This window comes from Eulemur rufifrons, chromosome 28, assembly GCF_041146395.1.
Source record: "Eulemur rufifrons isolate Redbay chromosome 28, OSU_ERuf_1, whole genome shotgun sequence".
Lineage (NCBI taxonomy): Eukaryota > Metazoa > Chordata > Mammalia > Primates > Lemuridae > Eulemur > Eulemur rufifrons.
In genome coordinates this window covers 63185330-63473687 of record NC_091010.1, presented here as the reverse complement: position 1 = coordinate 63473687, position 288358 = coordinate 63185330, and the positions used below count along the sequence as shown (strand labels likewise).

At 42.5% G+C, this 288358-nt stretch overlaps 2 protein-coding genes across 6 annotated transcripts; both read left to right on the top strand.

Annotated features, from left to right (window-relative positions):
* Positions 1-81284: 81284 nt before the first annotated feature.
* NSMCE4A (NSE4 homolog A, SMC5-SMC6 complex component) lies at positions 81285-95348 on the top strand. Of its 2 annotated transcripts, none has more exons than XM_069460129.1 (11): positions 81285-81788; positions 82558-82635; positions 85415-85545; positions 87695-87846; positions 89729-89828; positions 90530-90620; positions 91504-91598; positions 93021-93069; positions 93955-94049; positions 94143-94226; positions 95184-95348. In XM_069460129.1, the coding sequence occupies exons 1-10, from the start codon at positions 81497-81499 to the stop codon at positions 94212-94214; spliced, it is 1155 nt and encodes a 384-aa protein (XP_069316230.1). In that variant the 5' UTR covers positions 81285-81496; the 3' UTR covers positions 94215-94226; positions 95184-95348. The 2 variants fall into 2 exon arrangements, with proteins under 2 accessions (XP_069316230.1, XP_069316229.1); XM_069460128.1 differs by having other exon boundaries at positions 94140-94226.
* A 15859-nt stretch (positions 95349-111207) lies between these two features.
* ATE1 (arginyltransferase 1) lies at positions 111208-225728 on the top strand. Of its 4 annotated transcripts, XM_069460082.1 has the most exons (13): positions 111208-111345; positions 114001-114064; positions 115928-115990; positions 119978-120081; positions 121664-121915; positions 125032-125261; positions 127050-127178; positions 128094-128222; positions 145735-145767; positions 169185-169366; positions 171180-171279; positions 208226-208346; positions 224868-225728. In XM_069460082.1, exons 1-13 carry the CDS (start codon positions 111261-111263, stop codon positions 225044-225046), a joined length of 1671 nt encoding a protein of 556 aa, XP_069316183.1. In that variant the 5' UTR covers positions 111208-111260; the 3' UTR covers positions 225047-225728. The 4 variants fall into 4 exon arrangements, with proteins under 4 accessions (XP_069316183.1, XP_069316186.1, XP_069316185.1 ...); XM_069460085.1 differs by lacking the exon at positions 127050-127178; XM_069460084.1 differs by lacking the exons at positions 111208-111345; positions 127050-127178 and adding an exon at positions 111718-111863.
* Positions 225729-288358: the final 62630 nt, after the last annotated feature.

Here is a 288358-nt window from a genome sequence, read left to right as displayed (position 1 = left end):
ACAGAATCCTCTCCACCGAAGAAAAGCCATGAACCACATAGGAGGTATAAAGGTTTCTAACAGATAAATGTCCCATCTTCATGCAAAAACAAAACTAAACCCTGTAGTGACCATTAGTAGCATTTTATCTCCCAAGGAGTCATAGCCCAACTGTTCATAAAGAAACTTGAAATGGACCATTGTGCCCTCTGAGGGCTTCCTCAATAAACTGCTCACACAGACACACTGTGCTAGGAGATGACACTCAAGTTTTAGCAGAACTTTGTCCTGTTGAACTCCAATCTGAGACTGTCCTCTCCATCAGTGTCCACACGCTCCCAAATCGTGGTAAATTTGAGAATCTGCAAGCACTGGGCCAACTAGCTTTCCTAGTGGGTTTTCCTGCACTGCTACTGCAAATGGTAGCAGCCACAGCAAAGGGAAGCCAAGGCCACACAGCACAGAAGCAGCAGCTTAACTCCTTTTGCAAAAGCAAAGCTGGAGCAAGCCTGCATATGCGGCTGTCTCAGATACACCTCAAGGGCAAGATTACTTTAAACCACACCACCTCCAGAAAATGATCTAGAACATCAGCTTATATGGGGCTCACCCAGGAGTGTTTCCTGTCAATGGCAAAGGCGTTGCTTGCTCTCTATTGTGCCAAAAGGATTGTTGAAAATAGCACTGGTTTGAGGCCAGAGAACTGCTTTCAGTAGGAGTGGCCCCCTGACAGGCTGTGTGGCTTTGAGAAAATCACATGCCCTCTCTGGGTTTCAGGTCTCTAATTTGTAAAATGAGGAGGCTGAAGGCACTGAAAGTCTCTGGTTCTGACATCTCATGACTAGGAATGCCTGAGCCAGGCATGAGGTGGTACCATCTCAAAGGTGAGTATCCCAGCTGCCAGCCTCAGGGGCCAGGGGAGCCTCTGCCCAGCCATCCTTCAGGTGGCCCGGAAGTGCAGTCTGGTGTAGGGCTGAGACTTCAAGCCCAGACTTGGCACTCCCGCCCTTCCCAACATTGCTACTGTCTTGCCAACTCTGGCCATGCACATTTCAATGCTGGCTGCTTGGTCACTTGCCAGGAAGGGTCTCCTCCAGCTATTGTGCTGTGGCGTCGGCAGGCAGGCAGGGCCAGACTACTTTCCGTCCTGCCCCTCCCTCCAGGAGGTTTGGGATGGGCCAGCAGCTCAGAACATCAGGCCAAAACAGTCGAGGCTGTTTGTCTCTTGAGAGGTGCTCAGAGCTTGCTTCCCGCTAGCGTGGCCCGCGGTGCTCACCACACAGGCGTGCGCTCCCTCCCACTAATGTTAGCTTGCAGCTTCTTTGCAGCCACTCCTGGCAAGAGGTTAACCCCAAAGCCCTAGTTTCCACAAGGAAGGGAATGCATTCCCCCTGGGTGCCAGATGGCTTGACCTTGCATCCAATACAATATTGCAACACCGAGGGCCACCCCCCGAGGGAAGCTGGGGCCACAGGATGGGAGGAAGCATTAGAGGGTAGTGGAACATTCCAAAGAATCCAGGGCAGATGTATGCGAACTTCAGCAAGTTTCACCTAGCCCATGTGTAAAAATACAGACATTTGTCACTAACCTACCTTAATAGTATTATTGTCATTCAAATGGTGACAGCAATAATAATGGTAGTAATAACAAAAAAAAAATAACCCCTGATATTTAAGTGCTTACTGCAAGCCAAGCAGGCCACTCTGCTAAGCTTTTTACACATGTTATTCTTATGTAATCTCCATAGTACTACGTGGTGGGCCCTAGGATTCCATACATTTTTCAGGCAAGGAAACTGAGGCTTAGAGTGGCTAAGGAACTTGCTTGAGGTTGAAGAGTCTAACGGCAGAGCCACACACAGCTGTCTGCCTCCAAAGTACTGTCTGACCTCATTTTCCAGGACAGGAGCCCTCAAACTCACCTGATAGCTGGTTGAGTTTAATAATTCAGCAACTGTATGCAGTGCCTACTGTGCGTGAGGCAGGGTATCGGGTGCCGGGGAACAAGAGCCCTGCCCTGCAAGTCTAAGCTTCCCAAAGAAGAAAGACTGAAGTGTATTCTTCCAGAGACTGAGACCAACTCTGTATCAAAATGACCACAAACACACATCCAAGCAAACATTTCTAGAAAGACAACTTAGGATCACAATGTCTAATCTCCCAATCCCGTGTTGGAGGATGTTGGAACCCAGGGAGGCGAAAGGCGTGTCGTCCCTTGTAGAGGGCACTGGACAAGTAGACAGGAGCTCACAAACAACCTGACACCTCAGAAGTGTGCTGGGCCTCGGGCTGGGAGCCAACAAACCGTACCTGTCACTCGCCTGCAACACATAGACCTGCCTACCTACCCGCCTAAGCATTTGCCCCAAACCTCCTTCCAGTGGAGGAGTCTGTGCCCAGCGGGCCTGAAAGCCCCTCTCAGCTCTTCCCTAACGGGGAGCCCTTGGCTTCCCCTTCTAAGCACCCGCCTGGGGGCACATTTGCTGGGTGGCCGCTGTGGGGATGGAGCTGCCCAGGAGACCCCCCTCCTCCCAGCAGCTCAGGGACCTTGTTCGTGGAGTCTGCAAGGGCCAAGGCCCTGCTCTTTGACAGTCACCGGCATGGCTTCCTGCAAGCTCTGTGCAGAGTGCTCCATGTTATGCCTCAGCTACTGCCCATTTAAACCCTCCTCTACCTCCCGGAGATGTTGTCAGTCCTTTTTACCTGCTTGGTGCAGTCCCATGACCACCCAACATTTCCCCTGTGTAAGAGCTGGGATTTAAACTCCCATCGCCCACCACTCCCCTGCTTCCAGCCTGACTTCATCCTCAGCCTCACTCTGCCCTCCTCCAGCCCACCCCCCTCACCTGGGGCAGCTTCAGAGCCCCGCTGTCCTTCCTGGCCTGAGAGCTGGGCGCTGACCCAAGTTGGCTTACGTGGGGGTTGGCCCGCCCTGCCCACTCTCAGGGCACAGCTGTACCTCTCCCCTGCGATTTGTTTTCCCAAACACCTTCTGCCAGCCTTGCAAAAGGAAAGGGCATTAAGAGTATCCGTCATCAGACCTGCTCCACTGCCTTCCCTGGAAAAAGAAACACTTCCACGGTCTACACACGGAGCAGCGGCTAAAATATTTAACACTGGACAACTTAACAGGCGTCAAGGAAGCAGAGAACAAAGAAGCTGTGAGCTGGGGCCTGTTTCTCACCCTGCCGGTTTCTCGGGACAAGAATGGTGCAGAGATACTCTCTGTCCTTGACTGAGCCACGTCCCCTGTCGGAGCCTCCATTTCCTCATCTGCCACAGGGGCACACAAACAGCTCCTACCCAAGGGTGGAGGTGAGAGGGAAACACGACGCTGGATGTGAAAGGCCTTTGGCCCAGAGGGAGGAATCAGCACGAGGGAACTCACACTGCGTGCTTGTATCCCTGCCCTTAGTAAAGCGGCTCATTCCATCCTAACATTGCCGTAAGGAATCCTGTGTGCCCCCATCTTACAGGTGAGTAAACACGTTCAGTGGGGGTGATGCCCCCAAGGTCACCGAGCTAGAACTTGATCTGGAACTTGAGCTCTGTCAACTTTCAGGCTTGTGGTTGTCCCACTCTAGACCCCGGAATCGTATGGTCGTCTCTGGAAGCCTAGAAGCAGTGTGGGGGCTGCTGGCGTTGCGGGGAGGCAGGGTATCGGGTGCCGGGGAACAAGAGCCCTGCCCTGCAAGTCTAAGCTTCCCAAAGAAGAAAGACTGAAGTGTATTCTTCCAGAGACTGAGACCAACTCTGTATCAAAATGACCACAAACACACATCCAAGCAAACATTTCTAGAAAGACAACTTAGGATCACAATGTCTAATCTCCCAATCCCGTGTTGGAGGATGTTGGAACCCAGGGAGGCGAAAGGCGTGTCGTCCCTTGTAGAGGGCACTGGACAAGTAGACAAGTAGGGGAAGAGCCCCCTAGCCCGCAGGAGGGTCCAAGGTTCAGCAAGGCATCCAGGAGCCAGAACCCAGTTCTAGCTCTGCAGCTAGTTAGCTCTCTAGTCCTTTCCCCCTTCTGAGCCTCAGTTTCCTCCTCCATAAAGTAGGGGGCTTCTTCCAGCTGTAACCGTTAGAGTGTAAGATATCCATCTCTCAAACGCTGAAACACACCGGAATCCAGGTCTAAAGCAGTGGTTTCCACCAGCGGCAGTAATGAGGGGTTCCAAGAAGAGAAACGGGTCATTCAGACACATTCAGTTTCTTGCTCTGGGTGCAGGTGCAGTGTGAGCAGAGGCCATGCGGCAGAGGGGCTCGAAAACCCAGAAGAGCTGGAAGCCAAGGTGGCAGCGTCCCTGTCCCAGCCACCAGGGACAAGAATCCAGCCCCTGCCTCCGAGGAGGCTGCCACCCTTTGTGTAGGTGCCTCATAAACCTGCTTTCCAGAGAGATTTGGAGCTTTTCCAAATGACAGATTCACATCTCAGGAAATTCATTTTAATTATGAGATACAAAAGCTTCAGGACATAAAGGCTGCATTGTACAAAGCCCCTTGACTTTTGTATGTGATTGTTCACAATGATTATAGGTGTTGATTATAACACAAATCCACATTGTTTGCAGAGACTTTAGTGCCCCAAGTACGTTTGAATCTATAATGTCATTTCACGAAATGAGCTCCTTCAGGGCCAAGCAGAGCCAGGGGAACCCCACTGGACAGACTGAAACCCTGGCACAGAGAGGAGGAATGACTGGAGCCACCCTCGCCCAGTTCCTGCGGGGTCTGTCACCACTTCACTGGAGATCCTGGGCATTGTCTCTTTACTTTATTGCCAGGATGCTTTGGAAGAAATACACTAAAAATTACCATAGTAGTTACCATTTTCCCCAACACTTAACTACTTACCAGGCATTATCCTGGAGGTTTTGGAAACATAACCAATTATTTCCTAACCTCAACCCTAACAGAGAGGTGTTATTTTCCCATTTTACAGATATGGAAACTGAGGATTGAAAAATCAAGCAGCTTATCCCAAGTAGCGTGGCCAGGAAGAGGCAGATAGGATGTGCATGGGTCTATCTGACTCAACTGCCTCCCATTTAAGAAGAATATTGCTGTTAGTGACATTACCAAGTATCAATTACTGATGTCATATAAAATCAAGCCCAGAAGGATCTCGTGGATGGGATCAGTCGTCCTGGCTTTATTTGCTAAGAGGACTATGCTTGGATTTTTTTTCTTTTCCTTAATTTATACAATTGTATCCATCCTCTAAAAGCTTATTCTTAAACTTGAAAACATGGTGTCACAGCTGGTAATTTTAGAACCGGGTGGAGAGAGAAGGAAGAAACAGAGACCAGTGGGAAGAAGGCGTGGGAGGAAGGGACAGAAGCAGCTCCACGGGGTTTTCAGGGCCAGCCAGGGCTTCCTCGGCCAGAGGCCAGCAGTGCCTCTCTCCTCCCTCCCTCGGCCGTTCAACCCAGTTGCCCTTGATGAGTCGCCCAGGTCTACACAAAGACCCTAGGCATCTGGGAACAGTTTAATTCTCTCAAAATCCACTAATAATTGAAAATACATTTCCAACCATTTCCCCAAATGGGAAGAGAGAGAAAGAGAGAGAAACTATTTAAACAAATATCCAGCAAAAACAAGCTTACTGATGTCCAAGACTGATCCAGAACTGCATGTCTGAACACGAGTGGTATGTAATCAAACTGCCACCAACATGGAAGACAGTCCTGCACCTACGAAGGCGAAATCAATTCGAGCACCTTCTATAGAACAATGTAAAACTAAAGTGAGGCTGTCTCCGGGTTCCAGACTCTTCCATGGGGAGGACCATACAATGTATAGAAATGCGCAGCAAGTCGCTCAGCACCTGCTTCTCAGAGTGAGGCGTGCACAGCCCCCCACGGGTGTGGGGTGGTGGCTGGAGGTATGCAAAGCCACGGGACAACCGTGGCACATCCACCAGCAGCACCAGTTTGGCTTCATAAGTTGGGAAACAGAGCAGTTCACATACTTACGCCACCTGCATCTACATGTGTATGAGATTGGGTTATCAAACTGTCCCGTCACCAAGATAGAAAAAGACACATTTCTTAGCTATTGCATCTGATATGTGGTATTTTCTCCATTCAAGTCAGCAGAATCTCCAAAATTCAACAGATTCCATGGAAGCATGTCAATTGATAACTAACAAGAGGGTAGATAGACACTTTGGTTTTCATCTGCTTTGCTTTGCACTTCTCGTGGCAACTTGAAACAATATTTTGATGGGGAAATACAATATAATACGGTACACAAAGAAAGATACTCTTGAAGTTTTACAAGAGGACACAATCTCAAAATTTTTAACTTGCAGTAGATCACCGTGGGCTACACAGTAGGGAGTAGAAAAGAATTCACTGTCCTCAGCCACTAAGACATTTTAGCGGACAAGAATTCAATGGTGGAAAAGAAAAATAACCAGGCTGGAACTTCAGCCTCAGGAGAACAGACCGAGATCCCAAAACAGTGTCCACACTGAAGAGAGATCGCACAAAACAACAACGGAAAGCCTATCACCCACTGCGCGCCAGAACCTGCGTGCGTGGCACGGAATCAGTGATCTCGTCTGACCTTCATGGCAGTTTGACAAGGCGGGTGCAAGCGTGGTCACCCCCAGTCTACAGACAAGTAAACTAAGGTTATGCGTGCAACCAGTAAGGGGCAGACAGATACTTTCCCTACACCTTCACTGGGAATATAAAAGTTACACACCAGCAAAGGCTGCAGGAAACTGTACTCTAAGTCAGCAACAGATGAAACTCGCATCTGTTTCAGCAGCTCACGCCCGTATCCACACTGGCCCGGAGTCGTGAGTCACCACCCAAGGGCAGCAGCGGCAGCTGGGTGTCTGTGGAAGTGCTCAGACTCGGAAAACAGGTGATCATGCATTCTTTCCGCATGTGCCAAGTGTGAGTCAGATCATTTATGAAATGCCTGCAGCTGTTTGGTAGGGTACACAGGTACTAATTTAAATTCTGACCCTGCCCCACTCCTACGTGCTCATGCGTGCACACACACACACGCACACACACACACATGCACAACACACATCAGCACAGCCAAAGGTCTGGGGACGCTTGAAGCTTGTTCACAGTGTGTCTGTGTATGTCCACCATATCTCCGTCTCCCCAAAAGGATGAAATGTTGGGCAGCAGCTTCTGCACAACCCTGGGGGGCACGTCACTCAGGAAGGAACAGGCAAGCACACTGTTCCCAGTCACCTTTGTCATTTGTCCTCCTCTAATCTCCAGACTGATCTCCATGGAGTGTGACTGCTGCTGGTGATGAGCCCGTCTCGCTTCAGAGATTCAATCAACGAGGAGCCCACTGGCCTCAAAAGGTCATAAGCAAGAGAGGTGGCTGCCTCGAGCTGAGCAGGTGGGGTATGATGTCTCGGGTCTGCAGGGCTCTGAAATTCACTGTAGCCACGGTTACACAGCTCTGTGAGGGTACTGAAAGCCACTGAATTGTACTCTTTAAATGAGTGAATGATATAGTATATGAGTCATATGCCAATAAAGGTATGTGTGGTTTTTTTTGTTTTGTTTTGTTTTTTTTTAAAGATAAGCTCAGTTGAAAGCAACTCAATCAATCCCTTTTACAACAGAGCTTTTAGTCATCTCGGTACTACTTACCTGTATATAAAATAGGAATGGCTGTTTGCTTTTTTTTTTTTTTGACAGAGTCTTGCTCTGTCACCCCAGCTTAGAGTGCAGTGGTGTCATCATAGTTCACTGCAACCTGGGCTCAAGCAATCCTCCTGCCTCAGCCTGCCAAGTAGGTAGGACTATGGGCGTGCAACACCATGCCCGGCTAATTTTTTCTATTTTTAGTAGAGATGGGGTCTCATTCTTGCTCAGGCTGGTCTCGAACTCCTAACCTCAAGTGATCCTCCCTCCTGCCTCAGCCTCCCAGAGTGCTAGGATGACAGGCGTGAGCCACTGCACCCGGCCTGCTTCTTTCTTACATGAGGACTCATGTGCTGTCTTAGGACTCCTCTCCTTTGCAGAACAGCGAGTGTGTCTGTGTCTAAGACTGGTACATTTCACTGACCTTTCTGTTCCTTCTGCACCTCTGGCCTCCTCTGAAGTGACTTCCCCTGTGACTGGTGGAGCACCCTTCTCAGGAACCGAAGGTAAGGTGGCTGGGCCAGGCCCGGGGCAACTTCTGGGATAATGAAAGAGAGCAATGGATAGGATAATGTGGATGGTATGAGGGGCATTTCTTCCCAGGTCCTATTGGAAAAGCAGATTTCCTAATTAAAGCTTTAAGTGGCCACTACAAAAAATCCTTACGAAAAAATGAGCTCCAGGCAGTCAATGGCTTTGGGATGCTTTTGAATCATTTAGGCTCCCTCTGCCTAAATAAATCCAGATTCAAAAGCAGATGTGTCCAGACTCCCAAAAAACACATGGCTGACTGTAACTGATCACCCAATAGCACACAGCCGGCCCGTAAACATTTCACGCTTTTCCAACAGTTTATGAATTAAAGCGTGCAAGAAAGGAACAAGACACGTTAAACAGCTCCCAGCCTCCAACCATTTCTCTCACATTTTTCAGAATCTCAGGACATCCAGAGCGGGGAAGCAGGTACATTTACACAATTAATTATGGAAAACTTAGCTTTTTGAAAACCACCCATCTCTGAGATTGACTTTTAAAATTCAGGCTAGGAATGACCTTTGAAGCTGACCCACATTCTTGTGGGGATTTATTCTTTTAAGTACCTGTCAGCGTGGAGCTGTTCTGGAGCCAGGTGTTGCAGCTGCGGGTCCCGAGTTTCATCAGGTTCTGGAGGTGAGGAGACACACACCTTCCGGTCCACAGCGGGAGCAGGGTGCTCACGCCCCGGCTGCTCCTCAGCCTGCTGGTGCCCGGCTGGGCTGTCCCCGCAAAGGGTGGCTGCACCCTCCATCACTGGGGTCCTATCAGAGCAGCCTGGGTCCTGATGGCTGCCTGGCAGTGCCGAGTCACGAGCCACAAGCAAGAACGCCCTCGTAGTACCTGCTTCAGGCTGGTCACCCGATGCACGTGCCCCTGTCTCAGCTGTGCTCAATGTGACGTCACCCTCTGCTTCCCCAATAGCTCCTGCCACCTTGTCAGGCTCCAGGGGTATGTGTGACACCTCCCCAGCGGGTGGCTCAGGGGTACTCTGGTTTCCCAGGGCATTTTGCATTTCCAAGATGCTGGCAGCGGCTCCAGGACTCCTCTCACTCCCGAGAGTGTCAGCGGTTGAGGGCTCACTGTTGGCCTTGGGCACAATCAAAACATCCCTGTGGGGAGAAGGGGCTTCCTGGGCACAGGTGGATCCTGCCGCATCACCTGGACCATCTATGTGAGCAAAGTCCCTGGTGCCACCTTCTCTCTGTGGACTGCTGCAGGCAGACATTTCCTGGTGCTGTTTTCCAGAAGGAATTCTGTCTTGGGCCAAGGCCTCCTCTCTGAGGCTCTGAGGAGCCCCCTGGGCTTTAGTGTCTTTCTCCACTGGGGTCTCCTGAGTAGCCACCTGTGGGGCAAGACCTGAAGCCAATTCCTGCCCGCCCGTGCCCTGCTGTGAGTGGGCCTGGCCGCCCAGGCCCGGCCAGGCTTCCCCAGCACCCTCTGGCCTCTCGTCTCCCCTCACTACTGGTGGGACACCTGCCGTCTCCTTCCCCACACTGGCACCCAGCAGGCTCTGCTCTGACACCAGCCCCACCGGACCCGGCAGCTTGTCTGGAACTAGGTCCTGGGGAGGGAGACGGGCAAACTCAGCCTCCACAGCCAACTCTTGCTTCTTCTCCTCCCAGAGTCCAGCAGGAGGCACAGGGAGAGAGGCGACACTCACTGCTTGGGGCCCATCCAGAAGCTTCTCTGGGCTCATTGGCACAGTGCAGTCCTTGCCCACCACACTCTTCCCAGCTCCTGCCTTTTCTCCAGGCATGCTCAGGGCTCCAAGCACAGGCTTCTCGAAGATCTTGGCGATGTGTTCCCTGAAGTCAGGGAAGGCAGTGATGGCGCCGGTCTGCTTGGAGCTGGCGTCCACACCACCTTGGGCGCTGCTCCTTGTATCCTGGGGAAGCTCTCCCGTCCCACTGGCCTCTGTCTCTCCTGCTACATCACCCGCCAAGCCCTCCTCCCTGGCAGGGCACGCTGGAATCTCACGGGGCTTGGTGCCTGCACCCGGGGCTATGGACGCTTCCTCCTCCCCTGTTGCCTGCGTACCCTTGGCCAGAAGCGGCATCCTGTCCAGGTAGGGCACAGAGTCCACAGGTTCCCAAGTGGTTTCGGCTTTGGGGCTTCCGCTGCCGGCTTGCACTGCAGAGATTCCCCCATCAGCAGCTCCTGATTGCAAGGGGGAGGCAAGGGGGCCGACAGGCAGCCTCATGGAGGCGGCATTTTCTGAGGCAAGCAGGGGCTCCCCTGTGGGACAGGGGCTTTCTCCAGGAGCTCCGGGGCCTGTGGAGGAAGCAGCTTTCACACCACTGTCACCAGCTCCTTTCCCGGCAACATCACTGATATGCAGGTATGGGGTGTCAGGTGCAGCTTCTTCAGGGGGCCTGGATGGCAGGAGGCTCTTTGGGTCTGGGACGGCCTGGTGTGTAGAAATATCCACGGTGCTCCTGGGAATGGCCCCCAGCTCTCCGCCCGGCAGTGAGGCACCCTGGCAGCTGGCCGCGGGCTGCTCAGCTTGGCGAGGCTCACCTGGGGCAGAGCTAGAAGCTTCCTCCCCGGCGGTAAGGCAGCGCTCAGTCTGAAGGAAGCCACCACTAGGAGTAGCTTCTAGTTCCTCGGGAGCCTTTTGCATCCTGGGGTCTCCTTCATCAGCGTTCCCCCGAGTCTCTGCGGGCCCACCTTCGCCACCCTGCACCCTGGCTGATGGGAAACTTCCAAGAAGCTTCGCGGCCTCTGCGCCAGCTGCTGTGTCAGGGCACTCCGCTGTCTGCTGCGGGGCCGGCACTGGGTGCTGCCTGCCCTCCTGGGTTGCATCACACGCCTGTCTGTCTGGGGCATCCTGGGTGGGTGTGCCGCCGGGGCTGGCGGGTGCGGGGGCTGGCGGGCAGAGAGCTGCATCCAGGAGAGCTACTGAGTCGGGCGGACAAGGCGGGGCCTCCGCTGTGCTCCTACTTGTCATCTCCCTCTTACTCAAGCCCCAGAGCGGGGGCCAGGCGTCAGTTACTTCAGAACCTCCTGCGTCCCTTCGACATGCTTCTTCATGCTGGCTGCCTGCTTTCAAAGCCTCGGCCGGCTCCTGTGGGGACTTGTTCGGCTCCTGCGCAGCACAGCAAGTTTCCTTCCCGCTCAGGTTCCCTGCAGGAGGAGAGTCTTTCCAGGGATCTGCTGCAGGAGGCGAGACCCTCGAGGACTGACAGTCTCTGCACGCTCCCTCTTGCCCATTCTCCCCTGCTGCAGGCAAATTCTGCCTCATTGGAGCTGACCATTCCGGATCCTCTGTCAGAGAACTTTCCAGAACTGAGTCTCTGGGAGATGAACTTGGAATGTCAGACAGGCTGTCTTTGGGGAGCTCACTTTGAAGTTCTGATCCCGAAGTCTGCTCCTGTACTCCACGAGTGGGCAATCGCACACCCTCCGGAGGTTCCGCAGGCACTTGGACGGGGGAGGAAGCTGCCCCCTGGTCCCTACAGCCTGGATCACTTGCATAAGTCTCGTTCCCACTCTCAGGTGGCTGGGCCCTCTCCCTGAGCATCTCAAAGGCGGCTGCGTCTGGGTCTGACTGGGTTGGCTGGAGACGGTTCTCAGGAGATAGCGGAGGCCTCTCAGACGCAACTCCTTTTGTCCAGCTGTCCCCTGGGTTTTCCTGCCCATCTTGCTCCAGGCTGAGCATTGTGGGCCCAAGGTCCACTGCCAAGTTCTCCCCTTCTGGGGGATGTGGCACATCAGCATGCACTTCCTGTCCGGCTGCATCATGTCCCGGCCCACCGGGTTGAGCCGGGGGTGTCAGCAAGCCCTCCCCATCACTGCTGCCTGGTCTCTTCATTTCCGAAGGGCTCTCCACCTCCTGAGCTTTGGGTACAACCTCTGCAGGAGTTGACAGGAAATCTGATTTCTCAGATTCAAAAGTAGGAAGAGCCTCTATTCTTCCCAATCCTCCCCTGCCCTGAAAGGTGTCAGGACATTTGGGCTGCAATCCCGGCCCCTCCCAGACAGCTCCCTCAGGAACAGTGGGTTCTCCGGCTTCATCCGGTACTGGGGGCAGGACGGGATCCTCCTCACGGAGCTTGTGCAGTGAGCGGGATGCATCGGCCATTGTCCGCCACACTGCCTCTGCTGATGGAGAGTCGTGCCCATCCGCCTGCCCAGCACCCCCATTTCTGGGCGGCTGTGCTGAGTCTGAGCTGGAAAGGACTCTGCTCTCCGTGTCGCTGCTTAGCTTTGAGACTTCATCTTTGTCCACCTCCGGATCGGGCTTGCAGCTGAAGGCCTGAGAGTCCACTCCCTGTAGGTTCCCGAGGTCTGTACCATCAGGTGGCTCTGGGGCTTCTTCCTGTCCTCTGGGGCCATCTCCAGGTGATCTGCTTTCCTCTTTAGCCCCCACTGGGCTTTCAGCATCGTCAGGGGCCTTGGCATCATTCTTTGGCTCCAGCAACCTTCTGGCACTTTCATTAGATGCACTGGGAGTAGAAGGAGGCAGTACCCCTTGTTGGACCCCATGGCTTTGCTCCCTGTTTGAGAGCGCTCTCTCCTCCTGGGATGCAGGGGCAGGAACCTCTCCGGGGCTGCCTTCTGGATACTCTCCTTTGCTTCCAAGATCTGGTGCACACTTCTCCAGTCCCACCAACACTGCATCTGCCAGCTTTTTGGCTGGATCTGCAGAAACTGGCATCTCAGCCCCAGAAACCATCTCCCTGGGTCCTTCTGCGGCAGCAGAAATCAGAACAGCTGGATGTGAAGGGAGGCTTGAAGCGGGATGCGTGTCCTCTGTCGGAGCGGGTGGGGAGGGCTCCACGTGCACAAGCAGGCCCCCCTCAGGCTGGCCATCTGCTGCCACACGGACAACTTGATTGGGCTCGATTCCTGGTGTGCCTGTCTGCGGGTGACCCTGAACATCACTGGCATCCAGAGTCCGCTTCCAAGAGCCCCTGGTCCCTGGTGCTAAGGCAGGACCTGGTGTGTCCTGGGACAGCTCTGCATGTGGCAGATGTGCTCCCATGTGCTGCTGGCAGCTCTCTCTGGAAGCAGCCTTCACTGCAGCTTCCTGGACAGCCCCTGCATTGCTCCTAGGGGGACTGCAGGCCCCGAGGAATTCCAAGTCGTCAGCTAAATACTGAGGGGGTACCTCCACTTGGCATTTTTCTCTGTCTGAGGCGCTTGGGGCTGGATCTTGTGGGACCAGGGTCTTGGGGTTGGGGGAGGACTCCTCCAGGACAGCTGAGGACTCCTTGTCCAACTGGGCTGCAGCAGGGGACTCAGGGGCCACTTGTGCAGCACCCACCCCTTGCCTGGACAGTGTCGGGGGAGAGCCACCCTCAGCCTCTTTCCCCGGGGACCCTAAACCACCAGGCTGATCACCCTCTCCACACAGCTGCGCCATCATCGGCCCTCCAGGAGGGACTGGTGACGGTCCAGGCAACTGGTCAATGCAACTGGGGAAGGAGGAGGACTTCTGTCCCTCTTCCTTCAGCTCTGTTTCCCTTCCGGCACCGGGGACAATGGCAACCACACGGTGCTGAGTAGAGCCGTCCCCCTCGGCAGGAAACGCTGCCTCGGCATCCGCAGGGGCATTTGGAGAGGGTTCCCTACTGGGCCGTTGAGTGTGAGGACCATCGTCCCGTGCCGCTGCTGGGGGGGACTCCGTGAAGGGCATGGAGGATGAGAGGCACTCCTGCTCCCAGGGGGTGCTCCCGGGTGAGCTGCGCAGTGAAGAACCTTCTGGACCTCTGGCTCCCTGTGGGCGCTTCCTTGGCTCAGTCAGCTCTGGGAACACGGTGCACGGATCCGGGCTGGCAGAACTCTCAGAAGCGGTGCAGGAGCCTCCGAGCCCAGCGCTGCCAATGATGAAAACATTTAATGTTTCACTGGTTCTCACAGATGCCAAGGACAGAGCCACATCACAGGCAGAGTCACACCCACCCTCCCCGCAGAAGACCACCAGGTGCCCCAACTGCAGGCACAACGTTCCCATGCAGCTCCCTCTCCCCGAGGAGCCCCCGTTCTGCCCCACCCCTCCCATAACCATTCCGCGTGCCCGCAAACCAGTGCAGGGATCTCACACAGTCAGTTAGGGCTTCACCATGCTGGTCACGAGTGAGGAGGGAGGTGTGGAAACTCATGCACAGTAATCTAAAATGTGGGAAACTCAGAAAGTTTAATAAGAGTCAACCATAATGGGGGCTTTGAATCAGTTCTGTGTGGGTTACAAGGGGGTCCCAAGCACTCCCGGGGATCCTTAGATGTTCAGAAAAAAGACACCCATTAACAAAGCCATGCTTTGAAATACAGAGCTGGTCCTGATAATATTAACCTGATTCTTCACATTTTAACAGGCACAGTGAGAGGCATAATCCAAAAACCATTTCCACTGAGCTGTGGAATTTCTGCATGTGACTTCTATATAACTCGTGGGAGCTGAATCACCTTCATACTCGTATCTGTCTTAACGTGAACACACTTAGCTGGGCAATGTGTGAAAAAAACTATGAAACATGGAGGAAACTTGGAGGAACTTGCTTCAGAATTACGGACTTGCTATGGGTTATTGTGACTTACTATCCAGTTATTGTAAATAGCTTATCACGGTCCTATATTTGGACGACCTTTCTCAATTCTATACAGTTTTAATTAAGTGCATTTTTTAATTTAAAAAATAATATATGGCTAATACAAAATGTAGAAAAAAATATAAGGAAAAACACCCCCTACGTGCTTGCCACTTTCAGTGTTCTAGTAAATTTCCTTTTTTATTCCCATAAAAATTTTTAGGGGGTTTGATTTTTGTTATTTTTACATAGCTGTGATTCTATATACTTGCTATGATTTTATATACTTCTAGTAACAAGAGACATTGCTCAAGGCAAAGTTAACAGATGTATGGTTTTTCTAAGGCTTTTACCATTTTCCTTAAAGTTATTATAGGGAGGAAAATAACAAAGCAAAATTTATGAGATCTTTTTGTAGCTGTTGCATGCACACACATTCACACGCACATAGACCCACAGTGCTCTGCACGTGGCTGAAGGAAAGATTCTGTCCCCCATGTCCACTGCCAAAACCCCAGCTTCCCGTGCCAGCTGGGCGCATGCACTCGTCTGTGAGGGATGCAAACAGTGGGAAGGTGAAGTGCATTCCTATGACAGTTAAAAGATGTGTGCTATGAATTGTGCCCCCCACCCCTAAATCCATATGTTGAAACCCTAACCCACAGTTTGACTGTATTTGGAGACAGGGCCTTTAAGAAGGTACTTAAGGTTAAATGAAGTCACAGTGGTGAGGGCCTAATCCGACAGGACTGGTGTCATTACAAGAAGAGGAAGAGACACCAGGAATGCACACATATGCGGGAAAGTCCATGTGATGACACAGTGAGAAGGGGTCTTCTGCAGGCTGGGAGGAAATATCTCGCTGGAAACCAAAGGTCTCACTGGCACCCTGACCTGGCTTCCAGCCTCCAGAGCCATGAAAAAATAAACTCCTGTTGTTGAAGGTACCCAGGCTATCGTATTCTGTTACAGGTGCCTGAGCACACTAATAAAATAGGCATATGGGTATTTGTTGTCCTATCCTTTCAACATTTTTGAAGTTCCAAATTTTCCAAAACAAAAAGTTGGGAAAATATTATAATAATAAATGAAATTCATTGGATATCAGTGCTTTGCATAAATTATCTCATTTAACCCTGCTGAGAGCTGTGCCAGATGGTATTACTGTTCCCATTTGTAAATAAGAACCCTGGAGAACAGGGAGGCTGAGCACAGATCTCAACTAGGGCATCTGACTCCACCGGCCACAGTCCCCTTACGCACTCCACTACGCTGCCTCCAAGAACAAAACTTCCAGGGAGGCCAGGAGGCTCTTTACCCAGCCCCACTGCAGCCTCTCTGCCTGGCCCCTCACCTCTGAAATGCATGTCATGTCCTTTGACATCCTTGAAGGAGGTGTGTACACATGACCACCATGGCAGTTGTCCTTTTCTAATGCCTGCTCCTGCACAGGTGACATGGGAATGGGGCCTGGCTACTGTCTCAACCAGGTTAGCATTTTCTGACCCAAAAGCACAGCTGACAATGACAAAGAAGAGATAACTCAGAGGGTCTCCATGCTCAGACAGGCCCCTGGAGAGCCCACAGTGGGCTACTGTGCAAAGCACATTGACCTGGCCTTCTGGAAGGCACCAGGCCCAGGAAGAAACCAAACCAACCAACTCCTTCAGCACCCAGAGATTTTCCTTTCAATAAGCACTTTGCATTTCTTTGTGTCCACTATTGATTCATTAACCAGGGTCAAACAGTTCAGGAGGTGGTGAGGTTGATGGTGTGTAACTCAGAAGTGAAGTCCTCGGACACAGGAACCCGGGCATAGCCCCCGCCCCAGCCCTCTTTATCATGCCAGGAATAAAACAAACCAAGCCACTTCCTTGTCCCTGCCTCTGACAGTTCCACACACTTGGGGAAAGTGTGTGGCTTCCCTCAGGCTGACTGAAGTCATTGTCATCTGGGACAAGATGATAAATTCACTCTACTTTGGCGTCTTGAAAATGTGTGCGGCCTGATCAAAGAGCAACCAGGAACAAATTCTCCACGGAGTCTGGGACCAACAACTGCTCCCAAATAAGAACCCAGACGCTGGTTTATTTAGCATAAGCTGAACACCAGCAATCTCTTTGATTACCCATCAGAAGCAATTTTTAAAGCCAGATTAAAGCCACTCACCAAGAGCAGATTTGCCCAAGGGCAGGGAAAATTCTGAGACGTGATCTGTTGAGGGCTCTGCATTAACTGATGCTTACATAATATCCTTTTATGCTTGGCATGGAGTCCAAATGTGTGGGATAGAGGCTCTGCTCAGAATCCACAGGCCAGCGCCCTTAATGGGAGGTCAGGGTGGGCAGGAGGACTGTAGATACCTACCGCACAGCAGCGGGGAAGCATGGGGTGCAGCAGCGGCCGGCCCGGGGTGATTTGGGGCAGCCAAGGTCTGAGCAGACGCTGGAGACACAGATGGGTTCCTAAAGGGATAGTTCTGAAAACGCAGAAGTATGCAACCTGCAACGCTTAAAGGAAGGAAGGAAGCCGGCTGCAGAAAATGCAAACATGGCCCCTGCACGACGAGGCTTTCAGGAGCCCAGCAAATCCGTAAAGCAAAATCGTAAGGATGGAGAATTGCCACATACTGAGCACTTACTGAGGCCAGGCCCGAGCTAAGCACTTTTCAGTTATGATTGAATTTAATCTGCACGACAGCCTGGTAGAGGGGCTGTCCCCTGTCGCATACATGAAGAAATCTTCCCAGAGAGGGTCAAGGCTGGCCCTGTTGGTGGCAGGGTGGAGCTCTGCGGCTGCTCCCCGTTGCCTGTACTTGCTGCTTGCACCCACCTCCCACCTGGGCAGGTGCAGCAGCCCTTCTCCCACCCACTCGGGCCCCTTCATGCTGTTCTCCTTGCTGTAGCCAGAGCAACGACTTAGACATGAAAGTCTGCTCCTGTCACACCCTCCACTGGCTTCGCTTTGCTGTCAGCTATGGCCCCGACCTGCCTTTCTTGTCTGGTCCCACACAGAGCTCCCCAGCCCTGCCTCTGCCGGGAGCCCGGAGCCCCCTGCTCCTCCCAGAAGTTCCCAGCCCCTGTCTTCGCTTCCCAGTGACACTTCCCTGGCCTTGGCTCCCCAGGCAGATCTCCTTTCACAGGCCCACCTGGTCACAGTTGCTATCAACACGGTCAATGACCTCCCCTCTGGTGTATAATGGAGGATGGGTCCTTGTCTCTTTCCAATACTGTATCCCCTGTGCCTGGCATATGACCAACATTCAGTAACTGTTGTTGAATATCGAAGGTATGAGTGAAAGAAAGGATGGATGGAAGGATGGAAGGAAGGACAGAAAGATGCAACTGAACCCAAATCCAGGACACTAAATATGCAGCAATGCTCCCAAATCACGGTTGTTTCACTAGAAGTTTAGGACAGTTCTCTCTTCCACACAATCACAGCATCCCAGTAATTTATTAGTCCAAACCTCTCATTATAGACGAGGAAACTGAGGCCCAGAAAGAACAGGCAAAGCGCTTTCTTCTAAATGCTTCTGCAACACCAATGAGGTTAAGCAGCACTTCTCAAGCACAATCCCCGTGCGCGCTGGTAGGTCTGATGAGCGAGGGCATGCGTTGCAAGTAATTTGTGCCTAATTATAAAGTACACAAGTCTGTGAATGATTTGTTATCTGAAAATTACTATAATTCAAAAGATTAGACGATATCCCCACACGCCATCACGGTTACTCACTGCATTCCGACGCGCTTTCTGGGAAAGGAGAGCAAGGGTGGAATGAAGCCCGTGGGTTAGTGCTGTGGTTTGAACGTCCCCTTCAAGCTCATGTTGAGAGTTACTCCCCAGTGTGGCAGTATGGGGGGGGGGGGGGCTTTAAGAGGTGATTGGGTCTTGAGGGCTCTGCCCTTATGAATAGATTAATCTGTTCATGCATTAATGAATGAATGGATTAACGGGTGACCATGAGGGTGGGACCAGCAGCTTTACAAGAAGAGGAAGAGAGGCCTGACAGCACACTCAGCCCCTCCCCACGTGGTGCCCTGCGCTGCCTCGGGACTCTGCAGAGAGCCCCTGCCAGCAAGAAGGCCCTCCCCAGATGTGGCCCCTGGACCCTGGACTTAGCTTCCGTAACTGCAAGAAATCAATTATTTGTCCTTATAAATTACCCAGTGTCAGGTATTCTGTTATAGCAACGGAACATGGCCTAGGACAGACTGCAGCCCACAGGATCTACCAACCCACGTATACATTAGCAGTGGCGACAGCTGCGGCAGAGATGAGGGGGCTTGAGGGGTCCCCACATTCCTGCCTTGGCCCTCAAATTAGAGACTTACCCAGCTACTCTGAGCTCTCAGCGAAATATGATGCTACCGCCATGTTCTCTGCCCCCTCATGGTCACCCCCACAGGAGGAGGGGAGACTTCCCTGATTGGTGAGACGGGGGCAGCCAGCCCCCAAGGTCCCAGCTTCCCCACAGGTGGGGTTAAGGTGTTTGAGGTTGCTGAGCTGAGCCTGCGCACATGCGGCCATTTAACCACCTGACAAGCTGGCTGGGGCCGGCCCTGGGCCCGCCCTCTCATCCAGCAGGGCGCCCTGCACCTGGCACCGGGCGGGCGGGGAAGGCTCGTTCAGGGGCTGCAGGAGGAGTCCAGTTTCGACACGTCCTTTAGCCCAGCCTTGCTCTGACAGTGCTGGCTTCCTTGTCTCCATCTGACTCCAGCATCTATTTCACAATGGATTTGGAATCTGGCGGGAAGGGCTGTGATTAATTAGCTCCCTGAAGCCCACTCGCAGTTTAGGATTGCTGCAGTGTTTTATTTCCCCACACGTTCTGACGGCTTGTCGACATCTGAATTGGCCCACGGGCCACATTTTGCATATGACTTTTCTTCAGGGAAGGAAGGCTGAGATCCTGTCCAAAGAAAGAAAACTAAACTCCAGCATGTTTCAATCCTTCCTGATGAGAAGTCAAAATAAAGCCAGTTAATCCGGGACCATGTAGATCTTCACAATGACACAGCTGAACATCTGCCAGCCACCTGGTAGTTCACTGCCTTTGTTCTTGCCCTTTGCTTTGCCTGCTTTTTTCTGTACCTTACATCAGGTAAGCCTGATAATAAATGATGATTCTCTGAAGTACTCTGTTACCTATAATCTGCACCCCCCACTCTTTTTTTTCCCTTTTCCACCCCACACTGAGAAGACGGTGTAAGAAACAGTCTCCTCGAGAACCTGATAAGTGATTGGGCCAACTATGATAGATCATTCTGGATCAATCCTCAGTAACTAACAAAGGTTGCCTAGTACACGCCTTCCATTGTTTACACTTCTGTCAGGGGCTTTTACAAACCAAACTCAGTGCTTTTCCTAATAGGATTCATAGGTGTGCAAGAAAGAAGCTTCCTTTGTCTTTAGATAACGTGCGAAGCACTAGGTGACATGGGGTTCAGCGAGTTCCTTACTACAGGACTTCTCAGAGACTTGGAGACACCCTTGTGCATTGAAGAAGAAGACACATGCACACGATTTCCCAAGCTTATTGTTCTTCAGAACTTGTCCTCTGCCCCTTTTTTGGTAGAGCATTTTGTGGGACTGATATGCCACAGACCCCACTGTGGAAGGCACAGCCTTAAGTCAGAAGAATTGGTAAGGACATTTAGATGCCCTTTAAAAGACAACAAGGATAGTTCTCAAAACACACAATAAAAGCACCCTCTGTGCTTACCTCTCACCTCCATGGACAGAAACTGCTCGTAAACCAGGAACACGTGCTCTGCTCGTCTGTGCCTCAGCGCAGGGCCTGTGCCGGCCTCTGCAGCTGGGCGTTCTCAGCCGCCCCTCCACGGGAGGGTCTCCCCTCACCCTGTCCAACTCGGTCCCCTCCCAGGGCTGTGTGGCACTCTCCCTCCCTGTGAACAGACGCTCTCTTAATACCTGCCATGGTTTTCTGTTTATTTGTTTATTCATTTGTTTCCCCCTGGGTGTGACCTCTCATTTATGTTTGTATCTGAGTCCAGCGCTGGCCCACACCCTGGTGAGTGAATGCGTGAGTGAAGCATGAATGAATAAGCGAAGGAATATATTCATTTAATTGACAGCTGTATGGACACAGGAACTGCTCACTCAGCTTGACGCCTATGTTGTGGGATGCATCACCTATTCTAGAGACTTTGGAAAAGAAATTTATATTCCAACTGATTCACGCAGAAGAAAGAATTCTCATGTTAATAGAACAATTATAACATGGTATTTCGTGACAAAAGGCACCTCCTCAAAAACTTCTTTGCAACCCTAGCAGATTAGGTCCGAGCCACAGACATGGTCTTACCTTGCCAAAACAACCCTCCCTGCATAGAGGCCTGGGAGCCCACTGACCTTGGCAGTACCATCAGGCTTGGCTTTTTGTTTTTAATCCAATTCTGCCTCCCCTGTGATCATTCTGCCATAGACAAAGTACATGATGCTTGAGCAACCCAGGCAATAGATGAAAGGAAAATATTTGTAGGTTCTAAAGAGTTACTGGGGAGATCAGTGTGCACATGGGGAAGGGGTGGATTAAACTTAAAAGTATCCTTACTATTCAGCCTACAATTTGCCATTACAGGCAAGTATGAAATTTTATACAACTTGAAGGTCAAGGTGTCATTCCACTTATGAGAATCTATTATCCAGCATAGAGCAGGGGATGGAGACAGGAAACTGATTTCAAAGAAAATTTAAAAACTATCTCTGAACCAACTTTTTCAGCAACCTTCTTATGGGGTCCCAAAAGGCAGCAGAAGGACCCAATTCTGGGAGCCCCAGACTGGTTGCTTGGAAGGGTCTGTGGGACTGTTGCACAGAGGCAGCTGCATGGCCAGAATGACCCTGTGTCTCCTATATCGACCTGCCTGTCTATTGTCCTTCAAATGTACCTAGGTAGCGTCATGACAAAACACCAAGTTGTTTCAGTGAATTTCTGATACAGTAATTACTTCTGATCATTCAGACTTTTCATAATGATCAAATACCAAAAATAAAACTACTGTCCCATTAGAGGAGATATCTGTTTTTATTCACAATAAAGACCTTTAAAATTTTAATAAGCCCAAATCAAGGAATTTGGTAGAATGTTTCCCTGAATATAAATATTTCCATAATTTTAAGTTAAACTTTCACTAGCATTTCATGAAAAAATTCAAACAGTTTTGCTTGTAAAGTTGGGTTCTGGTGGCATTTTTATTTTATTTTGACACCACGAGGTTATTTTGAACAAGAAATAATAGTAAGCATATTTTTATCATATCCTTTTTTTTTTTTTTTCTCTCGAGCCGGTCTCTCTGTTGTCCGGGGTAGAGTGCAGTGGCGTGATTATAGCTCACTGCAGCCTCGAACTGCTGGGCTCAAGCGATCCTCCTGCCTCAGCCTCCCAAGTACCTGAGACTGCAGATGCCTGCCACCACTCGTATCCTTTTGTGGTAAGACTTCTAAAATCATTTTCCTGCCATAGTAAACATAGTACAAAACAGGGAACATAGTGGAAATGTCCCTTGATGAGTGTAAATCTTTCAGAGAATTTGAGGCATCCTCTGAACAATAAGATGTCACCAGTGTCACCCATCTGAGACTGAGCTCCTGTGTATTGAGCTCAAAAATGTGATTAAAGGTGTCTTTTAAGAATCGATCTCAGTTGCCAGCCTATTTTGTTGAGATTTGTCTGTCTGTAATCCCACTGACCTAAATGGGGAGGGAAAAGCTGACGAGTCAGCACTACTGGAAGCCAAGCTGGTTCAATGTCAAAGACGCAAAGACCATTCGGGCCCCTTCCCAGCACTAACACAGCTGCGGTGACAAGTTTGGGAAGATTAACTGCTGTCAAAGTTGGCATTTGAGGCCATAAAAAGACACAGGAGGACTGCAAGTGTTGGTGATACAAGAAGCTCTTGAGGAGAAAAGAGAAATAACATTTGCCCACGGCCTCCTCTCTCCTATTCTTTTCTTCTAGTAGGGTCTCCACGCCTCTCCTAAAATAAATGCCAGGTGTTTTGCTGCGTTCCCAGTTAAAAGCAGAGAAAGAAACTTGATATGATGGCTTTTCAATGTTTTCAGAGGGCCTGGGCTGGAAAATGTCATAGGAAGAATTATGCACTATAAGAAGGGTTGGAGTAGTGGGGAGTTGGCTGCTAAAGGAGACAGAGGAAGGGCAGGGCAGAGGTCTCTGGAGACAGACAACAATGAGGTAAGTCCTGCTGTTGCCCAGCCGAAGGCCTGGAGAAAGTGGCACATGGAGGGGGTTCCAAGTAGAGCCCCACACTGCAGGAGACAGAGCTGGGTGCTGGGGAGATCCAGGCAGCGGAGTTCCCAGGGCTGAGTCCCAGAGAGAAGAGGGCTCAGCAGAGAGAGAACTCCAGAGACGGCAAAGTGCTGATCAGCACGTGCATGCACAGAAACCACCTGAGACTAAGCATAGACCACCTGAAAGGTTTAGGGGGCATAATCCTCGCTCAAAAATCACACAGAGCTGGGAATAGTTCCTGTTCTCGCCAGCCAGAGTGGAAAACCTCATAACTCACGGGGGCATCTGTTAGAGTACTAAGAAGGGTCTTGCCTCAGCAGTGGGGAAAACTTATCCTCACCTCTGGTCCCACCTAACAAAGCAAGACCCAAAAGGATTAAGCTGTTCCAAATAACTTAACTGTATCCCAGAGCAAACTCCAGGGGTATTTATAGGAATACAGGAATATCCATAAGCTAAAAGCTTAAAGTCTGCAATGTCTAGCATGCAAAGAAACAGGAAAATATGACCCACAATGAAAAGAAAAATCAAGTACTTTTTCCTGAACCCAGAAATCACACAGATGATGGAATCAGCACACAACAACATTTTTTTAAAGTATTATAACTGTATTCCATACGTTCAGGAGGCTGGAGGAAAGACTGAGCATGTTAAACACAGATGAAAGGTATAAAAAAGACCCAAATCAAACTTCTAGAATGAAACCTGTGATGTCTAAAGTGAAAAGCACGCCAGATGAGAGTAATGAAAGACTAGCCACTGCAGAGAAAAAGATCGGTGAACAATAAATGCTCCGAAACAAAACACAGAGGGAATAGAGGCTGAAAAAAAAAGAAAAAAAAGCAGAGCATCAGTGAGCTGTGGAACAATTTCAAGTGGCTGAATATGTATGTAATAGAGTCCCCACAGGAAGGGGGGAGATAAAAAAAATTTTGAAGAAATAATGACTGAAAAATTTCCAAATCTGATATAAACTATAAACCCATATACCCAAAAGTCTCATCTAACTTCAAGCATAGAGAAATATACACCAAGGCATATCATAACCAAATTGCTTAAAACCAGTGAAAAAGTGAAAAATATTAAAAGCAGCCAGAGGAAAAAACACAGAAGAACAAAAGTAAGGATGACATCAGATTTCTTTGTTGGAAACAATGCAAGCCAGAATGCATGGGACAATATCAGTAAAGTGCTGAAAGAAAAAAACTGTCAACCTAGAACTGTTTGCCTGGAGAAAATATCTTTCTAAAACATGGGTGAAGGAGATTTTTTGAGACATACAAAAAGTAAAAGAATAACCACAAGCAGACCTATACTTCAAGAAATGTTAAAGGAAGTCCTTCATGCAGAAAGAAGAGAATATCAAATGCTAATCATGATCTACACAAAAGAATAAAGAACACCAGAAATCGTGACTATGCAGGTGAATATAGTCTTTTTTCCTTACTATTTAAATCTCTGTTAGGTGGTAATTAGATGTTTAAAGCAAAACTAATAATATGTATTATGCGATTTGTAACTTATGTAGAAGTAAATGACAATAGCTCAAAGGCCAGAAGGGAGGAAATGGAAGTAAACTGTTGTAAGACTCTCTTAATATACATGAAATGGTGTAATATCACTTGAAAGCAGATTGTGGTATATTAAAAATATATATGATAGTTCCTAATGGAACCACTAAACACAAATAGGTAAGCTAATAAGTAAAAAGAGAGAGAAAATAGAATAAAAATAATAAATTAACACACAAAAGGCAAAAAAGAGGAAAAAAGAAACAAAAATACAGATGGACAGATAGAAAACAAATAATGACTATAGATTTAAACCAACCATATTAAATCACATTAAATATAAATGTTATAAATGCTCCAACTAAAAGGCAGAAATTTTCAGAGCGGATTAATAAAACAAGATCTAACTATATGTTGCCTACAATAAAGGCACCTAATTCTTTTATTAGTATGGATGCAGAAGACCTGAACAACACTATCATCCAATGTGACCTAATTAACACCTTTTAAACACCATCAAATAACAGCAAAAACACATTCTTTTCAAGTACAGATGGAACATTTACAAGACAGACCATATTCTGTGCATTAAAAAAGGTCTCAATAAATTTAAGATGATTCAAATTATAAGAAGCATTTTATCTGGCCATAATGGAATTAAATTAGAAATCAGTAACAGAAAGATATCTGGAAAATCCCCAATTATTTGGAAACTAAATAACACACTTTTAAGTAGCCCATGAGTCAAAGAAGAAATCAAAAGGGAAATTAGAAAGTAATGAACAGAACAAAAATGAAAACACAAATATCAAAATTTATGGGATGAGGCAAATTAGAGTGACATTGATGCACTAAAATGCCTATATTTTTAAAAGGTCTCAAGTCAGTGACCTCAGCTTCTACCTTAAAAAGCTATAGACATGAGTCACACAATAATGTGAATATACCTAACACTACTGAACTGTACGCTTAACATGTAACATGGTTAAGATGGTAAATGTTATATTCACCACAATAAAAAATAATAATTAAAAAATCGACAAGTAGTGTTTAAAAGAAACCAGATAACAAAGCATACATAGTGTTTGATCCCATGTATATGAAGTTCAAGAACTGGCAAAACCAGTCAATGGTGATAGAAGTCAGAATAGTTGGTAGTCCTGGACAGGGGATTTTACTGGGAAAGAACATTAGAGAACATTCTGGGCCGACGAAATAACCTGAATCTAGATCTGGGTGTTATAACATAGGTGTATAGGAGTGTAAATACCCACCAAGCTCTCAGATTTAGATACCTCATAGTATGTATTTTGTACCAATAAAAATGTAATAAAAAAAAGAAACTATAAAGACAGTAAAAAGATCAATGATTGCCAGGGATTTGGGGGTGAGAGGGAGGGACGAATGTAGGCGCACAGGGGATTTTTAAGGCAGGTAATATTACGATGGTGGATACACAACATTATGCAGTTGTCAAATCCATAAAGTGCACAATACAGCGAATCTTAATGTGAACCGCAGTAAGTCCTCACTTAAATGTTGTCGATAGGTTTTTGGAATCTGTGACTTTTAGCAAAACCACCCACAGCAGGTCTTCCAATAACGTCATTTTGTTCAATGTAGTTTCATTATAACTTTGAAAAGAGGAAAAAAATTGATTTTGTTAGACATTCTTTCACTTAAAGTTGCAGTTATCAAGAACCTATCCTGGCCAGGTGCAGTGGCTCAGGTCTCTAATCCCAGCACTGTGGGAGGCCCAGGTGGGAGGATTGTTTGAGGCCAGGAGTTTAAGACCAGCCTGGGCAACATAGTGAGACCCTGTTTCTACAAAAACTTTAAAAATTAGCTGGTCATGGTGGCACATGCCTGTACTCCCAGCTACTCAGGAGGCTGCGGTGGGAGGATCACTTGAGCCTAGGAGTTTGAAGTTACAGTGATCTATGACCATGAGGTCTCTGCACTTTAGCCTGGTGACAGAGTGAAAGCCTGTGTCTAAACTAAACTAAAATAAAATAAAAAGAACCTATCCTATCCACAAGAAAAAGGGAAGATTTACTGTATTGACTTTGGTTAATATCAACATTGGCTTATTAATTAATTGTAACAAATGTACCAAAAAATTGTGCAAGATGTTAACCAATAGGAAAAACTGGATGGAGGAGGGAGGGGTGTGTGTGTATATGTATATTATATATATATATATATCCCCCTAATATGCCATGCCATGTAAAGAAATATAGCCATCCCACAATCAATAAAGAAAAGAACAAGAAAGAAACACGAGTGTGATGGAAGCACACTGATACTTTAAGAGCAGTTGTCTGTAGATGGTAGGGGCATTGGTGATTTTTTTCTCCTCTACTTTTCACTTTTCTCTGTGTTCCAAGTTGTTACAATGAATGGGCATTATCTCATAATGGAAAAACACTCCTCTTCCCTTCTTTTTTTAAAGCTCCAAATGCTCAGTTGAAACCAGAGGAGCAGAAAGCAGACAACACACCTAATTCAGCACATGATCTTCTTTTGCAGCCAGTGTCAAGAGTCAGGAGCGCACCCCTTCCCTCCCTCCCACTCTCCTCCCTGTGTTTACTTCCTGCCAGGGATAAATAATGAGTCAGAAGCAGGACAGGGAGGGTGGAGCTGCTCTCAGCGGTGCCTGACACACCCAGCTGGGCAGGAGCTGGGGAGCCCGTCCTGATCCTGGAGTCCCCCGAAGTTTGTTTGGAAGGAAGAGTGCAGCCATTTAGGAAACGTGGAGCTCAGTCATTAAGAGCTGGCCCAGCTGCTGCTCCTAACACAGTTTTTTCTGTTTCGAAGAACTGACCCTGTTTATAGGAAAATTAAACGTTAAGGATTGACTGAGGTTTACTCTCTAATTACGGAGACCACAACACAAATATTTTCAGACAGCTGTGGGAGTCAGCGCACGGTTAGGAGTCTGGGTTTGGGGTGGCATCTGTGGGACCTTGGGCAAGTCCCTTAACCTCTCTGAGCCAGGTTTCCTCCTATGGCTCCCTTGGGTCATCTGCAGTCATCTGTCTACACAGAGCTGCCAGGGGAGGCGATGTGTGTAGACGGATTCCATAAATGGCAGTGGAGGTGAGGTAGAAAACATCCCTGCCTTCAGTTTGAAGCCCATTTCATTGTTTTCAAACCACCTTTCTACCCTTCCCCATAGCTGCTGCTACCGGAACACCAAGATTTTTATTCTAAGTAGGAGTTTGTCTTCTGAAAAAGCCAAGAGGTTGAACTTAATAAATATGCTACTTCTCTTATCTCTTAGATGTAAAGAAACTCCGAAATATCCCATTTAAAAGGTCAATGAGTTAGCTCTTCCTACATTCTGTGTCCTATAGATCTATAATAATCACAGCTGTTCCGGCTCCTGGAACTGTCCTTTCCCCACAATCCCCTATCCTACTAAGGTTTGAAGACCCAGCCCCAAGAAACCTCCCCTGGGGAACTCTCCTGGTTCCCGCAGCAGAGCCAGCCCTTCCACACCCTGTGCTCCCAGAGACCCCACCGAGAGCATTTAGCTTGTTCTAGAACTTTTCGTCTCCATGCCTTTCTCTACGACTGGACTGCCATGTCTTGCTCATCCTTGTACTTCTGGTCCATCCCAGAACTTGACCTGTGGGGGGCAGTAGGCCCATGTTTATTATATGGACTAAGAGACCTAAGACACGTTCTTTCTTGGGGACACCAAGGCAGGATGGGTGTTGGGCGTGTAGCAGGCAGTGAGCTGTCCCTGCAGCAGAAAGGACTCTGCTTTTCTTTCACAGGCGGCAGGCCCTCCCGGGAGGCGGGTCTGGGACGGTAGGCACACCGTCCCGCCAGGTTCACCTGGCGCCAACAGGATTACCTCCTGGAGACGAAGTCTGTTCCCAAGGGACAGACACCTCCGACCTTAATGTTTTCCACATCTCAGCTCCTCGTCCCAGCTACCCAGTTGCTGAAACCAAAACTTCAGGAATCTCCCTTGATTCTTTCTCTCTCCTTCTAAATCCAACTCATTAGCAAATGCTGGCATCTCTAGCTCCAAAACATCTAAACTATTCACAGCTGCACGCATTTCTCCATCTTCACAGGCGTCCCCATGAGCATTCTCAGTGGCCGAAGATCACTGGGGGCGGGGGGTAAAAACTGGTTCCTGAGAGGTGAAAAAAATCTTAGGTGTTACAATCGTTTGTGGCCTCAGAGGCCATAATACATAAACATATATATCCACGGTGTGGAAATTTCTTGGAGAGGGGAGGCCAGCTGGGAATGAGATGTCTCTCAAAGTTCCCCGTGGGGAGTGAGTGGTAACGAGAGCAAGGTTGAAGCTCTGCCCGAGTTCACTCCACGTCTTGCCTCGCCCCGCACGGGCCCCTTCTCGGACCTCCTGGCTCCAGTCCTGCCCCTGGCACTGTCCCCTCAGCGGCCAGAGTGAATCCACACCTCTTAGCTCGGCCTTCAAGTCCCCAGTGGGGCTGATCTGTCCCCCTCGCCACCTCTCACTACCTTGCTGGTCCCGTTTCTCTCACACACCAAATCCGTTCCTCCTTCAGTCCTTTGCACTCCTGTCCCTCCACCTGGAATGCACGGTCCCCTCGATCCTCCGATCCTCCGTGCCTGCCTCCTTTTCATCAACCCAGACTCAGCTCAAATATCACCTCCTTCCCCAACCATCTTATCCGGTGGTTCTCACACTTTGTGGGTGCCAGAATCCCCTGAGGGGCCTAACACACAGATAAGCCGGCCCCACCCTGAATTTCTGATGCAGTGAGTTGGGGGTGGGGCCCAAGAATCTGTATCTCCAGCAAGTTCCCAGGTGATGCAGAGACTGGTGGGCCAGGAACCCCACTTTGAGAACCACGGATCTAACCTGAAGGAGCCACCTCCTCCCTGTCACTGCCTATCACAACACCTGTCTCCTGAGGGCGTCTCTCTTCTGTTTGTTTCCTTGTTCAATGTCTGACTCCCCAATGACAATGTATTTTTGTCCACTGGAGCAGAGACCCCATGGCTCAAGTCGCCAGCATCAGGCACAGATGGATACCCAATAGATATTTGTCTGAATGCTATTTATCCCCAAATTCTGAGCCTTAGTTTTAAAGTTTACCTAAGAGCAAACAAAAGTTAGCTATCTTTACTGGCCTGGGGTAATCCCCAGTCAGTGTTTCCCAAACTTGCTTTATCATAAGAACCACATGGGCTTCTTATTAAAAACCTAGATTTGGGGGTTTCAACCCAAATCTACTGGCTTAGACTCTTCAGGGGGGATCAGGAAATAAGTTTTCAGCTGGTGCCCCAGGCAATCCTGATAAAGTGCCTGGCAACAGCTCCCCATTCCACAAATTTCCCAGCTCATAAGAATCACCTGGGCTGTTTATGAAAAACACAGATTACTCCATGCAAGCCATCTGTTTCAGGACTGGGCTGGGGCTTAGGAGGGTATATGTTTCCTGAACACCCAGGTAAATCTTATGATTAGGGAAGACTGGGAGACCACTCATGTGATTTCATTTAGAACACCCCAACCCTGATCTGTTCCTATACTTAAATACATTTTGTTTTTTGTTTTTCATTTTAGTTTTTGAGACAGGGTCTTGCTCTATCATCCAGACTGGAGTGCAGTGGTGTCATCATAGCTCACTGCAAACCTCGAGCTCCTGGGCTCAAGTGATTCTCCTGCCTCAGCCTCCCGAGTAGCTGGGACTACAGGCGTGCACTATCACGCCTGGCTAACTTTTTCTATTTTTTTTGTAGAGACTGGGTCTTGCTATGTTGCTCAGCCTAATCTTGAACTCCTGGCCTCAAGCAGTCCTCCCACCTCAGCCTCCCAAAGTGCTAAAATTATAGGTGTGAGCCATCATGCCCGGCCTACATATAAAGGCACAAAAATAAGAGCACTGGCATGAGCTGACCTAGCTGAGAATAACCTGCATACATACTTGCAACCGCCATGAGGATATCATAGGATTTAGGGCCATAACCCACCAGTCATCCCATTAAACTGTCACTCCTGCCTGCTGCCAGGAGCTGCCGAAAGGCCAGCTGGGCAGGGTTCCCAGCAGGCGAGGAGGGTCTTTCCTTCAACCTCTCTCAAACAGATCACAGTTTCCCCACAGCAGCCCTCACTCACTTTGGTTATCCCAGTGTCTAATGTGGGATCTTTTGGGGAGTTCTTGGTCCAGAACCATAGCATCTTCTTTGACTCCACCTTTTTTGCCCACACCCAGGCTGTCACCGGGTTCCTGGCTTCTCCCTTGGGATTGCTTCCTGGCCACATCCCTCTGTGGCAGAGACAGCCCCTCCTGCCCCTTCCAGTTTCCACCCGTCCAGGGCACCAATTAGGTGCCCCTAAATTTATCTTCTGATCTCTTCCCTGGCAATGCATAAGCTCTTGTTTAAAAGCAAACAAACCAGCCAACCACAAAGCACTCCCCTATCTTCATTTTACCCACAGGACAAACTCTCAAACCCTCACCTGACCCACAAATTCTCCTCAACTTGGCCCCACTCCTCCTGCCTTGTTTCAGGGAATGCCCACCTCGGGCCCTGCTCACCACCTGCTCAGCCGTAGAGGGGTCTAACTCAGGAATTCTGCCCCCACCTGGAATGGTCCCCATGGCCTGCCCCTTTCACTCAAGTTCCCTCACCTGCCAGAAGACTCTCCTTGTCCACTCCAGCCCTCAGAAAGGCCTCATCTGAACCCCAAGAGCACAAGGCCATGGCAGTCACACAGCTGTGTGACATTAATGCAGCGGCCCTCAGAGTGTGGTCCCTGGACTGCAGTACTGGTACCCGGTAACTTGTTAGAAACGCTCATCTTCAGGTCTCGCCCCAGACCTATGGAATTGGACCCTGCAGGTGAGGCCCAGCAATCCGTGTTTTAACCAGCCTTGCAGGTGATTCTGATGCACGTTCAAGGTTGAGAACGGCTGGATAAGGGCTAAGACTGCAGGCTGCTGAGTTTCCACTCCTTCCTTCAACGACAAAGGTGCCAGGACTTGACCTTAGGAATCCCTCAGGGTCACTCCCCGAGAAAAGCCAGTCATCTCTGAAATACCACCCAGGGCCTTCCTCCGAAGGATGAGCAGGTGTGATGTTGAAGCACAGGAAATGGCCAATCTCTAACAACTTTTGACCCACAAAGACGGTAATATCCTCTAGTACAACCTAATGGTAACAGCTCCATTATTTGGGGAAAGACTGTCTGATTAAACCGCTCATGATCTGAGGGTCTAAAAGGAAAACTCTGCCCAATCCCTGGTTGTTGGTACCCAAGGAGGGCGGAGCAGGAACCAGTCCAGACGCAGGCAGCCATGCTGGGGCCGACACTGCTGGGCAGCAGCAGGGGCTGCCTGGGCTTAAGCTTCACGCTAGGAGGCCGGGACCATCCTCCCTCAAGAACCCAGGGCTGGACATCACGGAGGCACCTCGCAGCATCTGCGGGGGGTGGGGGGGGGTGGGGGGGGGGTTTGGACCATGCTGGGCTAAGTTACAACAGCGCCACCACGTGGCACCCTGGAAGCAAGGCAGCCGAACTGATGGGACCCGAGCTCTCCCTATTGGAGGTGAAGAACTTACCCCCTTTGGGGGTGCATAAACCCCACGTTCTAGTATAATTCAGGGGAAACAATGGACTTCCTCCACTAAGTAGATTACAGAATGCTCCAAGCTTCAGTTTCCTCACCTGTTGGGACATCTTTGGGAACGTTAACGTGTGCCTTTCTCCCTGTAGTCTTCCACTGCCTCCATGCCCAGCAGGGAGCCCCTGAAGGCCCTTCTGTGCCTTCTGTCTTTGGAGTTTTTACAAGTCGAAAACAGAAACAGTTTGAGGTCACTGTCTCCTTCCACCTTTTGCAAAAGCTTATGTCCTTTGAAGAAAAAAATGCTAGTTGTCCGATGAGGCCAAGGGAGAAGGCAAATGCCTTTGAGGATGAGGAGAGAACAGAGAAAGGGCTCTGGACAGTGGGGAACACCTGAGAGTCCCTCCTGCACCCAGACAGTGTCTTCAGGCCCGGAGGGGGTGAGCAGGGAGGGGCCGGCTCCAAGGGAACGGCCACGGGCTCCCAGCCTCACTAAGGATTTCCACGTGCCCACTGTGACGGGCAGCAGCACAGTTACAGGGCCTCAGAGCAGGGTGGCCTGGGCCACCGAGCCCCGCAGTGGGGGTACTGGCCTCAAAGCACCAGGCTCAGGAGAGGGGAGTCCCAAAGGTGGTGGCCATGGGCCTGGCAGAGTAAGGACTCAGAATTGGTACTGAATTGATTTAAAGAAAGTACAGTTTTCTATTGTACACATAGAGTATTGGGCATAGTGTCTGGCACCCTTATGCAAAATCATTGTTAAATGCTATTGTTATCCTCATGGAAATGGCACACACAGGAGCCACCCTGAGTCGGGAGCAAAGTACTCAGGACTGATGTCAACCCTCGAGAGTAGGAGGCCTGTGTCCTGTTGATAGTTCTGGGTGAGGTAGCACAGGGCCCTGCACTACAGACATGCACACAGTTTTAATTGTGAACAGGAAGTTGCTTCTTTGGGCTTGTTCTTGGGAGGCATCTCCTTCATGCTCTATTTGCATGCCAACAAGAGGTGATTCTTCTCCAAGGGGAAGATAATAATTGACTAAAGCTGAAGAACCAGCAACAAAAGACCTTTGAGCTGCTGCTACTCTTCAGTCGGGCTGTGACAAAGGCTTCCAACTATTCCCAGGCCTCCTAGGTGATCCCAGGACCTCAGGAAGATGGGAGCAAAGAGCTGGACCCTGGGTCTCAGCCAGCAGTGGCCTCGCTTGTGTGGGGTTCCAGGAAAGATGAATCCATCCACTGGTTTCATGGTCATTCAGAGCCAACTTAGAGGTCCAGTTAGAACCAAATATTAAAACCTCTTTCCTGTTACCCTGATAAAAAGTTCATGAAAGTGGAACAGCCAGGGCAGTCTTGGGAGGCAAAGGAGGCACCCCCTTAAGCAGAGCACAAGGAATCAAAGGTGCTGTTTGAGACGACCTTCTGTGATGTGATTCCTCAAACACTCTGCCCCATCTGATTGCCTTGTCCCTAAAGAAATCTGGAGCACCAGCCAAGAGGCTCCCGGTGCCTCCTGGAAACCCACAGGCCAAGCCACCCAGAAAATAATGCCCCGGGCACGGAAATTCCTGCCGCCAGGGGTCGCTCTTACTTACCCAAAGCACAAAATGTCACTTGGAGTCTTAAGGTTGTGAAAAAGTATTACGAAGCAGGTTGCGACCCAAAGTTTCACTGTCTATGACGGGGGCCTATCGTTCAATTTTGCACTTTTGTTTCACGGAGTTCCTGTTCCTTTGCTCCGTTAAGGCCTGTAATTGTACACTCCCAGGATCTGGCTTCCACTATTTGGGTTTATTGAACCAGATCCGAGGCTTGTTTGTGAGTTGAACCCAAAGCAGTTGTGAATTGTGTTCACTGTGCCCGGCCTGTGTCTTACCAGGGTCTGAGCACTCAAGTCTGCCTGCCCTCTGCTTGTGAATGCCCCCAAATCTCTGGGTGCGCAGCACACATGGGGAGAGGACTGATAGAGAGCCCCGGTGGGGAGACCAGTGAGGACCAGTGACCGATGGGCCACCCCAGCACTGGCCACGTTCCACTGCCACAGTTAATTTCTGGAATTCATCCACCAGCCTCCCTGGGACTGAGGGCTCTGGTGGCTTTAGTAATTGTTCTCTGAATCCTGTGTTTTCATGGTCCAGTGCCCACAATGACCCCCACGCTGGGACACAGACCCACTTAGCCACAGAGTATTCACCCAGTAAGCCCCTTGGAATTCTTGATCTTTTCCATTTTAAGTTATGACAATGAAGATAACCTGGAGTGTGGCTGGAATGGAAGTCTATAGTTATTAACTTTATCTCTGGGCAGAAAAACAGCATTAATTTTCCAGTCATGCAGGCCTAGCCAGTCTCAAAGAAGTCCACGAGCCACTGCCTCAAAAATCTCACCCGTGGGGACCCCAGCGCATGTTTTAGGGTCCATTTTCTAAAGCAAATGGAGCAAAGCAAAGGCAGAGCAGGCAGTGAGCTGGCCAGGCCTTGGCTGCGTCGTCCTCCAGAGCTGGCCCCTACCTGGACAAGTCCCCACGGTCAGGGCTTCCGGGTGTGTCCTGCTGCTTCCTTTTTATATTCTGACTGTCCCCAGGTGGTTGCATGGACCTTGGACTCTGAGCCGATGAAGTTCTCTAGGCCAGAAGAAAGAGAAATTGGGAAGGAAATCAGATAGAAGTCTGAAAACACAAAACCATTTATCATAGGCCACCGACCACAGCATTCACGGTTAAGGTTTTTCCTTTGCTTTACGATCCAGCGGAGCACCTGCTACCTGCCAGACGCTGAGGATACACGGGGAGCAACGCAAGGTGGCCCCTGCTCTCCGCTAGTGGAGAAGAAACACAATTACACAAGCGGTTCCCACAGAGTGGGAAACCAAACTGGTTTGGTTCTCTAGGGGAATGGAGGTATTTAAACTAAGACCTGAAAGGGCCCAGTTTGCTTGTGGCCCCACTTAGCTGAAAGCGCACTTTCCTTCCCCGACCCCAGAAGGTTTCACACACCAGAATTCAGCGGGAAACCTGAAAAATATCAAAACTGACCGATGGAAGAAAATGTGGAGCCTTGGAAACCGGGACCCACCCGTTTGCTATCCTAACCGCTCTGAGAGTCGGCGCCTTTCCCTTCACAGTAAGCTTATCCACGGACTAGCTGATTTTTCAAACCAAGATGCAAAAATATAAGGCTCAGTCAAAACTTCAAATCACAGGACAGAAAGAGATGAGATTTTCAGAAACTCAATTTAAATGATGCTCATTTTGGTGTAATAGAAAAATCAGAAGAGGGGACAGGGCTTTTGTAAACCCCAAGCTGTGTTTCCCCAAGCAGCGGTGGTCTTTTACCCAGCGGTGGCCCCGCGCCCCCTCCCACAAACAACACACACTGCTGTGTGGGGACCAAGTCTGCCTTCTTTCCTGGAACCTTGCACGATGCCACCGCACCAGCAGCTCGGCTACTGCCTTCTTTTGAAGAACTGTTCCACCCACATCTCTGTCGCTGAGGTTCCTGCGCAAAATGCCAGTCGTAGTGTCCCACTGGAGTGTGCACACGACTTGCATCAAGCCAGGACCTTCCCTAGGACTCTGTGAAGAACCAGAGTGGCAGAATCTGGTGGCGGCTCTGGAGAAGGTGAATGCAGGAGTCGCCAGAGGCCCGGTTTCTAGCCATTGCAGAGGAAGCAGCCTAGGGCGGGAGAGCAGAGCCAGCAGGTGGAGAAAGGCTGAGATCAGAGGCAGAGGGGGGTCCTGGTGGGTCAAGGCCTCGCTCGGCCCAGTCGGCCCTGGGGTCCAGCCTCGTTCTGCACTCTGTGTCCAGGGCGGTAGGATGAGGCCTTGCGTGTTCCTTTCTACCTTAGCTGGTACAGGCTGGATTTCTGTCACTCGCAAACAAGAGTGCATATCATAGGTCACCAGATCTTCCCGGAGGGACGTGACCATAGAAAAGTGTTCTATGGTCAAGTGAGTTTGAGAAGTGCTACCTTACTTAGCCCCCTTTTAGAAATTCACAGTGCACATTAGCATGGTAGAGGTTCTGAGAAGTTCTATAGTAAAATAGGTTTTTGAATTTTGACTCAGTTTCCCAAAATTTTTTGATCACAGGATTCTTTGTTTACGAACTACCTGTTAACATCTCATAAAACCAGTGTTACACATAGAACACACTTTTGAAGACAGTTAGCTCAAGACCTCATTTCCTTCTACCTTGCTGAAATCTAGCAGATGATCCAAATCCGTAGACCAGGACATTCCCTAGCCTGGGGGTACCTTTGTGAAAATCGGAAGGTGGCGCTCTTCTGGGCCAAGTGCATGGCGTGTGAGCAGATAGTGTCTTTGTGTGAATTAGAAACAGCTTCCCTTTCCCCCAGGGGATGCAGCTCAGACCTATGCACGTGGCTTGTTGGGTGGGTGCTTGGAGGGGACCAAGACCCACGAGTCGCAGTCCCCACCCTTGAGGAGTTTTCAGTCTCACGGGGGCACCGGGAGCCAGGCCAGGAGAGCTCCCCCAAGCTTCACGAAGCTCCCTTTGGCTCCCAGCTCCTTGTTGCTAGAAACCTTCTCTCTCCTTTCAGGGGTGCCGTTCCCCACATGACCCCAGAGGGAGACCCACTCTGGCCCTGCCCACCACTGGGACAAGTGGAAAAGTCCTCTCCCCAACCACCCACTTCACCAGTTGGAACCATGGACCCTGATGCAGCCAGATTATTTGATAAATATCTCATTTCACTCCGACCTTCCAAAATAGGTTTTACTTCGTTGGTTTGTTGATTCATTCCATCATCCAGGAAACATTCATCTAAGGCCGACCACGTGCCAGAACCAGTGCTCGAAGGAGCTACAGAAACGAGTAAGACCCCATCCCTTCCACCAAGCTGCCACAGTGGAGGGAAGCGGACCCCAGTCCTGTGACTGCAGGGGTGGGGACACAGAAGGCACGCAGAGGGGAGACCAGGCATGGCTCCTGCCTGGGGGTGTAGCAGACAGCCCTGGGGAAGGGAGGGTCTCCACCCTCCAACTTCTATCAACCTCTAACCCGGGGATTTTGTAAATTAATTTTGGAGTTTCTGCAGGACATTTGAGTGCAAATCATTTGCCCAGGCTGTAGCTGGGGTCTTCTCGAGACCTTAAATCCTCGGTTGGGTGGGCTGTAGTCCTTGGCCTTCAGATGTCAGTCTGAAGAGCAAGCTAGCTTTTAGCTATGTTTCCCCCGCCTGGTACATTTCTCTGAGTGGCTGGCTATCTGCATTCATCCAGTTGTGCCCAAAGGTAAAATACAAAAGACATCTCAACTCTCAGAGGCCCATACATTCTAGTGCTAACATGAATACTATAATTGGAAAATCTTCCTTCATTCTAGCAGAAAGACAGAATGTGGGAAAGGTGGGGGAGTAAAACAAGAACAGTAACAACAACAATAATAGCTTCTGTGTATTGAGCACTTACTAAGTGCCAGGCACTGGGCCAACATTGCTTCATGAACTGCCTCATCGAATCTTCACCACAATCTTATAAGGCGGATGCTATTTGTGTTCCTGTTTTAGGGTTTGAGAGGTTAAGTAACTGGCCAATGTCACACAGCAGTGGGAGTCTGTGTGTAACTGATCATCTCTGACCCCAGAGCACGGACAGGGCGTCTCCGTTCCACCCCTTCAACAGGAAGTGTAGGAGAAGGCGGAGAGAGCTGGGCTCAATCCTCCCCTAAGAGGGGGCAGCTGACTCTGGGCTGCCTTGACCTCCAGGCCGGCTGGACCATTCCTTTAGTGAGAGCCCCTGTCCTCCCCTGAGGGGACTCCCCCTCCTGACCTGTGCCGCCAAGAAGACAATCACCCCTGTGGGACACCCCTGTACCAGCACAGTGCAAACTTTAAACCACCTTAAATTCAAATTCTGCAAAGTGTTCTTGACTCTTCAGAGGAAGGTGCTGTATATAATATAAATCTTGGGATGCATGATTTTCATATTTTATTATAACTCAGGAATCACAATACAGAGTGAATGGCATTTTTATACCAGGGTCCTGAATTCTTTCTTTTTTTTTTTTTTTTTTTTTTTGAGACAGAGTCTCACTCTGTTGCCCAGGCTAGAGTGCTGTGGCATCACCCTAGCTCACAGTAACCTCAAACTCCTGGGCTCAAGCAATCCTACTGCCTCAGCCTCCTGAGGAGCTGGGACTACAGGCATGCGCCACCATGCCCAGCTAATTTTTCTATATATATTTGTAGTTGTCCATATAATTTCTTTCTATTTTTACTAGAGACAGTCTCACTCTTGCTCAGGCTGGTCTCCAACTCCTGACCTCAAGCAATCCTCCCACCTCGGCCTCCCAGAGTGCTAGGATTACAGGTGCGAGCCACCTTGCCCGGCAAGGGTCCTGAATTCTTAACATCGTAACCCAATTCCTACTTGTCTGACTGTCGCACGAACCTCAGCTCCTAACACCTGAGGCAAGGCCTCCCTTTCAATCACTGCATGATCTGCAGTAAAATATTCTGCAAATAATTTAACAGATAAATCTCCTGCCCTGTATGCCATGAGCAAGGTTTCTCTAAAGTAATTCTGGAAAGACAATGAAATCTAACAATCCAGACAGATGCAAACAACAGATGGAATAAGGAGACAGATCTTTGCTCTAACTAAGGAGGAAAAAAGAGACCATGTGCTGCATTTCCTCAGGCAGAGGGAGTATAACAAGGGCTCAGATTCTTCTTTGAAGAGGAATAAAAGGCAGGCCTTTCTCCCGTTTCAGCCCCACCCCTCCTCCTAATAGAAAGCTCATCTGCAAGAACAATACGTTCTCTCCAACAGAAACGTATCTGGATGGAGGTAAAATAAAAGCAACAGTCCTATCCTCATAGATGGCACATTGCACCTTTCACAGCACTTTGACATCCATCTAATTCTTGCAAAATCCCTACGAGCTAAACCAGCAGGTAAAATAATGTTTTTCATTTTCCAGATAAAAAACAGAGAGGTAAGTGGCTTGTCAAGTCTGCAAGTCTCCTGGCTTGAAGTCCAATGTTCTTTCCACAAGAATAACGACACCCCACACTTACATATCACTCTTTCTGCTACAATAGTAGTAGCAAATTTATTGCTATAAACACTTTCTAAGTGCCAAGTCCCAGTTTTTTTAAACACTTTACATCTTCAAACTCATTCATTCCTTACAACCTTATTTTACAGATAAGAACACTGAGCACAGAGAGGTTAAGCTATTTGTTCAACATCACACAGCTTGGAAGTGGTGGAGCCAGGGTTTGCACCCGGATGCTTTGGCTCCAGAGTCTGTGCTCTTGACCTCAGCCTTATGCTGCTTGGCCATACAGTGGAATTCATCACTTTATGATCTCTGCCATCTTGTTGCCATGCTCCAAGTAACTAAAGCAATCGGACATTCGTGAATACAGGAGCATAGATTTGATGCCCAGAATAGCGCCTGGCACAGAAGAGGCGATCCATAAACATTTGTTGAATGTATGAAAAATAGATTATTCTCGCTTAGTCTGGTGGCCACTTCTGCACATTGCAGGAAGCACACTCTGGCCTTGGAGCTCCAGCTTTTGCCACATTTCCTATGGTGTCTTTGAATCCCCCTTCCGGTTTCCCCATCCTAGCAACAGTCCTGAGCCCTACTGCTCACTGGAATCCAAGGGACTGTTGTGTCAACAGGCATCACTGCAAAACAGTGTGCACTTCTAAAGTTACCCTTTATGCTTCCAAATCGCAGGCTGGAAAAACAATTGGCAATCCTCATATGACACACGGACTTGCCCAGTTGCTCCTTCAAATCTTTCCTTTGCTGCCATTGCTTGAGTAAACAAACAGCCTTTCTTTGGCTCTGGACTATTCCGGAGCCTTGAGTATATTTTAAAGCAATCTTTAAACAGTTATAATTTTCCAGTCCTAAAAAAAATACACTTTGTGAGGAGCTAAAGCACTTCACCGTAAAAAAATAAAATAAAAAATTCCACTGACCTTACCTCTTAAATGTGTTCCATCTCTCTAGACCACCGCTTACTGGTCATGCCAATAGGGTTAATTAAACCATGCTTAATTAACATGGTTAGATCATGACCAGAGTGTCTGGCCAAGTCGCCCACTCTTTGAACCAGCTCCTTGGGAGCAGCGTGACTGACTGCAGGTGAATGCTGGGAAGTGGACCAAAGGTCATCCCCATGGCGTTAGGAATCGGATTTCAGAAACAACTGCCAGGCTGGCCAAATATGGAGGATGAACACATGTTCTGTGCTAGAGCCAGCAGGCTGCCCATCTTCCCTATCAAGGGAAGGCAAATGCTCACTCCAGTTCTGCTAGGTCATCCCAAATGTTTCTTCCCTCCTAGGCGAACAGGAAAGATTGAAGAGGCTCACGAATACGGGCTTCAGGGGACACCCAGCCTCACCTAGTAGGCACTCTGTCAGGGCAACAAGGGAAAGGCCGCAAGGGTGGCGTTTCAGCCCCCCCAAGTGGAAAGTAGCCTGACAGAGTAGAAGAAATGAACAAGCTTTGCAGTCAGAGAGAGCTGGGTTTGAGCTCTCACTCTTAGAAGATGAAGAAAATAACATAATAGAGTTCGCCGTGTGTACCTCATGTATAGTAAGGGCTGAGTCTAGGTTCTAGGTCAACACTGATGGATAAAAAAGGCACGGTGTAAAATGTTAACTGTAGGAGAAGCTGGGGGAAGCTTCTATAAGGGAATTCTCTGTACAATCTTTGCAACTTTTCTGTAAATCTGAAAATATCCTAAAATAAAAAGTTTTAAAAAAACAGACATGGTTCCTACTCTCATGGAACTTTGAGTTTAGTGAATGAATGGGTGACACACACATCAATAAGTGATATTTACCTTCCCTTCCTCAAAAGCATTTAAATCACAAATGGTGGACATTACCCTGAAAGGATGCAGGAACCTCAAAGATGCAAGAGGTGACATGTTGTGACACCTTTAATCTGCAGGGGAAAGGGAAATCTTTGAGGCTTCGAAAACACACCCAATATGGACATCCTGTGTGTGTTTAATATTTTAGAAGCAACATGGCTTAAAGAGAGCTGGGTGAGGCCAGAAAACCGAAATCTAAATGCCCTTGGTCAGATCAGTTCACCTCTTTGACCCTCTCTCTCTCTCTATAAAATGGGCACCACAGTCTCTACCCTTCCCTACCTCTGCAGGTGACAGGAGCACCTTGTGAATAAGAACTGTACGAATGGAAGAAAGAGTCTCTTTATTCAAAGAGCTGGGTTCATCGGGATGGCCTATACCATGCTGTGATTTTATTTATTTATTTATTTATTTATTTTTGAGACAGAGTCTCACTCTGTTGCCCAGGCTAGAGTGCCGTGGCATCAGCTTAGCTCACAGCAACCTCAAACTCCTGGGCTCAAGCAATCCTCCTGCCTCAGCCTCCCGAGTAGCTAGGGCTACAGACATGTGCCACCATGCCCGGCTAATTTTTTCTATATATATTTGTAGTTGTCCATATAATTTCTTTCTATTTTTAGTAGAGATGGGGTCTCGCTCTTGCTCAGGCTGGTCTCGAACTCCTGAGCTCGAGCAATCCTCCCGTCTCGGCCTCCCAGAGTGCTAGGATTACAGGCATGAGCCACCACGCCCGGCCTGTTTACTTGGTTAGTATACTTGAAATGCAGACATAAACCTTTTTTTTTTTTTTTTTGCCTTTCTAGAATCTACTCATTTTCTTGCTAGAGCAGCAAGAGACTTGGCTCTAGAATGACGGGGCAGGAAGCTGCGTGTAGTGGCCATAAGCCCAAGCTTTGCTGCTTATTTGGCTGTGAGCCATTGGGTGCCACCCTCCAGTAGCATATCTGTCAAATGGGGATCCTGATTACAAGGTTGTTTTGAAGGGTAAATAAAATAATACTTGTGCAGCACTCAGCCCAAGGCTAGGCCACAGTAGACATCATATATGTGAGTTATTGTTACAAGGAAGAAACTGATTCAAAAATCATTAACTAAGAGCCCCAGTGGCCACCTCAGCGTCTTGGTCTGTTTTGTGCTGCTATAAGGAAATGCGGGAGGCTGGGTAATTTATAAAGAAAAGAGTGTTATTTGGCTCACAGTTCTGCAGACTGTACAAGAAGCACCTGCCAGCATCTGCTTCTGGGGAGGGATTCAGGGAGCTTCCAATCAAGGCACAGGTGAAGGGGGAGCAGGCGTGTCACATGGCAGAAGGAGCAAAGAGAGAGAGGAGGTGCCAGGCTCTTTTAAACCACCAGCTTTCCCGTGAACTAGTAAAGCGAGAGCCCACTGTCACCAGAGGGCAAAGCCATTCCTGAGGGATCTGCCCCACCCCCCGCCCCCGTGACCCAAACGCCTCCCACCAGGCCCCACCTCCAGCAGCGGGGATCATGGGGATCAAATTTCAACACGAGATTTGGAGGGGCCCAGCATCCAAACCGAATCACTCAGTTTAGCACAAAAGCAGTTAATCACATCCTTCCGAAGATGCATCTGGCCAAAACCTGGGGCGCAGGCTGTTCCCACACCTGAGTAATGGTGCCAGCGGGACTCATCGCCCACCCTCCAGGCTGGGCCACCCCTACAGCAGAGGCTGTGGGAGCTGACAGATCACGGTAAAGCTCTCCACTGTTATGACATTGAATTCATGCTGTTTAATTGTCTTTTTGCTCAATTTCTTTCCTGTTAAACACAGTTAAATCATCCCAGATGCCCACCTACAGCTAGTGGAATATTAGAAAATGTTGCTTATGCCAGCGCTAGCCTAATGCTGTCATGATGTTCAGTTCCTTGGGTTCCTCAGGAACAAAACAAGGTCCCTTCAAGTTAAACTTAGAGCACCAAGCATAGCTCTAAACCACACATACACATATTATACTTAGGAGCCTTTTCTCTATCAAGCAAAATAATGACAACATAGTATCGGAGCAACAGCTGACCTCAGCCTGAAGAATGTACCCATCACCTTTCTCGGTGAGCAGACTGCGGGGATAGTTGGTGTGGCACAGACTGTCCTGTCCTCCTGGTCCTCTGTGCCTTGGATGTCGTCAGACTCACACCCCAGCCCACAGTGCTGCGGCGTGTCCTCCAGGAGCAAACCTCAGCCCAGCCTGCATCTTGCACTTAGAGCAGGGCCCCAGGGAGACCTGCCCATGCGAGCGCTGGGCTGGAGAAGGCGTGCACACGGAAAGCGTCCTAGGTCCTTGTGATATGGCCTATTTCCTGCTCATCTTCAACTCCGAGCTAGAACATGAGCTCCCCAGGGGAGCCTTACCTGACACTTGGGCCAGCTCAGGGGTCCATGAACCGGTCTTCCTGCTTCATAGCACTGATCGGAGTTTCTATAGTTGAAAATCATGTTTTCTGAGACTCTAGCTACAGAAACACCCAGACAATGGGATTGTTTGAAAGGAGTTATTTAAGGATCACATATTTTTAAGTCAGGCCATTATAATAATAAGATTGAATATCTATTTCTCCTGCCCAACACTGTCAGAGCCATAAATGGGGACCATGACAGCCCCATGGCCAAGGGGAAGTCCAGAGGTGGTGACACCAGGCTGGCATAGGGGCTGCCCTTCGCCTCTGGAATCTACATGCTTGGAGCTGAGGTGCCCTCTCTAGGGCTCCCCCAAAGGAATGGTTGTTACGCACACTCCACGATTTGGGGCTATGGCTGGCATAGCCCTTATTTCCCCACAGATCTTTCCATGCAAGTCATGGTGCACTGAAACCTCAGGAAAGGCTGTTAGGTGGAGGTTGCTCTCGTCACAGCGCCACCACTGCCTCTGTCCCAGAGGACTCACATAAACCAGGACCCTGACACTCCTGGAGACAGCTGAGGCTCACCCTGTCTCGGTATTAGACGTTCTGCTGACTTCCCACTGGACTATGCCCTCTCACCCCTAGACAGGTCACCCTCAGAGCCTTGGTTGTATGTGTGGCTTTCTCTTTGTTTCCAGCCAACACGTGTGCAGGAAGAAGGGTCTCCGGGCAGGAAGGGCCTGGGGCCTGGGTGTGAGTCACAGCTGGGAACTTCAGTAACCAGGGCTGCCCAGCACTGCCCAAGAACAGCCTGCCAGGAGGCCAGAGTGAGCGGGAGTAACAGCCAGGACTTAGCATTCAGCAAAAGGCACCCGCGAGGGGGTCCAGGCCAAGGCCCCAAAGCCTCAGCTCAGTAAGAGGACCCTCAGTAAACAGAGCGGGTTTCAGTCTGGGCGTGGGAACTTCCCTCCATCTATGGCTTCCCCTCCCTTGGGAACGCAAAACAGAACCCCAGGCCTTACGACTCATTTCAGAGTTTAAATAGCATTTGTGCTGATGAAACAAGAAATTACTGTGACTGGTCAGCGGGATCCCGAAGTAGGACCACTGTGATGTTATTAAACTTGACTTCTTGAGTAAGATAAATCGGTCCGTAATTAATTCAACAAATGAGTTGTTGCCAAAAACTCCAAAAGCAAAAATTGTTAAACATAATTTGCCGGCCCACTTCCAGGAGGCTCTGAGGAGAGGTCCTGCAGCACTCACCGCCCTGCGTGGAGGTCCAGTCCCGGCACCCCAAATCCTGTGCCGCTCCGTACACCCCCCATCTGATCTCATCTCCTCCCCGGCACACACGTGATCTTCACGGAACAGACCCTGGGCCTTCCCACCTGACCCCACGCCCAGCTGACCTCTGAGAACCCACCAGCTTGCAACCCTCTCGGGGTGGGGATGGGAGGGCTGGTTTTTCTTCCACATGCCCAGAACGTCACGGCTTGCAAACAGAGTCAGAAACCTTGTTGCTCCCCAGTGTTATTTCTAAGCCATTTCGCTTCCTCCCCCTGCAAACCCCAGTGCCCCTTTAACGCTACGATGCTACTAGCACACTCCTCCTCACCGGGGTATCTCCTACAAAAAGCCTCACCTGGGAGCCCCTGGCCTCTCAGGCTTCTTGCTCTCTGTTATCCAAGGACCTCAGCATCATCTAGAATAACAAGCCAAACCCAGCCTGCACTCAGCTCCTTGACCGAGTACACAGAAAAGATACTAAGACTGAGGCCTGGTGAGTGCTGAGCCACAAACGACCCAGACAATGAGCGTGGTGCAATGGGCCTTTACTGGCATAGACAGGTACACACTAGGGACCAGGTACACATGAGGAACCACAGCCCCTGTGAGGACTCAAAGGCCACCTCCCTGAACACACCACCACGGCCATGGTGGGACTCGTTAAGGCCAAAGACACAAGCTTCCTACGTTGGTTGTAGCGAGTCCTTGGCTTGTCAGTTTTGAAACGGCGGGTTCTTGGGGAGCTCGGCCAGCTGCTGCCTGAGCCCCAAGCCTGCTAAGCCAGACAGTTCCCCGCCTCCTCCTCTGGGGGCCCTGACGGCTGAGGTCTCACCTCCAGGGCCTGAGCGAGCGTGTGTGTTCAAACCCCAGTGAAACGCTCCTGTGTCACCCGTGGCTTTACATCACAGGTGGAATGAAGCTGGACTACCTGCCAAGGCAGGCAAGGACCTACGAAACTCAGCCCACACCCCACCCACCTGCCTGGCTGCATCTCTCACCGTAATTTACCTTGTCTGCTTTTCTCCAGCCACGGGGGCCTTCTTTGCTGATCTTAAAGCATAGCAAGCTTGTTTCCCAGACTTGTTGCACTTGCTATTCCCCATTCAGGAATGCTCCTTCTCCAGAACCTTGCATGGCTGCCGCCTCCTCCTCAGTACATCAAATCTCTGCAGAGAGTTCTTCCCTGACTGCCCCTAAGCATACTGAGACACTACTTCACACCAACTAGCATGACTATAATTTAAAAAACCCAAAACTCAGAAAGTAGCAAGTATTGGTGAGGACATGGAGAAATTGGAACACTGTTGCATTGCTGGTGGGAATATAAACAGTGAAGCTGCTGTGGAAAAGTTTCGTGGGTCCTCAACAGCTCAGACGTGTGATCCAGCAATTCCTCTTCTAGGTATATACTCCACAGGACGGAAAGCAGGGACTCAAGCAGGGACCTGTGCTCCATATTCATCGCAGCATTGTTCACAACAGCCAAAAGATAGAAGCAACAGGAGTGTCCATCAAGAGATGAATGGATACGCATAATGTGGTCCATACACAATGACTATTATCCAGCCCCATAGAGGAAGGAAATTCTGACACATGCTGCAACATGGACCAACCTCGAAGACTTTATGCTTAATGAAATAAGCCGGTCACAAAAGCGAAAGAGCAGTCGCAAGTGCGGTGTGACCCCACTCACATGCAACCTGCAGCAGACAATTTCACAGAGACAGAAAGTACAACGGTGGTTCCCAGGGGCTGGGGAGAGAAAAAATGGGGAGTTCGTGTTTCCTAGCTATGGAGTTTCGGTGTGGGAAGATGAAAGAGTTCTGGAGATGGGCGGTGGTGACGGTGGCACAGCAGTGGGAATGTACTTAGTGCCACTGAACCGTACACTTAAAAATGGTTCACATGATACAGTTTATGTTATATATACTTTACCACAGTAATAAAACTAAGAAGCAGCCCCTGGCCCCGGTTAGTTGGGAATTTTACGATGTGTTTATTTGCCTGCTAGCTCATTGTCTGTTTTTCCCATGCAAAGGAAGCTGCATTAGAGCAGATTATGGCTGAATTGTTCACTGCTGGGTCTCAAGGGCTAGAATTATGTCTGGTCAACAATAGGCACTCTATAAAGTCTCAAACAAATCCATTGTATTTACCTGTTGGTTTGTCTGTATATTCACTTTCTTGTCTGACTGCCTCCCGCCCACCCCCAGCCCCGACTGGACGTAAGATCCTCAGAGCAGGGACCTGGTTTGTGTGGCTGCTCTGTGGGCCCACAGCACCTAAAGCGGTCCCGACCACCCAGCAGGGAGGGGCTCCACCGCTGTGTACCGAGCGAGTGAAAACCGCACCCAAGTCACATCACAACGCGGGAGCTCGAGACTGAGCTCCGGGGCGCGGCAAAGTGCTGTGGACAGTCCCGAGCCGGACAAAGCGCCCCTCCCTCGCAGGGACACCTGTAGGAGCCCTGCACTAGGAACCCCCACGAGGGCTTCTCGCCTGGAACCTGCCGCTGATTTATTGACCTTCTGATCCACCTTGCACAAAACTGACAGACAGTGGTTGTGGACCCCATCAGTGTCTATTTCCAACTCTGATTCCAAAACGTTTTCTTCCAAAACTCATCTCGAGATGTAAGGCCACTGGAGGAAGATGGGCGGGGTGGCGCTCTGGACTCTCCCCTCTCCAGTCCCCCTTGACCCGGGGCCTGTCCTTGAATCCTTGCTGTTGGCCCCAGGATCCCCCAGCACCCAGTTCGAAAACTACTGGTCCAGCCATTCTTTGTGACCCTCTGGAGACCAGGGTGTGACTTCTCACTGCTCCACTCACCAAGTGACCTGGGTGATTAACCTCCCGAGTCATCAGCCTGCGTGTGCCCACCTCATGGGATTGTGAGGACCAGATGAAATCACATGTGTGAAAAGGCTTCACAACGGTTATTTCACAACCTCTACATCACTCCTTGCTGGGATACACAGAGAACTAAATACATCAAGCACACCTACACCTGGCAGCCCCCCTCCGTGGTAGAGCGGCTCTTATTAAAGCAAAGAAAAACACGTCACCTGGTTGACTGACGCACCTGACCGGTGTGGAGAGGGTTTCAGCGCGTTGTATTGCCCCGCCCTGACCATGCCCACAGCACACGCTGACCTCAGTGTCCTCCTCAGGAAAAGCCACTGTGGCATGAATGCAAAGCTCCTTACTTGCCCCTTCCCCAGTGGGTGGCAAACACTTCGGGCAGAGCTGAAACCATGGAACTCGGCTGGCTGCATCGTTGCATGATGGCACTGACAGCTGATTCAGAATTTAATCTTTTCTTATGACAAATCAGTTTTGCCCACTGGCGGGGAAGGTGGGGCCACCACCCCATTCCCAGCATCACTCACAGACAAAAGAAATCGAAGTAGAAGCCTTTGGAAGGTTAGTATTGGCTCCCAGCACCCGCGCCCCGTTCTGCTGACAACATAAGCCTTATTCAGCATTGCACAGCATATCAACCAAGCCAGTTCTCCGACAGGCACAACTAAATGCTATTTTAAAAAAATATAGACATGTATTGCCAATTTCTACTGTCTCACAATTTATTTGGGGTAGATGGGAGAGGGAGGAGGAGAAAACCTAAATATACAAATGCACGTGCCACGCCAAATGTCTGCAACCAAGCAGAGGTTAGGAAGGGACCGAGGCAAGCCATGCAGAACATCACATCCCCCATACCTGTGGGGTTTCAGGGTTTGGAGGCCACAGGATGACGTTATGCAAGCTGGCGTCCTCCTGCTGAAAGCAAAGGTTCCTACCATTAAGATGGGCCGCAGGGAACAGGATTCCCCACAGGACCAGAGGAACAGTCCTGGCTGGTTTCTACTCCCAGGCCAAACCTATGTGGTGTGCTCCCACCCTGCCCACGACACCCAGGTGCAATGATACAACAGAGGGAGAGGAACCCAAAGCCTGAGGGTGTACAAAGAAGACAACAGCCAGGACTGGGCAGGCCTGTCCCTCATCCCTGTCCTGGCAGCTCCTCAATGCCTGGTCTTTAATCTGTGAACGCAAGGTTGCTTCAGACCTGCAGCGTTCCTTCCAAGCCTTCACCTGTAAGCAGGATGCAGGGACCGCCAAGTGCGCCTCACGGCTAGAGAGCCTCCCTAGAGGACTGGGGGCGTGGGTGGGATGGGGAGCGTGCCGGCCCAGGCAGAGATGCCAGTTCGGAGGTGTTCCCACTGATCCAGGTGTGCGATGGTAGGGTTGTGACGATGGCGATGGAGAGGAGAAAAGCTGTTAGAAAGATAATGTAATGGATATGTGCTGCCTTTTTGTCCTTTGAGGAACTGCTCCAAGCCATATTGATGGGGCCATCATTGAGCTGGGCCCACCTTTGCAGGGGCAGGTGCATGACTCAGGCTGGCTATCAAAGCATCCCATGTTTTGGGCACAGCGATTGACCCCAGAGGGGGCATGAGACACAATCAGGGCCAGTCTAAGTCCTTGGAGAGGGCTGTTCAAGAGGCTGGACCATTGGCTGGAAGAAGCATCGAAGTCTGGAGTTGTGGAGGCTTTTTTTTTTTTTTTTTTTAAAGAGATAGGGTCTTGCTCTGTTGCCTGGGCTAGAATACGGTGATCACTTCAATCTCAACTCCTGGGCTCAAGTGATCCCCTTACCTCAGCCTCCCGAGTAGCTGGGACTACAGGCATGTGCTACCATGCCACACTAATTTTTTAATTTTTTAATTGTAGAGATGGGATCTCACTATGTTGTCTAGGCTGGTCTTGAACTCCTGGCCTCAAATGATCCTCCCACCTTGGCTTCCCAAAGTGCTGAGATTACAGGCATGAGCCACTGCACTTTATCAGGCTGAGGGCACGTTCCTGAACACCAAGGAATTACAGATGAAAAGAGAGCAAGATCCAGTGGATCTCCAGTGTCATCTTTTGAACCTCTGGACTCAGCCACCATTGCACCTAGACCCTCTCCGTGGGCTTCTCAATTCTATTGTATAAGCCAGTAATCCCATATAAGACCATAATCTCTGCTTATGGTCATTGGAGATGGGCTTCTGTCTCTTGCAACTCAAAAAGTCCTAATTGAATAAAAATTTGGAAGGCTAAATGGCCAGGCCATCATCAATTAATTAATTAATCACAGGGTGGTTTATAAGATGTGGAGTGGGGAGTGGGCAGAGTTAGGGATGACTCCCAGATTTCCGACTTGGATGGCCAGGTAGATCATGGTACCTAGGAGGAGGAGCACATCGGGAGAGGGAAGCCGAGTTCAGGTGTGAGGAACTCGGGCTGGCTGTGAGTCATCGGGGTAGAGCTATCCAGGAGACAGATGGGACCTTGAATTCTGCAGCCAAACATACCTACACTTCATTCGCAGTTGTTTCTTTACAAAATGCAAACCGTGTGCTGGTCCTGGAATCCTAAAAGCAATCCCATAAAGCCCCACTGAATCATGTCTGGCTGAGTGTGGAGATGTGAAAATTTGCAGAGCCAGGAAAACATCTGCTTGCATCTCGGGAGGACGGGTTGGGAGCTGGTAGGAGGTAAGAGATGATAGGTGGGAGACGGGATAGGTGGAGAGGGATGAGGGTATTTAAACCCAGAGCATCTTTACCTTTCTAATCAGTAAATATCTGAAGCATTAAAATGTCCATGCAGTAAGATGGGCTCTCACACCCTGATGAGCGAGGTATAAACTGGCACCACCTTTCTGGAGAGCATTTGGCAATATATATACGTAGCGAGAGCCTTTAGAAAGGATAATACCCTTTGTTTGATGCAGCAGTTCTGTTTCTATGAGTCTATCCTAAGTGAACAATAAGCACTCAATTCTGGACAGCATGGTTTAATAAAGGTAATGGGAAGAAAATGTAAGTTATTTTAAACTATGCCTGTATTCAGGTAGAAATTCATCTCAAATGAGAGAATTTTACCCACTTCCCCTAGGAGTCCTGTTAAAGCAGTTAAGACAAAAATCCCTGTATTCTAGGGTTTCTCAGCCTCGGCACTGTTGACGTTTTGTGCTGGATAATTCCTTGCTGTGAAAGACTGTTCTGTGCATCGCAGGATACATTGCAGTGACCCTGACCTCTACCTACTAGATGCCAGTAGTATCCTACCTCTGAGTTGTGACAACCAAAAATGCCTCCAGACATTGCCAGATCTACTGTAGAGGACAAAATCGTGCTCTTCTCCACTCTAAAAGAAAAGATGGAACATTCCTTTAAGTGGAGGTTGCAGAGAGACACGACCTGAGCCAATCCCAGCCCGCAGGCACATTTGTTTGGCCCACAGAGTGTTTAAAGTAACTGAAATTAGTTCCCGACATTTTTTTTAAATGTAAGATTTCTTTACACAATTTTTCTAGAAAATGCAACAGGGTTAAACACTTTCCAACTCATTTTTTGAAGCCAGTATTTGATTCCAAAACCAGATTAAAAAAGAAAATTACAGAGCAATATTTCTTCTGAGTTTAGACAGAAAAGTCTTTAACAAAATATCAGCAAGTTGAATCTACCAATATGTAAAAATAATTTACAGCATGACCAAGTGGGATTTATCTCAGGTATGGAAGGCTGATTTAACATTTGACAATCAGTGTAATACAACACGTCAAACAACCAAAGAAGAAAGATCATATGATGACATTAAGTGATGCAGAGAAAGCATTTGACAAAATCCAACACCTATTTATGTTAAAAACTCACAGCAAACAAGGAAAAGAGAAGAACTTCCTCAATTTGATTAAGAGTATTAATTTTTTTAAAAACCCTACAGCTAATATCTCACTTAACAATGAAAGACTGAATGTTTCCCCCTTAAGATCAGGAGCAAGGGAAAGATGTCCCCTCTCACTGTTCTTAATTAATATAGCACTGAATGACCCAGCCAATGTAATATTTTTAAAAAGAAAGAAAGAGAGAAAGAAAGAGGATACAGAATGGAAAAGAAGAAATAAAACTGTCCCTATTTGCACATAACATGATTATCTACATAGAAAATCCCAAGGAATCTACACAAAAACCTCTTGGGACCAATAAGAGAGTTCAACAATGTCACAGGGTACAAGACTGGCATGAAAAAAATCAATACATTAATAATGAACGTGTGAACACCAAAATTAAAAACATGATACCATTTATAATCACTCCAAAGAAAATGCAATACCTAGGTATAAATTTCACATATATGCAGGATCTGTATGTTGAGGATTACAAAACGATGATGAAAAAAATAAAGATGATCTAAATAAATGGTGGGTCATATGATATGATGTTTTTATGGATGGGAAGACTCAGTGTGGTTACAAAGTCAATTCTCCTCAAGTTAATCTATTATTTGTATGCAATGCCTACCAAAAATCCCAGCAAGGTTTTTTGCAGACATAGACAGGTTTATTCTAACATTTATATGGGAAGCCACAGTCAACGAATATCCAAAACAATTTTGAAACAGAATAAAGTGGGAAGATTCACTCTCTCTGATTTCAAGACTTACTGTATAGCTACAGGCATCAAGACAACCATTGGAAAAGAATGGCAAACCCAGAACAGACCCACACCAATATGCCTAACCCATTTTGACGAAGGTGCAAAGCTGTTCCACAGAGGAAGAACAGTCTTTTCAACAGATGTGTCTGGGGAGATGGACATTCACAGGCAAAAAACAACAACAACAAAAACGCAAAAAATGGATCACAACCTCAAGAGAATGAGAAGACAAGCTACAGACTGGGAGAAAATGTTTGCAAAGGACACATCTAATAAAGGACTGTTACCCAAAACATACAAAAATCTCTTAAAACTCAACAATAAGAAAACAACCAATCTAATTAAAAAATGGGTCAAAGACCTTAACAGACACCTCACCAAAGGAGTTACACAGATGGCAAATAAGCATATGAAAAGATGTTCTACATCATATGTCAACAGAGAAATGCAAATTAAAACAACAATGAGATACCACTGTGTACCTATCAGAATGGCCAAAATCCAGAACACTGACAATATCAAATGCTGGCAAGGATCTGGAGCAACAGGAAGTCTCATTCATTACTGGTAGGAATGCAAAATGGTACAGCCACTTTGAAGGTTTCTTTTTTTTCTTTTCTTTTTTTGGGGGCTGGGGACAAGGTATTGCTCTGTTGCCCAGCCTGGCTAATTTTTCTGTTTTTTTTGTAGAGATGGGATCTTACTATGTTGCTCAGGCTCGGCTCAAACTCCTGACCTCAAGCAATCCTCCCACCTTGGCCTCCTAAAGTGCTGGGATTACAGGCGTGAGCCACAGCTCCCAGCTCTAGTGTGGCAGTTTCTAACAAAACTAAACATACTCTTATCATATAATCCAGCAATCACACTCCTTGGTATCCACCCAAAGGAGTTGAAAACATGTTCATACAAAAACCTGCACACAGATGTTTATAGCAGTTTTATTTATCATTGCCAAAACTTGGAAGCAACCAAGATGTTCTTCAGTAGATCAATAAACTGCAGTACATTCAGACAATGAAATGTTATTCGGTGCTACAAAGAAATGATCTATCAAGCCGTGAAAGGACACGGAGGGGCATTAAATGCATATTACCGAGTGAAAGAAGCCAATATGAAAAGGCTACATAGTATGTGATTCCAACTATATGACATTCTGAAAAAGGCAAGACTATGGAGACAATGCAGTGATTGCCAGGGATTGGGGAGTGAGGGAAGGATGAATAGGTAGAGCACAGAGGGCTTTTAGGGCAGTGAAGCTACTCTGTGTTTGTATTATACTCTGCATGACACTAACAGTGGAGACATGTCCTATGTCCAAACCTACAGAATGTGCAACATCAAGTGTGACTCTTCATGTAAACTATGGACTTTGGGTAATTATGATGTGTCAATGCAGGTTCATCAATTGTAACAAACGTACTGCTCTGGTGGGGGATGTTGATAATAAGGAAGCCATGCATGTGTACGGGCAGGGAGTGTATGAGATATTCCTGAACCTGCCCCTCAATTTTGCTATGAATGTAAAATTAAAGTCTTCAAAGACTTTAGTCTTAAAAAAAGAAGTCTTCAAAGAAAAAAATGGGAACTTCAACCTAAAACATGTATCTTCTACAAAAATTAACTCAACCTGGATTATAGACTCAAATTCAAAATGTAAAACACGATGATTGTTTCTGGCATGCCCCCAAAGGCCCTGGCATTTGCCACCTTTTCTTTGGACAATTCCTGTTTACCTGCTTGAGAAAAGATCATAGGGAAGAAAAAGGCAGAGGGAAAATGAATCGCAGTACGCTGGCTTTTAGATCCAATTTTCTCATTCAAAGAACTCAGTGCCATTAGTCCAAAATTTCCACTTTGTGTGAGATAAATGGGAAAGTGTCTCCCTCATTTTGTTCACCAAGGCGTTAAGTTAAAACTTTCACATTTAAAATAGATAATGACAAAATTTGAATATATTTTAATATCCTAGCCTATGCACAATTAAGCAAAATCCACTCCTCAACTGTAAAAACCTTGCCTAACATGACAATGACAGGTCATATTTAATCTGCCCGATATTGATAGATTTTAAAATTGTTTTTTTAATGGCCATAACTTTACTTGGAGGAGGAGTGTGGAAAAGCTTTTCTGTTTTAAACTTCTGCTGAATCCATGTGAGTTGACAGGCAGGCACAAGCTAGGAAAAACATGCCCAACTCTCGTTATGTCATTTATACAAGCACAGAATAAAAAGTAAAACAAGTGTGCATGGCTTAGAAAACTGGGGCTAGCCTTAATTGTAAGAGAATTCTGATGAAATCAAAAATGCCTGCACAGGTAGATACCTGTGGGCTGTCCGGAAAGTATCCAGCCACTGTTAATCTAATGACAACAGGTCTGTGGCTGGATACCTTCCGGACAGCCCGCCGACGCCCGCACGCATCTACACATAAGCTGTGTCTTAGCTTGCTCTTTCCTGGGTGAAAAGGAGACGCTGAAAAGGAAAAAGTCTAATCAATGTCAGCCAAGAGAGCCCAGGCATCGGAGGGAGAAACGTCCTGACACCCACCTGGTTGTCTGCGGTGCTGTTCTCGTTGCCCATGGTGACTCAGCGCCCAGCGTCCCTCAGAGTGGTACCAGAGGCGACTGGAAGGAACGAAAGGATACAAACATCTGTAACATGGAAGAGCTGAGGCTCTTTCTGTCTGCTCATCTCCCCAAACTCAAAAGCCAGATGATGGGAAATGTTTATCTCTGCAGCCACATCATGGAAAATTACTTTTGAAGGGTTTTCTTTTGTGATATGCCACCCAGACGTCTTTCTCAATATGGGATGGTGTTTTTATTTCCCACCCTAGGGTTGGCAGACGTTTCTGACAAAACGGGTTTGTTACGGAGCCTCCAAGAGCGTGCCAGCACACACATACACGCGTATACATAAGAAGGGGTGACAAAAGGAGCCCCTTTGCCAAGGAGCCTGGGGAACGCCGCTCGTTGGAGTATTTTCTGTTTCTAATTGTGTTCAGTTTGGAAATTCAAGAGTGTGGTTGGTTTCCCGCTGTTGGTGACAGCAGAGCTCGGCGTCACATATTGGGAGGCGTGAAATCCACCGCTCTTCAACAACATATGGTTTTTATATTTTTTACTCTGCATACTTGTTCCATCAAATCGGTTTCACTTCTGCACATATTTCCATGAAGGCAGAATGGTCCCCTTGCTGAGGAAAATTGGTAGCTGGGGCCAGACGAGGAATAAACCATGTACGGCAGCATGCTGCTGACTCGGCTGGAACCACTTCCTGGGGCTGACTTAGTGACATTGGTTATTAATGATCATCTTAATTGGGTTGCTTCCCACACAGTTCACGGAGAAGCCCAGCACATTCGCTGGCATGATCCAACTGAGCTCCGTGAGCTCCTATAGCACACTCGGGGCTGGAGGTATTACCTTCACTTTTTCTATATGGAGAAACTAAGTTACAGAAAGCTTTTAAAATCATAGAGTTTCAGAGCTGGAGCCATAGAGATTAGCGGTCTAATTCAGGGGGGAAACTGAGGCTGGAGAAGCTGAGGAGCTTGCCAAAGACCCAGTCTGGGGAGGCCCAAAGTTGGAAATAGACCTCAGCCTCCTGCCTTCTAATTCAAGATTTCTTCTATGGAAATACAGTTTTCATCATTTTATTTTCTCAGAAAACCTAAAATTCACCCATTGATTTGCTTATTCATTCAACCAGCAGTGACTGAGTAGCCACCATGTGCTACGTGCACTGAACAATCACTGGAAAATAAAATGTAAGTACTTTGAACAGGCCCAATTAAAATGTCGCCAAACTGAGAAAACTGGGAGTGATGTCGCCCCAGCACTCAATTCTTTCACTCTTAACTCTTTAATCAAAAGGATATGTATGATTCCTTAATCCTTTTGTGCCTTTCTCTGTGGGGACACACACACACACACACACACACACACAATCACATGCTCATTCACAGAATATAAACATCTTCATGTATTTAAAATTGATTAATTCAGGTCATTTATATGTTCATTTGAAAGATGATTCCCCATTAGAAAATAATGTTGAAAGTTAGAATCATTATGCCCTTATGAATTATTAACTTCCTTGTATCTTCCAAGTTGAATCATAAGACATTGGAATTTCATATGGTTTAATCATGTAATATTAATTTGTGACACTCATTGACCATATTAAATTCAATAATTTTATTAAAAACCAGGGCATCTGAATTAGCTTTTTAAATATACAAATAGGCTAAAGAGAATGGCAAAACTCCTGGTGAACTGTAAATACTAAATCCCCCAAGGGAAGGCCTGGTTGCGTCTAGAATCTTCTCCTGGGGAACTCTGCCCCACCACCCTCTCGGTGTTCCCAAGGCCAGAAGGCACAGCTCTGCCTTCTACTTACGTGCAGAGATGGTCTGGACTTGGAGGCTGCGGCCCACGGAAATTCTGCTTTTCAGCTATTGGACTTTCTCCTCCATTCAGATTTGGGTGAGGTCTAAGCAGACGCCCTGACCCACCTCAGCCAGTAGGGCAAACAGCCTGTCTCCACCCTCGCGCTGCTGCAAACCAGCTGCGCTGCATACCTGGGTAGCAGCCGTGCAGGGACATGCAGGGCCACCGCGATTAGACAAGCGTCCCTGCCCACGGGGGATCAGCGGTTCCCAGCCCATCACTTCCAGGGCCTTTCACACAGGGATTTTCCCTGCTGGTTCATCAGCAGGGCTCCTTTCAGAAGAGGCTTAACCTGACTAAAACGGTCCCGTGATGGGATTGGCCACACGTAACAGCACAGGCCTGTCCTGCACAAGGAGCCCTTGCCAGGAACCACTCGCGGGCCCTTTATGCATTAGAGCCAGGAACAAACCTTTCTTTCTAAGAAGAAGTCAAACGCTCACAGGGCTTCCTGTTAGCACCTGGGGAAATTCCACCGTAAATAACGTGGAAAGACAGAGAAAACTTGTGGAAATACCATGACGTGGCAATCTGGCACCTGTTTTCGGAGTGTGCAGAGTGTACTTAGCCGGGCGTGGCTTGAGTTTCGACAAATGAAGTCATAAAAAGCAGCAGGGCCTGCCCCCATCTCGGACAGGCAGGGAGGAGGAGACCTTGGAGACCTGGGTGAGACCAAGGGCTCCCACCCAGAGATCCTCCTGCCCAGTGGCCTCCCAGCCCCCAGAATTCCTCTTGTTATTAATATCACCAGTCAGCGATCCTTTGCATGAATGCAGCCAGTTCCTTTCTTTGGTGGTGCAGAGTCTGTCATTTGAATGAAAGCCTCTACGGAATCTCCTTACTCCTGCCAGGAGGTACCGCCACCCCAGGGCAACCAATTAGCATTGATTCCATTGAAGGCTTCCTCATGACAAGGTATCTTGCCCAGCTCAGAGGAACATTAGGAGCTCCTTGGAGGTGTTTAAGAAGGCCAGGCGAGGAGAAGGAGCCCGGTGCCCCACCTCTGTTTCAAACAGAGCAGAAGTGTGTATGTTTCAACAGATGAACAGATAAACACAATGCGCCCTATCCATACAATGGAATATTATGCAGACATAAAAAGGAAGCAGGGCATGGTGGCATGTACCTGTAATCCCAGCTACTCAGGAGGCTGAGGTGGGATGCTGCCTCAGTGGTGCTGTTGGCATCACTGTTGCTGCCACCACTGGCCCCTGGGGACAGCTGCTAATACCAGCACTACCGTGGCTGCTGGTCACTGGGCCTCACCTCTGACACCTGTCCTACCAACTCTGTTCTGGCTGCCGTTGGGCACCAGAAGCTGCCACTGCCAATGAAAAAGAGGGCAAAAAAATACACAGATTTTTCTGCTTCCATCCCAGGAGCTAGGGCTCTCTTACAATGATACACTGACCAGGCTCAGGGGTAGGATTCAGATGCTGGCGTTAGACAACCCGGAGTGCTCTCATGCCTCAGCCAGGACCCCCATCCCCTGGGCAGTACTTGGACAAGGCCCCCAACATCTATCTCAGTAACTTACTACATGAAAACAGAAAGCAGACCAGCTGCCTTCCTCTAAACCAGATGTCATGCAACTGGCCAGCTTCTCATCCCTCCCACAGGTGGCTAAACGTGTGTATGTGGGTTTACTTGTTTATTTCTGACGACAGCCTCAGTTTTGAGGCAGTAAAGGGTTGTGGTTATGAACCATACCCCGACGCCAGAGTGCTACAACTCGAATACCAGCTCTATTGCTTGCTTGGTGTGTAAACTCTGGCAAATTAACTTCTCTGTGCTCAGTTTTGTCATCTCTAGAATAGGAGCCATAATAATGCCTACTTCACATGGCTGGATGTGAGTAAATTTCTATAAATCTCCTAGAAGAGATTAAGTACTAGATAAACTGTTGACTATCATATCATTATTGACAGTGGGTCCCTTTAAAGCCTCTAGTAGGCAAATCCCTGAGTAAAATAAAGCTTATATTGCCTTCTTTCTATCCCTACAGTAAAATCATGAAGTCAGATGCTACCAATTAGAAATAGATCGCATGGACAATAAAAGCACAGCAAACTGATTTGTGCACTGGCAGAAACAAACATTTGACTAAGAAAATTTATAACACAGGCCCAAATAGAAGAAAGTAAATGGTCAAAAAAGAAGTTTTGACCAACCCATTCAAGGTGAAATATTTGCTGGGCCAGTGACACATCATTCCAACCGAGTCTCTCTGTGTAGCTAATGCTGAGTGTCAGATGTTAACTTAGTTACTCTATGTCCTTGGGGGAATGAAACTACGCTTCTTCATAAATGATCCATGATTTAGGCTTTTAATTAATTCAAGGTGGCTTGCCACAAATAAGAATGCATTCACAAAGATTTATTCTACCCACTTATCCCATAGACAGTGTCTAAATAGCCAGGTAAAATGGAACTCTTCCCTCAACTTAATCTTAAATTAATCTTAATTCTAAGATTAAAAGATTATATTCATTTATTTCTTGTTTGAAAAGACAGTTGTTTTTTTTTTTTTTTTTTTTTTTGAGACAGAGTCTCACTCTGTTGCCCGGGCTAGAGTGAGTGCCATGGCGTTAGCCTAGCTCACAGCAACCTCAAACTCCTGAGCTCAAGCGATCCTCCTGTCTCAGCCTCCCGAGTAGCTGGGACTACAGGCATGCACCACCATGCCCGGCTAATTTTTTTTCTATATATATTTTTAGCTGTCCATATAATTTCTTTCTATTTTTAGTAGAGATGGGGTCTCGCTCTTGCTCAGGCTGGTCTCGAACTTCTGAGCTCAAACGATCCGCCCACCTCGGCCTCCCAGAGTGCTAGGATTACAGGCGTGAGCCACCGCGCCCGGCCGAAAAGACAGTTGTTTGAGAAAAACGTTATTTTCCAACTGACGTATTGGTGTCATATCATCAAAGCCACAAAAGACCCTGAATATAAGTCAGGATAGTTTTTGATTTATTCATTCACTTATCAGTGTATTCCATAAATACTGAGCTCTTTTTACATGCCAAGCACTGCTAGGTGATCATGTTCTCTTTAATACTTATAGCAAAGCGATGGGGTAGGGTTTGTTTTTTGGTTTTTTTTTTTTGCTAGATGAACTGTGGAAGCCCATAAGTGCACATTAGTGGCCTGGCCAGAGTCCAGGAGAGCCCGGGAGAGGAAGGATGGAGACCCTGCACTCAATACACAATGCAATGCTACCTCCTGGGGAAGATTGTTCTGAAGAGTTCAAAGATAATCTCCTGTCTTTATCTCCTGTTCTTTTGGTACTGAAATAGGACATGGGTTTTCTAACTGTTGGCAGCCAAAGCTGGCTGGGAAGGTCCCAGCTTATGGGATCCCCCCTCCTTGATCAGGGGGCCAGGAGGTCCGGGTTTGGGCTTGGTGACTAAACACTGTGGCTGAGGCAGCCCAGCAGGGGTGGGAGCCAGAGCTATGGCTGAGAAAAGCCACGAGCAGCCCCGGGCACATGGGGTCTGGGGGCAGGACTGAAAGAAGAGAGGAGACGACACCTGAGAACCAACACAGCAGCTGGAGTGCGCAGAAACCGCCCGCAGGCGGATCAGGCAGGGGACAGCGCTCAGAACCCAAATTGTGACGTCTAGGCCAGGCTGATGCCCCGTTTTACATGCTCTTGGTGGGAGGGGAGGTGCAGGGAGCTGGGGAATCAGAGTCCAGATCATGCAGGTCTTGTTTCATTTATAAGACGGAGCCTCAGAGAGGTTTTGCAACTTCCCCGAGGTCTTCACCCTGCCCTGCTCTGTGAGAACAGCCTGGCAGTGATCTCTTGGGATTTGTTGATATGTTAGATACTATCACATCAAGTTTTCTATTAGAGTTGTTGTTCTCTATTGAAAAAAATTCTCTTTTTTTGAATGTGATGGAAATGTATCTGTTTCACAAGATTAATAAATTCTGATTTTTCTCCCACATAGAATAATTTAGATTGTTAGTGCTAGAAGACACTTGAAGATTATCTTCTCGAAAACCTCCTTTTACAGATAAGGAAGCTGAGGCCAAGAGGCTGGAAATGATTTGCCCACCATCACAGAAGTCTGCTGGCTCCAGCAGGCAGCCTCATCTCCACCGGGTCCCTGCACGCTCCGGAGCTGCTTCTGCAGACCAGCCGGCAAGCGCAGTGCGGAACCACATCCCCGGCAGAGGCATCGTCCCCCGGCTCCAGAGGCCTCCAGCAGTCGGGTTCTGCGTCAGTGGAGGACGTGGTCCAGGTTACGTTTGCCCGTCAAGGGTGAGCTCAGGTTCACCTGACCCAGCAGCTCCTTTGGCTGCGTGACAAAGCCAGCGATCTAAGCCAGTTGCTATTTGCATTTGCGCAGATGGCCCAATCCTCATCCCAGGGGCGACAGGAGACCTCAGCTTCTTTCTCCAGTGACTGAACTCAGCACTCTAACTCCCTACCTTGCACAGCTGAGCACGGAGCTACTTATAGCTCCGTTATCATGTTCCTGTTTTAATACAAACAGCCGTAGCCCAGGAAAGAGATTCATCAAGAGAGGTTGCTTGCTGTCTGCTCTGGCGAAGGACCTTCCCAGCACCAAGGACATGGCTGCTCTGGGGGGCTTGAGTGAAATGATGACTCCTCCCTCACACCCTCCCTTTAGGCCCTGTCCACTTCTTTTTCTCCACCTCTGAGGCCACCTAGAAATTTTGATGTGAAAAGTCCAATCATGTGAGAAAAACATAAAGATCTCCTGCTCTCATGGCCCAGTGATCAGAAACAAGACTGACATCTCCCCCCTGTGCTGGTGAGAGGCTGGGTCAATTATTGTGTCAGCGCTCCTCAGCTCCAAACACCCCTCGTTCAGATGCAGGGGGACTCTGTAAACCCATTTCTGCTTTGCCAGCTGCTCCTTGAGAGGCTCTGCCAGGAGGGGGCAAAGGCCGGAGGAGGGAGAAGGGTGGAGAACACTCCTTCCCGTCTGTTTCCTGTTTCCATGAGCAGCGCCCCAGACCACTGCTTCACTCCGGCAGCGGCAGTTCGCTCCCTCAGCAGCAGCGGAACCCAGTTTGCAGTTTTACAGACTCCTGCAGAGGTAGCCACAGCATGCTCCCTCAGAGACACCAGCCCTGGCCAGCTGGAGCCTTCTCCACAGAGCTCCAAAGTTCCCTTCCGTGGCGCTCCTCCTCCAAGCTTCTAAATTTTAATAATTCCAACTTCTTCTCTTTGCTCTCCCAGGCTTAAGGGTGATAGCTGCTTCCTGTGGTTGCTACCGTCCATGATACCTTAGAGTTTGCTTTGTGCCATTGCACTTACCTAGATAACAGTTCTTCATCTTGAATCCTTTCTGTTAAAATAACTGGGAGGTTTCTGTCTCCTGATTCAGCCCTGACTGATACACTGGCAGAGCTGGGCTCTACGCCTAGGTCTTCTTTCTCGTGGTTCAGGTCTCTTTGCACTGGGACTCAATAAATAAATGTTTGTTCCATTAAAGGAATGAGTAGAGGTGAGTTCACTCCATTCATCAGTTCTAACTTAATGGGAGGGGCTTTAACTATGGCTCTAGCACGGGGCTTCCCAACCTTTTAACATGTTACCAAACATGTGGTAATGATCGCATTTATACAGCCCTTGACTTGGGGAAATGCACAAGGTTGCTTGAGGTCTCATCCCTTGTCCAGGCCCTACCTGGCCACAGTAGGGGGTGAGAGCACTGAAATTTAGGCACACCCATCATCTGTCCACAGTCCAGCAAGCCACTGACCTACTGTGGGCAAGTGTTGACCTAATCAAATGTCCTCACTTTACAGACGATGAACCTAACACCCAGAGAGTTTAGGTAACTTGCCAAAGATCAAAGAGTTCCAGCATCTCAGAGCTCCATCCTGCCGCAGGCTAGCCCAGGCTTACTCACTAGATCAGCACCAGAATTCCTCTTGGGAAGAAGAATTCTTTGGGAAAGGAACTTGATGTGATCTGTGTAGACATCAAGTCTTGGCACAAGCCAAAGCTCAGTAAGACGAGATGGTTATGTTGCTCCCCATGTGACAATGAGAGTAATTGAGGTTTTGTTCCTGAGGTGGAAGGTCAGAGGAGAGGACATCGGGCAGAGAAGGGCAAGGAGGAAGATGAATCTGGGAGTCTGTGTGAGAGAGAAAATGACTGGGGTGAAGGGCCAGTGGGACATCTCCTGAAATGGGTGACTATGGACATTTGAACACCAGGAATGCCTGATGTCATTTTGAAGTTGTTTTCTTTCATTGCAATGCAACCCCCTCCTCTCTCCTCCCGCAGAATCTTCAGTAAAGTGTACTGCACTCAGGAATACCTGGTGAGCATTTGTTTTGCTGTGTTTTGTTTTTGGCAGAGGCTGGAGATAGGGGTAGCACGTGGGGAAGGGGCTGAGCTTTATCCACAACATGTCAGTGCATATGGAACAGAATCTGCATAAAGAAGTAGGAGCTTGAAGGCAGATAAGACCAGAGAGTCCACAAAAATCTTGGTAATTCACAAAAGTCTTGGGGTAGACTTGGGAGATCCACTAGGCATGGACTTGAGCTTGAGTCTGAAGGGGCAGGGAGACCCCGGGTGACATCTGGGTAAACTTAAAACCCACAAAAACAAAATTGGGATCACATGCTCTTTTTGAAGCTTGCTTTTCTCCCCCATATAACAGTAACATATTAAGAACACTTCCCCATGCCTACAACATCATATTTAATAGCTGCAGTGGACACTAGACTGTTTCCAAGTTTTAGCTGTTTAAAAAAACACATCCTATTTTTTATAGTTTGTCTCTGCCTGGGATGGTTGAGGAGGTTGCAGAGTGAAATGGGCGGAGGTTGGTTTTGACCTGCCCTTGGTTCAATCAAGCAGGAAGGTATTGAAACCAGGAAATTGTGAATGGGGGATGGACTTAAGGGCCAGCTCAGCTGGGCAGGGTCAGAACAGAGCAAGCAATGAGGCGGCATAAGCAGTTGGGCATGGAGCAGAGGGCTGGGTGGACAGGGACACAGGGCTCAGTGGACAGGGACATGGGGCCAGGTGGACAGGGACAGAGGGCCAGTTAGGTACATGGGGCTAGGTGGACGGACACAGTGTGGCTGGAGGAGGTGGGAAGGACTGCAGCCAAACTGAAGACAGAGGATAGCTCTGCAGCCCTGTGCTGTCTTTTAATGGGGAGACTAGGGTAATTATGTCCTAGGCTATTTGGGACAGTCTAAAAGGGTCTGGCTCATCAGCTGGAATGTGGTTATTTGGGGACAGTGGCCAGGTAGCTTTGGCAGTGTTGCTTTCAAAGTTATGAACCTCTAAATCAGAACCTGGGATAATCATGCAACTTCTGGGTCTGCTTGAATACTTCCAGTGATGGGAAGCTCACTACTTCCTGAGGCACCCATCTGGAGAGAGGATCTGGGTCGCTGGAAAGTTATTACTCTTGCTCCCCAATCTAGATCCCACCCAGGATTCTGTGATATATTCCCCCAGGGCTCTGAACTGGGCAATGGCCAGTCTAGTTGACTTTATGGCCCATCATCTTAGGTGGGGCCACAGGCCTTTGCCCGAGGGCCAGTCTAAATCTGCCTTGTTCTGAGACTGCACCGAATCAGCATATTCCCTCCTTTCCACGGCTGGTTAGTGGTAGCTGACAGCCAGCCAGCCCACAGCTGACCGCAGACACATGAGGGATCCCAGCTGACACCAACACAGCCACCCAGAGGAGCAGCTGGGCCCAGCTCAAATTGCCAACCCACAGAATCAAGAGCTAAATAAATGGTTCTTGTTTTAAACCACCACGTTTTGGGGTGGTTTGTTCTGTAGCGAAAGCTAACTGACAAGATTTCCCCAGAGGTTCCACCTAACTTTCCTTCACACCGGCCTGCACCCAACTCTGGCTGGCCGTCACGAACATCTGAGCACTGGCTCACCAAGGGTGCCACGTGAGGGAGGATTTAGGGATGGGCCCAATCCCTCTCCACTGTGGAATGACCGTTTACAAGCACGGTCCCTTGGCTGGTGCCACCGGTGTCATCTTGGCCCATGCCTGTCATTGGCTTCAGAGAGTGCCCTCCTCCCTGGGGATGAGGACCTGAGTGTCCCACTCTGGAACAGCAAAATGGAAACAGGACGTGCATATTGATATGCAGTGAAGAGTCCCGCCTGCTAAAACAGATACTCGATGACACATTTGAATATAAGGTTCGCCTTAATCACAATTTCCATACCGTCTGTCTCTGCAGACAGCATTAGCAAAAACCATACTTCTTATGAAAACAAGCTGTTGTAACCCACAAAAACTCAGACATCAGTTTGAATCCCAAAGCTGAACTGTGCTGTCATTTTTGGAAATCAAATACAGTATCAACATAATTGAGAACCGTGGGTTCAGGCAAGCGGGGAGGGAGGATGCAATGAGGGGTGGGGAGGACGTTGTTTCAGTGCAAACAGCATGACCGAGATCTTGAGAGAAGGGATGGTGTTGTGCCAGCTACATCGCAGCCAAGGAGATTGCTGCGATGAGACGTGTGTTAGAGCAGAACTAAGAAACTGAAGAGATTTGCCTTTCACATGACATCACAGGACTTTGCAAATGCAATTATTAGACCTTAGAGTTTTAGCTAACATTGGGCAATTTTATTATTTATTAATAAATAGAAAATAGCTTTTAAAAACCCCTGTTCCACAGACAAGCTTATTATAAATTTATCCTTACAAAGTTGAGGACAATGATAATTATCATATCATTTAAATATCCTTATATAGGACTTTGTTAGATATCATTTGACCAAGCAAGAGCAAGAAAAACATCTTAATCATTGTTGCCTGTTTTTAAGGTAGCTTTGGGGTAGCTGAAAATGATAGAGGCATCCTAGCCACCTGCTTCCCCATATTTCATCCCACAGTGATATTAAACAATGAGAAGAGACAAGCAAACACGCAAAAGGCAGGCCTTCTATAACTTGAAGATGGAATAAAAACAGAGAATTTTGACAAGGTGTGGTGGCTCATTCCTGTAATCCCAGCACTTTGGGAGGCCGAGGCGGGAGGACCAGCCTGAGCAAAAGCAAGACGCTGTCTCTACAAAAAAATACAAAAATTAGTCAGGTGTGGTGGCGCCCCCCTATAGTCCCAGCTACTCGGGAGGTTGAGGCAGGAGGATTGCTTGAGCCCAGGAGTTCCAGGCCGCAGTGAGCTACCATGACGTGATGGCACTCTAGCCTGGCTGACAAAGTGAGACCCAGTCTCAAAAAAACAAACAAAAAGCCAGAGAAGCTTAAGCACTCTTCATAACAACTGTAAATAAAAAGAGGAAAGTCAGAAAATCCCAGATTCTTCTCATGCTCCCCTCCCCACCTAACGACAGTGTTTGCAGAGAACAAAGGCAGACCCAGCTCCCTACAAACACCGGAGCCAGTGAAAAGAGCTTAGGCTTAGAATTATTGTCAGATGATAAGTTGACCCAAAATAAGAAAATTCTTTAAAAACCGCCCTGAACAGGTCACAGCCAGGACTACTAGAAAAGGATTCAAAGCACAGGGAACTTAAAGGGACAGGCACAATTTAAGGGGCAGCCTTCAACCTGCCCAGCTTCTGAGGGAGGAAAAAGGCAAAGAGGCCAGGAGAAGCCCTGTGGCAGTGGGGGTTTGTCTCAGTCCGTTGTCTGTTGCTACAACAGAATTCCACAGGCTGGGTAACTTATAATAAAAAGAAATTTATTTCTTGGCGTTCTGGAGGCTGAGCAGTCCAGGGTCAAGGGGCCATACCTGGTGAGGGCCTTCTTGCTGGAGGGAGTCTCTGCAGAGCCCAAGGTAGCTCCGGGCATCACATGCTGAGGGGGCTACAGCATGCCGACTGGCTTTTATACCAGACCCACTTTCTCCATAGCTAACCCCTATGATGACCCATCAATCCATTGATCCATGAGTGGATTAATCCTTTCCTGAGAACAGAGCCCCCATGGCCCACTCACCTCTTAAAGGCCCCACTTCTTAGTATGGTTACGTTGGGGATTAAGTTTCAGCGTGACTTTTGGAAGGCACAAACATTCAAACTATAGCAGTGTTGAGTGGGGAAAAGAAGGAAAAAGAGAAAATGTAGAGTCCTACAAGAAGAAAAGAGAACCACAAAATCAGAAACCCTCCTGCATCCTACCACAAAAAACACGGCCTCTGCACAGACAGAATAGGTTATTGGTAAACTACGAATCCTGGAAAACATTTCAATGCTAGAAAAATGGGCAAGAGGAAGGTCAATCCATACAGAGCTGTTGAAAAAAACCTAGGAGACAATATTTCACACATAGCACCTGAGGAAAATCTTCCTCACACCCCAAGACCAGCTATGGGGCAGAGCAAAATTGTAAGCCAGCACTGCAAACACAAATATTCTCAAATAAGCATTTGAGGATATGTAAAATACCTTGAATCAGAAACTCAAAAATGCAAATAGAAATGGACAAAAATCAAGGAGGAAACTGCCAATTGAACTCCGGAAAGAAATATAGGAAAAAGACAAAATTATCTCAGAAATCAATAAATCACAAGGCGCCTGGGGGAGAATAGCTTCAGATAAAAATTCAATAAAAGGCATTGAAGAAAATCAGGAAGGCAATGAAGAGGATGAGAAATGACATAAAGAAATAAAAAGAGTCGGAGAGAAAGTAAGAAAATAACAGACAGGCAAAGAAGAGTAATGGCATGTCTGAAATAAAAACAAAACAATGGAACAGAGAAAATATTTAAAACTTTGATCCAAGAAAACTTTCCAGAAAAAAAATATCTGAATCTACATATTGAAAGGACTCACTGGATACCTGGGAAAATTAACCCAGAACAATCAATTCCAAGGCATATCCTAGTAAATCATTAGATTTCAAAGAAGAAAGATAACTTACAAAACCAAAATAATTATTAATAGACAGACATCCTATTTTTTGAAAACCAATACATAAGGCAAGATAACAAGAGAACAGTATTAAAAAAAAATAAAAACATAAAAATCAGTGAACTAAAGTGTGAACCAAGAACACCAGCCAAGGTATTCTTCATATTTCAAGGCTAGAGAAAAACAATTTTCAACATGCAATAACTTACTGAATTCTGCACCCAAAGTCCTTCTTGAGCAATCTATTAGATGATACGCTGAGAGAACTAGTAAAAGGCCCAAGCTGAGGATTTTAAAACATGTAAATGTACATCTAAGACTAAAATGAGGGGAGGGGGCGAGGATCGAAGGCCAGTGCACAAACATGATTTGGTTCAACAAAGTAGAAATAATTCACATAAACATTGGAAGGAGAGAGAGAGAGAGAGAGAGGAAATTAGAGTAAGCTCATTATTGTATAGGCACTAGATGGGTGTTAAAGGGTATTGGGGCGAAATATCCTGATAAACCAGACAGTGAAAAATTAAGACAACAGGGGACTAAACACATTTTAAAAAGGTAAAAGAATAAAACCACTAGAACAAAAATAGAAACCTTATTAAAAGAGAAAGAAACATAGCAAATACAACAAAACACACGTAATTATGGAATGCCATGCAAGAGTTGAGACCAACACGTTAGTCATACCGGTAAATGTTAATGGGCTTAAATCACCTTCTAAAAGGAAATTTTTCAATTTGGCTCAAAACACAAGACCTAACTATATGCTGTGTACAAAAGATATACCTAAAACAAACTGATTCAAGAAGGCTAAAAATAGAGGGATAAAGATATACCAGGCAAATGGGAACAAAAAGAAAGCTGGGGCAGTGGTCCTGATATCGGACAAAGTAGAATCCAAGTCCAAAAACATTACACATGACAAAGAAGGAAGCTTTTTATGCTAAAAGCAAAAATGTGCAATGAATTTATAGCACTTAGTAATGTATACCTACCAATAGAGCAACCATCTTTATGACACAAAAACTAAAGAAAATGCAAGGAGAAATAGAAACACACCAATAGGTGTGGTGATGCGCATCTGTAGTCCCAGCTAATCAGGAGGCTGAGGTAGGAGGATCTCCTTTTGAGCCCTGCAGTTCGAGCCCAGCCTGAGCAATATGGCAAGACCTCATCTCTAAGAAAAAGAACCCCTACAACCGTGACAAAAATAATTTACAGAAAAAGACAGGTGTAATAGTGGAAGAGATAGGAAATTTCTGGAGGATCTATATGGTGAAGGATATAGGAGAAATATGGACACTCTGGGGGGGGAAATGGAAAAATGCTTTGAGAGATGTATCAACCAAAAGGAACTTATGGATCTTGCTTAGATCCTGATTTAAATAAATCAACTGTTTTTAAAAAATGAGACAATCAGAAATATTTGAACACTGACAGGATTTTTAGTATTAAGGAATTATTGTTTATTATTTTTAGGTATGATAAGGATAGTGCGGTTGTACCCATACAAAAGAGTCCTTGTCTTTTAGAGATACATACGTAAATATTACTGATTGAATGATGGAATTATTTGCTTTACAACAGTCCAGCAGTGGGGAGAGAAAGGCAGATGTTAGTGGAAAGTGGAGTAATAAATAAGATTGGCCAAAGGTAGGTAATTGTTGAAACCAGTAATGGGTGCACGAGGATGCTTATAATATTCTCTCTATCTTTGTGTACACTTGAGAAGTCCATAATAAAATATTAAGAAAGAAAAGGAGAGAGAGTGGGAGGGAGGAAAAGAAATCCTTCCTCACTCCTTTGTGATTAGGGCCCAACCCTGGCTGAGCCAATCTCAGGCCTGTCAACGGTGGGCTTTGGAATTAGGTCATCCCTTCCTGAGTAGGCATCAAGCAATCTGCCAGTAATTTAGGCTACCAAAGTAAGCTCTCTTTGATCTGCATTTCCCAAACAGAATTTCCCTGTTGCATTTCAGACGTGGGACCCAGTGCCTCCAAGGGACCTCTAAGTCCCACTGTTGCTTCCGGGGTCCTGGCTTAGCTCTTCTCCCTCATCCATGCTGGTTTGGTCCCTAGCACCATGTGTCTGACCACTACGCCTGGCTCCTAGAACTTGGGTCCGAGAACCGATCTCGCCATGAATGCACACATTTCTTAAAGGATAACTTCCTGAATTCCATGCTACTCAGATCTTGCCCATCTGACCAAAGCTCTGGAACTAAAGACTGATTGGCCGTGGGGGTTGTTTCTTCTCTCTCTAGCTGCTTCTCCAAGGCTGGCATCTGTTTGTGTGGATGCCATTTCCCACACCTGTTGACCAACGAACGTCACCCTGAGTCTCTTTGTTTACACTCCACGAGGAGGAGGCATTTGCCAAAGCACTGACAGTCCCAGAGCCCTGAAGCAGGCTGGGGTTGGGGAGGGGAGGCACACCCCACAAACGCCAGACAGGGGACCTTCCACCAGGCAGCGCAAACAGTCATGTCACCAAATGCTCTTCAAACAGCTGGAACACATGAGACAGTGATCTTGTGACCGACCCGGATCCAAGGGTTGGTTGTCTCATCTGTTTGCTATGAAATGCAAGCAGCAAGATCACTTTGTCAGATTCTAACTTGAACCTCATTACCGGTCTCAGCAGAACCGTGTTCCTAGGAATCGTTTTCTGAATAACCCAAAGTGAATACAGAATCATGTTTTTCCAGCTCAGAGAGTCATCTACAAAATTATGTCCTCTCAAAATGAAAATCTTGGCCCCACTTAGAAATGACCACATCTCCATACCCTTGAAAGACCTTTCACATGCAAATGAGCACAACCAGGAAGAAATACACCCTCCAGCCCTGTCTTGCAACTCCGGATTTAATACGCAGTAAAGGCAGCTACTCTGAGGAGGGTAGGGCTTGGATATTTCTTTGGAGCCCCAGAATACTGAGACACAACCAATTTTGTCATTCCTGAGCTTTCTGTAAGCGGCCTGACTCCATTAAGTTAGCTCTCTGCTCCTACAACCTCAGCCAGTGTTGCTGGGTGTAATCTCTGCACAGTTCTGGCACGGAGCTCTGCTGAGGCTGTTCCCTGACTTCAGTGTGGAGCAGAATTTCCCCTTTTTAGGTCACAAACTCAGAGTAGTCACTCATCACAGCGCCTCTCCCCGCCGTGTCGATTTTAAACACCTTATTAATAACATTTATGAAACGTTGGCTGGGCGGCGACTATCTTGAGTTGCTCCTGCTATACACGGGCATGTCACAAGATTGAAACACAGGAACAGACTTGCCCCTGAAGGCTAGGATTGTACAAACACATTGATAGCCACCTCTTCCAGACACAGCTGAAGTAAGAACCCCAGGACAAGGGTCACAGTGGATAGTCCGGTGACCCACACAGAGCACAGACAAGCCCCCAGGGCACAGCTTTCCGGTGTTGGTTTCTAGGGCAGGGTCTGGCTACGGCCTCATTGCCTCCAAACCTGCCTTTGGGGGTGGCATGGGACCTCCTGTGCTGAGATGGACAAATCTCCCCTGGGCTTGTGGCCTCCTTGGGAATCAGAGCGTTGGACCAGGATCAGCATCACAGCAAGTTTGGTTTCTTATCGGCCAATCCTCCACAGGCTCCTTGACTGCATTCGCCCTGGCTCTATCCCTTCCCTGTTAGCCACTGGGAGTGTCCCCTACCCTAGCACGTCCCTAGCCATTAAGTACACACTCGTGCATGCAACTAGGAACCCCATCATTGCAACTCAGCTTTCACTTCTCCACTCCCATGAAACCCCACACGTGAGCAGTGACTTTGGAGGGGCTGCCTTTGCTCTTTACTCTGCAAACGGCTCGTCCCTCCCCCCTCCCCCCATCCCCACCTCCCTGCTGCTGGGTCTTGGCCCACCATACCAACCCACCTCCTAGGCCCTGCTAATTGAACCAGGGGTAGAGTCTGGCTTAAACTGGGCCAATCAGGTTTTCTGTCTTGATACTTGATCTCGGCCCTGGAAGTCGATCCAGGGAGGCCCTCATCACCCAGCAATGAGGACTAGAGGCTCTGATTGGTGACAGAGAAGCCCAGAGCCCGTGCCTCCTGCTTGGGGAGGGGCCAGGCCAGGAGCCCCGCAGAGGAGACTGGTCCACCTCCAGACAGAAGGAAGCTGGTGGTTGCTGAGAAGCAGGGTGGGAAAAGTGGCTGCAGCCCAGAGCTATGTCTGCTCAACAAATGCCCCCATTTTGAGTGGGTTTGTTTTTTGCAACCAAATGTTCCCTGATTGAAATCACACTCAAAATTTGCTCATGACCCCAAGGCTGTAGCCTTGTCTCAGTTGACATCCTCTTTCTGCGGCTCTGCAGCACCTGACACTGCCCCCACCTGCCTCCTCAAGCCTCTCTCCACCTGAGACTTTCCTAACAAGTGCTGCAAAATCCTGCTCTCTTCCGCCTTCCCCAGCGCCTCCTCCCACCCTCTCAGCAAAACCATCCATGAGCTTCAGGATTCGGCCTTCTAGCTTGGCCCTCTCCTTGGACATTCCATTGATTTAGTTCTACCGCTCCCTCCATTGGGACTAGGGGGAGGCTTTAAATCTAGAAGGTCAGCCCTGACTTCTGCCTCCTCCCCCAACTGCATTTTTAACTCTGCCTCTCCCTCTTGAAATGTAAATCCACATCCCTCCCCTCCAGCCAACTCCCCTCTCGCCTCTCTCACAGTTAGAGGGCCTGGGACTCTCATTGCTACTTCTGCTCCTGGGGGTGACTGCCTGCTCAGTGTCTGTCCCCACCAGACCAGGAGCTCATGAGGGCAGGGATTATAGCAGCGTGGAGTCCAGCCACACCCTCAGTCCCAGGGGCTGGTACATTAAGTACCTGGGGTTTCTTCAAAGTGTTTGCTTAGTGAAATGAAAAAATGAAGCTTATCGTAGATGTTTCCTTCCACTTCATTCCTCTTGTCTCTCCATGTGCAAGCACTCTCCAAGCCCTCTGCAGTCCTTCTTCGCAGTGTCTCTTCCACTGTCCCCTTCCTCTCCCTTCCCTCTGCTTTTGCCACGCCCCTATCTACCCATTGCAGCAGCCACAGAAGCAAGCTGGTCTCCCTGCCTGCAGTTAAACCTGACAAGCGGAATTCTGGGAAGATGGTGGCAGCAGAGTTTTTAGATGTTCACAAGTCCCCTCGGATAAACAGCAACCAGATAGAAACCCCAAAACCTGTGAATGACATTTACATCAAAAGTAGGCCTTATTAGGTACCCCTTGAACCTGCCTAGTGCTGGCGTCTGTGCAGGAGGAAGCAACAGAGCACTGTCAGCTAGACCTGAGAAGGGGAAAATCCCCAAGTAGCCGACAGGTATTCACTGGAAAGGATGGTGGGCTGATTTGGGAACAGCAGGTAAAACTGGGAGGAATTTCGGCCCTTATACACATGCATAAGCAGATATTACACAATCGATTATAATTGTGTAAGTGGGATAAATAATTTTGATCTGTGTATTTCTGTTTTATGGAACATAGTATAAAACAGCGTAGGCACACATTCTCTCTCTGTCTCTCTTCCTCTCTCCTGTGTCCTACCAAGTCAAACTCAGAAACACAGCTTTTGTCAAGGTTGTCTGGCAGCTTGAGTTGGCAGCTGTGACATCAGAAACACGTCCTAGAAGGTACTTGTGTGGCAATCTAGAGAAATACTGACATGGCAAGGTCAACACAATCACACGTTTTAAAATAACTTTTTCCCATAATGTCTTGGCATATTAAGGATTTCTCTCTTAATCATCATTCTGCAGAATCATAAACACTTGACAATAACAATTTGCAAAGAGCAGAACCGAGACAGAGGCCAGAAGAAATACCGGTAACCATCTAGTCTAACCCCTCATTTTACAAATAAAGAGACTAAGGTCTAGATTAATGGGGCCATATTCCACCAAAAGTAACCAGTAATGTACTAGAAAGAAAAAGTGGTGCAGTTCATTTGGCTTAAGAGACAATGGGGGGAAGGGGAGATGCAGGTGTGCCTTTAATTCACTTAGGAAGGAAGGAAGGAAGGAAGGAGAGAAGGAAGAATGAAAGAAAAGAGAAAGAAAGAAATGCATTCATTCCTCTAATCTCAGTAGCCAAACCGGTTTAAGCCACAAGCTGATCAAAGGAACAAGCTATGGGTCTGAGACTGACTTACCCAGTGTCCCCCCAGCACGGACAGCAGAGAGCGGAGAGGCCCTCTCTCCCTGAGGTTATGCTTCAGCACTGCCCTCTGCCCGCGATCTGTCTTCCCCAGGATCACATGGAATTGTTCTATAAATGTGTATTGGCTTAAGGTTGGGAAGGCTGGCCTGTGAGGCAGTGGAGTGTAAGCAATCTGACCCAGGCCAGGCGGCAGCTTTCCAGAAGGCTCTGCAGCCTGGAGGGAGGGTAACAGGGAGCAGAGAGCCCGCAGGTACCACCAGCCTCCAGCTCTCTGCCTTTTTCTCACTCTAAGTTTATTTTATTTGGGATCCGAAGCCAGTGTCAACTACCTTGGGCTGCAATTTAATTTGCTTGGAGCAGTTCTATATTTTTGGCTGGCCGCTTTTCAAAACAAAGCAGGCTTAAAAAAAAAAAAAAAAAAAGAGCAATAAGTGAGTGGTGCTTCTAGTAACCGGGAACAGGTCATTGCCAACCTCTGCTGACCTCATAGTACCGAGTAGTCCTTCCTGCAAAGGTCGATTTGCTCCCCTCAGAAAGGGAGAACAAGCAGTTACTGTTAGAACAATTTTAAATAAAAGTTACCTAAAATTCCATCAGTATTTAATGAATTAAAGGTGCAACGATACCGTGAAAACTAAGCAACTGTTAGGAAGGGTGTGGAGCTCTTTATATACCAACACTGAAAACTCTCCAAGATACATCATGTGAAAAAAATTAAGGCACAGAACAGTGTGTGTGGTATGCTATCATTTGTGTAAAAAAAAAAGAATAACGAAAAGGGTATAAATTTAGTGCATATACTACATGTATAGAGTATATAAAGGCTATGATCTAAATATAACCATATAATATACTATATCATGTAAATGAGTCTGGAAATTCACTCAAGAAACTAGTGACAATGGCTGGACTAGGGAACTGGGACAGAGGACTATTGTCTCCTCTCATGTTTTTCTTTTCTAGTCTAGGAATTTTATCTCATGTGAATATAGTAATTTTTCAAAGAAAATTTAAGAGTAAATCTAATTTTTATCAGAAATATTTAGTTTTCAAAATTACTCTACTATTCAGAGTGCTGATTTCAACTGACTGTAACTCATTTTTTTTAAGTATTTAAAAGTTCTGATTGAGTTGTCTTCCTTAAGAAGATAAAGTTTTGGCCGGGCGCGGTGGCTCACGCCTGTAATCCTAGCACTCTGGGAGGCCGAGGCGGGTGGATTGCTCAAGGTCAGGAGTTCGAGACCAGCCTGAGCGAGACCCCGTCTCTACTAAAAATAGAAAGACATTATATGGACAACTAAAAATCTATATAGAAAAAATTAGCCGGGCATAGTGGCGCATGCCTGTAGTCCTAGCTACTCGGGAGGCTGAGGCAGTAGGATCGCTTAAGCCGAGGAGTCTGAGGTTGCTGTGAGCTAAGCTGACGCCACGGCACTCACTCTAGCCTGGGCAACAAAGTGAGACTCTGTCTCAACAAAAAAAAAAAAAAAAAAAAAAAAAAAAAAAAAAAAAAAAAAAAAAAAAAAAAAAAAAGAAGATAAAGTTTTATAATAACTAAAACCCCATAATGCCCACGGGCCTCCCATAGAGTTTTGAAGGAAGGGCTCTAAGGTTGGATATTTAGTTCCGATTCATCGACTTTCCAGCAGTGACTTGGATCAATTGCCCAAACGCTCAAGGCCTCCCACACCCCCTTCTTCACCGGCCCAGCGTGACCTGAACAAGATGACGTTTATAAAAACCCTCCAAAGAATGGAAAAATCCCTATTCAGGAATTGACTTGTTCAGGGCAATCACATTTTATAACTTTTTTTTGAAGTTCTTGAGTGATTCAACATAAATAATTTAAGTCAAATGTTCCTGTAGGAACAAACATAAAAGTAAAGGGAATGCCTTTGAGAGCCCATACCTACAACCATCGTGGCATATTTTCACCTTAGAGCTTTCAGCTCTTAAAAACGCTAAGTGTTTTTTTTTTTTTTTTTTTTTTTTCCCCCAGCATCCCCTCTCGTATTGCACAGACTTTTTTCCAGTGAACAGCCTGGCATGTTGTGATGGGCTGTTTGGGGGCGCTCCTTCACAACTTTCTAGCCTGTCTAACTCCTGTTCCCACTTTATTGATCCAGGGACGGTTTCTTCATCCTCCCACTAGTACCAACACATAACACTTGGGTGAAATTGCTTTGAGATATAAAAAAGTTTTTAATTATGCTAAAATCAACAGCCGAGGTTCTGATGCCTGTAAACAAGAGTGTGGTTCCCACAGTGCTGACCAGAACCCGCAGACACCTCTGTTTCCCGGCTGAAGTGGTGCCCCCACATGGCGACAGTGTGTGTGGTTTCTGCCACGCATCCAGCCTCTCAGCTTTGAAATGATTCTTGACCAACACATTAGTTAATTAACTAGCAAGAGCAAAAGCTTTTTTTCTTTTTTAATTTGGGGAGATTCGAAATATTTCAAGATTTTCTCATAAAGTCAGGTTTTACCAATATTTTCTATTTCATGTAACTTCATATTTGCCCCATTGAAATTCACATAAGCACAGCCTTGCTGAAAATTTCTAGCATATGGCGGAGAACACAAGGAAAACAAAACATCTCCCAGGCAGTGCTTAGAACTGCTGATTATTTAAAAGTTCTGAGGGGAAAATAAATTCAAAGTAATCTTTAGTATGACAGTAAACAGGTGGATTTATAAAAATAAAAGGATACTGTTTAAGGTTCATTATCTCCATACACAGTGAGGGTGGGGGGAACTCCCATCACTGAAGCAGACAGAACACACAAATTTAACTCCTTTCCTTCAAGAGACTTCTTTAAAGTGATAGCAAAGAGTTTCTTATTTTAAAAAGACAATAATGTAGGGAACTGGAGAGGAACATCTGCTGACAAGAGCTGTCTCCATGTCTGTGGATGATGGAAAGCAGGTGGGAGGGCTGGTAATTGAGGGCTCAGCCTAGAGCCGTGGAGGGGGAGGAGGGATGAAGGGACCCAGCCCCAAAGACCCTGCAGACCCAGGCTGGGCTCTGAAACACCAGCAACAACGGAAGGAGCAGAACTTGGCACTGAAAATTTAAAATAGGCATAAGTGGAGCCTACCCTTAGTCCCACCCCAGTACCTGCCAACCAGGCAAAAGCAAAATCAAAACCAAAAACAAAACCTTCCCTATATTCTGAAATTTAAAAAGTCAATAGAAGGTTGAAGGTAAATTTAATAAAATATCTCAAAAAATAGAATTAAAGGAAGGTTTAAAAAATGAAAAAATATTAGAGGCTTGGAGAATCAATCATCCCTGAGGTCCCCCACCTGAGTGGTGGGAGATGCAGACTCGAAACAGAAATGTAGGAGGAAGACGGCATCAAGGAAGTGACAGAAGAATAATTCTCCACGGTGGAAGAGGTGATCTCCAATTTGAAAGGGCCCCCAGGTGCCGAGCACAGTAAATAAAAGTCTGTCTCACAGTTCTGTGGGCTGGCTGGGTTCAGCTAGGCGGTTCTCACCTGGGGGGACAGTGCTCTCATGTGGCTGCAGTCAGACAACAGGTAGAGCTGGAATTATCTGAAGGCTCCTTGGGCTGAACATCCAAAATGGCTCACGCATATGGCTGGCAGGTGATACAGGTTTTGGCTGGGAGCTCATCTGCGGCCTACATGTGGTCTCTGTATGTCTTGAGCTTCTTATAGTATGGTGGATGGGTTCCAAGAGTAACTGCTCCAACACACAAAAAAAAATGAAGCTGCCAGTCTCGTATGGCATGGATCTAAAAACTGGCACAGTGTCACTTCTGCTGTATTTTATTGGTCAGGCGGTCACAGGTCCCAGATTAAGAGGGAGGAGACATAGACGCCACATTTTGATGGGAGGAGTGTCACAAGAATTCGTGGCCATTTTTAATCCACCACCTATCCTAAATGTTTCCAGAAAACAAAACAAAACAGATAAATTTACAAACGGGTCCAGAATGTGCACAGTGGCATAAGTATTATTTTGTGAGCTGAAGACATCTGAGAATCAACAAACGCAGGAAAAGACTTTCTCCAAAATCCCTTTATCTGCCTAAAGGCGGATCCTCCAAAAAAGAACTCAACTGTTATAAATCCTCTCCCTGCAACTTTCCTCAACAAGGGAAGATTGACTCTTATCAGAGAGAAGAGATTAGAAGTTAGCACCACACCCAAACGGACAGTGCCACAAACCCCCTGGCTTCTCCTGGGGCCCATTCATCTTTCAACACTTCATCTGCTCTCCCAGAAGTGGCCTTTCTCCACCTCCCTTTCCCCTATTAGAATATAAGCTCTCAAGATTCACCACTCTTTTGGGCATATACTTCTTTCTAGGATGCCCCTGAGCACGTAAAATTAAAAATTGGTAATTTTGTATGTCTTTTTCCCCATTAATTTATCTGTTGTCAGTTTAATTCACAGGCCCCCAGCTGCTGAACCTAAAAACATACAGGAAAAGATTTTCCTACCCTACACTTGCAAACGAATGAGACTCAGAGCCAGACTCCTTTTCTAGTGCTCTCCCCCTGTGTACCACACTACAGCTGCATGTGCCTTCCTCATGTTTCTTGAATGTGCTAGACTTGTCTCAACCTCAGAGACTTTTCTTTGCTGTTGCCTTTGACTACAATATGATTTCCCTGTGTCTTTGCATGATTCATTCCTTCTCATGATTCAAGTGTCATCTTAAATGTCGCCTCCTCAGAAACGGCCCATCATATCTAAAATAATTCCCAGTCCCTGTTTGTACCCTTAGCCTTATTTAAACTCTTCATAGCACTTATAATTACCAAATCTTATTCTTTATTTATTTATTTTTTTGGTTTATTATCTCTAAGAGTAGGGACTTTGTCTTCATCATTATACAGACAGTCCTAAACTTACAATGGATTGACTTACAAGTTACTGTAAGATGGTGTGAAAGCAACACACATTCAGTAGAAATCATACCTGAGTATCCATGCAAACCATTCTGTTTTTCACTTTCAGTACAGTATTCAATAAGTTACATGAAATATTTGATATTTTATTATAAAATAGGCTTGGTGTTAGATGGTTTCGCTCAAGTGTAGGCTAATGTAAGTGTTCTGAGCATGTTTAAGGTAGGCTAGGCTAAGCTATTCATATGACGTTTGGTAGGTTAGGTGTATTAAATGCATTTTCAACTTACAATATTTTCAACTTATGCTGGGTTTATTGGGATATAACCCCATTGTAAGTTGAAAAGCACCTGTATCTTCAGTGCCTAAAGCATTCCTGGGATGTTTGTTGAGTGAATGTTGAATCAGAATCCATTTCAAGCAGACAATGGAACAATGCCTTTACATTTCTGATGAAAAGTTATTTTCAACTCAAAATTCTACATTCAGTCAAATCATCAACCAAAGGAAGGGTAGAATAAAGACATTTTTCAGACTCATACAACTTGCCTCCTTTACATCTCTTCTAAGAAGTACCTCTGCAAAGCTGGGGCATAAAGTAGAAAGGGTTTTATATATGGCATCCAGAAAGCAACGCATTTAACCGAGGATGGCAGTGAAGGGATGCCCCATAGTGACAACTGTGCAGGTACAAACAGCATTACAGGTCAGGCAGAGTATTTCTGTCTCCATTCTTCCTTTGCTGAGCATCATGGTCCTGGCATGGCTGCAGCTCTAGGACCACAGTTCCTGTCTGGTGGCCCCTTCTCCACAGGTTCAGTCCTCATGGGGTTCTGATAATATTGCTTCTTCCCTCTGACCCTCAGGCCTAGGGGTGGCAATGTCTCTCTGGGCACCTGTATTCATTTCTTATGGCCACAAACTTGGTCTTCAATTTATCTATTTTTTTGGTTTTGGTGCTTTCGGTGACATATCTAAAAAACCATCACCTAATCCAAGGTCACAAAGCACCTATGTTTTCTTCTAGGAACTATATAGTATTATCTCATACATTTAGGTCCAACTCATTTTGTGTTAATTTCTGTACAGGTATGAGAGAGGGGTCCAATTTCCTTTCTTTGCATGTAGATATCCAATTTCCCAGCACCAATTGTTGAAGAGACTATTCTTTCCCTATTGTATTGTCTTGACACACTGGGGAAAATCAACTGACTATAAATGTATGGGTTTATTTCTGGACTTCCAATTTTATTGCATTGATCTATAAGTCTATGCTTACACCAGCACCACATAGTTTGATTACCGTAGCATCGCATTCAGTTTTGAAATTGAGAAATGTGAGTCCTGCCATCTCTGTCCTTCTTTTTCAAGATTGTTTTGGCTATTCTGGGTTTCTTGCATTTCCATTTGAATTTTAGAATTGGTTTCATGTCTGTCTCCTGGTGACACCCTGGAGGGCAAAGACAAGTATCTGAGCCATCTTGTGACCTGCTGTGCTTTGTAGGCTGTCTGGTCCATCAGTATACATCAAAAGCTTGTTTAATTGAATGGAATGTTGCAGGTATTTTTGTCTGGATCTTGGAATGAACTTCCACCTAGAAAAATGCTAAGTATTTGTTTCAGTTACAGTGCACCGAGCTTGCAAGTAACAACTACAAAACAATTAATCAGGGCTTAAACCATAGGGTATGTATGGCTTACTTAACAAGGAGTCTGGATGTAAGCAGTTCATTCAGCAATTCAGCCATGTCTGTCCTCGCTCTCCACTGTCCCCAGCATTCTGCTCTTTCCTCATGCTTGTCACCTCATGAGTGCTACGTAGCTGCCAACGAGCCAGGCACCAGGTTCTTATGCCAGCATCTCACAGGTGGGGGGGAGGGACAAGGGCTTTCTTTTCTGGAGGCTTTCTGTTCCCTCCAGATGGGAAAGCCCTCACATCTCACTGACCTGAAGTGGATCACATGTCTGTCCCTAGCCGGGTCATTGGGGAAGGAGATTATCATAGCCCCTTTAGAGCAATCACACTTCATCCCAGGAAGCAGGCACAGAGTCTACCTTTCCTGAAATCCACATAAGCAGGGGTGGGGTATCAGCTGTTGGGCAGCAATGACCAGTGCCTCCCTCCAGGTTAGTATACATGATGCACAAATGGCTATTTTTGTAGGCTTGTGTAATAACCGCACTTACAATATTGCTCCTTTGAGAAAATAAAATGTGTTCTCAACACCAAAGAGAACTTTTGGGAAACAATACTTGAATAGAATCCAAAGTACACGGAATGAAATTCATACATTTATCTTTCAAACTACAGTGAATGTAATTCCATCTTTCTTGGACCCTGCAGGAGGCGTTCTCAGAATCTTTTAGTTGGAGAATCAATTGTGAAACATAGACTGTCACGTTGTAGAAATTTAGAAGGATGGTTAACAGAGAGTTTACTATGAGAAAGTCAAGGAACCCTATTAATTTTTTGTTTGTTCTTTTGTCCTTACAAAAAGTGATATTGCCAGCTGCACATAAACCCCATTTGATCCCCCAGCCCCGCCTGCTGGCACAGGGAAACTAAGGTCACTGATGGAGAGCAGAAGAGCACGTTTCTTGTCTCCACGTCCTGCGCTCATCCTACTCCACGGGCAGGAACCGCGCTCCACAAACATGCACTGCGTGCCCATGCCGTCGCCAGGCTGTGTCCTGGGGAGCCAAAGGGACCCGGGGAAGACGCAGGTTTAGTGGGGTGGGCCCGGCGGACCAGAAAAGCAAGACTCCAACGACCTTACGGTGTGGAGTAGGCGGGACCTTATTATACCCTTGCCAAGGGAACAAAAACATCCGGGCCCCGGGCCCTCGGGCGCATTCGGCGCCGCCCCGGCCCGCAGCAGCCGGTGCAGGCGCCCTGGCCCCGGCGCCGCGACCCCGGCCCTGGAGACCCGCCCGGGCCCGTCGCCGGCCTCCCGCCACAGGCGTCGCTGTGCGCTCGCGCGGGCCAGAGAGCCGCGTTCCGCGGGGAGCAGGCGCTCGCGCCGAGCAGGGGTTTCAGTTTCTGGCGCGAACTTCCGCCGTTCCGAAGTTGCACGGCGAATTGGCGCGATGTCTGGGGACGGTAGCGGCCGCCGGCCCGAGGGCCGGGGTCGGGGTCGCGACCCGCACCGAGATCGCACCCATTCGCGCTCCCGCTCGCGGTCCCCGCTGTCGCCCATGTCCCGCCGCGGGGCTGCGCCGGAGCGCAGGGAGGCCCCGGAGCGCCCGAGCTTGGAGGACACAGAGCCGTCGGACTCCGGGGACGAGATAGTGGACCCGGCCAGCTTGGAGGCGGAGACCGACCACGGCCTGTGCCGCCAGATCCGCCATCAGTACCGGGCGCTCATCAACTCTGTCCAACGTAAGGCGGCGCCTCAGGGCGGCGCGGGCCGGGTCGCCGTCCCAGCCACGCGCCCGGCGCGGCGGGGAGGGGTCCGGGGGGCAGGTGCCGGGGGCAGGCCCCGCGCGGCGGGCGCGGAACGCGCGCTGGTGAGGGCCCCTCGCCGCGGGCCGCGCCCTAGTTTGTTTACGAAGTGCTCTCACATCCGTTTTGTCGCCGGAGCCGCACGACCTTGGCAGGGGGCACGCAGGTCCTAGATTGGGAGGCTGGGAAAGCCGGAGGCCCAACCCGCTCGGTGACTCGCCCGAGCCCCGCCGGCCGGCAGGGGAGAGGCAGGACGGGGACCGCGAGTGCCCCCGCTGCACCAGGCGGGTCTCAGCACCGCAGCGTCAGCGCCACGCGAGAACTGTCAGGAACGCACATCCCCGGACCCCACCCCGACGCACGGAATCTGAAACTCTGGGTGGGCCGGCCCCTCTGTTGAGTGGCCGGTCCTCCAGGTGATTCTGTAGCTCGCCCAGCTTGAGAACCACTCCGTTACGGACCACTCCTCTGAGGCTGCGGGAGTCGAGCCCTCGGGGTTAAGGTTAGAGGGAGCCAGGGTTGCCGTTTAAAGTTCATCACCTTTCTCTTTCCGTGCCATTTTGGTTAAAAATCTAAAGATGTTTGAAGTAATTGTCCCGGGAGCAAGGGGCTGGGGCTTGCCTTTACTATTGTAGGTGCTAACCTTATCAACTACTTATTAGTGAATGTTGAGCAAATTTCCCAAAGTTTGTATTTTTTAAAATAGAAAACCGGGAGGACATACTGAATGCCAGCGACAAATTAACAGAGGTCCTTGAAGAGGCCAACACTTTGTTCAATGGAGGTAATTCATTATTTTATACTTTTTATATGTTTTATGACATTTTTAATTAGTTTTATAGAAGAGCCAAATTATTGACATTGGGCAATTCCCACGTTTATAATAGTGCTTAACCAGTTTTGGAGCCTTTGACATTACAGTAATGATGCTATTTATTATATACTGAGGGCTCTACATGAAATTCTTGGGGTGGTTCCCACAATCTGTTTTAATAAGCACCCCAGGTCATCCTGTTGCCTGTTCAAGTTTGAGAACTTTGCATGTGTTACATTTTCTTTTTCTTGTATTTACTGCTCTATCCCCAGTATACATTTGTTGAATGGGTGAATTAAAGAAGAACCCAGCAAGCCTCTGACAATCCTGTTTCTTTTTTTGTCCCAGTCCCAGTGTCCCCTGCCTTAGCTCCTTGCTGTTGCTCCATCTGCAACCCAGAGGAGGTGGCAAGGTCTTACAAGTGGGCCTGTTGGTCTTTGGTCAGGGGTGTGTGTGTGTGTGACAGAGAGAGAGAGAGAGAGAGAGAGAGAAATCTCAGAGCACTGAACTCTAGACCATGCTGGCTTTAAAAAAATAACCTTAGTTTGAATTAAAGCCAGTGGTAGTGGTAGCAGTGGTCTGTGTAATGACATGGGACAGGTGGGGGTATTCCCTGATGTGGGCACCAGGTCACAGAGCCCTAGGACAACTACCCAGACCACTGTCCCCTCCAGGCCCCTCTCTAACAGGTCTGTGGGACTAGAAAGGGAAAATCGAGACCTGGTAAAAGTCAACAGAATCGCCGATGCTCCAACACCACAATTTCTCATATGCTTTGAGGACCAGAACATTTATTTGTAGTCATTTCCCGGTCTGGATAGTGGTTTAAATGTCTCCTTTTACCACTTTATATGTGCTCTCTAATTTGTGTCTTTCACGCCCTGACCTCAGCCTCCTTACCGTTCTCGGTCTTGGTGTGCCGCATTTGCTAACTCGCACCAAAACCTTCAGGGACCAGGCATGCTTCTTTCACCTGGTTAAATCCCTCTCCTGCCCTCTTATCCTTTTTTTTTTTTTTTTTTTTTTTTTTTTGAGACAGAGTCTCGCTCTGTTGCCCAGGCTAGAGTGAGTGCTGTGGCGTCAGCCTAGCTCACAGCAACCTCAAACTCCTGGACTTAAGCGATCCTACTGCCTCAGCCTCCCGGGTAGCTGGGACTACAGGCATGCGCCACCATGCCCGGCTGATTTTTTCTATATATATTTTAGTTGGCCAGATAATTTCTTTCTATTTTTAGTAGAGACGGGGTCTCGCTCTTGCTCAGTCTGGTCTCGAACTCCTGACCTCGAGCTATCCACCCGCCTCGGCCTCCCAGAGTGCTAGGATTACAGGCGTGAGCCACCGCGCCCGGCCCCTCTTATCCTTTTTCGTCTCTCCCCAGCCTCAATCCCCAGTCAGCCTTTCTCCCCAGCCTCAATCCTCACTGTCACTCTTGACTCAGTCACTGCAATTAGCTCTTTCTCCACACATCATTTTTCAGCCACTTTCAGTGTTTAAAGCAAAATTTTAAGGGAAAATTATTTACTCAGTGAGGTCCTAGGAGTTGCTTAGCAAACAGAATTCTAGATGCTTGTCATCTGTGGATTTGGTGGTCTCAGTTTTAACTCTTTGGAGACCTTAAAGCCACCCGTGACATGATATTTGCACTTTTCTTGTGGTATGTGTCGCAGACTGATGGCCCAGGGAGATCTAGAATAAAGCCCAGGTTTGAATCCACCTGGTGACTCAAAGCATCCACTTTGTTCTCTTACTCACCGTCACCACAGTGACTCTCTGAAATGATTAAAAACTTCCTTTGAGAACAAAACTGATGGATAAGACAAAAACTGGAGTCAACAGTTCTCTGGCCAAGCCTTTGCTGTTTTTGTGAGGATTATTTAGGAAATTGGTGATTCAAATGAAATGACCGTGAGGAGCAAGCCGGGCACAGGCATGTCTGTGTTTGAACTTTGCTGTGTTTGCCTCTTCTTGGCTTCCTTTAGAATTCTCCTTTGCAGATGTTCCCAAACCACTTTTTCACCCTTCCTGTCACCTTCAGGGTCTGATTAAGGCAACCCCTCAGCACTGCTGTTTTCTCCAGTTGACCCCTCTTCATCCCTCTGACTTCTGATTCTCTCTCCGAGGAGCATCCTGCTTTGCCTGCCCCTTCCCTTCTCCTTTTATTTAAATCTTTTTCTCTTCCGTAGCTTAACTCCCGTGTCCTCTGTCCAACCTTTTTTGAGCATCCATCCCCAAGGGTCACTACCCTGCCACCCATTGGCTGTGCAGCTGGGTGGAGGTGTGAGCTTTCTGGTGCCTGCCCAGCACAGAAACATTATTTCTGCTGTGCCTCCTTGATGACTTACCTGTTGCTGTTCCCAAAGCACCAGGCCGAGCGCAGGGCCTTCCACATAGTGGGCATGTGATTTGACTTACAGCAGCAATTTGAGTCAGAGGGAGAAGCGAATGTTAGGCATGACAGAGTTTGTTAAACTGGGTTATTAAAGAGATTGTGGTTCAGGAGTAATCAGGTAACAGGAGTGGGGAACCAGAGAGAAAACTGGCTCTTAGGAAGACCGGTTGGCTTTGATTAGAGATTTTGGCGAGTTGGGTAGGGGACCCAGTTTGGGGAGGAGATGGATCAGTTTTCAGCCTATCGAGATTTTTTTTAAGCCTAATGGGAAATCCTAGTAAGGAGGTGGACATTTAGGGGAAATATCTGTGGATAACGTGTATTTTGTAATGTATATATTTTGCTTCTTTTTTGAATAGTGTCCCGAGCAAGAGAAGCAGTCCTAGACGCCCATTTTCTCGTTCTGGCTTCCGACTTGGGCAAAGAGAAAGCAAAGCAGCTGCGCTCCGATCTGAACTCCTTTGATATGTTACGATATGTTGAAACTCTAGTAAGTTCAAAGCTCCAGAATCTTAATAAAAATGTTTTGTCTGTCATACGTTGTATAATTATCTACTTTGCCTATATCCATATGCAAATGCCACTTCCTTTTCCTTTTATTTTTTTGGTCTCAGATCCTGCCAGAGAGCTCTCCCAGGTTACACAGATGGAAGCAGAGCTGTGTGTAGACTTTAGGGTGGGAGCTCGGAGCAGATTGAACATCTCTTAGAATTCTGTTTTTACACTCGGGGTGCTGTGCCCATTTTTCCTCAGTCAGTTCTTAAGTGTTCTAGATCATTCTCAGTGACCTGGGACCTTTGTCCTGGGCCAGAGAAAAGCCCACCCTGAGGTGGCAGAGCTCAGTTGGAGATGAGTCACCCCTGGTGAGGGGACATGTTTTGGTCTGTCTTTGAAACTATTTGAGAATCATATGAAACTGATTGGAGTTTTGCTTTTTTTTGGTTTTATTTTGTTTTATTTACCTTTCTTTGCCACTTAACAAGTTTGAATAGTTGTCACTTGAAATTTTGAAACTTTTCCTTGATGGATGTACCAGAAAAAAAAAAAACAAAAAAAAACAAAAGCACACTGAGACTGACCTTTGATCTTACTCTGTTGTCCGTTTTTGATTCTACTCTGAGCCGTCCTCTGTCCTAGCACAGACAGATGCACCTTGGTGTGAACCCTGCATTTCTGACTGGATGTTTATGTTAAATGGTTATAAAAATGATTTCATACCATGAGATCTGACCCAGATAAAGTAATTACTTTGTAAAGGTACAAGGCAAAAGATTAGTTGCAATGTGTTGTTTTTAAAGCCTTAAAATTTTCTTTTTTTAAAAACTTTCTTATTGTGAAGTATAGGGCATTTTGGAAAATGTACACTAAATGCACAGCTTACTAAAGTGACCATATATATTTTTTTAAATTACTTTTATCAAGTTAAACTCTGTACTTTAACAGATCAAAATAAATTCCAGAAGTCTTCAAGCATTAAATATAAAACTTTAAATTAATAGTTGTCTAGTCTCTGGGTGGGGAAGACCTTCCCATGTATAACATCAAATATAGACACTATAAGGAAAAGATGAGTAGATTTGAACAGACCAAAAGTGAAACGTCCTCCTGCAAAGGTGCGCTGGCGGCACCGGGTGGCAAGAGAATGAAGAGAGCTGACCATGCCACTCTGACCAGGCTCTTACAACTTTGCTTTTCTTCAAAGTTTGGTTGTTTTTAATAGAGTTAATCTCCTTGACGGCTTTGTGATTATTGTTTATGTATGATATTACCATTGTAATTTGATAACTTCTAGGCATTTTATAGTATAATGTAATAGCAGTGTATTTTTATAGAAGTAAATTCAATATAATACGTTTTCGGTAATATAGTTTGAGATAAGAGAATTATTCAGCTTCTGCCAACTTTTCCCCACGAGGGCAATTTTAAGATGAGCGATTCTGTAGCTGATGCTGGGCTGCTGCTGTCTGGATATACTGAGATCCGAGCTGAATATAGATTTCTAGGAGGTTGGCTAAAAATTAAAATCTGAAAGTCAGCTGAACTTCTCTGTGCTGTCATGGAGCTTCTGATTTCGGATTTAATTTTTTATTTTTATGCTAGTACAGCTTTACTAATAAATGAACTACTTGTGATACAGAAATTTCCAGGGGGCTTAGTTCTTCTGGCATATCTAAACCCTCAGCCTGCCAGTGACACTGTTGGCCTTTTGGAGGGGTGTATCTTTGTTTTGGAGGCCTGTACTATGCATTGTAGGATGTGGAGCAGCCTCCCTGGCCTCTATCCAGTAGATGCCAGTAGCACACCAGTTGTGACAACCAAAAATGTCTCCAGGTACTACCAAAAGACCCCTGGGGGCAAATTCACCCTGGTTGAGAACCACTGGTTTAAATAATTTGACTTTCTCACCCAAAGGTTCTAAGTACATTGAGGAATATTTTCTGCCAAAAAGAAGGTACCTTTGAAAATAGGAATTTATCTATAAAGTTATCTTTACAATAAGAAACTTAGCCAACATGTTAAGGCGCTGAAAACAGGTTTTGCCTCTGGCCTCTTAAAGGCTTAGTGATGCAGGTTATTGGATGTGGTCAATGATTGCTTGTGGCTTAACTGGGGTTTTTTGTTTTCCTTCATTTTTGTAGCTGACACATATGGGTGTAAATCCGCTAGAAGCTGAAGAACTCATCCGTGATGAAGATAGTTCTGATTTTGAATTCATAGTCTATGACTCCTGGAAAATATCAGGCAAAACAGCAGAAAACACCTTTAATAAAACCCATACATTCCACTTTCTGTAAGATTATTTTAAAAATCCAACAGACCAACCATTTGTAAACCTTAAATTGTTTTTTCTTGTAGGGACAGAGACTGCTTGATATTGTAGAGGTGACAGTCATGATGCCATTGTTTGGAGGCTTCTAAACTTTGATTTAAAAGTCCACAAACTCTCGATGTGGATGGAACCTTAAAGGATCCCTCATCCTGCTTTAGCAAGGAAGGCCACAGGCCAGAACCTTCTTACCAAGGCTCTCTCTTGGCTTGTTTGCTTCTACCTCTTGAGACTTTGAGTCCGTAGCATATATCTGGTTTGGTTTTATTGTCTTTGAAATCCTTATCATGTGGGAGGATGATACCTCCTGCTCAGAGTATCCTCAGTTCTACCGATAGACAAGTGACGTTTATTATATCCTGTTGTATGACCACTGTTCTCTATTTGAAGACTACTTGAGTCACTGTCACATAAACTGCCAGATTCATTTTTTAGATACAACTCTAATTTTAAGACAAGTTTTTCTTTATACTCTGTCCTATGGAGAAACCAAGAACAGCTCTTACTGGCTCTTCCTTAAGACAGCCTTAGAGTACACTGGTTGTTTTCCCCAGTAGATACTTTCCTAGGGTAGCCCTCTGAGTTTGTCAGTCCGTTCTTTCTTAAGTGGTGTGGCTCCTGGGTATTTGTCTTTTCTGATTCGTCTTTTAGATCTCCTGAGATTGGCAGTGTCTCAGAAGGCTTTGAAGATGCAGGTGTAGTAGGTCTGTGGTGTGGGGCAGGCATCTGTTTTTCACAAGGCTTCAGGTAACTCAGGTGCCCAGAGCCATTGTATGTATTGTAGGATAAAGACTACACTTCTTTATTATAGGATAAAGTCCAAATCTTTGTTTTTGCTGTTGAGGGCTAAGCTCTGTTACAAATCCTGAGATCTAAAGATAAAGCCTTGAACTTCATCTCATCATCTAGCCCAATTTCCAGCCACAATGAAGTACTTACAACTCTGTCCCTGCACTTGCTGTTCCCTTGGTCTCCAGTGTCCTTTCTTCCATCTTTTCCTTCTGGTGAGGTTTATTTATCCCACAGGCCCCAACTTGAAGCCAGAGTAACTTCTCTAGACAGAAGTGTTACCAGGGTAGGATCAGGTTTCCCAACCAGATTACTCCCATGTCTGCGTAGATGTCTCTGCCCGAATGCTGTCGTAGCACTTGAGCAATACTCTGTCACGCCACTACGGGATCTGCCATGTTATGTTGAAATGGATCTATGTGCATAATATATCTGTCCAACTGTACCGTATACTTTCATTTCCTCAAGTGTAGGGACCATAGGGGTCTGTATTCGTGGGGCTTTGATCTCTGCATGATACATCTATTACTGTAGCCCAAGTCTGCTTTAGGGCTTTTGAGGGGGGAGGAGGAGAGAATCTAAAAGGAAAAGGAATCCCATGGGCCTGGCATGACCTAAGGTCCTAAGACCGGTGTGTTCTGTAGTCCCAGGCTGTGAGACTCTGCCCTGGCACCCTCAGATTAAAGGCTTTTGATCACATTGGAGATGTTCCGTTCTCCTTCCCCACGTGTTCGTCCTCCCCTTCATCTCAGGAGTTGGCTTTGCAATAGGCTAGCTGGGAAGGCCTCACAGGTACATTCACTGGTTTACTGTACAGAGCAATATGAAGGTGTTTGAGGAGGTAGCTGAGGTTGAGGAAAGCTCCTAGAAGTTCTTTTAGAAATAAAAAGAGAACAGAAAGTCACAGACCTCACCGAGAGTCTTGGTCTGCTGTCAGCTCACCTAGCACTGATGCCTGGTCTGAGTCTGACTGTGACATGCAAACTGCTTTTAGTTAGCAAAATTAGCTTGTTTTAAAAACAAACAGAAAAAGATATGAAAGCATATTTTTCATTAGGTTGGGTTCAATACAAGGAGAGTGTCCTGCACCAAAGCCACGAGTTGAACATCCAAGAAAAGTTAAAATGAGAGAAGAGGAGAAGAACATGCCTGTCCAGGTTTGTGTTTTTCAAATGTTGTTTTTAAAAATACCTAAACTTAAAATAGCCATTAATGGAATGTATGTATAATTTGGCCATCTTTTCTAAGCTTTAGGGTGTGGAACCAGGTTTTCTCACTTAATCATTTTATTTAAGCCTTTAAACAATGTATTGGATTGCCCACTTGTCTTTTTTGTAGTTTTGATCAGTTCTTTTAAACCAGATTTCTCAACGTCAGCACTATTAACATTTAGGCTGGATAACTCTTCGTTGTGGGGACTGTCCTGTGCACAGCAGGACCCTTAGCACAGCCCAGGCCTCTACCCACTAGATGCCAGGAATGACAACCAAAAGTGACAACCAGCTCCCCAGTTGTGACAACCAAAAATGTCTCCAGACACTGGCAAGTGTCCCCTGGGGGAAAAAATCTCTCCCAGTTGAGAAAGACTATTCTAAGCTGCCCTTTTCGTATTTTGCTGTTTTATGTTCAACCTGAAAATGGTTGACTTAGTAATGTTATTCTTCTATTGAGAGATTAATATAAAAATATTACTGAAACTAGAAAATTCTTTTTTTAACTATAAATGATAAGATGGGGATAAAAACTGCTGGCAATCCCGAACAAAAGCCACTTAGAGGATTCGGGATGTGCAGGAGAGAAGAAAAGGTGGTTAACAGACAAGCAAGTGGCTCAGTCAGCTTGGTAATTGTTTTTTCAGTTAAAAAGAATGGAAGAGTCTCATCAAGAAGCCACAGAGAAAGAAGTAGAAAGAATCTTGGGACTGTTGCAAACATATTTTCGGCAGGATCGTAAGTATGGCACCAAATTCAAAGTGGAACCACTTGTATTTATCAGTTTCAACGAGGTTATTTTTAAACGGCATTTTCAGCTGTATGTGATTTTTGAATCGTTTTGATTCCTTCTTGGCATGTGTATTTAATGAGGCCTCTCTCCTTTAGAAATCCCACATGAGAACACTGGTGAAGTAACTTTTCATTTTTATCTTTAAAAGATGGGGGATTTTTTTCTGCTACAAAATAGAACGTGTCATACAAGTGAGAAAAGTCAAATACCTATTCTACCTGCTCTCGCTTCCCAGAGGGAGCCACTTGTAAAATGTGATTTGTATATTTTCAGATTATTTTCTGTTTACGTTTGTCATGTAAACATGCACCTAAATAGATGTTTTTTGGGGTTTTTTTGCTTTTTTTCAAAGCTAATCATAATATACACATTCTTCTGCAATGTGACTTCTCTTTGTGGACATTTTCCCATATGATTACATATAGATTTCCCTCATTCCTTTCACTGGTTCCCACTGTGTGGCTGTACCATAAACATACTTAACCAGATCCCCTATTAATGGGTGGATCAGTTCTTCATAGCATTTTGCTCTTATAGAAATTGACGTGAAAATTTTTTTTTAACCCCTTCAGTTGCCTTTAAAAATCTTAGTATGTAACTTCGTGTACCTGTGCTAGTATTTCTGTAGGACAGCTTCTAAGAGGAGGCATATTTTTAATAGTTATGCCAAACTGGCCTCCAGAAGGGCTGGACTGATTTACACTGCCACGTCGGGATGCGCGGTCATTCCTTTCTTCTTCTCTGGCTGAGGCTAGAGAGTATGGGTCTTATTGACAAGCAGAAATCACTTTTCCTGTTTTGAAGAATTGTTTTCTCTTTCGTCTATAGCTGATACTCCGATGTCCTTCTTTGACTTTGTGGTTGATCCACATTCTTTCCCCCGTACAGTGGAGAACATCTTTCATGTTTCCTTCATTATACGGGTAAGATTTAAGATTTTTTCCCTAATTGCTTTTATATGCTTTTAAAAGGATACATAACAAGAGCTACAGATGGGAGCTGGCAAAGGTATCTGTACTAACCAGTATGTATTTTAGACCCATTGTAACAAAGCATTTCTTTTTCTTTTCTTTTTTTTTTTTGAGACAGAGTCTCACTCTGTTGCCCAGGCTAGAGTGCCATGGCGTCAGCCTAGCTCACAGCAACCTCAAACTCCTGGGCTCAAGCAATCCTCCTGCCTCAGCCTCCCGAGTAGCTGGGACTACAGGCATGCGTCACCATGCCCAGCTAATTTTTCCTATATATTTTTAGTTGTCCAGCTAATTTCTTTCTATTTTTAGTAGAGACGGGGTCTCGCTCTTGCTCAGGCTGGTCTTGAACTCCTGAGCTCAAAGGATCTGCCCGCCTCGGCCTCCCAGAGTGCTAGGATTACAGGCATGAGCCACCACGCCCAGCTGCGTAACAAAGCATTAATTGGCATATTAAGTAGAAGAAACTAGCTAAAAATTTGAGTCCTTGATGTTTTAAAAATTATTTAGAGAACTGGAAAAATTTGAATATGGAACTATAGATTAGATAACAGTATGGATATAAATGTTAAATTTCCTGAATTTGATAGTTGTCATGTTTTATAAGGGAATATCCTTGTTCTCAAGAAATACACACTGAAGGATTAGGGAGAAGAGGTAGGCCACCTATCATTCTCACATCATTCATAAATAATAATAACAACATAGTATTTAGAATGACAGAGATGAAGTAAATGTGGTAAAACTTTAACAATTGATAAATATGGGTAGAGGATATATGGGAGGTCTCTATAGGAGTCTTGTAGCTTTTTAAAGCTTGAAAATATCTTGCAATAGGTTTTAAAAAGAACCCTACTCAGAATTATACTACAGAAATTAGCTGTAGACTGCCTTTAGTCTTACATCAGGTTACATTTGCACATGTAAGATGAATTTGATTTTAACCTTAGATAAAAGCTTGTATTGGGCAAAGTATTTTTCTCAGAAACGATAACAAAGGCATATTTTGCCAATGGCCCCAAAATGTGGAGTATTCCAAAATATGTATAAGTCAGTTAACGAGGCAAGATAGAGCTTCACTTAAGAGATTCTCAGGGTGAAGGCTGTGTTTGGGTAAAAGCTTATTAGAAACCTGAGCGATATCCTGTGTAAAGAAAGATGATAAATATGTGCAACTGTTATATATCTGTAATAATTAAAAATTAAAAAAATAAGTTAAAAAAGATGTTAGAGAAGTCTCCTCTATTATCATCTCATTATTCTGGCACATTTTGATTGTATGAGATGTAGAATTTCCTAATTGAGTAATTTTTTTCATCCAGTAGATATAAGTTTGAGTCTAAATTTTAGTCTCCTAAAATCACGGTTTTGTTTTAGGATGGTTTTGCAAGAATAAGACTTGACCAAGACCGACTGCCAATAATAGGTAAATAATACTATGTTTGGGAAAATTAGTTTTAGAGAAAATATGTTATTAGAGTTTATGAAATTTATCTTCCTAAATGTAAATGAGTTTTCATTGTAGGTAACAGACTTTTACACTGTTGTTGCCTTGCTCACCTAACTGAAAATACTGAAAACATGGTCAGAGTTTAAAACTTTGAGGGATTCAAATGAAATTTATCTTCCTAAATGTAAATGAGTTTTCACTGTAGGTAACAAACTTTTACAATGTTGTTGCCTTGCTCACCTAACTGAAAATACTGAAAACATGGTCAGAGTTTAAAACTTTGAGGGATTCATCTGTATCACTGACTAAACATCTACAGCTCTAAAGATTAACAAAAAATGATATAATTTCTCTCCGATTTTAATTGAGAAGGTTTGTAATTGCAGTCATTTTTGTAGTTTCTGTCTCTCTAACCACGTTTTCCTGGATGGCAACTCCTTTTCTCCCGGGGGTTCTCTGGAACTTTCATTCTTACCTGAATATTTTCACACTCTCCATTACTCACATTTTTCTAAGGTCTTCTGTCGAGAATGAGGTACTTTCATTGCACTTACTTGCCACTTTCAGCGTTCTCAATCTCACATTGGTTTGGCTCTGTGGATATGGTAGATTTGCAGAGGTTTTCAAATCCTTGGAATGTGTCACTCTACTACTTGTTTTTTTTTTTTTTTTTAAGTGGAATCAAATGGGATTATTTGCTACTGTAATAATATGACAGCAACTCAATAATGCATGAAATCCTAATAAGTATGTGATATTATAAGTATTTAATATCTTCTCAATATTGCTATTATTCATCACTTTCTGTTCAGATGACCTCTTCTGATTTGCTAACTTTTGAAAACTTTGTCTTTCAAACAGAGCCTGTTAATACTAATGAAGAAAGTGAGGGAATCGACCAAAACACCCAAGTTAGGAATCAAGGAATTATAGCTTTGAGTTACCGTGATTGGGAGGTAAAGCTCTGCCCGCTGCCCCTGCACAGTCTTGACTCTGACTTCACTTGCTGTGAGCCCAGTGCCCAAATGTTCTCTGTTCCCTGCCAGGAGATTGTGAAGACCTTCGAGATCTCAGAGCCTGTGATTACTTCGGGTCAGAGCCAGCAGCGGCTAAGTGCTTGATGCCAGCTGAAGGTAATGTTTTCTACAGGGCAGCCGCACAGTTTTATTAAAGTTGATTTAACAATCCAAACATTCCTACTTTCCCCCATTCCAGTGATATTTGGATTTTCGCCTCCCTCTAGTGCCCTATTCTTAGAACTGTGTGTAACTGGTGAGAAGCATAGCGGTTGTGAGGTCCCTTCTCTGGACTGATTACTTTGGTGTCGTTAAGATTTGCAGCGGAAAGAGGCAGAGCAGACGCTTGTTCTTGGTTTGGTTCCCCCCCCCAAAAAATCGATAAATTTGATTAAGTGAAATACTGAACCCTCTCATCAGTGTTGTTCCCTGTCCCGTTAGATTTGCTTGTTTCATAGGGACAAAGGAGGATTAGGACAGAACTGCCTTAGAATGATGTTAGTAAATGGGCATTTCTAAAATTGGAATTATGCTATGAAATAATTCTTCATTTTTATGAAGGGGGATATTTCTAGAAAGAAATCTTTGTAACGATCTGGCATTTTGCACTGCCCACAGCTGTGGATGGGAACCTGCAGGTCTAGATTCTGTCGGCTCTGCCCCTTTCAAACTTTGGGCAAGCCATTTAATCTCGCTCAGCTTCATTTTCCTTACCAAGAAATCTACATGAAATGGGGAGATTTTCGAACTAGATAATTGCTAAGGCTACTTTTTTCTAGCTCAAATTTCCTGTGATTTTGAGAATTGAGAATTATAATGAGCTTTTTAGTACTTAATGTAAACTCTTAATATGTGCTCAATTACTTGAAATTCTTTTGTTCCAAGATAATTTACTTCTGTAAAAGTATTTTGAGGGAAAGAGGAGTATAGACATAAGATATATAATGTGGATTAATCTGGGCCCTACTTACTAAGGAGGGGGCTAGTTGTTAGATTTCGTTTATGTATATTATATAAACTTTTGATTTATCATTTATAAACTGTTAACCAGCTGTCTTTTCTCCCTTTTTTTAGGACTCAAATAATAGTGAAATCCAGAAAGGAAAGCAGCATGTACTGTATATATTGTATGATTCAACATTTTTAAAGACAGATTGTTTTTAGTAAAATGTAGCTTTTGATAGTTATTTGTCATGGTTGTCTTTATGATTAAAGGAACTTCACTGCCATATTCACAAATGATTGTAATTACTCTTTACTTTCTTACGGGAATTTCTCCTTTCTCCAGTCCTGTCCTGTTCAAAGTTTTACTTAGGTTGTTAATGCCCTATGGATCATCATGGTTCCTTTTCTATCATTTTAGCCGAAAGTTAGTCAAGGCAACAAATAGGTTGTACCATGTGAAATTGTTCTTTTTATAGGTAAAAAATTTTCAAGGATCAGCAATTTCCTATGCTTCAGCCTATGGTTTACACACAAGAAACTATGAAGTCCTCTGACACGCCAGGCTGGGCTGCCTTCCCCTGCAGCAGCAGCCCCGGATCCCTCTGGCCAGCCCGCCGCTCCATGCCTCTGGTCCCTGCTGGGCTGTCCAGCCTGCCCTTGGTGTTTTCTGGGCTGTAGGTGGTTCCTTTTCCCATTCTCCACCTTTCTACGTTCATCCTTTCTCCTTCCCTCTGGTGTCAGGGGCAGAGGTGTCTCTTCTGTGGAAGGCTCTGGGCTCCAGCTCTTCCTGCTTCCTAGGAGAGTCTGTTCAGTTACCTCCACTACCCACCCGTATCTGGAGTTCTCCCTGCAACCATGCTCATCTCTAATTAAAAAAAAAAAAAAAAATTACTGTGACCCTCCTCAAGCTACTATCCTGTCTCCTCTTTAAATGAGAATCACTTGCCATCTGCCCTTTTTCCAGTCCTCAAACCGTGGCTGTATGATGCCTCCTTTCACACCAATCTACCGAGTGAATCTGTTTTATGCCACTTACTCCTTTCCAAATTGTTAACTCCAGTGGGTAAATGCTGTGCATCTGACATGTGGAAATTTATGCCTTGAAACTGCATCCTTGATGTCTGTTGCTTTCCCTGGTTCCCCTTCCACCATCTCACTCACAATGTTTGCTCCATTTGTATCCTGAACAGTCACAAAACTGTGATGCAAAAAGCTATAGATATATTTGTAACCGGTGGTTTACTGGACAGAATATGAGCTGTTCTATGCATATGTTTAAACACATGAATCAAACATCCCCCCCATCTTCTCCCTACAATCCCTACACTGGCACTTTGACCACTTTATTTCCTCAAACAGAAACCTAGGGTTCTCCCACCACCTCCAGCCTGTACCTTAACTGGGCACTGATTCCCACCGGTCTCCGATCTCTCCATCTTGCCCACGTCACTGCCAGACTCCTGTGTGCTGTCTCCTGCTTTCTGTCAGTCCTTCAGATCTTTTCCACTGCTTCAGAACCACCTGTCATTCTCTCAGGAATTCCTCGCTGCTTCAAGACTGAAAAGAAATCTTAATTCTCCCATCATGTCCAAAGCTTTGCATGATCGGGCCCTTTGCTGACGCTTCCAGGCTCACTTCCTCCAAACTCTCTAAACTCCAGTGTTTCTTTTTGTTAAACAGCTTTATTGAGATACAATTCACGTACCATACAATTGATCCATGTAAACTGTACAATTCAGTGTTTTTAAATCTATTTGCGGGGTTCAGCACCCATCATGGCAATCTAATTTTAGACCATTTTTGTCCCCGCAGCCCTGTGCCCACAACTGTCACTCCCCCTTCCTCACCAACCCTTCTGGCCTCTCAGCCTAAGCCGCCACTAACCTACATTCTATAAGTTTGCCTGTTCTGGTCCTTTCACATAAACGGAGTCATATAACATTGGCCTTAACACCATAATTTTTCAAGTGTGCACGTCTGGAGTTGCCCTCCTCTTCCCCTTTCATTTGCCTACTTTCTACTTATTTCAAACTCTCCTCCTGTGAGAAAGTTAAAAGTGGTTACCTTGTGCAAAACAAGGTGGAAAAGCTGTTACTTTTCATTTTGTACCTTTCTGTAACTACTGAGTTTGCTAACCTTGTACTTTTTACTATTTTTAAAAATCATCAACAGAGGTTATCTAGACAGGGAGATTATGAGCCACTTTTTCTTCTATAAATTTCTGAATTGAAAAAGAGATAATATATTACCTTTTAAAAATAAAACTGTTACATTTCCAGAACCTTTTCTTTTCCGCCAGAATTTTGTGCTGTTTTTAATAGCACCTTGTCCCAACATCAGTTACTCTATCTGTGCTCATCGTGTTGTTTAGCACATGTCTTTTCCAGTGAGGTCCTCAAACGCCAGGGTTGGGCCTATTCCGTACTGATGATGGCTGGCACGTGGTGGGCATCAGTGCTGAATTATGGCCACGCCTTCGTCCCGTCTGTCTGCCCAAGAAGTCAGTATCCGAGGTGCAGCCTCCGTTCCCCCCAAATTGCTGCCCTGCTCTCTAGTCCATATTCTCAATAAAACTTTTTAAACTACATAATTGGACATGTGCTGTTTTATTTCTTTTATTATTTTCTTCCCTAAATAGATTGTAAACCCCTCAAGGTACAGAGGAGCTACATCCTAGAGTCATGGCAGGGTGAAGGACGTGATATCCCATTAAAGTTTAGGTGCATTAGAGAGTACAAGACGATGTGTTGTCTGCATAATTGTAACAGGCTTGTATATTCTTTGTTTATATTTAACTCTACAGAGAGGGAGCCAGGTCTCCTTAGTCACAATCAACTCAGGAGCTGTGAAATTGTAGGTTTTTTGGTCTATAGGAAAATATTTGTTTAGTTTTTACAAGCAATGTTAAAAAAACACAGAAGTATAATGAAGAAAAGAGGTGTGTGATAGATTTTTCAGAGTCTTAGAGGGGCAGATTTAAAAATGGCTACAAATTTTTTTGGTAGAGTCTTGTTTTTCCTCCCCTTGAATTTATGCTGGTCTTTGGTGACTTTCGTGACCCACAGAATGTAGCAGAAGGGATGTCTGGGACTTCTGAGGCTAAGTCATAAGAAGCCTTCTAGCTCCCAACAGGCCTCTTGGAATACACATTCTTGGATCCCTGAGCCACCATGTGATAAGTACAACTACCACAAGACCTCAAACTACATGGAGAGGGGAGAGCAAGAGAGGGACCAGCTAAGCCCAGCCTTCTAGCCCTCCCTGCCAAGGGCATGTGGGGAGGCCATCTTGGACCCTCCAGACTAGCCCAGTCGTCACCCGGATATCTCCAGGAAGCTCTTGTGGTGCCTCGTGAGGCAGAATTGCCCAGCTGAGCTCTGCCTGGTTTCCTGACAGAATTGTGAGATACAGTAAAATGGTGGTTTTAAGTCACTAAGTTTTGGAGTAGTTATACAGCCTGCTGAAACACCTGGAGATACTGTGGCTTAATAAGATACTTATGGCTTAACTTTTTTTGTTTTTGCCAGTTTGATGTACTTAGAAGCAAGGGGGTATACAATTTTACTACACTCATGATTATAAAAGTATGCTAGTCTAAAAAAATAAAATACAATAATCAACAAAATAATCTAAACTTTATTTTTTTCTAGCTGACTTCTCAAAAAGGGTGGCAAACTCAAGAGCTCCCTTTGGAGTGGTTTCTTGATTTTATCCTCTTTTTTTGATTTTTCCATCAGAATAGTCACTTCTATAAGTGATTTCTGATAATATGGTTGGAAAATTGGGTAAGCTGTGACCCATTCAAACTCTTTCGCCTCTTTCTGCGCTTGAGATTTGAGGAAAGGCGGGACGTGGCGGGAGAGTTTCTGGTTATCTCTTTGGTCATTTCTTTGCTCCGTGAGTTCTCGCCCTCGAATCATGCGATCTTGATGTCCCTTCATCTGTTCCTTTGCCCATGCCACCTTGTGCTTTCTGGTTTCAGTTTGGGTGTTTTCTGGATATTTTCATTCTTTTCATCCTTCTCCAGGGTTAATATTTTGGGGCAAAGTATTTCACTTGAAATTCTTTGAGGGAGTCGATATTTGCGGTCTCGGAGGCCTCTCGCTCGTTCCCCCTGGTGTATGTGTTTCTTTATATGATTCTGCTCCCTCTCAGACACTAGATAGTCCCATTTTTTAGCATCTTCTGTTTTTGCACTTTGTGATCTCTTTTCCTCTATTTTAACTTCCCATTCTGGAACCACCTTGTGTTTCCACGGTTCTTCCATCTTCATTTCTTGATATCGCTGGTAGTAGTGTGCCTCTACTTTAGCAAACCGGAATCAAAAGACACGGCCTTAAGTTTATGAAGTGTTTCATTCTCCTTTTGAAACTTTGGGGCTAATAGTTTCCTCACTTCTGAAGAATGGACACCACCTAAACTCTTATGAAAGGGAAGTATGAGAACATATTAAGTTGTATGTGCATGGTACAGATCTCGAGCGCGCCGTTAGCCCTCCCTGGCATTCCTCTACCATGTCCCCCTGAGGGGCCTGAACCATGTTCCATGCCTTCCTCTTCAAACCTCCTGCGCTCCCCTCTGCCAGTGCCCCTCCTGGCTGAAGACTGCCGTAGCCTCCCTGGAGGAAACAAGCAGGCACGCAGGACCATGCTCCTCTTCCCACTGCCGGACACCACCTTGCTTCTACCCCAGACTCTGCCTTCCTGCCCTTATAGAGGACGCACTGCCCCTGTGCCTGTCAAAAGCCAATTCTTCCACCTGTGCTTGTCGAGCTTCAAGACTTTCAATTTTGCAATTATCAAATTCCCTTGCCTCAAAACCTCCCCTCTGCTGGAACACTCCCATCAACGTTAAATTATGCTTAAGTATTAAATTCTGCTACATCACGTAGCTCTCCAGCTCTTCCTCTACTACACATCCCTCTCTGGCTTTGACCTCTGTCCTGCTCCCTTCACAACCTACCTTGGGTGGTTTCCTGTGGTCCCTCTCCGCTTTCTCACCTCACGTCTTCTCCTCAGTCCACCTGGGTTTCATCCCCCACTTCTCAGTCTGCTCTCGTCTAGGTCACCTGCGGCCCCACACAGACGACTGTGGGCCCATGTCTGCTCTTGTCATCCTTGACCTCTCAGCAGCCTTTAACAGAGGTCATCACTCTCTCTTCCTTGAAACGTTTTCTCCTGGCTTCCAGGCTAGCGCCAAGAGCGTGTGAGCTGGACCCCCAGACTATCCCAGCCATTTGCTGAATATCCCCAGTGAGTGAAGATCCTGAGTCTCTTCCTACTGTATAGCCACTCCTCCTCCATCTGCTTTGCTGCTTCTGTCTTTTAAATGTAATGCAGGACAATAAGGCAGAGAAAAGTGCAGACAGTTAGGCTTCCTTGGGTATGGGAAGTCTTGGTCATTCAACAAAGTGACCTACTTGTGCCAGGCACTGCTCTAGAGGGGGCATGAGGGATGACAGACAGGGCACCTGGGCTGCCCTGTGCTCACCTCTCAGCCCTGGACCTCGGACTTGACATCTCCACTTGCCTCTTTCTCCAAAGTTTTCCTTCAGTTTTCCTGTTCTCAGTCCTGTCACTTCCAACTTCCGTATACCCCACACATCCATGTTTCACTTCAACCCTGCTGCCCCCCCCCCCACCAGCCCCGAGGCAATAGCCTAACTAGTTTCCTTGAGACCACACTTCTCGCCCTCTGCCCCATGCCCATCAGACCCATCACTGCAGCCAGAGTCATCTTATTCCATAAACTAAGCGTGTCACTGTTCCGCCACAAACCCTGGGATGGCACCTTTTCCTTTTAGGAGAAAATCCCACATTCCAGGATGGCATCCATCGCCCGGCCCCGATCACCTCTCCAGACAACGTTCTCAGCTTGACTGTTTGCTCACGCTGCTCCAGCCACATGGACTCTTCTAGTCCTCAAAAGCTGTTTTCTCTTTCCCATCTGAGTATTTCATCTGCTCTTCCTTTATCTGCTGCCAACACACATGGCCATGGTACGTTACCATTTTCAGCTTACACGTCACTCCCTCAGGTAAAAGCTCATCCTTTTTCATGGCCCTTACCACAATTTGTGATAACTGTTTGTCTAACACCAACGCCCTTTGCTAGCCCAAGCCCTGTGAGGGCACGGGTGGTGTTTATCTGCAGGGCAGTCCGCGGCACCATTGGTGCTCGCCCAACCAAATGCCGGCCTAAACCTAACAGGCAAAGCGCTTTCCCTCGAAACAGCAGGGTCCTTCACACCAGCGATGAACTTTACATGATCACATCATTGGCTCCCAACTTAATGTAAATATATTTCCTCACCTTAATCTTCTTTTCTAGTGGGGAATGGAAACCCACTGTGACCCGAGGGTCTTGAGTATTTTTAGCCCAGGCCAATGTAGACAATCAAAAAGAGAAATTTTACTAGGATTTGGAGAAAGGTTTTAGGAAACGTGTATGGCTTGTACTTGGGACCCACTTTCCACATGTCGCAGAAGGCATTTCTCTGTGCCGGCAGGCAGGACTCTGTGCTATGTTTAACTTCTGTCTTTCCCTAAAGCAAGGGGGGGGTGTACTCTGATAAAAGCATAAACACAGCCACGTTATGTTTGAGGTTGAGGCTGTCAGAGGCACCTTTAACACTGGAGCGGGAAGACCCAGTTGCTATTTCAAATACCACAAACCACTGTTTTTGCATGTTATTGGTAGAACAAAGAACTTAGCTTTGGTGAGAAAAGTTTTCAAAGTTGGCAAGTCCATTTTAAGTGCAGTTATGTGTAAAGTTATTAGCAATAAATATAATAAATACAATGTATAAGCTGTCATCAATTTCCAAAAACAACTATCTAACTATAACATGTTTCATGATTCTTGTCAAATTTAAATAGATAATGAAACAATTAGATGACAAGAAAGTTTTTAAAAAATTGAATGCAGAAAAATATAGCAGGGAACTTAGCACTTTAGAGCACAGTTACTGTAGGCATCCTGGAGACCGCTTGTTTCTTAACTAGGTTAGCAGATATGTTCTATGTTTAGCAACCTGGGTAATAAATATTTTGTTTTCTCTGGCTTCTCTTAGCAAAAAAAAAGAGAGAGAGAGAGAGAGAGAGAAGGATTTTATAAGATAGAACTGGGAAAAACAAAAGAATATTTGCCTTTTAAGTAAAGCTAACTTCTTAAAACGACAGACTCATATTTCTGCTTTCATATTTTCCTTTTCTAAGAGGTTCCTACACTGTTTCCATAGCAAACACTCATTGAGTTTACTATACACCAGGTACGGTGCTAGAACCTAAATGGATTATTTTAATCTTCCTAACAACCTTATGAGGTAGGTCCTCATAGGGCAAAGAGACCTGAGGCCACGAGAGGTTTAGTGACTTGTCAAAGGCCCCAGAGTTAGCTTCAGAGGCAGGATATGTGTGTGTGTGACTCCAGAGCACATAATTTTCATCCCTGGGCTACACTGGTCCCCAGACAGATGAAACTCTCTTGCCTGTACCCAAAACAGAGGAAAATAATACCTACTGTTCTTCCGCACCCAGACACATCCATTCTGAGTCTGTCACCAAAGACTCAGATGCTGCTTGTCGGTCCTTGGCTAGTCCTCTGTCGCACCCTCTCTTCATAATACCTTTGCTCACTTCCTTCTGCTGTTTCCCTTTGATGTCTTTCGCTTCAGCCATTGCCCTGTCAACCGCCAGCTTTACGTACAACATCTTTGCTCTCAGTGTCTACTCTCCTGAGCTGCCCTCTGGTGCTCTCGTCTCTCGCTCTCTCCTCTGCAAGGTACTGATTTCCAGCCATTCAAGTTTCTGGCCCTCTTTCAGACTTTCAGCTACCTACTGTTGATCCCTTAGGATGGCTTGGGGTGATCTCTAAGGCAACCAGAAGCAGTCATAGGCTTTTCTGCGTGTCATCACTATCCCTGATTGAGGCTACTGTGAGGTGGTATGTGAAGACATAGTCTGGTTGGGAGGGAACGGACTTAGTGTGAGCTGGGCTGAATGGGCACAGACGGACTAGAAGGGGCTGTGTGCAGTCAGAGAAAGCATCTCTAAAGGCAGTGGCAGCATCGTTTTCATTTTTGGTTTTTTGGAATATGTATTGTGTATTGTTCATGGAAATGGAATTGGTGGAAACCCTCGGGGCAGATCCTGCACACATACTCACAGTGGCTGGAGGAGGCTGGACAAGTGGGCAGATCGCCCAGTCACGTGGTCACTTAGCCGGTGTGTCACTCAGCTAAATACTACTGCTACGAAGGTTTTAAGCATTAATACAGTTTAATATATTTTTAGTCACATATTATTTAAAGATTGAGCAGAAAATACACTAATGTTGAAATACAAACTAATATCTTTTCATGGCTTGAAAATGGCATTCCAGATTTTTTTTTTTAATCGCTGAACAATACTCCATTATCTAGATGTGCCACCATTTATTTATACATTCACCTACTGAAGGACATCATGGTTACTTTCAAGTTTTGGCAATTACGAATAAAGCTGCTGCAAACATTTGTGTGCAGGGTTTTGTGTGGACATAAGTTTTCAACTCCTTTGGGGATGTACCAAGGAGCGTGATTACTGGATTTATGGTAAGAGTATGTTTAGTTTTGTAAGAAACTGCCAAACTGTCTTCCAAAGTGGCTGTATAATGTTGCATCACCACTAACGATGTGTCCCCACGTCCTTGCTAGCATTTGCTGTTATCAAATTTTAGCCATTCTAATAGGTGTGTAAGGGCATCTCATTATTGATTTAATTTATAATTCCCTAATGACATATGATGCGGAGCATCTCTTCATATGTTTATCTGCTATCTGTTTATCTTCCTTAGTGAAGTGTCTGTTAGATCTTTTGCTCATTTTTAATTGGGTCATTTTCTTAATGTTGAGTTTTAAGAATTCTTGTATATTTTAGATACCTGTCTTTTATAAAATATGTTTGGCAAAGATTTCCTCCCAGTCTGTGGCTTTTCATTCTCTTAACAGTGTCTTTCTTTCCTTTTTAAGACAAGGTCTTTCTATGTTATTCAGGCTGGACTTGAACTCTTGGGGTCAAGTGATCCTTCTGCCTCAGCCTCCCAAGTAGCTCAGACTATAGATGTATTAAGTACAACTTAACTTATTTTTTCTTGATCTAAAAAGTCATCGCTAAATCCAGGGTCACCTAGATTTTCTCCTCTGTTATCACCTTGGAGTTTTATAGTTTTGTGTTTTATATTTAAGTTTATGATCCATTTTGAGTTAATTTTTATAAAAGGTATAAAGACTTTCTAGATTTTTTTTTTTTTTTTAACATATGGATGTTGGGTTGTTCCAGCACTATTTGTTGAGTTGAAAGGACTATCACTTTTCCATTGAAATGCTTTTGCTCCTTTGTCTAGGAGCAAGTAAAATTTCTCTTTTTGATCATCTAGATTGACTATATTTATACGGGTCTATTTCTGGGCACTCTATTCTGTTCTGTTCATCTATTTGTCTGTTATTTCATCAACACTAGGTTGTCTTGATGAGTGTAGCTTTATAGGAGGCCTTGAAGTCCAGTAGTGTTAGTCCTTTGACTTTGTTCTTCTCCTTCAATGTTGTTTGGCTTTCCATATAACCTTTTTGCTATTCACAAAATAACTTCCTGGGATTTTGACTGGGGCTGCATTGAATCTGCAGATCAAGTTGTAAAGAACTGACATCTTAACAATATCCATCTTTCTTCAAGGAACTATCTCTCCATTTATCACTCCTCTGTTATCACCTTGGAGTTTTATAGTTTTGTGTTTTATATTTAGGTTTATGATCCATTTTGAGTTAATTTTTTTAAAAGGTATAAAGACTTTCTAGATTTTTTTTTTTTTAACATGTGGATGTTGGGTTGTTCCAGCACTATTTGTTGAGTTGAAAAGACTATCACTTTTCCATTGAACACTAGTCCATTGGAGTATCTCTCCATTTATTTCATTCTTAAATTTATTTCATTTGAGGTTTGTAGTTCTCCTATAGATCTTGTACATATTTTGTCAGATTTATGCTTAAGTATTTTTTTGGTGTTAATATAAATGGTATTATTTTATTTCAAATTCTTATTGTTCCTTTCTGATATATAAGGGAAAAAAATTTACTTTTGTATATTAACAAGGCTGTATCCTGCAACTTTGTTGTAACTGGTTATTAGTTTCAGGAGTTTTTTGTTGTTTCTGTTGCCTCGTTCCTTATTAAGATCAGGAGATCTAAGATCAGGTTTTCAGGAGAAACTCCCTAGTTTGTCACCATTAAGGATGATGTTACCTGTAGGGTTTCTGTAGCTGTTCTTTAGCAAGTTGAGGAAATTTCCCTGTATTCCTAGTTTGTTGAGAGTTTTTATCATGTTGGATTTTGTCAAATGTTTTTTCTGTATCTATTGATATGATCATATGATGTTTATTCTTTAAATTGATGATGGATTACATTAATTGCTTTTCTAATGTCAAACCAACCTTGAATACCTGGCAAAAATCTTACTTGGTGGTGGTGTATGAGTCTTTTCATACACTGTTAAGTTCAATGTGCCAGTATGTTTTTGAGGATTTTTGCACCTATGTTCATGAGAGATATTGGTCTGTAGTTTTCCTTTCTTGTAATGTCTTTGGTTTTGGTAATGTTGGCTTCATAGAATGAGTTAGAAAATATTCCCTTTGCTTCTATTTTCCAGAAGACATTATAGAGAATTGGTACAATTTCTTCCCTAAATGTTTAGTAGAATTTACCAGTGAACCCAACTGTACCTGGTATTTCTGTTTTGGAAGGTCATTAATTATCCACTGAATTTTATCAATAGATATAGGCCTGTTCAGATTATCTGTTTCTTCTTGTGTGAGTTTTGGTAGATTGTATCTTTCAAGGAATTGATCCATTTCCTCTAGGTTGTCATATTTGTGGGCACAGAGTTGTTAATTATGTTCCTTTATTATACTTTTAATGTCCATGGGATCAGTAGTGATGATCCCTCTTTCATTTCTGATACTGCCAATTTGTCTTCTCTTTTTTCCTTAATTAACCTTACTAGAGGTTTATCAATTTTATTGATCTTTTTATAGAACCAGGTTTTGGTTTCACTGATTTTCTCTATTATTTCCTGTATTCAATTTCATTGATTTCTGCTCTAATTTTTATTTTTTCTGCTTATTTTGGATTTAATTTGTTCTTTTTCTAATTTCCTAAAGCAGCAGCTTTATTGATTTTAGATCTCCTTTTCTAATACATGCATTCAATGGTATAAATTTCCCTCTAAGCACTGCTTTTTCTGCATCCCACACATTTTAATTTGTAGTTTCATTTTCATTTAGTTCAACATTTTTCTAAATTTCTCTTGAGACTTCTTCTTTGACCCAAGTGTTCTTTATAAGTATGGTGTTTCATCTCCAAGTATTCTGGAATTTTCCAGTTATCTTTCTATTATTAAATTCTAGTTCAATTCCACTGTGATCTGAGAGCAGACATTTTAGGATTTCTACTCTTTAACATTTGTTAAGGTGTTTTTTACGGCCCAGAACATAGTCTATTTTGGTGAATGTTCTGTGTAAGCTTGTGAAGAATGTGTATTCTGCTATGGTTAGATGAAGAATTCTATGGATGTCAGTTACATTCAGTTGACTGATGGTGCTATTTGATTCAGCTATGTTCTTACTGATTTTCTTCTTGCTGGATCTGTGAATTACTGATAGAGGGGTGTTGAAATCTCCTAATAATAATAGTGGATTCATCTATTTCTCCTTGCAGTTCTATGAATTTTTGCCTGATGTATTTTGCCAGTCTGCTGTTAGGTGCATACACATTAAGAATCGTTATGCTTTCTTGGAGAACTGACCTCTTTATCAATATGCAATGCCTATCTTTATCCTTACTTTTCCTTGCTGTGAAGTCTGTTTTTTTTCTGAAATTAATACAGTTACTCCAGGTTTCTTCTGATTAGTGCTAGCATGGTATATCTTTCTTTATCCCTTTACTTTTAATCTATCTGTGTTTTAAAATTTAAAATGGGTTTCTTGTAGACAACATATAGTTGGATCTTGTTTTTTTTAATCCAGGCTGACAGTCTGTCTTTTAATTGGGGTATTGAGATCACTAATGTTTAAAGTGATTATTGATATGGCTGAATTAGTATCTACCATATTTGTTACTGTTTTCTATTTACTGCTCTTGTTCTTTTTTTGTCTTGCACTCTTTTTCTGTCTTCTCTGGTATTAGTTAAGCATTTACCATGATTCTGTTTTTTCTCTTTTAGCATATTAACTATACTTATCTTTTGCTTTTTTAAATGGTTGTTCTTGAGTTTGCAGTATACATTTATGAATAATCCAAGTTCTCTTTCAAATAACACTATACTACTTCATGGGTAGTACAAGTATCTTACTTCCCATCCCTTATAACACTGTTGTCGTTTATTTCCATAAGCTATAACTACGAAATACAAGTTGCTATTATTTTTAACCAATTACTGTTAGATCTATTAAGGTTAAAAATGTATTTACCTGCATTTATTCCTTCTCCAGTGCTCTTTCTTTCTTTATGTAGATCTGAATTTCTGATCTATATTATTTTCCTTCTTTCTGAAGAATTCCTTCAACATTTCTTGCAAAGCAGGTCAGGTCTGCTGGCAACAATTTCCCTCCATTTTTGTTTGAGAAAGTTTTTACTTCTCTTTCACTTTTGAAGGATAATTTCTCTGGACACAGAATTGCAGGCTGTTTTTTGTTCTTTCAACACTTTAAATATTTCACTCCACTGTCTTCTTGCTTCCGTGGTTTCTGACAAGTAGTGTGATGTAATTCTTATCCTTGCTTCTCTGCACTGAAGGTTTCTTTTTTCCCTCTGGCTCTTTCAAGATTTTCTCTTTGATTTCCTATGGTTTAAATATGATTATGTCTATGTGTAGATTTTTGGGGCATTTATCCTGCTTAGTGTTCTGTACTGCTGTAGTTTTAAAATTCAAATTTGGCTGGGCGTGGTGGCTCATGCCTGTAATTCTAGCACTCTGGGAGGTTGAGGTGGGAGGATCGCTTGAGGTCAGGAGTTCCAGACCAGCCTGAGCAAGAGCGAGACTCCCGTCTCTACTAAAAATAGAAAGAAATTAGCTGGACAACTAAAAATATATAGAAAAATTAGCCAGGCATGGTGGCGTCTGCCTGTAGTCCCAGCTACTCGGGAGGCTGAGGCAGGAGGATCACTTGAGCCTAAGAGTTTGAGATTGCTGTGAGCTAGGCTGATGCCACGGCACTCACTCTAGCCTGGGCAACAAAGCGAGACTCTGTCTCAAAAAAAAAAAAAAAAAAAAAAAAAAAAAACCACCATAAAATTCAAATTAATTTAGATAAAATAAGGTAAAAAATTGAGTCCCACATTTGCACTGGCCACATTTTAAGTGCTCTATAGGATATGAGGCTAGTAGCTATCACATTGAAGAACCAGGTCTAGAGAGCAGAAGGAGAGGGTCCAATCTAGGCCTCCTAAGCATCTTCCAGGACTCCACTGGCACCTGAGACCCCTTAGGCTCCCCTCCACCTCCCTGCCTCTGCTCATACAACTTACTCCCCCTTCCTAGAGTGCTCTCTTCTCTGCCCTCAGATGATCTGTATCTTACCCTTTTTTCCTCTGGCGTAATTTAGGTCCCATCTACTCACATCTTCTTTGGAGAGAAAGGATGTGTTTCACTTCATTCCCTTTAAGAAACATGAACTAGGCCTACTATCATCAAGCAAAGATCCTTCACATCACCAGGACCTAGTACTGAGCCTCACACTTGTGCTCTGCAGACTCAGTATCACGTCCAACATCTGATAATATGAAAAATGTTAATGGGACCGAACATAATGTTGTCAGCATTTTATTCTCTCAAGTAGAAAAATTAAAAGCAAAGACAACTGTCTGTCTCATAAATAGAAAGATATTCTAATAGTACTCCCCCCTTCCCCCCAAAAGGGGGAAACTAAATGAAGCTTGGTTTTTTTTTCTCATTTGGGCCTGGAAGATGAAAACTCTGCCTCTGACCTTCAGCAAAAGACACCTGGAACCCCTGTCCCACAGAAGTCTAAACCTAGTATGTGTATCTCTTTTCTACTTTAATTTCTTTTTTTTTTTTTTATTACTTTTTCTTCCTCCTATATGTCCCCTACTAGTTGTGTGACCTTGGTCAAGTTATTTAGCCCTGCTGTCCCTAATCCCCTGGGGCTGTGGACTGGTACCAGTCTGTGGCCTATTAGGAACTGGGCTGCACAGCAGGAGGTGAGTGGTAGGCAAATGAGTGAAGCTTCATTTATATTTACAGTCGCTCCCCATCGCTTGCATCACCACATAAGCTCTGCCTCCTATGAGATCAGCGGCATTAGATTCTCATATGAGTGCAAACCCTATTGTAAACTTCCCATGCAAGGGATTTAGGTTGTGTGTTCCTTACGAGAATAATGCCTGATGATCTCAGATGGAGCTCAGCGGGTGATGCTAGTGTTGGGGAGCGGCTGCAAATACAGATTTATCATTAGCAGAGAGGTTTGACTGCACAGTAAATGAAATGTGGTTGAATCATCCCGAAACCATCTCCCTCACCCCCTCCGCCCATCCCAGTCTGTGGAAAAATTGTCTTCCATGAAATGGGTCCCAGGTGCCAAAAAGATTGGGGACCACTGATTTAGCCTGTCTGGTCTACATTTTCTATCTTGTTAAGTCGAGGTAAGGATTAAGCAAGTTAACACATGCCTAGAGCTTTGGACATTCTCATTTATTCTTCAAGGCTGGTATGACCTGGAGTGGCTTGGCTGAGGCTGGTCTAGTGCTTAGGATAAAGTTGAGCCTTCAAAGGGACAGAAGTGAAGTGGGACAGGAATGTAAGAAAAGACTAAAAAGCCTCCTGGTCTCCTGCCCCTGTCCAGAACATGACCTGCTGCTCTCTTTCTGTTTCATTCCACAGGCCCTTGCTTTCATTCACAATAACAGCCTGTCTGGGAAAGGACTGGGAATAATCAAATATTCCATAAAGAACAAGATGGATGAAGCCTGTCTGAAGAACTTGAGTACTGAGATGTAGCAAGGAGGCTTCAAGTCTAAGGAGCTGGAGAAACCTAGAAGAGCCTTGAGAACCTCCTGCATACTGCGTGGCCATTTCTTAGGTTCCTTTGGTTTGTGTGAGACACAAGTGATGCCTGGCAATATACTAAGTCACCAGGCCACCACAAACCCTCTTCAGCTAGGCACACATCCATCACATTGGACCTTGTGGTCAGGAATGTTGAAACTGACCTCTGATTTCAAAAGTTTACTTGTTTTTCTGAGTGTCATGTTTTCACTTTTTTAAACATTGCAAAAAGGATAACCAGCTGTATTGTTGGCTAGGAAAACTATGAGGGCAGACAGGCTTAAATTATCTGTGTGCACAAAGGGAAAGATTAAGGAATATTATTACTTTGTTGGAGGTACTCATTTTTATACTTTGCCCAGATTGTAATTCCCTAAGAAATCCTCTTTAAAGTGGTTGCAAACTAGAGGCCCATCAGCTGCATTCAGCCTCTGTAAATGTTTTATTTGAACTGTAGAGTTAAAAGAAAATTCTTTTACAGTAAAAATATTTTAAAATTTTGTATTTAAAAAAAAATCTAGATTTCCAGCTTCTGTTATTCAAAAGTTATAAGAAATGTGGCACCGGGCTTATAGTGGCACAAGGCAGCAACTGGCTCTACTTGACAGTTGTTCCCTTTAAAAGCTTAAGTGCTCACCAATTCGCGACCCCTCCCCATTCATGGAATGCTTGCTTCCCTGCCAGTATCTAGGGCATTTAAGTGAGTGCCAGCTGTTTTGGAAGAAGCTCCAGTTAAGTTATCTATATGGCGGTCAGGGGCGGCCTGAGAGGGTAACTGAATCTGAGACCTGCAAGAAATGGCTTTGGGTGAATCACAACCCCCAGCCCTCAGTTTGTTTATCTGTGAAATGGGGCTGATAATGCGCAGCTGTGGGAGGGATTGACGGAAGAGCACGCAGAGCGCTGGCCCCACACCTGGCTTCGGAGCACGACTACCATCCAAGCTAGCGTCCCGGGAGGGCGTGTCTCGGGGCGCGGGGCTGCGCCGCCGGGACCCTCCCCCTCGCCCGGCCTCGCTCTCCACCCCTCCCCGCCGCGGCCCCGCGCTCGCCGAGGTCGGCCCCGGGCGTCGAGAGGCGTGGCCGCCCGAGCGGACCCTCTCTGCCGTCATGGCCTCGGCGGTGGAGTACAAGGGCCTCAAGGCCGGCTACCACTGCGGCTACTGCGACTCCAAGGAGGGCAAGGCGTCGTGCGGTGAGTGTCCCCGTCGACGGGACTGGCGCGGCCGCCTCGTGCCCAACTCCCGCAGCGCCCGCGGCGCCCCGGGGCGGCCCCTGGCGGAACAGCAGGCCCGCATTCCCGCTCCCACTTCCCTTTCCCATTCGTTTCTTTCCAGCGTGTTCTCCTCCCTGTTCCGTCTCTGCTTCAGCCTCACTGACGATGGGGGCCCGTCACAGAAAAGGAACGGAAATAGCGGAAAGCTGCCCTCGGTCAAGATGGCGCGGGCGGCGTCAGCTCCGAGAGGCGCGGGGCTGGCCGGGCCTGCGGGCGCCCGAGTGGCTTCGCGCGAGCCTCGGGGGCTCCCGGGCGGCGCGTTGCATTGTGGGGTGGCGGCGGCGGTGTTGGTGTTGGGCCGGGGCTTCCGAGCGTTTGCCCGGCCGCGGCTATGGCTGCCTGGGCCACTCTTTCGCCCAGCATCGTGGAGTATTTCGAGGGCGAGGACTTCTACCGCTGCGGCTATTGCAAGAACGAGTCGGGCAGTCGCTCCAATGGTGAGCGAGCCGCGCCGGCGGGCGTGGGAGCCCTGGCGCCGCGGCCTTGGGGTCTTGGTGGTCCGGGCGGCCAGTCTCCGTGCCTTGTGTGGAGGTGGAAAGGGCGCTCCCGGGAGGGCCGTGGCTGTCAGAATTCAAGGCGGACCTCACGTCTGACTCAGTGGGGAAGCTTCTCAGTGCTTATTTTTCAAAAGAGAAACAAACAAACAAAACCCAAACACCCCACAGCTGCTCGGACAGGCGAGACCGTGATTATGTTGCTAAAGTCTGAAAACCGATGCCCATTACTGGGAGACGGGTTATAAATGATGGTAATACTATAGAGTCTATAGTTGCTGGCTGAGGCTGACCTGTAGGTACTGAGGTGGGAGCATCCCTGTAGTGAGTGCACTCAGGGTGCAGGACGATCGGGCGTGTGGTGTGTTTGTGTAGAAGGAGGTGTGAGTGTGTGCACACATGTGCACAGTCATGTATGCATGAAATGTCTCTGAAAGAATATACAAGAAACTGGTGACCACACTTGCTGCCAGCAAGGGGGCCTGTTTGTCTTGATCTATTTGACATTTTTACCAGTTGCTTGTATGCAGTGTTATCCTTTCACCCACCTCGATGACAGAAAAGCCAGCCCACAGTTTTATTTTGTTTTTTTATCATGATTCACGTCTACTTAGGAAGATTTGTTGTTTGTAAACAAAACATCGTGTTTATTTCCTGCTGTGTCTTGCATCTGGCAAATATAGAATGTAGAATCTATTATTTTAATAGAACTATCCTGCATTGTGGAAGACGAGATATGCACGAAGATATAAATTTAGGTATTTTCTATTAAAAATGTTAAGTGGGGAATGATTTGACCGATTATGGTGTGTGCATTCACTCATCCATTAAAAGTGTTTATTAGGTGCTTCTTGTGGGCAACGGTCTTGAGTAGACAGTTATGTAGTCATTAGAAGTGATGATTATGAAACCAGTGGAAAAACGATTATGCAGTGTAGAGTTAAATGGAGAAAATAAACGGAATGCAAATAGCATATGCGACATGATTACAGTTCTGAGAGGAAAAAAGCCTAAGAGAAGCACACCAGATAGTATAATATCTTTTTCAGAATTTTCATATTGTGACTATAATATCTATATGTAATATGTTATAGTAAACGTGCCTAAAATTAATATTTTAATAGGTCCTTAGTTATTTTTTCCAATAATTTTAGTAAGATAAAATTGGCTAGTATAAATATCCTGTGTTTTATGGAACAAACCTGCCTTCAACCTTTTCATCTAGAAAAGATAACTATACATTTCTGTCATTTCAATTTTAATTTTAATCACCTTTATTATAGGGCATCCACCTGTTGGGTAGGTGAGTTTTTTTATTTTTATTTTATAGATGATAAGCTTGAGGCTCATAGGGTAACCTGTTGGTATCAGTGAGCACCTGCCAGATGTCCAGATATTTCTGTTGGACTATAGTGCCATGATTTTTTTCAATACATCCTGCTCTGTGAAGCCTATCTTTATCTTTACATATCTCTGATGCAGTTTGTGGTTTACAAAAGGGAAAAATCCATTTCTCTTTTAACATTAGTTCAGATATACCTTTGAAAGTTTTCTTGTAGTCTTTTTTTTTTTTCGTAGTTCCCTTACCATTTGGGTTACTTTCAGTTTTTACACTTAGATTATTGTTAAATACTTTTGTCTTATTTTAATATTCAAGATTGCCCTGTAAATATTAATATGTATACCTGTATATAAATAAGATGCATGAAAAAATTTGCTTTCTCATTTTTCTGAAGAGACCAGTGTATTAAATCATTGGGGACATTATTAAAGTTGGAAGGTCTGATGCAGTCTGATTGCAGTGAGGACCTTAATATATGATGTCATAGAGACTATTGACTATCTTGAATTAAATGTAACCACTTTGATGTATTTGTTTTTTTTTAAATTAAATCTTACTTTTCATTTGTGTTGTATGTCTAGTATGTCAGATTAACAAATGTGAAGTATGTACTCATTTCTCCAATATGAGTGTTCTAGAACTTTATCCTGAACACTCATATTTTCTAAAATAACACTTTGAATTTAAAAAAGAAAAAAGTTCAGCCTGCTAACATTAACACACTACTTATTTTTTCAGGCATGTGGGCACATTCCATGACAGTACGGGATTATCAGGATCTTATAGACCGAGGATGGCGAAGGTAAAGCTCCTTAACACAAAGAGACCTTGTTGCTATTACTCAGGTGGTTCTTATAATTAAAAAAGAGGGTATGGCTTTAAAATGTTGTCCTGTTGCAAAGAAGTTTAAAAACATTTTTATGATATTCTTTTGTATAGTGATTTTGTTCTCTCCTTTTAAAAAAATGTTTGTTAGGATAATTTCAGACACCCACAAAAGCAAAGAGTACATCATGATGAACCTTATGTACCTATTGCTAAGCTTCAACAGTTACTAGTAATATCCTGCCAGTCCCGTTTCATTGGTGCTCCTTCTCCTCTCTACTCTGAGTACTTCATAGCAAATTACATCTGTACATTTTTATTACAGATATCATCATATCAATATACCCATAAGTATGTATCTTTAAGAAAGAAGTTTTTTTTTCCTTTTTAACGGTCCACGATACCATTATTATATCTTACAAAATTAATAATTACTCTTAGATACTATCTGTTACCCACTTTTGATGAGATTTTCCAGATCATCTCAAAAATTTCTTTTTTAATAGCTGGTTTATTTGAATTAGGATTCCATTAAGGTCCACACATTGCCTTTTTGGGTAGTTATTTTTATGCAGATAGTTTTTAAGTAGCCCTTAGGTAAAGTTCCTTATGTAAATATAAGGAATACTCTATGTAAATACTCTATGCCAATACTCTTCAATAGACTTGGGATTGTGAGCACCAGCTGAAGCATCACAACTTTCCTTAAGCTTAACAATGAAACTCAAAAGGTAGACATAGCTTAGATGTTGAAGGACTTTGTTTGCCATGATAAGGAACTTTTTTATTTAAAAAGTAGAAGGGAGCCACTGAAGGAATTTATGTAAGAAGGAAATCCAGTGGGGTTAGTTTTGGGAAAGATCGTTCAGACAGTAGAGAGGTATTTGAGGGGGTGGTCATGGAGGCAGGAAGATGAGTTCCAGAGGTTTTTGCACTATCCACATATGAGATGATGAGGACTGCCTTCTTAATGGCAATGGTGATAGAGGAGGGGACAAATTTAAGATGTTTTAGAGGCGGAAACCTTGTTGACAGGATATATAGGTGAATAAGGAGAAGTCTAAAAAGACTCATGGGTTTCTGGCTTGAGAGCTGAATGAATGGTTCTGTTATTACCATAGCTGTGGAATTCATGGAAAGAATCGGGTTAGTTTTTGGGTGCTTTGTATGGTGCATGTGGAATACCAAAATGTGGGTGTCACAGGCAGCAGCATACATCATTCCCACAGTATTGTGGGCAGTTTTCTCTCGTTGCTCTGTAGTATTGAGGATGGTGGCAGGTGAAGGCAGGAAAGGGATCGTAGTTGCTGGTGTGAGCGTAGTTGAGATGAGTAGCCTTAGAGCAGCAGTCCCCAGCCTTTTTGGCACTAGGGACTGGTTTCTTGGAAGACAATTTTTCCGTGGATCGGAGGTGGGTGGGGGGTGGGAGGTGGACCTCAGGCAATGAAGTGAGCATTGAGGAACACGCTCAATACAGATGAAGCTTCGCTTACTCACCTACCACCCACCTCCTGCTGTGTGCCCCCCTTTCCTAAGTTTCATGGAAGACAATTTTTCGGGGCTGGGGGCAGCAGAGCTCTGGGGCCTGGTCCCTAACAGGCTATGGACTGGGCGTTGGGGACCGCAGCCTTAGAGGACATAAATAAAGTTTTAGGAAGTAAAAGACTGAGTTCTAGTCCCACTTTGAAGATTATTTAGCTTATGAAGAGTAATTAAATCTAAATGCATTTTTACGCTATTGATTACATTTTTTACCCTGAGTTCATTTAGTGCTCCTTTACTAATCTATTTTGGTACATGTGAAAAATAAGAAATTAACAAAGTATTTTTGTAATTTTAGAAGTGGAAAATATGTGTACAAACCGGTCATGAATCAAACATGCTGTCCTCAGTACACAATAAGGTAAGAATTTTAATTAGAAAGAGGATCTGTAATATGAAGATTGTGTATAATTTTTTAATAGTCTCTTGTGCTTTTTAAAATGTTAATTTCCACTCCAAGAAGGCATTCTTTTTAAGGAAAAGCAAATAAGTTATGTCTTTTCTTCATACTGGTGCTATATTTATGTGCTGATCAGTATCTTTTAATAATACTGTTTAATTGGTTGGATATAAATATGTGAAAACATACCTTCTTAATTTAGCCATCTCATCTGTGAATACCATGCAATATTGGGAAAATATTGGTAAATGTTCAAATTGCCTTTAGATGTCAAATTTTTATAGGACTTAGGATTTTCTTCATTCTATGGTATTGCTTGACACTGCATTCAAGCAATACTACAGGAGCACTTAGTTGTTAGGAGTAGGGCTTAAACTTTGTCTGCCACCTGCACATTCAGAGTTCAGTTTTCTTAAATGGAAAACTTAAAAGGTCTATTTTTCCTACAGAATGTTTGTTGGATTTTTCATAATCTTTTGAGTTTCCTATGCACCCCCCCATCCTAACATAGAAGAATTTTCTCTACTTTTTTGGTTATAATGGTCATCATCTTCTTTTTCTTCATCTTTCTTTTTTTTTTTTTTTTGATAGAAAATGTGGAAAGTACATTAACATTTTGAAGTATGTATTTGTTTCCAGTTTTAATGTGTATATGTACTCTAGATAAGAAAGTCAGACCCAGTCGTATCTGTTACCTTTTTGTCTGGTCTGCACAGCTGTCTCCCTTGGTTGGTCTTGTTGCAGACCATTTTCAGAATGTGAAGGAAGCTATACCCTCTCTCTGCCCCTCTCCACCCTGCCAAAGGCATATAGGCACAAATACCTAGCACTTTGCATGTTAATTTTAGGATGATCACAGACTTCCAGAGGTCCACTGATCCCTGAATAAGAGCCTTTCTCTTACCTAACTGGACATCAGATTGGCAGATGACAAGGAGAAAAGATGAGTGTCTGGTTTGCTGACATCATCTTGTTACACGAAGGATAGAATGACCCAGTAGCCTGTGTTGTCCTCTTTCAGCTTTTGTGGTTATGAAGAGAAGACATTTTCTAAGGCAGAAGTCATTTTCCTTCAAATAGCAATTGGATTATGGACAGGATTCTGTTCTTAAGTTTTAAGTTGATTGGGTTGAACCCTGAGAATCTTTATGATCATAAAAGGCTGATTTCAGTTGGTTAAGGAAGAAATAAAGCATTCAAAATATATTTGGTGCCTGTTATATGCAAAGCACTGTTTTAGGTATACTGCCTTGATAAAAAGGGATTCAATTAACATTGCAAAACAACGTAGTTATAAAATGTGATTTTTGCATTTAACATGGAATCATAGTTTTCTGAATTGTTACTCTTTACACAATTTCATTCTATATCTTCATCTTATGGAATGATTTTCCAGGTTTACTCTTCTGGTTATTTTACTTCGTGTACTACAGTAGTTACAGTGAGAATTTATATACAGGAAAAGAGGTCATAGCCTACAACTTAGCTTCTTGTTAGGCAGAAGTTGGGGACTGTCTGGTCTGTGAGCATAAATGAGGATGAACTTCTCTGGTTATGAATTTTTTTTTCTTATCAGAATTATACATGCTCATAATTTACAGTGTCAAATAGTTCCATAAAGCTTATTTTGGACAATAGCAGTCCCTGAACTCCCCTTTTCTGTTTTCTGTTTCCCGTTTCCCAGTGGCAGTCACCTTTCAATGTTCTAACTGATTGTTTTGGTTTTTCATCGTCCTGTCTTTAAGTAACATGCTTATATAATTGTAATATTTGATTTTTTTCTTTTAGTTTTCTCCCTTATTTCTGGAATTCTCTCTGTGAAAGATTAGGATTCAGTTTTCTTTCATCTCTGTTCCCCTGCCATATTGAAGCTCCTTTTGTCCTCACCCCCAACTTCCCATTTAGAAGTGTTATGATTTTGGATAAATGTATTCAGTTCATTATGACTGTGTAAATATGCTTCACAACTGAGCCATATGGGATACTATGATTACTTTTCCCTTCCTGCACACGTTTTTGTTCTCTGGAGTTACTGATTATCATAGTCTTCTATATAACTATTACCAATTTATTTTGAAATGTTCTCCCATTCATGTAAGTTTCTTCTTAGAATGTTTAGATGCATTGAGTACTTTATCACTTTGATCGTCTTGGAAGTCTTTTGTGGACCCTTCTGACCTGCTGTGATCTGGACAGGTTACCCTCCACACCTGAAGCATCACCGTCATCCTGCTATTCTCTTTACTGTCATTTGGGGGATTCTCTTTAGCTATTGAGTTGGATCCCTTTTTTCCTTGGATCATTCCCTTGTTTTAGTGAAGCACATCTTCTAATAGCTTCCTGAGAAAAAGTGCAGGAGGGGTAAACTTTTTTTGAGATTTTGCATGTCTAAAAATGTTTTAATTCACTGCTTAGATTTATGGTTTGGCTGAGTACAGAAGTGTAGGATGACAATAATTTCCCTTTAGAATTTTGAAGCCTTTGCTTCATTGTTGTCCTATTACTGCTGAGAAGTGCAGTGTTATTCCTATTCTTGTACTTTTGTCCAAAACTTGTTCTTTATCTTTGGCAGCTTTTTTGTTCTCAGTTTTCTTCTGTTTCATAGTATGTTTGGCTGTGTGTCTGTTTTTATCCATTGCATGTGGACTTGAGGCGCCCTTCTTATCTGAGAGCTCCTGCCATCATTTCCTTCAGTTCAGGCACATTTTCTTGAATTTTGTTTTCATCTTCTCCATTTTCTTTGTTTTCTTCTTTAATGCCTTTATTTAGATACTGGACCTTTTACACTGGTCCTCTTAACTTTTTCTTTTCTCTTCAGTTTTTCATCTCTTTTTTGTAGAATCTTCTGAGAGATTATTTCCTCAACTTTATTTTCCAAGTTTTTTCCTTAGTTTTTTAATTTCTTCTATCATATTTTTATATCTGAAGGTCTTTTTGTTCTTAGACTTTCTCTCTCTCATAGACTTTCTCTCTTTTTTTATAACATCCTATTATTTTATGGTTGTAATAGCTTAAGAGAAATACGATTTCTCTGAGGATTTGTTTTTTATTTAAGGATTCTCTTCCATAGTCTTCCATTTCTCCAGTTTTTTGGTACCTGTCTTTCTAGTAGAGGCCCTCCTCAAGCCTCTGCTGATTCCTACTTTCCAGTGTTCCACTGGGAATTCTGTGTGCCCAGTGGGTCTTGTTTACTGTGGATGCTCTGGCGGGGCTGTTCTGGGGAATCTCGGATGTTAGTATTTCTAGGTCTGATCACATTCTGGAGAGAAAATATAGCCTGCTGGTGTGTTCTGGGGCTGGGTTGGGGATCTCAGCATTCCATATGTACACTTTGATTTAAGCTTCCTGTTTGTGGGACAGTACCATTGTTTTCAACCATGCCTCTTATCCCTCATGTAAGAGGCTCTATTTTTTATTCTTTCCTGAAAGTTTGCAGTTTTCTGCTGGGTTGAGTAGGGAGTCTGCGGGTGGGAGAGGGGATCTGGCATCTATGTTAACTGCTTTGAAAACAGTCGTACAAGGAATTCTCTTACTTTTCAACCCAGCTTTACGCATATTTCCAAAGGTATCAGGTATCACCAATCCCTAAGACTTTTTAGGGGTAATGTAGAGAAAGTTGGATATCTTTTTGGTTTTTCCCACTGTTAGCTTAGGATTCAACTTTTTCTTTGGTCTGTTAAGTCAGTTTGCCAGTTACGCATCTGTTTTGCAACTTCTAGCACTTCTCCCCTTCTCTTTTTTCTAGTAGTTCATGTCCTTTTCTTCTTTTTTAATCTCTTAACTGTAGAGTTAGTGTGATTTGGGGTGGGATTAGAGGAGGCTAATTAAACCCCATCTTTAGCCAGTAATCTCAGGCAGAAGATTTGCCTCATTATATAGGTAACTATCCAGAGGTGATTTTATTTCAAGTTTGAATTCACTTTTTAAATATTTATTTTGCTTTCCTAGGTGCCGACCTTTACATTTTCAGCCTTCAAAATCTCACAAGAAGGTTTTGAAAAAAATGTTGAAATTTCTGGCTAAAGGGGAAATCTCCAAAGGAAATTGTGAGGGTAAGATGAGATGGGGTCATGAATTTTACTTTAAATGGATGTCTCTTTCCAAGGGTCCCACTTTCAGTTGTCTTGAGTTAGGTAGGGGAGGGAGTCATTACTACAATCATGTACTTCTGCTACCATGACGATGACTACCATTGGCACTGCTCTTACTGTTACCTCTGGCCCCCAAATCAAGGATATAGCAAATATATACCAGGAGAGTCTATCTTGGGAAGAAAATTGAGGATCATTTTAAAGATGTTGTGATTTCCCAGAGTTTATTGAAATGTCAGTTTTCAAAGTGCTTTGATAGCTCATCTTACTTGATTTTAGTAATATCCTTATGAAAGTGGCATTTAGAGAAACAGATGCATACATGTAGCTTATACGAGATGGCATGGTTGCTTCTAATGCTGAGTAAAGATGAGGTTTTCTGTGTTTGAGTAAGCCTTTACTTCAGTAAATTATACTGTCTGAAATTTTCTTTCTTATTTGGCTGATAAATTTTGAATTGTGAGTGATTTTCCTAAAAGATAATTAGTAGCATTTAGTTAACTTTATTATTAATTTGTTTTAGAGACAGGATCTTGCATTGTCATCCAGGCTGGAGTGCAGTGGTGTGATCGTAGCTCACTGCAGCCTCGAACCTCTGGGCTCAAGTGATCCTCCCTCCTCAGCCTCCTGTGTAGCTGGGACTACAGGTGCATACCACCATACCAGCTAATTTTTAAATTTTTTTTTTGTAGAGATGAGGTCTCATTATGTTGCCCAGGATGGTCTTGAACTCCGGGCCTCAAGTGATCTTCCCACCTCAGCCTCCTAAAGTGCTGGGATTATAGGTGTGAGCCACCATGCCTGGCTGGTATTTAACTAACTTTAGTTGCAGATACTTTGCTTTTTCTGGGTTTTTTTGGTGTTTTTGCTTCTTTGGTTTTTTGTTTTCCTGTAAGAGTAACTACACATAAGTGAGCATAAGAATTGGGAATGCCACCCATTCTTAGAGTTCTTTTTCACTACTGCCATAGGAAATGCCTAATCCTGGGAATCTCCCTGCCCAGTCTTAGCTCATTAATTCATTCCTTTAGAAAGGACTAAACAGTTGTGACAAAGAGACACCAAAATACAATGACCAAAAAAAATGATAGAAGTTTGTTTCTTTCCTCATGTAACAGTCCAGTCTGGGTGTTCCAGGTCAGCCTGCGCTCTGCTCCCCCTAGACATTCTGGGACTGTCTTCAACATGTGATTTCCTAGGTTACTCTGCTTTTTACTAATCTAGCTATTGGTGGGGGGAAAGTGTGGAAGTCTAGGGTCAAAAATGTCCTTTAAAACAAGTAAGGCAAAATTAGACATATCAGTTGTATTATATTCCAGTGGTGGGAGCTTGGTCACCACTTGCAAAGGGCCTGGCAGGGCATTCCACTGCCAGGGTGCCACAGACTTAAGTTCAGCTCTCTTGCTTTAGAAGATGGGAAAATGGATTTGATGGACATACAGGAGTCCCTGCCACCATGGGTAATAGGGCATTGTATTCCTGCATTTATATTAATTGTGTCAAATAACCTGACTGATGGACTTTCATTTCTTCTGATTTGTAGATGAGCCCATGGATTCTACAATGGATGATGCTGTTGCGGGTGACTTTGCCTTAATAAATAAATTGGATATACGGTGTGATCTCAAAACGCTTAGTGATGACCTCAAAGAGAGCTTTGAGAGTGAAGACATGAAAGGAAAAAACTCCAAGAAAGATGAATCTAGTGAATTAATTCAGTCACAGGATGTAGAACAGAAGTTGGGCTCTGGTGAACCATCACATTTGGTTAAAGTTCATACAGTTCCTAAGCCAGGTAGTGAAAGTCTGATGTCATATTAACTGCTTTTCTCTTTGCTTGAGTCATTATAAACCCTGGGCCCTTCTGTCACCCAAAAAGATGAATTACTTATGAAATCTGTAAAATAGAACACTGGTTCATACAACTTATTATTATCTGGATTTAGGTGGCCAAATCATGTCTTTTTAAAACTACTTAAAAAGCCTAAAATAATAGCCTTATTATCTCCAAATACAGACATTTTAAAAGAGTTGCATTTCTCCTTACTACCTTACAGCCTTAGAGGTTTAAGAAACAAATTTTTTGTCAGTGGAAAGGTATTGTGATAAACATTTTTATTTTTGGCAGTGAGACAACATAAATTGTAGGTATTATGTCCAAGACACAGACATTGTAAAATTCTTCAGTTTATATTTCTTTATATAATTATAATAAATTTTAATTTTAAAATGTCCAGATTTTGATGTTTAACTTTGCCTTTAATAAGGTAAGATTTTTTTTTTTTTATATTCTCGCTTATAAAAGAATTAGGCTTAAAAAATGTATCCAACATTAAATGGGTCTATATGTGTGAGCTAGGCTGACACCACGGCACTCTAGCCCGGGCAACAGAGTGAGACTCTGTCTCAAAAAAAAAAGCCTCTTCTAGCAGTGACCAGTTAGGTGTTTTTTTTTTATTTTTATTTTTTGGTATCATTATGAACTCATGGATCTAAACGTCCATTCTACTGAAGGTATTTATTGATCTGGGAGATCTGTATCCCCTAAATATTTCTTGTCCATTGTAGTTAGTAATGTGGTATTGTGGTAGTATGTAGAGAAAAACATGATAAGGATTGCTTAGTCCAGTGAATTAATTAGTGTAAAGATGACATAGGTAGTCTTTTATAAAATTACAGAAAATTTGTGTTTCTCAGTTCATTATCTATATTTTTTAAATTCATTAATTTTAAAACTTTGGTTAGGGCATGTAATTTTCAGTGACTATAGAAAATGCAGGGTTTTCTTTTCCTATTACTGTAGGTAAAACATTTTAGGTGTTGGTGATGCAAATAATAGCTAATAATTATAGGTAACCCTAACTGAAAGGTAGATACTTTTTTAGAAGCTACACATGCATTCATTCAGTTTATCCTCACAGGAACTCTATGGGTAGGACTGGTTTTTGTGTTTCTTGTGCAGGTAGGGAAGCTTGCCCAGTGTCATCTAGCCAACTGACAGAGCTGGTTCATGACCTCGGGCAGCCTGTGTCAGAGTGCCTGCTCTTAACTGTTGTGTCTTTCAGAACAAATTTGAGAAAAGACATAGTCTCTGGCCTACGAAAAATAATTCTATAAGGCAATAGAGTAATGATCAATTGTAGAATCAGTCTATTGTTACCTGGTTATTAGACTTAAAGTCTTTTTTAAATAGGTAAATTTTACTTTTAGTCAGAAAACTTATTAGTGAAGTTGTGATATGATTTCAGTTATTTGTGAACTCACTATTTTCTCATCAGATTTGTTTCTTTTGATCAGTTCTTGATCTCTGGCAAGTCCTTTAATTTTCTTCTCTCTAAAAACTGAATTTGCTAGTCATAAACCTTCTTTTTGCTGACTTTTATATGATTTGTGACTACTGTGTTTTGAGATCTTGGAATAAATAGCTTATTTCTTTATTTCATTAATAGCTTTTTAAAAAAAAAAGACACTAATGTTCATTATTAGAGAATTTGGAAAAAAGACAACACTGCGAAAAAAGAAAAGGGAAATCTTTTCTCTCTAAATCCAAGTAAAATGATTGTTAACATGGTGTCATTTCTTTCCAGGCATTTTTATAAATATTTTTAATGTATGTATTTATACAAAACTGGAATTATTTTTAAACATTTTATAGTGAGAAATCCTCTAAAATTTCAAAGCATTAAAAATGACTGTATGATATTCTGTTGCTTAGCTATTCTAAAAATTGTGTAATTATTCTATAATTGGGCATTTAGGTTATTTTTATTTATTTATTTATTTTTTTGCAGGCACCTTTAGGTTATTTTGAGGTTTTGTTTGTATTCATCATTATTTGCCTTTATCTCTTAGGATTTTCTCAGGATAGATTTTTTGAAAAAGGCTTACCAAAATAAAGACTACTCATAAAAATTTGTACTTTATAATAATTAAAATTTTTATATTTTAAAGGGCTGTCAGTTTGATGTTTGGTCTTTTAATTAGAACAAAATTCTGATTAGCATTGAACTAATGAGACCCAAATATCTGCAGTATTTGGAGAGAGACACAGACACCTTCAATTAACAAAGATTTTTTTTTTTCATTAAAAAAACCTGCCAGAGTTTGTTCTGGGATCAGTACTCATTTATACGTGGTTCCTAAGTATTTAATATTTATCTATGTCAGCAGTGCTTTCAGAGAAATGTCCCTCAGAAATGTTGGCCAGAGATAGCATTGTCTTGAAGCAGAGGATATTTGATTATGTTCTTCCTACTTATAAAGGCAGAGAAGTGGATGAATGTTTTAAAAGAAGATTTTCAACAGTAAGAGCTGCCTTAACAAGTTTCCATGACTATTTACTTTTTTTTTTGGCAACTCATGCTTCTAAGGTAGAATTTTAACATCAGCTTACAACTTTATACCAAGATCCTCTGAAACATACACCCCAAAGCTAGCTTAACTGTTGGAACTGTTTGGACTTACTCTGTGGAATCTTTGAGACTCTTTTTTTTTTTTTTTTTTTTTTTTTTTTTTTTTGAGACAGAGTCTCACTCTGTTGCCCAGGCTAGAGTGAGTGCCATGGCATCAGCCTAGCTCACAGCAACCTCAAACTCCTGAGCTCAAGCGATCCTCCTGTCTCAGCCTCCCGAGTAGCTGGGACTACAGGCATGCGCCACCATGCCCGGCTAATTTTTTCTATATATATATTTTTAGCTGTCCATATAATTTCTTTCTATTTTTAGTAGAGGTGGGGTCTCGCTCTTGCTCAGGCTGGTCTCGAACTCCTGAGCTCAAACGATCCGCCCACCTCGGCCTCCCAGAGTGCTAGGATTACAGGCGTGAGCCACCGCGCCCGGCCACTTTGAGACTCTTGAAAAAACATTTCTAGAGTCGAATGTGGTTGGTCTAATATTTTGAATTTCTTTTTAGGCAAAGGGGCTGATTTGAGTAAGCCTCCATGTCGAAAAGCAAAGGAAATTCGGAAAGAAAGGAAAAGGTTAAAACTCATGCAGCAAAACCCAGCTGGAGAACTCGAGGGCTTCCAGGCTCAGAGTCAACCACCATCTTTGTTCCCACCAAAGGCTAAATCCAACCAGCCCAAATCACTTGAAGATTTAATTTTGGAATCTTTACCAGAGGATGCATCACACAAGTTAGAGGTACTTTGGAGGGTTTTTGTTTTGTTTTTGTTGTTTGTTTTATTTTTTGGTTTTTATGGGTACCTCATTTATTTTCATTGTAGGTAATACTGATCAGTTGACATTTTGCTAATTAAATAATGAGAAATTAAAGAGAATTGAGATGGAGTAGCATTTGTTTTGTTTGCTAAGTTAACTGCTATATTGGAGAGAAATCTTTTTTTAAAAAGATTTTTTAGCATGTTATTTTATACAGAGTGCTCTGGATTTTATATCTCTTGAAATTTAGTAATTAAAGTGTAAAAGAAAAATGCTCCTTTAAAATTTTATTTTTGGCAGTTTGGATTTAGATAGTAAAAGAGAATCACACTAGGCAAATTACTGTTTTATCCATTATAATATTCTGATCTTGACCAAGGCAGCAAATGATGTCACATATGTAAGGCAGTAGTTAGGAATTATCTTAATGGTGCCAAATTTTACTACTAAAATGCCCTGTCATTAATGCCCAAACCAATTTAGGCGTAATACGAATACTTCTAGAACCAAAGTCCTTCTTTTTTTCCAAATTGCTTTACATTTCTAGATCAAATCTAGATTTCTCAGTATTAGTTGGTTTCTCATATGTAAGGTAGTTCTAAAACATTAACCATAATGATTTTCTCATACCTGATTAGTAATTGTTTAGCCTTTGAATTTGTAGCTTACTGTCATCTGAGATATTACTTATCACTAAAGACCGATACTAAAATTTAACTTGGATGCATTCTATACCTTAGGATAATATTATCAGACATAAATTTTAACTTTTTATAACTCCTTGGCTACTCTGATTTTGATACTGACTTTTTTCCTTCAAAAATTGTAAAGAGATTTGTACCACTGTATAAAATATTTTATGAAGTCTTTTGATCATAAGTAGTGTATACAGGGAGCCAAGCACATCTCACATAACAGTTCCATGGCAACACGTTTTACTTTTTTATTGTAATGATATCCAGGATGTGTAAAGAGATTTGTTATCCACTGGGTGTCGCTCTTTCTTAATGGAAGACTTCTCATGGCACACACAAAAAGTTTCAGTTATGCCTTCATGTGTTGCATTTGATTTTCTGTTTCACTATTCTGTTTTGCTAACACATTTTAACTGGTTAGTAAATAATTAATGTTAAAATAAAAGCCATTGCTATGTGCAGTTACTCTTTTAAACTCATCTACATTTTACATATGAGTAAACTAAGGCACAGAGTGGTTACTTTTCCTGACCATGATGGGTACATTAGAAGAGTTGAGCAAGGGAGATCTGACTTAAGAGTCATAGTTCTTAACTATGCTATGAAATAGGAATACTTTGTGAGGGTTGTCTTTTATACTTACAAAATAAAGTTGTAAGTTTAGCATTAGCAATGATGAATGAAAGAGTGCAAAATATATATTCATATTTTTATTCTGACTGACTTAGTGATGGTGAGTTGTATACAACTAAAATTAAAGAGTATTTACTTGTGTTTGTGTCATGAGTGCCAGAAGTATGCTGCCCATTTACAATAGAGGCAGGCTGATATAATTCAGTCATGAAAGCTGAGGCTTAGAATTTAGAGGGCATCCTCCTCTGCCTTCTTAATGAGTCTACAAGTTATAGCCTTTTATTTGCTAACTGGTTGATTTTTTTAATGTTAAAATATTATGTTTATGCTTTAATATTTGTGTTGAAGCTTCTTTTTTTTTTGGTAACAGTTACTGGTAATGCATATTCCATGGAATGAATGAATGAATTAATGAACATTGTTTTCTTAACTCCTTCTGAAGGTAAGGCTGGTGAGATCATCTCCACCAAGTTCTCAGTTCAAAGCCACATTTCAAGACTCTTACCAGGTCTATAAACGTTACCAGATGGTTATTCACAAGGACCCACCTGATAAACCAACTGTGAGCCAGGTCAGCAGGCCAAGTGTAATTTTTCTGTACAAACAGAACTTTCCCTTCCATTTGATATCGTGGTGTGAAATCTTGGTTTATTTGTGGTGCATTTTATTTATATTCAATTTGCAGCATATTTGCCAAGAGATAGGACTGTGAATTATTGGACATTCTGAAAGTGCAAATTTTACCTAGTGCCATATTAAGTGCCCAGTCATGTGTAATTTCAGATTGGAAAGTAGCATGTAAAATTATTTTTATTTAAAGTCACTATGTTTAGATGCATTTAATAAATAGAGCTCTAAATTAAAATATGGTATTTTAATTTAAATATAAAGCCAAAAACTTTTTATTTTTATGGTAGGTGTACTTTACCCAACACAGTTAATGTGCTTTATTCATATTTAAAAGTCATATGCAGAAAGAGTTCATAATAGCTAAATTATTTTTTAATGTACTGCTATGCACAACTGAGTGGAACTAGAAAAGTGAGATAGTAGAATTTTTTAATGGACCTCCTCATACACTTATAATTTTATAAATCAAATGACTCAAGAAAAATCTGGGAGGAAAAAAAGCTTAAAACGCCTTATATAAGGAGAGGCAGCAAAGGTAGTGGCCATGGCAACAGTTAGCAACAACATTGACTGTAGTGTATGCAGGGAACTACAATAGAGAAATAAATAAAATCAAGCAAAAACAAATTGTCCTGGCTTTTATGAGTTTAATGTTTTCATAAGTTTTAGTATAAAGTTAGCACTTCAGGCTCTGTGCCAGCCATCCCATTCCAGGGTTTCTTCTTTTTATGACAAATTCCAATGCTGAGCTTTGGAAGTGGATTTGCGGAGATCTTACTCTAGCCTCACCTTCAGAAGCACATCATCAGTTAGAGATGTTTCAATGGCATTTGCTTGTATTTTCCTTGCTCTGAAGGTGAGGTTAGTACCTGTCTCCTTTGAGGACCCAGAGTTCAAGTCGTCCTTCAGCCAGTCCTTTTCTTTATATGTCAAGTATCAAATGGCCATACACCAGGATCCGCCTGATGAATGTGGGAAGACTGAGGTACCGTTCCTTGAATGTTTTTTCTGTGTTGATGAGGTTGTCTGTTAAGAAGCATATTATATAACCTTCTTAGCCATTTTCTTATCTGTCAAGCAGAGCTTTTGATCTTGTCAGTGTATATAACTGAACTTTTATGAAAACAAGTCGTACCTTTGAGCATTTTAAATCCTTAGAAAAAAAGGATTGCAAATTCAGGATATGTTTTTATTCAGTGTTCTCTCTAGGAACCTGAATGTAGTGCATTTATATGTTCTGTCATGCAGTGTAAGTCAGCAAACATTTACCAAGTGTCCGTTGTGTGCCAGACTATGTGCCACAGAACAAAGGGAAGAGTCTTTGTCTTCAAGAAATTGATAATCAAAAGGGAGAGACAGACCATGATAAGCAAAAATATCTTAAGAAGTGAATGGAAAAGAAATATGTATACCTAACCTACCAAACATCATAGCTTAGCCTGCCTTAGCCTTGCTCAAAACACTTAAATTGGCCTATAGTTGGGCAAAATCATCTAGCACAAAGTCTGTTTTATAATAAAGTGTTGAATAATTCATGTCATTTTTTAAAATACTATACTAAAAGTGAAAAACAATGATTTTGCACCATTGTAAGGTCGAACAGCCATTAAATTGGAGACTGTATGTTGAGATTATTGTAGAGAGCATCATTTAACAAGAATTTGTTGAGGGCCTATCTTTCCTAGGCTGGTGATATTGAGATGAATGAGATGGCATAGTTATCACAGTGGGACAGTGATGTGTTTAATGTGACAGATACAGAAGAATTAGAGTTTTGATTTTTTGTTTGCTTTAATTTTTTTTAATGACACAAGTTGTGTAAGCTTAAAAAGAGAAGATTAATAAAGCAGGAGTTAATGCTGCATGTTCCCTGAGAGAGGACCGACTTCTAGGTCTCCCAGAGAATTCTAGCTTAAAGAATGGTCTGTAGACCAGCAGTATCAGCATCACACTGGCACGCAGAATCTCAGGCCTACTGAACCAGAATCTGCTTCTAAAACTAGGTCTCCAATGATTTATACGCACATTTTAGTTTGAGAAGCTCTCTCTGTCCTAGGGTTCCCCGTTGAGACATAGGGCTGTTGATGATAGCATTTGCAGACAATAGGGATTCTGCCAGGGCCAAGGAGCGCCCTTTGATATTCTCAGGGTGTCCTATTCCCTTCTGAACTTTCCTTCTGGTTTCTGCTCTGGAGATTCTGGCTTTGCACCTGTCTGCTTAGTAGGTGTGACTAGCTGGGCCAAAAAAACCCTTACATGGTCCAGTATGTTTACTGAGAGACTCTTCCCCAGGGGCTTTAGGCCACTGCTGAGCAGATTGAGTGCAGCATTGAAGGCATTTATAGTCTAATTGGGGTGATAGGCAGTAGGATTAGTAGGGAAAGTCAGCTTAGGGTGGGACTGGAGGTTAGAGAGGTGACATCTGAGTCCAGTCTTGAATGATGAGTGTTTGTCAGGCCAAAAAGGGAGAAGAGCATTCTGGGCAACAGGACTAATGTGCAAAGGTGTGGAGGAACCATTTGCCGTTTTGAGGAACTACTGCTTAGTTTAGTATGACCAGATTATAGGGTGCATGTTAAAGGGTAATAAGAGATGAGGCTTTTGGAGATTTAGGTAGGAGCCAGATTTTTTAAAAAAAATTATTTTGGGCTGGGCCTGATGGCTCAGGCCTGTGATCCTAGCAATCCTAGCACTCTGGGAGGCCAAGGCAGGAGGATCGCTTGAGCTCAGGAGTTCGAGACCAGTCTGAGCAAGAGCGAGATACCGTCTCCACTAAACATAGAAAAAATTAGCCAGGCGTGGTGGCACCTGTAGTCCCAGCTACTTGGAAGGCTGGAACGGGAGGATGACTGAGCCCAGGAGTTTGAGGTTGCAGTGAGTTATGATGATGCAGCTGCACTCTAGCCTGGGTGACAGAGTAAGACTGTCTCAAAAAAAAAAAAAAAAAAAATTTTGGCTATATTGAAACTGCCATGTACCCATTACCTATCTTCAACCATTCTCAACAAGCTGCCATTCTTGTTTTATCTGTCTCTCCATACTTTTTTGTTGTTATTTTGCTGTATTATTTTATAGCAGATCTCAGACCTCATATTGTTTTATTTGTAAGTACTTCAGTATGTGTCTTAACTCACTAAAAAAGTGGGACAGTCAGATATGTGCCTTCTGATGTAATCCAGTGAGAAGAATAAAGCACCACCTGTGGAATGTTCTTGCTAAAGAAATTGGTTTTGGATCTATACGTGCTTCTAGATCTAATTACCGGTTTACAGGAAATATGAGGAGTAAAGGAATATGTTAAAAATGACCCCTGGGCAATTCTATAAGATATATCGTCTAATTTCTTTAAATAAATAAATACTATTTTATAAAAGAGGAAACTCTATTCTAGATTAGAAGATCTAAACTTTAAACAATGTATAACTACAATACCATATCACACCCAGAAAAATGCACAATAATTATATTCTCTAATGCTCAGATCATGTTCAGTTTTCTGTAGTTGTCTCAAAATGTCTTTTTTACATTTGGTTTGTTTGAATCAGTATCCATATAAAGTCTATATACGTTACATTTCATTGATAGTCTTTTAAGCATCTGTTAATTTAGAACAAATTTCCCTATTTTTAAAATTGCATTTTCTTTCTTTTTTTTTTTTTCTGAGACAGAGTCTCGCTTTGTTTCCCAGGCTAGAGTGAGTGCCGTGGTGTCAGCCTAGCTCACAGCAACCTCAAACTCCTCGGCTTAAGGGATCCTACTGCCTCAGCCTCCCGAGTAGCTGGGATTACAGGCATATGCCACCATGCCTGGCTAATTTTTTCTATATATATTTTTAGTTGGCCATATAATTTCTTTCTATTTTTAGTAGAGACGGGGGTCTCACTCTTGCTCAGGCTGGTCTCTAACTCCTGACCTCGAGTGATCCACCTACCTCAGCCTCCCAGAGTGCTAGGATTACAGGCGTGAGCCACCGTGCCTGGCCTAAAATTGCATTTTCTTTAAGAAACTGGTCATTCCCCCATAATAAGCTGAAATAAAAAAAAAAAAAGAAACTGGTCATTTATTTTAGAATTAATTTTGCTTCCTTGTGTTGATTCTTTTTGAAAATGTAAGCAGATATACGTGTGGTGTTGGTTGGTGTGTTTCTAAGTGTGTGATCTCTCTCTGAGTGGTGTGTGCGCATATATATGTGTGTGCATATATATATACATGCATTTCTGCATACGCATATTTATACTGCATACCGTAGTACACATACAGATACACCCACGTGCACACATTTACCCCTTTTTCTTATGTAAAGGTAGTGTATCAGACATGATCTTCCATACTGATTGTTTATTTCCTGGAGGTCATTCCATAGGAATATATGGAAGAGATCTTTGTTGTTGTTCAGTTGTATAGTGGAGTTGGATATCTGGTGAGCTCACCACTACTGGGTAATCTTTGCTTATAGGACCTTTCAGTGGATAGAGCTAGGAAATGTATTAAAACAAAATTATGAGTTTATGTTGATATATTTTTTTATTTTTATTTTTATTTTTTTTTGAGACAGAGTCTTGCTCTGTTGCCCGGGCTAGAGTGAGTGCCGTGGCGTCAGCCTAGCTCACAGCAACCTCAAACTCCTGGGCTTAAGCGATCCTACTGCCTCTGCCTCCCAAGTAGCTGGGACTACAGGCATGCGCCACCATGCCCGGCTCATTTTTTCTATATATATTTTTAGCTGTCCATATAATTTCTTTCTATTTTTAGTAGAGACGGGGTCTCGCTCTTGCTCAGGCTGGTCTCGAACTCCTCTCCAGCGATCCACCCGCCTCGGCCTCCCAGAGTGCTAGGATTTTAGGCGTGAGCCACCGCGCCCGGCCTATGTTGATTTTTTTTTTTTTTTTTTGAGACAGAGTCTCACCCTGTTGCCCAGGCTAGAGTGAGTGCCGTGGCGTCAGCCTAGCTCACAGCAACCTCAAACTCCTGAGCTCAAGCGATCCTCCTGTCTCAGCCTCCCGAGTAGCTGGGACTACAGGCATGCGCCACCATGCCCGGCTAATTTTTTCTATATATATTTTTAGCTGTCCATATAATTTCTTTCTATTTTTAGTAGAGGTGGGGTCTCGCTCTTGCTCAGGCTGGTCTCGAACTCCTGAGCTCAAACGATCCGCCCACCTCGGCCTCCCAGAGTGCTAGGATTACAGGCGTGAGCCACCGCGCCCGGCCGTATGTTGATATTTTTAATTCAAATTTAACACTGCATGGGTGTCTTAATTTTTCTGGTTTTATATTTCTCTTTTTGTGTTTCTTGATCACATTAATATAGTTATAAACTTGCTTTATATTATGTTATACGTAAACCAGGTTCAGCATTACAATATCAATAACAATATTAATGACAACTAATGAGTGAAGTTTATGATTCTTTTGTGATTTTTTTTGTCCTTAGAATATGTTCTAGTTAGCTGTTCTAACAGAAGACTATGTTTCAGAAGTCATGTGGAATTTATTTTTCCCTTTATATGGTTATGTTACCAAATTGACTAACATTCATTTATTTCAGATTGTTTTCAGTTTTGGGATTTACTTCTTAATTTTAGTGTTTTAATAGGCAGTAAATTTGTGTGGTTCAAAAGTCAAAACTACATAAAAAGAGATACCATCAGAGAATTCTCCTTTCCATTCCCATCTCCTTCACTCTGTTCCCTGCCCTCTATTAATAACCATTTTTATTAGTGTCTGGTTTATTCTTTTGGGGTTTTATGTTTTTGTAAAAGTAAGCAAACATATATGCATAGTCTTATTTTTCCTCCTTATTCTCACCAAGAGAAACATTCTGTGCACACTCTTCCATACATTTATTTTTTTCCTAAAAAGCATATCCTAGGGATCACAATTACAGCATGTCATATTATTATTATTAATATGTTTAAATGAGTTAATGATGAGAAAAAAAGAGAAGGGCAGGGAAGGAACAAAGGAAAGAAAGAAGGAAAGGGAGAAGAGGGAAGAAAGAATGAAGGGAGAAAGGGAAAACCATCAGTAACTTTTGAAGGTTTGAAAATTGGTAAGTAAAAGTCAAAAATTAAAAAAATGTATTAGGAAGAAATGTCTTATTTTGGATAACTTCTATGATTGTAGGCTGAAGTGTTTATAAGGAATTTTGTTTTGCGTTTCTATGTTGTATATGTGTGTATATAATATTATAGTCACATGATTACAGAATTAAAGGAAATTTGATTTCAGTTTTAAGAGACATACATATTTCTGTCCCTCCTTTTTTTGGTGATGTGAAGTCTTTTACCTGAAGTATGGTGAGGTAAGATGAAAGTAAGTGTGGCTTGAGTTATCTGCTTCCAAGTCACTGTGTGGTTGTGTATTGGGGTGTATCCAGTTCCACGCAGGGAGGGCCCTCTGATGTGGTCAGTGGTATAGAGCCCTCATCACTGCCTGTGACCCCTGGGGCTGGGGCGAGTGGGTTGGGCAGCTTCTGCTCTTGAATCGTGGCTCCCCTGACTACTCTTCTTCCGCAGTGCTGCCTAGAACTTTTCTTGAACTGTTTGTCCCATGGCTTTGTTGTCTGCAGCAGACACCTGCCTGCTTCTAAAAAAGTTCCTATTGAAGATCTGTACTACAAAGGGATTTCCTTTTGTGAGCATGCCATTCCCTGTCCAGTTAAACAGGGTAAACTCGTCAGGCCCCATGGTCACCTCTGTTCCATGTTTTCATTCTTCTGTGTCACACATAGACAAATGGTAACAAGAACACATAATGGAAGATGGACATAGTTTATCACTTGCTGGGTGTCTTTGTGAGCACCAGAGCTACTCTTCCGGCATAGACTGCAGAGCATGTCATCTTTGCTTCTATTCACGTTGTTTGAAACACAGCACTCTTTTTGAATCCATGGAGGAAGCTATTGGAAATGTTATCCTAAGGCCACATGTACTCAATTGAACAGGAGGACTGTTTTTCTCCATTTGTTGATAGATACATAATCATGATGTTCACAGTGTTCCTCACCATTTGTGTTTTAAAGAAATCTATACAAGGCTTAAAAAAAAGATTAATAAACCTAATTATTAGAACTATTTTAGGCTTTTTTAAAAAAGTTTACATGTTATTTTGAAGTCATATCCCTAGGATTAATAAGTAAATCTGAATTATATATTTTTACTTTAATTTTTAAAAAACTTTAAACTTGAAAATTTCAGGCCTTCATGGGGTGGAGGTAATGGTATAGTGAAGCCCCCTGTGACCACTACTCAGCTTTAACGCTGTTGACACTTGGTCAGTCTCATTTCCTCTTGCCACTTTTGTTTGTTGGAGTATCTGAAAACAAGTCCCCCATATCATGGTCCTTTATACTTGTAAATACTTTGTTGTTGTCTTATTTTTTTTTTTTTTTTTTTTTTTTTTTAGAGACAGGGTCTTACTGTGTTGCCCAGGCTGGACTCAAACTCCTGGGCTCAAGTGATCCTCCCGCTTCAGCTTCCCAAGTAGCTGGGACTGCAGGTGTGCACCACCGTGCCTGGCTTGTTGTTGGTTTTGATTCCATCATGTGACCTTATATGAATTTAAAACTTGTAATGACTAAGGTTATTTCATGCTGCTGTGCTTTCTTTCTCAGAAAGCACTGTTTTTGTAACTTAGTTCAGAGAACTTCCTGTCAAAGGTTGAAATATAAGGAGACCACTTATGTGGGATACTTATTTTGGGGAGAGTTATCTTACTCAGGCATATTAGTCAGTGAGTGTGGAAAAGGTTATGATGAGTCCATTCCTACCCCATGGAGACGGAGGGAGAGTGAAGCATCTGCATTGCTGTCTCACTGCAGCCACCAGGGAGTGCTGGAGATCTAGGCTTGTGTGGCTTGTGCAAGCTGGGTGTTCACAGTCCAAAGAAGTATGGATAAATGCTTTTCTTTTCTTTTTCTTCTTATTTTTAAATAACCTCTATGTTTTAGAGATGATAGGTAAATGCTTTTCTTTTACCATTTTGTTGTAAATAATTTTCATTGAGATATTGAAGTGATAATTACAAGTTATTCTTTTGCTTGTTAAAGGATTTAAATATTTTCTGGAACTTAACCTAGAGAAGCTTTCAGCTTCATTTTTCTCTTAAAAGTTTTACGTTTTGTGTGTTTACTTTCTCAGTGTATCAGAGAATTGTCATTCTCCTTTGATTATACAGAGACCACATAATCACATATAGGCATTTACAGTACAGTTTTTGGAAACTGTGGCTTTAGGCGAAATAATATATTAAGAAACCCATTTACCATAGGCTAATTGATTGAAACAGGACTTAAGTTATACAGGATATTTCTCATGTACATCTTCGGGGTGTGGAGGAAACCAGAAGACCCAGAGCAAACCCATGTTGACCTGGGGAGAACATGTCAGCTGCACATAGACAGTGTCCCTGGCCAAGAAGTGATTTTTGCCCCCTCATCAATGTTATAATGAAATCATGATGAATGAAAGGATGCTATCCCAGGACCTGCTGTGCTACAGGTTGAATAGCCCTAATCTGATAGCCTGAAATGCTCCAAAATCCGAAACTTTTTGAATGCTGACCTGACTCTCAAAGGATTGGAGGATTTTAAATTTTTGGATTAGGTTTGCTTAATATTTATAAGTACTTAATTTTAAATTTGAATGATGGCAAGATCTGAACATTTTAAATATATACACACACACACACACACACACACACACGTATTTTGAGACAGGGTCTCTCTCTGTTGCCCCGACTAGAGTGCAGTGGCGTCATCCTAGCTCACGGCAACCTCAAACTCCTGGGCTCCTCCTGCTTCAGCATCCCAAGTAGTGCTAATTTTTCTGTGTTTTGTAGAGATGGGTGGAGTCTTGCTCTTGCTCAGGGTGGTCTTGAACTCTTGACCTGGAGCACTGCTCCCACCTTGGCCTCCCAAAGTGTTAGGATTACAGACATAAGCACTGTGCCCAGCCAAAAAAAATTTTTTAAGGACAGGGCTAACTTACTTGAATAAAGTAAAGGACTCAGGCAATTATTTGTATAATTCAATCTAAAAAGCCACTTTTTATCTGTAACCCTTAAGTCAGGGCACACTGGCGTATTATAGTCTGTGACAAGACATTTGTTACTAATAGTTAAATTACAAAGCTTTTGAATTACCTACTTAATTGGAGCAGATACACTGCTGTATCCCTAGAATGTTACTTTTTGGGGAAATCCAAAGAGGTGAAGTTAAAGCTAGCACTGGAAATAGTTTTCTTAAAATTTCTTTTGGTCAACAATTTTCCTAAAACTTGTCTCAGATCACAAAATCATGGCATTCTACCTATTAGAGGTGAAAGGATCTTAGTGATTATATAAATTAACTTCTCTTCTTTTAGATAATTAAATAATTTGCCCCAGGTAACATGTGGTCAGTGGCAGGACAATATGTAGAAATTTCAGTGCTTTTTATACTAGACCACGGTGTTGCTATTTGAAAGAGTTAAAGTGGGCTAAATAATTAATACAGAATAACTGACATCAGTAAATGAAGTTTTCAAGGTAAGCAGATTTTCTGAAACATTTTTATTGCTAAGATATAATGTACACTAATTTAAAATGGCAATCTTCCCAAAATGTATCGTGTACTTCCTGCCTTCTCAAACAGAATGGTGAGCAGGTCTTGCCTGTTGATAATGGCTCTCATATTCCCATAGGAATATTGTTCTGCTCTTGCTATATTTCAGTGTGCCACATGCCGCTGCTTTTTCTTTAAAGTTACTCCGTTGTAACCTTTTATCTTTTATCTCTCTTGCAGTCAGTTCTTACTGTGTTAGCTTGTCTAGTATTAGCATTTGTTTTCTTTCTAATTTGTAGTTTTTTAAATGTATTTGTTAAAATATTATTGAGCATCTACTGTGTGTCAGGTGCTATTCAAGAGGCATTTGGTATGGTTAGCAAATCAGTGAATAAATCAGGTAAAGATTAAGGCCGGGCATGGTAGCTCACATTTGTGATCCTAGCACTTTGGGAGGCTGAGGTGGAAGGATCACTTGAGGCCAGGATTTCAAGACCAGCCTGGGCAATGTAGTGAGACCCCATCTCTTAAAAAAAAAAAAAAAAAAAAAAAAGGAGGCTGCAGCAGATGATTGCTTGAGCCCAGGAGTTCCAGGCTGTGCTCCAGCCTGGGTAACATAGCAAGACCCTGTGTCTAAAAAAAAAAAAAAAAAAGCCCCAAATCCCTTGTTCTTGTGGGCTTATGTTCTGGAGTAGGGGGATGGTCACAGATAGTCATTAACCAATAAGCCTAATAAATCAGTAAATTATATCATAGGTTGGCAGGGGCTGTTATGAGAAAAGTAGAGCAGGTATAAGGGAGGGTTGGAAGTGTTGGTTATTGGCTTGGAAACTAGATCAGCAAGTTTATTGTTAGTAAAGTTACAGTCAAGAGGAAAATGGGAAAAGGAGCTTTAGGGATTCTTCTGTGAGTTGGGCAAATGAGCATTAGGAAATACCTTTCTGATTCCTCATTTTACCCTTTATTATTTTCCCTGGGGATTTGTCTTTGATTTGAATGTCTGAAGTTCTGCAGTAGCTCGATAATTGACCTCTATTAATGTGTAACTTAATATAAGTATGATAACTATTATGGTTAATTTGTACATACTTGAATTATTTTTTTTTCCCATGGCCTGGACAATAGTTCGTTTATATTGTTTTTTGAAAGTTGAGGAATGAGACAGTGAAATGGAATGTTAGGTGTCAAATGGAATGTTTGGCATGAAATGGATGTTGATTCTTGATTAACCACTTGCCTGAAAACAAATGTGCCCAGTGATAAATTATTTGGATTGAATGGTATGAAGGTGATACCAGTACTACCAGACGGTGCTTGCTATGTTTACAGTCCCGTACGTTTTGGGTCAGAATGCTGATGCTGCGAAGGCTGAGTAACACCAAGAGTGAGAGTGTGAACTCTAATCAGTCATTTCTGCTGCAGATCTCAGCTTCCTACTTATTACTCTGTGGCTTTGAGCAGGTTCCTGATTCCTGAGTTTTCTTCACGCCAGGTTCCTCATTTATAAACATGGGATCGGGGGTGCCACAACAGGATTTGGTGTGGTGATTAAATAAGATCATACTTGTGAAGGTGCCCCGCCAAACAATAATTGGCTACACTTTAGTTACTAGGATATAGATGATGCTATGCTATCAGGACCCAACAGGGATACTAAGGTTAAGGCAAATAAGTGATACTTCTGGTTACCCAGTCAGCATTTGCAAACGAAATTATATTTTTCCTTGTTTTTCTATTTTAATTCAAATCAGTCCTTTCAAAGGAAAAAAGTAATATTCAGAACCACTCAGTTTGGCTCATCAACGTGTAATTTTAGTCTTTAAAATAAGAATTTTTAATTCTATTTTGATTCATCCTACTATACTACATACAACCTGGAAAAGGTATTATTTGGGGAAGGATTTATATATATGTGTGTGCGTGTGTGAGTGTTTTTAAAGAGACAGGGCCTCACCATGCAAATGCTATCATAGCTCTCACTACCTCCTGGAACTCCTGGGCACAAGATATCCTTCTGATCTTCCTGCCTCAGCCTCCCAAGTAGCTGGGACCGCAGGCACACACCACCATGCCCAGTGACTATATGTGTATTTCTTAATTGTTTTACCTAGAGCTGGAGACAAAGGAACTATAGGTTATCTCTGGTTTTTTTTACTCTGGTGGTAGAGCTTCTTGATTATATTTGGAATAGATTTCTCATTTTGATAAATTAGCTATATTGGGTTCCTGTAATCCATAACATCCTTTGTGCTTGTTACACCAGCTTATGAAAGTACCATGCCAGAATCTGAGGAAATACGATGTCCAGCAGAGTGCCTGGAATGGAGTGGACGCCCAGTGAACATTTCCTTGAATGAATGAGCAGCTGAGTTGACTATTTTTAAGGAACAGCTGGAGAGAGAACTCAGTTTTGCCAAATTGAAAGCTACTCAGGGAGAAAATGGTGTTCTTGAAACTTGTGACATGAAGCAAAAAGGAAAATTCAAATGATGTCATAAGCTTTTGACAGTTGTCCTGCTATAATAAGTAAAAGCTGCTTTTAATTTCCTGAGTGAGAGAGTTGAGCAATTTACCTACGAGTTAAGCACATTTTAGTGAGTGCAAAGCTCATGTGATAGAATAATCTTGCTGTGAGCACCATTTGTCTTTAGCTTTTGTATTTGAGGTCTGTTTTTTCCATTAAATCTGAGGAGCATCAAGTTTTATGACCTTCTGGTAATGACTTGACAAGTGAACAATACTACCTATTGATGACTAGTCTAAGCAAGGAAAGTTTGTGTTTTTGCTGTGATCATTCATTTTATATGCCAAATAATTTTAGGTAACTGCTTGCATGATTAAAAGCAGTTGATTTTCATCTAGTCAGTAGTTAGTTATAAAAGTAAAAAAATATACTATATGATTATCCAGAGCATAGTCTGCCTTTAAGAATATGTAAAAATAGGAAATATATTTATATAGGCCTGTAAATATTTATATATTTACATTTGTTGGCTTTTATGTGACAGTCATTCAAGAAATAGCTCAACATTTTATGCTTAGAATGGCTCCCATACTTCCTTCTCTTGGGCTTTGGAGGAATTCGATCTTCTATTCAACCAATCATATAAACATTTAATTGCTAGCATGTTCCAGTCGCTGTGGTAAATCCTGGGATTGCACAGATGAATAAGACATGATTCCTATGCATTTTAGCTAACATAAAATGAATTTCAAAATACTTCTTAAAGCTTCTTTTTATAGGTTTGCATTGATGTTTAAAATCTTAAAATGCTAATGTTAAAAATTATTGGAAATATATGTACTTGTGGGAATATTTGTTCTGGGCAAATATTGGAATCTTTCAAGACGCATTTTATTACAGTTCCTTCCATGGCATTGGCTTGAGCATTAGCTCATTCACCAGGGATGTTATTGGGTAGGAACCAGAACTCTTAAAGGGGCAAAAAGGGGCCAGTGATTGATTAATAGTTTGTATTGGATTTTTCTGACACTGTTGACAGCCATACTGAGTATTTTCAGTTAGAGCTGTCAGGGACTAGTGTTTCCTAAAATGAGCTTTGTGGAAAATTGATCCTGTGGTGTGTTAATAGATGTTACATGAAATTAAAAACAAACACACAAAAATCGCTGGTTATGGAACTTTGGAAAAGCACTTGATTAAATGGAATTGAAGAGTTTTTTATTTGTGAGTGCAGGAATTCTCAGAGTCTTTAATATGTCAGTATACCTTGTAATTCTTTAAGGTGAGGAGAAAGGGAAGGTGAGGCAGCTAGAGTATGCAGCATTTCCCAAACTTATTTGGCCACGGAATCATTTTTTCAGAGAGTGTCTCAGGAGCCTGGCACGCCACAGGACACAAGCAGGGGAAAGCTGAAATCATTTTGCAGATAAAAAACCAAGGCCCAAATAATGTAAGTGACTCACTCGAGGAGGTAGAGCTAGTGAGATTCCAAGCTAACTCTTAGATCACTGTTCTTTCCACTGGCAAAAGGAGATATAGTGCCTCAGAAGACATAGGTTTAAATATGTTAGAATGTAAATAAGATTTTTGTGTCATTGTTTAAGATTTATTGAAGCTTCGTGTCCTGTCCAAGGTTCTAGGTCTAATCAGTACAAGTGGTTAGTTAGTCCTTTCAGCTGCATTGGTAATAAATAGAATAGAGAATAGCTGTAAAAAATAAATTTAGGGAATTATAATACCTGAATCTGTCCATTTTATTCCCTGCTAATAGGATAAACAAGATGTTAGTTCTCAAATGTTAGTTTTGACTCCTGTTTAGTGGAGATTTAATTCTTATTCTGGTGATGACTTTTTTAATGGGTGCTAGCTATGTCTTTAGGCTGCTTTTGAAGGTTTCATTTTTCTGAAGTGAAATATGAAACAATGAAACTTTTGTGGAATCAAATTAATTTCTAAGAGTTGTAGATTTAGGAGAGATACATTTTTAACATCAAACTTGGTCTTGCACTGCCAATTTAAAACAGTGTAAATATGTATCAGAAATTGTACAGGGGATGGGAAGGGAGTCTAAAGTGTTATTTAACTTAACATAATTTAGAATCTTAACTGAATTAAAGCTTCCAAATTCCTGATAGAATTTAGTATTTTACATTGAAGTGTGATTTAGATTGATAACTGAAAATTTTAAATAAAGATTTTGTTAGATTATGGCCTAGAACAGACCTGTCCCTGACAAATTGTAAGACAGTATAATGCAGTAGGCGAAAGGCTAAAGAAATATGACCAGAAGTATATTTTGTTAATGCAAAGGAATTTTGGATAATTGATATGAGCAGTTGTAAGACTTGGAATTTTATTTTGGCAAATAGAGACACCTCACTGATGTTCCTTGGTTTAGAAAAAGAAAATAATCTGTGGTTTATCTTTGTAAAAATTGCCTTTTTGTGTTCAGTGTTTCCTTTTTCTTTAAAATATAGGAATTTAACCATGGTTACAAAAGAAAAGGCATTTCTGGAACATAGTGGCTTAAATTCCTTATCTGTTGAATATTTTATATTACAAAGATAAAAGAATTGATTATAGTTTTGCTGGGATCTTTTAACAAAATTAGCAGTATGTATTTCTCAATCCTTGTCTCTTCCCACCCTATCCCTTGAATAACTTGGAAAAAGAAAGAACTTACTAATAATAACTGATAGGAAGTCTTACTACAATTTTGTTCACTTGGAAAACTGTTTAAAGAATCTTGGTAAGCATTAAGGGCTTCCCTGGAGGGAATGAGAAGGTGATGTGTTATGAGACAGGCTACCGATGATGAATAGAGTTGTGGTACCAGGAGTGGTAAGAAAGAATGCTTTAAGAAAAGCAAGATTAGTAAGTAGCAGTAGCTTTCGAACATGAGCGGGGATCTCTGTGTATCTTTATTTTCTTTTTAGAGACCTAAAGGATTTTAAAAATGGTACTGATACCTTTTATGCCTAGATTCTAAATATAGACCATAATCCTTACGTTTTTTTAAAAAATTCAAGACCTTGACAGAATAATTTTCAATTAGAATTTTTATGAATTCACGTGAATCAAATTGGTAGTTATTGATACTGTTATAAACAGAAAGCTTTCCTGTTAAGTTTGAAAAGACAAATATCGGGCAGTTTATTTCTATTTTCAGTTATATTAAATCAAGATACTTCCTAGAAGTAATCCTTAAAATTGATACATAGAAAAATAAAGAATATATGCTGGGCATGGTGGCTCAAATCTGTAATTCCAGCACTTTGAGAGGCTGAGGTGGGAGGATCACTTGAGGCCAGGAGTTTGAGACTAGCTTGGGCAATAATAGCAAGACCTCGTCTCTACAAAAAATAAAAAAATTGGCCGGGCATGGTGGTGTGTGCTTGTAGTACTAGCCACTCGGGAGTCGGATCGCTTGAGCCCAGGAATTCAAGGTTGCAGTGAGCTAGGACCGTACCACTGCACTCCAGCCTGGGTGACAGAATGAGACCCTGTCTCTAAAAATAAAAAAAGAAAGAATATGGTTATCTTTGCCTCTGATTGTTTCTGAAATGATTAAGTATATTCCTGTCTGTAAAATCAGTAAGATATTTTGTAAAACACATTAAATCTTTTTAGTTTTCTCAATATTATTCCTGAATATCTTGAAAAGGCTCTTTTCATAAACCAATTAACTATACTCATTATTTCTTATTAAATAGTTCTGTTAGTGTAGCCATATTAAAAAGGTGGTATTAATGTGGACTACATCTGCGGCCATAGTCCTTTTTTTTTTTTTTAAATAGACTTTATTTTTTTAATAATTTTAGGTTCACAGCAAAATTGAGCCATAGTCTTGTCTTACACTGATCAGACATCATGGTAGTATTTATTAAAAGGAATCTGTCTCTACTATTAATTGCAATGTATACACAATATGTAGTTTGCAATCTCGTATTTGCTTTTTTGTAATTGTCTTTTTTCACAGTATTATCATTTGGACTGAATATAACATGTATAATTTCATTATGAAAGAATTCACTAACCAAAGTGAAACATGAAATAGCAACGGGTTTTACTGGCACACTAATAGAGAAGAGGCATTTTTTGAAATCTTTTTCATGTCCTGGGAATAGGAGTGTGAATGTGTGTCTTGTGATTTGTTATTCTGTTTTTACTGCTTTGGGATTGAAGGCTTTTATTTATGTATTTCATATTTTGGCAGCTTCAAACAGGACAGGAATTTTTAGGTCTGTTTTGAAAAAGCTCTGACATGAGTGTTGGACACATACACATGCCAAAGATGTGTGTAAATTATTGGAGCTTCAAGAAATGTTAGTTTTCTTAGAGAGTATATATACTTCTCTTTATTTTTAAAGTAACTTCCATCCTAATTAATGCATCAATTACTATTGAACATGAGTTAATTATAAATTCAAAAGTATGCGTATAAATAGTTAATATGCATTTATGGAGGAAAGCATAGAAACCCTACAATATCAAATTTCTGATTGTAAAATAAAAATTTACTGTGCCTCATTTTTCTCCAGTGATAAAATTGACTAAACTTTCAACTGGCACTTTTTACTCTTGGGAGGAAGAGGTAGGGGTTATCTTAGTTTGAGCTACTGTAAAAGAATCCAGCACCACAAAGCTTGCATTTTCAGTTTCAATAAAATTATTTTTTTTATATCAGCATTATGAAAACTTTATATTTTGGTATATCTTGCACTTTCAGAAAGTTCTCTTAATAGCCAATATAATTGAACTGCATGTTGATATTTAAATTAAAAAATTCTTACAGTCTCTGTATTTTAATATATGTGTCATCTAGGGCCTAGATGATATTAGTTAATTGCATGGCTTTGGCATGATATTTTCAAAATATATTTTTTAGGTTTTTTTAGGGGGTGTCTGATATATTTTTAAAACTTTATTATGGAAAACTTTAAACATTTACAAAGTAGAGAGAATCATATAATGAACCCTTATATATTCATCTTATGTCCTTACTAGTTTAAGATCATGTCCAATTTTATCTACATACTCCCCCCATTCCTTTTCTCTCTACTTCTCCAGTGATTGGGAAGGAAATCCAAGACATGACATAATTTCATTGATAATATTTCAACGTGTAACTCTAAAAGAGAATGCAAGTTATTTGTATTCCCTGTGAGTACTAGCTAGCTTTGTTGTAGAGAGGAAGTCACAAGTGCTTTGAAACAGGCCTGTCAGTGCATTTTATTATAGTTAATTTGCATTTAGAAAGATCAAGAATTTGTATTACTTAGTATTATATTATTACAGTAAATCTCAAAAGATTCGAAATGTTGATTCTGTAAATGACATCTTTGAAAACGTTATGAATTACCATCATGTATATGAAGTTATGTGACAGACCTCATTGCGGAGCTAACTACAGTTTGCTTTGTCATTTGTTTATGCCCCCCTCCAATTTGTTTGTTTATTTAAGTGCTGAGAAACAGGCAGCATTTAACTGCCTGTGATATTTCAGGTGATACTCTTTAAACCTCTGTGAGTGTCATAAAAAAGACAAAGGTGAGGGAAAAGGGAGAGAGGGGAGGGAGATAAGAAAAAGGAAGTAAGGCAGGAAGGAAAGAGATGTGGGACTGAGAAAAGAGAAAGGACAGAACAGGGTAAATGTCACAGCCAAGGTGCCAAATTGTGGAGATAAACTTCATCTTTCCCTCACTAAGCCAACCTCCTCCCTTGGTCTTGACTTTTTTTTTTCTTTTTGAGACAGAGTCTTGCTCTGTCACCCGGGCTAAGTGCGGTGGTGTCATCATAGCTCACTGCAGCCTCAAACTCCTGGCCCCAAATGATCCTCCTGCGTCAGCCTCCCAAGTAGCTGGGACTACAGGTGTGCAACACTACGTCTGGCTAATTTTTCTATTTTTTGTAAAAATGAGATCTTGCTATGTTGTCCAGGCTGGTCTCAAACTCCTGGCCTCAATTGATCCTCCCGCTTTGGTCTCTCCAAGTGCTAGGATTACAGACATGAACCACTCATCTTGACTTTTTTCTCTCTCCCTTTTCTTGATCCACACCCACCGCTTTGATTTCTATTGTCTTCCTCTCTTGGCATTTACTAAACTTTACCTGTCACATTTAGAGTCAGAAAGATTGCTGATTCCTTTCTTATAGGGTGTTTTTATTATGTAGGGGTTGTGAGATAAAACATAAACAAAATATTTTAGGACTAATTTATTGTACTTTATTTGCTTTTATATGGATTTTTAAGAATGTTTATTTAAACTACTTCAAATAGTTGTATACATACTATGGGTTAGGTTGAACCTTTCTATGCTCTGTGGATGAATTATACAAATGTATGAAGACACTGATTTAATATAGATCTTTGGGTTTACTTTAGATGTTCTTACTGGAAAATTGTGTAATAGTTTTTCCTTTTTCTCTGTTCTTTTTTGCTGTCCATTTACTGGATGAAATTGATTCTGTGTGAATTTGACTCTGCAGTTCACGAGATTCCTTTGCAGTTCACCTTTGGAGGTAAGAATTTACTCACCTTGTTACCAGTATTGCTAATTGAACACCACTGTTGGTATCTTTCATTAGACATTTATTTGATAATTTAGGAGTGATCATTTTGGTGTGACACATATATTCTTCAGTAACAGTAATAGGGTAAATGTAGCCTTTTTTTGAATAAAAGTTCCTAGAAGTTACAGCTATTCCCCTTCATAACAGGTCATTGCCTCTTTTTATAAGTACATTTTCTTCTTCAGTATGTAGAGAGAAAGCAGTCCTTCATTTTAAAGAGCTTCATTGTATCTTTATAACTCCCATAACATTTTGTTTAACATCAGCCTTATTCTCTATAAATTGCCCTGGTATTAAAAGAGACCTAGAGAAATCATAGGCAAAGGCTGTCATCAAGGGAGTTTTGTTGGTTTGGAAGACCATTTTAAAATCCACGAATTGGTAAGAGAAGAGCAAAAAGGGCTTAGCTTTATTGAGTTTCTGTTATAGAACCCAGGCACTATTCTGGGTTCCTTTTTTCATTTACTCCTCATCATGGTTCTCAGTAGAACTGAAAATATAGTTTTAAAATTGTGAGATAAAAATTTTTAGTTGTTTACAGAATCAGATATCGCTGTGAGCTGTTGTTGCAGAAGAACTTACAGATGATTGGTGAAACTTGGAAAAAGACCCAGGGAAGGGGAGGAGGTGACAAGACTTGGAACCAAACCTGGGTTTAAGAGAATGTGTCCACTTACTAGCATGACACTGGCAAATCACAACTTTCCTGAGCCCCAGTTTTCTCTTATCTTTGAAACACAAATAATAATTTGTACTTGTCAAGTGAGGCAGTGGAAATGGGAGCAGTTATAAACTGTACTATTCAAGTCAGTGATGGTTTGTACTCTCCTGTTAAGCTACACTTCAGCCCCACACGATGAGACTCTATTCCTTCCCTTTGTGTCTGTTATTTCACTTTATGCTCCCTTTCTAACTGCTCAAATCATATTCCTCTATAGGGTTGATACTTTGTCCCCTGTGAGACCATCTCTGACCTCTTCACATGGAGGCAATTGTTTCCTTTTCTACATCTGTAACATTGTGTTCATTTGATTATTGAAGCTATTAATATTACGTTGCTGATGAGGTATGGCCCACCCTGGCATGTTAGATGTACATGGTGGCCAGTTTGAGTGATCACCAGGAACATGGGCAAGACCAGGAGGCTAGTCCCATCTACGTTTGGTGTCCAAGGTCAGTGGGGAAGCAAAGTGCCATAGTGGGAAGATTCTGGGCTTTGAAATGAGAGGGACTTGGGTAGCCTATAGGCAAGTCATTTAATCCTTCTGAGCTGCCATTTTCTAATCTAAAAATGGAGATAATAATACTTACAGGTCATTAAAATTAAATGAGATGATTTGTGGCAAACACTGAGCACCATGCCTGCCACGTAGAATCTTAGATAAGAGATAGGTATAAAGCAAAAGCCAAACCATAGTAAACTTGAAGCTGATATAAATTTTATAATCTGCTCTTTAGTTGAGGAAGCATGTTTTAACCACAGAAGCAATGGAAAGTATCACAAAGGAAAATATGAAGAAATTGATTATGCAAAGATCCATATTTTTGTACATGAAAGCAAATACAGTTAAAAGGCAATTTGGGCAAAGTATGGTAAAAGGGTTATTATACTTAACCTTTTAGAATCAAAAAGCTGATTTCTTTGCATAAAATTTTCTTGCATTTTATCAGGTAGTGGATGAGATGAAATACAAATGGTAATAGATGTGTTTTATATGTTTAACCCTATTAGTAATCAAAGAAATGCAGCTTAAAACAACGTACAATTTTTTACCTGTCAAGATAGCTTTTTTCTTTTTAAGTGAATGCTTTAGAAGATGTCATGAGGTGGGATGTTTATAAACTTCATCCTTTATAGAAAGCAGTTTGGTTATATACATTAAAGGCTTTATATACATTCATACCTCATGGTCACATAATTCTAAGAATAACTGCTAGAGAGGCAATCAAGATGAAGATAAAATTTGAATTCAAATGTTTATTACAGCTTTATTTATAATGGTAAAAAACATTGTAAACAATCTAAATGTCCAGCAATCGGAAAAGGTCGAATAAATTATGACACAGCCAAATGATAGAACACCCTACAGACATTAAAATGGAGATTATGAATATATGTTCGTGTGTAAATGTTGATGAACAGTAAGTATAAAACGCTTTTGGTATATTAGGAGATAAAAGTAGGATGCAAAATTATACATGTAGATGTCAACTTAAAAACCATTTTAGCACACAGAAATTATGAAGGAGACACACAAAATGTTAACAACAACTACAAAATGTTAAATTGTTTTATCCTCTAATCTTCTAATAAAGGGCCCACAATGGATTGAGGTATATTGGTCACTTTTTGGCAATGGTTCTTGTAATCAGTGTTTGACAAATGTATATTAGGAAAGTCTCTTTGATTTGATGTAGAAATACCCTTGAAAAAGGTAGGAAGTTAGATGAAGAGATAATGTTGATAATGTTTAAGGCTGGACCCTTATTTCAGCAAGAGTTTAGGGGAGTGACCAGGAATAAGGGTTTTTAGCAGAGGGTAATTAGGCTGGATTGGTTTCCCCGCACAGGGATTGAATAAGGAGGTTGGAGCTTCATATCCACTTCACTGGGGCAAGGAACAATTTGAAGATATTATTAACCAATGGCAAAATGCTTCTAAATAGACTTCATCAATAGATTTCTCAAACGTAAGCTTGATGAGAGAGGACCCTGTTTTTGTTTCCTTGTGTTTCCATTCTTAGTATAATAAGTAGTACATAGTAGGCACTGACTCAATAAATAATTGTTGAATGAATGAATGATCAAATGAATGAGGCTGGAAGTAGCAGTATTATATCCATAATTTGACAGAATTCAGCTGAAAGCAGACAAGATCTAATATTTATATTTTAATATGGTTAACAGTCTGTCTTCCCAGCTAGATTGTAGCTACTTAAGATTGGGAGCTTTGTCATTTTCATCTTTGGATGATCTCAGTGATAGATAGGGCTTGGAGTGTACCAACTACACCTGAGTGTACCAAAGAAATACTTTTTTTTTTTTTTTTTTTTTTTTTGAGACAGAGTCTTGCTCTGTTGCATGGGTTAGGTGCCATGGCATCGGCCTATCTCACAGCAACCTCAAACTCCTGGGCTCAAGCAATCCTCCTGCCTCAGCCTCCCAAGTAGCTGGGACTACAGGCATGCGCCACCACACCCAGCTAATCTTTTATAATTTTAGTAGAGACAGGGTCTCTCTCTTGCTCCGGCTGGTCTCAACTACTGACTTTAAGCAATCTTCCCGCCTCGGTCTCCCAGAGTGCTAGGATTACAGGTGTGAGTCACTGCGCCCAGCCACAAATACATATTTTTAAATTGTATATTACTCCTTTGGTTAGATAATTGGGAATATGTATGTGGAAGCTTTTTTTCTTTGTGAAAAGTAGAAGAGAAAGTATCATGTTCAAAGTTTAGTGATAGTTTCTGTCCTTTTCTGCTTTGTCTGCTTAATGATCTGGAATTTTACCTGGGCTAAATGTATCTTTTTTATTATTGGGCTTATCGACATGAAGGAGGAAGAGAAACAAAAATTAAAGATGACCAATGTGCTTCTCTTTTCTTGATGGGAGATACTTTGAGATCTTTCGGTTGATATTTTTCTAGTTTGGAATTCCACAGAGACCGTTTTGCTAGTGGCGTCTACCCGCAAATCTCCTCCAGCAGTGCTGAGCTCAGGATGGCTGTTCCTTTGTCACCATGTGTGGTGACACCTGAGAGCCAATGCAAAGCCAAGGTGGAAGAGTATTGGGAGTCTCTAAATGTTTGATTTTGCCATTAAACTTCTAATTTAGCTGGAGAAAGAAAATTACAAATATGGTAAATCCCAGCACCTTTTAAAATTTTGAATAAAAGTAATTCTGTTAGAGACAATAAAATACATGAGACTTGGAACTGAAAATAAAGTAGGCATCAAACTTCACTTTCTCCACAAAAACTACTATGAATAAACCATGTCCCTTTGTTATAAGTCCTAAACAGTTTACTGCCACATGAATCTAATGAAATTGTCAGGTTATAGTAATTACATCAGTAATTTGATATGTTGTCATTTGAATGGACCATGTGTGCAGAGTCAGTTACTTCCCTCTGTGGGGCTGACCCTTTTACATTCCTGTAAGCTGAAGACTAATAGAGCTCATTAAGCTTTATGGGAAAAGAGCTTTTATCACCTCGTCAAGTCAGGCAACGTATTTCCATTATATTCCTAATTTCATGTGGCTCTGTAGCTGCTGATGTGCACTCCCCTGCTAGGTTTACATCGGTCCTCTGCCTTACAGACATTTTTATTGACATTTCTTAGTCTGAATTACATTTGTGTGGCACCACTTACAGATGTCTTCAATTAAATGTAGGTAAATAAAAGGGATTATATATCAGAGGCCAAAAGATTCTTGAAATTCTCTTGTGAGTCAAACTTTGCCAGCCAGTCCAGTAGGGTGCAGTCTCATCATCACTTTTGGGGTAGAGAGCGATAGGAGAGGCCTTTATAATAAATATTAAACCATGTGTGAATATGGGTCACTTAGGTTTCTCTTCAGGTATGTCCTATTGCTTCATTTCAGTTCAGTTAAAGTCTTTTGTATTAATAGTTACGATAATAACTTATTGAGAATTTAGCACCTATGGTGTACAGGTTCTGTGCGTAGCACTTTTCTTATTTTAGTTCTTACAGAATGTCTATGAGGTAGATAGTCCCAATTTTATTGTGAAGAAAATTGAACCCAGAGAGGTAGATTAGGTGCTCAGTATCACAGCTAGTAGCATGTGACAACAGGCACAAGACAGAAAGGAGGAAATGGAATGATACTGCAATAAGATTCTAACGTTACATGAAGTGATATATTATTTGAAAGAAGACAGTAATAAGTTAGAAAAGTATTTAGTAAAACCCAAGCAGGATTTCTCAGCTGTGGCACCATCTGCATCTTGGGCTAATTCTTTGTCTTTGTTTGTGAGGAGCTGTTCTGCACATTGTGGGAAGCTTAGCAGCATCTCTAGCCTCTGCCTGCTACATGCTAGTAGGATCTCCTCCCCCACCCCTGTCCACTGAGTTGGAACAAAATGTCTTCAGACTTTGCAAATGTTCCTAGGGGGCAAAATGGCTCCCTGTTGAAAACCACTGCCCAAGAGCAGCCTTAAAAAAAAAGTACAAAGATATAGTTAATAAGCCAATCATGAAAATAAAATGTAATGATAAAATGTGTTTAGTCTAACAAAAGACAAAAAAAAGAAGGAAAAATGAACAAAAAACAAGTGGGACAAATAGGAAACAAATAGCAAGATGGTCCACTTAAATTCAGCCATATTGATTGTTACATTAAATATAAACGGTCTAAACCAAAACTCTGCTGCCAGGTAATGTTCTATTTCTGCACTGTCCATACAGTAGCCAGTGGTCATACATAGCTACTGAGCTCTTTAAGAACTGAATTTTAAATGTTTTAAATTTAGTTAACTTAAAGTAGCCACATGTGGCCAGTGGCTATACTATTGGACAGTGCAGTGTAAACATTCCAATTACAAGTTAGAGATTGTCAGCAAGATAAAAGAAAAAAGCAATATCCACCTTAAATATGAAGACATGGATTTAAGTTAGAAGTAAAAGGCTAAAGTAAGACATTACCATGCAAATACTAATTATAAGAAAATTGGAGTGACTGTCTTCATATCAGACAAAGTAGACTACAGGACAAACAACTGAAGGAGGACTTTTCATAATGATAAAAAGGTCAATTCATTGTATGAATGTGCAATAATTCAAAATGTGATCCACTTAATAACGGAGCCTCAAAATATATTAGCTTTTATTTAAATTAAGAACCAAAGGTAGAAATAGTCAAATTCACAGTTATAGTTGGAGACTTTAGGACAATTTCCTCAGTGACATATAGAACATTTAGAGAGGAAATTATTAATAGAAGTAACATAGAAGGTTTGAACAGTACAATCACACAGTTTTACTTAACTGTCTATCAAACACTGTATCTAACAACTACCCAATGTATATTTTTTCAAGTACACAAGGAATATTCAGCCAGACAGATCATATGCTGGACCATGATACATATTCCAGTACATGGAAAAAGATTTAAATAATCTATGATGAAAGTGGAGTTAAATTAGCATCAGTAACAAAAAGAACTCTTATAGCTCAATAAGAAGACTAACAGTCTAGTTTAAAAATGGGCAAAACACGTGACTATACCTTCATCAAAGAAAACATACAAATGGGTAATAAGCACATGAAAAAGTCCTTGGCATCATTATTCATTATGGAAATGTAAATTAAAACCACAATGAGGTACCACAATAAACCCACTAGAATGGCTATAATCAAAAGATAAGATGTGGAGAAATTGGAACCCTCATACATTGCTGGTGGGAATGCAAAATGGTATAGCTACAAGTTGAGTATCCCTTGTCTAAAATGCTGAGGACCGGGAGTGTTTTAGATTTCAGATTTTTTTTTGGGTTTTGGAATATTTGCTTTATACTTACAGGTTGAGCATCCCTAATCTGAAAATCTAAAATGCTCCCGTGAGCATTTCCTTTGAGCATCATGTTGGCACTGAAAAAGTTTCAGATTTTGGAATGTTTTGAATTTTGGATATTTGGATTTGAGATACTCAACCTGTAGCAGCATTACTCATAATAGCCAAAAGGTGAAACTAATTCAAGGGTTCATGAGCTGGTGAATGGGTAAACTAAATGTGGTAGATCCATGCAATGGAATACTGTTCAACAATAAAAGGGAATTAACTACTAATACATGCCACAGCATGGGTGAACCTTAAAGATGTCATGCTAGGTGACATAAGACAGACACAGGAGACGACATATTGTGTATTTCCATTTTATGAAGTAGAGTCAGAAAGCAGATCATCAGTTGCCTGGGATTAGGATTAGGAGTAGAGGACTGACTGCAGATGGAATAGAGGGAATTTGAGGGGATGACAGAAATGTTTTAAAATTGGATTGTGGTGATAGTTTCACAATTCTATAATGTTAAAAATCATAGAATTCTATATTTAAAATGGGTGAATTTTATGATATGTAAAGTATATCTCAAAGCTACAGAAAAGAAACCACTTCTTCATCTTTTAATTTCTCAAAATATTGTAGAAAAGGTCTCACTCAATTTGGCATCCTGCTTGTATATTCTATACTACATCCCTAGTTGTGGTGTAGGTGATATGTATTGTTTTACTATTCACTAAGATAATATTTTATATTGAAATAGATGTGTTTTGATTAGTAGTTTTAATATTAACTATTCCATGAATACTCTTAATATTAAATAATGTGAGCCATAAATATTTTTGGTAGCTTTCTAAGCTTTTTTGGAGTGGGGAACTACTTGGCTTCTCACCTGAAACTATGTGAATGCCTGGAAGAGGATGTGTGTACATTTGTGTGTGTGTGTTTGTATTTGCATTGATTGCCAGCTGCAGGTAGCAAGGGTGGGGATATCCTAGTTATTGGCTTTCTGGCCAGTGATAGTATGCATTTTGCTTTTAGGAAAAAAGAACTTAACCATCTCTTGATTCTATTGGCATATAAAGTATCGTTTCTTGGGATGGTTCTAGATATCATGGTATCTCCAGTGGCCTGAATTTGGAAGAAGAAATGACTATTAGCCAAAACTGGGTCTTGCAGAAATGAAGGCAGCTTGCAGAGGCAGCAGTGGAGGGATGAGGTGGGCAGAAAGTTGAGTTGTTAAGCTGGGGAAAGCAGTTCAAACAATTTTACCAAATAAGGAGAGCACTGAGAATCATATATCCAGACAGCTGGCCTGAATTGGAATTGGCTAGGAAGAAGGCTGAGCTGGTGAGCTGGGGGAAGCTTTACCTGCTTTCTAGTCTAATGCTTGGCAGGCCCAGCTGTGGTTAAAGAACCAGGGCAGAAAGAGGTAAATACAGGGAGGGCTAGATATCCTCAGAGAATGTTTGGCAGTCTGCTATTGTTACTGAGTATTCAGAAGTGGAAAGCTAGGCTGTGGCTTAATTCATTGGGCAAAAGCAGAAAACACAAGTAAGTTGTTTTTGTAGTTGGGTGGGCTGGGAAACATGTAGTTTTCAGGCTGAGTCCCATACTCTGGAATCTGAGGTTGAGAAGGCAAGGTAGCTGTTGGCCAGAGGCACTGGTTAGAATTCTGGAGCCAAATTATTGGGATTGTCATTTGATTGTTGTCTCTTTCACTTGAGTCTGAGGGCTGTTGGGCAGTTCTGGCTGGGGTGGGAGAATGGCAGAGAAATCAGTGGAACTGAGGACATTGTTCCTTTCCTGTAAGTTACTTCAGTAAGTCGCTTGAGCTTTTTTTGTGTGCTATCCAGAGTATTATTCCCCAGGCTTGCAGAGGCACTCGGTAAATGTTGGTTAAATGAACTTACAGTGCTTCCTAGTAGATTTTGGATATTGCTTGAATAGTTGAGCCAGTGCTCATTGAAACTGTATATCTCATAGTGAAATGATATCAACTAGAAGTCTTTTCCTGGAAAGCAATCCCCTATGATAAATATACCAAAATTAATTCTGAGAGTAAAAGAGAGCACATTCAGAATAGAAAACCACACATTAAATAGGAAAATGCCATAAATTTCCTTGTTGAAGATTTTTCTCATTGGGTCTTGGATTAGTGTAGGCATCTTAAAATCCAAGTCCATTCAAGAGATCTTTTTGCTGGGTCAGTCTTCCTTTAACAAATAATGGGTATTCATCATTACTCTAAGGACCTTTCAGCTATGCTTGAAATTAGGGTCATCTGCCTTGACAATTTTCATTGCCCATTAGATGTGCATGAATGCTTCAGAAAATGTTTGAATAGTAAATCCTGGGGTGGATTAGTTTCCATGGGGACATCGGTCTTGTTTGATGTTGGCAGTCACTGAGTTCTCAGTCTGGGTTATCACTGTGGGATGTATTTTCCCCCTATAAGAAATATTGCAAAAGCAGGACTCTCAGATTGAACTGACATTAAATAAGGGCTCATATAAGGATAGTACTCTGGATTCTAAGGTGTTTGTTATAGTACTCAATAAATATTACCTAATCTGTAGAATTGATGTAGACTAATCTGTGGGATTCTGTTACTTGTGAGCTGTTTTGGTAGTGCCTCACTAAAAGTCTTTTGGTTGGGGAATTAGAATTTAAAATAAAAGGAAATGTCAAAGTAAAAGAAATCACTTAAATAACGTTAATATCTTGATTTTTATCTATTTGTTCTGTAGTAAAAATGCAGAAATAAATTCCTTTCTTATTCCTGTCACACTTATTAAAAACATTTACTGTAAATCCTTCAATTACATAAGCTTTGTAAAGTTCAATTAAAATTTTTGACATTATGGTGCTTCTAGTTTCAAGTTGTAACTATTAGGGTAAACCTTTTTGCTTTCTTTGAAACGTTTAAATTCCTAAGGATTATGTCATTGAGATATACGTATCTTTGTCCTTTGGTTTAGTAAATTGTTGAAATCTCTTAACTCATTATGTTGAATAGAATATGTTAATACATTGTGATTGTGTTTTACTGTGGTGTACCACAGAAGTGGTGCCCAGTGAGAAAAACACTGAATTAAAAGTCAGGATTTTCAAGTTTTGGTCCTTCCTAGCATTCCCCTAAATTGGCTTTGTGACTTTGGGCAAGTCCCTTAATCACCCTGACCCTTACTTTTCTCACTTTTAGAGTAAGAGTATCCCAGATGAAGAGGTCCCTCAGAACTGAGCAAAGTTTGCCAATATTTTACATATTTTATAGCTTTTTTTCCCAGACTCAGGTGTTATAAACCAAGGCAAATAAAAATCATTTCCCCCCACCTGCAACTATATTTCCTCAAGTTTTGTCTTTCACTGTGCTTTTTTATGTTCTGTAATAAGCTGCCACTTTAGAATAATTTTACTCACTTTTTCCTTAAAAGGTCAGTCTTATCCCATTACCTAGTTTACACATATGTATCTCTCTTATTTTTGTCCTTAGTATGGCCTCAACCATCCATATTAGTTATATCTCTTAATAAAATAATACATTTTCTTTCACAGAGAGAACTGGGAGGTAGATCACTGAGAATGACTTGTCTTATAAAAGCATCCTAGCAAAGTGTGTGAATGTCACAAATGTCACAACTTTCTTATACATCTCTTTTATACCTTCTTAAGGTAGCAAAGATGAACATGTTTATTGACATACCCCAAAGATAAAGCCATTCTGTAGTATATATAGATAAGGAAAATAATTAAACTTTAAATTATGCTCATTGCTTTTTTTGTTCATTCTCTGAAGCTCTCCAGGTATCCAAAGATTATTTGTTAAATTTGTTGATTTACCTTAATTTACATTTTTAAATTATGGTTAAGCCAACACAAAACATAATAAATAAAAATGTCATTTGTTCAGTGTCATTAATTATTAGTGAAATGCAAATGAAAACCATAATGAGATATTACTTCATACCCATTAGGTTGGCTATTATCAAAAAACCAGAAAACAGCAACTGTTGGCTTGGATGTTGAGAATTTGGAACTTTTGTGCATTGCTGGTGGGGATATAAAATGGTACAGCTGCAGTGGAAAAAATTATAGTAGTTCCTCAAAACATTAAAAATAGAATTAACAAGTGATCCAGCAATTCCACTTGTGGATATATACACAGAAGAATTGAAAGTAGGGACTTGAACAGTATATCACTGTTCATAGCAGCATTGTTCACAGTGGCCAGAAGGTAGAAGCAAGCCAAGTGTCCCTCAGTGGGGGAGTGGATTAACAAAATAGTATATACACACTATGGAACAGTATTCAGCCCTAAAAAGGAGGGACATTCTCATACATGCTGGATGAACTTCGATGATGTTATGCTAAGTGAAATAAGCCAGTCACCAAAGGACGAATACTGTATGATCCACTTATATGAGATACCTAGAATAGTCAAATTCATGGAGACAGAAAGTGGAGTGATGGTTTCCAGGGACCATGGGAAGGGGAGAATCGAGAGTTAATTGTTTAATTAGAGTTTACAGTTTCCATATAGGATGATGAAAAAGTTCTGGAATTAGATTGTGGTGATAATTGTACAATAATGTGAATGTACGTATACCCTTAGAAATCGTTAAAATGGTAATTTTTTTTTTTTTTTTTTTTGTGAGACTGAGACCAGCTCTGTTACCCAGGGTAGAGTGCAGTGGTGTCATCATAGCTCACTGCAACCTCAGACTCCTGGGTTCTAAGGGATCCTCCTGCCTCAGCCTTCCAGGTAGCTCGGGCTACAGCCTGGCACCACCCTGACCAGCTAAGTTTTCTATTTTTTGTAAAGACAGGGTCTTGCTCTTGCTCTTGCTCAGGATGGTCTCAAATTCCTGAGCTCAAGCGATCCTCCTGCCTCGGCCTCCCAGAGTGCTAGGATTACAGGCATGAGGCACCATGCTTGGTCTAAAATAGTAAATTTTATATATATTTTACCATAATAAAAAATGTTTAAATGGTGTTTTTCGGAATTATAATTTAATTTAGTGGAACACAAATTTACATTTTTCAAAATCTTAAGCATTATGTAGGAGTAATGTTAATATTAACTGTTTTGATTAGTAGACCAATGAGTAGTTTTGGAAGTTCAGTTGAACTATTCTCTTCATTAGAAACAAACCCATATACAGGCATACCTCACTTTATTGTGCTTCACTTCATTGCACTTCTCAAATATTGGTGTTTTGTTATTTTTTAAACAAATTGAAGGTTTGCATCAACCCTGAGTTGAGCAAGTCTGTCAGCATCATTTTTCCAACAGTGTGTATTCACTTTGTGTTTCTGTCACCACTTTTTTAGCAATAAATTATATTTTAAGTAAGGTATGTACATTGTATTTTTAGACATAATGCCATTGCACACTTTATAGTATAGTGTAAACTATAGCCACTGAAAAACCAAAAAATTTGTATGACTTGTTTATTCTGATATTTGCTTAATTGTGGTAGTCTGAAACTAAACCCATAATATCTGCAAGGTATGCCTGTATTATTTTTTAAATCCACTCAGGTATTAATACTAATCTGAGAAAAGACATAACTTTTTTTCTACCTTAAACCAAAATTTTTAAACCAGTTTGATTTATCCAAAGATTCACCTTAGTTATGTATACTGGGGTTCTTAAAAATATTTCTCAGCTAGTGATTGCTATAAGGAGTTTATTTTCTGTGAATTTGGAGAATATTTACTTTATATACATGTTTACTTATCTCTATAAATCAGTTTTACAGAGCTGCTCTATTTAAGAGATATAATAATGTAATTTATTAATATCTTCTGGAGGTTGAAAAATATTTCACACACAATGAGAAGTAAAGGCTTTTCTGAATTATAGATGCACAGACATGTAGAGCGTTATTAGCTTCAGTTCTACAACTTTAGGTACAGCTCAAAAGGAAGTGCAAAAACTCATCAGTTCAGATCTCAAAGAGCTGTTCTTAACTGATTGACTTCACAAATATACTGACAGACAAAAAGACTAATAAACCAGATTCTCTATCATCTGTCATTCAGCAGAGAATAGATCTTTACCATCCATCCAAAGAGACCATAAATCAAATCCACCTATTACGTCCACCAATGGAGATAATTTACTGTTTGTGAGTGAACCAGAATCACAAAGGCACAAACTTAGTAGAGGGGAAGAAAAAGACATAGAATAACAGAGTGAGCAGAGTGAGAGCTCTGTTGTTGTGTGGGAATCTCTTTGGGAGCCAAGAAATGACAAGCAAGAAAAAAACATGTTAGAGTTAACAGACTGTGAGGTGCATTTCTCATTACTTACCTCAAGTGAGTTCACTTGAGCTTCTCCATGGATGACCTCCAAAACTCTTAACTATAATTTTTAAGAAGGTAAAATCATGACCTTGATACAAATAAAAGCATGAACACATGTCAAATTTTATTTGACTCATTGATTAACATGAAACCAGTAAGACCTTACAACTGGTGCAAAGAGTGTTTGAGATTATATAGATATAGATATGCATACAACTTAATAAAATAAAAGATTGAGTTGAGATTACTAGTTCAAATAAAAACAACTGGTTATTGTCTTACAGGATGGTAAACCTTAACCTTTACAGTTATTTGTTCCCCTGGACAGAAATCTACAAGTTAACCTTTGCCCCTACCAAGTTGTAAAGTGACCCAGACAATAGATAATCAAGCCCAGAACCCCACTGAAAGAATACCCAGTGCTATAGTCGGAATGTTGATGTTCCTCCAAAATTCAAATGTGAGAACCTAGTACCCACTGTGATATTATTAAGAGGTGGGATTAGTGCCCTTGTCAAAGAGGTCGAAGGGAGCTGCTTTGCCCCTACCACGGTGTGAGGACACAGAAGTTACCACATGTGAGGAACAGGCCCTCACCAGGCATTGAATCTGTTGACACCTTGATCTTGGATTTTAGAACCGTGAGCAGTAAATTTCTATTGTTTATAAATCACCCTAGTCTAAGGTATTTTGTTACAGCAACTCGAACAGATAAGACACCCGGTGATCTTTTTTATACCACCTCTTCTGTTTAACAGTTACAGGTTGAGTATCCCTTATCCAAAATGCTTGGGGCTAGAAGTGTTTCAGATTTTTTTTTCAGATTTTGGAATATTTGCAGTATACTTACTGAGATCTCAAATCCAAAAATTTGAAATCTGAAATGCTCCAGTGAGCATTTCTTTTGAATATCATGTTGGAGCTCAGAAGTTTCAGATTTTGGAGCATTTCAGATTTCAAATTTTTGGATTGGACGCTCAGCCTGTACTAGTAATTCTTCAGCCTTGTGTTTTTAAAATTCTTTTGATTATAACATTAATACATGCTTATTAAATATGGAAAATGGAGAAAAAGAAAAAATCACTCATAATCTCTTTACTGATAATATTAAATTTATTTTCCCTGTCTTTAGTGTCTGATTATCTTACAGAAAATTCAGAATTGGTTGATTTTTAAATCACTTATATAAAACTGTGTGATATCTTAACAGTACTCATGTATTACTGTTTGCATTTTCCAAATTTTGTTATTTCTTCATGTCTTAATTATACTCTATTTATTTTAAATTTAGTTTTTGGTGTTTTAAGAAATCATGTCAATTTTGATGCCACAATAGCTTAGTACATCTTTGTGTGTCTATTTTTAAAAGGAATCCAAACTTTGGTTAAGTGTTTCATGAAACTATTAACAAAAGGCAAAGCAATTGCAGGAATAAGTTATTTTAAAACAATGCAGACTTTTTATCAGGTGCCTAAAGTGATTACCTTTGGGGACCTCCATAAATTGTTGTCTACTAAAAATTCAGGACATTAATTGTCCAATTGTAGATTTTTGTGTTGTACAGGTACACTTTGGGAGAGGTATTTTTGGCTGCCTTGTAAAAGAGAACTCAGATTCTGCTTTCCTGAAGCCTCTGAAGACTTTCACTCCTCCTGTCTTTGTACTCCACATTAAATCCCCTCAAGTGCTGATGTCTGGCATATGACTTCCCCTTCATCTGTTCCTTTGAGCCATAACAGTGTTTGAGTGTAACTGTGGTACATGGGGAAAGGTGAGGGGAGGAGACAGGTGTACCTTATCAGAGTAAATATGCACCCATTTTGGGAGCAGTTTGGCTGAAAGCCAGAATCGGCCTATTAGTATTGATGTCATATCTACATAGTGCCTTTGATTGTACTGCATAGCTCATTAATCACAGAGGCCAGGCCATGCCTTCCTTCCCCAACATATAAGATGGTTTTTCTTTTGTACAGCTAGAGGTGAGCTTTATTATTTTTTTCTTATCAGTTAAATCCTTGAAATTGAGGAACTTCTGAAAAATAGCTTTGCTAATTAATTCTTTCACATATCCAATACTCTGTGCAAATTGCAGGCTGGTAAATACTATTAAATACTGCTGATCACATCACTGACTTATTTATGAAGAAATTAAAGATAGCTACTGTTAAATAACTCTGCTATTAAATGAACTACTGATGTAATTTTGTAGACACAATCTTTTAGGATGTGCCATTCAGACCCCTTAAAACCAAAAGCAAAATCTGACCCAAATTTTCTCACAGTTTGCAAAGTGCTTTTATTTGGACATTGTCATTTGTTTTTTACAACTACATTTGAGAGTGAGTAGTAGCATGATTCCTATTTTTAAAAACGCAGACATTGAAACTTTTAAAAGAAGTTAAATTACTGTCTTGCTTAGGTCAAATAGGCAGAAAGTATACAGTAGAGTTGGGGCTCAAATCCACATCTTTTGACTGTGAATCCTGGACTCAAGTCACTATAACCTGCTCCCTTTCTATTTTTAGCTTACAGTTTACAGGCTTCTCTTCTACCTGTGTTTTAAAAATAGATTTATATCAGTGGTTCTCAAAGGTGTGGCCCGGCAACCCCACGGCTTCTTGCAGGCCCTTTCACAGGTCGTCCTCAAGGTCAAACTTATTTTCATAATACCAAGGCATTATTAGCCTTTTTGACTCTCATTCTCTCATGAGTGTACAGGGATGTTTTCTGGAGGCTGCATGATGACAGCAAATTACATGCAAAAGCAGATAGGAGAATCCAGCTGTTCTGTGTTAAGTTGGGCATTAAGAAGATTTGCAAAAATATAAAACAATGCCATTTATCTCACTGAATTTTTTTTTACTTTGGAAAAATTAAGTTTTTTTCCCCAGAAAATATGTTAAATTATTGGGTCTATTATTATTCTCAAGTGAATTAATAAATACATATTTTTTAAATCTCAGTTTTAATATCTGCAGATGTAGTCCAGTAAACAAAAGCTCTTTGGAGTCCTCAGTAACTTTCTAAGTTTAAAGGGGTTTCTTGATCAAGAAGTTTGAAACCTGTTGATTGACAGAATGCCTGCATTATTAAGGCAAGCACATCTGTTACTTTCCCTTTCCCAAAGAGTATGTACTTTTCTGCACAACATGTAATTAGATCACCTTCTGTGTTTGTGGCATTGCAGAATGTTAACAATTAAAAAGACTTAACTAAGAAGTTAAAGAAATGCAGTAATCTCATGTACTGAAGTAGAATTCTCAAGGCTGTAAATGGAGGATGAATGGTCAGTGACTTAGGGAGGCGTCTCTAGTAGTAGGGCACTGAGTCTCCTGGAGAATTAGGATACGGGACTGTTGGAAGACATAGCTGTTTCTGACCTCATTGGGGTGAGGGTGCTAGAGGAGAGTACAGAGAATTGGAGGGCATCTCTCTCTCCAGTGCGCTAAACAACTTGTGCGGATGTGTTGTTTAGTGTTTATTCTTTTTCTTGCAAAAGTGTGTGCTCATTGACTTCATTTGGATATTTCAGAGGCAGTGTGACAGCCATTCTTTCTCCTATTCCTAATTCACTTCCCTGGAAGAAACCAAATTTTATGTTTGAAATCCTTATAAATTTTTTTTAATGCACAAATATACAAACACATATTTTCTGATTTTTGGTTTTTTTGGTTGGTTAGCTTTTGTTTTGTTTTTGTTTATATTAATAAAAACAGGATCATTCTTCAACTTACTTTTATCAGTTTATGTTTTTGAGCATCTTTCTGTGTTAGGACATATAAAGAAATGTTTATTTTTAATTGCCGTGTGGACTACTGATTGTGGCTGTACTGATTGGTTGAGGTAATTCACCAATTCATTATTTGTTAAGGGAGTTAGTTTCCACTTTTTTTTTTTTTTTTTAACTGTAATGATATTGCATGGACATTCTCACACATAAATCTTTGTATTGATTCTTCTGAAAGGACAACTTCCTAGTTGTGAGATCGAAGGGTCTCAAAGGATATGTTTTATTACTTTTTATATTTAACTTTAAAAAGATTAAAGTATAACCGGGTACATTTATTTTAAATTGATAAAGTTTGTGGATTTTGCCACCGCAAAACAGTATACCAGTTATACTTGCACCAACAATATATAAGAAATGTATATGCTAATTACACTGATTTGATCATTACATATTATATACATGTATTGAAATATCACACTATGCCAAATAAATGTGTACAATTGTTAGATATTGATTAAAGATAATAATAAAAGCAAAATAAAAAGAAAAGAATGGCTTGCCAGCATTGTGTATTGTCAGTCTTTTTATTAATAGTTTTTGCCAATCTGAGAAATCAAAACAAGAAGTATGTAGTAGTTTAATTTGATTTCATTGGAGCATCTTGTCATAAGCTTATGAGCAGTTTGTATTTTTTTCTATGATATCCTTTTTATGTTTTTCTGTTGGGATATTTGTTTTATTAATTGGTAGGGATATATGTGTGATGTTAACCTTTTGTCATGTATGGTGCACACATGATTGTCATTTAATGTTGGGGGTTTTCTTGTTTGGGTTGGTTGGGTTTTTTCATTTTTCATTGTTGTCATCATTGAAAACTTTAAAGATTTTTTAATAGTTAAATCTATATTGGCTTTTCCAGTAAGACATTTGTATTTTCTATCATGGTTTTTCTTTCATTCTGAGTTGAAAATTTAGAGAAAGCTTAGCTGAATGTAGAGAAAGACACGAGGTGATGAGGAGCAAAGTGGTTGCTCAGATCGCATTTTGGAAGGCAGGCCTTCGAAATCTGGGCTGCCCGTTAGTTAGACCAGTGCTGAACTGAGGATCTGTGTCCATGGGATCTCTCGGTAAGACTTGTCGTCTGTCTGGGCCCTGCTCTGGACCTACACCTGTCCTCTTATAATTTTGGTACCTTTAATTAATGCCATAGTACTGATGAGGCACATGACAAAGAAGAGGAAAAGAAGCAACCTGTATTTCCTCAAGAAATAGTAGCTAAACAACACATGGGATGGCTTCCTGACCTAACTCAGGTTTTGCATCCTGTGGGCTTGGCTTGCCCCTTTATCATAGGGACCAGTGTAGCTCAGATTCAGAAGTGCACATGAATTGTCTGGAAATCTGGTTAAAATGCAGGTTCCTGACTCAGTAGGTCTTGGGTGGGGTCTGAGATCTGAGATTCTCAATTTTTAACAAACTTCCAGATGATCCACATGTTGCTGGCTCGTGGAGCAAATGGGCATGAATGCCTGTAGCACAGCAGTCTAGATTCCCCTAGAAGGAGGGAAAATATGATCTAGTCTGCCTGTGGTCAGTCTGCCTGTTGGCCTCTACACTTCTTAACCTTTGTTGTTGTGACCGTTGGTCTGACTTATGATCCCACCCAACTTTGTATTCTGAATCTATTTTGGGAAATTCCTCTCTCCAGGATCTAACTACAACTTAAGTTTTGCTTGGTGAAGTTTGCCAAAATTCAAACTTGTGATCCTTAACCTCTTCCTGTCTTTTCCTGTTTTCTCCAAACTTTTTCTTTTTTATGGGCTCACTTAGATCTGTTGCTGATTTGGGATAAGTTATTTTAAGCCCTGATACATTCTTTTTAAAATTGGTTTAATTTTAAATTTAGAAGTTGAAACTGGTATGTATATTACACATAATATCTGACATTTATAATCACAGATATTAATGTTCCAGGTTGTGATAAGAGTGCTAACATTCCCCCCAGGATATTACTCAATAGTTCTTGAAGAATGCTATTAATAATTTAAATTAGTATTTCTGAATAGATTTTATAAATGAGACATCATAATAAACATGTATCAATGGATATAGCTAAAAATGAAACTTTATATTTTGAAAGATTTATATTTTAAAGAACAGATATTTTTGAACATATATAGAATAATATAGTGAACTATAAGCTATCTCCTAGCAACAATTATCAACATTTTGCTCATCTTATTTCATGAAAGATTAATTTTTTAATTAATAGACTTTATTAGAATAGTTTTATGTTCCTCTATTATTATATCTTAGTGTGGTACATTTGTTACAAATGAACCCATATTGATATGTTATTACTAATTGAAGTCCATAGTTTACATTAGGGTCCACTGTTTGTCTAATGACATGTGTCCAACAGTACTGAGTCATACAGAATAGTTTTCCTGCCCTAAAAATCCCTTGTGATCCACCTGTTTGTCTCCTCTCTCCCTCCTCCTGAGCCCCTGGCAACCACTGGTTTTTTTACTGTCTCCATGTTTTGCCTCTTCTAGAATGTAATATAATTGGAATTATATAGTATATATCCTTTCCATACTAACTTCTTTCACTTAGCAATGTGCTTTTTTTTTTTTTTTTTTTTTTTTTGAGACAGAGTCTCACTTTGTTGCCCAGGCTAGAGTGAGTGCCGTGGCGTCAGCTTAGCTCACAGCAATCTCAGACTCCTCGGCTTAAGCGATCCTACTGCCTCAGCCTCCCGAGTAGCTGGGACTACAGGCATGCGCCACTATGCCCGGCTAATTTTTTTCTATATAGATTTTTAGGTGTCCATATAATGTCTTTCTATTTTTAGTAGAGACGGGGTCTTGCTCAGGCTGGTCTCGAACTCCTGACCTTGAGCAATCCACCCGCCTCGGCCTCCCAGAGTGCTAGGATTACAGGCGTGAGCCACCGCGCCCGGCCAGCAATGTGCTTTTAATAAATGTTCCTCCATGTCTTTTTTGTGACTTGCTAGCTCATTTGTTACCACTGAATAATATTCCATTGTATGGATGTACCAGTTTGTTTATCCATTCACCTACTGAAGGATATCTTGGTTGCTTCCAAGTTTTGTCAGTTATGAATAAAGCTGCTGTAAACATTTGTGTGCAAGTGTTTGTGTGGCTATAAGTTTTCAGCTCATTTGGGAACTACTAAAAAGATTGTTTTGAAATACTTAAATGTTTTCATATTAGAATGGGGAGTATAGTTTGACATATCTGTGTTAGCTGATAGTTAATTTTATAAATTTGCAATAGAAATAATTTCCAGTTGCTACTCATGAACATATCTGTAATCAACAGGTGTCCAAATAATAGCACATTAAAGCATACGGCATGATAAAGTTCAGTGAGTGGGTTTCAAGGATATTATTGAATGATTGGGAAATTATATCAAGAGTTCTGCTGATTTCACAAATTTAAATATTGTTCTTTCCATTTTTATCTTCTTTACTCTGTCCCTCTAACTTTTCCATTCTGTGTTTTCCAGTGTTAAATAATTTGAATTAAGGCATTGATGTTGGGAGTTTTATGTCAGGTGGAAGGATAGAACTGATTTAGCAGATGTGTGTGTGTTTATAGACAAGCATCAAACATGTTTGTTATATCAGTTTAGTTTATGATATTGGAAAGTAGGTACTGAATTTTTTCTGACTTTCTTAGAGGTGAGTGATCTGGGCTCTGGCTGCTCCTGTTGCCAGGAGGGTAGAGATATCTTAGATTTACCTCTAGCCCATTCTCCACAGCCGCCATGTACCTGTTGAAAAAGTTTGTATTGATTGAGTTACTAACCAAATTGAGAACAGTAGATCATTATTAACCAACAGTGCTGAGATGACCAGATATACTTTTAGGAAAATAGCTGCTTATCTGCTTTACTTGGATCATCTTCCATTTTTGAAATCTAGTTTCTGGTTGGCGAGAACCCTACAAGGGATAAAAGGGAATAATTCATATATTTTAATGACTAGAAAACATATTAAAAAGAAAAAGAGTACAGCAGAGCAAGTTTTAAGAAAATTTTAAAAATGCATTGAAATACTGTTTTTGATGTTGTTGTATTTACTGACTTGGATATACTATAGGTTTTTGAAAAGTGAGTTTACTTAAATGTATTTGATTAGCAGATTTTCTTATAATAGTGTAAAAATAGCATTGATCTAGGAGCTTAGGAGGCCAGTGTGTGAGTCGGTTTATAACTCCCTGGTTTTATGATCATTGTACTGCTTAATTGACTCTTGGATTTCAGGTTTCCTTCTCTGTGAAGTGATGGACATCAGAGTAGATAGGTGTAGAGCTTATTTTGTCCTACGTAATTATGAGGCAGCCCAAATCTATGTAAAGTGCTTTGCAGATGGGGAAGACTGCAGCTTCCACATGAATTGTGCCTATGGTAGGACAAATTGGTTATGACTGGACTCATAGGAGAACAAACCTGTGAAGTAAATGAACCAGGTTACCAAATGGTAGGAGATCCAAGGATAAGAGATGTGATGAAAATCAGAAACTGAGAAGGCAGTTGCAGCCTTCAGAAAAATATTCAGGCTGGTACAGGTAAGCCTGATTTATATTTATGGATAATAGAATGTATTGGTTATTTGTTTATTGAGAATATGTTTAGTGAATTCATACTTATGCTCTTGATAAATACATTTTTTAGTGAATGAATGAGATTCATTAGATTTAATGAGTCCTAGAATGGTGTCCTAAACTGAAATCATGGAACGATTTAGATTCATTTCAAAGTCATCTAATTAGATTTGGCTTTGCTGACATTTGACAGGCTCCCTACCTTGCATATCAAGAACTGACAGCTTTTCTCTGTCTCCATGTCACTCCAGTGGCTGCTTTCCTTCACGAGTATTTTTAAAGACAGGGAGCTTCATTCCTATAAGCCTCAGGGCTTACATTTAAAAGATGGTTTTCATAAAATTCAGTTATACATAGGAACTTGTTTATTTCCTGTTGCACAGTGGGAGCATTCTAGTTTCTGAGACGGGTAATTAGGCTTCAAGTCCATTAGCTCTGCAGATATTGATGTAGATTTGGGTGTTGTAGTTATAACAGTTTAATATTATTTCCTATTTCTTTTTGGTTAGTGCTTATTTGTTCACCTGTTCTATTCTTCATACTGTATCCATATCTAGGAAAATAGTAATGACTTTTGTTAAGAACAGTGCTGTATGACAGTGATTACTAAAACTGGTTTTTGACATAATTTATTATTATAGTTGGTAGAAGCTCTTAAAAGTTTAAAGATGTATATTTATTGCCCAAATGACATTTTAACAATAGCAATGGAAGTTTTAGAAATCACTGATACTGCCAGCACCTTAGTAAATCCTCTCCTACTTGTGATGGTGATTGTTAACCTTGATCACCTGTACAGTTGTTCCTCTTTCCATACCATACTCTTTGGAATGGACTTAAGTATTAGGGAGTTATGCTCCTTCCCTTTAGGGCAGAGTGTCTACATAAACTATTTGGAATTATTCTGCATAGGAAATTTGTCTTCCCCCCCCATTTATTAAGTTGTTCAATCATGTGTTAATATATCAATATGGACTAATGGATATTTATTTTATACTTGGGGTTATAAGTCCAATACTGTTTTATTTTGCTGTTCAAATTGTTCCAGCTTTGGACACTGGGAACTCTTTTAGTTGACTCTTGTGTCACTTTGATATACCCCCATCAATGTGGGTGGGTTTTTTTGCCTATTTTTTTTTTTTTTTTGAGTGCTACTTTTACTTTCTGAGCACTTAAAGATGCTCCAAGCTTATCTTGTCTATTTCTTGCCCTAGTCCTGGAATCAGCCAATTCTCCTGGGAACCCTGGTTTCTTTCATTGCAGGATGGTATTAGACACCAAGATCTGGGCACTAGGGTATGCTCGTTGCTACTGGGGTGTTGTTTCTTTTAGACCCTCTCAACTGACAGAACAACGAGATGTGTGTGTATGCTAACCCATGTACATGTGCACATAGTTATAATTACATATCTGTAAATATTTCTATGTGTAATCATCTATATCTGTATTATGCTAAATATGAGTTCTTACTAACATCTCCAACTCTAATCCATTGCCATATGAATCATTCTAGCCTTCTTCCCTTACTGATCTATGAATTCCCACTCTAGCAGTGAGAAACCTGACTCCTGTTATTTGCCATCCATTTATTTAATTGTTCAATTCCAGTATACATGTATAGCGGTATCAGAATTGTTAATCAGTAACCCCATGGGAAGCAACTTCATCAAGTAGAATACAGTGCTTATGTGCAGAGTTCCTTTTGCCTTCATTCTTACAGATCTCTTTCATTTCCGAAGTCATGAGGTCAGTTTCTCTTCCCCTCAACTCTTTCAGTGAGATTGTTTCATGCACTGTAATATAGTTAAATTCTCTTGTCACAGCCTGTGCTCCTCCATGGGATCCTCCAACCTCCTAAATGATTTTTTTAAAAAATTGTATACATTAAGATTGATTCTTTGTGTTGTAATGTTCTATGGGTTTTGATAAATGTATGTGATTTACCTACTGCTACAATATCATGCAGAATAGTTTCACCACCTAAATGTCCTTTGTGCTTCATCTATTCATCTTTCCCCTAATCCCCACCAAACTCCTGGCAGCACAAATCTTTTTACTGTCTCTATAGTTTTGCCTTAACCTGAGTAAAACAAAAGCATAATACATTAATAAGATTTATTAGTATAATGAAAAAAATGTCAAATGGTTCATGTTTGTGTGTTTACTTTTTCATAGGCAGAGAATTCCCATAATGGACCAGATTGCGGTTACGGCTCCTTTCACCAGCAGTACTGGCTTGATGGAAAGATCATTGCTGTGGGGGTGATTGACATCCTTCCATACTGTGTGTCATCTGTATATCTGTACTATGATCCTGATTATTCATTTCTGTCTTTGGGTGTCTACTCTGCCCTACGGTAAGATTGCCTTTTTTGTGGTTGTTATAATGGGCTACATAGAACCTCAAATAGTTACTCATTTGATATTTCATTATGTAGCAGTAGAAATCCTATTTGACAGTATATTATAATAATTTGTTGCTATATAGTGTATTATATAGTATATATTATAAATAACATATAACTACATATGCTATATTCTATAATATATAGAGTATATGCTATTATATAACATATACTATTATATATAATTATATAGATGTATATATTAATAGTTATATACCATATTATATATACTATATACTATATAAATATATATTATATATAACTAGTATATATAATATGTGGTAGTTATATATTGGTATTTAGAAGCTATCACTTTTAGAACTGATGTCAATGTCTAATGATAATTCTCTAGCACTTTAAGGTATCCATCTAGTCTAGTGTATAAAAAGTCATTGTACTTGTGGGATGCTTTTTTTTTTTTTTTTGAGACAGAGTGTCGCTTTGTTGCCCTGGCTAGAGTGAGTGCCTTGGTGTCAGCCTAGCTCACAGCAACCTCAAACTCCTGGGCTTAAGCGATCCTACTGCCTCAGCCTCCCGAGTAGCTGGGACTACAGGCATGCGCCACCATGCCCAGCTAATTTTTTCTATATATATTTTGGTTGTCCAGCTAGTTTCTTTCTATTTTTAGTAGAGATGGGGTCTCACTCTTGCTCAGGCTGGTCTCTAACTCCTGACCTTGAGCGATCCACCCGCCTCGGCCTCCCAGAGTGCTAGGATTGTGGGATTCTTTTTGTTGTTTAATTTATGCATTTATTTAAGCTCCCCTGTCAGAACTACTTTTGTTCCGTAAATGTTATTTATTGTGTCATACTTTTTTCATTTCCCAGTGTTTATGTCTTATGGTCACATTTTCATGTCATGGTAAAATATACTGCCAGATTATTTTATTTTTTGTGCATGTGCTTTTTTTCCCTGAATTATAAAAGTAGAAGAGTTGAAATTTTCAGTAATTTGATTTTTTAAAAAATCTGGTCCATAATTGATTTTTTTTGTGTGTTTCAATAGCCCACAATATAAAGAAGTTCTTCATTTTGGTATTTTCAACCTGACTTTTCTCTTAATACCAATTTATAACAGATTCACAATTATATATTATTTATAACTGATCTCTGTAAGAATCTTTTACTTTTCATATCACATATGGCTGAAAGTGTTGTCCATGTCAATGGTCATAACAATAGTTATTCTTCCTGAAGTATATTGGCTTTTGAGTTTTCTAAAATTTACTGTACTGTTTTTAACCAGATTCCTTGAGAACTGGAGTGCATAATGAATAGACTTAAGCAATCCTCTTGCCTGAGCCTACTGAGTAGGTGGAACTATAGGCATGCGCCACCACGCCCAGCTAATTTTTCTGATTTTTGTAGAGACGGGGTCTTGCTCTTGCTCAGGATGGTCTCAAACCCCTGGCTTCAAGAAATCCTTCCACCTTGGCCTCCCAAAGTGCTAGGATTATAGATGTTAGCCATCATACCCAGCCATGTACTTGAATTTTAGATCAGCCACTTTGCCCAATAAAGAGTAAAGTTTGAACTCAGATGCATTTCTCAAAATAATTGAGAGGGTTTTTTTTTTTTTTTTTTTGGTGTCTCTTTAGTAAAAATCATCTTATAGTATTTTAAAAATCACTTTTCTTTTAATATTTGGATTTTTTGATACCTTATTATCTTACTATACTGAATATTTGTCATCAAATTTCAAAGTTTTTTAAAAATTGGAACCAGCATTAACTTTACCTTCATCTTTCTTATTTTTATTTTGGCAGAGAAATTGCTTTTACTAGGCAACTTCATGAGAAAGCATCTCAACTCAGCTATTATTACATGGGTTTCTACATTCATTCGTGTCCCAAGATGAAATATAAGGTACAATTGATTTTTATATCTGTCTGTTTTCATTATTGAACAATGAATCTTTAATAAAATTTTTATCTCAGGGCACAGACTTTGGAGCTTTGAAGGAGGGACGAATGGGTTAATAAGGAAATCTCTTTGCTGAGTCAGAAATTAAGCTTTCTGTAATGAGAACCACAGCCTCTACTGCTCTTACTTTGTAATCTATTGTATTATTGTGAGGTTTAAGTATATTTCAGAATTTCCCTTTAAAAAAAAGGTTTTATGACTCCCTTTAATGAAACTCTTTGATGTTTTCTACGTATTTGTAGCCCACTGTAAAAACTCTGAAGAGTAAAGAACAGTGCAAAGGAGCAGACTCCCTGCCTCCCACCCACTGTGACAACAATAACCAAACACCTCTGCTTCGCTTAGCCTGGTGCTTTAAGCTCTGAAGATGCAGACCTGAATCTTCTACTTAAAACTTGTGATCTAGATGAAGATTTGGTTCATTTTACATAAAACCAGGTGAAATAGTAGTCTGGTAAGTGGCTTAGGAGGACATGGGGTTTTACTTCACAAGGTGTGGAAGAGGAAAGAGTTTAACCAAAAGGTAGGAGTAGTTCCAGAAAAGAGTAGGTGTGATGGAGAAGCACATTTCAGGGAGGAGAAGCAGTAAAAGTAAGGATTCAGGGAGGACAGTTCCTGATATATTCATAGAAAAAAGGATAACCAAAGGACTGTGAAGGACTTTGATAGCTAGACTAGGGTACTTAGACAACTGGGAGTCAGCAATGGCTTTAGAGCAGAGCAGCAGTGTAGGTCAAAAAATATGTTCATAATGGGAATTTTTAAAACATGCCAAATTAAAGAAAAAAGCATACTTGAACCCTGTGTACCCATTACCATAGTTTTAGCAATTTTCTTACATTTTACTTCATCTATTCCTTCACTCCAATCCCACCTCTACCCCCTTTTGAGTTATTTTGGAGCAAATCAAGGCTATCACTTCATCTGTAAATATTTGAGTGTATATTTCTAAAAGATAAGGGCACTTTGAAAACATAACCACAGTCTCATCATCCTACCTGGAAAATATTTAAAATTTTCCAAATATCATCTGACATCTAGTTGGTGTTCCTGTTTCCTTAATTGTCTCATAATCTTGTTTACAGTTAGTTTGTTTGACTTCGGACCCAAACAGAATTCAATTTATACAGTATATCTGGTTGATGTGTCTCTTTAATCCATAAATTTCCCACCTCTCCCCTTTTTTTCCTTTCTTACAAGAGAATAATTCACTGGACTTGGTGATTAACTAAATGAGGGGATAATCATAGTTCCAAAACTTTGAGGTCAAGTACCGAATGGCTGGAGAAGTAATGATTCCATTATCAGAAATTATGGATTCTAGGTTGGTCCGAGTGCAGTGGTGTTTACAACTAATTGATCACAACCAGTTACAGATTCCTTTGTTCCTTCTCCACTCCCACTGCTCCACTTGACCAGCCTTTAAAAAAAAAAAAAAAGAAATTATGGATTCTAAAAGTAGAACTGGCTTTGAGAGAAGGGTGAAAACGTAGTACTTTGCTGATTTTACATTCACAGTCCAGATAAGCTGATTGAAGTATCCTGCTGGCGTTTGGAGTTCTCTTTTGAGCTAGTATTTAAGCATACATTGTATATAGATAACTTATGAATTTGGTTATCTTCAAAAATGTCCTTTATGCCTGAATTATTAATTTAATTGATAGGCCTAAATATATGTTCTATGCAGAAGGAAAAGCATGAGCATATATTTTTTTTTTTTTTTGCCTTAAAACATTTATTTGGTTATATTTTTACTAGTGTTTTCTCCTTCTGGCTTATTTTCATGGTCCTAGATCTCATTAGTTCAGGGTAGAAAACTCAGGTACTTAAGATATTTTAACATAAGTCTCAAAGAAGCCTCTACTGTATATAATTAATCTTCCTTTACGTAGTACTTGTCCATGACCCATTCAAACAGAAGTATTATTACACCATACTTAGGGACTTGCATGGATTTCACTTTTGTTCATACCTCTCATTTTTAATGGTCATTCTAGTCTCACAGAATGAGACTTTCCTGGCGAGTTTTTCCTTATGGCTAAGCTAAATTTGAAATTACTCTGTATTTTAAACCACTTCTTACCATTATTTATCATTAGTGGAAATGTTGAATATAGTTTCATCATCCCTTTTTTCTTCATGAAGACTTAACTCACACCTTGGTTGACTCTAGTCCAGACTAAATTTTTTAGTCTCCTTCCAAGGTAGAACTCTGCTTCGAAATTGGAGTCAGCCCATGTCTAGTTCTAAGTTAAGGATTTTTAAAATACCCTCCATGCTGTTCGATCTAGCTTAATCATATCCAACCTAAATCCATCAGAATTATAGCTTTAAGATATTATTTGTTTAATTCCATTTGTAGGAGAGGTGCCCCCATGACTGCTAGCCTTCTGGCTGGCTTCCTACCTCCGTCTATAAAATATTTGTTGAGCTCCCATTGGAAATAACAGCAGTGAACAATACAGGCAAGATCCCTGGTCTCATGGAACTCATTCTAGTCGAGAAACTAACAATAAATTAATAAAGAAGACAAATGTTAGGGATAAGTACTGTATGATGTGGTAGACATTAAGTGAGTGTGGCTATTTTAGATTGTGTGGTCAGAGGGGCCTCTAAGGATTGATGTTTAGGCTAAGATTTCAATGTCAGGAAGTCAGCCAATGGCAAGTTTTAGGGTCATTTCAGAAAGAGACTCAGGAAACAGCTAGTGTATCTCTAGTTAGCCTTTCAGTTGTTGTTGTCATCAATTTGACTGCACTTAATGATCTGGAGAACGTTTTAAAAATACTGATGCTGCTAGGTGTGATGGCTCACGCCTGTAATCCCAGCACTTTGGGAAGCCAAGGCAGGAGGATTGCTTGAGCCCAGGAGTTCAAGACCGGCCTGGGGAACATAGCAAGACACCCTCTCTATAAAAAATTTTAAAAAATTAGCCAGATCTGGTGGTACATACCTACAGTCTCAGCTACTCAGGATTCTGAGCCAGGAGGATGGCTTCAGCCTGGGAACAAGAGGTTGCAGTGAGCTATGACCGTGCCACTGCACTCCAGCCTGGGTGACAGAGCCGAGACCGTGTCTCAAAAAGGAATGAATGAATGAATGCTGATGCTTGGGCCATACCTTGAAAGATTTTAATTAATTGGTCTGGGATCATCCATGGATATAAGATTTTTTTTTTTTTTTTAAAATACTCAGAAGATTCTGATGTGAAGTCAGACTTGAGAATCATTATACCAGATTATTTTTTCACATCTGAGAGTCTCATGAGGAACTGGAAAGATGATTATTTTCCATTTTGAAGTTTGTTGTTTTGTGTTGATTAAATTCAGAATTACTCAGATTGAGGAAGTTCATATCTTCACTTCGTCATCTGTGCCCTGGAGAACATAGGAGGCTGACCTGAGCCTTTACCCATACTGTTCTGTCTCGTTTTTTCCCCTCCCTCTGTCCATCCCCTATGCTTATAAACTCCTCATCCATCATTTCTCAGCCTAGGAATCACTTTCTCCAGTAATATGCTTGCTAAGACTAGATCTGACTATTCACCCTCCTACCTCATAGCACTTGACATTTCTTCCCCAGACTAGCCCCTGTGCATACACATTTGTTGAATTAATGACTGGAAATACTAATGCAGAGAGTGAAGAAGTATGTAGGGTAGTGAGAAACTCCTTCATTTATATAACAAATATTTATTGAGCACGAATGGGACAGCTTTTACTTTGCAAATAGGTTAGTAACAGACACAGTTCTGTTCGAACAAACAGTTCTAACAGGATGTGGTAGGTATTGTGACTGGATAGTGTGAAGTATTGATAAATACTCCCAGAGCAAAGGGAGGTGGTCACACAGGAATGAGTAACAGTTTGGAGAAGTTGATATGAACTGCAGCTGGTCTCAGTTTTTGCAATTGTAAAGTGGGAATGATGTAGAAATGAGATATATTATGTTACTGTCTCCATTCGAGTATAGCATCTACCCAGCTGGGTAGCGTCTGTAAGCTCATTATATGTACTTCTGTTGGGGTGCATCAGGGCTCTGTTCGCATACTGATAAACGGCACTCAAACTTCCAAATGGCCTGCTCATGCTATTAGCCAGACTTCTAAGTTTAGTTTAGATGTTGGGGAAAAGGAGAGGCTTGTGCTAGTGCCCATCAGTACTGGCTCTCTGAAAATTCCCAGAATCCGGACTCTTACCTTCTGCTTAGAGGGCAGTAGCACTGAGCTCTGTTAGGGATGGTGCTACAGCACGGTGAACCTTTCAGGAATGAATCCTGTGTTGTGCCGCAGGGCGTCTGTCCGCATCTGTTCAGGGTAAAAAAAAGTCCCTTAGAGTTCTGGTGTTTGTTGGCTGAATAAAATGGTTATTTTGCTCCATTGAAATGAGGAGATATTGGTATGTTTGTGCTGTATATCATCACTGATGGCAGTCAGATTAATACTCAGTTCAAGGGCATTTATATCAGAAAAGAGCATCTTTTACATGCTAGCACAAATGTAATCTTCCTTCTTATCCCACAAACTGAGCCACTGAATTTGAGGGGGCCTAATCAGGGTGTGTGGCAGAATACCACCATCAACTCATTTAGTTCCTGTTCCAAATGTTACATCAGAAGCTAAGAATGGGATTTCTGTTTACTTAGGGTTAAAGATAGGCAATTTGGAATAATTTCTGGTCACTATAGATTATTGCCATTTTATACCTGTTTTTAAAATCGTAAGTTACTGTGTCTGTAGAAGAACTGAGAGCAACAAGTGCAATTATAAAAGATAACTGATTATATACATTTCCTGGTATATAGCTGGATATAGCTGGTATGGGTTGGTAGAAATCACTTTGAAAGCAGATTGATCTTTTAATGGAGTAAAGCTAACATGAAAACTAATGTTTCTATGTGAGAATTTCTTCCTGTCTTTCTTGGGTAAAATTATGTTTTTTCAAATCATGAATCTTGGGGGAAATCAGTTGAAAAACCAGGAAATTGGGGGAAAGTATTATAATTTTCCCACAAGTATTAAAACTGAACATCCAACATAGAAATGTTACTAGTTTGAAGAAATCCACTGATGTCAAGTCAAAAGAAAGGGCAGGAAACCCTGACTGTGGAGCTGACAGTTAAGGTTGACACTTGCGGGGAGGAAGGGAAGAGCACAGAGGAGGGAGCAGTCACAGTCTAATCAGTCAGCCTCCGTTGTAGCTGTTGCCTGTTATGGAGTGTAGTGTGGTGTGTGTGTATGTGTGTGTGTGTGTGTCCCTGTCTGCCATTAACGATGTCAGTAACAATGTAAATATAATAAATATTAATAAGCTTATATGCACAGTATATGAGTAGTGTTCCAAGAAATAACAAGCTTTGGAAGCAAAATAAGTTCATAAATTGGCAATTTCAACTCGTGATTCTGCATAGTGTTGCTAATTGGCTAAGAGATCCAAATGCTAGGTTATTTGAAATGATATCTAATAATGTTCATTGGAGTTTTCCAGTGTTTTAATATTTGCTACAGGCTAAAGTTCTTTATAAATACTGCTAAACTTAATATTTCTTCTTTGTTAAATAATTTTTAAGATATCCATTATGAGTAAAGAGTATGAAGAATATTGGAAGTATTAAGAATAACTTATGATTTCAGGAATTCTAATTTTTCATTCCTAAATCCATAAAATTAATATCTGTTTGGGTTTTGGAAACACTATCAAAACCTGTAAAACTGGGTTACAGCCCAAAGTGGAAAGAAAATCTGGGACTCAATTGAGCCATTTAAACAACCATTTAAATTTTTTCTACTATGTTGTATTCACATTATATCTTCTTGAGAGAGAGAATTCTGAATCTGTAGTATAGTTAGTGATTTTGTAAATATTTGTGAGGTAATAAAATTTTTTGAATATTAAATTAATTTTAGAAACCCAACAGTTTTCTGGCATCATTGTTTTGAATACTTTTGGGTCTTTGAGAACATGTTGATTTTAATTTTTATATTGTTTAAGAAAAATAGTTTCCATTGAATTATGATTGAAAATAAGTAATTTTAGATAACTGAGAATAAAGATATTTTAATTTCATTTAAGGATATTGTCTTAGTTCTTTTCATGTTGCTGTAACAGAATACCTGAGGCTTAATTATTTACAAAGACAAGTGGTTTATTTAGCTTACGATTCTGGTGGCTGGAAGGTCCAAGAGCATGGCACCGGCTTCTGGTGAGGTCCTCGTGCTGCATCACAACATGGCAGAGAAGCAGAAGAAGGAGCGGGTGAATGCAGAGAGGCGCAGGAGTGACCAGCCTCACTTATAACGACCTGCTCTGTGGGACCTAATCCATCACCATGAGAGGGAGAAATCACTCACTCTTGGAAGCCCGCATTAGTCAACTCATGAGGGCGGTTCCCCCATGGTCCAAATACCTCTCACTAGGCCCCATCTTCCAACATAGCTACATTGGGAATCAGATCTCAACATGAGTTTTTGCAGGGGCAAACCACATTCAAACCACCATAGCAGATATTATGTTTTGAGTAAACGAGAACCCTCAGTTATGAAGGAATAGCACATATTATTAAAATGGCTCGTCGGTCAGAAAATACACTGTTCAAAATTGTAAGATAGATGTTAGTGCAAGCATGAATATGTCTGATTGCAAGTAGAAGGTCTAGAGACCAGCAAAAAAATAATAACTAGCTGAGTTCTAGCCAACTCACAGAATCATAAGGAATAATAAATTATTGTTTGAAGCCACTAACTTTTGAGGTGGTCTGTTACTCAGCAATGGATGACGAAACATGTGGTGTAGGTGGAAAGTACACCTTCATTCTCTGTTGTGCTGTGCAGGCTCATGTCCTGAATTGAGCTGAACTGATCTGAGAAGTTTCTGATGGCTCAGTGTTAGAGAGTTTGGCAAATTCACTTAATTTCCTTATTTAATCATACCTAGAAATGTGCTTGGCTTGTGAGAATTTGTCTTTATAAGGCATTTCATTTAATACCCCAACTTGAGCCTACAAGGCATTTTAACATGTCAACAAATTTTGATTTTGCTTGTCTTGCTAATGGTGAGCAGTGCAAGATGAAAACCACTAGGTGGTCATCAAAATAGCTGCATAGACAGCATATACTGCAATAAATTCTCCTTAGTACTCATGGTTTGCTAATTTATAGCAGATATATTCATGTGCATCATATTCCCTAAAATGTTTTTATTGAATTCATTTATTTTTACTGTTCAATGTGTGTGTGTGCATGTGCATTTTAAATAAAGGCTGATTTGCATTACACACAGTCATTATATTACATAGTCAGATATGTTTTGTCTGTGACCATAGTCTTAGGTGTAAGGCACAGGATAGTCACAAAAGAATTTAATGAGAGCTGATAGATAGAATCATTGGTAAAAGTGCATTGTCTTGATTATGTTGTGTTCTTATTGCTCACATTAACTATTATAGTAATTGTGGCCATTTTAATGGGACTTGATACTGTTTTAGTGTAACTCAGTAACAGTTTGGGGACTCAAGAATTGGCTGAAATGAGTGGAAATTATATTTTCAATTGAGAATAGTTTCTCCTTGGAGGAGTTCCGCCTGCTGAAGCAGGAGGGGACAGTGGGCTTTTCTGGCTGCTGTCAGTGGTGCTGGTCCTCCTGCTTTGCTCCTCTCACTGTTCCCAGTGTGGTTGCTGCCCATTCAGGCATCACAGGCCATCAGCAGTGACTAGAATCAGAAAGGAATAATTTCCTCTCCTGTTCAGTGATACTAAGTACATTCACATTGCTATGCAATTATCACCACCTTTCATCTCTAGAACTCTTTTTGTCTTGCAGAACTGAAATTCTGTACCCAATTGAAAATAAGTCAAAGTTATAAGTGTGCCCATTACCCAGATAGTATGCATTGTACCCATTAGGTGAATTTACCCATCCCCTCTTCCGCCCCTGTTTGATTTCTGTTGAGTTTTACTTCCATATGTGTGCATGAGTGTAGATCGATTAGTTCCAATTTAATAGTGAGTACATGTGGTGTTTGTTTTTTTCCATTCTTGGAATACTTCATTTAGAAGACTGATCTCCAGTTCCATCCAGGTTGTAATGAAAGGTATTAGTTCACCATTTTTTATGGCTGAGTAGTACTCCATTGTATACATATACCACATTTTATTAATCCCCTCATGTATTGATGGTCACTTGGATTGATTCCACATCTTTGTGATTGTGAATTGTGCTGTAATAAACATTTGAGTGCAAGTGTCTTTTTGATAAAATGACTTTTTTCCTTTGGGTAAATACCGAATAGTGGGATTGCTGGATCAAATTGTAGGTCTACTTTAGTTCTTTGAGGTGTCTCCATACTACTTTCTATAGAGGTTGTACTAGTTTGGAGTCCCACCAACAGTGTATAACTGTTCCTTTCTCTCCACATCCATGTCAGCATGTGTTGTTTTCAGACTTTTTGATAAAAGCCATTTTCACTGGAGTTAGTTAATATCTCATTGTGGTTTTGATTTGCATTTCCTTGATGATTAGAGATGTGGAACATTTTTTCATACGTTTATTGGTCATTATCTATCTCCTTTTAACAATTATTAGCTCAAGGAGGAAATTAAGATGGAAATCAAAAGATTCTTCAAACTAAATGATAAAGGGGACACAAGGTATCAAAATCTGTGGGATTCAACAAAAGCAGCCCTAAGAGGAAAATTCATAGCCTTGAATACCTACATCCAAAAGACAGAAAGATCACAAATCAGCAATCTAATGAATTGTCTCAAGGCATTAGAAAAGGAAGAGCAAACCGATTCCAATCCTAGCAGAAGAAAAGAAATAACTAAGGTCAGAGCAGAACTAAAATAAATCAGTAGCATTATTTCTTTTTAAATTAATTCTATGTTTAGTTAATTTCACCTCTCAAAATTTTATATATAGGGTTTTTTCTTCTTTTTATTTACCTTTTCCTTGTCTCCTTTCTCTTTATGCTAGAAAATAGCTATTTTTTTTGGTTTAAGTTTTTTATTTAGGTTTTTTCCTAAAGCTTTCTTAAAAAATGGGTTTTCCTGTGCTTTCCAAATGTTTATTATTTACTTGTAAAGGTTAATTTATATTCTTTTTTGACCTCCTCATATGTTTCAAAACTATTTGATTATATTTGAAAATGAAAATTCAAGTGTATAGAAGTGTTGTTAGATATAATTTAATATTTCTTGTTCAGAGTGCTGTTATAAAGCCATTCTGTGATCTGAAAGAGGTGTTTTGACCAAATTCTTTATCCAGATTTATGTGTAGGCCAAAGTAAACAGTGATTTAGGCAGTCTGTTTGGTATCATGACATGGCCAGACATCAGATAGTTGAAACATCAGAAAGTGTTCTGAAATGGTAGAAAAGAAACAAAAGGCTTATTCATCTGTGATTAATCATTCTTATACCGAATGCTTCAGCTTGATTGTGGTCGTACAGCACCCTGGGAATTCTGAAAAAGTTTGCCCCAAAGGAGATACTTAGCATTACTTTTATAAAAGCACCTACCAAAAAAATCTGGAGTTAACAGAGCTACATCTCCAAAATCATGCACTAATGAAACCCCCAAGCTTTTCAAAGTTTCCTGACCAAACAAATTAGTAAATGTTATTTTACTACTGTCTTGCAGCCCAGAGTGATGCATTTGGCTACACGTGGTAGTGACTTTGCTACTGCTAGGCTGAAAAGAATACAAATGGCCGGGCGCGGTGGCTCACGCCTGTAATCCTAGCACTCTGGGAGGCCGAGGCGGGTGGATTGCTCAAGGTCAGGAGTTCGAGACCAGCCTGAGTGAGACCCCGTCTCTACTAAAAATAGAACGACATTATATGGACAACTAAAAATCTATATAGAAAAAATTAGCCGGGCATAGTGGCGCATGCCTGTAGTCCCAGCTACTCGGGAGGCTGAGGCAGTAGGATCGCTTAAGCCCAGGAGTTTGAGGTTGCTGTGAGCTAAGCTGACGCCACGGCACTCACTCTAGCCTGGGCAACAAAGTGAGACTCTGTCTCAACAAAAAAAAAAAAAAAAAAAAAAGAATACAAATGATCTCATCAGTTACCCACAGCACAGAACAAAATACTGTGTTTTTTTGATTCAGCATGTTTTCTTGATGTCAAATGTCCAATGAATTAGACAAAGTCAGTAAAGAAAATTACCACAGAATAATTTTAGTAAGGGATTTTTGATGCCTCCTAGAGGCAATGAGGGTAAAAGAATTTTCATGATCATCACAAATTATTGTTTCTAAAATTGTAATGTGTGGAATTATGCCACATCAGAGTCAAAAGCGGTTCTTTAAGGGCTGTCTGTTCTAAACTTCTCATTACAGATAAGAAAATTGAAGCTCAAGATGGTGAACTTACCCAGAGTTTGCATTAACTCACATTTTAATTTTAGCACTATTAAGGAGACTTTGAACTTAAGAATTGAAATTCATGTACATGGCATTTCTTATCAGATTTATGATAGGGTGTATAAAACTTTTAATTTGGAGTATCCTAAAATGCTTGCCATATTAGTTAAAGGTAAATGTTAACTGGAGAATAAAAGTACATTTAATCATGTGCCCTATTTTTCCCAACCTTTAAATAATATCATCTGTGGAGCTTTTGAAAAGTACTAATGTCTGAGCTCTATGTTGACCTACTGAAGGAGAAAGTATGCTTCCCTCCTTTACATAGCCCATTCTTTTTTGGCCAGGTACTATTTTATGTACCCTTAAACTTTCCTACCTGTGAGCTGTCTGTCTCTTGTATCTGAGACGTCTTTCACTTATTCCTGCATGTGGAAGTTGGAGCTTCTTTTCCAGACCAGGTTCACGCTCCATTTCTTCCATGAAGTCATCCTCTGTGTCTTACCCACTTTACCCCACTTTCTTTCCTCCCTATGTGCTGAAGCTGGAGGTAATCTCTTCACTTCTGTGAACGTTTCTCATTTTTAAGTGCTTTATCTCTAGCTCTTCTTGGTCTCTAGTTCTTCATAGGTATATGTGATTAGTTAGTGTTTATGGAGGGCGTACCCTGCAAAACATCATGCTAGCTGCCTAGGCAAAAGAAAGGGAGCAGACATGGTCACTGCTTGTCCATCCCTGAGCAAACTGTCTTATTAATATCTATCACTGTCCCCAGTGTGCAGCATATCAGTTGGCTAATGGAAGGTGCTCAGTGGATTTTTTGACATGCATTGCGTGTGGAAGGCAGACATCTGTCTGCATGTATAAAACTGGGAAATGAAGGAAAGTAGTGAGTACTGTGCACAGAACAAGTGGTTCTAATTGAAACTTTAGGCTTGGAAAAATTTAAAAGACCTATTTCAGTGGTACAGTTTATATTTTCCATGAATTCTTTTCTCTCCTACCTATCTGTAGTTTCTTTCTTTTTTAAGGTAAACTTATTGAATTGTGAGATGAATACATGTGTGTGTCTGTGTATGTGTGTCTGTATATACAGAAAAGTGCAGCAATCTTAAGTGTACAATTGGATAAATTTTCACAAAGTGAGCACACTTGTGCAACCAGCACCTAGAACAAGAAACAGAACATGACCAGTGCCCTGAAAACCCCTCATGCCCCTCTTGATTACTATCCCACCCCCCAAAATAACCACAATTCTGACTTCTAACACCATAGAAACCTTGTCTGACTTTCCTTGACACAAGTATATTGTTTCCATTGCAGCTTATATGCTGATATCAACATTTATTGCATTGTGTTATAACTACTTATTTTCCCATCCATCTCGACTCTAAACTTGTGCAGAGATGGAATTTGAGCTCATTATTTTTTCTAGCATCAATCCCTGATTTATAATAAATGTTCAATAAATCTTTGGATGCATGGATATAGAATATGAGGAATCATTCGGCTACTGGTTGGGGAAAATGCATATCTATGTCAAATAAAGCAGCATTGTTTGGGATTTCTAAAGGATCTTTTATAATTTTGGCAATATTAATGAAAGATAACTTTATTAAAAGTATTTTTTTAAAAGAAAGCTATTGTATTTGAATTTCAGATAAATAACCAGTGGAATACCTTACGTTGCATTTTTCTTCCGATTCTTTTCAAACATTGCAAATAATTAATTTTGAACATTTGTAATTCTGAAAAGATAGTCCTGTATAATATTATACATGGTTTATATTTGATTTTTATTTGAATTAAAGGTTTGTTTTTAAATGAGTTTATTTAGAAATATTTCTGTCACTGTATTTGTGCTGCTATAACAAAATACTGCAGACTGAGTAATTTAGAAACAGAAGAGTTTTATTTCTCACAGTTCTGGAGATTGAGAAGTCTAATGTCAAGGTGCCAGCAGTTTCTGTGTCTGGTGAGGGCTGGCTCTGTGTGCTTCCAAGATGACACCTTATTGTACACTGTGTACATGAGGAACTGCAAAAGGGGCGTAAGCTAGTTCCATACAGCTCTTTTATAGCATCCATTCCTGCAAGCAGAGCCCTCATGACTTAATCACTTCCTAAAAAAGGGCCCACTTGTTAATACCACCACAATGGGGATTAAGTTTCAGTGTGAATTTTGGAGGGGACACATTCAAACCATAGCAGTATCTAATTAAATAAAATCCACTATGAGTAAAACCCTTGAAACAACTAATAGAATACAGTATAAAATAATTTTTGAGTATGATAATTTTGGATAGTTGTATAATATAAACTTACAATCTAAACACTCGTTTAACAACATCACATTAATTTGTTTCATGATCTAACATATTAGCTGTAGTAGGACAGTGAAGTGAAATGAATAAGGACCCATTCTGAGTCCCTATTCCCACTTGCCCTAAAATAGTGGTTCTGTATTGGAGTAGTTTTGCACCTCACCTCCCCCAATATCAGGAGACATTTTTGGTTGTTACGACTGGGATAATGGGGGAAGGATGTGTGTGCTGTTGGCATCTAGTGGGTAGAGGTGAGCTAAACATTTTATAACGTCCCCCCAAAACAAGGAATTATCTGGCCCAAAATGTCAATAGTGCCCAAGTTGAAAAACCCTGTTTAAACAGTTACTGACTTGTTGAAGTCTGTAGGGCTTTACAGTTGCTGAGTTACTGTGGGCAATTTGACTCTTGCTGTCAAAAAGGAACTTACAGAAAGATTAATTTTGAGTTTATCGTAACAAGCTGGAAATAAACCGTCCTGTATGACACACCAGAGAGGAGTTTCTTGTGTCTAATTCACAACCCTGTACAGCCATAAACTCACTGATGACCACAGGACTGCCTTAAATTTTCTTTGAGGGGGCTTATGTATGACCTTCATGTCAACTGACAGGTAATTAATGTTTCTCCTAACGTCTTGCAAATCTTGAGGTCCTCTACACGCAGCAGTAGCAACAACAAATAAGGTTAAAATTCCCAAGATACGGTGCTTGTTTTTTCCAGTTTTGAGGTGCTTGGCAGGGTCTGATTTTTACGTTTATAAACCATTGTTTTTCTTGCCATTATAGAAATAAAAAGAAACTTGATGGCATCGTAATAACCAAGTGAGTTGAATTACTTTCACCCTAGCAGCTAAAATCATTGTTTCGTTTTTAGTACAAGGAGCACCGTGCTGGCATATGTCTTTTAGGATGGGAGGTTATGTTCACTTTCAGTTTCACTGGGGCAGAGGTGTGTGGCACAGCCGATGCTCATGTGCATTAATCCCTGTAGTTAGAACTAAGCTGTTTTAGAGAAATGCGTGTGTCTATATGTGCTTTACTATTCTGATTTGTTCTTCTTGTCTAGTGTTCTACTTTGCTGTTGATGTTAGAAGGAAAGCCAGTTTTCCACCCTCCCCCCACCCTGTAGGATGCTCTATCACAGCTTAGGTCTTCTTTCCTTCTTATATCTGTATCTGTATCTGTTATATTTGTTCTTACATCTTCATTCTATAAAAATAGGGCAACTGTATGATTTTTTTCATGCTTAATACTTCCACACACCTTATTGTCCAAGTTTGTGGCATTAGCTAATGGGACTTGACCTTGAGTAACATAATTATCTTGGATAGACAGCAGGAAGTTAGTTGGAAACAGCAGTGCTGAGAAGCAGGGGCGGCCTGGTGGCCCCTGCTGGAGGACCTTCCCACTCGTCACCCATCTCGTCACTCCTGCAGTCCTGTGTCCAGCCTCAGCCGTTCTCCTGTTAAGAACAATTTACACTGTGCGGATCATTTTGCTAGAAAATCTATGGTGTTTCACACGGCTCTCTGAAAGCCAGCTAGACTCTTTCGCATGATCTTCAAGGGTTCCCTTTTCTTTTGATTCCTCCTTGTCTGCCTTTAGACACACCATTGCTCATCCAGGTGTGCTTTCTTTCTTTCTTTTTACCAGTTCATTTCTCTTCTCTCTTTTAAGATAAAATTTGTCTTACCTCACTTTTACCATCCTTTTCTTTGGCATCCTTCAGCCGTTATTTAGTCAATTGAGTGTGTGTGTGTGCATGCATGTGTATGTATATATGTGATTTATAACCTGTGACCTGTGTAGTGATTGGTATTGTAATCCCCTAATTTTCTTCTATTATGTTTGTCCTATACAGGGAAGTCCGTTTCACTCAGGTGTCTGCCATGGCCACGCCCCTTTTCTGAGGGATGTTGCTCTTCCCGCATACTCTGTGGAAGAGATTAAGACCTCATAAACATGGATCCGAGAAGGTTGAAATTGTAGCAGACTTTTGTACACAAGCACATGTATCTCGAGGATAGAGTCTGTAGGTTACTTTCATCTGGTTTTCAAAGGGATCTGTAAATCAAAAGATATCCAGATGAGAGAGCAGGGAGAGGGGAAGGGGAGCAAAAGCAGAGACTGCAAATATTAACAGCAGATAAAAATACAGGCCAGGGCCTCCTGCTGCTAAGGGGACATAAATAACCTCTTGTCCCACCTGCTTTCCAGTTCTTGAATTATGATCTCTAATCCATGAGGCCTTCATCTAGCCTGGGTTTCCTCCTTTTCCTATATAACCTGGGATTCTCCGGAGGCCTGACCCTACATGACTAATATTTCTGCCCTCATTTCCTGATGGGCCTCCCTATATGATGTTATGTTCCCTGTCACCATTAGTACTAGCCACTTACTGGGATCCCCTGAGTGAATTTCTTTATTTCTTCAACCCAAAGAGCCACTGTACCAGCCTCATCTACCAGCAGCATGGATGCATTTGCGGAGGGTAACACTGTGCCCTTGTGGCTGTGATCCCTTGCCTTGGGCGCTCAGTTTTGTGGTCAGTACTCACATGATAAATGAGCTACCTACCAAGGTTGAGATGGAGAATGAAGAGGTAAAGGGCCAGTGAGATATTCTGTAGAAACAGGAATTGATAAGATCCCATGTCAGAAATAGTTTTTATCTTTCCCAGGCACTAAAACAGTCCATCATCCTCTCTTTCTAAGATATTGTTAGAATTGTGATGGAGAATTCAGAAGAGTGGTTGATGGATCATGTTTGTGTCTGGGCTTGATTTAGTATTTAGTGAGATAAATGCTGTATAAAAGGATTGATTTAAAATTGATAAGAGCAGATGATAGAAAATATTATATTATCTGAAAATACTGAAACAGATTGGATTTTCTACCCTGAGAGTTTTGAAAAACAAAATCAATGACAAAGAGAATGTTGGTTGTCATGAAAGAAGTATATGACCTTCATACCTCAGAGACAGGGAGAGGGTGGACCATCTCAGCTCTTTTGACCTAAATCTATGAAAACTGAGACCAAGGTGGTGATAATGAGTTTATAGTTTTTTTTTTTTGTTAGACAGGTAATAGTTACTTTTGTAAGTTGGAGCTATCCGTGTTTAACTTTATTTGAGCAGTAATTTTCCTAGGGACTTGCTGCTGCTTATTGCATGTTTGGCTACCAAAGTTTGGAACTTGTTCTACAAACAAAATTACGGTGAAGGAGAGAAGAGAAGGGAAAGGGCATTGTCATAGAAAATCAAATATTAGAAAATATGTAGTTTGTTTTTTTACTAATTCCCCAATAAAGTTATTGTTTTCATTAATAATTTTTTAAGGAGCCATAATAATAAGTTTAAACATGAAAGTCAGAAATGTGCAACTTATTTAAACTATAATTGGCTATACTTCTCTCAGTTTTGAGGTGGGAAGAATTTAAGTGCTGCTTGGCCACCTTGATAGGCAATACTTAGGGGGAGTTTGGGAAGAGTAAAGACCTTCCCCCTACCCCTGTATTTCTCTTCTTTGTTACCATTTATTGATTTTTTAAAAAATTTTCTTCCCATCTGTTTTGTGTAAACTGAGGAAAGGTTACAAAAGACACTTGTGGGGTACTTGTGTGCCTTTTATGTTATCTTGGAGTCAGCATCTTGTAGCTACATATTTCAGTTAAGAATTTGGAATAAAGTTCAGAGAAGAGAAATTTCTGCCTTCTCTGTATTCAAGGTCTTACATTGCAGTATAGCACCATGTAGTTGTACTGCTCCTGGCTCACAAGGAAAACACCATGAGAAAGATAAATCTTTTTTATATTTTTTGGGGGTATGGGATTTTAGAAAGAAGAATCTAGAGAGATGGTTAAGTATTTTTATTGCCTTAGTTTAGGCTAAATCTAATAAATCCATTCCCAGGGGCTTTATTGAATTCTTTGTTAGGGTCAGCTTAGTAGGGTTGGTAAATCTTGTATGAGAGTCTGGTAAGCAGTTTTACTTGTTTTCTAAACATGGGGTAAATTTATGCTTTTGTTAATTCTCCTCTGCTTGGGAAACCTTGCCATTCTCAGACCTGGCCCAAGAACCTCAATTAATATTCCAAGTAAGATCATAAGTTCCATATTATTACATTTCAATTAATATTCAAATAGTAGCCTTCCTTTTATTGAACTATTTTTTTGAAAATATTTTCAAACTTTCAGAAAAGTTACAAGAATAAAAATGGTACAGAGAATACCTATACAGTATACGCTTCTTCCAGATTTCCCTATTAGTAATGTTTTACCCAATTTGCTATATCTATTGTGCCCTCTGTCCCCCTCTCTTCTTCCCCTCCCCTCTGTTTATATGCATAGATATGTGAATGTGTGTGTTTGTACACTTACACATACACACATACTATTTTTTGAACCATTTTAAAGTAAGTTAAATATATTGTGGTCCTTTACTCCAAAATATTATAATTTGTATTTGCCAAGAATGGAGAAATTCTGTTATAAATTACATTATAGTTATCAATTTCAGTAAATTTAACATCAGTACAAAACTTTAATCTACTGTTACTATTCCAGTTTTGTCATTTGACCCATAGTGTCCTTTATAACATTAAATGGTAGACTTTTTAAAAAAAATTTTAATCTTAGAGTTATACACTAAATGGAGAGATGTTGATTTAAATAGGAAGAAGGTGTTGATGTTTCAGTTCTACTAATCCTGTTTAATATCCAGAACTTTGCTCTTAAAAAGACATGCCTAGCAGTTGCCCCCAAAATCTGAAGAACTTTGAACAGGATTTTTAAATTATATTACATAGGACCAAATAATTTACTTATGCTTATTAAGCAAAGAAATAGATATTTAAGAATGTATCAATAATTCTTCTATAATAAAACCTTGTTTTATCCAAAATACTGAGCATACATTTTTAACAGAGTTATTCTTTTTAGAAAGTCCACTCTTTCTGTGGTTCTTACTGGTTAATTGGACATCATTGGTTCAGCCTTAAGTAAAGGGTGCAGGGAAGACATTCCACTCTTAATCTTTCTTGGCATTTTGCTGTTGACCACTAACCTCGGGGAACATTCTTTTTCCTGACTTCCCTAATTGCACATCCTCCTGGTTTCCCTCTGTTCCTGTGGCTGCTCCTTCTCATCCTTGCCAGCCCTTCCTGTTTGCCCCTTGAGTGATGCGTCCAAACTCTTCCACTTCATTCCGTAACTTTTTCTCTTGATCAGTAAGTCCCCAAGTACCTTTCGGGTGTCCAAGAGATCAAAACTGTCTTCACAGTGATACTAAGGTATTATTTGCCTTTTTCCCTGTTGACATTTGCACTGAGTATACAAAGGCAATTGGGGGAAACTGTTAGTGCCAAGGCACGGAAACATACCAGTAGTCGCGGTGCACTTGCAATAAAAATAATGCCAGTTTTACTTAAGAATTTCCTTGATGAAGCAGGAAAAGTTATTTTATTTAATTAAAAGTATATGTGGTTTTTTATATATTCTATGTGACAAAATGGGTAGTATGTGTAAAGCATTTCTGCTGTATCCTAGAGTACAAAAACTGTCTCAGGAAAAGCACTTGTGCAATTGAGTTGCAGGCTGAACTTTGCTCTTGCCATTGGATACTTTTTATTTTTCTTTGAGACAGGGTCTCACTCTGTCACCCAGGCTAGAGTGCAGTGGTGCCATCATAGCTCACTGCAACCTCAAACTCCTGGGCTTAAGCGATCCTCCTGTCTCAGCCTCCCGCTATAGGCGTGCGCCACCACTCCCTGCTAATTTTTTAATTTTTTGTAGAGATGGGGTCTTGCTGTTGCCCAGGCTGGTCTTGAACTCCTGGCCTCAAGCGATCCTCCTGCCTTGGCCTCCCAAAGTGCTGGGATTACAGGTGTGAGCCACCTTGCCCCTCCTGAATGCCTTTTTTACTTGAAAGAACAACTGACAGACTTAGATATTCAGACTTGGCTATTTGGCAGATGTTTTCTCAAAATGAATGAAGTGAATTTGTCACTTCAAGGAAAACAGTTGACAGTGTTTGTTGCCAAATTTGAGCTGTCATTTATCAGTCTTTAAGTATTGAAGAACTTGTATCCCTCACTGTGGACCCGACCCTTTCCAGGACTTAAAGACTCTTGTGATGAGATCAGTGGTGATATTAGAAAATGTGATTGATAACTGACCATTGAAACATGTTAATATTTGGAAGATCTGCCAAACCCAACTCAGTAAATCATTATTTTTCAAATGACTGCTACATTATGTTACAGATCATAAACAGGTAAAAGATGAGCTAAAAGTGCAAGATACATTAAAAGATTTTAGTATAATAGAGTAGAAAAAAGTTAATAGATATAACTTTAGATTTTACATTGTAAATAACCTTTAAGATATTATTTGTGGAAACTGCTAGTGGAATTTTGATGTAGTATCCAAGAATATTCACTGTTACATAAAAAGGTTACTGAGTACTCCTTCCTTTTGCAACTGTATTGTGTAGATGTATGAATTTTCCCACATACATAATATAGTGGGCATTTTCTGTGAACTCACCACTGCTAGTCCTGTCTACTTTGGATAAGGTGGCTTTTGCTATAAATTATTTTACAATATTTATAGTTGAAGATACCAAGCAGGTTATGATTAAATACGTCTAACGGTATTACCAAACAGTTTACAAGCCTTCAATCTCTTTGCATTAGTAGGATTTGAGAGTGCATGCCCGTACGCATCCACAGTTGCCACTTCAGTGTTAAATCACAGGCCGTATTAACTTGCCTCACTCTTCTAGTCCTCTTAGATCCTAGAATCTTACTATTGGACCCCATCCTCTGTTGGAGTTGCTATTGCTTGAGTTGTAACCTGCTGTTACTGTCTACTTGCCTGGACTGCTTCTAGTTCTTTTCTGGAACCTTCTCTAGATGATTTCCTGAGTTGGATATCTGGCCATCCACAGTCTGAACTCTTTGTCACACATAAATCAACCTCTGATTGGGACAATGGCTTTAAAAACATCACATTTTATATATTTAATTTGGAAAACATTGTGGGAAATGTTACCTCCTTTGTACATCTATAAATTCATTGTAATAGGACAATTTTTTAAAAATCTTTTTATTGAAACATAAGCATGGAAAAGTGTACAAATGTACATCTCTATGAATATCACAAGATAAACAGACTCATGGGTCCCCAGCTGTTTTCTGGGAATTGAAATTTCTCTCCCTGGCAATTACATTCCTTTATAGTAGGGGTCTGCAGACTTTTTCTCTAATGGGTCAGACAGTAAATACTTTAGGCTTTGCAGCCTTGTGGTCTGCCATGGTAGCCAAAGCAGCCACAGACAATATATAAACAAATGGGGATAGCTGTGTTCCAGTAAAACTTTATGGACATTGAAATTTTAATGTCATAATTTTCATGTCACAAAATATTCTTTTTATTTTCAACCATTAAAAAATATAAAAGCCATTCTTACAGAAACAAGCGGCAGACCCAGTTTGGCCCATAGGCCATAGTTTGCTGTCTCTTACTTTACAGTCTGCCGTTACCTACTTTCAGCTTCTGTGAATCCAGCCTATACATGTCTCAATTAATGTCGTCGTCATCTAGTGCATTATAGCTATTCTCCTACAATCACAAAACCCAACTATAAGGACAATTTGTTATGTGAACCTCAATGATAAAATTGCCCTGGTGTTTTAGAACATGTATTACCAACTTGGGATACAAATTTTAAAATGGTCTCTTACCTACATAAATTACATTTAAATTTATACTATATGAAGCAAGTACTAAACCATGAGTTTATTCCATGGTGATGGTTTGGTTACCTTTGGTTACTCTTCCTTTCTTTTTAAATTTAACTTTCCAGATACTTAACCAGTTTAAAATTATTCTGAATTTAAAGGATTATATAGCATAGTTTGTCAGTCACGAAGTAACTCTGTTTCGAGTGTTTTAAAGTGCTAGTAAGTTGCTAAAAGCTACTTATTGTCACCTACATGATAGTATCTTATAATAGAAAAAGCAAATATTTAATTCAGCTGGCATTTACTGAGGCTGCTATGTATGAGGCACTTTAAGGACCTGTGTTAATCCCCCTTATTGGTGCTGATGACTTAGACATAGGCCCTGTCTTCAGGGAGTTCTTAGAATAAAGATTTGAAAAATATCTTGCAATATCGAATTGGTAAGTTCTAGAAAAAAAGAACAAAATACTGAGGAGCATGGATGTGTGCTGAGGGTAGGGTAGAGAGAACTATGTATTTGTTGAATCTGTTGTTTCCTGCAAATTTTTAAAATTTCAAACCTAAGAAAAGTTGGAAGAATAGTACAGTGAATACCCATATACCTTCACCTAAAGTCACCAGTTATCAGCATCTTGCACATTTGCTTTATTCTTTGTATAAATTGCATATGTAAGTGTTTGTGTGTATTTTTTTCTGCTAAACCATTTGAAAGTAAGTTTCAGACATCCTGACATTTCATCCCCAAGTACTGTAGCATGGATATCCTAAGAACAGGGGTATTCTCATACTTAACTACAACACCATTATCACTCTCAAGAAATTCTTAATATCCCTACAATAATATAATCAAACTTATAGTTCATATTCAAATTTTTCACTTGCCCCAGTAATGCCCTTTGTTTTTTTTCCCCTCAGTCCTGGTTTTAGTCAAGAATTATATAGTTCATTTATTATGGTTTTTTAAAAAATATTATGGTTTTAAAAAATATATGGTTTTTTAAATTATTTAGAACTGTGACTTTGCTTTCTGTGCTTTCACAACATCAACATTTTTGAAGAGTTCAGTTCCCATAGTTTGAATTTGTCTGATTGTTTCTTCATAATTTTATTCAGGTTAATCATTTTTGGCAGGAATACTACCCAGCTGATGCTGTGTCAGTCTTAGGACATCACATTCGGGGTCCTTTACTGTCAGTTTGTCCCAGTATCAGTGATGTTACATTTGCTTACTTGGTTAAAGTGGCATCTGCCAGACCCTCCTCTTTAAAGCTGCTTTTTCCCTTTGCAATTAGTAAGTCATCTGTGGGGTTATACTTTGAGACCGAACATCTTGTTTCCCACAACCTTTTACCCAACGGTAGATTATTTTTGTTATTCATAGTTTTTCCCGAACATTAGGATTTTTAAAACATATTCTAAATTCCCATTGTTTATAAATATTTAAAATATAAGACCAGGCTCAGTGACTCACACCTGTAATCTCAGCACTTTTGGAGGCCAGGGGGAGAGGATTGCTTGAGGCCAGGAGTTCTAGAGCAGGCTGGGCAACATAGTAAGACCCTGTCTCTATAAAAAATATTTTTAAAAAATTAGCTGGGCGTAGTGGTGTGTGCCTATAGTCCCAGCTACTTGGGAGGCTGAGACAGAAGGATTGCTTGAGCCCAGGAATTCGAGGTTATAGTGAGCTATGATCAGGCCACTGCCTCCAGCCTGGGTGACACAGCAAGACTCTGTCTCTAAAAAAAATTAATAATAAAAATTTTAAAAACAGTATATAAATAAATATTTGTGCATTATTTTAATTAAAAGCTGTTGAAAGTTGGACTGCAAATACATTTTCTTACAAAATTTAAACATTTTTACTTACCATTTTACCAGGAGAAAGCAGAGTTAAGATCTAGTTCTCAGACATGGAAGAGCTGAGTTCAAATCTTGATTTCATGGCTTGTGTACAGCTATTATAAACTGCAGTGTTTTCATTGATAAAATGGGGACAATAATCACCACTCTTTATAGGATAATTATGAAGATTAATGAGGTAGCACATGTAAAGCAGTTAGTGTAATGCTTGGCTCCTAGTAACCATTCAATAAATAGTAGCTTATTGTTATTTTGTTAATACTGAAATTATTTTAATTACATATATAAATATAATCTTTCCTAAAAATTAGTAACTTCACGTTATAGAAAGAAAGAATTAAACACTTGCTTGTTTATTTTATTTGGACTTAATGCTCCCAATACATTAGATTTATTCTAGGTTTTAGATATTTTTTTAATATGCCCTTCAATTAGGGCTAGATATTTTGCTAAAAGTGCTTTGGAAAGCTTACTTTTAATTGTGTCTTGTGTGATTCTTTGCATGGTGTAAGTGTTTCATGCTGTTATTACACAAAGAGGAGACACAGATGCTCATAGATCATACTGTTCCTGGAGACTAAAGTTAAATAACTGATGTAAGCTTAATTTATTTATTTAGTGATAGATTTTCAGATCCATTGCTCACAAACACTGTGAAGTCTGTGGATAGTTAAGACTCCTTTAATAAATAGTCTCTGTGAAGATAAAAAAGAAGTTAGCAAGCATGGAAGCCATCATAAACGACTAGGGTTGTATTAGAAACACTCAGGAGACAAATTAATTTGGCTCCCACTGGCGAAAATGTGGATGATTTGAGCATCAAAAAGGATAAAATACTCTAGATTCAAACACATTAAATATCTGCAGATTTAGAGCTCATAATAATACTAAAAAATTGTTGCTAGAATGTGTGCTATGTACCATGTTGTATTACTTTAGTGCTGCACCACCAGAAGCTGATAGATCAACGGCTGATAGAGCACCAGCCTGTAGGTCAACCGCTTCCAAACATTCTCAGTGCTCCAAACTTTCAAGCTCAAAACTATAATCATCTCTCTGACTAATACCATAATTTCAGGCTCTCCATAACAGTAACTTATCAAAATTACACTTTACCACACCTGGAAGTTGTAGATTTCAGCTTTAATTTCATTTATACTATTTTCAGAGAGTTCTGATGTGGTAAACTGATAATTACACTATTTTGTTATCTCCAAACTGTTATTGGATGGAAAGGTGATGATTGGCTCCTTAAAATTTTAGGTAAATGCATTTTTTGTGTAAAGTACAAGATAGGTGCCATTATAGAACTTTATTTTAGTGGAGTAGCCATTGAAAACTCTCCTTTCATACACGTATAATTTAAAATTAAGCCCAAAATTAAGTCCTAAGTAACACTTTCAAATCATGTATGAAAATATTAAAGATTTTACATCTCCTTGCATCTTAAAGTTTTCTTTGCATTTGATGCATATGTGGTTTTGTAATGAGTTAAGAAAAGGGACAAAATTACAACATTTACAGAGATACTAATGATACGATCTTCATAACTGTAAATTCTGTCTATGCTAACGATGTGGTTAATTGAGTTTGGACAAATATGGTGTTTTAGGCTGGATGTTACACAAGGAGTGAAGAAGTAAGGTTTTCCATGTTGTCATCCAAAATTCCTTGGTGTTTGTAACGTACATTTTTCACAATAATTTAAAATTCTGTGAAATTAATTGATTTGAATAAGTTGAAGGTGTCATGGTTACATGAGTGATCATTTTTAGAAAGGGAGGAAATAATCTGCTAGGTATACTGCGAACTTGCTGAAGGTAGGTGCTCCACAAAAGCTGGTACATTAACTTTCTACCAAGTGCTTCCTTGCAGAAACACACAGAATGCTGATGGCATCCAAGGGGATAGGATGTAAATTCTCCCAGAATCCCTGCTGCTGCACAGTTGAGGGAGGAAGGGTTATCCTTAAACTTGAAGCATTTAAGTCATTTGTGATGAATTTTCCATCAGGCAGAAAAAAAGGACTGATTACCAAAGATCACACCCCTGGGATAAATATGAGGTTATAGCTAACTTCTTATTTCCCTCAGGGGTGTAATTAAACAAACCTTTACGATTAAGGTTTTCAGGCATTGAAAAATGTTTTCTGTTTTCATATTCTGGAAAAAATAATAGCTCCAGTTGATACATGATTAAAGACAGTTTACTGACTTTATTAAAGATGTATATTTATTGGGAACTGTTTTTTAGCATTGTGTGATTCGGAGCATGTCAATTTTAAAAAGAATGTTGAAAAGTAAAACCAATAATGTTTCTAAAGGACCAGATCCCAAATGATTCTGATTAGACAAATCTTCAAAAACAGGAACATAGGACATTGCTGATGCAATTTAGGAGTTCATACTGTATTTGATTTTAGCTTGGGAATTTTAACAGAAAAAGAATATTAAGATCAAGGTTCTGATGTTGGCTTTACTGGTAATTAACCTTGATCAAGTCACTGAACTTTTCTGTCTCTCCCCTCTTCCTTTTTTAAAATATTTAAATGAAAGTGGATACTAACTGGAGAGGTCTGGATTCTTCTAGTTTGAAGATTTTCTGGTTCTATCTTTTTTAAAAATAAAATTCTACAGAATTCTGTTTAATTCAATAAATATTCAGTAAGCATTATTGAGAACTCAGTCCATACAAGTAATTCTGCATAGTCATAAGAATTGCAATGAAATGATGTGCTCCCAGCTCTTAGGAAACTCCAAATTGGATTTGGGGTAGGGATCAGAGGGGGAGGTGTGATATTGCAAAAGTAAGAGAAACAGCATATAAACAACTCCGATTGATTGTATTAATTTCTAGAACAGGCTTCTGTGGAAGTCCAGATATCTCCTAGACATGTCAACCTTGACGTCTAAATTAGATTTTCCTATTGCACTGGCATGCTTTTTCTTCATAGCATTTGCCATACTTTGTAATAATGTGTTTCTGTAGGATTATTTCCTAAAAGTCTGTCTCCCCTTTTGAACTAGAAGGTCCCTGAGAACTGAAACTGGCAGTGTTATTATTCACCATGGCATGCCCAGCACCTTAGCACGGAGCCTGGAAGATGGTAGGCTGTTTGTAGGAATGACAGCACAGGGTATGATTCAGCCTGGGGATGGGAGCAGTTGGTGGTGAGGTGAAGCAGAGTCCAAGGAAGGCTTGGGAAAGAAAGAGTAGGCAGTATGTAGGTTAGGTTTTGAAAATGGAGTAGCCATTCAGACCAAATAGGTAGCCATACCAGACAGGAGATAGCCTGTGTCTAGCTGTGAGTGCCTTGGGTGAGTGTGTTGGGGGTAATAAAGTAGACTGAAAACAAATTTTTTCCATGCACTCGTTCATGGTATAGGCATCTCTAAACCAGGGAACTCTGGCAAGAGGTCTGTGACTCCATTTGCACACTGTGGATATAGACTAAGGAAATACACATGTGAGTACAGTACTGTTACTTTACAATCATATACAGGTTCTGTTGTGATTAGTAATAATATCCAGACTCATTTAAAAGCGTTAATGAATTTGTACTGGTATTTATCTCATGTAATTTCTCATCAGCTGTAACAAAAGTTACAAAAGAGGCCCATGAATTTTTTTTTTTTTACTTTAAAAAGGGATCATTCTATTTTCCTATGAGTATTGGAGAGCCAGTGAAGGGTTTTAAGTAGGAAATTTACAGGATCAGTTCCCTCTAGTAGCAGAAGGATGGATTCAAGGGGGAGAACTTGGAATCAGACCCCATCACTGTCATCTGCCTCAACTAGGGTAATGGCAGAACCAGTGATTCTAAGCCATATTTTCTAAGTAATAGCCCAAAAAGCAGATAAACACCTAAATTGATTCTTCTTACCAACATGGAGAATGCCAGATTTATATATATGCACATAAGTAAGTATATGTATATTTAATCTTTAACAAAAATTAAAGAAGCTTTGGGCTTTACTTTTTCTCTTTATATTATCTTCTTTGTCTTTATCTTTTATTCTATTTCTTTTTTTTTTAATCCTTTTCAACTTATGACCCTTCAGTCTGAAATTAAATTTGGGCTGTAAGTTGACTCCCTGAATCTTTTCTTCACAAGCTTTCTTTGTATTTTTTAGAAGAAAAAAGATTAAGTCAGTGTTTCCAAAATAAAAGCAAAGATTGTGATTAAAACTGAATTAAATTCTTTATTCTCTATTATTTGTTAATAGTAAAATAAATAGGTCAGTCTTAAAGAAGCTTTAAAGTAAGTCCTAGAGCCTTTGAGAGCCCTTGGATTTTAATTAAAGAAACACAGAATACCATCACTTTCTGTTTGTCAGTGGAAAAAATATGTATTTTTAAATTTTCAAAGCTTAGCCCAGCAGCACATGGAGTACATCTGTTGGCTTTCAGAATTTGAGGAACACAAGCGGATTCAGATGTTTAGGTCCTTTGTCTTTACTGGTCTCAGCTCACCTCGCCAACTGAGCATGGCACAATCCAAACACAGTTTTTAAAAACAGAGCAGCTAGAGTTACTTCTAAAGCACTCTCTTGGGGACTGATAAAGTCAATCTCTGTTTATGTAATGAAATCAGGGAGCAAGGGGTCTGCTGTAGTACTTTGCGGATGGGATTCCATTGGTGTTGTCTTTCAGGGAAAAGACTGGATTTAATAAGCCCTTATTCTTACTCTCTTTCTCTGGGGGTACAGCTTACTCTAATGGATTATTTTGAACTATTTTTGTTTATGTAGTGTTACAGCTTCTCTTTAAGCAATTGGTTTTAGTAAAATCAATTGGTTTATTGTGAAAAATTGGGATACCAATATCAACTTTACCCAATAAGAGACTTAAATGTCTAGTTAATCTTTCTTTTTTGTTCGTTGCTACTGGTGTCCTCTATGTGTGTATGTGTGTGTGTGTGTGTGTGTGTATTTAAATAATATTGTCTTTTTGGCGTACTTATATTTTAATTTAACTTGAACTTTCAAAACAAACTGCTGGTTTAGCCCCTTCTCTAATACTCACGAAATCCTTCCTATTTCTCAAAATATTTATAAAGTATTCTTGAAAGTGAAATCTCATAAAGATCTTTGGTTCAGGACCAGAGTTCAAAGGAAAGACCGTTTGGTTTTGATTTGCAAACTGTAAAAACAAAATACCCTCAAAATGGCAGGGTGTGAATTGGTAACTTCAATTTTATTGCAATCTGCCAAGCCCATCCCCAGATGTTTCCAATTAAAAGCCAAGAATGCTAACTTGGGTGAATGTCATATGAAAGTATTTCTTCACTTTTCTTCTGAGAAAAACAACAAAGTCTCAAATCTTTTAACTTTAATTAAAGAAATAACTCCTCATTGCATATTATTTAAACTTATACAAAGAAAAATGTAACATTCAAAGGGAATTCTTATATGTCAGATTTGCAAACATACATAGTTCTGAATACATAGGGCTTCACATATGTCTTCTTATAAAGGCCAAAAAGAAAAAAGATTTTTAAAAAAAGACATTAAAGCCCTTTAAAATTAAAATCAGGTATTTCTGGATTTGCTGTAATCAAAGAATGGACCTTTTAATGTGAATTTGTTTAAAAAGAGGTGGTTAGTAATTTCAGTGCTTCAGGGTTGTTATAGGGAATTTTCCATTATAATATAAAAAGTTTTTATTTTATTTCTGACCAGTTGTACATTCAATTGTAAGAAGTACTTCTGTGGAAATGTAGAAAGATAGGAAGTTGTAGTAAGATAAAAGAAACCATAATATAATTTAAAAACCATGAGTTTCATAGTATTTCTCCAGATAACACCAAGTCATAGTTGGATCCATTCTTGAACTTGAAAGTTGCTTTAAATACGTCATTCTGTATCAAGAGGGAAGATACCGGCAATAAATTTGAATTTATGGAAATTGGCATTTGTTCAGAGAAAAGATGGAAGTTCCTCTTTATAACTAACCTAACATTAACATTTTGAATGCAAAGTTAAAGATAAATTTATTTTTGAATTTTCCCCAAATCATAGACACAGGCCCACATATTAATTGCAAAGATGAAACAGTTGTTTCTCATTTCATCTCCTATTTGGTGCAGTTTTGATGGACGTGTATTTGGGAGCTCAGAAGAGCGACAGTTCTGTAGGTCTTGGACCTGTATTTGGTGTTGGTGAGTGAGTGCCTAGTTTTTTTGGTTTTTTTTTTTTGCTACTCAGCCTTTAAGGCACGCTGCAGAAGGGACCTTTTTTGAGGAACACAAAGGTGAAAGAATCAGCTTTCACTGGAGCGCCACCAACAGCTCAGTTATAGTCCTTGTTGCTCTTGTCAGTACTGCTGTCAGTGGCAGCTCTGTGCTTCCCCAGCACCCTGGGCCCCCACCCTGCAGTTACGGGGTGCTGGGAGCAGCACTGGGGCACAGCTACCTCCTCTCCCCCTAGCAGATAATGAGCACCTGACCAGGCTTATTTCTTCCTTCCATCCTTGATGTCAAGTGGAGTCCCTGTGCATATTGAACTGAGTTGTGATCTTTAAGATTTTTGGAAGTTATTTTGAAAATACACAAAAGAATTGTGAATATTTTTAGCTTTAGGTATGGAATGAGAGTGGGAATCACGAGTCTAGTTCTGAGTTCATCACTACTATTACATGATCTTACTGTTTTCTCTGTACAGGGGAAGTCTGTTCTCATTACCTTTTTAAGTTACTATGACGTTTAACTCAGATTATATACAGAATTGTTGTGAGAACTGTGTTCTTAACAAACGCAGGAGGAAATCATTATTATTGTCATTACCAACCAAAGTGGCACTGCTCAAGTCTGCTAAGGAGGTCCTTTCTCAAGTCACATTTCCCTCTCCTTTTTTTCCTAAGTGAAACTTAATATGAAAAGCTACGCTCTCTTTTGAATAGAAAATATTCTCAGCTTTGATGAAAAAAAGCTAAATTGACATGAGCCAGTAGTTTCTAACCTCCTTTAGTGTGAAAACACCGTTTACGATTTCAGTAACTCTTATAGACCATCTCATGATCATATACTTTTTGCGTTTTGTGATAATTCACTGAATTCCCAAAGATTAGGAACTATTCTTATATAATAAAAACATAGTGGAGCTGCATAATATGAATTCAGCAAATATTGATTGATTCATGTGTGCCACATTAATATGCAAGGCACAAGGTATTAAAGTAACATCGACTGGGTTTAGGGAAAAGAAGAAGAAATTGTGTAAGTAGAGTATGCTAGATTAATTGTTCATCAATCCATCAGTTATTTACTGAGCAGGTTTTAGAATACATTAGTGAACAAGTCAGACTAAAATCCTGGACCCTACAGTCTAACAAGGAGTTCCCTACAGATATAAATAAATAAGAGAATTAACAAGAATGTTAAGGTGGTAAGCACTATGGAAGAATAATAGGGAGATGGGTGGAGAATATGACACTCAACAAAAACTTAGGGCATGTGACAGAGTTAGCTGTGGGAATATCTATGACCAGAATAGAGAACAGTGAGAATCCCTGAGGTGGGAACAGGGTGGCCAAGGTGGAACAGTAGAAAATCAGAAAGGTAACATGGGCCATGTCACCTGGGGCCTTATAGGCTGTGTTGTGTCTTTGAGTTTTACTCTGAATCAAATAGGAAGTGTGACAATATGAGGATATACTCCATTTTTAAGTAGACTGCCGTACATTAGTGGTGGCCAGGGGCTGGGGAGCGAGGGATTAGGGAGTGAATGTTAGTGAGTACTGGAGTTTCTTTTGGGGATGATGAAAATATTGTGGAATTAGATAGTGGTGATGGTTGTATAAGCTTGTGAATATAATAAAAGTGCTGAATTTACACTTTAAAGGGGTGAATTTTATGGTATATGAATTACATCAGTAAAAACATTGTAAGAAAATTGATTGTTAGGGCTTGCTAGAACCATTTTTTGCTCTGTATCAGTAGTATAACTTTAGCCTTTGAAAATTCAGATTTCTAAATAGTTATATCTTAACTGAGGGAAAGTCTCTTGATGTTGTTTGCCTAGTTTTCGGTAGAATAAAAGATGTTCATCTAAAATTTTAAAGTATCTTTGCTGAAATTATTACTGATTGTGAAATCAAATTTTTCAACATAAATGTATCCTTTTATACTCTTTAAATACCTGTGTTCATTGTTATTCAGGAAGATAAAATGTGAAATGATTTTAACATCTGGCTATCAAAATGAATGTAGTTTTTAGGCTGAATTCTTACTATAACATTTTGTTAAACCAAGATATTTTCCTTATAACTTATTTTGTGATTCTTTTATAGGATAGAAAATAAAATCAATATGGTAATGCTCTTCAAATTATGGTCTAAAACATGCAAGTGAGAAGGATGTCTTTGTTCGCTCAGTTGACCAAAAATCAAAATTACATGATCTCCCCTTCTGGAAGACACAGTCTTTTTTAATAGACATAAAACAGGAAATGTGTTTAGCTAGAGTTTTTTCTTTTCCTTTCCATGTTTTAGATTTAACTTTGGTATTTCCTAGACTTTCATTCTATGACAAGCTAGTAAAATTGATTGAAATATTATGTGGCCATATTTTAATTTTTTCCTCTTTATTTTGGTGAGGGGAAGTCTAGTGTAATTTGGGTTTTACAAATAGTCTAAGTGGTTTTCATTAGAGAAAAAAACCATTGACTATTACAGCTCTACTTTGAGCAAAACATTAAATCTTGAATGGCAACTCAAAATATAGAGGCACTTAGCTGGTTTGTTTGGTTTTTTTAATTTTTGTTTTTCAGTTAAAACAGTTTATAAATAATTGCAGAAGTTGTAACAGTTTGGTGAAGTTATAAAAATCATAGGATTTGATGAACTTATTTTCCTTTGCGGACGTTCAGTTGAGTGGTTATCTCTCACTGAAAAATGTTTGATTAATAATAAAAATTAAACATCCCCTATTTTTTTAGGATTTTTAAAAGTTAGCTTTTAACTTTTTCAGGCATCTTACCTTGAGCTATACTATGCTCTACGGTAGCCTTCCCTCTTGAAATCGAGGCCTTTGCTGGGTAAGATTTCATTTTGTTCTTGTTGTTGGATGGCTTTTTTGAGGGGTTACAGAGGAAGTCTAGAGCTCACCTTCTAAAATTGTAGATCAAATTGAAAGAACTCTCAAAAAAATTGTGAGATAAGCCCTGTCAGACCAATTACATTTTCAAAATTTTGAGTACTTTAGAAATCTGTGGTAACTCAGATTTCTTCTTATTTACAAAAAGTCAGCACCCTAGGAAAGAATTAATCTGCTTTTACCTTATTGTTCCAATCTGAACGAATGTACTTAGAGGTTGATTAAATATTTTTTCTTCTGACCTTGGGCAACTATGTCCAAATCCTTAAGTAATTACATTCTTAATACAAACATTTCTCATTTTCTTATAGTAGCTGAAAAGGCAGGATAGCTTTCAACCTCCTTTTTTTCATTTGTGTGATAGTGACTTTAAATTGAGCTTTAAGCACTTTTGTCATTTAACTCTCAACCAGCTTAGTTTAAAAAGCATAACATTTCAAAGTGGTTTATTTCATAAAACTCTGAATTCTTTGATGGCTTGCAAGATTATTTAAAGCACTGAAATAAGCCTGTACTTAGGAGAAAAATGTTTTCACTTGTAAAAATTTGATTTCAGATGATCAGCAGAAGTTAAAATGTGCATATTTATGATCTTTCAGTGAAATAAACTAAGTATTTAAAGAGCTAAAAATAAGAAATCATTGTATAAGCAGGTATTACCTTCAAAGAACATTGTGAAAATTTAGAAACTTTGGATGGTTGTCCACAATCATACTTAATATAATTTTATGTCTACCTCATCTTTGTACAGCTCTGTCACTCCCAATAGATCGTGAATTATCTAGAGGCACACGCATTCATTCATCTTGCCTTGTTTCCAGCATCTAGTGCCTGTCACATAGTGAGAATTTATTTAATGTTCATTGACTAAAGTTTTTTTTTTTTTTTTTGAGACAGAGTCTTGCTTTGTTGCCCAGGCTAGAGTGAGTGCCGTGGCGTCAGCCTAGCTCACAGCAATCTCAAACTCCTGGGCTCAAGCGATCCTACTGCCTCAGCCTCCCGAGTAGCTGGGACTACAGGCATGTGCCGCCATGCCCGGCTATTTTTTTTTTTTTTTCTATATGTATTTTTAGTTGGCCAGATAATTTCTTTCTATTTTTAGTGGAGACGAGGTCTTGCTCTTGCTCAGACTGGTCTCCAACTCCTGACCTCGAGCAATCCACCCGCCTCGGCTTCCCAGAGTGCTACAATTACAGGCGTGAGCCACTGCGCCCGGCCTGACTAAAGTTTTTTGATTGTCAGCATCATTGTTAAATCCAGGCACTGAGTTCTGGTGGCTGTTGGTGAATCTGCATGGAATATGTAATAAGGAAAACTGGGTCTGTTTTAACCTTAAGGACTCAAAAGTTGAGGCCTGATTGCCCCCATCTCCACCCCCAGTACCTGACCTGTGCATATTAGCCAGCCAGCATACACAGTTCCACCTTAAAGTAGTGAATGGTGTCATTTGTATGTTTTGGGTCTTAGTTTGTTTTTAACAAAAGATGATACATATGTTCTTTTTTTTTTTTTTTTTTTACTAGACATTCTTGGGATTCTCTTTTATGTTCTGCCATCACAATAGTTAAGATACACCATTCCATTTTTATTACTATTTCCTTTTTCATGTTAGTGGTATTCTTGTACCAAATTCAGAATCCTAGAACAGTTAAGCAAACAGAGCCAGAAAATTCTGCAAATGAGTAATGAGGGGGAATTAGATCTACCAGATATTAAAATATAATGTAAAGCTTTAATAGTTAGAACTGTGTGGCAGTGGCACATGACTAGATAGATCAGTATAACAGAATAAATAGAAAGCTCAGAAAGAGATCTCAGTATATATGTGGGTTCAGTAAGTTATCAAAGAGGCATTTTAAATCAGTGGGGGAAATGAAGATTGTTCAAAAAAATGATGCTGAGGCCACTGAGTAAACATCTGAAAGAAACTAGGTTGGATCCTTTTCTTATTCCTTATAACAAAATAAATTCCAGGTGGAGCATAAATGTAAATGTAAAATCATGAAACCATAAATGTACTAGAAAAAAAAATCATGAAACCATAAATGTACTAGAAAAAAAAACAATGAAAGTATGTTTTTATATTTGGCAAAACCCAGATGCCATTTTAAAAAATGATAAATTTGATCACATATCAAATTTCCATATGGCAAAAGAAGGTGATGTACAAAGTCAAAAGACAGATAAACTTGAAAGATACGACATATTTTACAGACTAAGGTTTAATATATAAAGAGTTCTTTCAGTCAATAAGACCAGCAGTCTAACAACAAAATGGGCCAACTTTATGAAAAAGAAAGTACACATTCTGTTAAATATATGGAAGATATGTAATACAAGTTCAAACCATAATGAAACGCCACTTTTTAGATTGACAAAGATTGAAAGTTATGATAGTGTACCGTTTTGGTAAGGATGTGGAGGAAATTAACTTGGAAACATAACATTGCTGATAAAAATGTGAAATGGCAGAGTGTCTATGGAAAATCATTTGGCACTATAAAAGTTAAAGTCCTTTTACCCAGTAATTCCAATTTAAGGAATTTGTCCTAGACACATTCACAAATGATGTATGTACAAGAATATTTATGTTTTATCAAGTGGCTATAGCATTTTAAACAAGTAATATTTAAGTTCCAGATAGTCCAAATCCTTGCCAAAATATGTTTTTTCCATGTTTTTAAATTTAGGCATTCTAGTGGCTATGCAGTGATAACTTGTTATGGTTTAAATTTGCATTTCTGGTAACTGATGATGTTGAATATCTTTTCATGTGTTTATTAGGCATTTCATATATCTTTGGTGAATTGCCTAAATCACTTGCCTTTCAGAAAAAATTGAATCATTTGTGTTCTTATTATTGATTGTTAAAATGCTTTATATGTTTTGGATACAAGTCTGTTCTCTAATGTTTTGTCAGTCTTTTCTCCCAGTGTTTGGCTTGTCTATTTATTTTCTTAACTTTTTTTAAGACGGTGTGTAATTTTGATGAAGTACGATTCATCAGTTTTTTCTTTTATGGTTAGTGCTTTTAGTTTACTAAAAAATTTTTGTATGCTCCAAGGTCAGGAAAATTTAGTCCTTTTTTTCTAGAAGTTTTATATCTTTAGCTTTTGTATTTAGCTTTGTCCCCCCTTCAGATTTTCGAAATGGTCTATAATAACCAAGAAGGAAAAAGAAGATTTAGAACCACTGCTTTGGGATACTGGCTAATTTTTCAGATTTGTTAATAATATGGACAGTATCATATCATGCTGTCCTTTCCCCCCAATAAAACAATATCTGAATTAATGGAGAGAATGACATTACTTTTGAAGAGAGAGATAGCAGAATATCTGGCTTTATTACACTTCCTAAGTACATTATTAATTCTTTTCTAATTAATCCTATGTTATGAATTTTAATGTTAGACAAGTGTGTAGACCACCTGGAGCTGCCCCATATTGACGGCCTTTTACTGCTACAGGGCAGTAAGGCATCAGCAACACAGTGAACGCTCCAAGAAAATTAGAGTCGGAGACCTGAGTTCTGGTCTTTATCCTGTTACCTGCTCCTGTTGGAATATAGGACAAAACTCTCCCTCTCCCCATTTCATCTGGAATAAAGACCCAAACATGATATTTGAGGTCCCCCAGAATCTGATCTCAGCCTACCTTTCCTTAGCTGCCGTGCCCTGCTCCATCCTGTTACTCAGAGTTGTCTTCTACTTAGTCCAGCTCCGTCTTTGTTTATACTGTTCCCTTTATCTAAATTGTTCTCATTCCTTTTCTTCCTATCCTAGACTTAATCCCGTCAATCTTTTAAGCCCTCAGTAAAACTCCGTGTCCTCCTTGAACCCTCTCCCAGCTACTCAAGTGGAAAATAATGTTTCCTCACATTTTGTTCATGCCCAGCCTCCCCGTTAGCTTACAGACTTCTGGATCTTCTAATGCTGGTGGGGTGTGGTCATTACTGTGTATTTGCGATGCTTCGTGTAGTGCCTCACATACAGCAGGCTTATCAGAGAGCGCCTTTCTGATGAAAGCAACCTGACAGTGCTGAGCCTGGCAGCAGTGTTCTTTGTAATTGGTTTTGCACTAGACAGTGGTTTTCAAACTCTGTGGTGTGACCCATTTGCTGTTTGTGAAAGCAATTTGGGTGGTTCAGGAGCATCATTTTAAAATAATGAAACAAAATAGAACATAACGGGTAAGCATTATATACTGAAAGCTTTGTTTCTAGTTTCATATTTACATATGTGTTTACTAGGTTATGATGTAGAATGTGTTTCTTACTGTGGATTATAGTAAAAAAAAAACATTGGAAAACACTGTTCATTCCTCTATAATGAATTTTAAAATTTAAAGAAGGGACATTGGAATTTTAATTAAACTTAAAGAATATAAAACCTTGATATTTATGAAAAATGTCACTAAATGCTTTCATGTAATTTCTGCCATCCTCTCTGTTAATTATCTACCCCACATTACCTGTAAATGAATGATTTTTTTTCTTTAGTGTCTTTTGGAAAGTTTAGCAGATTATTACAGATGCTTCCCTGAAATTTCTGTTCTGTTTTTTAAACTTCATTGTACATTTATCAGTTTATTTTATTTATTTATTTATTTTTTTTGAGACAGAGTCTCACTTTGTTGCCCAGGCTAGAGTGAGTGCCGTGGCATCAGCTTAGCTCACAGCAACCTCAGACTCCTCGGCTTAAGTGATCCTACTGCCTCAGCCTCCCGAGTAGCTGGGACTACAGGCATGCGCCACTATGCCCGGCTAATTTTTCTATATATATTTTTAGTTGTCCATATAATTTCTTTCTATTTTTTTTTTTTTAGTAGAGACGGGGTCTCGCTCTTGCTCAGGCTGGTCTCGAACTCCTGACCTTGAGCGATCCACCCGCCTCGGCCTCCCAGAGTGCTAGGATTAGAGGCGTGAGCCACCGCGCCCGGCCCATTTATCAGTTTAGATTGCTTACAGAAGTATGTTGATAAGAAGTATGTTGATTTAATACATTAGAATGGAATGAATTTGTCAACTGAGTCTACGGGTTAACCACAAATTTTTAAATTTATAATCAAGTACAGTGAAATTCCATTTTGGAAAATAAATCCACTTTACACAGTGCTGTAATTGAAAAGAAATATTACTTTGTTATTAACTAGCATTTATAAGACAACTTGATTTTGAAGCTGGTTATTCTTAGCAGTCAGTTTAGCAAGAATCATGTTAAATATTTCTTCCAAAAAACAGTAAAAAAAAACCCAACTCCAATCTGCCAAATCAACATAGGTGTCATAAATGGTAATGTGTTACTTTTTGAGAGCCTTAAGTCAAATGTGTGTTCTTGAGATGGGAAAGCAATCACTAAAAGGGTTGCTTAGTATTTACAATAAAGCTATTTCTGGTTGACTTTTGTTTAAGTTTGTGCAAGAAAAAGCTCCTTTCCTGGAGCCCTGGAACCCTGTATCTCAGGAGTTGCTATGTTGGTAATGCCTGTGTCTTTTTCCTTCACTTCTCTAGGGTCAGTATCGACCTTCTGATTTGTTGTGTCCTGAAACATATGTTTGGGTACCCATTGAACAGTGCCTGCCTTCACTTGAAAACTCCAAATACTGCCGTTTCAACCAGGACCCAGAAGCAGGTATGTTTGGAGCAGAGCTCAGACGAAATCATTGGCTTTATTTTATAATCCATGTTTGCGTGGCTGTTAACAGGGACCAGGTAGCTTTTTATATCTTGCAGTGTGTACATGTTTGTTTGTGTGTGTGTGTATGTGTGTGTGTGTGTAAGATAGAGGAAGACATCACACAGGTACACACACATTCATAGTTTGGCATAAAATTAAGAAACCTCATGTGCTTATGCTACTTACTGACCTGGCCTCTCCCATTAGGTTAGTTTTTACATCCTTTGAGGGGCTGACATCGTTATCTACTTCTTTTGCAGCTATCATAGTACATAAAAATTGTCCAGTAGATTGATTATTTAGTCACTGTAGAGAAGATAGAGACATTGACCAACTGAACGGAATAATGTTGTAGAATGTCTTTCATGGAGGCAAATAGGCCGTGATGAGTTTTGTGATAATACTTTTTTGACTTTCTTCTTACATCTCTGCTGTGTCTCCTTTTCTGTTCCCTCTTCCACCTCCTGCCCAGTATAGCTCCAGCCATATTTTGTTTCACATTATTCCCCTTTGGATATTCTGTGCACTAATAATATGTACAGACATTAAAAGTATATCCCTGGAGTCAGACTTCCTGGATTCAGATCTTGGCTCCATGATCAGCTGGTGAACTTCGTGCCCTTAGGCAATTTAATAATCTCCCTGGCCTCAGATTCCTTACCTTTAAAATTAATACAATAATAAGAGCTACCTTATTGAGCTGTAATGAGGATTAAAATAAGACAAACATGCTAAAAATAGCCCCCTCTTATTGCTGTTTTGGTGGTGGTACGCCAAACTAGAATGCTGCATCCCACATATGCCACAGGCCATTGTCTGCATTTACTTTTACCTGCTGTGATCCCTCTCTGCAAAAGTGTGCAGTTCTGTTTACCTCCCTCTAGCCTAAGTACTACTCACAGTTTAAAATAGTCCTCCCCACACAGCCCTCCTAATCCTCACGGCATCCGACTGTGGCTTTGTGCAGCAGGCACGAGTTTTGATGCTCTCATGTTGGGTTGGATTATGTTGACGTGTCTTTCCCCCTAGACTAAAGTTCCTTGATGTTCTGAGTTGTGCTTAATTGAGCTTTGAGTCCTCACAGAACCCGCCACAGAGGAGATGCCTGATATATATTTCTTAAGAATATAAGCATTTTCCTACTTAGCACCTGTGGTCTAAGTTTGGAAAAAAAGAAGGAAAGAGAAATGGAAAGTCTGGGGGAGGCGAAAGGCATAAATGGAAAAAAGCAAATGAAAGATAAGGGGGCATAGAAGGAATACGGTCATTTCTTCAGTTCTGAGATGTGCATTTTTCCACAAATCATTTTTCTTATTAAAAAAAACTAGTTCATGTAATGTTGTATTGTGTTATCTCCTTGAAAAGCTGTTACGAAATCAACAGTGGCTCCTTCTTACGCATGATGGTACCTTAGAATCTGATGACAAGTGGCCATAGGGACCCAGCCAACTCATATGCCAGGCACCCTGGGTTTCCTAGGTATTTAGGTTCCATAGAATACCCAGGGCTTTATTATTAATCAGAATCTTATCATTTCATTCTAAGTAAAATTACACCTCCTTGATCAAACAGATGTGTTGCTTAAAAACAAACATTAAATGTGTCAATCAGTTTTGGAGTTAGGCTCAAAGCCAAAGGCAATAGTATTACAGAGGAAGGCATATACTTAATGGACTCTCCTCTTACCCCTCAAAAAAAAAAAAATCTTCCTCATAGGTTTTCTCAAGGTCAGGTCAGACCAGTCCCTTATGGAGAAAATTGCTAAACATCTTACTGAAATATTCACGTATGATAGTTTATCTTCATAAGTTCCTTCCAACAGAGTAGAATTATGATCTTAAATTTATTTCTAACTCCTAAACTTACGACACTATTTCTTTCACCTTCTCTTTTTCCTTCTTGATCTATTTTAAAGGTTACCTCTCTTATCTAATGCTTGGTGATTAGAGAGATCCCAAGTTCTCCTAGTTTTATAAAGTTCAGAAGGTGGCTGAATAATTTCCATGCACTGAATGGACATTCAAGTAAATATTCATTCATGTTAATAGATTTTGAAATTATTTTCCAAATAAGCACTAATGAGCATTTCATGGCAAAGAAGATTTTTAAGTCTCAAAACGGCCATTTCTGTCAAGAACATACTATATCCTGGTGAGTGATGAATATATTGCATGTTCTGTAATTCCAGTAAATTACGTTTTTTTCCCCCACCCCATGTTGTTACATTTCTTATGGCAGTAGCTTTAGCTCTTAATATTCATTAGTAAGAATTCATTTATAAAACTCAGGAGTAAATTTCTTTGAGAATAGTGCTTCGAAGAAAATGAAGATCCTTTTTCATGTGCTAAATTTTTGGAACTTTCAAGAGAATAGTACAGTTTTATCAGTATTGAATATCACAGTCCAGACAGTATGTGAAATCAGACTTCTATCCTGTGGTTTTAGGAAATTAAAATGCAGTTACATGCTGGAACGTTTTGAGCCTGCTGTGAAACATGGTCATTGGAGGTTTAAATGGCAATCTGTGAGAAACGGTTCTCTTCTCTGGGGCCAGTTTTACTTTTACATGACCCACACTCTGACTCAGAGAAAATACAGAGCTTAATATGGGCAATATTATTAGTCAGCATGGTGCTTTTTTCACTGAATCTTATTTCTCCTCCCTCCTGTTTAGTAGTTAAATTACTTTGTAAAAGGCACAGTTGAACACCGTAGGCCTCAGCAAGAAAAAAATGTGGCTTGAAGGTGCATCAGTGGCCAGTTGTAAGGAAAATCATGTTTCCTCCATCCCGAATTGCTGTGAGCCTCTGGAGACCCTCCCTGCCCTTGACTGTCTGTCCCTGGCCCTCCCTCCTCTGTGGAGGTTTGGGTTCCATGGTTTTCTGCTCAAAGAAGTCTGTGTAGCAATAAAAGCCTTTTGTGTTTATTGCTTTGTGATACTATGCGGGGAGAGATTGACAAACTACGACAACTTAGAAAATTCCAGAGAGATCCTTTTTTTCATAAATAGGTCTTTTTTTCAATTCAGGACTTCTATCTACTCCAAAGAAAGGAGTTCAAAAGTTTCTCAAATGATTTTTAAGTTAAAGTCTGATTGTTTTTTAAATTGATAGTTGATTATGCATAGATTTTGAAAATTCTGTATCACAGTCACATCTTTTTTGTGTAAATTATTATTTTTAAAATATTTACTGAGAAACCTAGTAGAAAATTTGCCCAAATGCATAAAACCGGTACTAAGTAGAAAGGTAAATTGACCCATAGTCACATGATGCAGCAGGAATAATTATTCAATATTTTTATGCTCTCCTCATAGTCTTTTTATTTCCAGTGCATATATCTGTATTTTTTTTAAAAAAAAAAAACAAAACAAGAATCACGCTGCATGCTTTGTTGTTGTTTTTACTTTGTATTGCTTTTTACTTTTGGAAGCTAAAAACTGACCATTAATTTGGTCATTCAGCAAATAAATGCTATTACTATGTGACAGGCAGTGTCTAATGTAGATATTTTACAGAAAAGCACCATTGAAAGGGTAGCCCCTATATTTTGGAATTAGTGTTGGAACCATGATAAACTGTGATTTGATTTGACTCTTAGTGTTGTACAAATGTTGTATTATTTCTCATTGATATTAAAAGCCTTAGACACTGCAGATATTTTACAGAAAAGCATCATTGAAAGGGTAGCTCCTATATTTTGGAGTTAGTGTTGGAACCATGATAAACTGTGATTTGATTTGACTCTTAGTGTTATACAAATGTTGTATTATTTCTCATTGATATTGAAAGCCTTGGTTCTAGATTTATAAGAAAGAAAACCTTATTGCACATATACTGTTTGCCAAGCACCATCCTATTTTCCCATTACTCATTTTATCCTCCCAACGTAATTGAATGTTTTGTGTTGACCCCTCAAATATTATTTATTGCAAAAATGACAGATAACATTTGTTTTTATCAGAGGATAAAAAGTAATTTAAATTCAAACATTGCTCTGTAATTTTAATACTTATTTTTAATATTCATTTTAAAGAGACTAATTAGAATAATTTTTATTTCTATGTCTAATTATAGTAATATATATATTTTTACCACAAATTAGTCTGGATTTCATTCTCTTCTATACATACTTTGAAATGTTTGCAAAAATTTTCCTAATTTGTCTCTAACGTAACTAAATCATACATGATTTAGTAAGGGAATCAAACTTAAATTTGCTATAAAAGTAAAAGTATCTAACTTTGACTTAGTGCTTTTTATATTTCTGAAGATAAAGAATTTCTAGGACACTTTAACTCTTTCCAGCCGTTCCTGACAATCGAAACTAATATAAAGGAGCTTTTTCCTAGTTTGGGTCCCTGAAGCTCTGAGATTCCAAACTGTGTTATTTTATGTTGTTTCAAAAGGGCTCTCTTTTCTTCTCTCTTTACTCTATTCTTCTTTCTTGTTGGCATGGTCCCTGGCATTTTTTTTTTTTTTTCTGTACTTCTATAGTTTCTCTAGCGTATGCCCATAGTAAAAGCAAGTCTTACTTTGACCTTGACTGTTTATGGAAAAAACAGGTTCAGAAAGCGCTCTGTCCTGTATCCACTTGCTTGTTTCTCCAAGCTTGGCATCACTTCCTGAATGCTGTATTTATGGTCCCTCAAAAGAATATACCTCAGCCAAAATGCCATTTCAATCACTGGGAAACAATGCCTAATGAGAAAGCAAATTTCCTAGGACAAACTTCCTAGGGCCTCTTAAAAATGTACTGCTGTGATACATTATGATTAAGTGGACAGTATCTTTCCTAATTATTTTAGATGAAGGATGTAGCTGTTATTCTTTTAATACTTCTAAGGGTAAAATTGTTTTCAGATGTACATTTGAGATTGAACTACCACTTGAAATTACAAAATGAATGATGTTGCTTGTTGGATACTTAATAAATATATATTCTTTATTGCCAGTAAAGATGATGGTGCTTAGATATAGCCAGCTGTAGGTAGAAACGGTTGTACCCTACTGTATGGCACAAAAGAAACAGGTATCAAAACAAGAAAATATCCTGGACATATGGCTGTTTTATTTGGTGAATCTGGAGACTGTTTTAATGTGGAGAACGTAGAACATTACAGGTTCCTAAGTTTTCAATTTACTATGTATCCACTTAAAAATCTCACTTTATTATATTGTTACTATTTTTTCCCACATATTTTCCTTTCAAAGATATACTTTCTTATCCAAAATTTAGCATAGTGCTAATATGGACTCCTGGTTTAAAAATTATAAACTTCGTTTCCCTAATTTGCATGGTCTTTTAATGAAGACACCAAAGAACAAAAAACAAGTCTTTCCTATAATATTTGTGCATATAACTGAAGTATTATACTGTTTTACTATTTACATTTTCTATTTAAAAATGTGAAAACTAAGACTTCTTAAGGTAAACTTTGAAAGCTATCAATGGCTGTTCTCATTTTTTTAAGAGTATTTTAAACCTAGTCTCGCTGAGAAATTTTAAAACATACTGTTTTATGAATTTTTACCACCCAGTCTTTTCTGAGTAAGCCATGCATGAGCAGTAAGCCAACAACTGAAAACTGTTGGAGCCAGAGACAGACTGAAATATTTCTTAAAAGGTTTGAAAAGCAGACTGAAGATTTCCATTTAGCTAGTAAGGAAATATTTCTCTGATCCCTTTCTCTTTTCTTGTGGAATAGATTTTTTAAAAATTCAAAATAAGCAATTGCTTTTACTGTAACCCAGTTTTTAATTTTATTTAATTCGGTAGTAAATAATAAAAATTATTTCAGTATCATTTTGGCAAGCTCAAAAATATGATGCTTTAGAACATATCTATAAATGTTAGTTCTGCCTGCTTTGTGGCATCTTAGAGTGCAGCTTTGTTTATTTGTAATAAAAAAATGACATTTTTTATATTATGAGAGGATTGTCCAAAATGCCAATTAAAGAATAAAACTAAAGCCCATACCTGCTGTTTAAGTACTGGCTGAACTATAATATTCTATTGAATATAAGACATCACCAATTTTAAGTTTTTTTTTGTTTTATATACTACTAAGAAAAAGTGTTCCCAATTAGACCGTGACTCCATCAGTTGTAAGATGCATATGGGTTCCAGAGATATCAAATTGTGTAAAAATGTGAATCTTAATATAGAAGAATCATGGTTCAGTCTGTGTACTCTATAACACTTGGCAAAGCTATGAACTGTTTAGGAGACTTGTTTTTTGTATGTTAGAGAGTTTTATGACGTCTTAATTTTAAGCATTAAACATATTATAAATGGAGTTTGCATCTATGTATCAGAGTTTGAGGGCATTGATTCCAGATACTTTTATATAAAAATAATATTACCATTATTGATAATAATAGAGTTCTTACAATACTCTGATCTAGGTACCGGCACTGTGCTTTAAAAATTTTGAGAAGGCATGTAACTACTTCACAAGGATATTTTATTGTAATGAAAGTAAAAATTTTTTATCCAAAAAGCATTAAAATTCTGTAAATATTAATGATCTTTGTGCAGCCTGTTTATAAAAAAATTTGAACTTTTAAAAAAATTTGTTTGATGTTGAAAGGCGGCAATAAATATAGAGAATTTTAAAACTTTGCTTAGCCAAAATAGATTTAGAGATCTCTGACAATCCATGGAATGATTAAACATTAAATAAATAAAGGGGCAAAAGATGGTATCCCAGGATAGCATCACGCTATTCATCAGCCTTAAAATCATCGCATTTGATTGGATATTTTCTTACCTTATGAATTCCCAGTAAATTCTTGGTTTAGCTGTGACTTTACAGTGACAGAACATGAATCATTAGCTTAACTGAGAAAAATTCTTAAAGGATACTTGATACTATCTTTTGGAGCCTACATCGTTTGATATGCAGTACAATGTCTACTAGTTATGGGAGGAACAGACCCAAAGACAGATAAAACAATCCAAGGGTTTCTTAAATCATTCACACCCAAGTTCAGTATGAGGATGGGGGTCTCTGCATTTTTACTGTAAGGTATTTTTAAACTGTTTAGATTCTCTTTTGTGGATGTTAATATTTAGTCTCTTTGCAGGAAAATAAGCAGGCTATAACATGAAGGTATGAGGTCTGTTTATTTTATGAGAGTGTTCTTTTATATGATGCTAGCAAAATGTTTTTAATATAAATATGGAAACTGGGATTAAATTCCTCTTCTTATAAGAAATGTATTTCCTTATATGCCATTCATTTGAAATAGACATCATTCAGGGGAGACTTGACTTGCTCATGCTTCTGTGGATTGTTCACTGATGATAAAATGAAATCTGTCTGAAAATAAGGAGGACATGTTAACAATAGGAAAAGAATTAAAGTTACCTACTCTACTATCCCCTGTCAAAATAAGAAAACCAGAGTACAGTTCTGAGCACTTCTAATGCTGAAGAGACAGCCTTCACCTGGTTTCTGTCCAAAAGCAGATCCTGAAACATGGACTTGCATTCAGGTAATCTATTTGGGAAATGGTCCCAAGGCAAGGAACAGGAGTAGAGACTGTGGAGAGTGAACAAGGGAAGGAGGAAAAGGCAACAGAAGGATATGTTTTTGTGTAATCCACTACTTCAAGAACTGGAGCTCTGATCTTTTGAGATGTGTACATCTCAGAATAGGCTCTTAAGGGACCAATGGAAGAACTACTTATCTCCTGGCTTCCATTTTCCACTGTCTGATGGTTGTCCCCTTGGGCGTTAATGCCTCTGCACTTTCAGTGCGCACACGCACAAACACAGAGCAGGCTGCTACATGCACACCAGGCTGCTGCATTAGAAAGGCGGGAGGCAAGAGAGACAGACCTTGCCTGCCTGTCATTCACAGAACAGTGCACTGTAACTGTGGCATGAGTCAGGGGTAAGGCCAAGGGGATGAGAGGCAATGCCCAAAAGGTGTCCAATACAGAAAAAGTGCAGACTGAGGTAGCATGTTGCCTGATGTCAGTTGACTATGCCAGTTGCATGGGGGCAGATAAAATAAGGACTGAAAACATGGGAAGGTATTGAACTCTAAAAAAACAAACAAAAAGCTAGCTTAATTTGAAATAGCGGAGCAATCCAGGAATTAGTAACATAAATTTGAAGAATTTGTCACTGCATTCACTCAACATATATTTATTAATGCAGGTGTACTATGTTTTCTAATGGGAAGGGCCAGCCCTCAGGGAACCTAGTGGAGGTGACAGTTATCAGGTACACTCAGTAAGGTGTGGTAAGTCTCACATGGAGAACTAGAAGAGGCAGTGAGTACACATAGGAGGGTCCTCAGCCCAGAGTTGGACGCGGTATGGGAGGTCAGGGAAAGCTTCTTGGATGACGTAGTCTAAGTTAAGATGTAAACAGGGGAAGGAACACAAGTAAGTGCTCCAAACAGAGAGAAGAGCATGTTCAGAAGGTTTGGTAGCAAAGAGTGCAGCTAGTATTTAGGGTGGGGGCAGGGGGAGAGATGCAGCTGATTAATGAAGCGTTCTGTAAAATCATGATAAAGAGTTTAGATTTTTCTCCTGAAAGTGATGGAAGGCTATGAAGAGGTTTTAAGCATCGGAGCACATCAGCAGATTTGTCATTTCTACTCCACATGTGGAGAACGAATGGGAGTTGGTTAATACCAGAGATAGGGAGACCAGGTAGAAGCGTTGTGCGTGCAGTGATCTAAGCAGAAGATGACTGTGGCCTGATCTAGGGTGGTAACAATGAGGGGTGGTCGCTTGCGTAGGGTGAGGGTAGGGGAGAGAGAGTTGCAAAGAGAGTCGTGTAAGGTTCTGACACAAACTGAGCTAATGCTGGCTTTATTTCTGAAATGAGAAACGTGGAAGGAAGGGCAGATTTTGCAGAAAAGAAGAATGGTGAGTTCAGTTCTGGACATATTGAATTAAAGGTGTTTTTGAGACATCTGATAAAGGTGTCAAGGAGGCAGTTGGACTTGTAGGTCTGAAAATCTGGTGAAAGGTCTGGGAAGGAGCCACAGATGTGGGAGGCACAGTCCCTGGATGGGAGCCTCAAGAGTGAATGAGATTGCCTGCCGGAGCGAAGAGCCGAGGAGAGCCCTGGCCCCAGCCTGTAGTGACTGAGCAGAGGAATAGCTCCACTAGAGGCCAGAGAGGTAAGAGGAGGCCATGAGATCGTGGGATCAAGAAAGCCACAGGGAGCATTTTCTTTTTTTTTTTTTTTTTGAGACAGAGTCTCGCTTTGTTGCCCGGGCTAGAGTGAGTGCCGTGGCGTCAGCCTAGCTCACAGCAACCTCAAACTCCTGGGCTTAAGCGATCCTACTGTCTCAGCCTCCCGAGTAGCTGGGACTACAGGCATGCGCCACCATGCCCGGCTAATTTTTTCTATATATATTTTAGTTGGCCAGATAATTTCTTTCTATTTTTAGTAGAGACGGGGTCTCGCTCTTGCTCAGGCTGGTCTCGAACTCCTGACCTTGAGCGATCCACCCGCCTCGGCCTCCCAGAGTGCTAGGATTACAGGCGTGAGCCACCGCGCCCGGCCGATATATGTTTTAAAAATAGAATTCGTGTGACGACAGACTAGAAGAGGGTAGGACTGGAAGCGGAAGACCAGTTAAAAGGATATTGCATGGCCTAGGCAAGAAGGGATGGTTGCTTAGACGAACCATGACGGTGGAAATGGACAGAGGAGGACGCATTGGATACAGGTGTGGGAGCAGGATCTGCAGGATATAGAGAACTAGAGGGAAGTGTCAAGAAAAACTTTTGGGGTTTCCGCCATAGGAAAGGGAAGATGAACGGTGGAGGCATGCCAGGAAAGAAAGTGAGGAGTAAAACTTGAGGTCGGAGTAGAGAGTTTTGAAAAAGGACACAGGGAGCATTTTCAAGAAGCAGGAGGCAGTATCAGTGGCAGATTCTGCTGAGAGCACCTGAGAAGGAAGCATCCGTTGACAATCTTGGCAAAGACCTGCTTTAGTTTTGATGGGAATGGAATTGTGGCTTACACATGGAGTGGTAGTTAAGAAAGGGACCATAATGAAGTTTAATTTTGAAGACACTGGCTAGAGAGGTAAGTCTGATGGAGGAGGCGAGGAGAGGTTTGAGCATTTTCAGAAGCTGATGGGGGTGAGGGCAAGGAACAAATAAAGGTGTAGAAGAGAGGTGAGAATCAATCTGTCAAGGTCTCTGAGAAAAGGGAAGAAACATGAGAAAGCTCAAGAGCACCAGTGGGACGCTTAGCCTTAGTAATAAGCAAGACCCTTCCTCTCTTAGGAGAGGGTGAGGGAAAGCTAAGCATTAACACAAGTGAAGATAAATAGACTGGTGTTCCCGTGGTAAGCTGAGAACTTTCTCACCCGATGCCTTTTCTGTTCCCATTGAAGTAGGTGCGGGTGAGGAGGGAGGTGGCAGGAGAAGAGATTGGAGCAGGTGTCTTGAGTAGCTGCTGAGAGGAATGGGAGCTAGAGGGCCTTGCCAGACCTGGGTGAGGTCGGTGGCGATAAAGTCCATGCAGATGCGATGCTGCTTTGGCCGCCAGGCTGCTGCAGTTGTATTGCTCCGGAGTTGGGAACTTGTCAGGCCAGTGCAGTGGAAGGGCAGGAATTTAAGGCTTTTGACAAAGAAATGGTTGAATATGGAATGGATCTGAATTCAATTAGGAAGGACCTGAAGAGAGGATGAGTGTAACAGGATGTCATAGGAAGGGCCAAAGGACTGGAGGTCTCTGAGAACTATGGGAGCGGAATAACTGAACAAGCTGGAAAGGTGGGAAACGGTGCTCCGAGGGAGTGTCTCATTTTGTTATTAGTATTCCGGAGGTACGACAAGTCGTGGCCATGGGATTGGAAACCTAATGTAGAATTAACCCGAAGGTCATTGAAACAGCCAAGGCAGCAACTACATTGTCAGGAGATTTTTACTTCTTGGTGTCATTTAGATGGAAGAGTGGTGATGTCCTAAACGAAGCTCCTTTTTATTTACCAAATAGCTCTAATGCTGTTAACCCTCAATGAACATTAAGTGCCTCCTTACAAATATCAATATATTGTAGAGAATAGATAGAATACAATCTTTTAGGAATTGATAGGAAAAGATGATTTTGTATTGCTGGTGATCCTTGGGGCATCTATCTTACTGTTTTTCTAACAGTTTTAACTACATCCTGCAGAAAGGAATACATTTTATATCTCAACCTAAGTATATATGTTTGGTATAACAATGAAATCAAAGTTTCATAAAATAATATTTATCTTCATTAAATACGATGCACCCTATTTTTGTTGTTATTCTATTAAAAAGAAAATGGCTGTTTTGATCCAGTAAATTGATTTCACAACCCACTAAAAGATCTCAGCCTGCAGTTTGAAAGACACTGGTTTATCTCAACTTCCAAAGACGTATGTTAGGTTTCCAAATTTGTGGGTGTGCAGGTATTAACTGTCAAATGTGAAATTTTTGGTGCTTATGAGCATCTTTCCTGTTAATAGGAAAGATGATTCCAAGGTTCCTTCAATTTTAGAAATTAGTATTCAGTTCATTAAAGTAACAGTCTATTAAAGTAACATCTGTTTCTTCTTTAAGGGTTTGAAAGCAAATTATAAATCTTATTTTTAATGTAGAAGTCCTGCAGATATTAGCAATTATTTTTAAGGGGCTTTTGAATAATGTTTGCATTTATAAAATGCTAACTAAATTTCTTTAAACATTTTATGCTTTTTTTAAATAAATTTAATGTATTCAGTTTTCCTCTTAATACTATTATCTGATAAAGTATTCTTATAAACCTAGTAAATTACATTTATAGACACAATAAACCTAAATTTTTACTTAGCTTAAAATCACAAGTCTAAATCGATTATTTAATTATGCATCTCCTATTGGAGTCACAAATAGGAAAAATTACTGTTTACACAGAAAATCTTTAGGAATCCACTAAACAAATACTGGAACTAATAAGTGAATTTTAGCAGGTTTGTAGGACATATAGTTAATATACAAAAGACAATTGTATTTTTTACATAGCAGCAAACAATTAGAAATTTTTTTAAAAAAAAATTCTACTTACAAAAAAATAAAAGGACATACAGTACTTAGAAAACATTTATCAAAAGGCATACAGGACCACTACACTGGAAACTACAAAGCATTGCTCAGAGAGCTGAACAGTGGAAGGAGTTACCACATGCAGGACCGCAGACTCAATGTTGTTATGATGACAAATGAAGTCATGAGGGTGACTTTTCTGGGCTTTTCTTGTTCATTGCTAACAGGCCCTTGTTTCTTAATTCTAGAGATACTAATAACTGAAATATAAGTTTTGCACATGGTTTGCATTTTGTGCATTTTATTCTTGTGTAGACATATATATAAGCTTTGGGTAAGAAATGTCACTTGTAAATTGGTGAGGTACCAAATTGGTTCTTTTCCTCCTCTTCTACAGTAGATTTAGACTTAGGACTATAGCACAAATTTTTACGTTCTTACGGAGAATCTACTATCAATGTTAGTCAAGATTTTAATATTTTGCCTATTTTACTGGGGTCTAATTATGTAGTTTTATTGATCAAGTGCATACAAAGATTATGTTCTCAACTAGATATTTAACTGAAAACTGTCCAAAACTAAACAAAATTCTGTTATGTAATATCATACGATATCATTGTTTATCATCCACGTTTTACAAACTACACAATTGTGTGCTTTATTTTAAAAATAACTCTTTGCTTGTATTTTCTTTGCAATGTAACTAGCTTTGTCTGCCAAGTGTCTTGTTTGTCCAGATGTGTCTGCCTTTTGAGAGAGGAGTGACCTTGTAGGCTTATACTTGGACAAACTCTGGACTGAAACACCATGCTCATTTATTTGGTTATATAGTCGAAGATGCATTTGAGTGTGGTAGGGAAATTTTAAATAAATATATTTCAGTTTTTTTCTCTCTTCATTTCTTTTTCAGTCACTTAATTGTAAATTGCACAGATAATTTCTATGACCAGGCAACAGCAGAGAAGTTTATTTAATATAGGAGTCAAGAACTCCTTTAATGTCAAGAACTTTGAGTTCTGTTGTCACATTTAGATCCAAGTTAAGTTCCCTTAGTAAAGAAGAAGTTTTCTATCCCTCTCTTCCAGATCGTAAGTTGTGAAGTGTGACAATTGCTTAAAAAAAAAAATGTAATAAAAGTGTTCTGTAGAGCTCTGTAATAGTACTAGTGCTATTTGAACTTTCTCATTGGCATTTTTCTCACTTGTCATCTTTACCAGCCTTATAAATCCAGAGCAAATGATTGCTCATATGGGAGTTTTGATCTTCATTTTAAAGTAATGCCATATAATTTCTCAAACCTTCAAATTAAACCAAGAAAACTGTTTCCAAGTTAATGACATGGCTTAATTTTCAGACCTTGGCCTGTGCAGACTTTGAAGTTAGAGAGTGCTGGGAGGAGGGGAGATTAGATACTATGATAAACTGACTAATGTAAATAAGTATATTGGAACTAGTTTACTAAATTTGTATAATCCCTGTTTTTTAAAATAATGCATTCAAAAAAGTTGCATGCAGTCCAGTGAATTGTATTTTTTATGTCTCTTTTTTTTTTTTTTTTTTAACACATTGACTGCCACACTAGAAAAAAATTTTTTTCCCGTGGGACTACAGTGTTTTATTATGAAAAAGAATAAAAACCTCAAAACCAAAATGATCCTTTCTAATTTAATGAGAAATTTGTTATTTGTTTTCTGTGTGTGAGTTATATGCAACTTGAAAAGTAGTTCACGTGGCTCCCAAGGTAGAGATGCGTGAGTTACGTATGCTTCACAAGCCCCCGGCTCAAAACTGGTGTGAGTTAAATACAACTCACATGGCAGTTAATGTGTTAAAAGCATCCTGTTCAAAAATCCATTATTGTAAATCCTTTGATAAAACAAAGGCTCTTTTGCAATACAGCTAGTCAATGACTAAGTTATATTGACATTCTTAAAATTAGGGTTTTTGAAGCTGGGTGCTGTAGTCTGAGCCTGTAATCCCAGTTACTCAGGAGGCTTATGCAGGAGGACTTGCTTGAGCTCAAGAGTTCAAGACAGCCTCTGGGCAACATAGCAAGACCCTATCCTCCCCGCTCCCCTCCCCCCAAAATTAGGGTTTTTGAACATGTTTTCTTAAAATACTCAAACTGCATGCAAGACAGCAAGAAAAATAAAAGAGATCACTGAGTTCATTTGCATGTTTTGAATTTGCAGTGGTATTAGGGCTTGCTTTTGGAGCATAGTCCTAGCTTTAAACTATAAATTATAGCCATTTCTTTAATAAGTACTCGCTTTTGAAAGTATTTTTAAAAACAAATAGTGCTTTAAAATTGTGATTTTTCAAGGAGTATGCATAAATGAAAAAAGTGCTGTATAGTACTGCTTTATTTGTTCTTAGTCACAATACTTTTATTTTTCAAAACACATTAAAGGAATAGTTGAGATCTTAAAAAATAATTAACAGAAACACATTTGGATTAAAAGGGCTACTGCTGTATAACAAAGGGCCTTCTGATTCTGTAGCTTTTGCGCTGCTGTTAGGTAACAGGTTCAAGACTTGTGAAGAAATGACTGGGAAATAGGAGGAGTTCTTAAAGGTTTGTTTTAAACCGTGAAAAGCTGAACTATACTTTAAAAAGTCTCAACCTTTATGGTCTTGTGAACAAATCGTGTAGCTGCATATGGTAAAGACAAGGACTCAGTTTCTGTGTCAAAATCTGTCAGAACTGAAAGACACAGGAGAGAGACCCAGGATTGGCCCTGGAATAAAACAATTTCTTTTACCGCTGTTATTTACTTAGTTGCTGTGGTTGGCTTACTTGATGACAAGAATGGAGTTTTAATATTCTTAAGATAGTGCCCCCTACACCTTTTCATTGTTAAAAACATTTTGCTTCAAAGTATACATGAAAGGTGCGACATAATGAAACGAAAACCAAGAGCATTAGGTCATTTGGGGAGATGTGAATCAGCGGGTAACAAATGGATTCCATTATAAGCAATTGTGAACCAATGAAAGCACAGCAGAAGCTCTGAAGTACTGCGTGAAGCATTCCGCCGGACTGGTTGCACAGAAGTGGGGGTGAGAAGGTCTAATAAAGATGAAAGCAAACACCAGTTCTCCACTGATGGGCATTCAGGTTGTTCCCGGTTTTCCAGTGTTGGAGAATTACTGTAAACATCCTCATACATCCGTAAAAATGTATGGGTGTTTCTCTAGGACAGTGGTTCTCAATCCACTCCTAAGAAAACACTGATGCTCAGGTTCCGTTCAGACCTGTGTTTCAGTCAGGACCTGGGGGGAAGGGAATCCAGATTTTTATGTTTTTGAAAAGCTCCTCAGATGATTCCAATATATAGTTGGGCTTGAGAACCACCATCGTAGGATGGTTCTTAGAAGTGGACTTGCTGAGTCAATGATAAAAACGTTGTAAATTTTAGTAGCTATTATAACATTATTCTCTGTATTAGTTAGGATTAGTAGCAACTGCCAATAATAGAAGCCTAAATAAATATGGCTTAAACAAGATAGTTTATTTTTTATGTAAATTTGTAAATATGGGCAACCCAGGGCTGGTATGGCAGTTTTGTTCCATGGAGTCCTCAGTTGCCCAGGTTCCTTCCAGTGTTTGTTTTTGCTGAACTGAAGGTAAGCTCCAAGGTAGAGGATAGGGCTCCTGCCATGACTGTCATGTTCCAGACGGCAGGGTGAGGGAAAGGTTGGAAAATGAAAGAGGCACAAGTGTAGGTCAGCTATCCTTTTAAAAAGATGCCTAGAAACTCCCACAAAACACTTGCACTTGTATCCCATTGGTCAGAACTTGAATATGAGTCCACACTCAGCCACAAGGAAGGCTGAGAAACAGGCCTTCTCTGGGTGACCTGTGTGCCCTGATAAAAACCAGGCGTTCTTTCAATGGGAGAAGAGGACTGACAGTGGCAGCCACCAGCAGTCTCTGCCGGGTCTTCCACGAAAGCTGTAGGAATCTGCGCTCCTACCCAAGAACACAAGTGCCCGTTGCCCAAACCTGGTCAGTCAGAACCTGGCAGTCAGCCAAAAACTTTAGTGCAGAGATTAAAACCTCAGACAATATGTTGGCACAAGGAGAGGCCAAAAAGATTTAAATCAGACTCAGGAAAGATGCTAAAGAGTTGTAAACTTTATTGTGTATTAGAAAATAATAAACGTGTGGAAGGCCAATTTTGAATTTGCATACAATTCTGTCTCTGCTTGATTCCTGAGCTGTCGTTTATTACCTTTCAGTGTGGCGTTCATTATTTATTTGCTAACATACTCAAGTTAGTCTGAATATTAATGCTAACCACCCTCATTTGAACATACTGATCAAAGAGGACATCTTAATACTTAATTTTTACATTTCAAATTAAAAATTTTTTAATTAGGAAATGAAAAGTAATTTGATATGCGACTTTTTTTTAACCAGTATTTTTTGTTGTTGCAGTGGATGAAGGTCGCTGTAAGGAACCTGACCGGCTGCAGGTGTTTCACAAGAAAGCCATCATGCCTTACGGTGTCTACAAGAAACACCAGAAAGACCCAAGCGAGGAGGCCTCGGTGCTGCAGTACGCGAGCCTGGTGGGGCAGGCGTGTTCCGAACGGATGCTGCTGTTCAGAAACTGAGCCCAGGGCAGGTCCTGCCAGTCCGCGTGCTCCTCGTGTGCTGGTCTGTGACACGGTACGTGCTCAGTACCTCTGGGGAAATAGCGTAACCAGCCACAAATTAGACTTTTTTATTTTGACTATCCTATGGCTTTAACAAAATATTTTGTGGCAATGTATTTGTGAGAATCTCATGGTTACTATAAGGATGTAAAACTGTCTTACAACCTAGTCCTATCGTTGGGTTTATCATTTTGGAGGATTGTTTCTGTTACAAGATATGTTAAATTTCTCATTAATATCTTGGAAAGTAAAATTAAGAAGTGAATCTAAGTAATTTAATCACAGTTGTGCTTATTTTGTTCTGTTACACAAATGAAAACAGACTATATCCTCAGACCCATGTAAAACACACGGTTATGCTAGAAAACCTTACGCGTGGGGACGGTGTAAAGTCTGTTTCATCACTTAGAAGATCTGTCTTGTCAAGAAAACAAACCTGTGCTGTTACACAATGTTCAATATTAAGTTGCTGCCAAATGTTCTATTATGTAGCTTAATAGAGAACTTGAAAAAGAAAATACAAACATTAAAAAAAGGATCTCGTGTTAGCATCGGGTGTCCATTTGTTCGGGACAGTCCTGTTCATGTCGGTTGTTTTGGCATAATTTTTTTCCCTAGAATAATTGTTATTAGTGCTCTCTTTTACTCTCAAAAGCATCCCAAATTTGGACAATAAAATATATAATTACTCTAGTTATATATTATTTGCTTTATTTCTAAAAATCTAAGAAATGGAGTTTTTTAAGAAAAATTTTGGCTCCTGCTTTGATCTAAGCCTCATCCAAAGGAAATAGGAACCAATTTTTCATTCCTTAGAATTCGGGACACTTATCTTTGGTTATTGGTGAAAATTAGTTAATATCTGACTACTTTGATAGCTGTGCCACAAATCACATTTACGTAGGAATCATCTTGACCTCTGTGTTCCAGGAGAAGAGGTGGAACAATCCGTTTCCTGCCCATTGATTTGAGTCAGAGAGTAGATGCTGTCCTTGGTGATTTGAAGAAGAGGCCAGGCTAGCCCCTTCTGTCCCTCTCACTTTCTCTTAGTAAGCCCTTTGCTCATTCAGAGAGTGTCTGCTGTCACGGTGGCAGGCACCATGCCAGGTACAAGGAGGAGAATGAGACACGTCAATTCTCAGCTCCAATCAAGTTGTCTTGGAAACAGGATGGGGAACAGAGGAGGGTTCTTTTCCTGTGCACTCTTTCTCAGCTGATCCCCTCTTCTGCTGCCAGCTGCTTGGCCACCAAGCCCTTTTCAGTCCCCATTTTGCCCATTGTTCTGTTTTCTCTTGATTGAGCTTTTTAAAAGTTATATTATAAAACTTAGTAGTTTGAATCTTTGAAAAAAAGTTTTAAACTTTTCTGTAAAGTGCATTGAATTTCAATTAAACATTTAGAGAATAGCCTTCAGCTAGCTAGAATAAAAACAAGGATCATAAAACAGTGGTTTTAAAAATCAAATGTCTACAAATTCAAAGTCCAGGTCAACCGTATTTCTTCATTCTGTGTGTGTCTCTCACACCTGCTGTGTGCTGGGTACTTTGCAACTGGGACAGAGTAGTGAGCAGAGCCACTTTCTCTAATCATAAAGATTTTACATTCTTCTGGAAGTTTTGACCTTCAAAATGGTCTCCTAAGAGCATTTAAGAAACATTTTCTTGGAGCTTCCCTAAGAATATATAGAACTTTTTTTTTCTTATCTCTCTAAAATGAAGGTAGTTTCATTTTATGATTTTTTGGATTACAAAAGTGACACTGTAAGCAATTAAAACTTTAAGAAAAGTATAAAAAAGTAAGAATAATTTAAAATCCTACCATACTGAGAGAAAAAAAGAACTATTATATATACACATACATATATAATTTTAATATAGATAGAATTATGCTCTACATGCTGTTTTCCTCAACAGTAAATTATAGACATATCTGAAATTTGAAAGAAATTTCAAAATAAGATTTTAGCAAATGTGCTAAGTAATCTCAGTATTATTAAAATAAGCAGGGTAGGATCAGTACTTGGTTCCCTTGGCATGTGGACGTCCACGTTGATGTCCGCAGCTGCATCACATCCTACTTCCATCTTTGTGGCTAGCTTGTAGCACAGCATTCAGAAAGATCCCAACTCTTGAGAAAGCTCGAATCTAACATCTTACCACGGCTCTGGTTTCTTCCTGCAGAATCCATTTTGGATTCCTTCACAGGAAAATGATTTATCATCCCTGTCTGTCAACCATTGGGCTGTCCCTGAGGGTGGCATTCTAGGTTGGCTCCAGTGCAGCTTCAGAGTGACTTGGTCATGGAGATTCTTCAACTCAGTTGCTATATTCATGCATATGTTTTTTTGAGAATAGTGTATTGATCCCAGTAGCCAAAGTGTCTTCAAAGGACACTTATTATTTGGAGACCTGAGTGGAAATCCCTAGTGGGCTAGAAAAGGACAGTCAAAGAAAGTGACCCAATTCTGTTAGTTGACAAGCAGTCTGGTGGACAGATACGATTTTATGTTAACAGCTTTCATCTAAAGAAAGACACCTGAGAACCTTTCAAAAGACAGTGTATATCTTTTCAAGGCAGGAAGTTTTGCATTTGCAATCTTAGTGTTATGTCCGCTTCCGATTGCAAATAAACTCACACCTACCTTTCCCTATTGGGAGCAAAGATATAATTTTGATTTCCCGTGCTACCATTTTTATTTAAATTATTCAGTTCTCTGAGATTTGTGTTATTTTTTAAATGTAATCTGAGCACTTTTTTTTTATATTCTAAAAGAGGCTATTATCAGATAAATATATTCATTTAATTAAAATTATTTAGATAAGAAATTATTATTGTTTATGTTCACTTTCAAATGGGTTATCCTGTTTTCATCCATTTTGCAAATAGTTATGTGTGGTTTCTTAACATGTCAGAATCTATTATGTAAAAGAATCTTTTCAGATTTCTGGAGAGTACATTGTTTGATTTTATAGACATTGTACGATTTCAGTATGAATAAAGATGAGAAAGAATATGATGAACAGTTAACTAAAATGTATTGTTAACTTGAAAGAGGTCAGGCATGGTGGCTCATGCTTATAATCCTAGCACTCTGGGAGGCCAAGGTGGGAGGATTGATTGAGCTCAGGAGTTTGAGACCAGCCTGAGCAAGAGTGAGACACTGTACTAAAAATAGAAAAAATTAGCTGGGGGTGGTGGTGTGCACCTGTATTCCCATTTACTTGGGATGCTGAAGTGGAAGGAGTGCTTCAGCTCAGGAGTTTGAGGTTGCAGTGAGCTAAGATGATAACCACTGCACTGTAGCCAGGGTGTCAGAGCGAGACTCTGTCTCAAAAAAAAAAAAAAAAAAGAAGAAAGAAAGAAAAATGATGGGGAAACATTTGGGAAATGTTTGAATTTGAAATTATTCAAGTATATATTCTTTTCCAAAAGAAAACCAATGACAAGAAGGCAAAACAAGTTCAACTGCATGTGATGTTTTTTGTTTTTGTACGTGCTTTTTGAATAATCCATTTGATACAACTTGAATGGAAAAAATAAAGCTGTTTTTATCTGCAGTGGCTCTTGCTGGTCATTACTTAAAAGACATATGTTTTCATCTTTCAAATTCTTTCATACATTTCACCTGCAGTGAATATGTAGAAAACAGAGATAAAACATCGGCTATATGCATCATAAAATTTAATTTTTAGTAATTGGAGTACCAGACCATTTGGTTACGTAAATCAAAGTATGGTGGATTCCTTTCTCAGAAATAGAGTAAAATAATTTTCACTCTAAGCAAAAAGTCTGGATTTTTGCAAGATAAATTAGAGAATAGACTTTTTTTTACCCAAAAAGATTGCAAATAGGACTTAAGTAGCAAACTCAAATATAATTTCTCTTACAAAGTTTTGTTTACAGAGACATTTTGAAAAATATCTCTTAAAGCAAAGTGTGCTTTAATTGTTGATAATAATTTACCATATATTTATGGAATACATTTACTAGTGTTTTCTTACAGTGAAGTAGATCATGGTAGGTTGTGATAGACTGAATCCTATTTCTGAGTGATTTAAATATTACAGAATGTATATATCTTTATTGTTTTTCTTATTGGAAATGGACAGTGGGTTCATCAGAAAACATTTCAACAATATAGGAAAGAATACTGATGAAAATAAAAATCACTTTTAATCCCATCACTGACTACTGCTACTGACTGCCATTCACATTTGGTATTTTTCCTTTCAGACTTTTTTCTGCCTACACATATGTATATGTCTTGTTTCTAAAGAAAAATGGGATCACACTATGTATATTGTTTCACTATTTTTTCATCTAATATATCGTGAACATCTTAATATACTGTGAACATGAAAATAAATGAGGAAGAACATAATCTTTTTAATGCCTGCATAATATTCAACTGTATCCATAATCTTTTGGAAAAGAGACCTTGAGACTTTGGCCCCTTCTTATGGGTAGCAGGAGTTGCAATTAACCAGCATTAGTGGTTTCTTATCAGTTCTTTGCAACAATTGGTGCCATAGACTGGTGCAAATTCATATATTGAAATTCCACCATGTGCAAACACAGCGAGAAGGTACTGTCTGTGAACCAGAAAGCAGGCCCTCACCAGACACCTAATCTGCCAGCACCTTGATCTTGAACTTCTCAGCTCCAGAATTGTGAGAAATTTTTGTTGTTTTCAGGCCACTAATCTATGGCATTCTATTACAGCAGCCTGAACAGCCTAAGACACCTGTTAACGTTATTCTCATCCCCGGTTCCCTTTGCCTTTCACCAGACAGTAGGAATTTTCTCCTTAACTGAAGGTTCAGGGAACATGTAGCTTTTAAAACTCTCATTGTCCCACTAGATATTTTTTGGGAGACCTACACTACTGTGTTTACAGTTTGCATACCTCTAAAATTTCCAATTAGAAATGTTCTTCTTTAAAAGCTTAAGGTTATTTAAAACAAATTAAGGTTCTGATTTATTGATTATACAACAGAGGTCTTTAAAATGGGTTTACTAGAAAGGATGGATAACCATATCACTATTACTAACTTAGCTAAGCTTTTTACTTTTTAAAATATATTGGCTGTTTATTTTGAGATTCAATCTAAGTAAAACTGCATTATTATATCCAGTTGGTTGTCACAGTTGGTCTCTTCAACCCAGTCCTATCCAGAAAATATTGGCCCATTAACTATTTCAACGAGACCATACGTCTAAATATATTTTGTTTCCCAAATTTTTATTCTTTTAGAGCTTCAAAGTAGCTTGCAAACACAGGTGGCGTGGTTTCCTCATCATACCTCTTTATCTGCAATATGAAACAGCAATTCCAAGTAAAAGTGCTATTACAAAAACACTGGTACGTGACATTTCTGATACCACTCAAAAGTAAGTGTTTCTTTCAGCCACCTTAGAGAGAGGGGCATCCTTCACTTGTCTGGCGTGCATAATGCAGCCTCTTAGGGACTAGCACGAATATTGTTTCTTTGATCACAGAGTTGGAGCCAATGGTTTTTAAATTTTATTTATTTTAATATTACAGGCTAGAGCCATTATAAGAAAAAGATATAAATGTTGTATTCTTGTATAATTCAACTATGTGATTTTTGATTGAATTTTTTTTGAAGCTTAATTTTTCATGCTTGTCAGTCTATGCCAGGGTCTTAAAATCATTTAACATAGGCCCCCTTTTTATTTAATTAGTGTTAAATGAAAACTCATGAATACTTCATGAAGTCCAATTCATCACACTTTGTTAATTCAGTATTCAGTAAGTCTGAATAGCATCTCTCAACTAATGCAGCTTTTTGATCATGAAACAAGAAAAACAGCTATTTTAGGTTTGTGAATTCAGAGCTTAAGGCTTTTAGCTCAGTTGAATGTGGAAAGTTCTACGTGTTTGTCCAGCATATTTTAAAATATTGAGAGATAGCCAGAGTGCAATTTGGAAGGTAACTGTTGCTGATGTGAGTTAATTCATGACTTTTAAAGGAAACGTGCGTGTGCGTGCTTGTGTGTATATATTTCATATACAGGCACACACAGCAAGAGAGAATGTGTGCTTAATTAAAGCTATGGTGTGACTTATTCTCAGTTTTGATTCAAAGAATCAACTCAATAAAGAGTTTGGATTTTTTAAGCCCACAGTAAGAGCCACAAAAACTGCCAAGGCTGCCCTGTCCAATAAGGTAGCCATTAGCTATATGTGTGCATTTAATTAAAATTTAGAATTAAAATTCAGTGCCTCAGACTCACTAGCCACATAGTAGCCACGTGTGGCCAGCCATGGCTACTGGGTCATAGGGCTGCCAGGGTGGCTTAAAACAATAGGAATTTATTCTCTTGCAGTTCTGGAGGGTAGAAGTCTGGAATCAAGGCGTCAGCAGGGCCGTGCTCTCTTCTCAAGCACCCAGACAACTCTGCTTGCCTCATCCTTGCTTCTGCTGGTTGCCGGCAATCCTTGATGTGCCTTGGCTTGCGGCTGCATCACTCCCAGTTTCTGCCCCTCTGTTCACACGGCCATTCTCTCTGTTTCTGCGTCATCTCATCTTATAAGGACTCCAGTCTGACTGGACTTAGAGCTAATCCTGTATGACCTCAATTTATTAATAATACATGCAAAGACCCTAGGTCACATTCACAGGTATCTAGAGTTAGGACCTACACATTTCTTGTAGGCGCTCGATTCAACCCACAACAGCTACAACATTGAACAGTGTAGATACAGAACATTTCCATCATCACAGTATGTTCTATTGGACAGCACTGCAGTAAGGCAATTTAAAAAATTAAAATGTGTCATGCTTTGACACATTTTTAGGTTTCTGTATAGTAAAACGCCAGTGGAACATTAGTGGCAACTTACTTTCAGACTTTGTGGTTTCTCATTGTATGTAGTTTCTATTGTGCAATCTAGTTTCACCTGTAAGTGCAGTTATGCGTATGTGTGCATTTGTAGTATCTCATTACTGTGTCAGCTTCCTAATCATTGTTATGATTTACAGTTAAGCTATGTACAGACATGATGCTTCCTTAAAGAACAATTTGGCTGAAAGATTAATTCAGAAATATTTACACAGGATTCCTGCTATTTTATTTTGATTTTGTAATATTGCATCTTAAATTTTCTTCCAAGTTTCTAGTTATTCTAGTTACGTGTTTATTTTAATCAAATAGAAAACAATCTTTATAAATTTATCAGTAACAATCTCTGAATTTATAGCAATAAAATGACTTTAATGCATCTCTCAAAAGAATTCTACCCCAAAGTTTTAAAATATTTATTAATTCATTTATAACAATAAATGTTACTTTTTTTACATTACTTTTTTTTATTTCAGAGTATTACGGGGTTGCAAACACTTTGGTTACGTCTGTTTAACATACAGCTGGTGGATAACTCACATGAGTAAATCAGCCTACCCTTTTAAAGATTTTTTATTCCTTTATTGTTGTATTTTTTAGGGTTATTTTGATTACTAGGTTTTTTTTCCTAGGACTTCTAGTCTACTAGCTATTTCTAACCCACATGTCAATGTCCTCAACACAGATCTTTTGGCATTTCAGTGGAGTCATGTTATTTAGATACCGAGAGGTTAGCACCTTTTCACCAAAAATTGGTTGCAGACTCCCCACCCTGGTCCCCTACCCTGCCAGCGGGGTTTGCAGTGGTGGGAGATCTGTAGGAGTCCCTGATGACCAGCAGTGGCCATGGGAGTTCTGCACGAGCGTTTGGGTGACACCTACAGAAAGTAAGAATGACTGTCTCTAGTCATCCTGATTTTCTGCCTGTTCTCGAGAGCCACGTGGCAATTTACTTAATACCCTTACACTTGTTATTTTACTGAGAAGGCCAGGAACGTAATCAGTGTGTGGCCAACTGTATGCAATTAAGTCTTCCGCATCTACAGCAGCTGGTGGTTATGCTCAGAGTAACTAATATCTCTGACAAAGGCACTAACGATTCTGTCGGGAAGATTTGGCAATAAAGGAACCAGTTTTAGAGGGAAAATGTGGAGAACAACAGTCTGACCTCATTATAACGAGTGGGTTATTCAATTCTGTCACCCATTCATTGCCTCCGTAAAGATATGGAAACTTGCACGTCAGCATTATCGGGGTGTGATGAATTGTGCACCCACCTGTCTGCGGGCTGCTTATCTGGCCATTTTGCCATCTGGAACATAGACGCAGTGTCAGAATGGAAGGCGAGGAAGGAAACAACTGCTGCTCAGCAGCTAGAGTGGTCTGGAATCCACGCACTCGGCGGCTGCCTTGCTCCTGGGAGACCATGTGGTATAGGAAAGAGCATGGGCTTTGTAGAGCCATGTCTCTGAAGAAATTTTTGGCACCAGAGTGAAAGGAAAAGGTGAACTGGAAATGACGTGCTAGGGGAAGGGTGCACGTCGTGTCCTGGCCAGCTCTCACTGCACAGCCGACGACACGCCGCACTGCCAGCAGCACGTGTGCCCTGCGGACCACGGTGGGTAGGGGAGCGCCGATGCCAGCCTGGAGCAACCCTCTGACCACCTTCCACGAGCGACGGCATCCTTTTACTAACCTGGGTAAGTTAAAAGAAAAATAAATGGTGGGGGGAAACTGGACTTGAAAGGCCAAGCAGACTGTGTTCAAGTCCCAGAATCACTTACTGATTTTGTGACTTTGGGCAAGGGCCGTAAGGTCAGCTAACCTCAGCTTCCTCCTCGGGAGTGGTGAGTTGGGCAGGCTGGTAGGAGTGAGATCTGCCAGTGTAGACGGCTCAGCGCACGGCCTTGCTGCCCCACTGCTCTTCACCCTGGTATACCTTGCCCAAAGCAGGTGTCTACCAAAAAGAAAGGTAATATTAATAAAACGCAAGTTTTAAAAAACACTAGAGACATTTTTAAGTTTTAAAAAACATTACAGAAAAATAGGTAGAGTAAACCCTGCCAACCCAAGGCTTGAAATTCTAAACATCTCAACAGCCTAGAGCCCACAGTAGTTTCAGGCCAGTCGGACAGTTGACATTGATAATGACAATGCTACATTATATGCTATAATGCAATTTAAATATGTCATAGTTAAAGCAATAAAAAGTTTCTATTACTGGATAAATATAGTAATCTGCAAAATTCACAGTGTTAGAAATACCTTCAAGACTGTGGAATTAGAATCCATGTTAAATACCCGTTCACAAGGAACACTCCAGTGTTAGACGGGTGAAAACTCTCCGCTGGCCGCCTTTCTCTAATAGAATGTGGATAAACAATGATTCATAGGGACCCGCCGAGGGAGCCTCACTCCCGTGGGGCCGCCATTCAGGATTTCCTTAGTATAATGGGGGAAGAAAATGGGGTTGGGGCCTCGGTACAATTATGCACATTTTTGTTTGTTTTGTTTGAGACAAAACTAAACAACAGGATATCTGGAAAACCGGCGGCATGTCCCGGGCCGCGCTGATTGCCTGGCCCGGCAGGTCGCCGTATCCAGTTACAGCTGAACTGATAATGACTGGACTGTTTCCATCTTGCCCCCAGCCGCGCTGGCTTTTCTTCCTCCTCCTGCATGATTTTTCTGCATGAAGGCAAATTCTGGAGGAGGCATGGCATCTTAAAATGGGCTTTTCACAGAGCCACCCAGGATAGCCTAAAACCATCGTCCAATAGGTTAGGACATCAAAAGCGAGTTTGGGGGAATGGAAAAATAGCGACATTGTGTAGTACTCTGGGATGCTGCCTAAGTAGGGGGTGGGGCGGGAAGTGGGGTGGAAGACAAATACTTGGAAATAGTTCTGTAGCTTTTACCAGGGAAAAAAGTTTACATATTTGAATAGCAGTTTTCCGCGGTCTCATTAAACGTTAAAAGTGGATCCGGCTGTGTGCGTGGCCGCGCGTCCCGCAGTGGGCCTGCGCGCTCGCGCCCGCGTCCGAGCCTGGTCGGGAGCGCTCTGCTCCCAGATCACGTCCCAGCCGCTGTCCCCAGAGCCCCGGTGGAGGAGGGGTTGGAACCGCAGCAGTGACTCTGCTGTCCAAGAGCGGCCCTAGCGGAGGGGACACTGGCTGTGACCCGACCTTGACCGCAAGTAAGTGACGGTGGGGAAAGAGGCTTTGTGGAATGCCTTCCTTGTTGTTGGCGGCAGTGTTTGCTCAGTGGACGTTTGGGGACACAGTGCAGAACTCCATCCCCTTCCCGCCGGCCGCCCTGTCAGTTACGTTTGCCTGAAAGCCACCAGGGGGCAGAAGAAGCTTCCTTGCTTGGTTTTGTTTTGTTTTGTTTTTGGACTTCTGACTTAATATACATAGAAAGGCAAACCCTTCCTTCTTTGTCCATCAGATCAATGTTTTTGCTATAAATTATATTTTCCAATTTTCCATATCATTGATTTTTGTCAGATTTGGGTTGTCTTTGAATTAATTCTTCCTTCTGCAACTAAGGCAATTGTGAGCGGGACCTATTCAGATAAGCAGCAATTTCTGTTGACTAATGGTCTAGTTATGCGATCCCTCGCCTGACACAGTGTCCCAGCCTCCTGCGTTACTCTCCGCCCGCCCAGGCTGGCTGGGAAGTGCGGCCCTCGGTACCTTTTATTTGGATTATTGCAGTAGCCTTTCACCCACCCTGCCTCCCCCCGCCACGTGGCACAGGTGCCGCGAGGTTCATCTGCCCACGCACAAGGCTGATCCGCCTCTCCTTGGCCCAACCTCAGGTAGCTCCTCATTGCCTGCCTGGTGAGTCTAAACTGCCCCACCTGGCATGCCCCGACTTACCTTTCAAACCGTTCCCCTCTGTCACCTTCCATAAACTCCGGTCTCTGCTCTTTCCTTCCTGTTTCTTGACCTTCCTCACTGGCTCTGTTTCCTGCATAGTCACGCCCCAACCACTTCAAGCTCCACAGGTTCCAATCTTCAAGGTCCATGTCAGGTGCCACCTCGTAATTAGCACCTTTCCTGCGTATCAGAACCCTTTCTTCCTTTGGCATTTCTTTTATAAGGTTCTAGAAAACCAGCAGCACAACTGGGGCCATAAGATTGAGAGGCAGGTTGGTCTCATTTAAGTAAGCCAAAGACTGGACTCGTTTGAGAATCCTTGTAGAGAAAGGGTCCGTGTGCTGTGTGGATGCTGGAAACCCAGTGTCCACGACCCAGCTGGGTCTGCCCCTCAGCTCCTCAGCACTCCGTGGCAATGTTTAGGAGGCGTTTCTGAGAATCGAGTCCAAACTGGAGCATATCAAACTCTGCAGGCTCTTAACACCTTAAGAACAACAGAACCATTTGTAAAAAAGAGTTGTAAATTTGTGGCATATAAATGAGTTTTGCTTTAGAACCCTGGAAAAGTGCTAGTCTGCTCTTTAATGTGCAATTACTAAGGATAATCACTAACGGAGAGGTCGGTGGCTGTGGGATGAGCAGGTGCACGGGGAATGTCCCCAGAGGTGAAGATGATGCTTGTGTGGATATTTGTGCCTAGGCAGGTACCGTCGTGGTCACCTGCTGCCAAAGGAACAGCGAGAGAAAAGAACAAATAAAGGATCCCGTGAACACCGGGGGGCGGGAGGGGGGGTTGATGTGCCTCCAAGCAGGGAAGGGCTCATGTGGGAGAATTGTCTGGGGACTCTGGCTGGTGGTAGATGGAGCAGTTGCTTTGCATAATGAATTCCTGGCCTAATGGGTATGTAGATCCCAGGGCTTGTGGCAGGACTGTTTTTGGTTTAGTGCTCACACACCAGAAAAAATAGAATGCACCAATATGCATTGAAAATTCTTAAAGGGATCAGTGTAATCCCTATTTAATTTGGACTTTTCCCTTAAATTCATTCTGCAAATGGTAAGACATTCCAATAATGGACACAAAGGCATTTTTACACATGCCGATCACACTGCTCCCTGGGAATAGTCTACTCGCCCCTAATTGAGATCCTGAAGGAGGGAGAAACCTCGCAAATAAATCTCTGCAAGTAGCTCTCCTTGCCTTGCAAGTGGCATTTTTAATAAAAGTTCACCTTCCCTTCAGGGTTTCACACATCTGCGGATTCCTTGATGATGTTTGAGAGAGGCGGTGGCGAAGTGAGACTAAACATGATTGTGAAGATTTCCTTGCTATTTTGTTTTACTTGGACTTAAATTCTGTTAGCTCTTCCCAAATTTCATGAGACTGCTGCTTTTCCTTGAAGCTAGGAAGGCATTCAGGGGCAGGCCCCACTGTGAGATGTGTTGTTCATGTCATTTGTATTGTGACCTGGCTTATGGAGGGAGACAAGTGTGCGATGACGTCTGCGGAGAATCCCCACATCATCTGGTGGCAGAACATGCCCGTTCTCACCAGCCTGAGAGAGGGCTGGCTCCACCGTGTGCTGGGGGTGAACAGCCCAAACACTAACCAGCACATCTGGGGGTCACAGACCCTGTCCCAGAGGCCTGGGGCTCTCAACCTGCTTGGTCTTTGAAAACTCTGTGCAAGATCCAAGTCACACATACGTTCATTCACTTCTTGACTGATACCCTCATCCTACAACCGTCTGAGCACCTAATCTGTGCCAAGTGTTTGCTCGCCACTGAGGCGAACAAGAGAGATTGGAATTACATTCTGGGGGGAGACATAGGCAATGTACAAGCAAAAGAATAAATACAAAGAATGTTAGATTATGTTCAGTAGTATGAAACCCCACCTTGGCAGGGTGGCGGGGACAGCGTTTTTGAAGCAGTGGCAACAAGTGTGTGTTGAGGGGCTGAAACAATGGCTGCAGGAACACGTGGAGTTACTGGAGGTTCACAGGTGGGACAGTCATGATCTTTGCTCCTTAGTTGTTCAGAGTCTCAGAGGACAGACCCAAAACTATGAGCTGGAATGAGAGCTAGTCTAAGAGTACCGAGGAAATCCTAGGACCATTCTTATGAGGGAAGGCTTGCCTCTCATTGAATGCAGGGAGCTCAGGAGCAGAAATCACCTCATCTGGAGGAAACAGACTGGCCTTTTGTCCTTCTCTCATTGGACATTGGGAGCCGCTCCCAGGGTGGGGGATGGGGTGCTCAGGTGTGGGTCAGTAACCTCCCTGGGGAGCCTAGGGCAGCGCTCCTGGGCTGGGGGGGGGGGGGGTGCAGGGTGGGGCAGCTGTTGGCAGCAACATTCACAGCAGCTGGGATCTGGGCACAATCGCGTCTACCACCAGGCTCAAAATCTACCAATGGGGCTTGTGACTGAAGAGCTCAGATGCCACTGATGACCGAATGTCAGACTTGGGAATGAGGGAGGGCGGTGGTTTCTGTGGATGAGGTGCAGAAAGCTCAGAAGCACTAGCCGAGTCGCACGCCATTTCCACATCCCCATCTTGCCTCCTGAGCACGCGGATGCGCCCCGGCTCTCCTCTTCCCGGGGCCAGTAGCCACCGTCCGCCACTTGGTGGTCATACCCTGGGACTATATCTGTCTGTCCCTGCGTGAAGACTCCAGAAGAGTTGAATTCGATTGTAAGAGCTGGGAGGGCGTGTTGATACAGGTAGGACGGTGATGGGGGAAGATTCAAAGAATGGCTTGAGAGGAGGCGTGAGGCATATTGGCGCTAAGACAGGCCAGGCTGAGAGGACCGCCTCGGTGGCGAGAGGAAAACGCACACACAGCGCCAGGGCGGAGGCGGCCGGCGTCTGCCTGGGCCGACGGGGAGGGCAGGGAGGGAAGACCTAGCTCTTACCCTGGCTCTCTCAAAGGGCCCCGGGACTTGGACAAGCATCCTGCCCGCCCCAGACCCAGGCAGGAGAGCCTGACGGCCAAACACCACACAGGGCACCAGCTGTTCCTCCCACCCAGGGCACCCCCGTGCCCCAGCCCTGCGTTGTTTGAATCCTCGGTGTGTCCTCGCTCTCTGTAGACCGCTATTCTTGTTTGTTTCATCACCGATCTGTTCCTGCCCCCTCCCCGGAAGGCCAGCTCCCCCAGCAGAGGGACCCCTCTGGCCTGTCCGCTGCTCCCTCGCCACGGTGGGGACAGCACCTGGCCACGGCTGGCTTCCGAAATACTTCCTGAAAGACAGAATAGGGCTTTCCTGAGGACAAAGGAAGAATCAAGTGAGAAAGGACTAGGGAAAATATTAAATTATACCTGTATCTATTATTAATAATACAGGCATTCTCAGCTAAGGTCACGTCATATTTCCCTTTGAGAATATATATATGGACATCCATTTTAGATAATGTGTTTTCCTTTAGACGTGTGGAAATATAACAGTCAAGGGGATCAGTTCATGTGTCAAATAGTTTTTAAAAAAATCCAAATATTTGTTTTTTTCAAACTGTGGCTTTGGTTCCCACCCACCGTCCCCACCACTGTGCGGAGAAAACTGGAAAGCCCCCACCAACCTTCTTACGTGCAAGGTGACTTCGTCTACTGCCTGGGCCTTAATTTTCCTGTCTGCAAGGCAGGTGTCCTTGCAGATGGGGTGAAGGTCCCTTCCAGACGCTCTCCCCAGTGTCCATGCCACCTCTTCTAATGTGTGCCCCGGTCTGAACGTGTCCCCCAAAGTTCATCTGTTGGAAACTTAACCCCCAGTGCAACAGCGTTGGGAGGTGTTGAGGTCTTGAGGACTCCACCCTCACGGATAGATGATTATAAAAGGGCTTGGTGGAGAGAGGGTGGCCCCTTAGTTCTGCTCCTCTCCCTTCTGCCATGTGAGGACACAGTGATCAAGGTGCCTTGACCTTGGCCTTCCCAGCCTCCACAGCTGTGAGGAACACGTTCTTTGTCAATTGCCCAGTCTCAAGTCCTCTGTGACAGCAGCACAGATGGGCTGGGACAATGTGCTTCCGTTTTAAATACAGACTTGCTAGGCCGGGTCTTGTGGGGGGGGCTGGGGAATCTAGTACGTCACCAACATCAGGGCTCCGAGGACCTTTTGGGGAATAAGACACCACGTGACATGCTGCTTCCCCTGCGAGGTACTAGCACCTCGTTTCCTCGGGGAGTTTTAGGGCCCAGAATTCCCAGACTCCCAGGGCAGAGCCACACAGATGCCGCTGACTTTAATAAGAGACATGTGACAGAAACCGCATGCTGTGTTTGGAAATGTATGGGCGGACCCACATATTATCTCCAGGGGAAAGAGGTCTTTTACTACCCTTGGAGGAGGTCAAGGACAATCAAAACCAAATGTGTCTGCATTGCATGCAAGCCCATGTAGATATAGTTTAAAACCCACAATTTTGCAAATATTAATTATGTGTGATAGGTCAGGGGTAGTTAGTGTAATTGAAATGTAAACTTGTTGATGGGTCTATTAAAGACAGAATGCTCAGGACTTGAATAATTTTTGCACACCATGTTCTTTCTTCCCTGCTGTGGCTGAAAAACATTGACTTTGTCACCAAATTGTATTCTGCAGGACAGCTAGTTCCATATTCAGTTGACATGCATTTTCAACTTTGAAAATATATTTCCTAATGTCTTATATTTCACTTTCATGACTTATAATCATTACATTGCAGTTGGGGAAAGTTCGTGGCTTTTTTTGTTTTTAAATGCAGTAAGGAGTTACAGCTGCCTGTTAGCGGTAGCAGGAGACTCGCACTGATTTTCTAAGAAATGCTTTTGCCTGAAGCCCCCTGTAACAAATGGATTTTATCTTGCAAAAGGAGAGCTGAGAGTCCCCTGCCGGTGGTGGCCAGGGAGTGGAGTACCCGGCCCAGGAGCCCCGCCTGTCATTTTGCATCCTGAGCTGCAAAGTTTCAGTCAAAGTCCAGGAGGGTTTTGGGCTCTGCTTGGGGCAAAACAGTTGGTGGCAACCTGTGTGGAATAGGTTAACAAATACTCCTTTATTCTAGCAATGGCCCCCTGATTTCTCCACTTACTTCCTCAGCGGTGTCATCCACTCTCACGGGGCCGCCTGTCATTGTCCCCACCCAGGCCTGTCACCCCTGCTCCCATTTCCTGTTGAGCTCCTTCCTTGCAACACCCCAGCTCCTGCTGCTTCTCTCCTGTCCCATGTGTGTCATCGTTCCCCGCCACCCGAATTTGAAGCCTCGGTGCTATCATTGACTCTTCTCTCTGTTCTGTTCCAACACAGTCACTTGCAAAGCTCTGTCAACTTCACCTCCATAGTAGCTCTAGCGTCTTCATCCTTCGGTTCCTTGACATCGCGTCAGTCCCCTCGCAGTGGCTCTCTGCGCAGTGATTGCAGCAGCCTCCTTCCTGCTCTCCAGCTTCAGTCTTTTCTCTCCAACCAGCTGATGCTTTGCTAAGTAATAGGAAAACGACATTTTTCTAAGATAAGATAATGCTTTCTTTGCCTTTCATCAACTCCAGATATTTCTTTGACAGAGTCAGCCTTTTGCTATACAATTAAATGCTAAACTTAAAATTTTAACCTCACACCCCTTAGGAAGACCACTAACAAAATCCAGAAAATACTAAGTGCTGGTGAGGATGTGGAGAAATCGGAGCCCTTGTGCACTATTTATGGGGATGTAAAATGGTGCAGCCGCTATGGAAACCAGTATGGCAGTTTCTCGAAACATTAAAAATAGACCCACCATATGATGCAACAACTTCACCTCTCAGTATGGATCCAAAGAAATTGAAAGTAGAATTGAAGAGATATTTGTATGCCCAAAGCGTGTGGCAGCATCATTCACAATAGCCAGGACATGGGGGCAGCCCAGGTGTCTGTGGACAAATGAATGGCTGAACGAATGTGGCATGTACAGACAATGGAATGTTATTCAGCCGTGAGAAGGAAGGAAATTCTGATGCATGCTACAACATGGGTGAACCTTGAGGACATTACGCTGAGTGAAATAAGCCAGTCACAGAAGGACAAATACTGTCTGAGTCCACTTCAGAGTAGTGACATTTGTGGAGAAAGAGAGTAGAACAGGGGTTGCCAGGGATGGGGGGAGGAGAGAGGGTGTTGTTATGTAGTGGGTATAGAATTTTAGTTTTACAAGATGGACAAGTTCTGGACATCGGTTGCATAACAGTGTGAATCTACCTAACACTACTGAACAGTAGACTTGAAATGGTTAAGATGGTAAATTTTATGTTATATGTATTTTACCACAATTTAAATACTTTTTAGATTAAGCTTACATTATCACATAGCAGCCTAGTCACCTGTTGTACTGTTTCACGAAGGTGAATTTCGGTATTTGGCAAAAGAAGTTAACTTTGAAATGTAGAACTTGTAAAATAACAAAGAATAAATTCTGAGGGCAGAAACTCCATATCTGTTCTAAGAAGTATGAATTAGATTCTGCATAGTAAATTCGTAATATTTTAAAGAGTATTTTAGGCCAAGCTTTCCAACTGAAACTTGTTCTGTTATTAGCATGATCAAGGAAAAATCCACGTGTTCTATTGGCCCAGCATGAGTAGGTAACTGAGAACCTAGAGTCTCGAGAAAGTGAATTTCAGAAGCACATTTTGCTGTTGGAGTATGAGGAGGAGCGTGAGGGTATTTAGGGCGAGAATCTGGACCTGCCTCTGCCCATGTATCAGGAGAATTTCCATTCCCATTTCAAAGGGAGAGAAAGAATAGTAAGAACCAGTGTCCAGACCATGTTAATAAATACAGAGTTCCCGAAAAGGCCTACTGCTCCAGACCTTACGGCTCCTGCCAAATCCTGTAAAAATAAAGATTAAACGGTACAGAATATTTGTTTTGTTCTGATCGCTGTTATTCTGCTTTGGGAATGAGAGTCTCCAGGCATCCTGCCCGAGAGAATGCTGACGGCTCTAACTTTCGGCGCGGCTCTCCGCCCACTCCGTGCAGGAACCACTTCTTCCTCGGCCCTGCGGTCCTCTCCTCTCTCCAGGCACACGCTCCGCATCGCTCGTGGGACGCGTGGCTCACGCGGCACTCAGCTGACCTGCCGTGGGGTCTGCCACACACAACGGCCGGGTTCCAGTGTCGGCAGTGCCTAGGTGTCGGGCTCCTCATCGCTTTTTAAAGTTTGATTCTTTTAAATAATTACAAGCATTTGGAAAAATTGCAAGCGTAGTACAAAGAACCACTGCATACCTTTCAGGAAATCAAGTATTGACATAACAGTATTATGTACAGGACTTCAAATTTCACCAGTTTCCCCAATAATGTTTTCTATATAGAGAATTCTATTTCCAGTCTAGGCCCACTCAGTGAGTGCATTTAGGCAGCGTGGACTCACGTTCATTTTCTTAATCACCAATTAAGCAAGTCAGCCCTTCCCACTTTTTTCTACTTTTCAGTAGAATAAAAAGTTGGTGATTATAAAGAATTGGAGAGCACAATTCACTTACTATCACTAGCCTATATAAATCGATTATTGTTTACCCTTTAAAATGAGAGGAATTTTTATATGACTTTATATTATCAATCAATACCCTATAATAATTGGAATGGCCAGAGATAAACAAAAATGCTCCTTTGATTCTAAGTTATCTCTTTGAAAGTGCAGCTTCACAGGGAGCAGTCACCAAGAAAATGTCCCTCTGCAGAAACGGGGCAGGTATGACCCAGACACCGCAGCAGTAGGAACGATGTCTTGCTTGTAGACTAACATTACTGTGCATCACTCCCCTCCACGGGGTTAGCCAAACAACCCGCAGGAAACCTGGCAGCAGGAAGAGAGCGTAGCGGAAAGGTGCGCGGGCTGAGGGTGGCAGCAAGGCCTCCGAGGACCTGCGTGTGCCATCACACCCTATGCGACACATCCGCGCTGAAAGCCGGATTAAAACTCTTGAAACCCTGTTGGTGCTATTACTCTCTGAACGACACAGTCATGTCTCTAGCAGTGAGACTACCAAAGGAGGAAAGTGTGGGTTTTAGAGTCTGATGGTAAAAAGCAGGGTGTTGAAATTTAACAATTGTCAATATGACGCCCTTCTCCCGACATCCCCACCTGTCCTAGAGGTGTGTGAATGTGCGAATGGAGCAGGGGCCTTTCTCAGGGTATCTTTGGGCAGAGCCGATTTCTTTAGGTCAAAGAGGCTTTTGTTTAAGAGGAAATGGTGATAGTCCATCACGTCGTAGGAACGTCAACCTTATGTGCCTAAACAGTTCAAATATTATTAATAACTTACAGGCATTTTTGATTGTTAGTAATGGGATCATTCAAGGTGCTTCATGTCAGGTCAGAAAGCAGAGATTAGAATCCCTTGGAACTGTTAGTTATTCCATTAAAAAAAGAGAAATCTTTTTAATGAAAATTTTAAACATAAATTAGAGAGACTAACACAATGAACCCTCCTGTACTTACCGCACGGCCTCAACCGTGACTGTCTCAGGGCTGCCCATCTAGTTCCCTTACTCTGATTTCCCACCCCTATCCTGAGTCATTTTGAATCAAACCCTGGCATCATATCACTTCATCAAGAAATATTGCGGTATGGATCTTTAAAAGATACTGGCTCTTGAAATAACTAACCATAAAACCCCTAGCACTCCTTATCACAACTCTAGTTTTTGCAGTCATCAATAATTCTCTATTACCATTGAATATCTATTCACATTTCCTCAATTGTCATATAAATTTTTTTACTAATTATTCAAATTCAGATCCAAATTTGATCCATACATTATAATCAGCTAATCCATCTCTTAAATTTATGTTAATCCTTAAATCTCTTATGCACCTCATTTTCTTTTTCCTTGCAAGTTATTTGTAGAAGAAACCTGGTCATTTGTCCTGTACAGTTTCCTAAATTCCAGATTTTGCTAATTGTGTCCCCACGATGTCATTTAACATGTTCGTCTTTCCCCTGTACTTCTTGTAAACTGCTGGGTGGGTGGGTGGAGTGTTGACATCTTGCATTTCTAACAAGCTCCAGGTGAAGCTGATGTTGTTGGTTCTTGGCCCACACTGGAATAGCCACTTGAAGGGTGTAGACGGGAGGGACAGTCTGCTTGGGGTGGCCCAGCCTTGCGGGCAGCTGAGGTTTCATTAAGCTGTTCTCACAGCTTCTGCAGCCATTTGGGCAAAAGCCTTTGGAGGATGTTGCATCTTCATATCAAATGCCCACACATTGGGCCAAAGCACAAAGTGTGCTTAGAAGGCTCTTTACCTAAATTAATTTGTATGTAGCTTTTGTTTAGAATTCGGAGTTTTCCTTAAGACCAGAAAGTTTGGGTAATAGTATTACTAGCATAATAATAATACCAATGACTTATTTTCTCAAGTAGAAAACAAATCATATTAGCACACAAATTTCTTGGCATTATAAATATTTGGATTTGTGTCCTTCATCCAATTTTCTTCAAACACTTTCAAGAGTGTGAAAAATTATACTTTTATGCCAGAGTAAATAGCATTTTTATTTCCTAGAGAAATCTAAGCACTCTGAGGCCCTTTAAGCATGACATCTTTTAAATTTTGTGAATAAAAATAGAAGCAAAGATGCTGAGAAGCCCAGCTCCCTCGGGCCGGGGGCAGCCACGCGTGCTAGGTACTCCTGCCTTGCCCTTCATGGCAGCTGAACTGTCAGCCTAGGATGGCAGGACTGTCTTGGCTTATTCACCTCCGTATCCCATAGCCTGGAACATTCCCAGTCCCGAGGGCTGGAGATTGGAATGTCGATTTCTCGGTTTGTTCTATACCCAGCAATTGGCCTGGCAGCACTTGGGGAAGGGGATTTGACCTCCCTCCAGCAAGGCACAACCTTATCCGAATAGCACAGGGCTGTCGGGAAGGTTAGGACAGCTAGGGTAAGCAGAAGCCCTTTGTGACTCCTAGAGTGCTAGACAAACATGTAGAGCACTCTGTGTATGAGAACTGCCATGATTATAATTTTTGAGCTCTTGCTGTGTCCCAGGAAATAAATGCTTTACATAATTCTCTCCTTCAATTCTCTTAACAATTGCTTGAAGTAGGTGCTGTTCTCACCTCTGTTTTACAAATAGAGAAACTGAGGCCGCCCCACGAGAGATTCAGGTCACACCTAAGCCGCGGAGTCAGGATTCAAACCCAGACCTTCAGGGTCCAGGGATCGGGATCTGAAACTGGACACATTTGAATCTGATTCTATTGTAAGATAACAACATATTTGCATTTTAGCATGTGTTCAAGCTTGAGTCTGGATTTTAAAATCACAATTATATTCAGTTTCTTTTAATATTCCTGCCTATGTCTCTAACTCCCTGGAGTGCCTCCTGGCCACTCCTAGTTCCCGGTGGCTGAAGCAGGACGGTCTCTGTCAGTTCTTCCTTATTTGTGCATGAGAAGCGTGAGGCTGTGCAAGCTTTGCAACTCACCCGTCTGTGGGTGATCCAAGCCTCCGGACTTTTGATTCACCCCACAGGCAGGAGAGGAGAAGAGAACAAGGGCAGGAAAGAAGGAAGGGAGAGCAGAGACTCAGGAAGCCGCCCACCCCTCCAGTGGAGCTCCTGCGATCCGCCAGGGCCATCGCCTCGCCCCATTCTGCGTGTTTTAGTCCAGATAATGTTTAATTCCCCCTCCCTCCAACTTTGAAAATCACTTACCCTACAGTGTATAAAATAGGAGTGCTGTGTGCCTTAGAAAGATGCACAAAAATGGAGAGGGGATTGACCTTACCCCCTCTGGGCATCTCAATGAGCATTTTTAAAGATGCTTAATGAAGCATGGGGCTTCTTTAGAGATGACTTACATTCAGGCTACAAGCTTTGGAATTTTTCTTCCCCACCCCCTGAACACAGCGGAGTGGCTCTCTTCTCTCCGTCCCCACCCCACCCCCAGCTCCAAACCGCTCTCATCTACCACCCCCAGCCAGGCGGCAAATATCCGAAACTGCCTCCCCCAGATCAGCCTGAAAACTGCGCTCTGCGAGAAAGAGGCTTTGGGGAGTGTGACCTGAGCAGTCAGCTCAGGCGAAGTGTGCACAATAAACTTCTATCTGGACTGAATTGTTCTGTAAAGTGGCAATCACTTCCCAGACAGACAGGCCTTGGAGGACCCGCCATTCTGCATCTTTTAATCACCGTTGCTATGGAGAAAGCCACTATTTCATTAGAGAAAGCGCCTTAACGCAATTAACACATAGTTGAGTTGTTCCCATCTCTTTTGGGTCTGGGGATGGAGGGGGCTCTGGGGTATTGCTTTCCCGGGGGCCGAAGGAGACAGCAGGCCAAACAGGGCAGGGAGGGTTCCCAGGAAGTAAACTCTCAGCAGCACAGGACTGGATTGCAGATGAAGGGATGTCAAAAGGAGAACCCAGCTTAAAGTTAACGGAAAACTCGGCGTGCAGGGAGGGAGTTGAGTGTTGCAAAGCAAAGAAAAACAAATTAAAACAAAGAAAAAGCCTCTGCTGGTCACTTTTTGAATTTGAAAATATACACATCCTTTAGCGAAACTGATTTTTCTACTATTTCTTATTTCAATTTGCTTTTTTTCTAACCCCCTAATGGGGGCAAACCCAGTAGCCCAGTAGGGCATGTGTAGACACCACTGCCTCTGGGCGCCCCATGCCGGCCCCTGTCCTGGGCTGCAGTTTTAAACTCCCTTTCACAAGCTCCTTTGGAAAGGAGGGAAGATACGATTTTTCTACTTAACTGGGGCCATCAGAAGAAACAGTCCCCAGGGTGCCCACCTGGCTAGAAAACGGAAATGCTAATGAAAGGGACGAGTTCAGATGGTTATGAAATGTGGATTTGAGGACAAGTTTCTGAAGTTACTAAATTCTGAGCATTTCCCAAGAGTGAGGCTGTAGCCTGGTGCCTCTCTTCTCGCCTTTCTCTGGCTGTGTAGAGTAAAAGACTCAAGCAACAATTTAACTCTCAATTAACAGTATTTAAAAGAAAAAAAGAGAAGATATACTCATGCATCCTCTTCTAAGAAATCCATCTGGAAAGAGGAAGGCAGTGAAAAAGCTGGCCAAGAAAACAAAGAAGGAGCGTATATATCTTGTATATAGATGTTATGCACCATCCCTAATTAGCTAATGTATTTCTTTCCACCGTCCTCTTGGAGGAATTCTCAAGCGTGTCCCCTGCGGCTCCTGGAGACCACAGAAAAGCAAATGACACCGAATTTTCCCTTCTTAATTAAAATGTTAAACAGGGTTAAGATGCCAAGCTTCATCAGAGATATTTGTTCCCCTGGTGAACTCTGAGCCCTGCTGGGGTTCAGTTCAATGGGAGTTATTTGAGTCAACACATGTTATTAAGTTTCCAAATGTAATCAGCCCAGATATTTTAATGGAAACTTTCTCCTTTCTTTTAATAAGCATGTGGTTTGGTTAAAAAAGCACTTGGGTTAGGTGCCCTGTGTTGCCCTTCTGTAACCAAATCGCCATAGCAACAGGCAGCTGGTCTCTACAAAGCTGGCGGGCGCGGGAGGGGGCGCCGGCAGGAGCCCAGCCCCCAGCCCCGGTGTTTGGCCAGGCAGAAATAACCTCAATGGGATTAGAATGTTTAAGGGGCTAAAGGCTGTGGGAAAACTTTTGTCTGCCATATTTATCTCTTCTGCTGTTGTGTCTTAACATTTCCACTCGGGGAACAATGGGGTTAAAAGTAAGAGCAAATGTTTTGATGGGTTTATTTTGAATTATGAATTCATGGATCTGCATAATCGCCTGTCAGCCTCAGCCTGCCCTGACCGTGCCCTCTGAGGACCAGAGGACAGGTGGATGGAAGAGGCAGTGGGAATCGACACCAGGGAAGACCTTCAGCGTGGAGAATTAATTACATGGGGTTGAGGGGAGACGCTTTTCTTCCTGGGCGGACACTTGGTAGCTTAGAGACAGGTTTTGGGCTCACGGCCCCACTGCTGGAGTCTGGGGTGTGGATGATGCAAGAGCAGACCTTTATTCTGACCAGTTGGTAATTACGGCGGAAAGAAAGAAGTGGGAGGCAGATGTTTCTGTCTCCTGGGCCGCATGAGCCACATAACTTGGAGGGGTGCTGCGTTTAAGGCTGTGCAAAGTAATCCCCTCTTATGGGCTGAATAGCATTCCCTTCCCCAAGTTCATATGTTCAAGTCCTAACCCGGTCCCTCAAGGTGGCTGTATTTGTAGGCTGGGTCTTTAAAGAGGTGATTATGTTAAAATGAGGCCATTAGGGTGGGCTGGAATCCAACCTGACTGCTGTCATAAGAAGAGGAAATTTGGACACAGAGAGACACGAGGGATGCACAGCACAGGAAAGACCACGCGGGTGCATTGAGAGGGTGGCCTTCTGCAAGCCAAAGAGGGAGGCCTCAGCGTCAGCCACACCTGCCAACACCTTTGCTGCAGGGGGTGCCCCAGTGACGGGAGGAAGTCCCCCGAACTCACCGAGTGGGTTCTTGGCTTTGTGTGGGAAAGAATTTAGGAATGAGCCAACTGCAATAGAAAGCTCATGGAGAGAGACAGACAACAGACCCTACTCCACAGACAGAGTAGGGGTCCTTTTCCGAGCAGGAGGGGGACCCCCTATGGGGCAGTGATAATGTTTTTAAATGTTCAAAAACGCCATTAGGAAATAGCCATACGTGACCGGCATTGTCTGTGGTCAGGCCATAAAGGTTATTCACAAACTGCTGTCACAGAGAGGTAAGCACAGTGTGTAAGGCATAGGCTTAGTGACCTGTCTATCCTCGGGTGGTCCTGGGCGGCGACATGCTAGCGACTTCCTTGTTCAGGGTGGTTAGAGTCTGGTATGGGACGAAATGGCTGTAGTCATGCTCTCTCGACCTTCCATTACCTTGACCTTAGACTTCCAGCCTCCAGGCCCATGAGAAAATAAATTTCTGTTGAGACTCCCAGTCCATGGCATTTTGTTATGGCAGCTCTAGCAAACTAATACATCTCCCCAGACCATTTTCCAACTCTGCTAAATTTGTTGGCGAGCAACCACATGTCAAAAGAATGGGTACAAAGGCCTTGAAAAGGCGACCTAAGCCACAAGCCAAAATCTCCTTGTCCCTTTCTCTCTCTGCCCCTTGGGAGAGAAACACAAGTCACAATCCCAAACCAGAGATGCCGTCATCTGAGCAAAGTCGGCACACCCCAACCCTGCACAAGTGAGCAAGGGAAACCCTCACCCTCATTTGCCATGGAGGTGAGCAAAGGTCGAAGTAGAGGGGGTAGGCGTGCCCCAATTTTAAGCAGACTTGATACATTGAATTTGGACTTGAAAACAGATACACTTAAGGTTGATGATTAACTTTATCTTCACTTTGCAAAAGTATATGTGAAGGATACATTAAATACAGATCCCTTAGGTACTTTTAGAATTGGCTTCACTGTAGAAGAATCTGATTTGCAGGAAATTTCTTTCAGAATCAATTGCATGAAGCAAGGTCCACCTGTTTAGAGGATAAGGCACTGATGAGGAACTGTGATCTCATTTTTACACTGGTTGTGGTCAGGAATGGGAGTAGGATAGCCTGACTGGAGGGCAAAGACAACTCAGTAGATGAATACACACACGCACAAATATCTATACACATCTCTGTATGTTCATTTGTAGATGAATATATGCACATATCCATACATGTATACATATACATGATAATACATACATGCACACATGCATACACTAATTCTTGCGTTTGAAATCTTCATTAAAGAACCATTTATTGAGCACTTGCTCTATTTGCTATTGCACCATAGCATTAGACTATGATGACAACACATGTTTTCTGCTTTGCTCTCAGGGTATTTACAATTTGCTAAAGTAGTGAGCTGCGGAAATAAATACTTATAACACCGGTGATCTGAACATTATAGAAGTTCACACAGTCACATGGGGGTTGTTCACCAGCCACATGGTCCATGGCTAGGTTGTTACTCCCACATCCACCACTTGTGAAGTCCAGCCTCAGTGTGAGAGGGTCACCACCACGTCTGACCCCAGCTTTAGGGAGGAAGAAAAAGAGAATTCTGGGCCAAGATGTAGTCATGTAGATACCTGTGCTGTATACTAGAGGTGGTAAAAACGTGAACATTTAATAAAATATATTGTAAATTTGTCTTAGGATGGTAACGTGAGATTCTCTTACCTGAAAGAGAATCTAAAGACAAAACAGGAAACAGTTTAATTTTATTTTCTGCCCTTACGACCCAAAGCTTTCACCGGTCTCTTGGTTTTGGAATTTGGGATCACAATATTTGCTCAGCTTCATGGAGAATGTCTATGTTTCACTCTTCTATTTCTTCCTTCTACCTCCCCCTGCACCTGCCTGTGTTCAGATTCTCCAGTGTTGTGGGAACCCCCAAGTGCCCTCCATCACCTACCTTGCACTGTGACCCAAATAATGGTCCTAATGCACACGTGCAGTCACGTTACTGCCCTGATCAAGAGTGACCAGCATCTTCCCATTCGGGTGTGTTTGACCCACCATGTGTCAGCTGCCATCTGTACACTAGGCATGCACATGTATGAGGCTTACGGAACTAAGTCGTAACGGCTAAGCCAGGCGTCCGGCGGGCTCCATGGCTCTCAGATGCTTCAGTCACTCCGTGTCCTGCCGGGGTCATCTGAGGTTCTGTCCTGGCTGTGCCACCACCCTGCACACTTTTGCTTCACCTCCTGTCCCCCTGGTGTGCTCCCCTCAGCCTGGGACAGTTCATAATCTCTGAAAAGAGAAAGTCATGAACTCATTTGTGTAAAAGAAAAAGAATCATGCAGTAAACAATAAGCAGACCAAAAAAAAAAAAAATCACCAACTCTTGTTCAGTAAAAAATCTTTGAAGACACTAAAACATTCAGAGTGCTAGTTTCTGGGTAATGGGCTTGTGCATGTACTTCCCCCCTTCTACTTCTGGGTTCTCCCAATTTTTAATACCAAATACAGTTTTGCCTTAATGAGGAGGCGGGAAAAAGATTTCAAACATAAAATCTGCATATTCTTCCAGACCTAACTCAAATTTCACTTAGGATGGTAGGAAAAGACTGTGAGTGTTTAGATATTCAACCCCCCCGCACCTAGCAGTCTCAGGGTACACGTCTGTAATATAGGCCAGTGCCTTATCAAATGTCGGGGAGCAAATACAGTGACCATAAACTGCATAGCATATTGCTGTGCAGTAGAGGGTTAATACCTGTTAATTTCCTCCCCTCTGTCGCCCTCCAAGAAGTCTAAAGCACCATGAGGAATGACTCTCTTCTTACCTGCTTGTGCCTGTCGTGGCCCTACTGTGTGCTGTAACATTTGTATGCTCAGTAACTCCTCAACTGGATGGAGAAATTGAAAACAGGGTCAGTACTTAGCACCCTTTGTATCTCCTGCAGCACCCACTCCTCTTCCCATAATAGGCCTTTCATGAGTGTTTGTTAGGCTGAAGTAATTAATCAATCTCTGTATTGAAATGAAGACTCCACCAGAAGAGTCTCAAGAATCCAAGATTCAATGAGAAACAGACTCAACCAGAATAAGAAAAGTCAAATGAAAAAGAGTAGTCATTTTAAACTCACTTTAAAGTCATAACTATCAGAAAATTCAGAATTATGGCTCCCTTTCCCACCATAACCTTTTCACATCACACATATGTAATAGAGGCCGTAAAAGTTAACACGACATTCGGTAGTACGAGTTACAAACAGATTGCACGATGCGGTTGAGTTACGGTGGCAATGGGAACCATAACTTTGAATTTCCTCACTCTTATGCATCTGTAATAGCATCGGCTGTAACTACGCATTAGCGGCCGGTTTACACTCAGAACCCAAACTGTATCTATAAGGGGAACCAGGATAAAGAAGCTACCATTTACGAGGCCTTGAAACTGCCCGTGATCTCTTAGAGATTCCACGGCTTTATCTTAGTTTTCCATGTGACCATTTTCAGAAAGATATTGGAATAAATGGAATAGTTTCCCCTTAGCATGGCATTTTGTTTGAGTTTACCAAACAATATTTATTTTTCATTAAAATAAATGCTTTTAGGCAAGGGCTGCATCACTGTAGCGTTGGTTGTTGTCGGTGCCAGGCAGCTTGTGTTGGGAAGCTCTGGGATTCGGTTGCTTTGGGAACTCACAGACCATAAATAATGCTGGGTGCTCATCCAACAGCCATCTCTGCGTGCATTCAGAGACTTCACACATGTCGCCTCCAGGAGCCGCCCACCCCAAGAGGATGAAGAACATGACACCTTAGGTTAGGAAATGAACTGGCTTTCTGTTGCCACATCACAAGCAGAGACGTCCAACAAGACTCTCACTCGGTTCTCTGGCCTTCGGGGAGTTCTGTGCCCGAATCTTCTGAGCCTGTGAATGGCCTCTGTCCTTCAACAGTCGTGCAGAGAATGAGTCAGGCTGCCTGTCCTGCGACGAATGAGTCCACAGGTTTTGAAATTGTACCTGCATTCTCACCTTCATTCTTCATTCTTGCTCCAAACCTTCTATTGTGAAACACGTCTCCTCTCAAGGGGGAGAGTGGATGAGGACTCTTATCTTTTCAGGAGTCCTCGTAAGCCTGAAGGTTGTTACTAAGCTTTTCCTCCCCATCCTCTCCAGCCTGCATCACCCCGTGCACCTGGAACCTTTCTTCCCAGAGGGCGCTTTCCTACCGCTGGCCATCACCGGCATTTTCCCAGACTCCACTCTCTGGGGCGTAAACGCAGCCACCAGAGGAGGAAGTGAGAGCTTAAGGATTGGACATAAAATCGTTTTGAGCCCAAAGTGGAACTTGTAATAGCTCCCAGAAAAAAAAAAATTTAAAGCAATTGTCCAAATTGATATCAACAAACCAAAAACAGCTTCTCTCTCTCTCACACACACTCACACACTCTCTCGTACACACACACACACACACACACTCATACACACTCACACTCACACACTATCTCATACACAAACTCACACACTCTCACACTCACACACTATCTCATACACAAACTCACACACACACACACACACACACACACGCACGCATGAATATTTGGGGTGGGGAAGAGACTGTGTGTGAACAGGAGGCTATTTATGTGCTTGTTTCTTTCTGAGGCGAGTCAGTTGTGATAAATGGTCATGGATTTGGAAAGTTTTAAGCTGCGACATTTTATTTTCTATTTAGTTTACTTTTCGGCAATTCCTGTCAGTTTTGCATTTTGGAAAATGGCAAACACCTCCTTGGCAATACTTTAGAGGAAAAGTCTCAGCAAGTGTTGGGGTGAAGGCCAAGCAGCCCGTCCCTGCAAATGAGACGGAAGGTCAATATGGTCTTTATTTAGGAGGCTGCAGGGAGAGGTAAAATTATTTGTTAAATAAAATGCCTTTGATATTTGTATGAACTTCAGGAAGTACAGAACTTCTTTCAGTCATCCAAAAACGAGGGGGGGAATGCTGGTTGTTTTGTGCTTTTTGCAGGTATGTCTGGAAACGTGGTTGTTTTGCAAGAGGTCCCGGGAAGGGGGAGAAATGGAGAAAGTTGCAGATTTTGGTCCCATCAGTTAAATGACCTGACACATCAATCTTCTTTCATTTTCAGGTGGTAGCACAAGCAATGGGTGAGTGTTTTCCATAGGGTATTTAAAAACTAGGTAAAATTTAAAAGTTTTTCTAAGAAATTTGATGAAGCAGAAGATTTTGCATTCAATTCACTGAGGATCTCACAAACACAAACACAAATCTACCAAGAGTGTCTAAAGTTCTTGGTTAAAGTGATTTGGTTTTTGTAGGGGACACAGTGATTATTCTTAACAGGCTCTACTCTTGTTCACTTATTTTGGGGGGACCGTGGAAACCTGTGAGCTGAGAGGGCTTAAGCTATTATACCCAGGCGTCATAACAAATGAATTCCACTTGTCTGTTGTTTAAGTATCTTCAAAGCTACTTTCTTTTAAGGCCACAAAAATCTCTGAAGGAGTTTACTTAGTATACTCAGGTTAATGGATTTTATTACTGCCATGAGGATTTATCATCTATATACTGTTTCCAGAGCTTGACGTCTTGAAATATAAGCATATATTCAGTAAAGAGAGATTTAAAAACATAAAGTCAGAAAGCAAGAACACCAGTCACATAGGGGGAGAGAAGTCATGGTGGCTGGAGATGGTTCTATCAGGAATATGTGGAAAGATGAGACAGGAATAGATTTGGTTGTGAGTGACAGAAAACCCAAAATAACATGGGTTTCTATGAGAGAGGAGTTTACTTTTCTCTCCTTAAATGTCCAAGATTATAGGCAGTCTAGGCTCCTTCTATTTGCCAATCTAAGTTTGTACCTTGCAGTACAAAATGGCTGCTCAAGCTCCAGCCATCTCAGTCACCTATCAGTCAAAGGGGAAAACAGCACACTGTACTTCCTCTTACATCTTATTGGCAGGAGTTAGTTTATAGCTATACCTGGTTGCAAAGGAATTAGGGAGATGTAGTTTCCATTCTGAGTAACTTTGTGTCCTGCTAAAAATCAGAAGTTCTACTTTAAAAAGGGGGAACAAAAAGGTAGTCTGAATACCATTCTTAAGGAGACAGAAACATTTTCCTGAAATTTATCTGTAAATTATAGCCATACTAGAGTTGGTTCAATTAAAACTTGAAATTAACAAAAATATTACCACTTTATCCATTTTCACTCAGCAGGAACAACTTTGAGGATGGGAAATGTATTTTAAAGTGGCTGTCTTCTGCCCTCCACTCCCCCTGGGCAGGTCTGCCCCAGCAGGGACCCTGTCCTGTGGACTAGCAATCGGAATGTGTCCACTCTGCCTAGCACGCCCTGCAGCCACTCCCTCTCAGTGTGGCCTCGGGCAAGTCCTCCCCACTGTTTCAACCTCAGTTTCCTCTTGAATAAAAAATGCACAGTAACGCCAACCTCAAAGGTGAAATTTCAAGCCTGCTCTAGGGAATTCAGTGAATGCAACTGTTCTTTGTCCTGAGACCCTGGGTCACCCTCAACCTGCTGGAGGCAGAATGATTACAAAGATAACAAACACTGGGACCTCTGTGCCAGCTCTGTGGGACGCCCTCACGTCATCCACATGATTGTCCACATTTGGTAGAAAAGGAGCCTGTCGGTGAGGGAGTAAGAAGCTCCCCTGAGTCAGCTGGCTGGGCAGTGGCAGCCAGGACCGCAGCCCAGTTCCGATGATTTCCGGAACTTGGGAATCGAAGCTCTCTGCTGGGCTAAAAATAACAAGGCTCGGGTTAAAAGTGTCTTCTCACTTTTCAAATCTGTAAAAAAATTTCAAACTTTCACCATTTTTTTCAGCCCCACTTGGAAGTGATAAAGAGGAGGGTCCTACTGTCTAGAGCACACGGCGGTACTTGGTAACGGCTCAGGATGGTGTGTTTGTAAGTTTGACATTAAGGAATAGACAAGGGTAGTTACCGCCTTCCTTTGGTTTGTGATTTAAAATGCTAATTAAGGATACTGAACCATTTTTAAAGGGAACTTGTGCTGGGGAAGCCGGGTTTTTCTTTTCAGCACCGCTTGCTATTTACTCACGTTAATCAGGGATTGCAGGTGTTTCTCATGACGTTCCGCAACCGCCTGCCTGGGCCATCGTACCAGGGCATGTGTGAGCAGCCCTGTCCGCCCAGCCTACTTTCCTTCACTCTGCCCTCCTGTGGCAGGCACCGGGGACAGGTCCGCTCCTGACATGGTGCTGTTTCCCCACCCAGAGCACACCAAGGCGTCTGTCTTCCCTTTGATCGTCAGTACCTGGCTATGACCTGAAGCCCAGAGGGAAGTGCTTCTCCCCACTCCCATTCTCCATCCGGCTGTGTGATTCCTACCAATCCTAGGAAGCTGGCCGCAGAGAGAGAAGGTGGGCCCTAGGAGGATGGCTGGGAGAAAGATAAAAGGCACCCAGGTTGGTACGAACAAGCCTGTGAACCTCTGCTTGGGCCAGGCCAGGTGGCTGCCTCTGTTATTCCACTTCTGTTAGAAGATGCTAAGTCCCAAAGGCCACAGGGCTCTGAAGAAGGGTGCCTTTCAGCAGGGTTTCTGCCTGAGAACAGGAAATAAGACAAAGAAGCAAAATTTGCTTTGCTTTCTCAGCTTTTTCAGATTCCTTGGAAATAAATTCATCCAGCCTGCAAGGACTTTGGTGCCCTTGTCTTCTGGCCGCTGTTATTCTCAGACCCTTTTCCCGACAATCGGAGAGCAAGGTCTCACCCAGCACAATGCCCAGGTCACACAGGTGCCTGGGAGACCTTTGCAGCACCGAACTGAACGTAGAGTGGTCGATAGCAGACCAGGCCCCTCCGAGGGGAGCTGTTCAGCTGTCACCTGGCCTGGGACTCTATCTCAAATGGCGTGAGTTTCCCTGGGTGGGATCTAAGACATTTCCCCTCACCCAGACACTGGCTTCTGCCAAAAGGCAATGATGCCTTCACAGTGGGGCTGCATTTCTGCTGGACACTTGTAGCTGTAGCAGAAGGTGAGATGTTTGCTCCGTTACCTTCCTAGCCTTGGAGAACAGGACTGTCCCCACTCTAGGAGCCCCGTGATAACATCATCCTCCACCCCTTGGGGGCCATCTCATTTGCTTAATGAGCAAGACCAGAGAGAGATGCGCGGCTATACTCAGTGCTGATCAAACCAGCAAAGGAGGACTCAGTCTCCAAGGCTGGAGCAGACAGGGTCCTTTTCTGCTCCCTGCCGGGCATGCTGCCCTGCCTCAGAGCCCAGGTGTGCCAGTCTCTAGCCTAGTGACTGGGAAAATTACTGAATCTCTCCTGGCTTCAGTGTCCCCCTTCGTGAAAGTAATAGTACCTGTCCCATAGGGTTACAAAAAGGATTAAATGAGTTAATACACACCCAGGGCTGAGCACGGGGCTTGGCCCATAGACATGCTCAATAAATGTCCATAATAATTACTGCGAGTACCCACAGGTAATCAGATCTCTGATTGATTAGCTAGAGACGTGTTTGGCCTTGAGCATGTTTCCCTGGGAATTAAGGACATATTCTCCAGTAAACCAGGCAGAGTCTGGGACTTGAATCCTTACGAAGGACCAATGATGACATATGAGGGAGAAAGAAGCACAGCAGTGGCGCCTCAGGGTGACGGAGTAGGGTGAAGATTAGGAGCAGGACACTGGGCTTCTGGGGCTAAATGATCAAAACTCGTATGAATTTTCTCATTTATTTATTCTTACAACAGATATTTATCGAGCACAGACTGGGGGCCAAGCACTGTGCTGAGTACTGGGGTCCCCGTGATGAGGAAGATGGATACGCTCGTGGAGTTTCTGTCCTACCTGAGGGAACGGGGCAGGGGGCAGCCGACTCTAGACAAATGCAAGAATAAGGTGGTTTCAGAGAGGACGTTGGTCATCTATTGCTGTGTAGCAAACCACCCTCAAACAGGGGGCTGAAAACAACCATTTATTTGCTCATGAGTCTGCAATTTGGGCAGAGGATTCTGCAGTTTGAGTGGAGACAGCTTATCTTGACTCCATGTGGCTTGACTGGGGCAGCTGAACCCAGGCTGGAGGATGCACTTCTAAGACGCGCTTGCTCAGCTGGCCAGCTGTTGTTGGCTGTTGGCCCCAGCCTTAGTTCTCTTCCACGGGGTCTCTCCACACAGCCAGGTTGGGCTTCTCACTGCCTAGGGTCGAGGTTGTCCAGGGAGCATTGATTCCGCAATGAATGTCAAGTGGGATGAGAGGCCACCAAAGGGTTCCAGGTGGGGGAGTGACGCAATTTGATGGGGTAGTTTTGAGAGCTCTCCGTTTCTCTGTTTTCTCACTCACAAAACAAGAGGCCTGCCTGAGTTGCCTCTAAGGTCTCTTCTAGCTAATTTTCCTGGAAAAGCACCAGCTCTTTAGTGTCTGCAGTTTCTGGATTTGGGGCTTCTACATTGTCGTTTTTCACCCGTAGAGCAAGGAAAAAGGAGAGAAGAAGGCTTCCAGGACATTTTATGAAAAAAGGCACAAAACCCATTAATGGAGGAGCCGTCGAGACGTGTTCCAGGCTGTGCTCACTGTCAAGCACGCCCTGCACGCAGAGAGATGTGAAAGGCGGCTGCTTAAGCAAAGGTTCTTTTGAGCAAGAAGAAAGAATATCAATCATCAAAGAATTTCAGACGGTACAGATTTTCTAGTCTAGGCAAGACCAACACATGAACAAAATTCCAGTGAGCTAGCGTTACCCGTGCTCAGTGGTCTGGTGGGGGGTGGGGGGGGATCAGAGCAGAAGTCTTCTTTGGAATTTAATTAGATCGAGATGGTAGATAATGCTCCTTAAGGGGGGAGTTGAGCATTTAAAATTATACCAAAGATATTTTTCCCTGGGTATCTGTTATGGGAGCCGTGAACCTATCAAAATGTGTGATAAGGAAGCTACTTGTGTCATTTTAAACTAGTTCGAACCAGCTAGGCTGCTCCCTGCTCTGAGCTGCTGGCTATTAGCTGTCATCCAGCCTGGGTGTGAGACAAGCAGGTGGAAAAGGAAGACATCATCTCGTTCGGATCTGCAGGGACAGGCCAGCAGAGTGCCTATCACCAGCCCACATCTCCAAGGCAGACTCAGGCTCCGGCACGAAGCACCATCTTAGATGGGCTTTTTCATTTAAATGACATTTTTTTGGAAAGGTTAGAATTTAATCCTCTCCAAAGATAGTTATTTCAGTTGCTACTGATCCTTCCGATAAATGAGACAGAGTTTCATTTTTCTTGCTACTGAGGTATCTAATTTTATAAAAGCCTTCAACAACGTAATAATTTATTGTCCCAACAGGATGGCAGGATGGCTACATGTAAGGACTCGTCTACTTTCTGTTAATTTCCTAAATGAATCTCTTCTCCTCACTACTAAGTTGTGCATGCCTTTCTCTGCGGGTTTCATTAAGACTGTTTGAAGTCATAATTGTAAGATCATTACAATGTTTTGAAAGATAGTGAATTTCAAAGAGTTGTGCTTAGGAGACTTAAAAAGCTTCATCATCTTAAATCTTGTCCTCAGCTACTTTTCCAGAGTAATGATCTGGGTATGCAGGAATTGCTGTCATTTTCCTTATAATTTCACCCCCAGATTCTATTGTTCTCATTATTCCTACTCCTTTTCTGAAATGACACACGTAATAAAAAATTTAAAAATAAATTAGAACCTAGTGACTTCCAAGGAATGCAGAACCACTGTAGAAATGGCTCCATCTGTATGCACATAAAAAATGGGGTTAAACACATCCTTACAGAAGGGGAAACTGAGGCCGAGGGTCTTTGTGGTATGCATTCTAGCTTAGATAACTGTTTCTTACAGTCATGTTATGGCCATGCCAGGGGTAGTGCTGGTGTGGTTATAAATCAGACATCAGTAGATGAGTTAGTGAAAACAACTACAGTGTCCCTAGCTTCAAAGGATGGAGACAGAAGGGAAGAAGGAAAAAGGAAGTTCATTTTGATCCTAAGAGGCAGGATTGGGGCTTTCTGCTAAGGTGGAGGAGAGGGGAGGCAGGTTGGAGCAGGGTAGTCTTGGGAACAAAGAAATTACTCTCACAAGTTTCCATTTACAAGGAAATGTTATTTTACATTGTAATCATATTCTCAGCTTGTGATAGAAAGTTCTAAAGTCTCTATTTTGCAGAGAAGTTAAATCAGGACTCAAAGATGTTAATTAACTTGCCCAAGCTCGTAAAGAAAGGCCACAAATTAGAATGAATGGTGATGACACTCCTGCTTCTTGGCTTAGCCAACTAAGTCTTTCTGTTATCGTGGTTGGAGGTGGAGAAGAGAAGGTGGTTTGAGTTGTGTGAACCATGGGGGCCTCTTTTGCCCTACCGGGCCAACGTGTTGATCAATCCAGAGATCATACGGCAAAGACTTTGCTGGTTGAGGCAGATTTCAAATCCACTCAAAGTACGTTCTTTCATAGGTTTGAACTAAACCTTGGACCCTCGATAGTGGAGTTGACAGTGGGGTGGGGTGGGTTGGGGGGACACAGCACAAGAGATCAGCCCTTTGTAGAAAAACAGTATTTTTGCAAAGTAGAAATGAATCAGAGACATACAGAGAAATTTCCTTTCTGCCGCTCAAGAACTTTTTTAAAAATTGAAAGTGAGGAACGTTGCCGACAACTGTCCTTGAGGAGGAACGTCTCTCCGCTGTGCCAGCTTCCTGGGACGTGCCGTGTGCCCTGTCTGACACGCAAGCTACTGACGCTGCTGAGTCCGCTCATCTCGGCCTGATTCACTGCTCTTCCACCCAACGCCCCCCTGAGCCATCGTTTCAAGTGGATCGGCGCCGCGGCCACGCTCTGCGACGGGCTGCAGGCACGGCGCCACTGTTGTCAGCATCTTTTTGCAATCTGCCCTCATGGCCTGCCACTCGCTAATCAGAAGTCTGTGTTCAATGCAGTGGTCTTAGAATGTCCCCCACAAAGTTAGTAGCCAACACGCTTTTCCATTCTGGAGCACTGGAAGTTTCTGGTCTAGCAGTTCCCTTGTTTAAGGTGATAGGACTTCCTAAGTAAGCAGGAAAGAATTTTTCAAATGAGAGAGAGAGACAGAGAAACAAAAGGCACTATGTTGTGCAGTTTTGTTTTCTTTTTAAAAAACACATGCACTCAGGCACACACAGTGGACTGTTCTGGAAACGCATGAGCTGAAGTCATAGGCAAGGTCTCTGCTGGTAGGAGCCCTTCCTGCCCGAAAGGGACTGCTTGTTAATGGCTGTATTCATGGAAGTTAAAATTAAATTTCTGTGTGTTGATGTAAAGCCAGCTTTTCCCTCAGGGCTATTTATTTTAAAAATCAAAAATAGTAAGGGGTCCATGGCATATAACATAACATACACACTGGGGTCTGCACTCTGAGCAAAGCCTCCTTTGTCCTCATCGCTGCGATTTAATGCCCTCCAGGAGGAAGCTGGAAGCACGCTGGTTTCCCCTGCCACGTGTGGCAAGCTCGGGCAGTTTTTAGACTCACCTGCAAGGGCAGTTGTTCAAGATTTTCATACCTGGTGTTAAAGGCTGTAACAAACAGTGCTGTCCCCAGTGTGCCACTGTAGGAAAGTGGGGGAGGAGGAAGGCGTGGTCATGGGAGACTTAGTCTTGCGTGTGGGACCACTTTGCCTTTAGGGTCCAAGGTTGGGCTTGATGCTGTGCTTAAAAAATTTTTTTTTTAATTTAAAAAATTTATAAAAATTTAAAAGTTAAAAAGCAAAAGGGAAAGAGTTCATTTCTAATAACACTAATACATAAAGGTAGAAAATGGCCCACACTCTCACAAATACAAAGGTTTAAAATCTTGGTGTTTAATAATAATAATAGGAAGAAGTAGAAGCATTTGTCATCTCAGCTCCCTTGGCTGATGTTTAAGTAAGACTCCTTAAAAATGCCTTTGAAAGATCCAAAAGCCCTTTTAGTTGTGAAAAAAAACAGCCAAAGTGGCAGTGGGAGCAAGATCAGTTCAGTGTAAATGTCTCCTGTGCAAAGCCAGCAAACCCCACGTAGACACAGGCAGCCGTTCAGACTTGATTCTCACTTGGTTTCTACGCTTAGACTTTCTGTTTTAACCCAGAAGAAACCTGTACAGCTCGTAAGAGGACTTGCTCCTCTCCCTTCTTGGAAGCAAGTCGTGTTTATTTCTCCCTTTGCAAATGCAGAGAAATTTAACAGACAAGGTGTTGGGAATCAAGCAGTGTGAGAAGAAAATATTGATTGTGCAAGTGAAAGTGACTTTCTTGCATTGGTGAGGAGCATGTTTTATTCTTTTCTGGAAGAATGTATTGAATTGTCACCATTCTAGTAATAACTAGATGCTATCTAGCTGTCCATTGCATTACTCAGTTGCCTTGGGGTGTGGATTTCCATATTATCACCCACGCCTCTCCCTAAGATCCTTTAGCAATGCTCTCACGTAGAGGAATTGCATTTGCACACATCATCAACAAAGTCCTCAGCTCCCAGCCCGGGCAGAGAAAACACACGAAGGAAAAAGGCTCTTCATAGGGTGACTGCCTCTACAGAATTCAGTTTCATTACCCAGGTTTTATCCAGGACTCTGGAGCTCAGAGAGAAGGAAGAAACCCTCGTGGTTTCCCATTTCTTTGTTCCTCGTTGGGATCCATGATTAATCAGTGCATTGTACATGAGCACGACCTCTGCTTCTTTAGGCAAATTGAACCAAGTTGGAGCTATAAAAGCAGGACCATAAATCAGCTCATTACAATGGTAGCGTTCTTGAAAGCACCTAAAAGCCCCGTAGGCATTCCTCCTAGTTAATGAGCAACAAGGTAGAGCCTGAGTTGCTGGCTTGGTGGAGGCCAAGTTAGAACCAGAGGATGGATATGAGAAAATTGGTCACCGAGGAAAATCGAAGCCACCCAAAGAAACAGCCAACTTCAAAGGTTGCCTGCCCATCTCTGATGCGAGGCTTTGCTGGCTGAAGCATTTGTATAAAAAAGCAGCTGGGTCTGCCATGAAACCAGCTGTTGGAACCTATTTTGTGCATCCTCTATGGAAAAGGGTTTTCTCTTAAATACTGTCTTTATGGCGTCCTCTTGAAGTGCTGCCTGGGTTTCCTGAGATGTAATGGACAGCTGGTCAGAACCTCCTTTTCTAGAAGTCCAGGAGGGATGAGACCCCCACAGGCTTTTGTAGCAGATTAAAATAGATTCTTGATGATCAATCGAACCCCTGTATGAGTTACTTTTTCCCCATGAGATGATATGCCCCCACGCCTCTGAATCAGAAGGAAAAGGAAAATGCAATGAAGAAGCAAGTGCGCGATCCATCTGCTCTCCCTGTGTATGTCTGTGCATGTGTAATGCTAGTTTATTGCTCTTTTCTTACCCATTTTTTTGTGGGTTGATATATGAACCATGTAACTTTAAATTCTTTCATTCTTCTTTTTAGAGTAAGTCCTTATGTACTGATTAATGTCTGGGCACACCACGCACCACACTATTCTCTCTAACGCCATCAATAACATGGGTGTGTTAGACAATAACCAAACTTCCACAGAGATTTTTGGGCTATTCAGGAAAAAAAAAAAACTCTCCAAAAAAGAGTATGTATCGCATTTGAGAAAAAGTATTTACCTAGAGTGGTATTGATTTAATAACAAAAAGACAACATGTTCAATAGTTTTACCTTTTAACATGCATAACGCTTATCACGTCTTCCTGTTTTCTAACGTATGTTTCTACCCAGTCCTGCCCAGAAGCCCTGCTCAGCTCTGTGTTGCAGGCTTTGTGGCAAAAGTGCCCTTAGCATCTTCGGTTTCAAGCCGTGATGTTTCTGTTCGTGTCCCACCCTGGCCGGCAGGCACTGGTGCCGCCCCTGTGAGTTGTTCTTGGAGCTCCCCAGGCTTTGATCCACACGGTGCAAAAAGCCTTAGTATCTGCTCCTTCCCTTTCAACCCTCAGGTAAATCCTACTGTAAAATCATTATCAAAACCTCTCTAAAGAATCCAACTTGGATCACATAGGCATTCAGAAAAGGGTAGTTCTCCCAAAAGAGGGGAACCTGCATGCTAGAAAGTCCTGGAATGGGGTTTAGGGCTGCAAACCACCCCATGAGATCATAGGCACAGTTTTGCTTGTGCATAGATTTATGTTGGTGGGGAGAGGGCTTATAGCTCCGAATGGAGTCTCACTGGAGTCTGAGACCTGCCAAGAGCTCATCACCATCACCCTGCGTGGTTTCCTCCCTTCCATTTCTTTCTCCGTCCAGCCCATCCTGTATATTGCATTAGCTTAATCCATCCGAAGCCTATTTTCATGTCTGGTAGTGTCTGACAGCCTCTCGTGTTTGCCCTGCCTGCAGGAGATGTGCACTCTTGCCCTCCTATCTCCCTAATTTCATCTCTCACATTCTTCTCCACACCGGTCCATCGTTATCTCCCCAACATGCCACGCTTGTCTTCATCCTCATGTGCCTTCCGTCATCCCGTCCCCACATTCCAACTCCTTTAGGGTTAAGCTCTCTCATTATGATTTTCTTCCATCAGCCAACAGCATCACTCTCACAAGCGTTCTCCACCTATACATGCTTTGAGTCTTCACCATAAACTCCTTGTCACGATCTTATTCATTTCATATCATTTACCTTTCAAGTGTATGTTTGGCCATCCAAAAGCAATCATGAATTTCTTGAAGACGAAGTTTCATTCATTCATTCTGTGTTCAACAGACATTTATTTAGTGTCTTCTGTTCATGGGAACTGGGTGTGGTTTGGGGTTTGGGCCCCCAGTTCTACTCCGCGGACACTGAATGAATGGATTTGGGTCAAACCAAATCGTTTCAGGAGTGTTTGAGAACCTCTGAAATGAAGAATGCACAGCCAGGGTTCCTCTGGGTTTCTGGGGCCAAAGCAGAACGTCCAGGCATGGCAGTTCTTAACAGGTAACCTTCTGAGAGGGCTCAGTAAGTCCCACGTAACAGTTTCTTTCCACATCCAGAGGAGACCGCTTTGTGCTGACTCTGCACCATCCATGGCGGGCCCCTGGCTTTTCTGGCTCTCGTAGATCTCCTTGGCTTTTCTTTCTCCATGCATGGCTGAGTGAGAGCGGGATCAAAGTCCACCCTTTCATCAGAGCTTGTATCCTACAGTGGGGAAAGAAAAAGAAAACACACAGATCCTTTCTATCCACCGAGCTTTCTAGCATTCTTGCCCCTGAAGGCCAGCAGCTAAACTAATATTTCTGGCCATGTTTCTTCCTGAAGAAGCCCACCTCTGCACATGGGGGTGGGGGAGAGCAGCATCTCTCCAGGTGGCGGGTAGAGCTCTCACACCTTCAGGTGGGCACGGGAACCTGGCGCTTTGTGCACATGGCTTTTAGAGGCTGCTTTGAAAGCCCCCTGAGCTATTTGTCTTGGCCGGCTCCTTGGGCAGTTGAGAATCTGCCATGAGGGCTGGGGCAGAGGGAGGGCCAGGCTGTTAGTTGGGTTTCCTCTTGCTGGGTTGTAAGATGCTGGGTTGCATCTTGGTTTGGGATGGATTCCTCTGCTCTGCTCCCTTCAAAGAAGAGGGAGCGTGAGCCCCTGAGGCTGGCGGGCTGGTGGCAAGCCCAAGCTCCGCCAGCCACATCCTGGAGGCTTCCGGGCTGGCCTCCATCGCCCAGGGTCTCTTCCCTTCTTTGCTGCAAACCAGAGTGCTGGCTCTGCTCAGAAAGGCCCCGAAGCCTGCTGTTATTCCTCTCCACCTCCTGCTCTCTCGTGCCAGTAAAAACACGAGAGGGAAATGGCTTTGATGCTGGACCTCCCTCTAGACAGCTCCATTTGCCAGGGATGAGAGATTGTGTACATCTCCTGTGCGCATTGTGATGCATTCGGTGTACCTTTCACACCTTGGGCATTGTTTCTTTTGAATTTTTTTTTGCAGGAAAAGTCTGCTGCAGAGGTCCTGAGAAACTACTTTCGAAATAGTACATTTAAAACACACTGCAGCACTGTTTGGTTGGGACCCCCAACTGCATTTTCCATGGTGGAATGGAGGAAAAGTTAGCTTTTACTCATTGTAAAGGGAATCCGTATGAGTATATGCTCAGCTACCATGGTTTTAATTGTGGAAAAACACACATACTATAAAATTTACCGTTTTAACCATTGTAAATTGAACAATTCAGTGACATTTAGTATAGTTACAATGTTGTGCAACCATCACCACTGTCTACTTCCAGAATATTTTTATTAACCCTGAAAGAAACACGGTACCCACCCATTAACCAGTCACACCCCATTTTGCTTTCCCCTGAGCCCCTGGCAACCACTGATCAGCTTTTTCTTTCTCTACGATTTCCCTGTTCTGGTATTTCATATTAATGGAATTGTACAATATGTGGCCTTTTGCGATCAGCTTCTTTCACTTAGCAAAGGTTTATCTGTGTTGTAGCATGGATCAAAAAGGAATTCCTTTTTATGGCTGAATAATTATCCCAAGCTCTGGAGTTGAGGGTATTTTCTCTTCCTTGCTTTCTTTTCTCTTTCTGTTCCTATTCCCACCTTTACTCAGGTCCAAGCCCTCATGAGGTCTTGACTCATCTGAACTTAATTCCTCCTGATTCTCTCCCCTCCAACCTGGCAACCCCCTAAACCATCCCCGAGAACCACCTGCACCAGGCCCCTGAAGAGCTGGTTACAATTGGAGCCTCCTGGCCTGACTCCACGCCTAAATGGGACCCTCTGGGGAGGGGCCCGGGGAATCTGCCCATCAGCCATGTCCCCAGGCGCTCTGACGCAGCATCTCCCCCAACCCCAAGGCTCCTTCACGGCTCCCTGTGGCTGGCTTCATGTCCATCTATACCCCCTGGAATCCCACCCATTTTCCAGATCCAGCTCAAATGCCACATCTCTCGTGATTCCTGAAACATTCCTCAATTCTGGGCCAGAAACCTGGGCTGTGAGCTCCAGGAAAACAGGGGCCTGGCTTCTCTTTGTGTCCCTTCAACAATAGTCATCTCCCCCAGAAGAACATTCATCAAGCACTTACCTGCAGGCTGTGTTCTAGGTGCTTCTAATCAATTAACTCATTTAGTCTTCACATTGCAAGACACCTGGAAGGACTGTCCTATCCAGGAAGTGCCAGGTGTGCTCAGTGACAGATCGAGACCACCCCCTCAGCCTAAATCGTGAAGCGGCACACGAGTGGAGTTTCAAACAGTGAAACAAAGCCAGACAGCACTGGCAAGATAATGACCATTTTAAAACAAGTGTTAGTAACCTCTAAGGAGTACTCGTGCCTACCCTTTCCATCTGTGGCGGAGGACCCTGCTTCTGACCCCCACTCTGTGCCCGAGGCCCATGTGGAAGATGTACACCCTAATTTCCTGCCTCCCCCTGTTCACTTTTCTCCTTCGTCCTGTGGTCAAAGCAGAAGGTAGGTGCCATTTGCTACAACAATGGCTCCGCCAGCACGGCCAGCAGGATGTGTGGCCCACGTGGCTCCCGTCAGGTGAGCTAGACCTGGCCTTAGCCAAGAAAGCAAAGCAAAATCGCAGCTGTCCTACCACGTGACCCAGCAATTTCACTCGCGGGTATACGAGGTCTGTCTGGAAAGTATCCAGCCATGCAATATGAAAAATTATGAGAATTATGGCTGGATACTTTCAGACAGACCTGTTATATGCCCCAAAGAATTGAAAGCTGGGACTCAGACACACCGGTGCACCAGTGTGCATAGCAGCACCGTTCGCAATAGCCAAGGGTGGAAACAGCCCGGGTGTTCACCAGGGGATGAGTAGGTGAACACGATTTGGCACAGCCATGCGCTGGAATATTAGCCTTAAAAAGGAAGGAAATTCTGATACGTGGTACAACAGGGGTGAATCCTGAAAATACGCCATGTGAAATAAGCCAGATATAAAATGACAAATATTGTAGGACTCCACTTATATGAAACCCCCAGCGCAGACAAAATTTCTGTCTCTACGGGAAGCAGACCAGGGTTTCCCAGGGGGCTAGTGGGAGGGAGGACTGGGGAGACACTGCTTACTGGGTACAGAGTTTCTGTTTGGGGTGATGAAAAAAATTTGGGAATAGATAGGGTGATGGTTGCACAACATTATGAATGTACTTAATGCCACTGAAATGTATAGCCAAAAATGCTTCAAATGCTGAAGTTTGTTATACACATTTTAACACACACACACACACACACACACACACACAAATCTCAGCTTTTCTTTCCAACCTCCATAATAAAGTACAAAATCCTCGGGCCTTACGTCCCCTTGAATAGGCTATGAGTCGCTCTTGGCTGTTGAGCCCATAATCTGTTTAACCTCCCATTGCTCTGCCCCAGCAGTGGTGGTTTGGGGAAAAAAAGATTTCCAGCTTTTCCTGAACGGCCCCAGGGCGAGTGTAGCCCAGCTGAGAGGGCTACCGGCCTCAGAGCTTCCAGCGAGTCTCAGCCATCCTCCTGCCTGGGGACAGAGTTCTGGCAGGTTGTCCCGAGATGGTCACCAAAAGGGCTCCTCATTTCACGGTTTCACGTTCCCCAATAACGCTCTGCCAGTGTTCTTTTCAGGCCTGCAGAATTTCTAACAGTGAAATGAGGGAGTGTTGAACAAGCATCCAAATCTAGCCCCAGCCTTGCGGATATACCTGCAGTTACTTTAGAGACCTGGCGGGGTTAGGTGTCACTAAGCCCACAAGGAGGAGGGCTGGGATGTGGAGAAAACAAGGCCCTGGTGGTGGGGGGTGACGGCTGTTCTCAAACACAACCACTATTCGAAGCTGCAGTGGTTAACAGTCCTTAATCAACTCCAGTTTATTTGCATATCAAATTGATTTTGCATGCAAAAAGCATCCCCCATACAAATTAAAGACCTCCATGCTTCCCAAAGGCCACGTGCACTCCGGGCTATTTGGAAAAACCTTGGGACCAGCTTTGCTTTCCTGTGAAATCATTTGCAGTTATTTTATTTTATTTCAAGTATTAATTTATCAAACACGGATGTAGGTTTATTGTATGCCAAGCATGTTCCAACCTCTTTACAAATATCACCTCACTGAATGCTCCCTAATAACTCTGTCAGGTAGGTTCTGGTTATGGGCCCATTTTACAGATGAGAAAACTGGGGCACAGGCCCCTCTAAAGGCGATGGCACATACTCCAAGGACTTTTCCTAAGGAATGGTGACGAGACTAAACACGTAGCGGTTCAGCACCCCATGTGCCCTGCTTGTTATTTTTGTATAAAGCCCAGGACAGTCTGCCAAAGGACACGGCGAGGCAGGCAGGTCCTGCTGCCTGGCTTTGTCTGGGGCTCTCGTCTCTGCTCCTCTGTCCCCTGCTCTCCTTGGCTTCCCTGTGAATTGTCTCTTCTCACCTGCCCGAGTGGCTCTTGTCAGAGGCAGATGGCAGGGGGAGGCGCAGCCTCTCTGAGCGGCTGGGGCCCTGGTCACTGTGCCAGACCATTCTGGAGAGCGGAGCTGGAATTCCCGGTGATACTGTGTCTGGGAGCACTTTCAGGTGCTCAAATGCCATTGTTTAAATCAGTAAGGTGTGTGGACTGTCCCAGTGTCCACTTCCTGATTTCAATGTTGTACTTTAGTGAGATGTAACCGTCGCGGGTAGGGGGGAAACTGGGTGAAGGGTACCCGGGGCCTCTCTGCATTATTTTTGCAACTTCCTGTGAATCTATAATTATTTCAAAATAAAAAGTTTTTGAAAATGCCATTGTTTAAGAGGCCAGGGTACTGCAGCCACTTCTTCAGCCGCGCTGTGTGTGTCCCTGCACTGGAGAGCGTGGACGCCAGCTGACGTCCGCAAGGAGCCCCCTGTCAGCCTCCGAGGTTGACCCCTCGCTAGGCACCCCCCACGCCCTTTCCCCTAGACTGGGGTTCTCTTTCCTGCTCTGGAGCTGGGACGTTGGAAGCTGCTTTCTTAGGAGCCCTGATGTTACTGTCTCATAAATCTCAGCACACTCAGCCCGAGACTCCACAGCCCCCCAGCACTAAGCTGGTGGTGTCCCCCAGCCTGGCCTTTCAGGAATCTGCCAGATCAGTCCCCGCTGGGCAAGTTCCATGTGCTATTTCGTCCAGTTCTCCTGACACCAAGGAAGGCTTTAACTGGGGAAGCGTGGGTGTCTCTGGGGGTGGGGAAGGGACCCCCAGGTGGAGGGAACAGTAGCAGCAAAGGCTCAGAGGCAGGACAGGTGGGCCAGTGCGCACAACGGATCAGCTAGTGAGCGGTGCAGAGAGGCTGCAGGGGACCACTGCGGGGAGAGGGGCTTGTAGCCAGGCATTTGAAGACCCAGAGCAACCGGCCTCATGGTAAATATGGAAATGAAACTCTCCGGCTGCAGTAAAACAAAGTCTGTCATCCTTCTTCGTGCTCCAAACACATGAGGCTGTCATCTTTGGAAGGTTCTGAAAAGCCTGTGAAATATCTTCTCCTTTTTATGTGGCCAGCCTGCAGGGGGTGTCTTTACAGTGCTAGCCTGACAGCCTTTACCTAACCAAGACTCTGGATCCTCATTTATTTCTCTGCCCCAAATCCCAGCCTTTGGAGTTGGGCCTCTCCAGAGGGGCAGCAGACCAAGATGGGGCATCGTGACACCAGTAATTAAATCCCTCGCCTGGCGCGCCGCGGCTCAGCTGCGGAGCAGACACGCCGTGTGGATTAGATCTGGCTGGAATGCCTCGGAGTTCAGGGCTGATTTGTCACAGTGTTTCTGGATGAGCCCCCTACCCGCAAGAAGATGAGCCCAGGAATTCCAAAGGCAGCGGCCAGGGATCAGGGAGCTCTGTTTCCACATCCTCGGGACACCCTCCTCTCCAGCTCACTCAGATTCGGCTTCAGTGTTTGGGGTTTTTTATTGCTCCAGGAAACAAGCGCGATGTCCAGACTTCCCCCGACCCCGTGTCACCTCTGCTGTCCTGTGGGGTTGTCAGGGTAACTCTGCCCTCCTGGAGAGCAGTGCACGTGGATTCCTCGGCGGCCCCACCTGTCTTCTCCACGCTGAGCCGTTTTCACCGTCTCTCTCTTCTCTGCCTGCTGGTTGGTAGATGATGAGATCCTTCCCTCTCCCGGCCCAGCCTGGGCTACCTTCCCTGAGTCCTGCCCCACCGATGGCCAGGCACCTGTTCTGACGCTGTGTCCTGAATTTCGGCCTCTGATCTGGGCTGACTGGTTGTCACATGGCGTGGCTGTGTTTTGGGGATAAAGGTTGGTGTGTTTATTTCCCCCTCAAAGGCTCCTGGTTTGGACCGCAAGCCCCCCGAGAGCAGGATGGCCGGGATTCCCTGACTGGGAGGTGCCGAGGGCACACCTGCAGCGGGGACTTTCTCTGGCTGGTCACCACGGACCTTGTCCTCAGGTTCCTGCCCAGTCGGGGGGACACAGGCAGCTGGAGGGCGCGGCCACACCCCCATGTGGTGAGGAGGCAGTCGGACATTCCCAGGAAGAGGAAGTGGGGGAAAAGTAGGGCCTTTGTCCAACCAGCCCAACTTCATTTAAGAACTGGTGGGAGGCAGAACGGGGCCCATACTGCCTTTCACGCCCAGGAGGTGGAGGGTGACCTCACAGACAGCTGGGGGGTCTTCTCGCTAATGCCCTTGTCTGACTTCACTCTCTGGAGTGGGAGCACATGGCTCAGTAACTCCACCTAACGCCTAGGTAGCACTTGTGCTCTGTGTGCTTGTCGTGTAGTAGCTCATTTAATCCTCATGACTCCATTTCACAGATGTGGAAACTGAGGCATAGAGTGGTGAAAACTGAGATTTAACTACAAGAGGATTTGAGCCCACTGTCTGGCTCTAGGGTCTTCCTTCTTAACCACTATGCAGTGACCGATCATTCAATAATAATAAAATCTTTGTTAAGCTGTTAATCCCTTATTAAGTCCTGGACACTATGCTTTAAAATACATCAACTGATTTAAACCTCATACTCTCTGGGGGAGGATGTTTTTATGCCCATATCATAGGTGCAGAAACTGAGGCTCAGAGAGGTTGGCCAGGGGCTGTGCAGGATTCAGGCTCAGGCTTCTCTGCTCTTTCCTCCTGCTCCTTACTTTGGGGTTCTCCAGTGGAGGGAAGGCAGGGAGAGGCGGGCAGTGGGAGAGGCTGGGAGACGCAGACTGGGGAGGGAATCCCCGTTGTGGGCCCTGCTCTGCCCCAGCAGCTGTGCTGGAGGTGGCCGCGTACCCACCCCTTGTAGGGCCTCAGTCCATGCCTATCAAGGTGGCCTCTGGGCAGCTGCCTCGCACTTTTCTGATTCTTGCTGAGTGTCTTCCCCGACCATCCTGACGTGCCCAGTACCTTAACCTGCATGCCTGGATTTGAATGCCACCCCGATGTCCAACCTCCCACCTGCCCTCCATCCCCAGGAAACCAGTGGCTTCTTCTTCCCTCCTCTTCCCACCTCCATTCTCTTGGTCAAGGCTGGGAACCTTGGGGTCCTCACTGACTCCTCTTCTACCTGCCGCCAGCCCCAGTAGTTGCCAAGTCAGAGGAAAGCAATGTCCTTCGGGATGATCCACTGGAGGAAACGCTGGCATGGCCAAAGTGATCCTGGATCTCTGGGTCTTTGCTCTGAAGTCCAAACTATTTCTGATAGCCACAAATCCACACACACCCGAAGATAAACTGTTCCCTGGGGGCACGCCAACTTTGAGTCTCTCTCGTCTCCCTCTCTCTTTTTCTCTGTCTCCCTTCCCAGCTTTTATGGGCTTCAAGGGTTCCACCTTTCATAACTATTAAAAAAATTTAATTGGGAGACCATTAGGCTGAGACCACTCCTGTGCCTTGGGTTCCTTTGTGGGCAACTGAAGCCTAATGGAAATAGTAAAATGAAACTTATGCTTAACTAATCAGAAATAGTGAACCAATCTCTAGTTAAGAACTTCCCATCAGAAAGGCAAATGCTGAACTGTAGCCAATCACGTAATTCCATTACTTTGCTTCTGCATTCAGCCTATAAATGCATGCTGCCCGCGGCTGCTGCAGCAGAGCTCTCTGAACCTCTCTTGGTTTTGAGTGCTGCCCGATTCATGAATCCCTTAATTCTCAAAAATAACAAAACAAACCTTTGTTAAATTTATTTTGTCTAAAATTGTTCTTTTAACAGGACCTCGCTGGAGGGAAGTGACCCCAGCAGTGGGTTGGGGAGCAGCAGAGGGACCCTGTTCTGGGGCTGCCCTGGGCTCCCGGGGCCTGGCTGCATGAGCATCTGGCTCTGCTGGTCTCGAGGCTGGATGGCCCCGGCCCCCAGAAGGTCAGGGTAGGAGAGGCCTGGGAGAGGGACCGGAGGCAGAGAGGCCAGTTGGACGACGAGCTTTTTCTGTCAGCTAAGAGTGAAGTTAGAGAAACACTTTGTGGTCATGACAGCAACAGTTTCTAACAAGTGGGGGGACTTAAAACAATTCTCCCTGTGGGTGTGGCAGGGCCAGCCAGTCTTCAAGACTAATCTGAAGATTTGATCTCTCCCAGTGCCCCAGCTTGTATTTTGCTTGGATTTGGAAAACACTCGAGATCTTGTGTCACCCTCCAGCCCCATGTGAGTTCGAAAGTTGGCTTCACGATGACTAGGGGAGAGTTTAAAGTAGAAACTTCCATCTGGTCCCAAGGCGAGGGGTTTCTGCTTCTTGCCTGCCGGACTTTACGTTAAGCAAGTGGAGTTTTGGCACAGACTTGATTTTGCAGTACGTGAATAGGCTGTTGTGTCATATTTATTTTGCTGGCCAAAGAAGCCCAGGGTTTCATGTTTTGAAATCTAGCTCTGTGCTCATTCTATTATTCTACTGCTGTAGATGAACATATTTAAATTGTTCTTATCTCACCACCCAGTGCAATAAGATAAAAGTTTTCAAAGGAGAAACCCAAGAGGCAGCAAAGAGTATGCAGACCCACCTGGTCCGTAACTGCTCCTGGTTGATTTGGGGACTACTCCAGAGATATTCTATACCTATTCAATCCCACATGTAAACATCCTCCTCCTCCCTTTTTACCGGGATGGTAGCGTATTATACTAATGATTTTGCACTTGATTTGTTAAGAAAATTCCTCAGACATTTTTTTCCCTCATTTCTTTTTAATGATCTTTGTGACCCATAATGCACTAACCATCCCTAAATGGACATTTATGTTGTCTTCAGCCTTTTTGAATCTTGCTAATCCAGAATGTGAAATACGGCATCTAACATAATTTAAAATGTGCCTCTTTTTTTCTTCATGAAGAATGTTGAGAATGTCTTTATATTTAAGTGAAGTCATTTATATGCCTTCTCTGTGCATTTGCTGAACAAATCTTTGCTTCCAGGTTTTTGGGTCTTTGTGTTAGGAAACACTTTCACATTTCCTTAACCCTGAAAGCTGTTGATGTGCGAGCTGTGTGCCAATGAAGGCTTGCAGGAGGGCTGGGAGAATCCCCCAAATTAGAAGAAGGAACAGGGAGAGATGCTCCTTGGCAGGATTGTACAATTGGCCATCTGTCTTCCATAGAAGAAAATTCTTTCCTTTAGCCAGGGCATCTCTCAAATTCTCTAACATAATATTAATAAAAATAGCAACTAATTTTTTTTGGAGCATCTACCATGTGCCAGGGAGTATGCCAAGCACATTAAATGCATTATTGCCTTTGATCAGCTCAACATCCTGTGAAGCCAGTACTGTTGTTGCTCCTGTTTTACAGATGAGGAAACCAACGCACAGAGAGGTCAGACAAGTAGTCAAGGATCACACATCAGCAATCAGGATTTGAACCCAGGCCATAACTTTCATGCTGTACAACCTCCCAGGTGGGTAGGCAAGTGCATCTCAGGCTGGTGAGTGCAGGAGTGGCCTTGGTCCTGGAATATGGGCATTTTCAGCCAGGAAGAGCCATCTTGAGATGTCTTATGGTCACAGCCACCCTTGCCAGTGATATTCTTCAAAGGGGCAGTTTTACCTTGCGCGGTGGCTGCAAGAGCTATCGCATTAAGCGTTGAGAAGAGCCCCTTTGCTCCGGAGTCACATTTGCCTGCACTCCCTTGCACCTGTTCACGCGTGGGCAGCATGGGCACCCTGGAGCTTGACTGTCCATAAAAGGACAAGAATACCATAAAGGGGGTTGTTTCTCCCTTCAGCCCTACCGGCACCCCGGTGTTCCCTGGAATTCAGCATATGAATTCATAGCTTGTCAGAGCAGCCTGTCCAGGGGGGAAGGCTTCGCTCCACTCCTCCTGGAAACTCTCCAACTTACAGACAGCTCTGAAGGAGGAGGGAGAGAGAAAATCCTTTTAGCACCTGCCTCTGCCTTAACCACCTCCTGAGAGTCTTTCCAACTCCACCTAAGTTGCACGATGACTCAGCCTGGTGTGGGACAGTTTTCACCCTGGGTCCCTAGGACACTGGACAGCCTAGGAGCCTGAGGACAAGCCGTCCGTGTGAGCCTCTAGCTCGGCCCTCTCCTTTTCGGGTGTGCCTTACCTTCCTGCTCATCTCAGGCTGGGATCAGCTGCAGGGAGGAGATTATTTATAGTTTTTGTAATATCTGGCTCTTTCCTGAGGCTGCCCGGCTGGGCCCCTGCCTAGCTCTGGCCCAGCCGTGAGCTGGGATGGGGAGATGGCATCAGGCTGAAGGACCAGCCAGGCCACATCTGTTCCCCACCAAAGAAGAGCTGTGCCCCAATCCTGCCCTCCTGACTGTGTCCTCAGTCTACCTTAACTTCCCACAATTTCTGCAGCACTTTCTGCTGCTGGCTCAGCTCCAAGAAAGCTGTCAGGAGAGAGCGGCCAGTCCAGCCACATCCAGCCAGTAATCCACTCTCTGCTCTCTAAGTCATCAGAAGTGTGTGTGTGTGTGTGTGTGTGCGCGCGTATGTAGGGAGAGAGAGAGAGAGAAGTGTAGAGGTTAATAAGCTTAATAGAGAAACTATTCCCATAGAATATTCCCTTCCTCCCAAATATAGACCTTCAGGAGATCTATATTTTATAGTGAATGAGGTGTTTTCCATATGATATATACAATGAATAACTGAGGGAGTGAACAAGATTTTAGGCTCAGTCATGTGGCAAAGTGCTCTCCTTTCTTCAGTTCCCAGCTACAGGCCATGTTTAGGTCGGCTTCTGTGTTGTCCAGGGAATGAGCAGGGACCAACCAGATACCAAAGACATGGAGTGCCATGGCAGACACTGCTAATTGTCTACCATTTTGTTCAGGGAGGCAACAAGTCCAGTCCCCGGCTCCCTTGCAGCTAGGGGAGCCAGGTGCCCCGGTTCTGACTAATAAAATCTAAACACAAGCTTGGGTGGGGCTTTGGGGGAGACTGCTTAAATGGGAACAGAATCATGATACAGCACCCTAATGATCAAAGTCACATACTGGGGGTGGCCTAAGAAGAACGAGAAGGAGACAGGGTCCCTGAGGACGCTGTGAAGTGGTCCTACCTCCTCTGGACCCATTTTGTTGCACAGATCCAGATTTTGTGGGGCCTTTGGCTTTTACAGAGTAGAAGGCCTTCTTTGAGGAAAAGAATACAAAACATAAAATAAAATCGCTAAATCTTGGGAGGGGTCCCAAAGTCTAATGGATTTCTGCCAGGACTTTTGCCTCTGCACTTCTTGGAGACAGGAAAAAGGAAACCTAATTTGTTGAGCCGAGCCATGGTTCTCAGAGCCGGACACACTTCCCGCGTGTTATCAGCAATGTGCTCCAAGTGCTGCTGTCGTCTCAGCGTAGAGCAAGATCCTAAACCTGGCTGCAGGTCAGCAGCACCTGGGCAGCACGTAAAGCCCTTGTTCTGGGTTGAATTTTGTCCACCTCAAAATTCACATGTTGGAGTCCTAACCTCCAGCACCTCAGAATGTGACCTTATTTGGAGATAGGGTCTTTACGGAGGAAATCGAGTTAAAATGAGGTCATTTGAGTGAGCCCTCATCCAATGTGACTAGTGTCCTTATAGAAAGGAGAGACTTGCACGGAGACAGGCATAGAGGGAAGACGAGATGAGGACATACAGGGAGGAGGAGCAGGCCCAGCAGAGGGGTGTGGAACAGGTCCTTCCCTCACCACGGTGCTCGGAAGGAACCCGCTCCTCGATCTTGGATTCAAGAAAGCTTCAGAGCGTAGATTAAATGCAAATGGGCCTTGACAAAGGAACAGGAGTTTATTCAACAGGCAAAGAAGCCAGGGCAGGCATTTGGCCCGGAGTGTGATGGAGCTAAGAGCACAAGGCCTCGCTGTGTGCCCAGGCCAGAGGGGACCAGGCAGGAGGACCTGAAGTGAGAGCAGGAGGACAGCCTGGGCCGGGTGAGTGGGGTCTTACCTGGCGTACGAGGGGTATCCTAGGAGGTGGAGCCCACACAGTCTGCAGACTGAGGCCTGCGGAGATCAGAGGTGCCCTTGGAAAGATGGGGAGCATTGCCTTCTCCTTGCTGTCAGTTATTGGCCACGCACAGCATCAGCTCCAGTGCACTGTTGAACATTAGCAGGCCTGGATGGAGCTTCGTGACAGTGGCCGTTCATGCGTTGGGCCTCTAGGGAGGTGATGGTGGCCCCAGTGAATGATCACAGGTGGGGACCAACTGCCTTTCCTTGGCTGAAACTGGAGGGCTTTCTTGGGCCATGGCAGCTGCTTTCCTCTCGCTGAATGCTCTTCCTGCCTTGAGCTCTGGGCAAACTCCTACAGTACCTCCAACACCCAGCTTCCTTTACCTCTCGGGGCAGCCTTTCCTGCCTCCCCTCGGAGCCTGGGGCCGTTCCCCGCCGCAGCACCTTCCTCGCTGCGTTGCCGTGGTTTGCTCCTATGCCCCCTCCTCGCTGGTCTGTGAGACTCTGTCTTCTCTCTCTCTCATTCAAAAACGTTTGTTGAGCTACTGCCGCCTGCCAGGCACTGCACCCTGCAGCGGTGAGTGTGGCTGACCCTTCATGGGCTGTTCTGATAGAGCAGGGAAAAGAGCAGGAGAAGGAGTTGAAAGAGAAGGAACAACGTTGCATCATGTCAGTTTGCAAATAAGTGGTGATTGGACAGCCAGGGGGCAGTTTGCATTGTGTGAATTCAGTTAAACCACGGGAAACTCTCCAAGCCGTTTCCCTATCTATAAAGTAAGACTAAGAATCAGCTATATCTGTAAATCACTTCAAGGAAAGTTCACTAGGTTAGCTATACTCTATCTGAGTTTAAATTCCCACCCTGGGGCACATGGGCTGAGAATCTGTGCATTTGACTGATCATTTCTCAGGCTACGTCTTGTGCCCTGGGACAACCCGGCTGGCTCCATCTGTGTCTCAGTTTCTGACACAGGTAGAACGTGGACAAATGGAGTTGCAATATTGTCCCTGTCCCTGCTTTAGTAGATGATACCAACCTCCCCCACTGACTCCTTTACTGATAACTGGGACCGAGTGGCTTAAAGTTAATTCCTTGGCTCTGGTTCTGACCATTCTCTGCTGCGGCAACGAATGCATTAAACCGAGAGGAAGAAAGGAAAGCCGGAGGCTGGGACCGCTGAGACCAGGGCGGGCAGCCAGTCTCGGCACCCGTGGCAAGAGCTCTGTCCTTTAGGCCACGTCCTATTAGCAGCCCCCAGGACTCACTTCCCTGAGTGGGTCTCTGCTCAGGCCTTGGAGACCCAGCATGGAAGAGGGGAAGGAGGAAAAGACTTGGCTTCCTCCTGAAAAAAAAACCAGGTGTTCCAAGAGGAATTCTGCCATTCAAGAAATGATAAATGCCTCCTTGGCAGAGAGCCTGCCGCCAAGGGGAGTGGTTGTTTCAGCAAAAGATTTACAATTGATAGATATTTCTTTGAACTCAGCCCATGGGTTACAGGAACAAGCTTTCATTAAAGATCATAATGACCCCCAGGTCTGGCATTTACTTCTTCAAGCTGGGCCAGAGCTGTCAGCTCGCTGGGCCCCGAGGCAGCGGAAGAGCCCGTGTCCATCTGCAAGGGCCTTACCCTGAGCTGGACTGACAGCCGCCTTTAGAGACCCACGGAGGCCTTTTTCTTGGAAGAGGCATTATGAAATGCGTCGACAAGTTGGGGCAGAGAGTTCCCTCATGCCTTGATTGCCATCAAAGTTATGCACAGAGGACTCGAATGGGCTATTTTATGGCAGGATGAGCTGTTACATGTCAGTAAGTCAGGACACACAGAGCTGGGGAACAGGATGGGGTGGGCAGACCTGGGTTTGCCACCAGTGGGGACAAGCAGCAAAGCCCTGGAAAATGGAGCTTGTGGTGCTCCAGCAGCACCAAGAGCAGCCAGCGGGGACCACAGCGTGGAGGGCAAGGGCGCTGTTGTGAGGCCTGCCCTTTAGAACCATGGTGGACCCTTAGCGGCCCACCACGAAAGCTGGTGCATTCAAGGGCTGGTTCATGGAGGGAACATTGGGAGCATTCAGCAAACCGAAGGCCACACTCTCACCTTTCCTTGCCTGTGGGGGCAGGGGGGAGACAGACTGCTGCAGAGGCGTCTCTGGAACTCTGAGCATTTGGCTCACTTCTCAGGTGCCTGCTGGAACTGCCCTCGAGGGCGACGGCCCAGGTGGCGGGCCAGGCCCGCAGCACCTCACCAGGGGCCGCTGCACACAAGGGGCGCTGGCTCTGACACTCCCCTAGCCCCATCCTCTCCTCTCCTCTCCTCTCCTCTCCTCTCCTCTCCTCTCCTCTCCTCTCCTCTCCTCTCCTCTTCCCCACCAAATCTGTCCCCCAAATCAGCCACCTTCTACGTCATGGTCCAGTCACACGATTCCCTCACTCAGAGCCTCGCCAGGCCTTCCCAGCCCTGGGTCCCGGCTGTCCAGGGCCTGTGGGAGCCGCCCCGCGGCCTTCCCAGCTTCCATCCTCCATGAGCCTGGTCTTCTCCTGGGCTCCAGGTAAACCAGAGGCTCCTTGTCTTCCCAACTGTCCTTCCTCCCTCGGGGGCTTTGCCCGTGGCATCCTCTGCCCGGAAGCCCGCCCCACCCTCAGCCCACCTCGACCTGCGCAGCTCCCAAGTCAAGGCCGTATCCAGATCCTACTTGGCCGTATTCCCAATGTCCGTGTCTTCCTCTCCATCCTCCCCGGCTCTTCAGTCCCCCTGCAGTGGCTGCCTCCCCTGGTACTTCAGACCTCTCTGTCCCACCTAATGCCGAGCTCCCAAGGGGCCGTCGCCCTGTGTGAAGCCCCCACTTCCCAATCTGCACGTTGTCATCGCCAGGGGAGCTCCCCAGGAGCCTGATGCAGGGCCCCCTGCCCGGGATTCTGACATAATCGGTCTGGGGTGCAGCCAGGCAGGGGTAATTTTAAAAACTCCATAGGCGAGTCTACTATGTGACATTTTGAGAACATTTTCGTATTCTCAATGTACCCTGCAACCCAGGTATTTATTGAATTGAATGGAATCATTGAAACTTGGGGGTGGAAGTATTGAATGAGGACCAGCACTGACCAGTGGGAATACAATGTGAGCCACAAATACACACCACCCGCGTAATCTCCAAGTCTCTAGTCACCACAATTAAGGCAGTAAAAAGAAACAGTGAAGTGAATTTTTATGTCTCTTATTTAATCCATGTATGCAAATATTGTCATTGTATAATTAATACAAAAATTATTAATGAGATATTGTACATTCTTTTTTCCACATTAGCTCTTCGAAACCGGAGTATATTTTACACTCGGTACATCTGGATTCGGAGGAGGCACATCTCACATGCTCAACAGCCTCATGTGGCTCGCGGCTGCGTGTTGGACATGGCAGTGACAGACCACAGACCCGTGCAGCCGTGGTGTGTCCGTCCTGGAGAGCTCAGGCATGTGGCAGGCTCCAGAGGGAGGAAAGGGGGCTGCGGCAGCTGCTGAGAGCGGTTTAGCACTCTTAGCCCCGAACACCCTCCTCCTTTCCAGTTGAATCAGAGCATCTTCTTATCTTGCCTCACTGTCCTCTGCACCCCCTCCATCCCCACCCCATCTGGGTCCCATATCCAAACAAATTTCCTCCCGTGCTTAGCCTCCTGTGGCCCAGCTTTCCAGCACCCAGCTGCAGACCGGGTGCTGTTTCCTGCCTGTTTGCTCTTTGGAGAGCGGCTGCCAGTCCCAGCGGGAGGGAGGGGAGGGGATGGGGAGGGGGTGGGGAGACCTGGCCCAGAGACCTGGGAGGGATCTGGGAGGGGAGAGAGTTTGGAGTGTGCGTGAGCACGTGCACTCTCTCTCTCTATCTCTCTCTCTCTATCTATCTATCTATATATATATATATATATATTTTTTTTTTTTTGCTTTTTCTTGCTCTCTCTGGGTGAGCATGCTGGGCCACTTGCCATGCCCTGTCCCCCAGGCCCACAGTCCTACCCCAGCCCCGAGATGCCCCTAAGCTGAGCAGGTGGCAGGAGTCACCTGGCTGCTTGCCAACCTCCCCAGGGGCAACCCCTGGTGGGGACATTTTGATGCCAAAATGTGCAAAGCCAGCAAGAACAGGACTATTATTAGAACTTCCCCCACCATCCTCCTTACCGGCCCTTTGATGTCACAGTGGGAGCCTCGGCCCAGCTCTCCGTGATGACTAACGTGGTGTTTCTGAAAATGCTTTCCCACTGGCGCGGACTATCACTGTGCTCGGGATGATTATCTTTCATTTCCAAAGGCAATTAATCTTCTCTGTCTTTTTTTTTTTTTATTGCACGTGGCCGGTTCCCAGTCTTTGTTGCTGTTTCGAATCTGTGAATTGTTCTGAAGCATGTGGCAGATTGGCTTTTACGCTCTAAGTTTTTGCTGAAATCTGCCACAGCGGGGACGGCTAATGAGAATTCTTTTTTTAAGTGCTGCAATTCTTAGGCGTGTAGCAGGAGGTTTCACTTGAAAACTTGGAGAGATGGATTGTAGGTGACCCAGTGTCATGGCCCCGTGGAGCGCTGTAACCTGACTGGTTCTGCAGCCCAATCAATCAAAGGTTTACGGAGCAGGGGCTGTACCCAAGGCAGGTGGGACGTTCTGGGGAAGGTGCTACAGGTGACACAGTCATTGTCCAGTTGAGAAAATAAGACATAGTGTGCAGGTGGATAGTGGGAATAAAGGTGTTCACGCTAAGTGGGGGTTCAGGAAAGCAATGCTGCACGCTTACATGACACTGTGGGTGGCCGGAAGAGGCGGGGTGGTTGGTGGAGGCTCCCAGAGGAGACGGGTGCTTGAGCTGAACAAAACGGTGGGACATCATGGACACAGCAGCCAGGAGAGCGCCGGCAACTCCAGCGGAAGGTTCTGTGCACGCGGGGAGGGGAGGACCAGGCTTTACGGTGCTGTAGGTTGGAAGCTGCTCCATTTCATGGCAAAAGTCATGATTCTCGGAGTCAAGAACATTCGGTTCTCATTCCAGTTCTGCACTAACATCCTCTGGTGACTTTGGCCAGGCACATAAACACTTCAAGACCCCTCCTAGGTCAGACAGGGCTTTCATTGCCCTTCTCTTGTTGTGCTGTTCAGGAAAGATCACACCGGCCGTTCGCGTGTTGTCCACCCACTGCACTCATCCACCGACCCACCCACCCAGCCCGTCAGTGACCCAGCTGTGCATGTGTTCATTCACTCGGTCCTTGTTTTCTGAGCGCCTCGTCTGTGACAGATGCTGCACTAAGTGCCAAGACGTGCAGAGACAAAGATGTGGTTCCTGCCGTCGAGTCCAGTAAGGAGAGTGATGGTTCACGGACAAATATTCATGCGCAGACGGCAAGGTTGCTGCCGTTGGGGAGGAGTCGGTGAAGGACTAGCAGCTGAGCAGAAGCAGAGGGCCCTTCTGGTAGCTGTGGGCCCACATCCACCTGAGCCCCGAACCCACGGGATTGTAATTATCTGTCTCTCCCTTAGACTGAAGCTCTTGAGCATAAAGATCATATTTTCAGTTACAGTTTTTAAAAAATAACCGTAACATATGATGCATGGATCCCCTTCAGTATGCTTTTGCCCAGGGCTGTAAATACTAGAGACGGGCTCTGTGCCTTGTTTGTGGTTGAATCACAAGTTCCTAACACGTGTGGCAACCAAGTGCAGTACGTGATTCTGGACTGGAGGAAAAGTGCCATGAGAGACATGGTTGGGACATGGACAAAACTTCAACATGGGCTGTGGACTAGATAAAACACATCCATGTTAAATTCTTGAATTTGACAACTGTCCTGTGGTTACCTAAGAGGATGTGCTTGCGCTTTGGGAAATACAAATGGGTGCACGGGGCAAAGGGCCCTGATGCCTGCAATCGAGAGAGAGAGAGAGAGAGAGAGAGAAGAAGAGAGGAAGGATGAAAGTGCAAAGTGGCAAAGGCTGATGAATGGGGGTGACAGCTACATGAGGGTCCTCTCTGTATTATTCTTGCAACTTTCTTTTCAACTGTGAGTTTGAAATTATTTCTGAATAAAAAGTTAAAAACAAACAAGCAAACGGCACAGCGCCTTGGACAGAGTAGGCATTTAGTGTTTGCTGGGGTGACATTTAAGCCAGTCCTTGAGGAGAGCTCTGGTTTCAACAGTCAGCGACAGGGAGAGAAAAGGGCATCACTGACACTGGCCAACAATCACAGGCTTGCAACGTGCCTGCACCGTGCTAAGGGCTTTTCCTTATGGACTCACTCAAGCTCGGTGACAGTCCTATGCGGCAGGTGCTATTATTGCCCCCATTGTACAGATGGGAAACTGAGCCCAGGGAAGTAAACAAATGGCCCAGGCTCTGTGGTGGTCCACAGAGAGGCAGGGTTTGAACTCAGGCGGTCTGGGCCCAGAGCTGGATGCCCAGCACTTGTGCTTCACTACCTCTGATAACATTAGTTAATGCTTAACTAATGTTCAGTATGAAGAGTTATGGTTCTAGAACTTTCACAGGTGTCAACTCTTTTAATCTTCATAAAAGCCCCCTGAGGTTATTATCATCCCTATTTTACAGATGGGGAAACTCTAGCACAGACATGGGAAGAACCCAGGGAGCCGGAGCCCAGAGAATGTCCCGTTGAGCCCTGGCCTCTGGTGGGAGTTCCCAGAAGGCCTGGTCCAATCAAGGCCCTGAAAGGGAAAGGCAGGTGGAGGGTTCAGAGGGTGCCGGTAATGGGGTCTGTCTGGGTGGGGGATCCATGCGTAACAGGGAGTGGCCGGCTGGACCCTTAGCTGGTGAACCACAGCCAGGGTTAGTCTGGAGGGGGTTCCCAGGGCCTGTGTGGGTGACCTCCAGTTTGGCACCCTCAACACAGCACCTAGTGGCACGTGCATATTCAAGATGGGGTGGTGTCAGCCGGGAGGAGGAGGCTGGGAAACTGCCGGGCCCTGTCCGGATCCAGGAAGAGCCAGCTGTGCAGGAGCAAGGCAGCCCACGAACAAGGTGACTTCTGACATGGCCCAAAACCTAAACCTCACTGCTCCAGTGTAGGAATGAAGCAACAGGCTCAGATGCAACCTGTGTCCCTGGGACTCCACAGTTGGGTCACCATCCGTCAGCTGGGGCTCAGGATGGCGGGTTGCCAAAGCGTTGGACGCAGGCCTCGGCCTGGCTGTGCAGAGAGAACACAGAGGCCTGGCCGGTCGCATGGCAACCACCTGGGTCGCCACGTTTTCTTTGGGGTGCTACACTTTTAGGGAAGTACAGACTAGAGATCTGTTAAAGGCTGAATTTTGTCCCCTCAAAATTCATATGTTCAAAGCCTAACCCCAGTGCCTCAGACTCTGTATTTGGAGACAGGGCCTTTGAAGAGGGAATTAAGGTAAAATGAGGCCATTGGGGTGGGCCCTAAGCCAATATGACTGGTGTCCTTATAACAGGAGGACATTTGGACATGCAGAGACACCAGCGAGAAAAGGCCATGTGGGGCCGCAGCAGGAGGCATTGCAAGCCAAGGAGAGCGGCCTCAGGAGAAACCACACCTGCCGACACCTTGGTCTCAGACTTCAAGCCTCCAGAACTGTGAGAAACAAATTTTTGTTGCTTAAGTCACCAGGCTGTGGCATTTTGTTAAGGCGGCTGGAGCCGACTGGTACAAACGTATTCAGTGGAGAGCAGCCAGAGAGGCCAGGACTTGAGAAGTTTCCACGGGAGACACAGCTGACACAGGCAGGTCGTGCCTGGAGAAAGGATGCCTCGCTGGCTTCCTCTAGGTGAAGGGCTGTCCTGAGAGGGGGGGAGTCCTCTTCCTCAGAGCCCAAGGTACGTCGACTCTTCAGGGAGGTGTGAGCAGGGAGTAGTGAGGTCCCCGTCACGGAGGGCATTTGAGCACCACCTGATGGCTGCCTGGCAGGAATGCGGAGGAGTTGGGTAGAGGCGGCAGGACTCAGTGGTCCCATCCCTTCCAGCTCTAACGCTTGTGTCTCTCTGCAGAGCTGAGAAGTCCCACTGGAGACAGATTGAGGATGGCCTCAGGCGTCAGGTAAGTTGCTTGGGGTTTTCCAGTCAGCTCTGGAGAGTCACTGGAGGGGTCCAAACAGGGGGCATCCAGATTAGAGTATGACTTAGGACGGTCATCTGGAAGTAGTGAGGAAGGCGTGGGGATGAGGGGGAGGAGGAGGGTGGCAGGACAGTGGTCTAGGGGACATACTGGGACCCTTGAAGGGATATGACGGTGGGAAAGGCACAAAGGGGTTAAATGCAGGGGGCCTTTCAGAGGTGAGGGACAAGATCTGGCAACCCCTGAGCAGAGGAGGGAGCCAGGGAGCAGCTTCCAACGCCACCAGGAGGATGTGGCACCACCGTAACTTGGCTAATCCCTGGCTCCAAGCATGGGCTCCAGTCTCCAATCTCACCTTCTCAGCGAGGCCCGACGCAGTGTGGGAGCCGACTCCTCCAAGAAGCAGGTGCCAGGACGGGATTGGCTGCTGAGAGATTTCTCAGGAGCAAGTCTAGAGAAGGAGAGTGAGGCAGGCGCAGGGAGCGGTGTCGTCAGACCACCATGTGAGTGTAACCCTGGCAAGGAGAGACAGGAAGGCTGGGTGGGGGCGTCTTAATCTTCAGGTGGCTCTGAAAATGTCAGCCAGGCCCTGGGGCACCCTCGAGCCAAACTGGCCTATCAGAGGGGCCCTGTGTCTCCCAGGAATGGCCTGACTCATAGCCCTGCCTCACGGTTAGTGCAACCAGTGGGAGGCTTGTCCCAAAGACAGGTGGATTTCAGAGCCCAGCTGTGTCTGAGATGCGCATTTCACAGTTGCCTGCCAACCCTGTTCTGCTATACAACCTGCCCTGTCCTCTCCTCCCTGTCCCAGCACCCCAGATGCATTTATCATCTTTTAACAGGCTGTGTGATTTACTTATTTATTATGTTTGTTCTCATTTTGTCTCCCCCGCCTCCACCTCCAGCTAGAAGACAAGCACCGTTAAGGCAGAACTGTTTATTGATTTTGTTCAGTGGTGTATCCCAAAAGCTCACAACAGTGCTTGGCACATAGTAGGTGTTCGACAAATACCACAAACACATGTTAACCAATTGAATTGAATTAACAGAGTTGGGGAATCAGGAAGAGAGACTGGTTTGGGAGGACGTTTTATGAAGCCAAAGAGAAAAGTCCTGTGACTTTCCAGAGGGCATGGTTTATACAGCACTGCCCCTGCCCAGTTCTGGGACCAAGATAGCACCCCGGGGTGCCCCCGGCTTCCATAAATTCAGGTTTGACTGACGCAGAGAGACCTGAACTGGTGTGTCCTGCATTGCAAGGCCAACAGAGGATGAGAGCTTTAACATTATTCTTGTTGAGAAGGAGTCGCTTCTCAATGGAATCGGATCAATGTGTGCAGCTTTTTGTACCAGAAGACAACTTTTCCCCAAGAAGCCTGTGGAGGTTAGCACCTGTGCTCCTGACAAACAGCACGACCCGACCCTCGAGTGGCACAAAGACGGTCTGTGCACGGGGAGGGAGCCCGCACCTCCCGCCCATGAGGCTGCGCCCTGCGTGGGCTCAGCGGATGTGGCTTCCAGTCTCCCCCGGAGTCCCAGCCCCTTCCTGCGATCGATCGCACCCACTGTGTTGTTGCTGACCTGTGGCCAGGCCCCTGGGGCGAGTGTTGATTCCGATGCTCCTCTGGGTCACTCTGTCAGTGTTGTCCCTGGCACCGTGCTCCCTGGCTGCCCAAACGGTTGGACGAGATGCTTCGAGGGCTGCTTCCAGACTTGGCTCCCTCCACGGAAATTCTGGGCTGCTTCATACCACCGGGCAGGCTGGCCGCCCGCCGGGCCTCCCAGCATCTTCCTGCCCAGGGAGCCGTCCTTCCCGGGGGCCCAGCCTCCGCTTCTCAGAGGCTGCGGCAGGAGTGGGCGTCCACACACCCCTCGTCAAGGCTTGTAAATCGGGTCTGAAGACAGGAACCATCTGGGGAGCCAAGGAGACCGGGCCTTGGAGGTCCACCCAATAAACTGGCCACCCCAGCTTGAGGAAAGTCAGGGCCAGAATAACCAAACAAACCTTCTAGAGCGTTGGATGGGATTCTGTTTGTAAAAACAGAAAACTTTTCCAGCTTACAATCAGGCCTTCCAGAAGCTGGCCTCCACCCCCACGCCCGTATCTCCTTCCGCCCCATCATCCTGGCCCCCGCGGGTCCCACGCGCACAGCACGTGGTAGGCACCCAGGGAACAGGTGTTGCAGGAATGCACTCCTTCCAGTGGGGTGGGTGCTTTCTACCTCCCTGAACCCCAGGGCTCCTCCAAAACCCAGGGCCAGCCCCCTCCTACGTGAAGGTTTCTTGGAGTCCTTTGCACCTCAGGAACTGCTCCCTGCTCTGAGACCCGGCGGCCGATGTCAGAACCCTGGCCTGACACACAGCACGGATTCTTCCATTCACTTTTTCCAACCCCACGTCCGAGGTAGCAACTACCCGTGCGGAGTGAAAGGTCTCCCAGCTCCCGCTCTCAGACAGGTCCTCACGATATGGCGAGTGTGATGATAACTTTAATATATCAGCTTGGCTGGGCCCCGGTGCCCAGATACGTGGCCAAACAGGATTCTAGATGTTTCTGTGAGGGTGTTTTTGAAAGAGATTAACATGCACGTCAGTGGACTTTGAGTAAAGCAGATGCTGTCCGTCGTGTGGGTGGACCTCACCCAGCGGCTGAAGGCCTGACGGGACAAAGACTGACTCCTCTGAGCAGGAGGGGTCCCGCCAGCAGGTGGCCTCAGACGTGGCCTCAGAG

Bases quoted from the DNA above. Each gene is read 5' to 3' on its own strand.
- NSMCE4A (XM_069460128.1), top strand. From the start codon at position 81,497: ATGTCTGGGGACGGTAGCGGCCGCCGGCCCGAGGGCCGGGGTCGGGGT. The intron at 90,621-91,503 runs GTAAGTATGGCA...TTTCGTCTATAG, and splicing joins AACATATTTTCGGCAGGATC to CTGATACTCCGATGTCCTTC. The intron at 93,070-93,954 runs GTAAATAATACT...TCTTTCAAACAG, and splicing joins AGACCGACTGCCAATAATAG to AGCCTGTTAATACTAATGAA.
- ATE1 (XM_069460082.1), top strand. From the start codon at position 111,261: ATGGCCTCGGCGGTGGAGTACAAGGGCCTCAAGGCCGGCTACCACTGC. The intron at 120,082-121,663 runs GTAAGATGAGAT...TCTGATTTGTAG, and splicing joins CTCCAAAGGAAATTGTGAGG to ATGAGCCCATGGATTCTACA. The intron at 208,347-224,867 runs GTATGTTTGGAG...TTGTTGTTGCAG, and splicing joins CAACCAGGACCCAGAAGCAG to TGGATGAAGGTCGCTGTAAG.